Genomic DNA, 288358 nt, shown 5'->3' with positions numbered 1-288358 from the left:
GCGGTCCGTGTGGCTGTTCCAACACATTCAACCACATGTGCGTTTACACTACAAAAGCAATCCGATCCAAAGGGTTTTCGACTACCTCTAAATGTGGTTGAAAGTGTTCGAAAGTGGACGAGCTCAAAACGATTTGAACACTGTTTACACCTGGAATTAACGTCGTCCCACTTGTGATCTGATCGACGAAAATGCATGTTAATGCCAAGTGTAAACAGCCTCTAAATGAGGCCTAGTCTTGAATTAATATACACGCTATTTTGTCCTTTTTGGAAAGTGCCAGACATCATCATTATGAACAGTTGTATGGAAAAGCTATGTAAATATTTATTTTTCCTTTTGGATGAACTATTCCTTTTAATTTGTTTGCAAAAATATCATTATGTGCAATCGACATACCTTACTGTCATTGACAGGTGTGGCCTCAAAGTCTAAATGTGAAGAGTGGTCTGCAGGAAGTCTAGGCCACCTGAACAAATCACAAACAGATGTGTAAGTTGTATAATGTAAGTTGATTTATATGTACATGCAAGTTTAAAGGTCACGTTCTTCCTGATCCCATTTTTCAAACTTTAGTTTGTGTAATGTTGCTGTTATAGCATAAATAATACCTGCAAAATGATAAAGGTCAAAGTTCAATGCCAGGCGATAAATTTTTTAACAGAATTCACCTTTCAAAGCCTACTGCGAACGGCTGGTTTGGACTACAGCCCTCTACTTCCTGATTGAATGATGTCAATAAAACAGTTTTTGACTAAACTCCGCCCACAGGAATACATCAGTCGCCAGCTTTGGCTCAAATAGCTCAGACACTTTCATCTAAAGCGACTTACAATATCATTTAACACTTGACAATAAGCAAACAGAAAGTTTACTGCACTTTTACATATTCAACTATTTAGAATGACATCTGTTATGGTGTGCATTCGTGTTGTCATCCAATTCAAAATAATCACACAAGTTCTGATACACCCTTATGACTGCCAGGATATAATCGGTCCTGATCAATGGGTGTTTTCAAACAATGGGCCATTGTCAGATAGTAGTTTTTAATCTACCAATATAATTATGTGCTGATACATCTGTGCATATAGGTCTGCATTTACAGTGCATACGCTTGTGCATGTAGCATGTTTACCTGCAGGAGAGCTCTTTGCTACAATGCCATCGGCTACACAGCGCAGAGGCCAGGCTGCTGTCCACCCGCCAGAGAGAAGAAAAGGACTCTGGTAGAAGAGATTGCTGCCACTCTGCACGTCCTATAAAGGTGGACATTCAATAACTATTACTGTAAGCAAACTTATTAGAAATGTTATCAGAATGACTACAGTGTAGAATAAAGCTTCAATTTGACTGTTCGGCTGCATGTCACACCTGCTCTGGACATATGCAGAGGACAGATCTGTTCACACTCCTGGGTTGATTCAAACATAACATCTCCCTGATGAAAAAAAATATATATTAGGATGCAGTCCCAGGTAAAATGGTTCCTGTAGATCAACTGGTGGGGCATTGCGTTAGGGTGGATTTGATCTCCAGGGTTCAATGTTACTTGAATACATTTTTTGATCTTTACCTCTGAAGCAGTAGGAAATGTCTGGAGGTGAAGCTCTAGTGGAAGCCCCACACTTGTTGTCAGGGTAATTGTGGTCTTGAGGTTAATGGGTAAAGATTTGTTGATTAACTGAAGAGACAGAATCTTCCAGCAACCAGATTTCACATCCAGGGAGTTTGTCAAATTAACAATCTAAAATATATAAATATTTATTTATAAAATTTAACAAAACCACAGTGCTGCAATAAAACGATATGTAATTTTTTTTTTAAACAAATGACTATTTCTTAATCCATCTATTTAATCATTAAGGGGCGGTTTCCTGGACAGGGCTTATCCTAGTCCCAGAGTAAAATGCATGTTTGAGCTACTTTAATTTCAATACACCTTGTACGGACACATTTTAACATAAACTCACCTAAAGGATTATTAGGAACACCATACTAATACTGTGTTTGACCCCCTTTCACCTTCAGAACTGCTTTAATTGTACGTGGCATTGATTCAACAAGGTGCTGAAAGCATTCTTTAGAAATGTTGGCCCATATTGATAGGATAGCATCTTGCAGTTGATGGAGATTTGTGGGATGCACATCCAGGGCACGAAGCTCCCATTCAACCACATCCCAAAGATGCTCTATCGGGTTGAGATCTGGTGACTTTGTGGGCCATTTTAGTACAGTGAACTCATTGTCATGTTCAAGAAACCAATTTGAAATGATTCGAGCTTTGTGACATGGTGCATTATCCTGCTATAAGTAGCCATCAGAGGATGAGTACATGGTGGTCATAAAGGGATGGACATGGTCAGAAACAATGCTCAGGTAGGTCGTGGCATTTAAATGATGCCCAATTGGCACTAAGGGGCCTAAAGTGTGCCAAGAAAACATTCCCCACACCATTAAACCATTGCATTAATGACAAATTGAACAGGTGTTCCTAATAATCCTTTGGGTGAGTATATATCAATGCAATTGTTTTGTCTCAGGATGCAGTATAGTTGTAACCTTATATTTGTGAGGTTTATTTGTAAAAACTTCTTAAATGTCCTAAAATAACTAAGGTGTAGTCATGGATTAATCTAAACCTGTATGGGAAACCGCTCCATTTACTTAGAGGTACTGTATTGCCTTTGTTAGTAAATTGCCAATCACATGAACTGAATCTCTACACTGCTAAACAGAGCCAGCATAAAACTTGACGTTTCTAATTTTATCGGCAAGCATTCTGCGACCTGTACAGACATGTGGGCACTGTTTCAGGATTGAATGTCAGGTGAGAATTACCTTGAAGAGTTTGTGCTTGTGTTGGGACAGGGAGATGTTAGTGATTGTGAAGGTGATGGGAAGAGGGTTGGACAGCCAGAGCTCCACGTGTTCTGAGCCTCTTTGTTTCTGTCTCAACTGAACCAAATAACTCAGCTCAGAGTCCAACCATCTGAAACACAGAAGGAAAACAACATAAAAAATGTGTTGTTTTAAAGTATAGTTACTTTACACACAACCATGTCTTTGTAAGCACTACACTTACCTGGCTGAACTAGGACAATGTTTAACTTTATACAAAATAAAGGTTTTAAAAGGGTTCTTTGTCTGACTGTATGGTCCTTAAGGAACCTTCAACATCCACAGCAACTTTCGGTTGCATAAAAGCATTTGTGCAGTGGACAAGACTATGAAAAAGTACGTTTTTTTTACCTACATTGTAAAACATTGTATCTACTTAAAAATTATTTACATTGGTAACACTTAAAGGAGACATATCATAAAAATCAGATAATGATAGTTTAAGTGCTATAACTGTGTCCCCAGTGCTTCTATCAACCTAGAAAATGTGAAAAAGATCAACCCAGTAACTTAAAGGCTGTTTACACTTGGCATTAACATGCGTTTTCATCGATCGGATCACAAGTGGACGAAGTTAATGCCAGCTGTAAACGGTGTTTCAAACACGGTGTGTTTCGACCACTTTCAACCACATTCAGAGGAAGTCGAAACCCCTTTCGATCGGATTGCTTTTGTAGTGTAAATGCACATATGGTTGAATGTGTTCGAACAGCCACGACCGCCTTCCCTCTGCCCATTTATCTAATCTGAGGTACTAAACACAATGTTTTACGTCTTTTCTGACTTCTGGCACACGGTGAACAGCGCTATTTTTAGCCTTTCATTGATAAAACTAAAGCTGCTGATCTCTGTAGTTTTGTTTTGAAAGCGTGTGAAAGTTGCGCGATCCTATTTCATCAATTGCGCTGAAAATTCAGAAAGCTCTAACATATACATGTACAAAACACTGTGCAGCATGTTTACTTGCTAAATAAGCAGCGGACTCTGACATAATATTAATTTGCGTCCATATAAACTCATAATTACTCCCGCTCGCGTTTGAAAGACAGCAGAGATACTCGCCCACCGTCTCACAGTACAGGACAGAAGCGGTCGAAAGTGGACAAAAGAGACGGATTTAAATACCAGGTGTAAACGTGATGTGTCTCTTTCGTCCACTTGTGATCCGATCGATGAAAACACATCTTAATACCAAGTGTAAACAGACCCTTAGTTTTGGTAAACCATTCTCTGCAAGCATGTAAAAAAATAGGTCACTGAAATTTGGCTCCCCTTGTGATGTCAGAAGGGGATAATACGGCTCTCTAATCTACACTATCCAACCACGGCACTGCCGTTTAGTGCAGAGATCAGCTCATTATCATTTAAAAGGACACACCCAAAAACGGCACATTTTTGCTCACACCAACAAAGTGGCAATTTTAACATTTTATAATAAATTATCTATATGATATTTTGAGCTAAAACTTTACATACGTACTCTGTAGACAACAAAGATTTATTTGACATCTTAATAAAGTCTTGTGAAATGTCCCCTTTTCTAAACTAATTCTTTTTATTTTTTACCGATTTAAGTATTTTTTTTAAGTTTCACTTTGTACAGTGTAAATTCTTTTCAAGAACCAAAAAAATGGTCTAATATGACAATTCTGCAATTAACATTTTCAAAACCTTTATTTCCAAAAGTTTATATAAAGATAATTATATAGAGTAAACATATTATAAAGATAACTTAGTTAATTTATGAATGTAATTTAAAGGTGCAATGTGAGACTTTTAGCGGCATCTAGCAGTGAGACTGTGATTGCAACCAACGGCTTAGTCCAGAGTTCAACCCTCCTTTTCGAAACGCATAGTAAAGCTATGGTAGCTACCACAGGACAAACACGTCATAATTGAAGACAACGTATTAACAAAACACAATATATAGAACAGTTTGTCTTTTAGGGCTACTGTAAAAACATGACGCCGCCTTCCATGTAAGGTGACCAGTGGTTTATGTACGGTAGATAAAAACAGCTCATTCTAAGGTCATAAATCAATACAGTTCATTATGCATGGTCTTTATACACCACTGATAATAAAGTTATGTATATTATATTGCATTTCTGTCACATTTTTCTAAAAGTCCCACATTGCACCTTTAATATTGTTTTTGGTCTTGCTTATGAGTAAAGCATTAAAGCTAATTTAGTAATGATGTTACTGAAATCTTTACCTTTGTGTGGCATCCAACAGCGGATACACATTCAATGTTCTGTTTCCTAATATCTGCAGGCTGAATTGACTGGAGCATTTTTTATTTTTAGTTGACAAAGACCCTAAAACACAATGAGATTTAATGAAAAGAAAGCTTGACATTTGTAACACAAATCAGAACGTTAAGCTGACAGTAAAGCACTCACTTCTACAGAAGAGCGATGCTACTTGTGTGAAGTTAGCAGCCGAAGGCGTGAGCAGCACCTCATTTAGTGCTACACTGCTGTCTGTTCTTGACAAGAGCTGAAATTCCTAAAAACATTAACAACACAAGACATAATGTTATACCACAAGATTAATGTGTTTATAAAACGATTACATGCAGAAAACACCACAAGACACATACCTTAACAAAGAGCTTTTTAACCCCTGAGTTCAACATGTAGACTCTTATTCTGGGATCTGCTGTGGATAACAAAAAATGTGCATCGTTTAGAAATAGGTCTAGATTTTAAGACAATACAAACACACAATTGGCAAATAAAAATATACAGTATTTAGCCACAAGGTGGCGTGACAATGCCAGTAAAATCATTATGTGATAGGGCGGTGGTGGTGACTGAGGAAAGCGTTACAGTTTCAAATCCAGGTAAATTGGGAAGTGGCACTTCCCCTCTGTAGTATCAGCATGAGCAAAAGACTATTAAAGTCATTATTCATAAGTTCAGAAGAAAAACAATATTTGCCCAGTCTTTAATACAACACACAACATAGATTTGCCTTAATCTTATTAAGACTGTCTTTTAGTGCCAAGTAATGTATGCAGCTTTGCTACTTTTCATGCAGGAGCTTTGTGTGTTTGTCTGAAACAGCAGTGCTGTAAAGTACTTTCACATTTATATATTCATATGTACACACGCACACACCAACACAAAATACTGAAATTAAATCTTTGATGACTGTAACTGTTAACATTTTTTCTAGATAAAGTAATATCACAAATGTTGCCTTTGTTATATTACTTGCAGTAATTAGGTATATTATTGTTTTAATAGAGAATAAAAAAATGAGTTACTGTCAAAATCAGTATTATATCAGGTCAGTATTTAAAAGTAAATTCTTAATTTTACGCAAAATCCAATATCCGCCGTGTTATTCTGTCATCTTTTCTCCCTTTTTTCCCAAAACACGATAAACAGCACTTTTCTACAGAATGCAATAAATCCGCTCCACAAATCACAGCGCACCATTCCACGCAATGTAAACGTTGAGTACACGGAATCCTAGTTTTCCTCATCTACTTTGTACTTCGTGATCAACAAACAAACAAAAACAAAATAATACTTTAATGGCATTGATAAACCTGTGATGTTTTCTGTGACGGGAAAGAAACATAAGCCATCAACATCTAATAATTTACGCAAAGCACTCGGGAGCCGGTTGTTCTCTCAACAGCATCAAGCTTCTGTCATGCTAACACATTGACCCCAGGAGATCTTATGAAAAACTTTACATTATTTTACTCAAAGTCAACGGAAATCAAGCAGGACAAAAACATTTTACAGCTGATCGCTGTGAAAAATGCTAAGCGACGACGTCAAGTATAACCGCAGCAATGACAGTGATCTTAATATGACAAAGTAAGTGTTTTGTGATTAATGACATTAATGTTTATTTTTGTAATCCGTGTGTACAACTGTTCAACTAAATAAATATAAAATGGCAAAGATGAATGCACATTTATACATTGATTCAATAGATTTATAGCATTTTGGAAAAAAAAACTCATGGATTTATTGCATTTTGTGAAAAAAATAATTCGTTTTTATAATAAATCTTTGAAAATCATTTTTTATGTCTTTATAACCTAAAGATGCTATGTGAAAGTTTGTAACAGAAAATAGTGATTTTCATCTTGTCACTTTCTTGGGATAGAAAACACGTTTTTAACAGAAATTTGTCAAAATGGATTTATTGCGTTTATTCTGCAAAGAGAAATTTAATATGCCTTTAAAAAGGCTTATGTCTGTTAAAAGCAATGAAAATTAAACACTTCACAGTCTTTACTGTATGAATTAAATATACACGCATTCGTATCAAGTATAACAGTTTCTTAGTCCATGTAGTGTCGGGTGTATGTGAACATGAGCAGCTGTGAGGAAAATCAAAACTTTAAAACGCATGCAAATAATAAAAATGTCTGCAATAGATGTGCGTTGTATATACGCTGTTTGATGGGGATGTGAAGACGTGTCGCGCTGTTAGGACTGGAGCGCGTCCTTATATTAAATACACATATCTCTGTAAAGGCAAAGACAGAAATCCAAATCTGCACATCGCACATGAGATTGGCAAATTTAGTGAGTACCGATCGAGTCATTAAATGCCGTTATCGGCCGATACCGATCTGCGGCCGATCAATCGGAGCATCCCTACAAACGGGGCATCCATCTTGGCTGCGCTAAACCCAGCGGTGGGCGCAGCGCATACCGCATCCTGTGTGAAAGCCCCATTACAGTGGCAAGAGGAACGTGCTTTCACTCCACTACAGGCTTTAATAACACCCCAATTAGCAAGGTGAATGCATGTCGACTTTATTAAAAGTTGTAACTCGCAGCAATTAACGGAAATCCGTCTTAGCGATGAACAACTTTAATCCATGTGTGTAATATGAGATGGGAAAGAGATGGGATGGAAACAAACTTCTTGCATTAATTCCTGTAGGTGTCAGTACTTGATAATGCTCAAATGTCTGTACCCTTAAAACTGCACTGAATAAAGGTAGTGTAGGCTATTTCAGACACAGCATGGGATTTGAGGAAACCTTGTGTCATATTTGGCATAAATAAACAAACACAGGCTTAAAAACCACTTTTTGCAAAGCCTCAGATATTTAAAACACTAAAATTCACATACAGACAGCATCTTCTGGCGGTGGGAGGACAAGCAGCACCATAAAATTCTCCAGCACGTACGGCTTGAGTTTATCTAGGTGGGTCGTCTTTTCCCCTCTTTCAGATAGACTGATCTGAAGTACAATTCTGCCCTCCTCTGATACTAAACACCAACCCTGTGAGAGTAAAAAAGAGAGAGAGGTAAAGACTAAGCAAAAAATGCCATCAGCATGCAACACACCCATCAACACAAATCAAAGGAATGCAAAACCTTTTACTAACAAGACCTGCCCTGTCTCAAAGTTAAATCACTAGCTAACTTGTGAACCTGTGACTAGATACCAGAACACACAGGTCACAGATACACAAAAACAAGTTACTCTGTAAAATGTCTTTTTTTATTAAAAACGTTATACCTGGAGCTGATTGTAAAACATTTTTGGTAAACTGCAGTCGAGCAGCAGACCTAAAATGGTTATATTAGAAGCATCTTCCTGCAACGGCAAAAGAAAAACAACAGCTATGAAAACATAAATACATGACATTTACATTTATTTAAAATATGATTTTATTCAACTAAGCAATACTAAAACACAAGCAATTTATCATATTAAAAAACAATAACAGCAGAAGTACAAAATTTAAAGAGGCCATTTATAGAATAGAAAATAGAAAGTGTGTAATTGTCAATGAGGCATTTATGGCATCTTCAGGGGTACAGTACAGCATTTTGATTCATTCTTTATGCATTCTCCATCAGGGATTTCACTTCCAGCTTCTTCAGGCAACATGAATGATTCAATACATTCAAAAGGTCTTCAAGTCACCGAGACTTAAGGAAGCAAAAGCTAGCAGACCACTAACTGATTTTCCCATCAATTTTCAGCCACATTTACGTCTGTAAAGACATGGCATGTATGCAGCCATGACTTTAAATGTTAGCTTGAATCTACTAAGGTTTGAAATTGTGGTGATGCTGATAACCAGAAGAATAAAAAGTTCAAGATGGAATGGGTCAGGTGCATTATGTAAAATAGACCCCATAATGTTTATCTAGATGTTTTATTTGGATTTTTTTACTTTTGTTTTTGTTTTATTTCCTCAAAGTTGTCTTGAAAGTCACCCATTTTAAAAGAACAGTTAAAGGCAGACTACCAAAACACACTTCAGCAGTAAGGTGCGTGTCTCCTAACGGACATCGTTGCCTGGGTTGCGTATGTGTGGAGCGGATCTATCAAATGAAGGTCCAGATTCTATTGGGGTAGGGGTGTGTTTGTTTAGGTGATTTCAAATGTCAACATTGGCTTTCAGAGATCATGCACCCTGCCTTTAAATGTCATCATGTTATCTTATATGGGAGTCAACATGATGAAACTCCATAGCAAACACATCCGTCATTAAAGTAATCCAATTGATTCAAGTGGGTCAAATATGTCTGTTGAAGCAAAACAATCCATTTGATAGAGAAAACAATTCATATTTTAAGCTTATTTCGGTGTATAAATAAACAGTGCAGTAAGTTTAAATATGGTGGCACAGTGATAACATCAAATCTTAACTTGCTATATCACACTCAGTGTGACAGTGTATGTGACAAGACACGCAAGAAAAAATGAGATTCAACGTCATTTCATTTGACAAATTTTGATTACTTAAAGGGATAGTTTGGCCAAAAACTACATTAAACCCATGACCTACTCACCCCGACGCCGTCCGAGATGCAAACGTCCATCACCCTTTAAGAAGAACACATTTTTAGTTATTTTAGAAAATGTCTTTTATCTTCCAGCTGTTAAACAGTAAAGTTACGGGGTCCAGCTCCTTCAAGTCCAAAAAATGTGCATACACCCCTCCCCAAAGAAATCCAAACGGCTCCAGGATGACAAAGAAATGCCTCCCGAGGGCAATCCGCACGATGCTGCCGTAGAAATATCCACATTCAAAACTCCACAAACGAAAACAACCAGCCTCCGGCAGCGCCGACATCCTAGACTCCTCTGTAATCTGGAGAGAGTATTAGCGTAGTGTGCGCACTTTTCTTAGTGACGTATGACAAATGCAGAGGGCGGGGGCACAGAGCAGCAGCAGAGAAACCTCCATAAACTGCGTACGCTCTCATTTTGAATGCGGACGCGACTAAGATTGCGGCGTCACCGGAAGCAAGTTATTTTCGCTTATAAAGTTTTAAATGTGGATATTTCTACAACAAAACGGCCCGGATTACCCTCAGAATGCCCTTGTCCATCATCCCGGAGCCGTCCGGATCTATTCTGTGAGAGATGGATGCACACCCTCTGGACTCGAAGGACGTGGACCCGCAACTTTACATTTGATTAACTGCAAGATCTAACATTTTCTAAAAAAATGACTGAAAATGTGTTTGTCCGAAAAACGATGGACATATGCATCTCAGGAGTAAATTATGGGTTTAATATCATTTTTGGCGAACTATCCCCTTAAGACTCTTTTCTAATAATGGATGTATGCTTTTTGGAGCATCACCATACTGGCATAAAAGATAACATGACAGCATTCTAACATACAATTGATGGTAAGTATTACTTAATTTGCATTTTATTTCTATGTGAGAGTGTAAAATAATGTATATACAGAATAGATTTTTAAATAAGTCGTGTATATTTATAATGTGCTTTTTTTGGTCATTTCTGGAGCATTAAATGGATTGTGGATATGATTGTAATGCGTATGTAATAGGGTTGTGCCGATAGACGATAGTATTGTGCATCGACGATCATCAGATATATCCCCAATAGCAGGCTTTCATAGCGATAGATAGCGATGGTTATTATTAGGGGTGCACCAATAAATGCCGATATACACTAATAATACCTGGCTGATAACTATTCTTAATCGCAAAGCCGAAAATATTCGCAGCCATTTCATGTACTACGGCTTTTGATCAGTACGTTGAAATCATCTGAAAAAAGTCTGAAATCACTGTTAGTTTGAGTCGTTTAACATGCATTTGAAAAAGCAACACTCGTCAAACATAACCATTATACATATTCTTTATGATCATGAAAATACTTGAGAAAGTTTGAAGAACAGCAATATAAATGCGTGTGTATAGTTACTCGTCTGCAGCGCATATTGAGTTTCTGCACGAGAGCGCCCCCCTGGCATTTGGATGCAGCGGCATTTCACCATAATTCATTGAGAAGCATAGCAATCATCATCGGCCGATATATCGGTGCAGCCTTAATTATTATGATCATAGTTTCACATTAACATGCGCATTGCGTGTTTTTTCTTGCATGAGAGGGTTTGCGCGAGAGAGCTTGTAACACATGCATATTTCTTCTTGCACGCACCTGGACTTAATGCACACGTCTTGGACTCTTGGACCTGAATGCGCGCGGCATGGACTCCTTCTAGCACCAAAACTTGTAATGCGCATAATTCGGACTCTTCCTCGCAGTTGTAATACACACGGCTCTGACATTTCCTTGCACCTGAGAGGTGTTAGCGCGCAGAAGGTTAAAACCAGCTAGTGTGTTGTTCCCGACACCTGGTTTCCCGCAGGAAATTGTAAAGCGCCTGGGTTTTAATGACGCGCTTGGATTAATGGCATCAGTTTTAAGAAGGTTGCGGTTATGACAGTGTTGCCCTTGATTCTTTTTTTGTCCACCAATCAAGTGACTTCATAAATGAGTAAAAAAATGAACAAAAAATTTATCAATTATTCCTCGCCCCCCGATACTATTGTGTAATGTCGATGTCACAGGCTGATGATAGGACGATCTCAAAATGGGGCATATCGCCTAAGCACTTGAATGTAACATTGTATCTATTTGCTGATATAGTATAACAATTACAGTAATGAGTCTACTAAATAGATGCAGGTGTATGCCTGGAAACATGGCACTGATGAAGGGTTGATCCCAAAAATGTTTTGCACTCTTTGCACTTTACGGCATCTGGACAATAAATTCCTTTGGGCTTTTTGGCCTAATTTTCGTGTGCAGATCTCATTTGTTTTTGTTTTTTTGTTATCATTCCATCTACCCACCACCAGAAGTTGTGTTTGGCGCTATGCTTCATCAGACCCCAAAGTACTTATATTACGAGAGAATTTTCATAATTGGGCGAACTATTACTTTTAAAGCACCGCAACTACAGCTTCAGATGCCTTTGATGACTACACAGGATTTCACGCTGTAAGCAGCTACAGCTTTACAATATCAATACACACAATTGTTTCTCCACGTTGACTGAACGAAGGGCGTGATGGTCCAGTCAGCTGAACTTCATCAAAAACAGGCATCGACTGATGCTCAAAGACAGCGTGATACAGACACACCCGTAAGTTCCACTGCGGTGGCTTCATCCAAACAGTTCTGAACTCAATTTGAATGTGGCCGCTAAAACAGTGGAGTGTCTATATTAAGACTTGTTTATGAAAGACAAGTCCCAACAGAACATCTATATGAGATAAAACAGACATCATCACCTACTAAATTTCTGAGAGGGGCCTTGTTCCCTCTATCCCAGGAGAAGAAACATACAATGGTGCTGACTTTGTTGGGTTGCTGCCTATAAATTTACACTTACACTGAACAGTCTATAATCTTCAATCTGTATTTCAACTAATATTTTTGTTATCTCTTAAATTTGCACACAAAAGCTATAGTTTATTATACATGCTGAGCAGTGCTTTCCGCACAGACGATAACTATAAGACAAGAGTGTACAGTAACGCGAGTTTGTTTCTGCATTCCTGTCATTTGGTTATTCATTGTATTCAAACATCTCCATGTGTATAACTGTGCAAATGTGTATGATAACTTGAGTGTATATGTGCGTGTGTGTGCGTTAATAGCTATGGCAGTAATAGAAGACTGAATCACTCAGCTGTTGCTGGATCTTGTGACATATAGCACAACGGACATAGCGCAATTACCAAGAATACCTTTAAACTTTTACCTAATAAAATACCATTATTATCACAAATTAAGCAAATACTATAGTAAATGCATGAGGCATACCTGAGTTTGTGTTAGCTTAATGCTTTGTATGTGGGGAAATATTAAAATGCTGTCTTTTTTGTGAACTTCTTTGACAGATCCATCATGGATGCCAACCCCAAAAACCTGCGAGAAAAAGACAAACACACTATACATCAATCACCACTAAAACATGATACTGTATCACAAATACAGAGACTTCAGTAAGATTTTAAGGGTTTTTTATAGTGTTCTTATTCTTCAAAGTAGTTTTTTTATTGTTTTATGTCATGAATATTCTTTGAGGAGCGCGAAGGTATGCACCATACACAAGGTACAGAGCACAGCGAGATTTATTGCAACTTTTATGAGGTCTCCAATGACTTATCATCATTAAGTAACTGATTATCAGTATGTAAGACATCATGTGACCTGCTTGCTTGACCTGAATGCAAATATGTGTAGATTTTTCAGCTGGTGATTTTACCATGGTGAATCTGTTTGATAACACAGTACCACATTATTATGGCACGACGATCAAACTGGCCATACCAGAACTTCCAAAAGTTCTGTCCACACCGATAAGCTTTATGCTCACCATTGTGTAATGTGTTGTAATGTTCATATTTGGTCTTTATTTCATGACGGCACAACGTGACGGGTGTTTGATTCTGTTAAATTTGATATTCTAAACATTTGTAGATGGGGTTTCACAAATATGTGTCACATGTAAAGTTGCCAACTTATACTTGTAAGTATAATAATTATGCACAAAACTGTTAATTGATTAATTCGGAAATTAAAGTGCATACTAAATGCACACGATGACTTCCCATCGTCCTTCACATCTTTGCTTTTCTTTTATTCTGCTCACAATCTGTTCCTCTAGGGTTTGGGTCATGAATATTCATTTTATTATGTGATATTCACCCTTACTACAGACTACAGGAAAATTTAAAAAAAATAAAAAATAAAGAAAATTAAGCACTAGCCATTGGAAAGCTGTACTATGACCATTTTATGAATGAAAGCGTCATGTAATCTTAGCGTGGCAGCTCCAAGGAGGCAGCGTTAAAGGATTAGTCCATTTTCTTAAAAGAAAAATCCAGATAATTTACTCACCACCATGTCGTCCAGGGTGTTGATGTCTTTCTTTGTTCGGTCGAGAAGAAATTGTGTTTTTTGAGGAAAACATTGCAGGTTTTTCTCATTTTGATGGACTTTGGTAGAGCCCAACATTTGGTGCTTGACTCAACACTTAGCGGTTTTTTTCGGCGGAGTTTCAAAGAACTATAAACAATCCCAAACGAGGCATAAGGCATAAAACGATTGTCATTTTTGACAAGAAAAATAACAAATATACACTTTTAAAGCACAACTTCTCGTCATGTAGATCCGGTCGTGATGCGCCAGCTGACCCCACGCAATACGTCATGACATCAAGAGATCACAAAGGACGAACGCGAAACTCCAACCCAGTGTCTACAAGTGGTTGAAAGAGGACCGTTCCGACATTGTTGTATGTCAACTGATACTAATTAATGTCTTTGTGGCAGTTTATTGTTTAAAATGGTCCGCAAATGTGCGTTTTATATATGTAACACGTGACCTCCTAACGTCACTACGCATTTCCGCTAGGTTGCGCTGGACCGGACCCAGACGAAAAGTTGTGGTTTAAAAGTGCATATTTTTCACTTTTCCTGTCAAAAATGACAATCGTTTTGCTAGATAAGACCCTTATGCCTCGTTTGGGATTGTTTATAGTCCTTTTAAACATTTTTTTAAAAAAAAGTTAAGTGTTGAGTTAAGTATCAAGTGTTGGGCTCCACTAAAGTCCATCAAAACTAGAAAAATCCTGCAATGCCTTCCTCAAAAAACACAACCTCCTCTCGACCTAACAAAAAAAAAACATCAACACCCTGGATGACATGGTGGTGAGTAAATTATCTGGATTTTTCTTTTAAGAAAATGGACTAATCCTTTAATGTTAAACAAAACCATTTTTATTGGGATAGTGATAAATCTGGAATCTTTATCTCACTGTACATGAATAGTTTAAAAAAAAATATTTTACAATGATTGAAAAAGTGAGTGCACTGTTAAAACCTGTAAAAGGCCAAGTGTGTCATTTCTCCTTCAGAAGCACAAAATTGCAAACAAAACAAAATGAAACTATCATTCCCCCCCTCCAAGGTTCTCAATGTCCTCTCGATAAGTATAACAATTCATTGGGTAACAAATATTTAAGGCCAATCATATCAGCAGACGGACTGCCTTTATCACGGCATACTCCCTCCATCTGCACTTATTCAGGTAAACAATAATCTACCACCAAACTTGTGCCATTAGTTTGTTTGGTAACACTTTACCTGAAAGGGTGTTCAAAAGACTGATATGACACCTTCATAATCATGACATGACCCGTGTCATGAACATGAAGGAGATTTTATGCACGTTTATGACAACTGTCATTAAAGCAACAGTATGTAAGAAATGTATATCAATTGATCATAAAATGGCCCTGATATGTCACTAGACATTAAAGGCGGAGTCCATGATGTTTGAAAGCCAATGTTGATATTTGAAATCACCTAAACAAACACGCCCCTACCCCAATAGAATCTGGACCTTCTGTTGATAGACCCGCCCCACACATACGCAACCCGGCATTTGATTTGATTTTATTGGCTATAAGTGTGTTTTGGTAGTCGGCCCGTCTCCTTTTCCAACGCGTTTTTCAAACATCGTGAACTCCGCCTTTAAGAAATCCGGCCACTTTGTGAATGCAGTACCAGTTTTGGCCACAATCCTACATATTGTTCCTTTAAGTGTCATTTTTTCAATTATGTAATTTTTATGCAAAGATGACTTTGAATTGTCTTTGTTATTATAACTTGTCATAAACATGACATAGCAGAATAATTATCAAACTTAGGAAACTACCTAGCTTTATGGGTTAACATTACATTAAACTGTAATTTAAATGTCATTAAGTGTTAATACTAAGTCAAATAATTTTAAATAACTTAACAAAATGCAACAGACACGTCAAAATATTATCCTTCATTTTATGTATGTGCACAATACATAAAGAAACTGACAGCTAACAGAACTTTCTCACACAGAGGGTTCTGAAATTTTCTGGAAAAAAAACTAAAAAAACATTTAATCAATTAAATTTAATGTAATTAACTTTGCAGCGATATGGAGCCAACACTGCATGGCTTTACCCATTACTGTACTGTTTTCATTTAATTTGAGGTGAATCAAATGATCTCCAAATGCAATAAAATATAATTGTATCAATTTTAATTATTATTATTATTATTATTATTATTGAATTATTTATTATATTTGTTAAACACATGGAAGAAACATAATGAACTGAAAAATATTTGTGATGTTGTTATAAAACTATATGACAGAGTATTAACACTTAATGACAATTTAATGACAAATTATATTTGCACCACTGTAGTTGAGGTCAAGAAAAATATTCATGACTCTGTTATAAAACTATATGACAGAGTATTAACACTTAATGACATTTTAATTACAAATTATATTGTACCACTGTAGTTGAGGTCAAGAAAAATATTAATGACGCTATTATAAAACTATTTGACAGAGTATTAACACTTAATGACATTTTAATGACAAATTATATTTGTACCACTCGAGTTGAGGTCAAGAAAAATATTCATGACGCTGTTATAAAACTATTTGACAGAGTATTAACACTTAATGACATTTTAATGACAAATTATATTTGTACCACTGTAGTTGAGGTCAAGAAAAATATTCATGACGCTATTATAAAACTATTTGACAGAGTATTAACACTTAATGACATTTTAATGACAAATTATATTTGTACCACTGTAGTTGAGGTCAAGAAAAATATTCATGACGCTATTATAAAACTATTTGACAGAGTATTAACACTTAATGACATTTTAATGACAAATTATATTTGTACCACTGTAGTTGAGGTCAAGAAAAATATTCATGACGCTATTATAAAACTATTTGACAGAGTATTAACACTTAATGACATTTTAATTACAAATTATATTGTACCACTGTAGTTGAGGTCAAGAAAAATATTAATGACGCTATTATAAAACTATTTGACAGAGTATTAACACTAAATGACATTTTAATGACAAATTATATTTGTACCACTCTAGTTGAGGTCAAGAAAAATATTCATGACGCTGTTATAAAACTATTTGACAGAGTATTAACACTTAATGACATTTTAATGACAAATTATATTTGTACCACTGTAGTTGAGGTCAAGAAAAATATTCATGACGCTATTATAAAACTATTTGACAGAGTATTAACACTTAATGACATTTTAATTACAAATTATATTTGTAACACTGTAGTTGAGGTCAAGAAAAATATTAATGACGCTATTATAAAACTATTTGACAGAGTATTAACACTTAATGACATTTTAATGACAAATTATATTTGTACCACTGTAGTTGAGGTCAAGAAAAATATTCATGACGCTATTATAAAACTATTTGACAGAGTATTAACACTTAATGACATTTTAATGACAAATTATATTTGTACCACTCTAGTTGAGGTCAAGAAAAATATTCATGACGCTGTTATAAAACTATTTGACAGAGTATTAACACTAAATGACATTTTAATGACAAATTATATTTGTACCACTCTAGTTGAGGTCAAGAAAAATATTCATGACGCTGTTATAAAACTATTTGACAGAGTATTAACACTTAATGACATTTTAATGACAAATTATATTTGTACCACTGTAGTTGAGGTCAAGAAAAATATTCATGACGCTATTATAAAACTATTTGACAGAGTATTAACACTTAATGACATTTTAATGACAAATTATATTTGTACCACTCGAGTTGAGGTCAAGAAAAATATTCATGATGCTGTTTAAAAACTATTTGACAGAGTATTAACACTTAATGACATTTAAATGACAAATTATATTTGTACCACTGTTGAGGTCAAGAAAAATATTCATGATGCTGTTTAAAAACTATTTGACAGAGTATTATCACTTAACGACATTTTAATAACAGATTATATTTGTACCACTTTAGTTGAGGTCAAGAAAAATATTCATGACGCTGTTATAAAACTATTTGACAGAGTATTAACACTTAATGACATTTTAATGACAAATTATATTCGTACCACGGTAGTTGAGGTCAAGAAAAATATTCATGACGCTGTTATAAAACTATTTGACAGAGTATTAACACTTAATGACATTTTAATTACAAATTATATTTGTACCACTCTAGTTGAGGTCAAGAAAAATATTCATGACGCTGTTATAAAACTATTTGACAGAGTATTAACACTAAATGACATTTTAATGACAAATTATATTTGTACCACTCTAGTTGAGGTCAAGAAAAATATTCATGACGCTGTTATAAAACTATTTGACAGAGTATTAACACTTAATGACATTTTAATGACAAATTATATTTGTACCACTGTAGTTGAGGTCAAGAAAAATATTCATGACGCTATTATAAAACTATTTGACAGAGTATTAACACTTAATGACATTTTAATTACAAATTATATTTGTAACACTGTAGTTGAGGTCAAGAAAAATATTAATGACGCTATTATAAAACTATTTGACAGAGTATTAACACTTAATGACATTTTAATGACAAATTATATTTGTACCACTGTAGTTGAGGTCAAGAAAAATATTCATGACGCTATTATAAAACTATTTGACAGAGTATTAACACTTAATGACATTTTAATGACAAATTATATTTGTACCACTCTAGTTGAGGTCAAGAAAAATATTCATGACGCTGTTATAAAACTATTTGACAGAGTATTAACACTAAATCACAATTTAATGAAAAATAATAATTGTACCAACGTAGTTGAGGTCAAGAAAAATATTCATGATGTGTTTTAAAACTATTTGACAGAGTATTAACACTTAATGACATTTTAATGACAAATTATATTTGTACCACTGTAGTTGAGGTCAAGAAAAATATTCATGACGCTATTATAAAACTATTTGACAGAGTATTAACACTTAATGACATTTTAATTACAAATTATATTTGTAACACTGTAGTTGAGGTCAAGAAAAATATTAATGACGCTATTATAAAACTATTTGACAGAGTATTAACACTTAATGACATTTTAATGACAAATTATATTTGTACCACTGTAGTTGAGGTCAAGAAAAATATTCATGACGCTATTATAAAACTATTTGACAGAGTATTAACACTTAATGACATTTTAATGACAAATTATATTTGTACCACTCTAGTTGAGGTCAAGAAAAATATTCATGACGCTGTTATAAAACTATTTGACAGAGTATTAACACTAAATGACATTTTAATGACAAATTATATTTGTACCACTCTAGTTGAGGTCAAGAAAAATATTCATGACGCTGTTATAAAACTATTTGACAGAGTATTAACACTTAATGACATTTTAATGACAAATTATATTTGTACCACTGTAGTTGAGGTCAAGAAAAATATTCATGACGCTATTATAAAACTATTTGACAGAGTATTAACACTTAATGACATTTTAATGACAAATTATATTTGTACCACTCGAGTTGAGGTCAAGAAAAATATTCATGACGCTGTTATAAAACTATTTGACAGAGTATTTAACACTTAATGACAATTACCATTTGTATCACTGGTAAAAAGTGGTCAGTTATGTTGTCTTGGTAATGTCAAGTTGTCAAGTTATGACGTGTAGGTTAATAACAAAGACATCTCAAACAATGTCATCTTTGTATTTAAAACAAAACAATTGAACGAATGACACTTAAATGACAGTTGTCATAAATGTGCATAAAATCTCCTTCATGTTCATAGCACGTGTCATGTCATGATTATAAATGATCATGTCAGTCTTACGAACACCCCTTCAAGTTAAGTGTTACCGTTTATTCAACATTTTGTATCTGTGTTCAGTGTTGTTATTGCCACAGAACTTACATGCTTCACCTTTAAGCATCTCTATACAACTTACCTGGTATGATATAACCCCATGGGTTGATGTGTTAATAAATAATGAGATTTCTTCATTGCCCTCCACCGTGGGAAGGAAAATTATTTTTAAAGATGTTCTTCCTCTGGGTGGAATCACCTGTAATAAAAAACACAACACACTCATACTCTATACAAGACACAATCGAGTCTTTGTTACATTTATCGGCATGACAAAAAGTATACCGAATGTTAAATGAGGCACGCACATACCCTTCTGTGGAAGGCAGGCATGTGAAAATGTCTGCTGGATGTAAACACAGAAAGCAGAGAGACAGGGAGCTCCTGGCTGGGATTGTGGATATATACTGTTTCAGCTCTTGGCAGCCCCACCGGCCTACAGAAAGACAGATTTGCAGTTAGAAATGAAAAACAACAGCATCCTAGACTTAAAAATCACATTAATTTAATTGTTTCTTTGTCTGTAGCACATAACAATGAACTCTATCATTGTATGTGAAACAGAAACACGGATCTAAATGACGAATATCTTGTGGAACGTTATGCTTATAGAAACAATTCTGCCTTGAAGCAAAAAGCGGATAATTTATTTATGTCTCTCCAGACACTAACAGCAAACAATAAGACTATCTATCCATCTATCTTTTAAAGTGCTTCTCTAAAGCAATGAAACGCCAGCAGTGCACAAAGCATTACAACACTTGTGCAAAGATGAAAGTAAATGTCATTCAAAGTCGCAGAGAGCTGTAGCACATTTGTCTATTAAAAGACTTCAGTTGACCTTTCAAAGCCGATTCTAACCACAGAAGCTTAGCAGCTCGCCTCTTTATATTGCAATGTTCATGTGGCCAGCGAAAAGAAACGTGTGAATTTTTTCAGGGTGCCCAATAAAAATAACTGCAGATACTCTATACTAATTTTGACTTCCGGACATAAAAGACAGAGTCGAACTGCTGAATAAACAGCTCATAAATGTTTAAAACATTGAGGTTTATAAAGTTTTTAGTTAACCTTAGTTGCAAGGCCTGGTTTATATTAATCAGCAAGTGAATAGATAAACTAAACAACTCCAGAATAAAAAACAGGCTGTAAAACAAGGAGAAAGACCACCTTAAAAATGCAAACAGATACAAATCTTAAATCATGTAACAATGCTTGAGTAAAAAGGTACTTCTTTGGGGGTTTCCATTTTTACTTTATCTAGTGTCTTTTCGAGTCACGTGTTGATGCCTTGACTTGTAAGTGTGGTTAAAGCAACATTTCACACTTGTGTATCTGCAAAAGGGGTTACAGTATGAATTAAAGTACATATAGTAAACTTTAGTATGAAACATGGTGATTCTAAAATGTTACAGGGAGACGACCAATCATCAACAAAACACTGCGCATATTCCAGATTTGCACATATTTTGCATATACATTTAATTTAAGTATCTAAGAGCACAGGGTCATGAATCTTGAGCTCTGTACTAAAAGCCTACATAAAGTGAAAAAAACTGCTACAGATATTGCATGGCATAGCAAAATGCTGTACATTATGGATTTGATCAAAAACACATAAGAAAGGATGATTTATAACACCTTGAACAGGACTGAAAATGTCAAACACATGAGGTCAAATGCAATAAACTGAGTGAGGAGGAGAGCGTTTAATTTGTTTTTACTTCTCTCCAGAAGACTTCACGATGTGACATTACACAGACGTATTAGCAGTTAAAACAGGGTTGCTTGTCTGTCACAAACTGTATTCGTCCAATCAATATTGACCTCATAAATATGCAAATTAGCATGTCAGCAAACATAACTGTACATCACGAATAAGATAAAATGGCTAGATTTAATTAATTAGGTGAAAGCATGCACACAATTCTCAAAATAATATTGAACCAATCGGTTCGACCCCCACGGTCCAATACGAGCATGTGAATTGCGGTTGTTTAGTTTATCCATCCAAATCTGTCTGTTTTATATTCCGTGCACTTCGGTTACTGTGTGCACGCCCGCATGATCTGCACGCTGGGATAAAAAACTTAAAGCCTACTAGTTGATCTCCAGTCACTATGCGCTAGCTGTTTAAATCTGCTTGCAATGCTGGTGTCAGATTTCATTCGCACGCGCACACACAACATGGTGATCACAAGCAGATAAGTCCGACAACAAAAAGAGGCAGCACCTCTGTCTATTAAATCTGTGGTGTGGATTAATAATTTGCACGAGTAGATTACATACAACATCAATGTAAAGATGCATGGGTGGGTCAATGCAAATGACGCAAAGTTTAGTTACTACAGATATATAAAATGGCCAATTTATGTTTACATGTGTTTATTTTTGTAAAATGTAAGAATTCACGCGTTCGCCAGTTTTAATGGGATATATATATATATATATATATATATATATATATATATATATATATATATATATATATATATATATATATATATATATATATATATATATATATATAATTAAATAAAACACTTTTTTTGTTTTTTCAAAATTATTCTATGCTTGGGTAAAGGGAACAGTAAGATGTTAAAAAGCAAAAAAACTGCTTTTACCTGCAATTCTCTTTATTTTATGTAAATGCAAAAATCATCTACACACATTTCTAGTTTATTGAATAATATATATAAATAATATAAAATATAAATAAATAAATAAATAAATAAATAAATTTATTATATTTTATTAATTATATTTTATATTATTTATATATATTATTCAATAAACTAGAAATGTGTGTAGATGATTTTTGCATTTACATAAAATAAAGAGAATTGCAGGTAAAACCAGTTTTTTTGCTTTTTAACATCTCACTGTTCCCTTTACCCAAGCATAGTATAATAAAAAAAAAAAAACTTTCATAGGCCAAGTCATCAGAACCGAACCGAAAACCGTGGCCAAGAACCGAAAATGGCATTGAACCGTGGACAAACTGTATTGTTGCATCCCTAGAGCAGGTAGTGATAAAATTAGCAGCCAAAAGAAACAAAAACCTGTTTGTGCGTTTTCTCTCTATATGCTGCAGAAAGGTGTGCACTTAAATGATATAGCAGGAACATTAAACAGAAAAAAAGAGGTGCAGACTAATTTACCAGCACTTTCACATGTGAAAAAAATCCTGCATAATATATCACTGTACTACGAAAGCCGAGAGAGGTCGTGAACTATATTTATTTTTGCATGCTTATTTTCTCGTGATCACAACTTCATTTCTCGTTAACTCGAGATAACACAAGTTGTTTTCTCGTGATCTCGATTCTCGACATTACAAAAGTTGTATCTTGTGATGTGATAAAAGCTTACATGTACTCAATAGAACGTGTTGTTTTGTTTGTAGACACGAAAATCATAAATTAGCACGGATGAACAAATGAGATTTTACTTGGATCAGGGATTCGCTCAGGCTGAAATAGATTTGTCAATAATTAAAATTTGAATTTAGGGACCATCTCTAAAGTAACTCAATAATATACACATTTCTACTTTAACAGCATTTCAATGGAATGACTTAAAGTCAACAAACAGTAACAAAACCAACGTATTCATGTGGTTGTCAGCTATAATGCACACTTTTTTAGATTTTTTTTAAATATTTATTCAAATAAACTCTTATTACTTTAGAGATGGTCCCTAAATTCACAAACATCAAACATCTGACTTTATTTATTTATTAAGCTTATCGGCAATTAGCTACACATGTGGTAACGGCGAAGTGCCCAACTCATATGCATCAGCAGTCCACTTCAAAATACACAAAATATTATGGACAGGAAATTACATTATGACATTTGGATTATCATGTCAGGATAATGAGAAAACAATCACGAGAAAACAAGCAAGCAAAAATAAAAATATATGTTCCATACTGTACAGCTGGAGTGAATATCATTTTTTTAACAGTGACATTTGAAGTTGAATCTAGTATAATGCTTTTCTCCCTTTCATACATACATTTCAAAGTAATGCTTTCATTGTATTACACTTTCAAAAAGCAATGTACTGTGAATAGGGATTTGCTGTCAAATTCAAGAGTCTTAACAAACGCCTAAGATGTAGCAAAAATCCCACATTAGACACTTTTATAACTAGGGGTGTGAAAGATTATATTTTTTTCAATTAAACTGTAGCTTTAACGATATGCAAAATCATATTATCAGGTACATCACTCGTTTTTCAAAAAACCGCATCCAGTGCCCATAAATTCACAGTGTACATGTGCATTCAGAGCGTGATGTAGTAGCAGCACATTTGATTGTGTTGTGTACGACCTGCAAAAATGTCATATTTACTATTAATACGTTAGCCAATCGCACTCTGTCACCTCTGGACAGTGTCAGGTAAAGTGAAGTTACTTGAGAAGATATTCAGTGTTATTCTAAACCAATATAGTTTGTTCGTAAAAATGGTTTCAATTGGATCATTAATACAGTATGTCCTGTGAACAATAAACTATTATGACCATGTGAAATGGCTGATAGAGGAACTCGCTATATTTAAAGCTGTGAGTGCTTTACTTCTTGTGCTGTGTTTGACAGAAATTAGCATTTGCTGACTTGTATTACAATGTCATTTTTTTTTCATTTTGAATGCTGCAAGGTTTACTGTTTAGTAGAAGATTGTTTTGTAATGTTTTACATCTTTCATCTTTTGTTTCCATTAATAACATCAACAATAACACATTTACATTATTTCTATGTAGTTAGAGGAAGCTAGAGCAATATAAGTCTTATACAAATACATTTCCGAAGGATGCAAAATATGGTCTGTTATTGTATCTGCAAAATCACAGATATAATCTACATCGACCCATTTTGCAATTATCACAAACCCATAATTCTACCTCTATCTGTATGACAGAAGCGCAGTAAACTTCACTATCTTTCAATCAGAAGAAAACAAAGCCATATATAGTCATCCTGTCTGCAGAGGAAGTGACCTTTAGCTTAAAATCATAGCTAGTACTCTGAAACCATGGTGTGCTTCTGTAAGAGGAATATATACTATAACACTAAACACAATCTATGGTTGATGTTGATTAGCAAACGGATTCGCTCATACATTTAATAAACAATAAAGCATATTTACAATAAAAGCCTAGCAGACAAGCGCCACAAATACATTTATAACATGATTTTGAAAATCCACTTATTACCTTACTATTGACCACATTTCAAGAAAATTCATAAGCAGCTACATAAAATCTTTTGGTTAAAATAAAATACTCTGTTGTTTGTGGGATAGTCATCTTATTGCAAGTGCATTATTGTACACATTATTAGGAAATATCTAATCTAATCTAGCAATTAGTAACTTCCAACGATCCAATCTGTTCTCGAACGACAAAATCAAGTTCCTCTCCACATTTTTATGGTGATTTTAAGTCAAATATAAATTAAACTTGTGTTGGAGGCTAGTGCTGTGAAATTTAATTTATATTTTTTGTTACAGGTCTTTCACTGGTTGGGCATGAATATGTCCTTTAACTCAATACTGCATTAACAGCTCTGCCGAGAGCTTGACGGCAGTCCTTCAACTTGTCCTTCACGTGACTGTCTGTTGCATTCAAATCACTGCAATTTATGCAAAAACTCATTATTATATCTATCAAATAATCAAATTATTACCAAATTATCACTCAGCCAATGGCCCTGACAGTGTTCAAGAACCGGCAAACATTTGCCATACTCAATATCTGATAACTTTCCTTTAGATCGATGGAATCACGTTTGCCGATTCACATCTGAATTTAAATGCAGTTGTCACTCCAGTTGTCAGTCATGTGCAGTGTGTACGTTGTCTATGATGGTGTTAATATAGCTGATAAATAAAAAATTCTTACTGTGGGCCAAATTCCAGCGCTGGCGGCCGAAACAGGAGCTGTCTCCCACTCTCCTGCATGTAAAACGAGGAGCTAAAGAGAAAAGAGAAAGAAAATGATGGATTGGTGACTTTTCACATGAAAACAAACATTTTAGCGCGCACACACACACGTGCACGCTCACACAGACACCCACACGGCAGATCTCATGATGCAAACTCATTTTGTTTATCTTTGACTTGAGATGAACATTTTACATTTTGCTGATTCAAAGAGCCGATAAGGCATCGCATCGACTATCACGCAATGTTACTGCTTCGCATTTGTGAATGTTGCATATGTGAAAAATACCGCAAGATGTGCTGCATTTGGTCTGGTCAAACTAACCTATACAATACAAGACCAATGCACATAGTAAAATTTGAGATGTACCACAATTGGTGAGCATTTCCATCCTCTTAGATTTACTCTCAGATCAAAGACTTTTCCGTTTGTGTGTCTTTTTAGCAAGATACTTATAACAAAATATAACACTGTACACCATACAGTAGATGTGAGAGGAAGCCAAAGTGGGTAGCAGGTCAAAGCCAAGCCAAAAATCAACACCCCATGTTTATACTTCTTAAATACTTCTTAAAAATACTTCTTAAATACTTCTTGGGGCGGTTTCCCAGACAGGGATTAGACTATTCCTAGACTAAAATAAATGTAAGAGCTGTCCAAACTGAAAACAACTAGCACTGACATATCTTAAAATACACCAGTGCCCTTTGTTTTGCCATAAAATGCACACCAGTAATGTTTTTAGTAAGGAATGTTTGTTTAAACTAGTTATATTTCTTAATTAAACTAAGGCCTAGTCCTGGTTTAAGCTAATCCCTGTCCGGGAAACCACCCCCTTAAATACTTCGTAAATACTTCGTAAATACTTCGTAAATACTTCGTAAATACTTCGTTTATACTTCGTTTATACTTCGTTTATACTTCAACTAACTCCAATAGTTTGTTTCTCTGAAAACATCTACTGTGGCAGCTCTTCATTGCAAACAAAAATAACTGAGTTTGTTTTACAAAGTTTGTTGTTAATAAGCCTTATGAATAGCGGAGTATAATAAAATAAGGACACATATGTTCATATCTGCTATACATGGTGGTGTTTGTACACAGGTCCTCTGTGTATATTTCATTATTTTCTATTGTTTTAGGGTGCTTGTGACGTTTTCGGGTGCAATGCATGCATGGCACCCAATCAATAAGCCAATAACCAGGCAGGTGAAGGCAGTGACCAGGCGTAAAGGTTGATTTATTCTTCTGCGTAGGACCTATACTGCAGCCTATACACCAGGGGTCTCCAACGTGGTGCCCGCGGTAGCTCACACAGAGTCTGCGAGGTGCGCACCAAAGCACATTCTATTAATAGTCTCAATTGTTTTATTTATTTATTACATATTTTTATATTAGATTTGCTTGGTTTACGTATGTAAACATTTTAAACAATCCTAAAACATACCAACAAGTAAAATAAAATATAGTCTACTCTACTAAACTTGATTCTATCAAAAAGTAGCCCTCTAGATTGTTTTATCCATTCTGGTAGCCCTTGCCCACAAAAAGGTTGGACACCCCTGCTGTACCCCATGGGGTCACCAACCACGTTCCTGGAGATCTACCCTCCCGCATACTTTAGTTCCAACCCTGCCTCTAATTATTTAGGTAGCTATGAAAAGCTTGATTAGCAGGTTCAGGCGTGTTTAATTGAGGTTGGAGCTGAACTCTGCAGGGTTGGTGACCACTTCTCTAGTCTAAGGCGTAGGCTATGTGTCAGTTTTCATTAACCCTTCTGCATTGTTTTTGGCATCGACAGGCAATTACACATGCAGATCGCTAGTAGGTCCATGGGCATTAGAGTATCAAGTCAAAGCCGAAGTTTGTTGTGAACGTTGTTAAGGAAGTATCAGTGATGTAGGTAAATAGAAGGTGACTTTTGTTGCAGAGTTGTTAAGAGACTTGTTAAGAGACTTAGATTACTCTGCTGATTATGAACATACAGATATTATTTATAGACGGTTTAGCAGTAACAACATAAACAAGCTGCTTTTCGTGGTCAACACCTTACTTCCGGTAAACTTTATTTATATAACAAACTAAATAAACAACACGTAGATTACCTAGGAAACCAAAACATTTGTTATTTTCGACGAGGTATTTGTTTAAGAGTTTAGTTTCAGCAACTAGTCAACCCTTAAACAAACAAAAGCCGGAAGTAAAGTTCGGATCAGACGCGTAATCGCGTCACCGTATGTGCGTCCGATGAAACAATCTATGAATCAAGTGTTTAGTTTTTTTGTGTCCACACCCAATAATAATAATGATAAAATGTTGTGCTTTTCGCAAAATACAAAACTTTAAACTTTTGTATATATATTTGTAACTGTTAATTCAATATTCATACTTACTAGTTAAACATTAAAATTACTTTGTATGTGTATGCCGGTTTTTGGCCGAGAGTGGAGCAAAGTATAAATATAGTGTAACAAAAATTAGGGATGCTCCGATCGATCGGCCGATAATGCTTGCTATGCAATGAATTACGGTGAAATGCCGCTACATCCAAAAGCCAGGGGGCGCTCTCCTGCAGAAACTAAAATGCGCTGTAGACGAAGAACAATACACACGCAGCTATGATGACACACAGCTCCAGGAAATGGCTTAAGGATATATAATACCTTTTCAGGTATTTTCATGATAATGAAGAATATGTATAATAATTATGTTTGACGAGTGTTGCTTTTTCAAATGCATGTTATAAACTATTCAAACTAACAGCGATTTCAGATCGATAAGGACTTACTGATCAAAAGCCGTAGTACATGAAATAGCTGTGAATAAGATCGGCTGTCTGATTCAGAATAGTGATCGGCCACGTATTTTTAGTGGATATTGGCATTGATCGAAGCACCCCTACTAAAAATAGTAAAAAGTAACAAAAAAAATAAAAATTATCACAAGGACCACATTACTATCTCTTCTCTCTTTTACTAAAACAAAAAACACTAACTTTCTTTTTTTTCTCAATAGGTATTGTTTCGAAACAGTGAAAACTACAAGCACCTTTTGTACTGTTGCCTCCGTATGACACATCGCTTTATTGTTTCCTAATCTTTGTAAGTGCTTTGGATAAAAGCGTCTGCTTAATGCGGCTTTCACAAAGGATGCGGTGTGCGCTGCACTCGCCGCTGGGTTCGGCGCAGCCAAGCGATTTGTGCTCTGATGGCCAGACCAAAGTAGGCGGGGTTTTCAATAAATTACTACATTGTTTATATTTGCGTTAAATAGTCGACGAGGAATACAGAGACTGATGTTGCTCGTCTCCATTTCACGTAACTTTAAGCATACCTACAACAAGATGCTTGACTTAAAACACACCTGACATGCCAACTTGAATTGCTACGTGTTTCCATGAGACGGCTTTCCTTCCGATGTCTCTGTAGGAGCATAAACTTGTATTATAAAGCTCTGAGAATCCAGAGTATAAGCTTTCGTCCATTTTGCTTGCTTGGATGCCCCGTTTCTATTGGCCGCGCGGGTAATCGTCACAGAGCGCAGCGCAAAAGTTAAACTATGTTGAACTTTGACCGCGGCGTGAGCGCTTTGCTCGGTGCAACAAATAACCACCCTCGCGCGGCGCAAGCCATTGAAATGAATGAGTTTCATAGCGCAGCGCAGCGCACACCGCATCCTATGTGAAAGCCGCATTATGCCTAAATGTAAAGTAAATGTAAATCCTGCAAAGTGTACATTTAAATGAATTAAAAATCTGAGTACTGATTAAGAAAATAAAATACCTAAAAACAAATACAAACACAGAAAACACAACCATCCTTAACTGTGGTACGTGGGATGACACATATTCCTCTATGTGTGGGAAAGAAACAGAGATTGTAGACTGAAGATACAATAAATCAACACTATGAAAGCCAACGCCTTGAGAAAACTTGTAGTTATGTACTTTAACCAGCTAAGCCTTAGTTTTGCAATTAGTAATTTATTAAGGAAACGCCAAACCCCGTTTTCTCATAATAGTAAATATTGTAAAGTGAAGGTATAAAAGGTTTCAATGAACAAATCAGACCATCTGTTAAGTTATGGAAAATCCTTGCATTCTGCATATTGTCAGTGGCTTTCCACAGCTGGTATTCTTGACAGCATGATGCATAGAAGTCTCTATTATTGACTACTAACAGTAATAGCAGAGGCTGGACACTTTGTACTACACTGTAAAAAAAGTTGGTTGAACTTAAAAAATATATTTTTTAAGTTAATTCAACAACATTGAGACAACAATTTTTGAGTCAGTCCACTAATAAGTTAAATGAACTCAAAATGTTTAAGGATTAGTCCATTTTCTTAAAAAAATCCAGATAATTTACTCACCACCATGTCATCCAAAATGTTGATGTCTTTCTTTGTTCAGTCGAGAAGTTGTTATGCTTTTTGAGGAAAACATTTCAAGATTTTTCTCATTTTAATAAACTTTAATGGACCCCAACACCTAACAGATTTAATGCAGTTCAAACTTGCAGTTTTGAAGGACTCGGGTCTTATCTAGCGAAACAACTGTCATTTTGACAAGAAAAAAAAATGCACTTTCAAACCACAACTTCTCGTCTAACCCCCGGTCCTGTGATGCGCCAGCGCGATCTCACGTAATTGCCTAATGGCGTGGAAAGGTCACGTGTTACATGAAACGCACATTTGCAGACGATTTTAAACAATAAACTGACACGAAGACATTAACTAGTATCATTCCACATACAACAATGTCGGAACGGTCCTCTTTCTCCACACTTGTAAACACTGGGGCGTAGTTTCGCATACGTCATCCGTGACCTCTTGACGTGATGACGTATTACGCGAGATCGCGCTGGCGCGTCACAGCACTGGAGATAGACGAGAAGTTGTGGCTTAAAAGTGCATATTTTTTGTGCAAAAATGACAATCGTTTCGCTAGATAAGACCCTTATGCCTCGTTTGGGATCGTTTAGAGTCCTTTGAAACTCTTAACTGCATTAAATCTATAAGTGTTGGGGTCCATTAAAATTCAGAAAATCCTGGAATGTTTTCCTCAAAAAACATAATTTCTTCTCGACTGAACAAAAACAGACATCAACATTTTGGATTACATGGTGGTGAGTAAATTATCTTGATTTTTTTTAAGAAAACGGACTAATCCTTTAAGGCAACAAGGTAACACACTATTGAACCAACAAATTTTTTTTTACAGTGTAGGAAATAAGATGACACATACATGACATGAAACTAACACCGCATACACTATGTATTAACTAAAGCTTTTGACAACATGTTTATAGCTTTAGACCAATTTTAATGTACTCCATAAATAAATCACGGAATTCCAAGTAAACCTGGAGCAACAATAAACACGGATCGACTTCAAACACCGGTCACAGGTTGTTGGCCTCGGTAAGCCCCATCTGCCGTTATCACACTGGTAAAACAGCCCTATAGACACGCACATGCACATTCACATCGTAAACAACCTTCAAGGCAGTCACCACAATCTAAACTCTGGACTACACAGAATTCAAGTGCCTCCACTCTCGCTGGGTAAGGGTATAAAAAGGCACAGGGTAGATCCGATGGCTGGTCAAGCAGAGTTCAACAGCCACATGCATTATCAAATGGCAGCTGGCGGGTGGTGAGAGACGCTAAAGGAGACATCAAGACGTTCAATGATCACGTCAAGCAATGAAACACCAACTCTAAGAAGGGATCAATATTGATTTTTTTGTTATCGTAATTTAAATGTTCCATTTATTCATTCAGTAAACTTTCAGTGAGTGCCTCAAATCTGCAGACAGTTTTTGACTTCTATTGCAGTGGTCTTAAGGCAAAAGGTTGACTGCTCTAGATTCAGTGACATCCCTCACTTAAAAACAAGTTGTGTGCTATTGGGTAACTTTTTGTGTCACTTGTGTGTGCCCTATAATTCCCATCTAAATTTTGTTGCATCCATTGTCCACCAGAAAAGCATCGCCTAAGCTAAATGTGCTATAGTAATAACACTTTAGTGCAGGGCGAGTCAACTGGCGGCCCGTGAGCCAAATGCAGTCCTCCAATCATCTTTATCCGACTCTTCTTTGTCTGATTTAAAATCAGCATGGTTGCTTTTAACTTTCCTCACTGTATATGACCAATGACGGCCAATAAACCAGAATAAGAGCCGAAAAGCTGCTGTGTGGGGTACCAACCATCTGCGGGTGCATAATAATCGAATCCGATTTAAGGTTTGGATGCATAAAAAAATTAACTTGTGCAACTAAACTGCATGTGACACGCCGACCAGAGGTGATGTATTTCAGTTAGTTCCAATCAAAACACTGTGTGCAAGGTGAAAATTAATAATAATTTTTTGTTTAACTTTATCAGCAACACTTGAATCCTTTAAAAACTATTGATTACTGATAAGTAAATTAAGTATAAATATAACTGTACATCAAAGGCCCTTGCGCTGAAATAAGCTTCTCTTGCATGTTGACACGGATTTACAATTAAACAGAAATTTTATTACGACTGCAACCAGGGGGCGAACTCTGACAGTGGCGTAGTGTGCAATGGAAAGGCAGTTTAGCCCCTATTATATAAAACATGAAGTGCAATTTTAGTCATTAGGAGAAGTTGGTTATATGTTGTGAATACTTGAAATGTAACAATTTATTAAAGTAAAACGGTTATAAACAAGTAACAAAAACAACATAAGTTGTAATAATAATAATAATAATAATAATAATAAATATTATTATTATTAATTATCATTATTATTGTTATTATTATTATTATTATTATTAATAATAATAATAATAATAATAATAATAATAATAATAATAACAATAATAATAATAACAAGAAATAATATATAATAAAATAATAATAATAATAATAATAATAATAATAATAATAATAAGTAAAAGTAAAAAATATATACAAAATAAAAATAGGGGTAAAAGTTGGCCCGCATTATACTTTCAATTTTAAAATCTGGCCCTCGAAAAAGAGTAGTTGAAGACCTGCTTTAGTGTATCACTAAGTAATTGTGACCAGTCATGGAAAGTAGGGACACAAGTCGGATCTGGGGCATATTGAGTTATTCATAGATTCTAAAAATGCAGATTCTAAGCTTTCCAACGATGTGTAACACATGGAAATCTGATAAGATTTGGAGAAGTTGTGGCCATTTGAATGTAACACATTCAAGAAAGAGAATGCTGAGAAATTTGAGAAAGAAAAAAGTTAACACTTTCCCTTTTCCCTGGCTGGAGAGACAATAGGGCTCATTTACATCTCATTTAGCTAAGCCATACCCCCTGTAAAGCCGTTTTGAGATACAGAGGTTCTACCATCATATGTAGTATTTTATTACAGAAGTCCGAATGACAAAATGCAAAGATAAACAGGACTTTTAACGTTACCTTTGCGGGGATCACAAGTCGAATCCAGTCTGTTTCAGATGTGTGAATCATCCAATGATTTTTGTCCACAAATGCGTATAATCCGTGAAATATAGATATATAGTCTATTTCTCATGAACTTCTGGTAATACAATATAATATACAATCTGAGGATTATTTACATCGTAACATGTAAGGGTATATCAGATTACACTCCGGTATTAAACACATGAACCCGCCTTCAAAGTTTGTAATTAAAATAATAGATAATCCAAAAACAGCACCGTCGAAAACGTGAAGTCCTTAAGAGATGTTACCAATCGCTCGCTCGTTCCTCCATCAGCCAAAGACTTACTGGAAAATATTGATAGACAAAACATGTAGCCAATTATATAAAGAATACAACGATCTCTGTGTAACTTCTGTGTGTTTGGACAAATAACAGTCGGCCGCATCACTGACTTTATGGGGCGCCGCAGTCGGATGACGTCAGAGTACCGCGAGAGCGAGTCGAAATTAAACTACTCCGTAAGATTTCTTAAAGAGCTCTCGCGGTGCTTTGACGTCGTCCGGCTGCGGCGCCCCATAGAGTCAGTGACGCGGCTGACGTGTATGCGGTTGACTGTTATTTGTTCCGCCCCAGCTTCTTTTATATTTCTTTTGTTTTGTGCGCCCGAGCTTCATGTACAGTCTGGGGAGACGCACGCTGTAAGTTTGAAAAAAATAAATAAAACTCAGCAAACATGTCTAAGGGACAGAGCAGCCACGTCACTACAGTCACGTGACTTCACGCTCGAGCCGGAAGAGAAGACAATGCTGAATAAAGTCGTAATTCTTGCTATTTTTGGACCAAACTGTATTTTCGATGAATCAACACAATTTTACTGACCCACTGATGTCACATGGACTACTTATGTAGATATGATAATGTTTTTATTACCTTTCTGGACATGGAAACCGTACATAGATTTTCAATGGAGGAGACAGAAAGCTCTCGGACTAAATCTAATGTTAAAACATCTTAAACTGTGTTCCGAAGATGAACGGAGGTCTTCCGAGTTTAGAACGACATAATGGTAAGTCATTAATGACATTATTTTCAGTTTTGGGCGAACTATCCTTATTCAGTAGTCACGCTGTTCCCTTTGGGGGCGGAGGCGAAAACACGAGCTTATACAGTATGTAAATATACACACAGACAATGACGCCCCCCGCTGCACGCTAGAATCTCCGGAAAACAAGCCTATTTTAACCGCAAAATGTACGCTTTTAAATATACATAAACTGCTATCTCAAACATGGAGAGGCTTCTTCGTGATCTCAACTAACAGATTCTGCAATAAAACGAAAATCACAAATTTTGAAAAAAAAAACTTTGTTTCTCATTTTCTCGAAACTTGTGCTGCCGACTTGTGTCCCTGGTTTCCGTGACGGGTCACAATTTACTTGTCCCTATTGGGGTCCCATGGAGTATTGCATCATATCCAAGCTATCTCAGGCCAAGGCAGGTAAAACTTGTTTTGGGCTCCTAATAACAGTGTTCATTGGAAGTGCATTGTCTCTTTTTTTTATAAAAAATTACTTTGAAGACATGATAAATACACACTCCACTTACAGTGTGTCAATCATACATCTACACTAGATGAACACCTGTGTTATTTTTGGATACTTGGCCAGCAACAGATTTTTGAACAGATATGCTGTCATTTCCTCCTCTGTGACACTGCATTACTAGCTTATATATTTGTGTATTGTCCGCTGTGTTACAGTCACAATGCATGTAAGAAATGGCCCATTATGTAACAACTGAAACAGGCCCGTTGATGCCATACTTGGTAAGGTCACAAATGAATTGATACTGAATCAAATCAAAACAGAAACTAGACTCTGAAATTGTAATGAACCCATCCCTATAACAACGAGTTGGCCTGTAGCTGGTACTGTAGTTTCAGCCATGTTGTTGTTGGTTACACAGCATTACTAGAGTTTTATTGACTTCCTATACGTCATGGGTTAATCTCAGTTTGCACCTTGAACATACTGTATAGTATTCTAGCTGATGGCAAAACAGTGTTGATGCAACACTGTGCACGGATTCCAGAAGTGAGTAAACATTTAAGGAACAACTTGACAGCTGTCCTTCGACTTGTCCTTCGCATGGCTGTCTGGAGCATTTAAATTAACTCATTTGCATAAGGTATCATATAATCAAATTATTAACAATGTTACCAAGACCTGTAAAATATATGCATGTCCTGTGTGTGCCGCATAAGGAACCATACAGTTCTAAAGCTATTCCTCTGTGTTAATGAAATGTTGTATCAAATCCATTTTGTTGTTTATACTGGTCAAGAACCACACACTTAGACAGGAAGAGCCATCAGACCATGGCCGTAGCCAGCTATGAGGTCACAGTGGTCTTCCCATTATTAAAATCCTCTTTGGACGTAACGTTTAGTGTTTTAGCAATAATTGTGACACTTTGGGAAATTTATAAAGTGAGAAGTAGGTGCAGGTTCTTGTTTACTGTCTTGTTCATATAATAGTTCTTATTAAAATGATTACAATAATAAGCATTGTTGCATGAAAAATAAATAAATAATCCACCTTTTTAGTCAACAGTGAAGTATTAACAAATTGTGATCTAATAAATAGGGACTAATATAAAAATGTCTATCCCCAAAACAGACAGAGTGTGAATCCAGAGTGTAAAATGGCTAAAAGGTTCATTCAAAACACACTGGATCCCAGGTAAAAAAAGTATACTTGAATAGTATAGTTCTACTTCAGTAGTACTTCAGTGCTCCTGAAAAAAAGTATACTAAATACCAGTTATACCCAAATAGATTTGAAATAAATGGTTTCTCAAGAAAACGAAGTGTATACTCAATCATGTTATTTAAAGATTATCTTAAATACTAATACAAATTTTTGGTATATTAACTACAAATTTCGTTCATGAAATAAGTACGTTTTTTTAAGTGTACTTAGTGTATTTTAGTGCACTATTTTATACAGGAAAGCCTTTATCATCTCAAAACGTAGGGCTTGACATTAAGACCCGCCAAATGCGTGTAGATTTCCACTGTGGCGTGTAAAACACCCAATCCCACTTTGGCAAGTTGACTATAATTTTTTGTAGTTTTCTTAAAAGTTATGCGAAATGATAAACAATGCGTAATGCAACACTGGGAAACTACAACTCCCATGAGCACTCCCTACACCCAGCTCAAATGTACATCAGGTGTTATTTACCATAGAGAGCTCGAGTGCAGATGGATTTGCGACGGACACCTCGGTAAAGATAAAACAATTGCATGGAAGTGAATGTAGAGATTTAAAGTGTGTGCACACTTTTTGGGCAAGAGCGGAGAGAAATTCATAGCGCATACATGAATGCACACATCCCAGTTTTGTCCAAAGTCAAGGGAAACCCACAAGCGGAGAGGTTCGCACATCATATTAATGTAGGCTACTTTGGGCACCAATAATGCCCTCGTGACATTTGTCAGTAAAAGAGCATCTTTTTACCAGAAACTATGATCAAGCTTATAAAATACAATCTGCATGGACAAGTTGACAGTAAAATGCATGTACATGTCTTGACAGTATTTACTGCTGTTGTTAATAAATATTTAAAGTGTTTGTCTAGGGTTTTTGCGTTTATCTTTTCAGTTAATCTTCTAAACCCCTGCACCACTTTTAATATATTCACTAGAAGTTAATCTATGTATGCCTTACTAGCATGTTTTTCATGCACCCAAAAAATATAATATGATCTATACTGATATACTTGGTATATATCAGCTAATAAATGTAGTCAATCTGCATTTGAAAGTCAATCTGCATCTAATCTAGCTAAATCAAATAAAATTACTCAAATTAAAGTCATTTTAGGAAGCCAAAGTCACGTTAAATCATATAAAATGTATTTTACCAACAACAAAATTGTGGCTAGTTACTTTGGAAAACAACTAGCCACTTTGGCCTGTGGGCAAAAAAGTTAATGTCAAGGCATGTCAACATGACACCCTGAACCTCACTAACCTTGGCTAGGGCCATGCATTAGACTGACATGTGTGATCTAATCAGTTTATTCTGTTTTTAGATTTATGATCCACACAAACCAAAAACAGATAACAGACCTAACTTAAAGTTTATATGTACAGTACTATTTGTGGTTCAGGCTGTATTAAGTTTATTAGGTTTGGGGTTTTACAACAAAACCATAACCAGAATAATATTTATATTATGCTGTCCTGCAAACGCTAAAAATGTGACCCTGCCTGTGACATCCAGATTAAAGTCTTATAATCTAACTACTGAGAAAAAGAGCATCAAAGTTAGATTTTAGTTATTGATTTAACACTGGCTTCAATCTTTGACATGGTCTTACTCAGTCTATATTAAAGATCTTAGGGGTATATTTTCACAAAATGTTCTTTACATTATGTTGGATGATTTTATGTAAAAGCAATAAATAACAAAAAATGAGCTTCATTTTTACAGGCAGTGTGAATAATTTTATAGGGAAGGGTAAAGTATGCTTGCAGAAAGGCACGTTTACAATCGGTTTCTTTACATGACATATTTCACCAAACAAACCCAGAAGCTTCCTGGCAGCAGCATCATTTCCCCATTATAAAAAATTCAAAAAGAGAAAAAAAATGATGTTTCAAAACATGCGCACTTCTCATTTCCTGTCTGTTCTGAAACAGGAAGTTGTAGTTAATTTAAATAATGCATGGGACAGAGTGTAGAAATTACGCTTACTAACCAATCTGAGTTCAGGTTTACGTGTCCATTTTTAAGATGGTCATAGAACACTCTCATGATATCAGATCAGGAGGTGGTAGGAGACAAAAGTATGAGGACCTTTTTTATAATGCTGATCCAACAAGTTTAACTGATCTGTGATTAAAAACAAACTATGTGACATGGACCGCAGATCTTTCATCGCAATAGGACATACAGTACTGTGGCCACCACCACCAGACTTGTTGTTTTAGAAGTTTTAATGTCCATCCATATTTATTTTTCAATCTATTTTATTAAGATACAAATAGAAAATACAGGAAATGTGTACAAAAAATAAAAAATACAACTTTCAGGACTAAATGTTTTCTTTAGGCATCATCAGTGTTTAGTGTGACCTCTCTTGGCACTAAACACATCTTGAGCGTTTTTGAGCAGAATGAAGTAAAAAGACAAATTTCTTTAAAATTAGAAATTAGGATTTACTTTCATTTAGGTTTAAGAGCTCCTGTAGTTTTCTGCTATTGCTCAAGTGGAAGGGGAGTTTACCCTAAAAGCTTGAAACATCAGTTCACATTTTTATACAGTTTTTAATACTATATACACATTTCCTGTATTTTTTGGTTGTATTCTATTAAAGAGACTGAGAAACAGTTATATATGACCACTATAACATTGCAAAAACAACAATTCTGGTATGGAGGCCTAATGCTGCATTCACACCAGCCGCGGTAGAGGCGTCAAGCGCGAGTGATTTCAATGTTAAGTCAATGTAAAGACGCACTGACGCGCGTCTGGAGGTCTCACGGCGCAAATGAGGCGTTTAGCGCAGGGCAGTGTTGTTTTCGTCAACGATGACGATAACGAAATGATATCGTTGACACACCTTTTTTTAATGACGCTAACGAGACGAGACGGAACGAAAATTATTATAAGTCTGACGTTCACAATGCATGTCATTTTTGGCAATTTTGCGTGAAATCTGTCTGTTTTTAGCTAAAAAGTATCAGCAAAGCTGCCGCTTCCTATCCTTGTTTTGGGTACACCCACCACCCGGCTGCCGCCATGCCGCGCACCAGCTTTCATACAACAACAACACACCTGCGGCTGTGGCAAGTTCGAATGACCATAACGGAAACGACGAGATGATTTATGGACATACTTTCCGTATAGTCCATCAGCAAGAAAAACGGAATGCATATTGGGAAACGACGGTAAATGTGGTGGGAAGAATACCACCAACCTCAAGCGGCACCTAAAGGCTCATCACACGAATATTTTTTAAAGGTAACTAACAAGTCACGTTGTTAACATATATACATTCAATTTTACTCGACAATCGGCTTGTGACACATTTCATGGTAAGCTTAAGGTTTTACATGTATCTACTTATCAAACCTAAGCCCATTTCCAATACTTTTTGTGGTGTATTTAAATAACAAGGCAATGCACGCGTTTCTCAACTTTATAAGTGAGGTCTCAGCGTAACGCACAAACTCAACATTAGGGTATATCAGGCTCAACTGTTTTTGTTATGACATGCGCAGAAGGCACACCGACTAAAACAACGGCAAGCCCTCAGGGACAACCTTAATGCACATTTGAATAGTATTAAATATAACACTCTTTTTAACCTAAATTAATTCCTTAAAGACTACTTTTTCACTAAAATGGAGTTAAACTTGACTAAAACATTTTTGCATTTTCATCGACTAAAACTTGACTAAAACCTTTTTGTGTTTTCGTCGACTAAAACTTGACTAAAACTATCAAGTTTATAAGTGACTAAAATGTAACAAAACTAAAAAGCATTTTCGGTCAAAAGAGACTAAAACTAAAAGGGGTGCCAAAAACAACACTGGCGCAGGGCAGTAGACGAGATTCCACTTTATTCGCGAGTCTAGTTCCCACGAATGACGCAAATTGAGCGTTGCAAATTGAGCGGGAAAAGTGCAAGTTGAAAAATCTAAACTTTGGTGGAAAAACGCACCGTGTTAACCAATCAGAAGCTTGCTCTAGTAGTGACGTGATAACAGGAAGCAAGCCCCTCCCATGACGCAAATTTCTGCGTGAATGTCTCGATGATAAGAATTTCACGCACGAATGAAGCGAGTACACTTAAAATGTTCAAGCATCCAACTACACGCAGTAGACGCGAATTTGACGCCTCAAATGCGTCTGGTGTGAACCCAAAGTAAGACTTTTGCACAGTACTGTATATTTTGCTGCCCTGAATTTACCTTAATTGTCTATTGTAGTTTCACACACAAATTTAAAACCTCTGCATAAGAAAAAACTTTTTCAACTACTTTAAAAACTTTAATACTTTTCTGGCTTATTAGCAAACGAGCAACAGAACAGTTTTATCAGCAGGGTGTATGGGCCAACTTCAGCTGGAGCTTGTTTTAAAAGTTTTGCAAGTAAAATGCAGTTTCACTTGGATTTAAATGAGCAGATAACTCTATTTTCTCTTCAAAGCCTCCCGATGCGTCATCAGTGTGTTTTTGCTCATTCATTGTCCTGTTGAACTAAAAAAGCACATACGTAATCTGCTTAAGGTGCATATACATATAACTATTCAGACAGTATGTGTGGTTTTTATTTATTTATGGTTATCTTTTTTATTCAAATACCACCTTCATCCGAATCAGAACATAGAAGTGCCACAGCACAATTTTTTTATCTTTTAGCATTGAGCATCTTTTAAGAGAATCACAGAACTTTCCTTACGGCATGTTCAAAGAGGTATTGATATTGAAATAAATCAGGGTGCTTATTTACGTTATTTTAATGCACTTTTATACAAAACGGCCTACAATGCATTACAAAATATACATTTTATCAGTATGTGTGTTCTCTGTGGATTGAATGCTGTTGATGCATGACATTGGTGTTGCAGTGCTCTACCAAATGAGCTAGAAACTCATTAGTTGCTTTGACCGGTACCTTTGCACATTTTTGAAAAGGCTGGTGATGGATGACCACGATTACCACAGATAACATGACAGAAGCAATAAACACTCAAGCAATGGTTGCAACCACTAATTGATACCATTTTGACATATCATTTGCAAAACAAACATGGAAACACAATCTACCATCTGAAATTCAAACAAAGTAAAAAACACAACAGTTTACAGCTGCTAAAGGGAAAGTCCATTTAAGTTGTTGACAGATTGTCGTCTTTTATATATAAATTTTTATACTTTCATAACATAAGCACGTAGCTTCAGCTATCAGTGTTTATGATCAAGGGGAGAAACAGGTTTTGTGAAATGTTTTGTGTTAATGGAATGCTGTTGATGCCAGAGCCGAAGCTATTTGGGTTATTGGCAGAGGTCAGAGAAAGAGATGAGAGGGTGTAACACAGCAGGAGGTGTGAAAATTAGCACTAGTAACCACAGAGACTGAGATGTGAGGTCCAGGGTCTGCTTACAAACTGGTATTAAAGGCGCACTCACACTATCCAAACCAAGCCGCACCCAAATGCGTTTAACCCCCAAAGCCTGGTTCGGTTGACTAGTGTAATCGCTCTGTACCGTGAAGTTCAAAATAAGAGAGGTCAATTGCGCGACCACTCACTTATGCTAACAGGAGATAACTTACAGGCTGTGAGTCCAAGTGGGAGGAATTATGATAATGTCGGTCTTGTCTACATCACCAATCCCAGGAAGTAAACTGTTGCCTACAATCCGTGTATTTGTTGTTGTCCAAGAAAAGTGATTTACATTGGAAACGATAACTTACGTCATGGTTTACTTTGAGGTATGTCCTTTTGCATATCGTTAACATGTAAAAGTGTGAATAGGACCATAGCTGCTCTTTAAGCGCAACTGTACTGCAAGTATTGAAAATAACTGCATAGCATCACTTACTTCTAATCAAAATTAAAGAGCTAAAAATTCAAAACACAGAATAAAAGCAACAGCTCTAAAAAGATTAATGCCTTCCACCCCTAAACAGAGAATATAAATTGGCTGAATACAATGCATTTTGCAGATGCTTTTATTCAAAATAAGTTCAGTGTCTACTTCCATTTATCTGCACATGCATTCCCTTGATGTCCGTGACCACAGAGAATATAAAAACAAAGACAGACATGGCTACCAGAAGATGACAGGCTGTACATCCTCTGCACGCAAACTGAAATGGAAACAGAACTGCATATTTTTACCAACATGCACCAGTTATAAACCCTAACAAGGTCAAACCTGGCTTTAAACTTTATGTCAAGTCTTGCCACAAATTGAGAATAACTAGCGTAACAGCACAACAACTATGTAACAAGTGAAACATTGTGCAATACGCATAAAATAGCAAACATGTCAAGTGCCTAGATCGCACTCTATACTGTGCCTACCTTGATTTAAAGATTAGCACATTAAGGGGATTTGGTCTGGGGGTGAATATACTATAGAGAGATATTAAAGACCTTTCTGTGTTATTAAAAGTAAATTTCCCCATAGAGAAATTCTAGTCACAATTTGGTTGTAAAATTTGCTATGGTGTAGTTATGTGGGTGAGGTTTGGTGTGTGCTCTCTGTCAGATATCTCGAGGGCTTTTTTAATCTACAAGCCTTAATGCACACATATAATATTTTGACACCCTAGTATGTCGTCACGCCTGTTTACATTCTTAAGATATGACAAACTGTGTGTTTACTTTAACAGCCTTACATAATGCACTGGGCTGTCAGTCAGAACGATCAGGCCTTAAGTACCGAACATGAATGTATGCTTACACATCTTTTGCTGTATAATATCTTCAGGAATTAACACATTCTATTAATTTGGATATCTTCCCAATATCTTCCCTGATTTACAAGTAAGAATTATGCAATGAATTATGCAATCTTTTGCAATCATTAAACTATAAACTAGACTTACTACATTTACAGTTAAGCATTGAGGTCGTATAGTCCGTTTTTACATGTGCTCCCTGAGGGTTTAACCTGATCTTGGTGATGCTAACATCATTCTGTACAAGTTTAGGTAAAGGATCATGTCTGCATTTGCCATCATAGGAAAGCAATACATTTTCAATGCCTGAAAGTTTCTATTAACATCTTTCTGTCTTAAAGCAACACTAAAGAGTTTTTGCTCTTTGCTCCCCCTACAGGTTAAAAGCGAAATTGTCCATTGCCACTGTCGTAAATAATTTAGCCCAATGCAGCAAAGCTGGCTCTGATTGGATTGTAGGTCTGCCGTAAAGCAAGTTTTTGTAGTTTTCACTAAAACTACAGGACTGCGACCCGACGGTTGGAAACTTCTTTAATGCGGTTTTGGCCAATAGAGGGCTGCAAAGCGAATGTGAAAGTGCCGTTCACCCTGTTTCAAGCGAATGAACGACAAACTTTTTTGGAAACGTTATTTTAAGGTAAAGAAACTCTTTAATGTTCCTTTAAACTGAATTTAAAGACAATATAACAAATCACACAATGTGATATAAATAAAACAAGTGAAACCGAGCATTTCAGGTAACACGTTTATCCACGTATAATACAAAACCTAAACTGTCAAGCACATAGGTCCCACTAGTTCTATTGAGAAATGATATGCACAATTTAATTGCAAGGTCTTGGAAATTTCCTGTTTGTCACTTCTCTTCAAATTTTAAGCAATAAAGAACTCGTGTTTTCACATGAGCTTAACTTGTGTAACAGTTTGCGGCACATCATAAAAACAAATTAAAGGGACGGCACTGCAGAAAATGTTTGAAATAGTGGACAAACAAAGTGAAACAAACAGGAAGAATCTACAATAAGGCAAAACTCTGTTCGGTTACATTATATGATAAACCAGACCAGTGGTTCCCAAACTTTTTCAGTGTGTGGCCCCCCTTGTGTACCGTGAATTCCTTCTCGGCCGCCCAAAGAAATTTTGTTACTAAAAACTGTTCTAAAAGTCAAAATTTTATGAAAAAAAAAAAACATTAAATTATACAAAAAGTAGTGGTTTTGGTTAGTAGCCTTATTTATTTAGGTTTAATTACACAGAATTTATTATAAATTAATGTATTTCATAAAATGTCAAAAAACTGGGGCCCCCCTGGCACTATCTCGCGGCCCCCCAGTTTGAAAACCACTGAACCAGACAACCATGGTCAATACTTTAATGTGAAAGTAAATCTAAAATACTGTGAATCGTGGGAGAACTGTTGACCAAATACCATGTTTCTACATTTCGTAATCCCCACTTGATTAAGGATGACCTGCAAAACAACACTTCATGAGCCTGAAATGCTCACAATGAAACTTGTGTGACAAAACTGGAACCATTTTTCTATTTGTCTGCAAATCCGTTTTACTGAAATCCATTACTGGTAAAAGTGAGAAACGTCTACTCTTCACAAGCTGTTTAAGTGATTTTTTCCTGGAATTATGTGTGTGTAAAAATTCACTTTTTACAAAACTGTGATAGTTCAAAACCACGTTTATTAGATATTTGTATGTGTTCGACTTACTTAAGCTGAATTTGTCAAACACTTTTAAAAACCCTAAATTTAAAGGGGACATTTAATAAAAATTTGATTTTTTCTATGTTTAAGTGCTATAATAGGGTATTCAGTGCTTCTATTAACCTAAAAATGTGAAAAGAACAACCCAGTAACATAGTTTTGGTAAACAATTCTCTGCAAGCATGTAAAAAATCAGTGATTAAAATTTGTCTCCCCTTGTGATGTCAGAACGGGACATTTTTGCAAACACCTACAAAGTGGCAATTTTAACATGCTATAATAAATTATCTATATGGTATTTTGAGCTAGAACTTCACATACGTACTCTGGGGATACCAAAAATGTATTTGACATCTTAAAAAGGTCTCGTGAAATGTCCTATTTAACTGTCACATTTACTTCTTTCAGGCTAGACTTTTTAAATTAGTTTAACCTATTTCCTGTATTTTTGTTTGGATAATGACAGAAGATTTGGAGAAGTTTTAAAGTAGTTCAGCAAACAGCAGTTGAAACATTGGCACCCTTTACTGCACACCTGATATTAACATACGCTTTCAGGTCACAATGATTACATTTACGCATTTGGCAGAAAACGTTTACATTTACATGTGGTTTACTTGGAAATGAAAACGTAAGGTCTTTACATTATTAGGACTGGTTTCACAGACAAGGCTTAGATTAAACCAGGGAATATTTTAGGATTTTAAGACAGCTCAAGCATGCATTTTAGTCCAGGACTAGGCTTAAAGAGACACTAAATTTTTTTAAAATAGACTCATTTTCCAGCTCCCATAGAGTTAAGCATTTGATTTTTTTTACCGTTTTGGAATCCATTCAGCCGACCTCCGGCTCCGGCGCCACCACTTCCAGCATAGCTCAGCACAATCCACCGAATCCGACCAGACCATTAGCATTGCGCAAAAAAATAAGAGTTTCAATATTTTTCCTATTTAAAACTTGACTCTTCTGAAGTTACATTGTGTAATAAGGCTGTTGTGTAATATCATTGCACCTCCTGGTCCAATCAGATTCAACTGACCGTGCCAAGCTATGCCAAAAGCTGTACAGCCAGACCAAGAGAACGGCTTAATAGATTCCAAAACAATAAAAATCAAATATTTAACTCTAGGGGAGCTGGAAAATGAGAATATTTTCAAAAAGAGTGTCCCTTTAATTCTTGTATGCGAAACCCGGCCTTATAGTCATGCTCCATTAGATCACCTAAAGTAAACCCTCGGTTGTTTCACCCTTCGAAATCTAGATGTAAATGCATCAAAAAGCACATTGTAATTGGATCCGGTGTAATTGAAAAAGATGGTCAGGGATGAATCCTGTCCACAGTTATTTGAAATTTTTCATTTTCCATGTAATAGGCAATAATAAGCCATTACTTTGAAAGACTGGGCTGAACTTCTCTTTATGCTTATCTATATCTTTGAAGTTCCTTTTCTATCCACTCATACTATCTAAAAAAAGGCAACAGATTCTGCTGTCGTAATACTTCGTTTTACAGAACAACATCCCATGAAATTCATTTGAAAACCTGATCTATTCTCACAAAGGTGCTTTAAAACTAAATTTTTTAGTTACTTCATTCCTATTTCTTCCTCTCTACTCTCTATTAGCACCAGTTACTCAATTGACCATATACTTAATATGTTATCAGTCAAAATAATGAAAATCATTTGTATTATTTATGTGTGTGTGTTATTCAAATTCGGTAAATTCACTTAATACAACCTCTCATGTAATATCTAAGAGCAATTTTGCATGTTTTAATGCATTGGATCTCCATTTGGTCACACTAGAATGGAATATGTAAATCTAGCTAAAAAAAAATAACAATATAAAACTATGAGAATATTTAGATACAGTCCAAATAGTCGCACTGTTGCACATCATTCTAAAAACAATATCAAAGCCTTTAACATTCAGTATTTTCTGAATAAATTAAATATGTTGAAAACCAAACAAGCATTTGGTAAATTCAAATAAGGCTTCATGTAAATGCTAACAGTATATGACATTAGCATTTATACTAATTCAATAGCACATACTGTACATAGTGTTTCTATAGGTTAATTGGCATAGCGCCACAAAAGTAGCGTAAAGGTCTTACATACAGATAAAATGTACCTTGAATGCACTGTAAGTCACTTTGAATAAAAGCGTCTCCCAAACGCATAAATGTAAATCTAATTCTCAATTTAAATATGTTTTCAAGTTTGCTATTCAAATCCATACGTAATCTTCAGACCCCGGACAACTGCACAGAACATTTGCTTTATCTTTGCACTGCATGATACATGATAAGCTAGTCAATAAACTCCAATATACCACATTAGATGCCATTACAGCCAACCTGCCAAATCGACTCGCACACCACAGGGCCGAAGTTCAAAGAACAAACTCAGAATACCACCAGAGGTATTAAAAGAAGTATTATACACTCTACTGCACAATCCAATAGTGGACCACACACACAGAATAAAATGTGGCTAAATCATAAATATAGTCCATTGCATGTGTTTGTTTCCATGCAATAAAAGAATTTACAATATTTGTGCAATGCATTTGTATTAACAGATCAGAATTCCATTAAATCTTCCTTTTTTTAGTCCTAGCTTACTAGTTATGCAACATTGCATAAAAGGTATCCTTTAGGTCTAGTGCTATGACAGGTTAAATGCCTACTGAGCATTACTGCACAATCCACCTGTGAACTCTGTGTTTAGCATGCAGACTTTTTATGTACATGTACACATATCAATGTAAAAGATTTTACAATTAGATCCAAAACAGCTCTGGGTAATTTTTCTAAATGCAGAAGATCGGACGTGTTTCAAGCACACACAATGTACAGCAAGGTGGTCAAATCATTCCATGTTTCATTTCTCTGTTTGGGAGCCAAGATGACACCACTTCTGCTTGCATGACTGATACAAGGCTCCCATGAATTCACCAGCATGCTTGTATCGTTACAACATTCTGTTGCACTCCAGGTACACAAAAGGCCATACATAGAGTAAGCAAGTACGCTGGCATGAATCAGAAATCTTTGCAGGTTTCTACAGATTTTGAATGCCTGGTGTTCACTAACATTTACACATTCCTCGTGTCTCATGCATTTGTTTATTAGATATTCTGACCAATCTGCTAATGCGATCTGCGTCCAATAAAGACTAGTTGTCCAAGTCCCACCTAATTCTGTAACCCTACATTTTCTGTATGTCCAAGGCTTTTTAAAAGAATGACAGTGCTAGTGTTTTGTATTACATGCTTGCAGTGTTGGGGGTAACACATTACAAGTGCATTACGTAATAATATTACTTTTCTGAAAAAAAAAACGAGTAAAGTAAAGCATTACTTTATAATGTATAGATTAATATTTGAGTTACTTTTTTAAAAAAGTAATGCGAGTTACTTTTTAGTTTAATTAATTTGTTTTATAGACGATTTCAGCAGTAACAACAAACACGCGGCTTTTGTGGTAAACACGTAACTTCCGGTAAACTCTGCTAAGAATAAATAACAACAAAGTCCTTTTAAACTAGTTTATTTATATATCAAGCAAAATAAACAACACGTAGATTACCTAGGAAACGAAAACATTTGTTATTACCGACGAGGTATTTGTTCAAGAGTTCAGTTTCAGCAACTTGTAAGACTACTAAACAAACAGAAACCGAAAGTAAAGTTCCGACCAGATGCGTGATCGTCTATAAAAATAGTATACTATATTAATCTGAATGTATTAACGTAGAATTACCCACTCTATGTATGCATACCTTAGTGGGAACAATTTGAGTCAGAAACAGAGACGGGAGGCCAGAGCTTGACATTTTTTGGCGATGAAAATACGCAATTTCTGAATAGAGAACATCTCAGTCATAAAAACACCTGCAGGGCCTGAAAGAGATGAAGTCTCAGCCAAGGATGAAAAAGTAACGCAAAAAAGTAACTTTTTTAAGTAACGTAAGTAAGGAAAGTAACTAAGTAACGCAATTAGTTACTTTTTTGGGGAGTAACTTAATATTGTAATTAGAGATCGACCGATATGGGGTTTTTTTTTGTGCCGATGACGATTTTTGTTTTATCAGCCTTAGCCGATGACCGATACAGGCTGCCGATTTTCTTAAGCCGATATTTGGAGCCAAAACCGCTTTTGCTCACTCAACTTACATCATAAAAATGACACAATGATGATGCCAAATATTACAAGTCTCAATTAAAAAAAGTAACATTTATTGAACTTTAAAAAACTATATTTAACAAATAGTAAAAACAGGTGAGGGAGCTATGGAACCTTGACCTGCGCTCTCCACAATGGCAGGGAGAGCTATCAGCAAAGGAACTATCAGCAAAGGATATTGATTTCGAGCGCTTTACTAATACAAATATATATAGAGATGAGAACTAAAAACGCGCTTTGTCCAGCTATGATCAGCTGTTAGGCTGAGCTTTCGATGTTGTCATAGAAAGGTTGGTTGTTTTTAGTCACATGACCGGCAATCGCTTGCAGCTTCCAGCACTCTGTCTGTAAATAATGCTGGAAAAAACTATCGGTGAACAAAGTCGATGCCGATACACATAAAACTCGCAAAAATCGCCCCTTTATATCGGCCGACCGATATATCGGTCTATCACTTGTTGTAATGTATTACTTTTAAAAGTAACTTTCCCCAAAACTGCATGCTTGTGGCCAATAAACATACACTTATGTCATGAATAGTTTGCTTTGTGCCATTTAGTCCTAGAAAAGGCAATACATGTACGAACATACCAGTTCCTGTGGTTCGAAAATCCCAGTTATTTGTGGCAGTCCCACAAATAGTTTGGGTACTATGAAAAGGTTCCCGCAGTGCGAAAGGCCCTATTGTTACCTCAACAGTACATATCTGTACCTAAATGGTACATATTAGGACTTTTAAAGGGTATCTTCCCAGTGACAGCTATTGTCCATTTTTTCTGAATGTTTTCTGAATCCACTTTCCTGTTGTTACAGGAAAAGAGTGTTGTGGACGCCATTTTAAAAGCGGTCATTGTGCTCCTTGGTGATAGTCCCTGATTAGAACTTAACCACAGAGCATGCTGCTACCTACAGTCATGTCAAAAAACAATGAAAAGACGATGTGAACTATGAACCATCTGCTGTGGGCAGATAGGAGAGTTGGGGACGGCTGACACGAGAGGATGTGGCAAAGACACAATGAAGAGAAAGTAAAAAAGTGCGTTGGTTACTTTAAGTGTTAACAAAACTTGCATGCACAGTGAGTATGAAAGGTGTCAGCCACAGACGCTTCCAGTCTACGAGCACGATCAGGCAAAAACTCATGTCGATTTATAACTTTAAAAAGTTAAGCACTTACTTGAGTCCAAAATTCACAATTGTGATTTTTAAAATAATGAATGGAGGTTTTACGTCAACGTTTTCACCTGCAGCCATAAAACAGCAATTCAAGTGGACAATATATTAATCAGCTTAATTGATTTCAATGATGCTTGAAATCGAAAATAAGTGAGCTGACACCAATAGGCAATGTGAAAATTGAATGATGAAACTGTCATCTCATTTTCTCAGTATTTACATAATGCTCGGCAGCCTCTCTAACCACCATAAGTTTACCACCAATCTCTCAATACTCATTGGGTGTCACATTTAAACCATATATAAATGAATTAACAACACCACTGTGAACAAAGAAACTCATCGAAAATTACTCAACACACCTCCACCACAACTGAAAGCTCTGAGCTTTAGAAATGCATAGTAACTTTTTTCCTACCCAGTTTACAGTCATTATCTTTCATCTACACCTACTCTGTTTTCTACCACCTGTTGCACGCTGCTCTGTAAAAACACACCTGTAAACCGTGCATCATGCAGGCCTGTGTTATCTTTCCATGGAACTCACATGCACTTGTTTGGTTAATAATGTTTTCTTCTTTCTGCAATGTGGTTAATAAAACAGGGTGTGTTGATTCTAGATCATATACCAGTCACATGGATGCAAATGGGCAAACAAAAAACTGCTCACATCAGCCTATAGACCTTATATTATTATATTAATTAATACACTTCAACAGTCAAACGTGGGCACTTTGCTCAGTGGTTGGGTAGCTTTGCTCATCTACCCAACATGGTGGCGGCCGACCCGCAAAACATCTCAGACCACTATGTGACAAAAAATTCCACTGGTTAAATGCAAAAATGTATGCTTGTTACTAGACAAATTAAATAGAAAAACGAAAAAGTCTGATGTGGTTGATTTGTCGCTTGTTCAGTCCCACTGTTAAGTTACATTTTTATTAATTTTGTCCTCCGTGTAAATGCTCCAAAAAACAGAAGGTGCTTTACGTGATGTTCGCTTGATGTGGTTTGCTTATAACATGCATTGTGAATGCAATAGTATTGCAATATTTGGTGTTAGCTTTTGGGTTTATATTTGTATACTGGGTTAAAAACAACAACAACAAACAAAAACAGTATAAACTGCCATATTGAACACTAACTAAGAACTTAAAAAAATAAATGTGTCTGCCAATATTCTGCATTCAATGTCCTATGCCAAAAAGCCCTTTAGCATCGCTATTAAATATTAAATCCTTATAATATATAGTATATATTTTATGGGTTTACAAAAATAATGTACCAACCATGTATGAAGTAACAAAATAAATAAAGAGCGCACTTCTCTTGTGAAATATGCCAGTAATGTCTCAAAGGGATTGTGGTTTGATAGAAAACTCTCACCTTTCCTCTCGAGGACCATTTTCTTTACCATGCTGCTCCTCTGCCTGAAGAAAGTAAAAAAAGGATATTTTTATTCAGCAGGTCAGTACGCTTTACACAGATACAGTGTAGTTATAGCAGGGAAAGAAATACTTTGAAGGGGGTCATACGATGTTGTTAAAAGTAACATTATTTTTTAGAAAGAATATCTATATTTTTTATGCACAAACAGCTTTTAGCACTCCAGAGACAAAGGAAAACATGTAATCACAACATATGACCCGTTTAAGTAAAGAACATGTCAAATTAGTACATGTAAAATTGAACATTTCTAAATAAATAAATGCAATGCATGTAAACAAAGACATACAATTGGAAAACACAAAACTATCAATTAGAAAACCAAGATTTATTCATTTAACTATGGAGTTGACCTTGCTTTGAATGTTTACCCATTTTTACTATATATAACCATAAAAATACAGCAATATAATGTATTATTAAAAATGCCTGTAGCACAACATAGCCAATTACCTACCTAGTATTAAAGGGATAATTCAACCAAAAATGAAAAATCTGTCATCATTTTCTCATCCTCATGCTGTTTTAAACCTGTATGAATTTCTTTATTTCTGATGAACACAAAAGAAGATATTTTGATAAATGAATCACAGCTGATTGTAATCACTGACTTCCATAGAAGGAAAAACAAATATGATGGAATTCAATGGGTACCGTCAACTGTACGCTTACCATCATTTATCAAAATATCTTCATCATCATTTATCACAATACTTCTATTATATTCATTTTCCTACTATGGACGTCAATGATTACAATCAGCTGTGTGCTTGCCATCATTTATCAAAAGATCTTATTTTGTGTTCATCACGGTAAAAAAACTCATACAGGTTTAAAACAACATGAGGGTGAGTAAATGATGACAGAATTTTCATTTTTGGGTGAACTATCCCTTTAAAACCATGTTAACCTGATAAGTGTTTATGTGCTTTTTTTAAAGCCAGGTTTCCGTAGAAATTTACTATAGCCCTCCAGCCATACAATAAATGCATATAAAGGACACCTGGTTGCCTGGCATCAGGTGACTGTTTGGTACCCATTTTACAGTGATTGGATGAATGGAGATGCAAAAACTGACAATGGGTTTCAATTATGAACTGCTTCTTACTTATAAGGCTAAGTTGTGATCTACTGGTTTCCAGTGTAGTATTTACAATTGCTATTAGAGTGCATTCATCATCATATGAGGGAGGTTCTCTTTAAATGGAATGCTGCAGGTCCACTCAATCACTCCTGACATCTATGTTGACTACAAATGAATCAAAGTCTATTTATGGGTCTGCCTTCAGCACAGTGTTGATGTTGTGAAGGTGATAATGTCTAGAAAGAGAGCTGTTTGTGCATGAGACTTACATTACAATTCATTTTTCAAATTCACTTATTTTGTTCAACTAGGTTCAGAGACCAAAGAACAGGTTACTCTTGAATAAGATTCAAAGGCATATCTACATAATTTATCAGTATAATAATTCGCCAATACTGGAGCACCCTACCCGCAACAAAAAAAATATGGTGTTAAATCTATAAATTTGAATAATTTAAATAAAGTGCCATATTTAATCAAATTACAAAACCTGACAACATTTTAGAGAAAAGCTTATGTTCGAATGGGCTTAATCTGATTTCAAGCATTTAGAGAGGTTAATCAGACCTCTTGAACTTTAACATGATTCAGTTACACAGTATAAAAGGGAATAACCCAATATCATTAATTATCTCTTTAACTGCAGTTATGTAATAAACCACAGCACTGATATCATTCAACAGCAAGGTCATTTAAGTATTCCATTGATGCTGAAAACATCCATCAATATAGTGTCAAGATCATGTATTTCCCAAAAATGCATAAACATAGGCAATGCCAATGTCACACGTCTTTTTAAATGAGCAACTGCTTAAATTTCAGTAAGTCATAGCCATGTTGCATACAACTTTGGGCCCAATTAGGGCTGGGCGGTATGACGCTATATTTCGTTACCATGAAATAAATGTCAGACGTAACAGGTTTTTCTATTCCGTCTATACTGCAGAATGTAAATAAGTGGGTGTGGCTAACTCTGCACTCCCGCATGTTAGACTAAGTGTAACGGAGAAACATGTTTATTTGTTATGAGTGGACTGTTTTACGAGTTATTTGTGTAATTTCATAATAAGCGCCAGTGAATCCACTTTGGGTCACTATCTCTCTCTGTTCTCATGCATCAGCAGTCTCTCGTATGAGGTCTCTCGAGGCGCGTGCAAGCAGCTGCATCGCCAAATTCACCAAAAGGTCTTCTCACACACAATGCTAATTGTTGTAAAGTTTTCTGAACTTTAAAGGGACACTCCACTCGAAACTCTTTGGTTATTTTTTAGCGCAATGCTAATGGTCTAATCAGATTTAATGGATTATGCTAAGCTACGCTAAAAGTGGTACCGCCAGACCCGGAGATCAGCTGAATGGATTCCAGAACTATAAAAATCAAATGTTTAACTCTTGGGGAGCTGGAAAATGAGCATTTTTCAAAAAAAGTGGAGTGTCCCTTTAAGCAAGCCGAGACAAAACTTGCATTTATATCAGTGACACATGCGCTGCTGGAGCGATGTAGATTGATGTGCCAGTTGCTAATAGTACAAACATCTTTGATAAGAAAGATGAGAGAGAGACGCTGTTAAAGGACATTTTACACATTTTACACTTAAAGCCCTGTTTTCAGATTGTTTATGATGAAATAGAGCGGTTTTGACTGAAATTTCGACATATGATGCTGGCCCCGAGAATTTTCGGTTTCTGTGGTATCACCCCCCACCCTCATAATGGCTGCATAGGTGCACTAGAACAAGCCTTCCTAAAATGCATTAAACTTTCGTTTACAAAGACGTGAAACTCACGAGTGGTCAGGGGTGTTCACTGATATGCTCACACAAAAATCGCTGTAAAAGATGCTTTCCAACAGGTTTTATCATAGTTTTTGTCCAACTCCATTGACTTGTATTAGATGTGCTGTGAGGTACGGTATTACTCCGCCGCCGGGAACTTTGTTTGTATTCTTGCAATTGGCAAAAGTGCATTATCGCCACCAACTGGGCTGGAGTGTCTATTATCCAAGCTCTCAACGGAAGAATATACGGGTGTGAGGCGTTTGGAAAATTAGGTCCACAAGTTTACAACGAATGCTAAAACACCTGTTGGAAAGCATCTTTTGCAGCGATTTTTGTGTGAGCATATCAGTGAGCACCCCTGACCACTCGGTGAGTTTCACATCTTTGTAAACGAAAGTTTAATGCATTTTAGGAAGGATTTTTCCAGTGCACCTATGCAGCCATTGTGAGAGTGGGGGAAAACCGGAAATTCTCGGGCCAGCAAGCATATGTCCAAATTTCAGTCAAAACCGTTCTATTTCATCATAAACAATCTGAAAACAGGGCTTTAAGTGTAAAATACCAAACTTGTCCTTTAAGATCTTATAGAAAGTAAAGGGCGTCAAGACCTTAAAACAGACTTCATGGTCATCACATCATAGCACCTGTCATATTTATAATATCTATATCTAGAGCTCCGTCTCTTATATACAGGTATTTACAGTATCCTGCCTGTAGGTTTGTGAATATATTCATACCTGTTCATTTTACATATTGCCTATTATTAATGTACTGTATGCATAAATACAAAATACAATGAATGCATACTATAGTTTCAATAGTCTATAAAATTAATAAAGTAAAGTCTTCTATCAAGACTTAATCTGTTGTTATCTTCTTGACATTTTTACTTTAACACTAGCTTTAACTCTCTCATATTTTAAAACTGTGGTGAGCATTAAGTTAAAAGCTATAGTGAGTGGCAAATGTCTGCTCATTTTTATATTCCAAAAACAACATAATCTAAAAAAAACATGTATACTGTGAAATAAAATGACTCATTCCTTGAAATGGATTTTTGGTCATACCGCCCACCAGTAGGCCCAATATAAACAAATATTAAAAACTGACCCTAATACTAACACAATTTCACTACAGCCACCGTTGTCAACCCAGCAGACTAAAACTAAAATGAACGCTAAACTATAAATAGAACTTTCCGTCCCCTTTGATTGAAGCCATTCTCAAGCCATAACACAAATACCCCACCAAAAACAGGTTGCTTACGTAATTGTCAACCACTAAAGTGGTAAATTCTCTGTCATCCTCTGTAGCAGCAACACTATGCTTTATATAAATGCTTTGTATAAAACATACGCCATATACAGAAATAAGCATTACAAACATCCACCACAACCACAAGTTGCACATCTTTGGTCAGGTGATGGGTGAATGTGCCAATAACAACATTTTGTTTCAATCACCCATATCATACATTTTGTAAGTGTTCAATGTGAAGGGTATTAATACAATGTGCATACATACTGTATGTTATCATGTACAACCAGGGCTGGAAACGAGGGGGACTCGGGGGAGAGAGTCCAGGAAGTGAATTTCAAGGGGGGATGGAGTTCAAGTTCAAAATGTAGAGGATTTCCATCTTTTATCCACAAAGTAATCTCCAAATGCTATGCACATTCCATAAACATAATGGGATTTTCTGCATCTAGGGTTAACAAATATGTGCTCAACTAGAATTCACCCTTTTCACCACTGTGTACTGACTATGCTAGCATCCTTACAGCAAACCTCACCAAATCAAACTTCACATAAGACGACTCATAAATATGAGGTCAAACAAAAGGTGATAAAACGCTGTATCACCAGATTAATAAATATTACATATTACCTCAAATGATTAAAAATAGCATCTCTCTGAAAGTGGCGATTACAAAGCAATGACGTCAGAGCACACAGAAGATGCGCGCACTGTCCCTTTAAAACACATGTCTACTGTAAAAACACATTTTAGCAGAGGGAGGTCATACTTGAAAACATATAATTAAGTTACATGTTTTATGAAAGTGTGATAAACCGTATGAAACAGAAAGTATTCATTAGACCCATTCAGAAATCCCAGTCCTCATGGGAACATGTCTCATTCTTCCCGCCGCAAATGATAACCCATTTCAGCTTCCTAAATAAATTATCACTCTGACTAAAACAATACATACGGAACCATATATAGACAAACCAAACCAGAGGTCTTGTTTTGATGATCGCCATCTGCTGCAAATGCAACAGTTTAACAAATGCAACAACAGCATGCTTTGCAGCACGACTCGCACGTGCTCTCGCCTCACAATGAGGTGAACTTACAGTGTAATAAAACGTGTTGTAAATGACGTCATGTTTAGCAGTTTACATACCTGCGATGGCATGAAGAAGTCTGCGTCCTCTGCCTGCCAAACTTCCACCACGCTGGACCTCTGAGTCAGAACTAAGAGAGAAAACGCAAAAGCATAAACACAAAGTCATGCTTGCAGACCAACAACAAACGCCAACCCGACGCAACGCGTCTGTAAACACAAACAGATATGCGAAAAATGCAGTCGTTCCCCTAAAATAACGATAGTGTGCATGTTGTATGTTGCATGCGTTAAGAATATGTTTGCAATAGTTTAACAGCGAGCACTAACGGGGATTGCTCGGATGACAAAGGCGTGAAATGAAACAGACACAAGCTATTTTAGTCGCGAGCTCACACCATGTCAACAATCCAAATGGATGCAGCTGGAAATACATCCTAATATATGCATTAATGCTGCTTTTGTCTCACGTTTTCTGTTGCGATCCGTCTTAAGTGTTAGTTTCCATAGGCTGCCCTGAATAACAGCTATATGCACTGAGCTTTGTAGCATATTGCATAGACACAGGAAATAGAGCAAAACCCATAACTGCTCAAAAAGGTCGCGCTGTCTTTCTTCACACTGTAATCGAAAGATAAATCGCACTAATGCAGACAGACGCATTAAACCACCGCATCAAAACTATCGGAGATGAGGTAAATGTATTGTATATTATCCTCCTATAGCACAACGACTGCACTTGAATACTTGTCAAATCAGCCCTCGACAGTTCCTCCGACATTTTCAGGCTCCGCTTGCCTTCGTGAACGATACAAATACGACAAATCTGCTTTCCAGAACTTGAAACTGAGCTCCTCCGTGTTGAATATATGGCAATAATAGCTGTAGGAGTCGCAGAAGGACATTAATCCATGTTTTTCTGTGCGTGAAGTCCCTTTGGCTCGCCATGCTGGCTGTGTTGAGCTCTCTGGCTTCACTTCTTTCTTTCTCACACCCTCCCTCCTCTCCTCTCTCGTCAGTGACTGTGAGTTTGCGCCCACTAGAGCCAGAAACACACCATGTTGTACACAATACGCGCTACACTGCACGCGTTCAACGCGACGCAACAGTACAGAATGAATGCTGTACTTCCAAACGCCTGTTCTTCACGTAGGATCGCTTGCGATTTTCTTTTATAAAAAAATTATTCACACATACAGAACGCCGTTAGTTCTGAAAATTATGGCATTTTCGCTGAACTGGAAGATTAACCGATAAAAATGATTTGAAAGTATACATAATAAAACACGCATACATAATTTCTTTATATATAAGTATGTATCATTTCAATAGGCTATATATAATAAAAATAACTATGAAAGTTATTTTTCTAGTGTACAACACCAAAAATATAATGAATACAAAATATTAAAAGCCTTTGAACAATATAAAGTGGTCAACTTCCTCAGAAAAATAAAAGTACAAACTGGTGTCCTTTCCCCCCTAGCTCTATTCAAGCCAATCAGATTTTTAGTCAAGTTCAGCCACGCCCACTGCTGGTGTGGCAAAGCTACGCCCTTTGAGTACCCAAAGCTATCTTTAATCCTTCTAGAATGTACTCGATTAACTTATTTATAATTATTGTAATTATTTAGGAATTGTAAAAATGACGCAACAGATTGTAACATTAAATAGCTCATTAATTATTTCTTGAATAATATAAAGATATACTATGTATTCAGTTTTTAAGAAAACAAATCTTTCTGGGATTGCTGAAAAAATGTGACGAGCTGAAAATAAAAGTCCTCTCAGTTTTACAGTGTAAATTTGTACAGTTCCTGCCTGCAAAAAGCGAGAGCTGAGACATTGCTAGAGAAACTAAACAGGTTGATGCATGTCAACAAGAGGTGTCGCAATAAGCACAAGCGTTATCCGTCTTCAACAAACCCCTAAGAATAGCATCTTTACATGTAAAAAATAAAACACGTGTTTCTAAAAAAAATTTAAACTAGTTAGTGTTGCTTCTTTTTATTATTGTGCAGATTTTTTTTTTTTACAAAAACAAATGACTTGTATATATAATATAATGTGTATTTATATAATGTATTGTATAATAATGTATACTTTTAAAATCAGACTACACAAAGCAAACGAAAACAGTTTTATTTATTTACAAGATATACAAAATATGAACATTGTGAAAATAAGGAGAGAACAAGGACAACACTGATAACAACCCAACAATGGAAAATTTGTATATAAACAGCATTTTCATCAGTTAATGTAGTCAAAGTCCTCTGGTATTCCAAAAGCTTTGTTTAAACTGCTGTCCTCAAAGCCAAATTTTCTCTTTGCCCAGGATTTGATTGCAAAAACATTATCTGCAAAAGGAAAAAAACCGTAAGAAAAATAAGACGCATTAAGGATGCCAAAAAGTGAGATCCCTTTGTCAGTTACACTATGAAAACTTGCCAACTTAGTAGTTACTGTGACTGTGCAATTACTCAGAAATTCCTTTTAGAAATTACGTAGATAGCTACACAATAATGTGTTATTACATTTCTAAAAAACAGAGACATTGCAATAAAACTTGATGTTATGCAACACATTGAGCAACTTAATTTAAAAACATGTGTTGACTTTTATTTTGTATAGTATTTAATTAAAGACATATTCAGTAATTTTTAGTGCTTTAAAATTGTGGTACACTAGAGAAAACTCTGATTTCGGCAGAAATGTGTTAATTACATATTTTTTTATTATGTTTTCTGCAAACAATTAGTAAAATGTGTTAGTACTACGCATTTTTAAACCAATTCCACAGAATGTCCCACCCAAAAACAGCATGGAAAAATCTGGAATTACTTCTGAAACTGCATTTTTTACAGCACAACATTATAAAATATACTAAATGCACCTTTAATTTGGTATAGTTTAGTTTAACAGCAAGGACCAATACACTTAAAATGACATACTGTATGCATTAAAGCAACACTATGTAGTTTTTATACCTTTAAATAATGTCTCTAAAATTATTTCAGTGATAGAACAACTTTTAACTGGACAAATTGTACTGTTGCTGCAACCTGAGCAGCCTCCTAGCTGCTACAAGCACACTTTGAAAGTGGCAGTGGAGGGTAGAAAACACAGCCCCGCCCCCCACACCTCCCCCTGCCTGCAGAAGAGTGTCTGATACCAGGCACTGTTGCGCTTTTCAACCACATGGGGGAGCTGTAAGTCATTTTTACATGGAAACTACATAGTGTTGCTTTAAAAAGCACTAGTATCAACAGCATCAAAAACAACCAAATGAATGAACTACATAACCCCTGTGCCTCCTCCACAGATGTTGACCAGTTAGTCTCCTGAGAGAAAAGCCTGCTCTTCAGGCAAATAATTGAACTAAAGTCTGAAATCTAAATTTAGACCATTTACTAAGGCATTACATATCACCAAAGTGTGCAAATGTGTGTGCACTCTCTCTTAATGCAGTATGTAAGCTGTGTTCAGCTCTGGGCTGAAATCTGATCTGCTGAGTGTAAACCGAAAATTGACTAAGCCCTCCAGCATAACTGCCGTGTTCCCAAATGTAACAGTACAAATGTTTTTATACACTGCTCATCCGGACGTTTTTGTTTCTTTTTAGTAAAAAATTAAGGAATTTTCATCCTAAGAGTTAAGTGAAATGAAAGTCTATGTTTGCTGCATTCCTGGAAAAGCATGCTTGAGAATAACCAAGGGTTTTTATTGCACTCTTAGGTCAGGAGTTGCAAAAGTGCAAAAAGTAAATTTTACTTTGAGCATTTTTAAAGATAAGGCAAAAACAATATCTAAACTTTTAGGCTGTAGTGCCATAGTCAACAAATCAACAAAACAACAAGGAAGTCTAACGGCAATCACGCCTACAAGAATTTCACAGACAATTGTATATAACTGGACTTGAGCTATAAAACATGTACATGCAGCAGAATTTAACAATAAACAGGCAGATTAGATTGGATTCCAGCTAAATTAAGTATTAGTGGATGCAAAACTGGATTGTCAGGATTGCCTGTGGCCTTCTGTAGATGCACCACATGACTTACATAGATTTATTGGTTTGAAATGTGTTTAGTTGTGGTGCAAATGACTTACCGGTCCATCTGGAAACTGCCTCCTTTGCTGCAACGTTGGAATTACCTAGAAAGAGCATGAATATGTTAGCAAGGTCAGATGTTTCAGGTTAACAATGTGTTTTCAATAGATGCTTTTATTCAAAGTGCATTTAATGGATGCATCGTATCAGTGTTTCATGGTCGAACACAACTGCTAGTGCTTGCTAGTGTCAAGCAAAACCAGCTGAGCTCCAGGAACGTATTTTAAGTCCTAGATGGCTTGTCAATACGTGCCTACTTGCTGAATGTAGCTTGCGCTTTGCTAAAACTCAACTTTGCAGATCCTACATACAGTATGATTTGTAAAACTAAAAAAACCCAAAGCTCTGCAGATGGTTATAAATCATTATGAGTTCTTCTTCCATAAAGTCCATAGATTTACTTCTTAAACGGACCCTATGATATACAGTCCATCATTCTGAATGTGCCGGCCAGACCACTTCAATTCCAGAGCTAGATTAACAAACGCTCAAACGTAATTTCAAGGCTTTGGAATGCATCCAATCTTGAATCAGGCACATCAATCTGCAGTCGCAGTGAAAGTCAGTGCCATGTGTCCTCTCTGAGCCTACAAACTGCCTAATAACAGCAGATGCAAAGCACTGCACACTTGATGGACATTGCAGAGACAATGGAGTAGTTCAGGTGAAGGAAGTTATTCTGGGTGGTCCCCATAAACAAATACAGAAATTCTTCAAAATCAAAACAACATTAGGTTTACTATAGACAAGAACATCGTAGTTTAATTCACAAAGTGTGACGACACCACTGTTATGTTCAGCACCCCAGAAGCAATCATGGTCATGTATCTTGCTCAAAGACACAACATCATTATGTCGTGCGTGCTTTCATGACCACATTGCGGCACTCCACACACTATAGGAACAAATCTGTTAAATTGTCAATTTGTCGTCGTCATGTTTGTGGTCTCTTACATTTTGATAATCTGAATAGATTTTAAAAATCTTTTAGTGTGGCCCTAGCTTAAATAATCAAACTTTGTGTTTGATTTACATTTGTGTTGTTGACAGTTTTAGTGTTTTATAATGTAAAGTATTGTGTATTATTGTTTCATAATTAATTGATGAATTCATGTGGTGGAAAGAGGTGCATGTGTGTCAGTACTGAACTTTTGCTCTGTTTCTAGAATGATATTAATTAGCGCTGGGTATTGTTAGGAATTTCACAATTCGATTTGATTTCGATTCTTGAGGCTTCAGTTAAATCGATTCGACTTAATTCGATATTGATTTATTTGCTCCGGTATCTATTCGGTGATAAGTAAATACACAAGTAATTAAGTACCCGAGTATATTTTTAAAGAATGTGTGCATTATTACCAATGTTTAAGAACCAATTGTTGGTGCATTGATGAGGACTACCGATGAAAATTAGCACTTTTGAGCTAACTCGGGTAAGTTTACATTATGGTTATGTTGATTAATGTACATTGTCCTCTTTTAAATAATGAAAAATGAAAAAAAAAAATGAAGTGCAGGCCTGAACGGAGTGCAGCTGCTGTTTGCCATCTTGCTGCTTTGGCAAAGCGCGTCTTGTACAACGCTGAATGCTCCCAGCGGTGGGCTAAATCGATTCATAAGATTTGATGAATCGATATTGAATTGAGAAACAAATAATTGCAATACATTGGTAAGTCGATATTTTTACGCAGCCTTAATAGTAATGTTTTTTTTGTAGCAGTCGAGTATGACTTGTCTGTTTAACAAATAATGAATACACTTATTTGCATTTAATGCTTTTTGGATCTTAAAATGGTGGAATGCAGTCATTTTAGGTACAAGAGTATGTACAATTTAGCCTTAGGTTTTTTTGTAAGCATTAAAAAAAATTCTCTTACAGTTGTATGCATATAGTTGTGTGCCATGACGGGATTAATCAAACCGCACCCTGGCACTGTATGGATTGCTCACACTAATCAAACAAACCAGGCTTTGGGGGACATTTGCGCTCTGAAATTTTTACAGGTTTGTAACAACATGAGAGGGAGAAAATGATGAAAAAATTATTTAAATGGCATGCGGTCAAAAATTAGGCTCACCAGTGCAACCAGAGCCCTGTGTGTCCTTCTCAGCTGAGGTTCAGACAATACTTTTTTTAATTAAATGTAAATTCGCTTATTGTAGCGCCATCTAGTGTCAGAGAGATGTGTGCCATGTGCAGATGTGCTTAGTGGGTGCAATTTCTGACTACAAGTTTGGTATCTCTGCGTTTCTGACGCCCAGACATTTTTCTTCATCCTTGGACCCCTAATAAAATGACTTGACCATAAAGAAACACCTCATTTTAAGGAAGCACCTTTTACAGGGTTCCTGCAGGTTTCACCAAGTCAAATTTAAGACTTTTTAAGACCTTTTTAAAGGTGCAGTGTGTAAATTTTAGCGGCATCTAGTGATCAGGTTGCGAATTGCAACTAACAGCTTAGTCCACTGCTCACCCCTTGCTTTTGAAACACATAGAGAAGCTGCCACCGGACAAACATGTCATTTTTGGAGACAACTTAGTAAAAAAAATTGTCCAATAAGAGCTTCTGTAGAAAAATGGCGGCACAAAATGGCGACTTCCATGTAAAGGGACCCTCTTTGTATGTAGATAAAAAGGTCTCGTTCTAAGGTAGTAAACACATAACGGTTCATTAGGAAAGGTCTTTAAACACCCCTGATAATATAGTTTTGTATATTATTTTGCATTTCTGTCAAGAGATCCTTCTAAAAATTACACACTGCACCTTTAAGACCATTATGAGTGAAATTTAAGACCAAAGCGATACAATGATCTCAGAAATTCTCAAAACATTATATTTTTATTATATCTTTGTTTATTAATTTATTTATTTTTTTGACAAATAAAATCCACTAATATGGGAAGATCAGTATGGTCAGCTGCTGATATGTGGCTTGTTAACATGTTTTACACTTTCTCCACCCATACGTTATGTGCATAAATATGCACTATACCGTCATCGCATTTATTCCCCTCTCTAATTACACAATAATGAAATGAAAAGGAAATTTACTATTAAAAGGCTGTTCGTGGTTTGTTGTGTGTTGCAAACAAGGCCGTTTCTAAATCCGAAGGCTGTAGCCTCCAGAGGTCGCATTTGTAGGCTGCATATGAAAACTGTGTCACACTAAAGTTGACTCATTGTTGATGGTGCGGGACTTGACGGCCTGACTGTTTAAGTTGATTTTTAATAAAGCAGTGTTGATTTTTTCGCTTCTGGGTCCTCTGTTTCAGAACCTTGCAAATGCTCTGGTAAGCCAGAGCTAGTTGGTTAAGTTAACACAGAAAAGATTTTTCTCGCCAAACCTACAGTATACTGTCGGATCACAACATCTGAAATATAGCTTATGGCATGAATTGCATGGATTATAATAGCCTACATTTGTATTCTCTTTGAAAAAATAATGATTAAAAACTGGATTGAAGAGACATTCAGTGACACGCAAAGTGCAGAACTTTTCTTTTTAGAGGCCCACCCATCAAATACATTCTTCCTCCGTCACTGAAGCATTTTAATTTACCTTTTTTTTTTCGGACAACCTTTTCGGGAATAAATGGAGGTAAGAAATTTAAGACTTGGTTTCATTAAATTTAAGACCTAGGGTGAAAATCTGGCCGTTTTAAGACTTTTTATGGCCTTAAATTTAACTTTCTCAATTTAAGACTTTTTAAGACCCAGCGGGAACCCTGTTTTAAAATTTATTTAAAATGTTCATAGATATGGATTTAGTGCTGCACATTTAATCGCATCGCAATCGCGATGTCAGCCTGTGCGATTATATGACAGCAAAATGTTGCAATTATATTAAATAAATAAATGTGTGGACTTGTTAACACAAACTTTCTGATAACAGTTTGATGATTTTCCTTGCTGTTTAAAAAAAGAAAGAAAAACAAACAAAAAAGGCAGTGCACGTGTGGCATGCACGTGTGTGGTGTGCGTCATCACTTGTGTGTGCGCAGCGCGGAAATACCAGAGCGAAGATGGATGCAGAGGAAATTGACAGTGATCTGGTAGCTAAAAAAAAACTCTTCGTCTGTTGTATGGCGGTATTTTGGATTTAGGATTACTGACACTGAGCAGTTGCTGCATCACGTGGCAATACGAAAACATTTCTAGTTTTACAAATACACATTTTAGCATTATCACTAAACTGTGAGTGGATTTTCCTTAAAACCCATCAAGTTGACACATGATACCATTTATTATAATCGCAATATTACCATGAATAACCGCAATGGGAAAAATTACACAAATCGTGCAGCCCTAATTTAAATATAGACCTTTTAACAATTTCAAATGATTTATCACACTTAATTTTATGACCAAAATTAGCAAAGCATTTTATATCACAGCCTGATGTGCAGTTACAAAAAATGCAGTGCACACAACACGTGAAATCGGGTCTTGCGCAATCAAACACGCACAACTACCTCCTCCGCAATGACGTAATTTTTGGCACACGCATCAACATGCTAACCTGGACCCATCAAGTATAAACAAGGCATTAGAGACTCTTCTGATTGGGGAATAGCGGACTTGCATCATAGACTTATTTGAAACTTTTTTATTGGTGAGATAAAATGTGAAAGATAACATTCATATTGCAATAATAACATAATAATGTATAATTTTATTTTTACAGTAATAAAAGTGAAACTTTGCTCTAGTGCAGGCTTGCTGCATATCTCCTATATCTCAACAATTTTCAAGTTAATTATCAAAATAAAGTTTGTTGTTGCACCAAAATAAACAGATGTAGCTGATATGCGTCTGTTTGCATTTTTTGTATATGTGTTTGTTTATTTTCTTAAATTGGGTGATTCCATAGGTTACAACTCACTTAAAGGGAACAAGCAAACTAGAGACTCCAAACTCATATGGTAAGACAACACAAGAGATTCAAATGCACAGGGTAACTACAAAGAAGAGTTCCACTTAAATACAAAAAAAAATGATTAAGACACAAAATGGTCAAATATATAAGTCCAGCAACCGCATTCATTAAAAAAATCAACATCCCCCAGGTGCCGACTGGGACTTGTACTAGCAACCTTGTGTTAAGTGGTATGAGTCCTGAGTCACTAAAGTGGAAAAAAAATCAAGACAAACCATGTTGCCTTGGAGATGTAAACTTATGCTGAATGCACAGTGATAATAAAGAGCTGTGACATCTTCAAACAAATCTCTCTAATCCATTTCACTGGTAGAGAACAGCCCCACCCTCAAGGGTGTTACGAGACACATCCTTGTTTGTTTTTTTCTTATTTCATCATCCCTAAGTATAATGATGTTATGAGCAGTTCTGCTTACAAGAGCACTGCTTTGAGCCTACAGTAGTGCAACAAACAGCAAGTTAAGACAAGGTATGACAGCATGCATTACATAACTTGCTATTTTCAAACAAATAGTAAAGCTTCCATTTCTGTTTTGATAACAGAACCTAGGCTGCATTAAAATGAGAAGGTTTTCTGTAAATACACAATAAATGCACAGAAACTGGGTTTTTTTTGTTAACAAATAGTACTAAGACTTAACACACTCATAGTAATGAACTGGACTGAGATGAATCAAATAATGGGAGAAATACATGGAAATGTATGCATGTAACAGAATAAGTGATGCTGTGTTGTTTCTACCAGCCACTGCGATCATTTCTATCTTTGTTATTGATAACCAATAAAAGCAACAGTTTGGACCTTTTGTAAGCCAACTTTGAACATGATAAAATTATAGATGTATGACAAATCTTTAAACACAGATAAAGCATGAAATGCTTCAAAGGGTCTATTGACATTGTAATGGATTTTACATTTGTTAAGGGGTTGTTCAAAAGACAGAATGGGGTTCATGGAGTGATGAACAAAGACTAATGATGTAAAGAGAGGTTACAAATGCTAGTTTCTCTCAAGAGACATGAGTCATTATCTCTACTATTGTGTTTGTTAATATGATTATTCACAGGCCGGCTGATAAGAGGACTGACTAGAGAGAATGCTGGAAGTAGTTGGAACAGACCAGGAAAGTTAGGCTGGATTTACACTGCAAATCTTGATGCCCAATTCAGATTTGTTGCCTGTATTTTTTGACGATCCACTTATCTTTTCCAATCAACTGATATCCACATCAGCATTTACAGTAAACACTTGGCGAAAAAATTAAAGGAAGACATAAGGGTTTTCACACTGCCCTTAACCCTGGGTTATCTTCATTTTAAACCCCGCTTTTAACCCTAGGTTAAGGATTGTTTCACACTTGTTATTTAGAAACGGGGTTATTCCTTAAAAAACCCTGCTCATCCTTCCATTGTAATGAACTGAACGGAAAATATAAGATGGGTGCTGACATTTTACGCAAAACCGTCAGTTTGGAGCCAGTGCATGCACAGAAGGAATCGTCCGTGGAGCCCGGAGGTGTAGCCACGATATCAAATTTCCACCCAAACGTTCACGCGCCCAATTGAGCCACGCCCCTTGAAAGTCTCATTTGACGGGCTTGTTAAAATAAGGTAAGTTAACTCATTTTGTCTGTGTGAAATAACACAGAAATCGAAAATTAGTAGTTATATTTTTAATCTTCCCTTGAAGCTTCAAGAGTCCGCTCAGAGAAGCTGTCAATCACAAATGTCAATCATAATGACACACCTAAAGCATCAAATTACTAGCTAAAATGAAACTTACCACAAAATAAACAATTGAACATACAGTATATCAGCGTGATAACAACTACCTTAAAGGACCAAAACCATCTTTCGTAAAATTTTATTGAAAGTGTAATACATTTTTTTATTTTGACCCTAGCCCTGTTCGTTTGTATGGAGAGAGCGGGGTTTATGTCTTGTACTGCATCCAGCCACCAGGGGGCAATCAAAGAGCCAGCAGCTTCACTTTTCAGGATGTATGAAGCACACCCGGTGTATACACCTAAAATGTTTAACAACACTGCATGAAGGTGTATACCCCTAAAATGTTTAACAACCTTGCATTAAAGTGTATACCCCTAAAACGTTTTACAACACTGAATTAAGATGTATACCCCTAAAGGCCGTGTTTTGAGAAGACCAGCAGTGATGGAAGTAAATAAACAGCGACTTTTGTTGCAGTTTCAGTTAAATCTTGGTCCATCTTTGTTCTTACCGTCGCAAACGGAAATAACTATGATGCAGTTTTTTTTACCTGACGGGAGGGGTCCTAGTGGACCAATCACAGCGTTTGCGATCCGCGTAGAACTGACGCTAGGGATGCAACAATTTTAAATTTTAATGGTATGGTTATAGTCTGATAAATAATCACGTTTCTATGGTTATTAAGATTATTATGGATTCATTTATTTTACATTGATGTATAAAATCACATGAATTCATTTTTGAACAATTTCTAAATTCTTTTGTATTTTCAGTTTGTGTATTTTTTCTACAATTCTTAGACAAATTATAATAATAATAACCTAGCATGCTTTGACTTAAACAGTATAGATACCATTTGAAACCTGTATTCATTTGAATGATCTTTTGAATAAATGTAATTTTACATTTGTAATGAATAAATATTTAATATAATATTTTATTATATTGTTTGAAGTATTAGTAAAAATGATAAGAGCCTCTCAAAACAAATAATAACACAGGGTCAAATATAAATATTATGGCTGGCAGCATTAACGTGTTAACTCATGCTATTAATTCATTAATCATTAACGCGTTAAAATAATTCAACGGCAATTTACAACAATAATTAAATGCAGTCAGTCAGACAACCAGGAGCGCCCTACTGGGTTTGATCTGTGGGCAGGAGGTTTTTAATGCTGCACAGACCAATTGGAGTGTGGCTCTTTCACGTACGCATGCAGGCGCGCACACACACACAAACACACACACACCAGATGCACGAACAACCAAGAGATGCGTCACGCGCACATATTCTTTCAAACACGGAGTGTTGTCATACAGTGCGCCAACCAGTCTGCAATCTCTGCATCATGACACAGGTGCCTCTTGGTGGTTTGTGGATCTGGTTTGTGTGTGCGTGCGTGAAACAAAAACACGCGGTGTAGCGGAGGCTTTACGGTTACTTAAATAGTGAAACCGGTTAATCGCTGCATCCCTAACTGAAAATTTGGCGAGGTGCACGTCAGGCTACGCAGAGCTACACAGAGGCTACGGATAACCCACAGCTAGGCTGGGCCTTCTTGATGATTCTTAAACACTGTTGCAAAGTGTCAAAGCCAACATTTTCCCATGACTGAGTCATGAGACAAGAACATCTAACATGACATTTGAGGCGGATGAGAGAATATCACTCTTTTGAAATGTGATGATCTTTTGAGAAATGATGAGTGTCATGAGGATCAAATTGCGAAATGAAAAATGAAATATGTTTGAGTAATATCAGGACTTTATATTAGGGCTGTTTGTACAATTTCCTGATGCGATATGTATCCCGATACAATGCCCTGGTATAATACTCGTCACGATACAAGACTATTTTGAATTACATTTTTGTTCAGAATTTAGTAACATTAATATTATTATCCATTTATTGTACATTAAATAAGCAGTGTTGTAACTGTTGTGATTTTGCCATTCATTTATTTGCTTTGGGGGAACTTGTAAAAAAGACATTAATTCTTAGAGCTAAAGTACTTAAAGGTGCAGTGTGTAAATTTTGCGAATTGCAACCCATGGCTCAGTCCACTGCTCTTCCCTCGTTTTAAAATGCATAGAGAAGCTACAGTAGCCACTACCGGAAAAACATGTCATCGACGGAGACAATTTAGTAAAAAAAGTTTGTCCTTTAAGGGCTTCTGTAGAAACATGGCGGTACAAAATGGCGACTTCCACGTAAGGGGACCCTCTGTGTATGTAGATAAAAACGTCTCATTCTAGGGTATTAAAAAAATAATGGTTCATTATTAAAATGTCTTTATACACCCCTGATAATATAGTTTTGTATATTATTTAGCATTCCTGTCAAGAGATCCTTTTAAAAATTACACACTGCACCTTTAACTCGTGTTAATTCAAAGCAGTTTCACAAAGATAGTGCCTTACTCTAGGCATTATATTCTTCTGTCATATAATTCTTCTATGTCTATGAATATATGAAGAGTTTGGTTCCAAAACACAATAAACACCTTTAAAAAAAATGTTACTGCCAAAATCAGTATTATATTGGGTCAGTATTTAAAAGTAAATTCTTAATTTTACTCAAAATCCAATATTCGCTTTGTTTTTCTGTCATCTCTTCTCCCTTTTTTCTCAAAACGCAATAAACGCCACTCCCCCTTTTCTGCAGAATGCAATAAATCCACTTAACAAATCACAGCACACCATTCCACGCATTGTAAACAAACAATGGCGGCGCGTTGAAGACACAGAATCTTAGTTTTCCTCATACTTTGTACTTCGTAAACAACAAACAAACAAAAACAAAATAATACTGTCATTAATAAACCTGTGGCTGGAAAGAAACGTAAGCCATCAAAATCTAATCATTTACGTGAGAGGCACTCCGGAGACGGAAAATGTCGGTTGCTTGTTCCCCCGACAGCATCAAGCTCTCATGCTAACACATTGACTCCAGGGGATCTTATGAAAAACATTCCATTATTTTACACGAAATTTGAGCAGGACCAAAACTTTTTACAGCTGATCGCTGTGAAAAAAGTTCAGCGACGACGTCCCAATGATGATAGCAGCAATGACAGTGTTCTTAATATGAAAGTGTTTTGGTTAATGCAATTAATGTTTATTTTTTTAAAATCAGTGGATACCACTAGTCAACTAAATGAATATAACATGGCAAAGATAAATGCACATTTATATATTGATTCAAAAGATTTATAGCATTTTGAAAAAAAATTGCATGGATTTATTGCATTTTAGGTTATAGTAAATCTTTGAAAATCAAATTATGGATTTGAATTTTTAATATTTTTTATAACCTAAAGATCCTATGTAAAAGTTTGTAACAGAAAATAGTGGTTTTCATCTTTGTCACTTTCTTTGTATAGAAAACCGAAATTAGTCAAAATGGATTTATTGCGTTTTGGAACCAAACTCTTCATATGTATAAACATGCATACAGAATAAATACTATTTCGCTATACAAATCAGAATATTAATGTGACAGCTATAGTGTGAAGTAGCTTTATATCTCTTCTCCTACCTTAGACACACACTTTACACATGCAGCTCTTGTCGTGTTTCTTCCTAAATGCTGTATTATAAGGGAGCGGGTAATAAAGCAGCAACTGTTATTTGTCACGCTACCTTCAAAAGTGCATCCGAATCAATACAGAAGGTACTGTATTGATGCGCGCATCATCAGGAGCTCATGACGATGAATCGTCATATCGATATTTTGAACACAGCACTACTTTATAAGGAAATGTTTTACATTATTCCAGTTGGAAATCTGGATGCAGATCTGTGTGGTTTACTTACGAATCTCCTTCACCACCTCCGGATCACATTCTTTGTACTTCTCCAAGTCAGCCTTCAGCTGATCTCTCTGATCTTTTAATGCCACAAGCTTCTTCAGTAAAGCCTCTCTTTCCTCCTAAACAAGCACACAAATCAGATAAATTTAGATAAATTAGATAAGTACTTTTATACATATAAACAACTATAGGTGTTAAACTCAAAGCACTTTAATACAAACATTATTGTGGTATAAATTCTATGAGACAGTGAGGTGAATACGTACGCTAATTTCACGTCCCACTTTGGCTTTGCCAACTGCTTGCTGAAGGGCTATTTTTCGCTGCTTCCCCTCCTCACACTACACAGAGATGGAAAATAAATCTTAATACAATAAACTTCTGCAAAAAAATGCCTCTTACAGTTATTACAATTAACACGTAACATGAATTTTGAACATACAGAATTCAACATCATTCGCACTACAGTACCATTTTAAATAAATAATACACCAATTTAGACAAATGTTGAAATGACAAAAAAATCAGACATGTCCTCACCTGTTTCTCCAGCTCCTCTAATTTACGTTTACGGGCGTGCAGGGCCTTACTGGGAAACGCCCAGTAATAGTTGGAGGTGCCCACTCTTTCTGTGTCCACCAAGTTATCATCCACTAGACTCTGCAGCACATCTTTTACTGACATGGGAGCTAAAAAATAAAGATTAAAGAAAATTTCCTGTAAGGATTCTATCATTGAACAAAAATATTGTTTTTTTCTAGTAATACAGCAGCACTGGATTTAGACTATGATGAGTAGGGATGCTCCGATCAGGATTTTTGCAGCCGATACGGATCACCGATTTGTAATCTTCGTGATCGGCCGATACTGATTCCGATACCGATTTTTTTAAAGCTGATATGTAAGCTCTTTGATGACTGTAACTGTTACAATCTTTCTACATAAAATAATACCACGGATGTTGCCTTTGTTATATTACTTGCAGTAATTAGGTATATTATTGTTTTAATAGAGACTCAAATAAATAAGCACAACAAATATTTATTCTGCAAAGAGAAATTTAATATGGCTTTAAAAAGGCTTATGTCTCCTAAAAGTACTGAAAATAAAACACTTCACAGACTTTACTGTATTAATTAAATATACACGTATTCGTATGAAGTATAAAAATTCTTTAGTCAAGAGCAGAGAGTGATTTTATTGAGAAATGAATTAGGTTACTGCAGCTTTAAGACGTGAGGGAGCGATCGCTCTGTTCACGTGCACTGGTGACAGGCTGCTGTGTGTGGGCGGCGGCTGAACGCAGACAAGCAGCTGTGAGGAAAATAAAAGTTTAAACGCTCAAAACTTTAAGACGCATGCAAATAAGAAACTTTTGGCATGAGGATTCAATTGTCCGTGATAGATATGTGTTGTATACGCTGTTTGATGGGGATGTGAAGACGCCTCGCGCTGTTTACCGGAGCGCGTAGAAAATACGCATATCTCTGTAAAGGCAAAGAGAGACATACAAATCTGCACGCTGCACATGAGCAACAGGTTGTAAAAATGCTCGCGCTACGTAAAAAATGTCTTTAATTGCAGCCGCATTCAGGATCCTTTTGATGACAAAAGTAAACAGAAAGATCGGTTTATGAGATCGGCAGATTTAGCGAGCACCGATCGAGTCATTTAATGCCATTATCGGCCGATACCGATCGGCGGCCGATCGATCGGAGCATCCCTAATGATGAGTGCTATGATTTTTGTTTGTACTTAGATTTATTGTCATTTTAGCTTTAATCGCCATTTTATGGCAAACACCGTTTTAATCATACATTCAATAATTCAGCTCAAAGCAAGAGAAAAATAGAAAAGATAAAATTAAAAATAATTTCTAAAATCTATAAACAGTTTATAAATAGGGTTGGGTATCGTAAGAAATTTTCCGGTTTTGGTTCCAGTTCTGCTTAATGATTCCCGGTTCCGATTACATAATAAAAAAATATGAAAAATAATGCACAATACTTAAAGGCACACCGCTGAACTTTTTGGCCACTAGGGGGCGCTAGACTTGTATTTTTCACACCTAGCGCCCCTAGAGGACACAAGCGCCGCAGCACTGTCGCAAAGGGAAAGAACTGGCCAACCTTTAACCTAAACTAAAAACTAAAACTTTAAAACGCTAAACGATCAACATTTCGAGGTATCAGGGAGAAACGCAGTCATGTTACAACTTTCAGATGAGGAACTCGTGGTAGAAGCCATTTCTCAATCTGAAGGTTGCAGCCCCGGATGTCGTATTTCTAAGCTGCATACGTCATTAAGACTGTCTTATTTCAGAATATTAACAATTATAAAGTTGACTATTATACTTATGACTTGCGAATGTAATGCTCTGTTTACCTTAATAAACCAGGCTTGATGACGTATGCAGCCTGTATATTTGACCTCCGGAGGCTGCAGCCTTCCAATTGAATAACGACCAGAAGTATTTCCTTGCCTTTTTCGAAACAAATATTGTTGCATCGTCTCTCTCTCCCTCGCCACCAGGATTTTCCGCAAAGGCGCTCGTTTTTAGATCTAGATTAATCTCATACAAAATAAAAGTAATATTTTGCATAATATATGAGTTTGTGATGTGTGCAAATATTATGTATATTTATACACACACACACATACATGTATATAAATTTAAGAAATGTTTTATTTAAATATCGTTTTTTATGTATATATAATTTAGAATATATAAAATATAAATAAATATATATACACATTTAAATGTTTCTTAAATACATACATGAATGTGTGTGTATTTATATATATACCTAATAATTACACACAGCACAAACTCATATGTTATGCAAAAAAATTACTTTTATTTTGAATGAGATTAATCTAGATTAATCTATGCCCAGCTCTAATTTAAAATGAATTAATATTTATTAATACAGTCATTATATCATTTATTCCTGTTAAAGTAGTCCTCGCAAGGTTCCTACCTGGTGAAGTGGACATGTTAGGGGCAGTAGTTCTCAAACATTCGAAAACACTGCATCATTTGAGATTTATATATGCTGAAGCAGATATTTTCACATATTACTTGTACAGCAGCCTTTGCAGGATATAATTTTTGCATTGATTCATAAAAGCTTATATATATTGTATACATATATTTTGAAATATAAAAATGTAAACAAGGATCAGATATATATTTCTTAACAAACGTGCATGTTCATAGGTGCTGATTTCTTTTCCGCCGGTGGGTGCTCATCACAACGTCAAGCAAATGCTTAGATCAAGTGCTCAAACACTTTGAAGAGAATGAAAGAAAGCGGCATGGTCACATTTTCTGTGTGGTTTTAGACGCGAAATGTGAAGCAAATATTAAGCAATTGAGACTATGAGCTTGGCCATTTCGGTAGGTGTTAGGGGTGGAACGGTACATGTATTAGTTTCGAACCGAATCGGTACGGGGGTCACGGTTCGATGCGTGAATTTAAACGAAGAATACACGGTATGAAAAAAAAAAACTTGCGTGCAAAATAATTAATGTAATGCGGAACTACTGTTAGATCCGCGGGTTCTTTATGGACAGCTAATCTGTTGCCCTGCTTTAGCTCTGAAGCTCTGATTGGCGCCGATGCAGCCGAGCTCCGCCTATGTATGCGCTTTATCAGAGCCTGTCTACATTCTGGCACTCTGCAGTTTTTTGTAAGGTTGACGCCGGTCCAGTCAGTGAGTGAGCAGCGATAGCGAGGATGGCAAGTGGTGTTCCACAAGAGTTAGACGCTCCGCCAGCCTCTTTAAGATCGCAAGTTTGGCAAAACTCCAGTTTTCCAGTCAGTTACAATAGTACAGGCGAGAGAGTGGTGGAAGAGACGAGGACTTTGCGTCGGCGTTGTTCAGCAGTTGTTAGGTATGTGAGTGGAAATACATCTAATCAGGGCTCTCAAGTCTCACGCATTCACCTTGACACACACGCATTTCAGTTAGTTCACACGACTTTGTATTTCTCACGCTGAGAAGTAGCAGATAAATTGTCCTGCTAATATACAATTAATGGACGAGGCGCAGTTCTGTCGAGTTCAGCTGCTTTTTTAAAGTGTGCTGTGCTCAACTTTACGCAGCGCCCTCAGCGTCAGAGTACGGCGAGAAATCTTGCGGAGGAGGCTGATTTCAAATCGCTCTCGCGTTACTCTGACGTCATCCACTTGTCTTTTCTTGCAGCGCCTCGTGAAGTCGTACACACCTATTAATTCATCCCACAAGCCCCTTTTTTTTTTGTTCTTTAGTACATTGATATGAAATAAGGCCAAAATGTAATTTTAAAATGTATTTAGGTAACACTTGTAATACATTTGAACCCATATTTGTATGAAAGATGAGTACAAGATTACTTAAAGTGGTATACATTTTTGAAATACGAGATAGTATGTTAAATGCATTTCAGTTCATATTCATGACATCTCAAAATAACACTGATAAGGACACCTATGTTTTTAAGATTATTTTAAGTACTAAAAAAATGCCTTCTTTTTCATTTTTGTTATGCTTTTCCCTCCATTGTACCGAAAGTGAATCGAACCGTGGCGCTTGAACCGAGGTACGAACCGAACCGGGACTTCTGTGTACCGTTCCACCCCTAGTAGGTGTTCAAGTCGAGTTGTTGTGATATTTGTCCCTCCCTTCCTCCACTGTGATTGGATGGCCGTGTGAGAACTGACATTGACGAGCGCAGCTTTTCACACAAAGTTGAATATTTTTCAACTCTCTGCGCTCAACTCTGAACGTGTAAAAAAAAATCCGCCAGCTGCTGGCTGTTTCGAAAACCGCAGCGCTTCCATTGCCGTTAAAACGTTGGTGTGCACGCCCCCTAAGTATGCAAAGCTTACCTCAGTAGCGCAAATGTTTTCTGTGGTAAGCTGCGTTAATTTGGTTGCGTAACTGTAAACAGTGGCTCAACGTAATTCACATTCATGAGGTAAGACATGGCTATTTAAAGTGACCGCTCCCAGCACTTTGCCCGTGCATCGCATCGAAACCGCTTTTAGAACCGAAACTTAAGAATTCCATGCGATTCCGGTTCCTTAAGAACCAGTTCCAAATAAGAACCGGTTCCCAACCCTATTCATAAACTGTATACATTTTCTTTGGTCAATCTTACAAAACAATCTTACAACTACTCCAACTAAGCCTGGTCACACCCTTGAAGATTTTAAGGACGATTTGCCCCCTCTGCAATCAAAAGGTGTTTGGGTGTTACTTTAAAAAAAGTAATTAACTATTAGTTACTAATTACATCTTCAATCATGTAATAAGATTACTGTACAAATGACTCTCTCCATAAAGTATTTAATTACTTAAAGTATTACTAATTACTTTCTTAATCCTATTTAGTAAATGATACAAAGATAGGCTTATATAAATGAGAACGGCTCAAATAAATAATATAAAGGTACATAAATTATTCTTTTCAAATGGCACCAATTCACGATTCACGATTTTACATTTTCTTTGGTGTGTAAGTGTGTATTAGTACATGTTAACAATATGCAAAAGACACATACCCCATAGGGCTGGGTTTCGATTCAAATTTCAAGAATCGATTCGATTCCGATTCTCAAGATCTTGAAACGATTATCATTTTTCGATTCGATTCGATCCGATCTGATCCGATCTTTGAGATTTAGATAAGTGTTTTTGAAAAAAGCCTGAAATGGTGTCAGAGAGGGGTGCACGGAATGACCAAAAATCTATTCCATGAGTCATTTTATTTCACGGTAACAGTATATTTCATTAGGGATGCTCCGATCAGGATTTTTGCAGCCGATACCGATCACCGATTTGCAGAGATGTATAGTAACGAAGTAGAACTACTTCACTACTGTACTTAAGTACTAAAAGACAGTATCTGTACTCTACTGAAGTATTATTTTTTCTCCTACTTCCACTTTTACTTCAGTACATGTTTTCGATGAGTTTAATACTTTTACTCCGATACATTTTTTATGTGCTGCATAGTTACTCGTTACACTCAAATGTTACGAATCATTCCAAACTCACATTATCACTGCCGGAGCGGTGATACACATTAGAAACACACAGATCGCTAAACCAATCAGAGAAAGTGAAGGGCGGACCCCTCCCTCCCTCTCACTCACAAATATGAGCCGCGGTTGTGGACAAATGTGAAGCGAAGAGAGAACCAAAATGCGCGAGAGAGACCGAGAGAGAGAGAATGCGCGAGAAAGGGCGAGTGTGCACGAAAGAAGGAAACCTAAATACATTGAAACGCCTTTTACCTTTACCTATTACCATTATATCGACTAATATTTCATTAATTCTGAATTCTCTATCTCCATATCAGTTAAATTAATCTGAATTATCTAAACATTCATATCCTTGTAATCCTGCTACAGCCAAAGGAATTGTGAGTGTCCTTTAGCTTAAACATTTGAAATAATATAAACAATATTATATTCAAACTTTTGACTGTTTTCTTTAATAACTACATTACACAATACTTGTACTTTTACTTTCAGTACTTGAGTAGTATATTTTTTAAAAAATTACTTGCAATACTTAAGTACAAAACATGTTTAATACTTTAGTCCTTCCACTCAAGTGCTGTGCTTAAAGAGCACTTCAACTTCTACTCAAGTCACTTTTTTGATAGAGCACTTGTACTTTTACTCAAGTCTGGGTCCCTAGTACTTTATACATCTCTGCCGATTTGTAATCTTCGTGATCGGCCAATACTGATTCCGATACCGATTTTTTTAAAGCTGATATGCAAGCTCTTTGATGACTGTGTAACTGTTACAATCTTTCTAAATAAAATAATACCACGGATGTTGCCTTTGTTATATTACTTGCAGTAATTAGGTATATTATTGTTTTAAAAGAGACTCAAATAAATAAGCACAACAAATATTTATTCTCTGCGATGTCGCGTTTATAAATCAAGATTTTAGTACCTTAGTAGTTAAAGTAACAGCTGGTTGGATTAAACACAAGGTTATTGGGTCATGTTTAGTCACTATTTTAATAGTCTTTGGGGTGGTTTCCTGGACAGAGATTAGCTTAAGCCAGAACTAGACCTTAGTTTAATTAGGAAATATAATTAGTTTAAACAAACATGCCTTACTAAAAACATTACTTGTGTGCATTTTGAGGACAAACTAAAGGCACTGATGTATTTAAAGATATGTCAGTGCAAGATGTTTTCAGTTTGGACAGCTCTTATATTTATTTTAGTCTAGGACTAGTCTAATCCCTGTCTGGGAAAACGCCACTATATGTCTTACAACAGAACAGATAGTATGTGAAAATAGCATTCAGTTGTGTTAAAATGCTAATTTCAGACCTTATTAATGTACAACTTTGTTCTTTTTTATAAATGTTTGCAATTTCTTTATTGTTTATTAGATTTTTCCCACCTTTTTGCTGATCCGAAAAATAATCTGATCTGTGCCTCAAAAACTGTCATGTGATCCGAACTGTGAGTTTTTTTTTATTCGTCACACAGCCCTAGTAAAGTTAGTACACAGTGATAGCCATAAATGCAATTGTACTAATAATTGGCATAATAATTTATTTCGGTGTTTCGGTTTCTGTTTTTCGGCCTTGGTTTCCTTTGTTCGGTTTTCGGTTTCGGCCAAAAATTTTCATTTCGGTGCATCCCTACTTACAAATTGTACATTTGATGCTAACAACCAACCAATTAATAGTGAGAATTGAAAACTACACTAGAGTGTTACAATTATTCTTATTAACTAACCAAAGTATTTGAAGTGAGATGGATACATTTAAAAACATGCATTTTAACCTTAGACTTTACATTTTGATGTTAAATCCACTATTATATATTTTTCTACGGTCCATACACAGTATGACCTTAATTACATCAGAAACATAGACTGGGTTTATGTTTTCTCTTGTGAAGAACCAAATCCTTACAGGTAAATTTGTACTTACTGATTCCTTTAGATTTGGGGGCAATTTTTTCAATGTCCTTCAGCTGAAACACATCTTTCTGGTAGCAAAAATAAATAAATAACAACTGTGATACGGCTGTACGGTATTAAAGAAAATCTTGCTAAATGATGTGATATAAGATATGCGATACAATTATGCTTTAAGATTGTAAAATCAATTTGAATAATAATAATAAAATACACCCTAAACTGAAAATAACGGGAAAAGTATCATTCTCTCAGTTTCACCATCAACCTAAAACTTTGATTATACTTACTTTCTGAAGTATTAAAATCATCTAGTTATATAGCAAACCATTCCAATGTGTGCAGTGCGTTATGCACATTTGCGCTATTCTGGTGAATTCGGTATATCATGCAAGACAAAACCATGATTATTATGTGTTTTTTCTATAATACACAGGGTTAATCAAATTCCTATTCAGTTTCTTTACAATTTATTCATTATATCGAATAAGTTGTGTATCAGATATATGATCATAAAGCAGTTAATGCAAATGCTGGTATGTGAAAAAGCATACTTACCGTTTCAAAGAATATTTCCATCATACGACTTCTTTTTTCTTCCAAGCTAAGTCCTTTCTTTTTAGACTGTGGATTATAAAGAATAACACCTTCGTATAATTAAGATGCACTATCATTTACATTTCATGCATTACTGCAGTCATGTTGTGGGACTTGCTACACATATAATGCATTATGAAATATTAAAACACGTTTAGGGCACAACATTTCTTTTCTGGTCTAGTTGGGCTTGTACATTCGATCTGAACTTGGCCTGTCAAACTTTTTCACTGGCCTGACATCATATGACTACACTTTTTTATATTTTAAACAAAATATTTATGCTAGGGTACATTATTTAAATACTTGCTGTTTATTTAGGTCCTTTGTATGTTACTGAGCTTCTCTTGAGAATAAAATTAATGTTATATAAATATCATTATATTAGGTATACATTGTATGCCTTTACGGCATTGTGTACTTCACCCATGTCATCTATGAGGGGGCGGGGCTAATGCATTGTGGTGGTTTTGCTACCAATATCTTGTTGCCATCCAGAAACATGACAAATGTGTGTTTACACACTCTCTTCCCCCACAATAACAAAGCAGGCTATGGCCTTCAATATCTATGACGCTTGTGTGCAAAATAAGATGAATCACTAACTACACCTAATAGTGCAGGTAGGTAAATTATACATTTTGTGTGTTTGTGTGTGTTCACTTATTTACAAAAAACATCATATAGCTAACCACAAAGTTTACTAACTTAGCGTCACGGTGTCTACTGTCTAGCACGTGAACAACATTCTGCTTCAGTTGTCATACTTTAATTTAATAAATTCAACGAATTAATAAAAGTGCACACGGGTTCCGTTGACAGGCAAAATTCAACCACACCACAATCTAAAATATTGACCGTATTAAAAAGCATTCTGACTAAAGCAATGCCGCTAAACATGTACGCGCCGTTCTCAACACAAAATGTAAAAGTTACAGCATAAAACAAACTGTAAAATTCCATTTATCATATTCTTACCATCTTGGAGAAGCCTTTCAGTCAGGCTTTGAGTTTGGCGCGAGCAGCGAAAATGTCACACTACGCATGCGTGCCTGATGCAACCAAATGAAACTGCGCATGCGCATCGGTTCATTCGCCAGATCTTAAAAAAAACATTCCCTGTTAATTTTTTGCTTTGCACATTGTTTGTGCTATCTTGAATCTGCCTCACTTAAAGTTATTATTTAACCGTTTTCTGAAGTTTTATCTAATTATCTAATCAATGACTGAGCTTTAATTTTGTTCAAGATGTGGACTTATTATGAGACATTTTCGGAGTACGTCTAAAAAGTTATCGTGCAGAGCTATCGTGATATTATAGCGCCCTCTTATGAAAAAATGTACGCAACAAGATTTTTGTTATTGCGGAGGGCATTCACGAATGAATAATGATAATAAAAAGCAAAGTTGTAGATACAAGATTACAAAACATTTAGATGAACAACTAAATATCCAAAAGGAAATTATTAAACAGTATCAGTGTTACTAAACAACGTCAGCATACGTAAACCTTCGTCATAACAGTATTAAAATGGATCCGACATTTAGTAATCATTTTGAGTTAGTTCAGATAATTCCTTTAAATAGAAAATATGTCATATTATTTGGTCTGTATTAACTAAAAGTTTATTTAGTGAGAGGCAACATGACAGGGAGAAATTTATAAGAAGAATGACCAAAATATTGAAATCAGTTAATTTTCTTCTTCTTTTTTATGATCCATTTTTTTACATTTCTTTAGAATCTTATAAGATTTCTAAAGAAAGTTCTTTAGAATCTTATAAGATTCACTAACTTAACTTTCTGAATTCTCCCACGAGTCACGACATATATTTGCATTTGTTATATAGCAATCTAACTACATAGGCTAAGTATATGACTTAAAAGCTTTTATCTCATAATGATAATTTTTAATAACCATAGGTCTGATAGCCTATCATATATCTCCATCCAAAAATGATAATCAAAAATACTTTCATGGTGTACATACATAGTCAAATGTTATTTATCTGTATTTCTGTTTATGGGTGTGAATGTAGTACACAGTTGTCCCGCAGTGACACATGTAGCACTGTGTTTATAAGTGTTTATAATCTCTTCCTTCTTCAACATGCTTGAAGTATTTGAGTTTAAAGCCTCATCTGTTTACTCAGCTCTTTTTTTACATTCCACTTTTTTCTGCCTTCTTTCCTCTGGTTTTTGGTTTGGTCACATACCATATATGCAGGAATGTGTTTTCCGAACCGACTAGAGAACAGGTTGGCTTGTGGTAACAAGCTCACTGCTGATTGCATCACATCCGAGAGAGAGAATGGGAGAGGGTGGTGTTTTTATCGTAGGTAGGTGAATCAGGTCTGAAAGAGGAAGCAGGATGTCATGAAGGCGTGTTAGCCACCAGCCACCACTATTCAATGACATATGTTTGTGTCTACTCTTAGTGTGACCGGTGCTTCCACGGAGAACTCTGGGAAATGACTCTTGTACTACTCCTGATTTTGGCATTGACAGCTAGCTGGACTGGACTTGGTAGGGGCTCACGGTAGTAGTTTCTTTTTTGCATGTGGAAGCCTCTGTATCTTTCTTCTGTGTGTGTTTCTCTCTCTCTCTCTCTCCAATTGTTTCAATTCTTTCTCCACTGTCCTCTCTGCTGTTTTTGTAAACATTTGACACTATAATTGAACCCTAGGCAACACAACACTTCATGTGGAATTGATGTGTAGCTTCTGAAAATCATCCAGCGTCCAAGTATGAACATATTAGAGCGCATTCAAATGATTTCTTTTATGTTTCTACCACAAAGATCAGTGATAATGTGCTCTTTTACTATGTTTGTTTGTCTTGGTTTCATGCAAAACATGAAATAGATTCTCTTTGTTGAATGAACAAAGGAAACATTGATTCAGGACAACATACAAATGTATCTTCCTTTTGGTTTATCACCAAGTTTCCTCTTTTTCTTATTCCTCTTTCCTCAACTTCATTCATTATGAAAATTCACGAAGAAGGAAAAGCCGATGGATGTCTGTTTAATGTTCAGCAATGTTTATAATTTCTGTGGTGCAGTGCAAGGTTTGCTGCTTATAGATAACATCTTGTGAATCGAACGGGCCTGAACAAATTCTCAAAAAAAATTAATTTAGGGTTTTTTAAAATCAGCTGTAAAATTTAAACTTACTTGTTTTTACTATAATTATTTTGTTACATATTTTGTGCCATTACAGTTAAATGTGAAGAGGAAGAAAACCCAGAATGTGAGTATCCTCTTTAAAATACTTTTTTTATTTCTATTTTATAATATTTAATGTGAACTTACATGATGTAGGCATGTTGCAGGCAGTTGATCCGTCTCTTGAGATGTGGGCCTATTTATCTATCTATATATTTATCCATCTATCATTCTTTCTATCTATATCACTCTATATCAAAAATATTTGATAGAAAACATCGGTTAAAAATTGTCCAATTGTTATTATCCAGCCATAGGTTGTAAAACCCAGAAATTTGGTTAAAAGGGACATATCATGAAAATCTGACTTTTTTCATGTTTAAATGCTATAATTGGGTTCCTAGTGCTTCTATCAACATAGAAAATGTAAAAAAAATATCAACCCAGTAACTTAGTTTTGGTAAACCATTTTCCACAAGCATGTGAAAAAATTGGTCATTGAAATTCAGCTCCCTTGTGATGTCAGAAGGGGATAATACCGCCCCTTAATCTGCACTATCCAACCACTTCACTGCCATTTAGTGCAGAGATCAGCTCATTTGCATGTTAAAGGACACACCCAAAATGGCACTTTTGCTCACACATAAAAAGTGGCAATTTTACAATGCTATTATAAATTATCCATGGGGTATTTTGAGTTAGCACTTTAAATTCTCTGGGGACACCAAAGATTTATTTGACATCTTAAAAAAGACTTAGCATAGGTTTAAAACAACCCAGCATTGGGTAGTGTTAACCCAGCTGTTTTCTGTCCAATATTTACCCAGAATGGTTTAAAAACAAGGCGTAAGTGTATATAACAATGTTACTTTCTAGTTTGCCATGCTCCGCATTTAATCAAGCTTTTGGAGGTCTTAAGCTTTTTAAACAATATTGAAGTAGTTTTTTTATTATTGGTTCTGCTTTTTTCATTATTTGTTCCATGTCATTCATTTCAAACATATTATTTAAGATCATGAGAACATTTTGTACATAAATCATTCTGCCATCATTGTCTACAACTGTCTTAAAATGCACTCACCATCTAAATCTCATCTGTTGACATTTTTACCAGTTTTGGAAGTAACAACTCCCATTGCAGGAGACAAAGAAGACATAGGTAAGACCCAATTAAATATGAACAGAAATCAATCTACAAACCTCAGCCATTCAGTCATTTCTAGTACACTATTTTTAGTACAGTCATCACAACTGACTTGCCTGTGCAGATGCTTGTTTAACTGTATATATTAATGACTCAATTACATTTTAAAGAGAATCACGAGGATGCAGCAGGCTCTGGAGATGATACAAATCAAGGTATGAGTTGTACTTTCCATTACCATTCATTTAGCCCATGTCTTTCCAAGTCTGTTGTCTGTTTTCTATCTAACACAAGGAGTAATTTGGAATATTAACACTTCAATGGGGACAGAGTCTGTCACATGCTAATGCTTTTACTTCAACATCTCCATTTGGGTTCCACAGAAGAAGTAAAACTGTGTCATCGCCAGTATCACTGTGAAGGTGACTTTCCAGTTTAGTAAGTCTTATCTGGTTATCTCTGCAGAAAACAAGGATTTAGACCCCGCAACCAGGCTTAACTCAGTAAATGATGCAGAAAAAGATCCAACTGCTGAGACAACTGAAGAAACAGATGCAGAAGATCTAAACTTAGTCATCATCATCATACCATTGGCCCTCATACTCATCCTCATCTCTATGATTGTGTGTGGAGTCATTGTCTACCGCAGACGGAGAACAAAAGCTGTTGGTATGTCATTCAAAATAATAGAAACTTTCATCAGCTTTATTGAAGCTCAAATCAAGCAGTGAGAAGGTGCTTACATATTTCTTTGAATGACACAAATATTTATACATCCTGGGAATTCTCAGAGATAAATAAAACTTAAGTTGTGTGTCTTTGCCAGGTATTTATTTGACAGCAGTAAAACAAATTAGCAAAATAACCTGTAAACCCATTGGAGAACAATTGTAAACACTTTTTATCTTTAAACAATTTGTTTTTTATTTAATTTCTCCTTTAATTGTGCAATGGCATGGATTCCCAAATTCCTTGGAAGTTATGAGCAAATGACCTAATGAGTCTAACATCTTTCTCATCTTTTTTTGAAGCCACAGAAGAAGATCCTTATTTGGATAATGAAGACCATGAAAAAGTGCCAATGTATGTAAACTTTTACTGGTATAATTATAATGCAATTTGCCATAAATGTGTGTGTTAAAAACATTCAGAGTGTTTAACTTAAAGTGAAACTGTGTATAATGAATAAACATGTTTAATATGCTATAAAAATGTTTTACTGGTACACATTAAGTAATAAATGGTAATTTTTAATAGATTAAAGACTGCCAGCAGGTTTTTGTGATGGTTGTGGTTAGGGACTGGGGTATAGTCAAATATAATATACAGTTTGTACAGTATAAAATGCATTGCGTCTATGAAATTGACCCTGTAAACCACATATACCAATACGTGTGCATGTGTGTTTAAGAGCTAGACAGAAAAGCTAGACACTGACTTAGTGACAACAAAACTGCTTTAACTGCTTAATCTGAAACTTATAGCCCTTTATAGGCTCTTTTTTTAGGTGATTATTAATTCATGACTTAATTCTTTAAATTAAAATATTTCTTTTAATTTATTTAAAATTTTATTAAGTATATATTCTGAAACTTACACTTATAATATAGATTTAAAATAAGATAATACTAATTTAGTCATATTAATTAGTCATATAATGAAATGCAGATATGAACCATGTAAACTACTAATATCTGTTGACTGCTTTTGCATTTCAACAAAGTAATCCAAAGGATCCGTAGTGGTTCTAATAACTCTTATTTAATGACTGCTGTGCTTTGAGGGTGTCAGACTGTTCATCTGAAATGCAATAAATAGATGTTAGTTCACAGTTAGTTCCTCTTGAAAGATAAAATCTACCGCAGCTTACATGAATAACGTGCACCTGATAAAGATAGCCTGCAAAGTCAGCCCTTGTAAATATACATAACCACTATTAACTCACTTCCTTGCATCTGAAGAGGAAACCAACTCTACAAGAGCACCACGTTTACAAGAAATGCATGTCTTTACTGTACAAATAGTGGTAGAAATATGCATTTTTAACTTCCACATTACCTATAATGCTTTTTCACTACTGGGGTCATGTGGATTGCTGGAGCTCATTCCAGCTAAAAATCAGGTTAAACTCCCAAATATTTTAACTATATAAGTAATCATATTATTTATTATAATTATTATTTTATAATTTTTTACATAAATGTAAATTTATATACTATATAATATACTTTTGAAAATTAAGGTGCTTCACGGTGCCATAGAATGAGGAACCAACGATGGTGCCATAGAATGAAGAACCATTCTTCAGATTATAAAAGGGTAATAAAAAATGGTTCTTTAAAAGGACACTCCACTTTTTTAAAAAATATGCTCATATTCCAGCTCCCCTAGAGTTGAACATTTGATTTTTCCCGTTTTGGAATACATTCAGCTGATCTCCGGGTCTGGCGGTACTACTTTTAGCATAGCTTAGCATAATCGCACTCAAAAATAACCAAAGAGTTTTGATATTTTTCCTATTTAAAACTTGACTCTTCTGTAGTTTCATCGTGTACTAAGACTGACGGAAAATTTAAAGTTGCGATTTTCTAGGCCGATATAGCTCTCAATCTGGCATAATAATCAAGGACTTTGCTGCCGTACCACGGCTGCAGGAGGCGCAACGCCATCACGCAGTGCCCGAAAACAGTCCGCTGCTATTGAAAGTTACCAAGGGGACTACTCTATGGGAGCTGGAAAATGAGCATATTTTCAACAAAAAAAGTGGAGTGTCCCTTTAAAGAACCTTTGACTAATTTGTTACTTTGAGGAACCAAAGATGGTTCTTCTATGGCATCACTTTGAAGAACCTTTCAAGCTCTTTTATTTTTTAGAGTGTAGAGAGCAGATAAATGCTGTTATTTTCAACCCATTGTTGGATCAAAAAGGGCCAAACATAGCCGCTGGGTCAACTTAACTCAGAAAATGTTTGGGTTAAAATAACCCAAAATTTTGGGTTGAACCAACCCAGCACAGGTTAAATCACAACAGGTTGGGTTCATCCTTTTTGGACCCGATGCTGTGTTAAATAACCCAGCATTTTTTAGAGTGGGAACATAAAAGTAAGTAAATTGCATTGATATTTATTTTTCCTGTTCCCAGGCCCATGTTTGAAGATGATATTCCATCGGTGATGGAGCTAGAAATGGAAGACCTAGAAAACTGGATGTCAAAAGGTAATAAGAATATATGCAACAGTTCTTTCTGGTTCTCGAATCTGATTGGCTAAGGGCCCTTCCCAGCCACGTGATATTCTACCCATGTCATCACAGTAACTGCATTGACGTTCGTATCATTCCGCCACATACTGGTCATTTTAGAATTAGTGAGGAAGGCTTCTTTAAACACTTGAGCCATACGGTCACATATCTATGAATGGAAAAGCTGCCATCAGAGCGGATGGCCATGCATCCATGGGTACAAACGCTGTTTTAAACACTTTCCGTGTGTCTCAAGGTCGTGAATCAGTCTGTGAATCCCAATCGGAAGTGATTCCTATGCCTAAGCTAATACCTTCGAAGATCAGAGCTCTTGGATGTAAACTTTCGAGGGAGTAGCGCAATAATGTCACATCGTATGGACGATTAAAATTCACTTGGCGAATAAAGCAATGAAAACAATAATTTTCTCTGTATCTGGAGCGTCTGTTTACACGTGTCCCCTTCTCAAAGTGCCCTTAAAAGGATGCAAAAACGCTGTTTAGAACTGGTAAGGTACAGTAAGGACACTGTATACATTAGGGCACTTGATGACTTATTTTCTGGTGACATGACTATTAAAACACGTTGTGGAATATCTCCACTGATAATTATAAGCAGCACGCAGAGCCTCTCTCACAGTTATAAAAAAATGCTGGTTACAATATAAAACACTTCTGTTCTGTTTTATGTAGTATTGACAAGAACAAAGTCTAGAAAACAGCGAGTGCTTGTACCATGATTAAATGGAAAATCAATAACATATAAATATAGTTTTATTAACGTTTACATCTGCCAAATCAATAACAGCAAAAAAGACACTAACTGAATAAATTAAACTAGTAATAGATTCATGAGATCATATTCTGCTGGTTTGATTAACCCAAAACAAATCAAATTTTTGACCATCAAACACGGATAAATCAGAGCCATCAGGCTGTGGTCAGAGGGATGAGCGAACACTGACGCCCGTTGGCCGTGTCTGGATCTCACGTACAAATTTTTCTAAGCAAATGTTTAAATAGGCTCTATCTTTACTATTTGACTGCAGATTTGAATATTATACATATATATTCTCGCCTGAACCAATCTTAAAACTACACTTTGTGACCAAGAAACAGAGAAATGGATATTTGGCCTTTGAGTTATTTTGACATTCAAAAAAAAAAAACGTCTGAAAGGGTTACCTGTCAAATCTGTGGCAGAAGAAAGTAGTTCCTCACCAATGTTTTTAATGACACTCCATTGTTGTTTTCTAGTTTTCTTTATTAAACGTGTGCCGTCGGCTGTGATTAGGCCAAAAGTACAGGGTCGCAGGCCGCGTGCTGGTGATTTAGAGTTATATCACACTATCGCACTCCTACATGAGCGATTTTGCTTGAATATATCTATTTATACAACAGTTCTTTCTGGATCTCGAATCTGATTGCCTAAGAGCTATACGATATTGTACTGATAACGGCACAGTAACCGCTTCACCTTTCGTATCATTCCGCCACCTAGTGAATGGAGGTCCTAAACAGGCTCATCTTTGAATGGAAAAACACAGACGTGCTGTTTTTAAACACTGTCCGTGTGTCTCATTAGTTCACTAGCTCATAAATCAGTCTGTGAATCCCCAATCGGAAGTTATTATTCCGTCAAAGATTAGCGCTCTTGGATGTTACATTAAACTTAATGGGATTAATGTCTTGTCACATCGTGTGGACGATTAACACTTGGAAAGAGGAATGTAACTTAAACACTCATTTTTTTCTGGAGGTATATCTCTTATCAGAACGCGAAAACACAGTGGAACTGCAGGTAAGCACCGCAGCTTTTAAATGTGGACATTGATCATTTATTTAATCGCGACGTGACTATTAAAACATGTTATGAGATATCGCCACTGATATATTTATAAGCAGCATGCAAAAACATCCTTCTGACACTTAAAAACAGTTTTATATAGTACTGACAAGAACAAAGTCTAATAATAACCGAGTGCTCGTATCGCGTTAAGATGAAATGGTAAACCAACAGTAACATTATAGAAGTATAGTTTTATTAACTTTTACCTCGCGCCAAAACAATAACAACACAAAAGACACTAAATATGAATAAGAAAACAAGTAATAGTTTCATCATGACACCAAATACTGCTGATTTGATCTTATTTTTGATCATCAGGCCAACATGAGAGCCAGGGAATCACTGTCAAAGATGTAGCCCAGAGAGGGCGGTGGTCAGCGGGGCGAGTGAACACCGACGTCCGCTCATGCTTTGGTTCTCATACGTACCGAATCTCACTAAGCAAACGTTCAAACAGGCGCTATCTTTACTAATCGACTGTACATTTAAAACTAATACATATACATTCTCGACTGAACTAATCTTAAAACTACACTTTGTGACCAAGAAATTGTAATATTTAAAAACGGCGAATCCGTCCATTGAGTTAATATGAGATTCAAAGCAGCCGAAAGTGTTACCTGTCATTCTGGCCGCCCTGAAATCCGTGGTGGTGGAAGAAGTAGTTCTCAAACAACAAACAAATACACACACACACACACACACACACACACACACACACACACACACACACACATTCTGGTTTCCATGTTTTGTGGGGACATTCCATAGACGTAATGCATTTTATACCACACAAACTGTATATTCTATTCCCCTTACCTACCCCGTTCCCTAAACCCAACCATCACACAAAACTTTCTGATACTTCACATTCTCAATAAACATCATTCTGTTTGATTTATAAGCATGTTTTCTCATGGGGACATCAAAATGTCCCCACAAGGTCACAAAAACACTGGTATTCCTATCTTTATGGGGACAATTGGTCCCCACAACGTGATAATTACCAGGCACACACACACACACACACACACACACACACACACACACACACACACACACACACACAGATATATACTTAAGCAATATCGCTCGAGTAGGATTGTGATATAGCTCTATATCATCACGGCTGTGATTAGGCCAGAGGCCGGAGGTAAAGTGCATCCACTTTAATGACTGATGTGCTGAGTCTGTGAGTCACTGTCTATGTGTGGGTTTCGGTGTGTCTCATAGTGATTAATTATCTTATTATTTTGCATATGATTTCCATGCTCTATTTGGAGTTATGAGGAAACCACAGGTGCTAAACACAATTTTGATTTGATATTTTACTAAATTTAAGCTTATTACAAACTGCTAAATTTAGCATATACAGCTGTACACGTTAAACCAGTTAAGAAATGACATCTGTGCGCTTTTAAGTGACACAAGAAATGTTATTCAATGTCTTGATGTCCACAGTCTTTTTGTTCATATGCTACATTATAAAATTCTTTAAAAACAACACAGTTCAGAGTTTTCTGTATTGTTAAAAAGTGATATTTGAGCTTCACCAGCAGGGGGAGCTATTACGTTAAAAACCATTGGCGTTGTTACAGTTGCTAAATGTTTAAAACACCCCCTATGCAAATACTCTGTTAAATTGACTTTGAAGTTGTATCATATTTGAGTCTGAAAAACATGATACTTTTTTTTTTTCAAAGAGCATCTTTATGTTTTTACACCATTTGTTGCATAGGGTGGCATTACCGTGGGCACTGCCTGGCCAAATTTTTGGTAAATACAAATGACTTATTATTCCTTTATGCAGGTTGTAGTCCAAACCTGGTATATCTGCATAATTTACAGAACAAAGTGCAACCACATTCGCAGTACTGTAATTGTGTGGACAGCTGTCTAGTGGTTGGTAACAGAACAGTCATTGTCTAAAGTTTCAAATATTTACATTTCAGGAAAGAACTGTGGCAGATGTTGTACGTTGGGCATTTCTTGTTTTTTTTTCTTCTTAAATTCACACTTTTTTACATTTACACATTCATCCAAACAGTCATATATGACTACACCTCAAACTAAGTTTAAAAAAATTATCTGTAGTATGCACATGAAAACATCACTTTTATACATTGATCAATGACTATACGTAACAAAAGAGTTAAACATTTATTTAAGCAAAACACACAGAGGAGCCGCAAGGTTCACAATATTAAACTTAAAGAAATATAGTTTACTCAAAAATAAAACTACCTTTACCTTTAGTATTATCCCTTTAGTTTGATTCTTAAGGGGGTTGACTCATTTGGACATGTTTTAGACTTCATGAGGGTCTGCTAAACTGGATATGGTAAAAGTATTTTTTTCATGTGGAACAAGACGCTGTGTTACCCGCTATCAGTCGAGATACAAGACGAGGCATGTAGATGTGTGTACATCTGTGTCACACCTACTAGAGTAATGTGTGAAGTATCATTTCCTGTAACTGTGAAAAGATATAAAGTCACCTCTTATTTTATAATGTGCTCTGTAAATAAATGACGAGATCATTAAATAGTTTTACCCTTGGAAAATTGCTGTCAAGAAGTGCACTTTTTAATGTAGATCCATTCCAAACACAGACTGTCATTCCATCAACTTTATTTTCGTGACAATACAACAGAATAGCTGTGACTGGTGACTTCTGACCTATGGGTCCACAGTACCAGCAGCAACATCTGGAAGCCATTTCAAGCAGGCATGCATGGAAGTATGGCTCAGACCAGGCTGGAGATGAGGAGGGCCTCTTTTTTATCCTTTTGCATGCTCAGTTTTCTCTCTCTCTCTCTCTCTCTCTCTCTCTCTCTCTCTCCTTCTCTCTCTCCTGGGAACACTAGAGGGTCAGAGTCCACATGCCAGGAATGTACACTTACGTCATACAGAGTGTTTTTTCACAGGATTCTTTTTGTATCAAACACTGTGGGGGACCAGGCTAGACAATGACTAGGTGTTGTCAGAAATAAGAAATTAATGTTTATATAAAAATAAACAGAGAGTGTATGAGGTAGGGATGATGTTCTTTGTTGGTATACATGAGTTTACTGCAGGTTGGATCTGAAAACAGGAACTCTTTGCAGCGTAGTGCCTCTTTTATGCAAGCAACTATATAAGGAGTCCTTAATCAGTTGTGCATCCTAATTCATTTGTTCTGTTTTCTTCCTAACTTGTTTTACAGGAAACTGCTATGGACGTGATGCTGTTCTCACAGTACCTTCCTGATGTGCCCCCATATCAGATGTTGCACAGTGTACATACAGTATTTAGACATATAGGTAAATGTAAATCAGTTACTGCTAAGAAAAACTTTAACAGTTTGAGAGTTTTATAGTGCTAATATAAATGTAAAAGAAAACACTGGTGAAAATGAGCTAAAATGTGACCCTGCCTGTAAAAACCCAGCTGAATTTTTTTTGTGATTTACTGTTTTCTGCATTAAATCACCCTACATAATGTAAAGAACAACATAACCTTGATATCTTTAATATTGACCGAGTATGGCCATGAAATTGAAGTGAAATCAAACTTTAATGCTCCTAATCTCATAATTAAATTGGGACTTTAGCATGGATTTCACAGATAGGGTCACACATATTAAACACTGCTGTTCATTGCACATTTTCCTTCTGGACAAAAAAGGACATGACATGAGAAAATTAATAGTCTGTTACACTGCGACAGTTCCTCTCTTGTATGTGAACTATTGATTTTATATTTTGGCCACTTTTTAACTGAGTGTAACAAACTGACAAACCATTCTGTTTCTTTGTAATGTAATGATGATTCTATGTGCCATAGAACGAATATACTATACTCAGATACTGTAATTTAATTTTGTCAACCATCATTTCATCATTGCGTGTATATATAAAGACTTTATTAATAACTTTTTTGTTTACATTTTCTTTACTTGACATTTCGAAGCATTCATTTTTAAGACATGTTTATAATTAATATTCATAGGAAAAGCCAATGCAACAAAACTCTTTTTTATATTGTTATAGTTAAAGAGGAAGCACAGTCTTATTGTATGAATGCATGTGTATTCACTTCATTGAAAGGATGACATCATATAAAAAAGGGGAAATAACTGTGGTGTTTTATTAAAAATATCTGGGTGGATGGTGATATGGATGCTTGTCAATTAATTCAAGTAGGAAACGGCAAAGAGATCCATCTGAGGCATTGATTCTGTGCTTCTAGCAATCAAAAGTTTAAAATCAAATATTTCACAAAAATCTTAAAGGAACAGTATGTAGGATTGTGGCCAAAACTGGTACTGCAATCACAAAACTTGTGGCTAAAACTGGTACTGCAATCACACAAACTGGTGGCCAATACACAACATGACAACATAAACATCAGTTGAGGGCTGCAACTCCACTTTTTAAATGACAATATCCTGGCCGGGCCACTGTTGTCAGTGATATAAGTATTTGAAATGAAAATGATTCATTATGTCTAGTGACATATCAGGGCCATTTTATGATTAATTGATATAAATTTCTTACATAGCCTACTGTTCCTTTAACCATAACCATAAGTGACTATTGGCATTTAGGTCAGGACTCTTATCAATCATGTGAAGTTTGGGACACATTGGACATGGCATAATCAGTGTAAAACATGTCACTTCCTGTTGCCAGCTGGTGGCGCTATAACTATAAGTGACTACTGACATGTAGATGTGTACAAAAATTTAAAGGTGAATGTTTAAATATTTAAAATGACTTTTGCTGACAAAAATATACTTGTGCCAATCATATATCATTCATTAAAGAACTAAAATCATACTATTTTTTGTCAAAATACAAATGAGTAGACACATTGTTTTTGTGTTTTTTTCACTGGGTTCAAATACTTTTGTTTATGTTTTGCCTCTAACCGCAGAATCTCTATGTCTCTGTATAACTCAGTGGTAGAGCGTTGTGTAAGCAGGGTCGTGGGTTCAGAACACACATACTAATAAAATGTATACAGTACATTGAAATGCACTGTAAGTCGCATCGGATAATAGCGTCTGCCAAATGTGTAAAAGTACATCTTCTGAGAAGGACCAATATTGAGTGATATCCACATTTTGCTGTGTGGTGTGTGTCCAGTGTGTGAATAAATGTATGTAGTATGTGGCTGCAGAGCTAAGAACTGCTTCAAGTGTCTCATAAATAAATAACCCAGGGAGTGACACATACAGTAAGCCAGCACAGGCTCACTCTAGCCTTTAACACCCCAAACGTATGCCAGATCTACAGCTGCATCTCTTCACTGCTGAGGATATGGTATCATTAAAAGGTATGATTACCAGACCGGAATCAGGTCTGTAATGTTTCTTATAAATGAAAAGTACTATCCATACAGCAGACTTTATAGGGGAATCCTAATTTAACCGAACATTTGTTTCGCTTTCAGCTAGGCTAGCTTTCATGTAAACTTTGTGTTTGCATGAAAGAGAGAGAGAGAGTCTGGAATATGATAGGAGTATAAGAGAACATTGTTTACATTTGAGTGGTGCTTGGAACAAAACTTTAAGGAAAGGACGGTCCTGTGGTCCTGTTGACACGTGATGCAGTACACTGTAACAGTGGTGGAAAACAACACCAGATGGAACTCATTAGATTTTCCCCCCTTCCAAGTCTTGTCTGGTCTGTTTGGCTTTAGAACCCTTGTGATTAAAAGAACATGTGCAGATACATTTGAGCTCTTAAATGAGTTACTACTCATGTGTCAAAGATTACATATTAAAGTTTGCTTTGTTAGTTATTATCTTTATCAAATGTATTACTTACATTTGATGTGCTTGTAAATTATTTAGAACATAGCTTTTATCAGCATTTTACAGACAAGCAGTATTAATGTTGAGCTATGTGGAGCATATTTTATCTCCCGAATGTTTAAAAACTTTCCCCTCTCTTAAGCTTAAAGTGCTTTAGAGCTTTGGTTGGCACCACTGCAGCATCAGTTCCTTGATTATCAGAAAAACATGACTTGATGCAAAGGCTGGTTTCTGGAAGTTTAAAAGTATTAAAACAACACTGCCAGATTAACAAAACAATGAAATAATGGTGATAATGATGTCAACAACAACAACAACAACAACAACAACAACAACAATAATAATAATAAATGTAATAGTAATAATAAAATAATACATTTAATAATAATAATAAAAATAATAATAATGCTGGGCAAAGATTAATCTAGATTAATCGCATACAAAATAAAAGTGAGTTTTTGCATAAAATATGTGGGTTTACTGTGTGTAATTATTATGTATATTTTAACACACATACATAGGCCTACATGTATAGATTTCATATTTGTTTTATTTATATATCTATATATTTTTTTAAATTATAGAATATATATACAAATCTGAATAAATATATATACATATGTAAATGTTTCTTAAATACATACATGAATGTGTGTGTATTTATATATACATAATAATTACACCCAGCACACACTCATATATTATGCAAAAACTCACTTTTATTTTGTATGCAATTAATCTAGATTAGTATTTGCCCAGCACTAAATAATAATAATAATAATAATAATAATAATAATAATAATAATAATAATAATAATAATAATAATAATAATTATTATTATTATTATTATTATTATTATTATTATTATAATATGACAACCATTGTTTTAGTGAATGGTAAACCAAAATACTTGTACATAACATCAACAATGAGGGGAGAAAGTTAATAGTGTTTATTTTTATAAACGGGGTTGCCTTACAACATTTTGTCTATTGTAATGATAGATTTATTATTATATTATAATAAAATATTATAAACACCCAAGCCCAACATCTGCCCTAATATTTAAACACCATGCCAAGGCTCAATAAAAAGCCAGGATCAATGATTAAACGTATACAAATATCACAAATGTATATAATTTGCAATTACACCTCTTATATTATTCAATATAAATGATTACATAAATTACTTTTTTTTTTATTGTAAATGTACATACACAAAAACAGGCCTGCAATAGAAAAAAACTACAACTGTCAAAGGCAGACACATTGCACCGTAAACAGTCACAATTCAAATATGAAAATGCAAAGAAGTGTAAGGAATTAATTAATTAAATAAATAAATATAAATAATGAATTAAACAGAAGACTACATAAATTACGGTCCGCAGGCAGGACAACACAGACACGTCATATTTAAGCGACACTACATGGGGGCGCTGGTGACGTTCCAAGACGACACCCTTACGTCATTATCCGTGGACAGTGAGCCTTACAGGAATCGGTTGGATAAAGGCGATCGCGCTTTAACAGGGAAGCATTGGAGTAACCATAGCGTTGTTCAGCTCGGTCATATATTACTGTAGGGGTTTTGTTTTGTCAAAAGAGAAGTTAATAAATACAGCAACCCCTGCTGCGTGGATTAGAGAGGTGCGTGTATCGTGCACACTTCGATCGGATAAAATTGTTTGATTTGTGCCTGTAAAACTTCAGCTCGTTTTCGGAGGACCCTTTCATCTTTCCTTTACACACCGTAGAGGAGACACCGGTGACCGTAATCTGGACTTTGGATAAGATATCTGGAGGAAGCATCTGTTCCTGTACCTTTATACACAGGAGCTTTATATTCCCTGCCTTCCGACTGTTTACAGGGTAAATGCATGGATTATTTAATATTCAAATTCCTCGTTAACATGGTTTTGCCAAACTTGAGAGGATGATAGTGGAGTAAAGGGCCATGTGATCAGCTTCACTACACAACCTCATGGGGTTTATGGACCTGTGAAGCGAACTACATGGCTCTTTCTCCTATGTGCAATAATCCTATTTATCTACAACAGCTTATAGTTTGCAACCGGATATGTTTTCTCCTGCTTTCTCTGTTTGTTTTCATATCTAACGTTACCTGATGTGTGTAGTAAAGCTGGTTATTTTTAAACTGCAGTGTTTCATACAACAAATCGAACACATACACTTATAGGTAAACTACATTAGCCTCCTTTCCAAGTGAAAATACTGAATTCTAGTAACTGCATAAATCATTTGTAGTGCAGAAAATGAGCAAATGATTTCTATCTGTTTGCAGTTGCATTTTCTTTCAGGTTTGTTTTATATTTTTTGACATGAAAAGTCTTTAGGAAAGGAAAGTCTTTAACTAGCTTATATAAAATTTCTCCTGACGGATTATAATGTAACTTAATAGCAGATAAAAGAAGCTATAATTAGTTGCCATCTAATTGCACTAAATGCTATACTAGTACGTATTTAATAACGTTAACATATGTGCAAGAAGCGTTAGCGTTTTAGATCACAGTCATTCAATTCTCTAATATGTAACGTTATATTTAGATTTGTTTATGGTTGTTTTGCTGTTCTTTCGCCGGCTAGAGATTGGACGTTTAGCTTAGCAGGATAACATCATTAGCACGTCCACAGCATGGCGATCGAAATGAAAGCTCACTAATCGTTTTTAAAATTTTCTTAATTTACTGACATTCAGTCCCTCTGTTTATTTTACCAAAGTGCCCTGTTTTTGCTGTATTGTCAATGGCAGCTCATAGCGGTTAGCCTAGCATGTTAGCTTAGCTCGCCAACAATCGACGTTCATCCTTTACTGCTGCCTTACAGAAGGGCTTTAAATTCATATCAAGTGACCGCCGGTGTGTGTGGAGGGATTTCATATTTTATTACGTTTTAATAAATAAAACCACCAGGTTTGGCGCGTTGTGCGTGTGAAATTAATAATTTGTGCAGATTTATGTACAGCGCGTGCGTGGCTCAGAGAAGCACATGTTAGCACCGACTACAGCCAATGCAAGTTTGTCTGAAGAAGAGTTTCTCCTCTCAAACTCTTTGTAAAGTTTGGTTCCTGCTGTGTTCCGAACACAACTGTTACGAAATAATAGTAAAGACGCACCGTTTTCTCAATCTCTGCATTGACAGAAGAGACTAGGTAAATAAAAACAAAAAAAATCTATTCATAAATGTCCTTCAGCACAGAAAGGGAAATCATTTGCTTTTCTTTTATATTAGCAAATATAACTGTAAAAGAGTGTTCCTAATGATGTTCAGGCCCATGAACTCATGTGTTTATAAAAGTTTGAGACTGAAGTATAACATTATGTAACTTGTTTTTAAAGGTTTGCCATCTATTGCCCAATGTGTTTATGTAATATCTGTTGTCACATAAGGTTTTAAGGAAAAGAGGTTTCATTAGGCAAGGTCAGTTTGTATCTCTGGCTTCTTTAATATGATGTCATCCGTTGCAAAGTTAGAGCATCAGATAACAAACGCGATAGACTGACACTAATAGTATTTTAATGCTCTGTGTTCTTCTAGCCTTGGTCTATGATTTTGTGTGGGTCATCCTTGGATACAGCATAAGGTGTGAGAGAGAAGAGTTTTACAAAATTGAAGGGAAGTCAGTGTAAAGAGGTCAGGAAATACAGAGGATAGAGTGTAAGTACTTCAGTCCTTTCACAACCTTTCCACAATGAATTTCTTTTCACCTCACAGTGCTGGTCAGAGTCAGCTGACTAGCCAGCATCTTTTTTTGAATGACTTTTTCTCTGTCGTATCCATTCACTCTAATATTTCAAATAGTGGCCAATCTGGCCATATATACATACAGTATATCTTTAAAACTTGCTAAATGCTCTACATGCCCTCTTTAAGCAAAATATTGTTTGTTTTTCCAGCCACTCTATGTTGGCACTCAGGTAAAATAAAAACTGTTTACTAGAAAAGTTTAAGTCTAAAATTTCACTTGCATTCTGTTTTTATCTTTAAAGTACAAGTTTGGTATTTTACACTTAAAGTCCTGTTTTCAGATTGTTTATAATGAAATAGAACGGTTTTGACTGAAATTTCGACATATGCGGCTGCCCCGAGAATTTTTGGGTGTTTGTTGTTTCACCTCCCACCTCTACAATGGCTGTATAGGTGCACAGGAACAATCCTTCCTAAGATGCATTCAACTTTCGTTTACAAAGACGTGAAACTCACCGAGTGGTCAGTTTCACTGATATGCTCACACAAAAATCGCTGCAAAAGATGCTTTCCAACAGGTGTTTTACCGTTAGTTGTAAACTTGTGGACCTATTTTGCCCAACGCCACATACTCGTATATTCTTCCGTTGAGAGCTTGAATAATATACACTACAGCCCAGTTGGTGGCGATTAATCCAGCTTTGCCATATGCAAGAATTCAAACAACATTCCTGGCGCATAGTAATACCGAACCTCACAGCACATGTAATACAAGTCAATGGAGTTGGACAAAAACTACGATAAAACCTATTGGAAAGCATCTTTTGCAGCGATTTTTTTTGTGTGAGCATATCAGTGAACACCCCTGACCACTCGGTGAGTTTCACGTCTTTGTAAACGAAAGTTTAATGCATTTTAAGAAGGATTTTTCCTGTGCATCTATACACCCATTGTAGAGGTGGGGGCTGATACAACAGAAACCGAAAATTCTCGGGCCAGCATCATATGTCCAAATTTTCAGTCAAAACCATTCTATTTCATCATAAACAATCTGAAAACAGGGCTTTAAGTGTAAAATACCAAACTTGGCCTTAAATAGGATGAATGATGTTGATCATTTGAGCACTTAGTCTTAAAAGAAACTATGACCTTTCTGAAGTAAGCAATGTAAAGTGTTTAACCAACTTCTACCTAGCTTAGATGCCGTCTACTGATGACAAGACAGACAAAACATCTACAAAGTTGGTTTATATGAATCCAGGTGGATTTTCTGTGTGCGGACTTGATGGCTGATTTGTGGACTGAACTTCATGATGCATCAAGGATGCAAAATCTTTGTTTTGCTTTCAGTGGACTGATCCTTGTGCACACAGTGCTCTATGAATTCTTGATGTGGTTACATCTTTTTACTTGCTACGCTTGGGAAAAAAGCTTGGGGTCACATGACTCTCATCTCTTCTGCTTTAACGGAGGTGTGAGTTGCCATGGAGCGTTGCTGATTTTTTTTTATGTGGTTTCACAGCAATCAGACAGGGAGGATGGCGATTCTTTCAGGAACGAATACTACAGGGATGTGCATGTTTTTGATTGCTCGCTTTCGGTCAAAACCTGTATGGAGTTGCAAAAGCAATAATGAAAAACTCAACAACTTCAGATGTGAACTTATCAGATATTTATTTTGTGTGAAGGGTTCAATTAAATTGAGTGGCGTGCATGGTTGTAGTGTCTAGACATTTTTGCACACTCATGCTTGGTTTGTGTCGTGGCTGAAGCGTTTGTTTGAATAAAATATTTACAGAATGAAATATTGATGTCAGTGTAATATAACAGAGAATTAATGTTCTTGAGTCTTATGTTCCTACAATGCTGCCATTACTATAGACGGTTTCAGCAGTAACAACATAAACAAACAACTTTTGTGGATAACTCGTAAACTCTACTTAGAATTAATAACAACAAAGTCCTTTTTGAGTAGTTTATTGCATATAACAAGCAAAATAAACAAGTAGATTACCTTAGTTCATATTTCACAGCTAACGCATATAAAAAAATGACACTGAGCTAGGGATGGGCGATTGTTTGCATGTGATATCATGCGCATCTCGTCAGTAAAGTCGGTTTTTTGATTAGAAGTAAATCATCATCAGCTGTTTTCAGATGGAGCGGCATTTACTACACAAAGCCATAGTTCACTGACAACAGTGGCCGCAACACATGCTCCGGTCTTCCATAAACGTAATTGGCTGGCTCTGCCTAGGTTATTTGCATAAGGCGATCTGATTGGCTGACGCACGTGGTGCCGGTTGAAAAGTTGAGAAATGTTCAACTTCTGCTGCGAGCAACAGCTGTGAAGTAAACTATGGCTTTGTGTAGTAAATGCTGCTCCATTTAAAATCAGCTGATGGCGATTTACTTCTAATCACGGAACCAACTTTATTGGTGACACTGGTTGTATTTTATTTTATTTATTGGTGCGCTCTTATTTTTGTCTGTATTTACTTTTGTTTTACACTTGATGTAGCACTTTGGGTATAAGAAAAGCACAATATAAATAAAATGCATTATTATTATTATTATTATTATTATTATTATTATTATTTACTGACGAGATGCGCAATGATAATCTCATGTAAATTATTGCCCATCCCTAGTATACAATGTTAACTATAAACCGGCTGCCAAACATTGCTTTACATAGCAATGATCTATGATCGCTTTCTCCCCTCGTCTTTAAAAAAACAAAACGTTATTTTCAATGAGGTATTTGTTCCAGAGTTTATTTTAGCCACTAGTCTGGGGTACATTTTCTCAAAACCATAGTTGCTTTCCATTGCCAACCAACTAAGTTAGCAACTATGGTTTTGGAAAAACGCAACCCTGACCAATAAACAGAAATCGGAAGTAAAGTTCCGCCCAGACGCGTTATCCCGTCACCGCACGTTTGTCCGATGAAACCGTCTATAGCCAAAACAGTGCCAAAGGTTAGCAGAAAAGCAAAACACTGCCAAATAATTTTCAAAAGGCTTCTTTCAAAACAAGTATTTCTGTGATGTTTGTGAAGATTATGGAAATAATATCTTTAACTTTTCAAATTAAACTCTGAACTGTAATTACTTGCTGTATTGGCGGTGAATCTCCCAGTGAATCCAGCATCCAAACACCAAGCTTTCCTGTCCTACTTCTGATAAATTATGGAGTGTTTATTTGCTTTGGTCTCACAGCTTCTCCAATGTTACCATTGGGTCTTTGCAGACTAATTTACAGTCGGTCCTTTTCAGCTCAGGTACCTATCCACGTTTCTCTTTCAACCAAGAATTTGTTTGTAGGAGAAGCAGAATTTCGTTTGCCTGCCCTATGAGAGTAAATATTCAGTGCGTGGTCTGTGAATTTCTCCCTCTCTTATGGTGCTGCTGTCTTGCAAAGCTAATACCTGATAATAAAGGACCCCATTTTTCTGCACATTGTTGCTCGTCTGGCTTTACTGAAAGCCCCCTGAGCACTGGCACTATTATTTACCTCCTGTTTGAAGATGTTTTTATCACACTGCTATGAAGATGAAAGGGCGGAGGGTGTTATTCTTTACTTTCGCTGTTCAGTTCTCATTCCTCTTTTCTGTATGTGCAGGTGTGTCACAGCAGGCTGCTCATGTGTCTAGAATCCCTTGATAGATTTGATAACCCTGGAGATAACAACATGGTTGAACATATGGTCCAAACTCCCAAAGCATCTGAATGTAGATTTTTGTGTAGGAATCTAGGCTCCCAAATTCATCTCTAATACATCCTACATCCCTTACATATTTGTATCTTGCCCCATTTCTTGCATTGACATGATACTAGCTTTGCTCTGACCAAGAGAAATTGAACATGCAGAGCTCCTGGACACCGCGAGAGCAGTGTCAATAATTCAGAACTCTGCCACACAGCCTTTGGCTTTGATTTGCATGAAGGGTTTTAAGAGATCATAGGCTGCTGGGTGAACATTACATGGACCACCACATCCAGCATACGGTGCAGGAATATCACTCACTGCCAGCTCTACCCTATGACGATCTCTGCTGGCTGGAACGCATATTTGGCAACTTTTTGCTTCCCACATCATCTGCAAAGCTTTGTCCTTATATATCTTCTCCGTTATCAACAGCATTGGATTCAACACCGGATTCAGGCCTATGGCCTTTTAGATGTCTTCAGTCTCCTGCAGGACTGCCCTGTGACCTTGGCTGATCATCTACAAGTGTGCACACTTGTGATACACATTTTAAGTAGTCAGGAAGTGATGCATTTGGAAATGGGAGCCCTTAATACTGAAACACACTCACTACATGCATGCTGCTGTAAACACACACTCTCAAAAAGAATATAAAGGATTACCTTCACCAGGGCTTTTGCTTTAGCCCTCAATAGACCCAGTGAGAGGTTGTGAAAGGGTAGCCCTCTGCATTGTCTTGAGCTCTTTGTATCCCCTGCGTCTTTGTGGTTTCACCCTTGGACCCAACAGCTGCCCTGCCCCCCAACAACTCCCCCAAAACATCAGCACGGGAAAAACTAGTGCTTCACTTGGCACTGCGTTCCGTGAGACCAAATGCTTTCACAATAGTATGGTCAACAAATGGGATTTATCAGTTTTACACTTCGGTTAGTTTCACATCACAGTTCAGGGCACGTTTAAAAAAATGGGGCTGTAAATGGATAAAAACATTGCTGATAGCGTTACTGATGTGATTTTTATAAAGTGCTAGAAACCGAGAAAACCGTATACTGTAAACAGAAGTTATGCTTACGATCGCTTGGGTTTATAATAAATTGTAGTAGTAAGTGTGAATAGTGAGAATTGCAGAATATTACCTTTTTATGCATTTGTTAAACTATTTTTTCCAAAGCGACTTAAAGTGCATTCATGCTTTTTATGTATTTATATGTTTTTGATCCGTATGCGTGAACCCATGACTTGTGTTGTATGGTAAAAGATAAAATTGTCCTCCTGTAGTTCAATTGGCAGATAGTTGTGTTAGTGGTGCAAAAAAGTCATGGGTTCGATTACAGGTAGCACAAACTGCTATATGTATAGCATCTGTCAAATGCGTGAATGTAAAATATGACATTTTTGCTCTATGCACTTCACTGCTTAGAGAAGTGCCATTTGAGTGAGCTGTTTCAGCTCTGTTATGCCAACATTACTGTCTTTTGATTTTCTGAGCAAGCCCCCACATCTCCTGACCATACAAAATCCTTACACGCACACACATAGTCTAGTGTGATGCAGGACCATCTTTTCAGAAGAAGGGGCCCCCAGTGAAGGGCTGTTTCCATGGTAACACCTGGCTTTATGAATGGATCTTGGAGATTGTGGTCAGTGGCCTCCCAGCATCCTCCACTGGCACCGCAGGACGATTCGGGTTCAATCAAGCAAACCATCTGCAACACTTGCCTAGTAAGCTCGTTTGGGGCTTTAACTGAATCTCAAATCTGGATTTTTGTTTTTACGTGTCATTCTGAGAAGTTAGCAGGAAACGTTTGCTTGAAACTCTCCTCGGAGTAAAATCTCTTGTTGTGCATTTTTAGGTAATAATCTTACCATGTGCCAGATCTTGCATAATTTCGAGTTCTTGAAAGAGCCTCTTGCCTTTAGCACAGTTCTCAGAGCTCATGTGAAACAACCTTTCACTGCTTTGGAGAAGCTTCATCTGTTTGATTCCAGATTTCCTTAAAATAAAAACGTGCCCCCCTGGAGGTGTATCGTTCGCCATCTGCCTTCAGGCCTCAAAACTTAGCATCTGCTTTTCTCTGGCCCACCTTCATTCCTTCTTTCACTGTGTTTATACTGGGCACCACAATTCAGGTGAAGTTTGGGAACTGACTCCATGCAATTCTTTTTGAAAAAAAGTCAGGCCCATAAAACACTTCCTGTGACCACAAGTTGGCTTATGCTTAGACCAAATTGTAATTTAGGTCATCCATCTACCACTACGCTACTGTGCGTGGGTACATTTTTGTGGATCTGTTCTGCATGAATCTTCAGTTGTGTGCACATTATCTCATAAAAGGAATTGAATATACTTAGAGAATAACAGAACTCTAGATGACATGACTTCCTGCAATTCCACAGGTGGGATTGAGTATCAGTAAGCACTAAAGGTGTACACACAAACTTGACTACGTTGTGAGCAAGTCAATGTTTGCATTTAAAATTCTTAAAGTGGTGGTAAAATAAAATTATAATATTAGGGAGAGAATACTTTTTGTGCAAGCCTAACAGTTTATATATTATGATCTTCAAAGGTTTAAACAATTAAGGCTTCAAAGGTTCAGGCGTTAAAAGGATAAACTGTTCTGGAAGTGTAGGATACAGCCCCTATAAATCACTGTCCATGTGTGAGGTCCATATGTCTGAGATGTTGTGTGAGAGGGCTGGCAGGCTGTATACGGAGTTATGGCATCTGGCTGCTTAGACTGATTTAGAGACTAATTAGGGCTGTTTACACCTGGTATTAAAGAGACACTCTACTTTTTTGAAAATATGCTAAATTTCCAGCTCCCCTAGAGTTAAACATCTTGATTTTTACTGTTTTGGATCCCATTCAGCTGATCTCCGGGTCTGGTGGTACCACTTTTAGCATAGCTTAGCACAATTAATTGAATCTGATTAGACCATTAGCATCGTGCTCAAAAATGACCAAAGAGTTTAGATATTTTTCTATTTAAAACTTGACTTTTCTGTAGTTACATTGTGTACTAAGACGACGGAAAATTAAAAGTTGCAATTTTCTAGGCCAATATGGCTAGGAACTATACTCTCATTCCGGTGTAATAATCAAGGACTTTGCTACCGTACCATGGGTGCTGCAGGCACAATGATATTACGCCGTGCCCGAAAATAGTCCCAAGTTATTGAAAGTTACCAAGGGGGCTGTTATGGGGCGGTCATTTATCCTGCTTGAGTTTCAGCTACTCGTCCCCTCGAAGTATTCAGGACAGAAGCAGTCGAAAGCGGACACAGGGTTTCCCACAGAAAATTTGTTAGGTAAGGTGGTAGGGTTGGGCTGGTGGGAGTGGCAATCAAATGGGCGGGTGTACGCGTCATGATGAAAACGAAAATATTTTTATTTAAAACACTCAAATAAAACTTAATTTTGAAGTAACTATGACGGAAAATGAACACGTACTAGATTATTAATGAAATAAATGTTTTTAACAGATACCGCTAACGAAAATAGCTGTGTGATGAAGTGAAACTAAAGGGTTAATAAACACAAACTGAAGGTGAGCGATGATAGATAGCAAGTTGCTCAAACAACAAAAATCACCAGCTAACTTACTTTAAATTTACAAGATCTATAGACTAATACAACAACAGGCTTTTTTTGTCTACCTAGTTTAGGCGGTAGGGTTTCCCAGCTTAGGCGGGCCGCCCAAACTGCAAAGTGCTGCGGGAAACCCTGGGACAACAGAGACTGATTAAAACCCCAGGTGTGAATAGACACGTGTCTCTCTTATCCACTTGTGATCTGATCAACCACAATGCATCTTAATACCAGGTGTAAACAGGGCCTTAGTGAAGGTAATCCTTCAGCTACAGTGACCCAAGCCATAGTGGAATATATATATAGTCTCTTGGCGCTTTTCCACTGCATTGTACCCCATGGTATGGTTTGGGTCAGGTCAGGTCTTGGTTAGCTTTTCCATCGAGTTTATTAACACTTCGGACTGGGAGGGATTAGGCATGTCATTATATTTGCGCTGCCTACTGCTGTGACAATATGTGAGAGCGTCATTGTACATTCCCATACATTTATTTATTTCTCAGTCAGCCACAAAATTTAAATTGGCCACCACAAATAGATGTTTGCACATCGTGTTTATCACTACCTCTGTCTCGCATGACAGTTTCTGTACAAACAGCCGTGGTGACCGTCGACGCGCTCCGCTGAGCCTCATTTAAGTTGCATTTAAGCATATATGTGGACGTGCGCGTTGCGAATGTGCCGCCACAAACTTCAAGTCTGGAAAAACATTATGGTGTTTCTGATTCGCAACCTGTGGATGTTTTCATCGCTAAAAGGGAGTTTGGGAACTTATAGCAGAGCACAGATAACAACAGGTTTACTCGAGACAGCGCAAGTTAGCATGAGAGTAAAGTTAATTTTTTACATTATAGTGATGACGCTGGTAGTGACGATTATCTGAGACCAATGGGTGATCTAGAGTGTTTTTGGGTCATGTTTTGGTATCAGCTCGGGTCGTTTGGAACCCCGACCGAGGTGGAACTAAAAAAAAGTATCGGGTACTACGTACTGCACCCAGTGGAAAAGCTCCCAAAAGCAAGATGACCCGACCAAAACCAAATCGTGGGGTACTATGCAATGGTCCTTTTACAAAAAATCCTTTACAAAAATTTAACATGGGAATCTATATATATCTGTATATTCAGTAAGATGGGAATGTTCTGCCATCCTTCTATTTGTATGCATTCCCTAGAACCGTGTTGCAGAAGTTTCTCATTATTAAAATATGTATGTACATTATATTCTCTTTTCCCCAACAGCTGTAGGCAAAAACACTTTCAAATAAATTTTGGCAGTAGTGTTTTTTTAAATCACGACCTGAAGTAATGTTTGTCTAGCTGGCGAGTTGGGCTTGGGATATGTACAACTGGCATCTTTGTGTTCCTGTACACTCTGTGTGTGCGCTTCAACGTCTGCCTGCATTTACTTAACACGCTGGCCCGTTTCCTCTTGCCTGTAGTCTGTGGCTCAGCACATCAAAGGCCGTCTCTCTGCTGAGCCCGAGATAACAGCGTTGAATAAGCCCCATTGCTCCGTTAAGCTTTTCCAGAGTCTTTCCACTGGCCTCGGGCACACCCACTCCCTCTTTTGTCTTCCTGAATCCTCAGGAAAGATGAGCGTGTGTGTGTGGTGATGTTTGGCTGGCAATGCATCCTAGGTAGAGTTTGTGTGGTGTTGGCTAACATTTCTTTTGCTTTCTTCAGTGAGACGTGTGTGTGCGGGCACGTGTCTGTTTGTTTGCTGACCTGCCAATCCTCTGTTGCCCATCCGTCTGGATAGCTGCTGCTGCTTCTGCTGCTATAAGCCTGTCTGAGTTGGTGTCTTGCACTCTTGTATACAATCTCAATCTAATAAACTGGATTTTTTCGGTCTCATAGGAATGTTTGACATTGTTTTAGCATGGAGTGGGAAAACGCATGGATGTTTTAAATTATTGTATCACATTACTCTATATTCTAATGATGACACATCAATATTTTATCATTAGCAATACTTTATTTTAATAAAACTTGTTGTGGCATAAGCATGCCATCAATATAAAGCTGCAACTGTTAATGTTTTTGTTGAAAATTGTGTTAATGGTTGAAAAGTTATTAAGTAAGTACATTAAAAGTATTACATGTATAAAACTGTCTCCTTACTTATCCCTATTCGCAGCAGTAAGCCATAATGATGAATAATTAAAAGCGCGTTTACACAACACCGTTTTAAAACAAAATACTTAAAAGTTTTGTGAGTTTGCTGTTCACTTACCCAAAAACAGGTTATGGGGTCCTGAAAAGGCTACTTTCGAAAACAAGTTTCAAATGCAAGTTTTGAATACCATTATTGTCTTTGCGTAAAGTACAAAAATGTTAATTTGTGCAAGCGTTGCCATTTATGCATGTTACTAGTTAAGACATCGAGTGACATTGCCGACTACTAGCCTGGCATGCATAATATACCATTTTTCATAATTTCAGTTGAAAAAGATGATAATTTTGACTTGATGTCTATATGCAGAACTTTACGATTGCTGTTTTTAGTACATCACTCTCGTGTAACCATATCCTAAGCTGTCAGATTTGATAATGTGGATAATATCAGTTTGACTCTGCAATATTATGTTATAAACAGAGATGGTGATGAAGCGGTAAACGTAACAGATTGCCACTTCAACCAAAGGTGTTCTAGTAATTAGGGCTGCACGATTTGGGTAATTTTTCCCATTGCGGTTATTCATGCTAATATTGCGAAATACTGCCATACAACAGACGTAGAGTTTTTTTTTTTAGCTACCAGATCACTGTCAACCTCCTCTGCATCCATCTTCGCTCTGGTATTTCCGCGCTGCGCACACACAAGTGACGACGCACACCACACACGTCTATGCCACACATCCACTGCCTTTTTTGTTCGTTTTTCTTTTTTTAAACGGCAAGGAAAATCATCAAACTGTTATCAGAAAGTTTGTGTTAACAAGTCCACACATGTATTTATTTAATATAATTGCAACATTTTGCTGTCATATAATTGCACAGGCTGACATCGCGATTGCGATGCAATTAATTGTGCAGCACTACTAGTAATAAATAAAGTAGGCTACACAAAACACCACAGTTAAATGCACAAAAGAGAGATCAATACCTTGAACAAAAACGATCATATAATTGTATATCATTACATCCCAGCCAGGAACCCTAAATCATTGTATTGCCATTGTATTGTATCTGCTAACTACCACTCTCCTACTAGATTGGGGGGCAACTGACTTTTTAAACGGACACAATTCTTGTCCTACACTTTAGGAGAGAGGACAAGTAGTTGTGTTTTTTAAAAGTGAGTTTTTGGCATGCTAATGACGAAGCGTCCCGCCATTCGCATCTTTGTTCCAGGAGAGACATTAGGGCTTTTCACACTGCGGGAACCTTTTCATGGTACCCAAACTATTTGTGGGACTGCCTGCTTTGTGGCGTGTTTGGACCACAGGAACTGGGACGAATTTAGTACTGGTACTGCCATTAAAGGACAAGTTCGGTATTTTACACTTAAAGCCCTGTTTTCAGATTGTTTATGATGAAATAGAACGGTTTTGACTGAAATTTTGACACATGCGGCTGCCCCGAGAATTTTCGGGGGTTTGTTGTTTCACCTCCCACCTCTACAATGGGTGTATAGGTGCACTGGAACAATCCTTCCTAAATTGCATTAAACTTTCGTTTACAAAGACGTGAAACTCACCGAGTGGTCAGGGGTGTTCACTGATATGCTCACACAAAAACCGCCGCAAAATACGCACTCCAACAGGTTTTATCGTAGTTTTTGTCCAACTCCAATGACTTGTATTAGATGTGCTGTAAGGTACGGTATTACTCCGCATCGGGAACTTTGTTTGTATTCTTGCAATTGGCAAAGTCGGATTATCGCCACCAACTGGGCTTGAGTGTTTATTATTCAAGCTCTCAACGGAAGAATATACGGGTGTGTGGCGTTTGGAAAAACATGTCCACAAGTTTACAACGAATGCTAAAACACCTGTTGGAAAGCATCTTTTGCAGCGTTTTTTGTGTGAGCATATCAGTGAACACACCTGACCACTCAGTGAGTTTCACGTCTTTGTAAACGAAAGTTTAATGCATTTTAGGAAGGATTGTTCCAGTGCACCTATACACCCATTGTAGAGGTCGGAGGTGAAACAACAAACACCCGAAAATTCTCGGGGCAGCCGCATATGTCGAAATTTCAGTCAAAACCGTTCTATTTAATCATAAACAATCTGAAAACAGGGCTTTTAGTGTAAAATACCGAACTTGTGCTTTAACTAAATTACCAGCACAACGCAAACTGTTTGTGACATAAGTGTATGTTTATTGGCCAAAAGCATGTCAGTTACTCTTCAAGACCGGTGTTGTAGGAGATAAAAGTCGTTCTTTTTGCTCTTTAACTCGTATATAATATAACACACCACAACACAGCTCCGATCATGGCACTCACGTATCTGATATCCATCCAAATGCAATTTCAAGTTAATATATCAACAACAATGCACAGTTTAATTACATTTCTAACGGCACATTTCTGTATTATTAATCATTAATCCAGCTCGTGCTGCTTGTCCATTGCCATGCATTTACAATAACATCATGTGCAGTTTTAGTCCAAACGTTATAAAAGAAATATTGATATGCAGTGGTATATTTCATGCCTTTGCAATACTAAATGATCCATTAGAGTCTTGCAGGGTACATGTACAGATTATATTAAGATAGTTATTATAAGGAGAAAATCTTATTGCTTGGGCCAGATTGCTGTCAGGATGTTTTATGTGTCGCCCATCATGCGTGATTTCTACTGCCATTTGCTGATTTCAGATTAGCCATCAGTATGAACGCAATTTAACAGATTACATCACTTCAGAATCCGAATAGTCGTGTGAAAACAAGGGGAAGTGGCACTGGGGAATATTTAGTTCTCGGGAAATCTCCAGTACTCGTTCTGCCAAGTATCTGAACTAAGTGGTGCGAAAGGAATTTTGTCAGCGTCCCATCCTTTAGTCGTGATGTCATTGTTAGGGGTAACTTTGTGGACTGCTCGTAAGACCTATGTCAACTCAGCTTTTAACCGCAACACCTTAAAGCACGGTTTTACTCGGTGTAAAGCATAAAGGTCACTCTGTGTTCTCCGCTTGAAGTAATGATGCAATTTTAATTAGCTTTTGAAAAAATTCTGTGTATGTATGTAATGTATGGGCAGCAAAGGGGGCTGATTCTTTTTGCAGGTTGCTTACGTTAGGGTCTATCTATCAGCCAAGTAACTACCGTTAAGGTGAATTGGAAGTTGGCAATGTTAATGAATATTAAGGTGTTATAGGAATAAATATCGGAAGAGATGCTGTACCTACACCCTTCAGGGTGCTACTCTCTTTTTTTTGACTGGATAAAAGCATCTGACCACCTGTACGTACAACACTGTTACCATGGCAATCGGGCCTCAACACTCTTGATTTCCTGTGGGACTTTACAGCTTCACAATCGGCACGGGAATCTGTTAATCCTCTGTGGCTTCAGTGTGTTTCTCTTGTGTAATCAAATGATTTTCTCTGAGACAAATGTGAGATATGCAGCATCATTGTTTTGATCACATCTATCAGCCAAAGACATTTTCAGTTGATTTTGGTTTGATGCTGCACGATTTGCGGAATTTTATAGTCTACTACCCGTTTTCAATTAATTGTAACACTTAAAGTTAGGTTTGTTTCATGATCATATATGCGACCCTGTGTGTAAAATCCAAGTTAAATTCTCTTTATCTTACTTTGGGATTAGGAGCATCAAAATTTGATTTCAGTCATTGTTTTCACATTGATTTTTATCTTTCACATGGCCTTACTCAGTCAATATAATAATAAAAATATCAATGTTATATTCACAGAATGTTCTTTACATTATGTAGGATAATTTGTTTTGTAGAAATCACTAAAAATTATTACGACTTCTGGGTTTTCACAGACTGAGTCACATATGCATTAAGAGAAAAGCTAGAAGCAGTAGCTTATAAAAGGTCATTGTGGAATAACAAAAGTGGTTGGTTATAAGATTATCTCTATCGTTTAATCCTGTTGTAGACGTAATTGGTATTTGTAGTCTCTGGAAGTAATTAATAAATGATAAATAGGCAGCGGGTGCTTTTAAAAGTCTACTGGTTGCGGATGCGAGGCAGGAATCAAAATGAATAAAATAAAACGCACTGTATACCAAACAACCGATTTTTTTTTTTCCCTAATTTTGCCAATTTTTTTCACCATTGCACAAGTTGAACTTTCAGAATTTATTTCACGTAATTTAACAATTTTTTTCCCAGCAGTCATTAAAGGGCCTTACACCTGGTCACTTCTCTTATCAGATTGATATCTGACTTGTTAAAACTGTTTTATTAACATTCAACCACATAAATGAGTCTTTGCTAAACGGATATTAATCCGATCTTCTATTCCCGCCAAAAATGCAAATATCTTATTCATTGCTCTGCCTTAAGAAACTTGCAACAACGCTTATGCAGCACTGTATGTTGAGCAGCAGATGCGTGGCGAGCACAGAGAGAGAGAGAGAGAGACGGCGGCAAGTTTTACAGGAGCATGAAAAAGCCCTCAACAAAGCGGTCTAACAAAAAGCTTTTGTTTATAAACGTTTTATTTCTCATTTATTATAAGCGTGTTTGTCATTGTAGGACTTTACTGGTTCTAGGAAGTTTTTATTACATACTATTTGTTGTTCCTCTTCTCATCTATTACATGAGATGAAGAGCTAAAGTCTCTCGTCCTCCGTGCTTGTGCATTCAGCAGACAAACATCCAGGATTGCCGCTGCTGTGTCTTCTCATACGTTGCATGGTGTTCAGGATGATTTTAAATGACAAAGGAAACTTGAAGTGCTGTATTTTTTTGCGCCTTTCTCTAACACTTTTTAAAATGCTTTTACCAACATGTTTGCTGCATTTGCGCACCTCTCGCTCTGTGCTGGTTGCTATGTGATCAAAGACCTCATTGTTTGGTAAAATTTATTCTGTTTTTTCACGTGTTTGGCTGAGCACCAAAAATTAGTTTTTTCGGACAAATAATTTTAGTTTCCTAAAATTCCAATTTTGTTTTTGATTTTGATTATTTAATTGGTTTGTGGTTATCTTTTTGTAGTCCTACTGGGATTCATTAAATTGATAAAAATACAAATACAATTATAGACGGTTTCAGCAGTAACAACATAAACAAGCGGCTGTCGTGGTCCACACGTAACTTCCGGTAAACTCCGCTAAGAATAAATAACAACAAAGTTCTTTTTAGTTTGTAGTTTATTTATATAACAAGCAAAAAACAACACATAGATTACCTAGGAAACCAAATTTTTTTTTATTTTTGATGAGGCATTTGTTCAAGAGATCAGTTTAGCAACTAGTCAGACCATTAAAAAAACGAAACCTGAAGTAAAGTTCGGATCCAGACGTGTATCGCGTCAGCGCATGTGCATCCGATGAAACGTCTGTACATTCTCAGAAATAAAGGTACAAAAGTTGTCACTGGGACAGTACCCTTTCAAAAAGGTACACCTTTGTACCCAAAGAGTGCATATTAGTACTTTGAACTGCCAAAATGTACCTTTTAAAGGAACATATTTGTACCTAAATGGTACATATTAGGACCTTTTTTTAAAGGGTACTGCCCCAGTGACAGCTTCGTACCTTTATTTTTGACAGTGTACAAAAACGTATTTTAAGTGCATTAAGAATTTTTCGTTATTCGTTTCCGACCATAATTTTCATTTCGTAACATTTCATAACATTATATATAATATACAGGACAAGTCCTTGAAATCTTTGAAAGTTTGTGAATCTGGGGGGAAAAATCCAAGGCCCTGGGAAGTTTTTGAAAATATATGAACATGGATACAGGTCATTGAAAGTGCTTGAATCTATTTTATACAAGAATTTGTCTGGAAAACAAATTCATATTATTCCCTGTGTAGTGTAGGATAATATCATAAAATTTCTAAATGAATGCCAAACTGATCACTTTAACCTGATAAGGAACACTGTGCCGTACACGGCACACCCCCTCCCTTGCACGTGAGGCTGCATTACGTCATTGTAACTTTGAAGCATTAAATCTTCAAAATATACTGGCATGCGGCACATCGTTGGAAAGATTAGACTTTCGGGTTTCCATTAAGCTCACACACAAAAATTAAGATGATTTTTAGAAGTCATAAAACTGTAATCTAGTTGTTAGTTACGTGAACCGGGCGGTGCCGATTTAGGATATTTACTTGCCTTCAAAATCTTCCCTTTATCCGCTTTGGTGAAATTGTCCAAAACAAATTGTTCATAAATTCCCAAAAGTCCAAGGAAATGGAATATCCAAGCCTTTTAATCCAAAGCGATTTGTTCATCTCACAATCTTGACGTTTCTGACCGAATTACGATATAAATAGTGTATACAATTAGTTCACTAATGGACATTCGTTCGTATCTCACTTTTCATTCACGTTTTATAATGAATATATTCGGATGTCACGTTTATTGTGCAACGTCTGAGGAACAAAGACGCCCCCTTGTGGAATTTCAGCCGTTCCATAAGAGGCTACATGCTTATATCTTTTGTATGCGAATGTTGTTTCATACCAAAATGCTTTTTTGCATAGTTGTGTTTCACAGATGAAACGTCTCTGGTTACGTATGTAACTGTTGTTCCCTGAGAAGGGAACAAGAAGCTGCGTCTCCCTTGCCTCCCTGTAATGCCGTCTTTGGCAAAATTTCAGATAGCGATATACTTCCTGGCTCCCGTGTCACCCTGTCTTTGTCGTTAAGCCTCACCATTGGTTGAATTTGATATACACATTCAGAGGCACTTACCGCTGGAGGCGTTCCCAAAGTGTCACCGCAGTGACGCAGCGCAAGTTCCCTCGAAAGGGAACTGTAACAATGTATCTTAAAAGGTAACACGATGTAACCTTGCTCTAACTTGAAATGTGTCCCCACATGTAGTTCTTGAATTTGAGGGTATTGGACCTGGAAAGTCCTTGAAAGGTCCTTGAATTTGAAGTGGGAACCCTGAATATATATGTTTACTTCCAGTGAAAACCAAAATAGGTTTTGCAATTCTACTTGTGACACTTAAATCCTTAGTTTAGTTTTAGCTTCACTAACATCAAGTTTGTTTTGTCGTTGCAGAGTAACAGTTTTTAGCCATTGATGTGAACTGTAGGTCATCAGGGAATGGTTCTTGCAGGCTTTTTGGGATCAATTAAAATGCTGCTGAATGTTGACCTCAATGTCAGATGCTTATAGTGCTTGTGCTGTCATTGCCAGTGGATAAAATCACCCAGACCAGGTGGAGCTCTGCTCCAATCCCATCAGGCCCTCCTACAGTCAAGATAAAAGAGAGGATGTGAAGAGATTTGATTGGGCTTGACCACAAAATGTTAAACATTTGTCAAGAAAAATAAATCCAGAGATGGTATTTAAGTGGGACTTTGTGTATCGATAATCCATTTCTAACAAAATACATATTTTTGTTAGATTTTTTTTACACCCAGGGCATGGATTTAATGTAGTGTGGGTTTATGTCTACAACACACACATTGTTGGCTTTGTGATGTTTATTTGTTCTGTTTCTGAGAAGTTGGGTCCACTTGGAAGTACGTCTTTAAGTAAAAATCTGGTTGTGGTTTACAGACAAATGCTTCCCTGGATCTGTCAGTGAGTATAGTGAGAATATGTGCATGGAAAGAAGCACTCAGATCAGCAAAGAGTTCAGCTAAGTAAATACAACTATAAGTTTGTACATCAGACATCAGGTTAGTGTCTGGGCAGACCGCTGCAGACAGTGAGGTTTGCAGTGTCTATTCCCACAGTTCTCCTTTCCCGATTCGGACCGCCTTGGACAATGAGCACCAGTGTGTGTCCAGTGATCTGGGAGGGTTCTCTAAAAGCATCTCGTCTGACCGTTCTACCTTTCCTCACAGCACTCAAAGAAACCCCTGTTCTCTTGTAAAGCGGGCGAAAGACACAGGCAGGGCCAGCCCAGGCTCTGTTGGTGCCCTAGGCAAGTCTTTAAATTGTTTCCCCAACATAACAATAAATAATAAATGAATATTTAGAAATATAATGTGTAAAAAGTGATTCTGAAAATGCACATTTAAAAGCGAAACTTTTTAACATTTCATTATAACATAAATAATGAATAACAAAAATGTTAAGTAAATCAATAACAACTAAGAAATAACAAACATATTTCTACTTGCACTCTTAGAATGGATGTGTTAAAAACAACACATTAGTGCTGATTCTGGGACAACACACTAAATGCGTTCAATGTGAATCCACCCATCTGTGTTTTTTTTTAAACATCACATTTTGTGTTACTTTTAACACAACTTGTGTTTTATTTGAACACAAAATCAACACAAAATGACACATAATGTGTTAAAAGCTTTACACAAAAAGATGTGTTAAAAATTAACATATCCTTTCCAAGAGTGTACCTTAAAAAAAAAATCGAACTGATTATTTTCATTGAAACTGTATTACTTTATTTGAATATTACCTAATATAACTTCCCCTATAATATAATATAATTTTAAAATGGTACATAAACATAAATGGCTGACATGAACCGTCCTTAACTTGTTATTCTTACCTGTATTTATCTCTGTTTGATGCTATCTGCCTTTTACACCTTATCATTTTCTACTTTCATTCATTTTAATAAGAAATGGTTCCTATAATGAGTAGTGTTAGCGATAAAACGCAGTCTTACATAATTAAATTAATTATAATAATAATGTCAGGATGCAGACAGTATGTTAGTCCAAAATTACATGTTGTCAAGTTGTTTGGCTGATGTCACATTTTTGTGTAACCATGTATTGTAATCTGTTCTAAGAAGTTTGCAAAATAGGCACCAATTCAAGTTTCCACAGGTGGGTCCTCCAAACAAACCCCGTCCCTCCATAGACATGAATTTTTATTAGTTAAACAAGACAAATGACAGTCCTCTTCCACTATACAAAATGACACAAAAAAATCGCCCAGTTCGAGCTAGGTCAGGTGGCCTTTCTGTGTGGCATTCACATGTTCTCCGTGTGTCAGCGTGGGTTTACTCCGGATACTATGGTTTCCTCCCATAGGCCAAAAACATGCAGATTAGGTGAATTGAAGATGCTTGTGTATGGATTAACAAGTGTATGGACAGGACTAGGGCTGGGCAAAAAAAAATTTTTTTTCGATTAATCGTTTTTTTTTACGTGGTCGATTCAGAATCGATTCTCAAAGAGCAGAATCTATTTTTTTGATATTTTTTCTGCAAACACTGAACGCAAGATTAACGTTAATCAAATTACTAGTCTTCTTCACTAGTTGTCACCCTCTTTTTTGCCTTGCGAGATGTTACCAAGGAGCCTGTCATTCTTTCATTACGTGCTTAAAATGGCAGTTTTTGGTGCTTCATCGAAGTTGATGCCACCTTCGCATAAAAAGAGGTATGGAAGCATTTAAGATTTCGCAAGCAAGACGACAACGATAGTGTTGTGGCTTTTAAATTCTTTTTATTAATTACCCACTTGTAAACTTCTGTTCACTGTTCTTTTTTATTAATATAGTATTTGTATTAAATCTATAATCATTGAGTTGTATCAAGAATCGAGTATAAAAACCGCCCCGAGAACCAGAATCGAAAATTGAATCGACAATCGAAATCGACTTGATTTGATAGATTGTGAATCGAAATTGAATCGATCTGGAAAATCTGAATTGATACCTAGCCCTAGACAGGACTCTAATAAAAAAGATGGTAAAATGAAACTCTCTCCTTTCCTTTGCTTTCTGTCTGTCCCTACTGTCCTCTTAAAGTCAACACCATAAAGCATTGAAATGTATTTAAATTTCACTCGTTTAAAGCCCCAATGCGTTGAGTATTGATATTAGAAGACAGTCACTGTTGAACCATTTTGTGAGCAATGTTATTGATATCATGCAAAATCCACAGGTTTATTTCTCTAGTGTTGTAAAATTTACCCAGGACAGTGTTTTGTTTTTTTGAGGGGGAGTCTTTTCCTTTGAGGACTGAGTTATTCAACCTGTTTATAACTTGTGAAATATCTTAGTTCTTCTATTGAAGGACTGCGCATATCTATTTTTCCATGAGAAACGTGTGTGATTGGCTAAAAACAGTCTTATTGTTTATACAGGCTTGATTACCAACTTAAACCACCCACAATAAAGTTTTTCCTTGTATAAAAATAAATAAATGTTCCTCTTATTGACTTAAAGGCTTATTGAGACACAAAATTTTCATATATACTTCTAAACAAAAGCCTGGTTGCAAATGTGCCTTAGGGAAAAAAGTTTTAACTGAAAATGATATTCTAATGTTCTGGTTGGGAGGAAGGAAAAAGTGACCGTTTTCTCTCTGCAATTTTAGGCAACATTAAAGTATTCTTTAAAAAGTGGTAAATATGACTCATGAGCTATAATTCTTATCTTCTGGAACTATATCAAGAAAGCCTGTGTTAGGATTGAACTATTTCTTGTAATGTTCATAGAAGTGATCTAGTGTCACTACTTATGAGTAATTTTTTTATAGATCTCTCTAGGGCTGAGGGAATAATCAAAATCTAAGCTCGCTTGCAATGTAAAACGTTGCAATTAGCGAATTGCAAAATGCCGCAATATGAGAAATATGCAGCAAGTCTAGAGCAAAAGCATGACTGCCCTTTTTGTGACAGTCTAACCAATTAAGTGAGCGGCATACTGGCACCTGTCTCATTGCGGTGCGTCGACTAGAAGCGCTTATCCGGAAGAGGGTTTTAAACTTGTGTCTCAATCACTTGTTTTCATTCACGCCTGGATCTGCATGTTAAAACTAAAATTCCATCTAACTGGTCTGCGTATTTCCCTTGGATGAAATGACATGACACATTCAACACATTTTCTACATTTTCAATCCCAATTGTATTTAATATTTTTAAGAAGTAATCTAGTTCTTTATTTACACAAAGTAAATAAGCATGCAAACTTTTCCTGTAAAATTCAGTCACCCATATAAATATTTTAACTTTTTGTTAAAGTTGGAGCTATAATGAGCCCACATATTTAAATACTCCAAGTTAAAGACTTAATAGTAAACCCATGATTTACTCACCCTCAAGCCATCTGAGATTCATACTCACCTAAAGGATTATTTGGAGCACCTGTTCAATTTCTCATTAATGCAATTATCTAATCAACCAATCACATGGCAGTTGCTTCAATGCATTTAGGGGTGTGGTCCTGGTCAAGACAATCTCCTGAACTACAAACTGAATATCAGAATGGAAAAGAAAGGTGATTTATGCAATTTTGAGCATGGCTGTTGCTGCCAGATGGGGCGGTCTGAATATTTTTACAATCTGCTCAGTTACTGGGATTTTCACACACAACCATTTCTAGGGTTTACAAAGAATGGTGTGAAAAGGGAAAAACATCCAGTATGCTGCAGTCCTGTGGGCGAAAATGCCTTGTTGATGCTAGAGGTCAGAGGAGAATGGGCCGACTTATTCAAGCTGATAAAAGAGCAACTTTGACTGAAATAGCCACTCGTTACAACCGAGGTATGCAGTAAAGCATTTGTGAAGCCACACGCACAACCTTGAGGCGGATGGGCTACAGAAAAAGACCCCACCGGGTACCACTCATCTCTACGACATATAGGACAAAGAGGCTACAATTTGCACAAGCTCACCAAAATTGGACAGTTGAAGACTGGAAAAATGTTGCCTGGTCTGATGAGTCTCGATTTCTGTTGAGACATTCAGATGGTAGAGTCAGAATTTGGCGTAAACAGAATGAGAACATGGATCCATCATGCCTTGATATCACTGTGCAGGCTGGTGGTGTAATGGTGTGGGGGATGTTTTCTAAGCACACTTTAGGCCCCTTAGTGCTAATTAGGCATCGTTTAAATGCCACGGCCCCCTTGAGCATTGTTTCTGACCATGTCCATCCCTTTATGACCACCATGTACCCATCCTCTGATGGCTACTTCCAGCAGGATAATGCACCATGTCACAAAGCTCGAATCATTTCAAATTGGTTTCTTGAACATGACAATGAGTTCACTGTACTAAAATGGCCCCCACAGTCACCAGATCTCAACCCAATAGAGCATCTTTGGGATGTGGTGGAACAGGAGCTTCATGCCCTGGATGTGCATCCCACAAATCTCCATCAACTGCAAGATGCTATCCTATAAATATGGGCCAACATTTCTAAAGAATGCTTTCAGCACCTTGTTGAATCAATGCCATGAAGAATTAAGGCAGTTCTAAAGGCAAAAGGGGGGTCAAACACAGTATTAGTTAGGTGTTCCTATTAACCCTTTAGGTGAGTGTATGTCCATAATTTTTCAGACGAACACATTTCAGTTATTTTAGAAAATGTCCTAGATCTTTCAGTTTATAAGATGCAACTGAAAGTACAAGGATATGGGGTCCACCTCTTTTTAACTCCTACTGGAAGCTAGTTATTTTCTTTTATAAAGAGTTGAATATGGTTCTTTTTAGGACAAAACCACACGGATTACCTCCTAAAAGGCCTTTGTTTATCCCCCTAGAGCCATTTGGATTACTTTTGTAAAGGATGAATGGACCCCATATCCTTGCATTTAATAAACTGAAAGATCTAGGACATTTTCTAAAATAACTGAAAATGTATTCAGCCTTTTGCACACTGCATCTGCTACAAAATGAAATTGCAAATCGAATCAGTTGGAGTATCTGTCAGAAAAATCGCAATTAGAAATTTCCCCCAAATTGCACAGCCCTAGTACTCGCATCTGAAAGCAGGTGATGGCGGTTTACTACTAATCAAGGATCTGGCATTACTGACGAGAACCCTACATGAGAGTAAGACATTTTTGCATGAACTATTCCTTCAAGGTGATTTAAACTTATAAGATGCTGTCTTAAATTTCATCCACTAAAATTGCTCGCTCCACACTGGTGAGAATGTAATAAAGCAGTGGCCCTTCTCTATTCACTCCCTTTTTTCTGTTTACAATTTTGGGTAACTGATGAGTAGCTGTTGATAGATTTAATGACAATGGGAGCTTTCCGTTTTTGGAAATTGCTGTACAGGGGGATTGTGTCCAATGTCAAAGATGTTTAATGGATTACAGTCTGAGATGTTTTGAGTTCTTCATGGCTATAAATTTCAAAGCTTTCCGAGTCTTTTTGTGTTCCTTTTTAAATGTACAGCCTCTAACATTCGTCAGAGACAATAGAGGGTTGGAGTGGTGTAGAGATTTAAAGGGATAAGTGGTGTATTGCAAGCAGTTCTCAAATTAAACACGCTTGTATTCCATTAGCTTAATGAATGTGTGTGAAACAGGGTCGTAAGTGTCAAGGTGTATTGTATCTGTTATTAAGTGAAGGCGTTCGCTGCTATGCGTCTGTTTCTATGTGGTGTTTTGCAATAGTCTGCATGGGAAAGACTGAGTCTGTTTATCCATTTTCTCATTTAATGAAGACAAATGACTTTTTGAGACTGCTGGCCCATCTGCCTTATGCTCCTATCTAATCTTATCATCTCACTCCTCTGAGATGATCACAAGAAACGCTTTCTTAGCTGCAGTCATCTCTGACCCATCTTCCTGAGTAAAACATCTGCGTCTGAACAGTGACAGTTTCTTTTAAAGGGCACCTATTATGCCCATTTTTACAAGTATTTTGTGATGTTTCAGCTAAAAAACCCCACAGATCATTTATTATAGTATGTCCAAAATGCCCCTATTTGGGTGTGAGCAAAACATGTCTGTACCTTTTAAATGTGAATGAGCTACTGCTCCTCACTTGCCATAGATGTGTGTACACTAGATGTTGCCTTGGGGTTCTAAGTTAGCATGCGTCAAAACCACCGCCATCTTGGAACAGGGGTCTTGTCATAGGAAGTAGCTAGGTAATGCTACTATCTCCCTCTGTACTTCGGATTCATGAGCGATGCTGGACTTTTTTGCTGCGTATGGATGTTAGGCCTACTAGCACCATGCATTATAGTTAGAAAAAGTAGATTTTCTTAATATCAAAACTTAATTTTTTTTCTGGACTCATTGCTAAATACATTGCTAAATAGTCTGACTGTTGAAACGAACCAAAAGAAAACCAAGAAAATCGCATCCATGGCGATTTATGGTGATTTTTTTCCATTACACCATTGCCTACAATGACACTGATGCGGGGTTCCCCTGTTTCAAGATGGCGGCTCTAGTTGCGCATTCGGTCCAATGAACTGCTGTAGCCAAGGCGACATCTAGTGTATATATCTATGCTCACTTGCTTACCAAAAGAGACGGTAAGTGCTTTCAGTTCAAATAGATCTGATTAACGTGAATACAGTCTGAGACTATAGTATCTCACTATTGAGATATGGCGGACAGCGTACCACTCGCTGATGGCAGAAGCTATATGGTCGTGGTAGGAGCTTTTTCAGTGTGACGTCACATTAACAAGATAATCAAAACCGCATGTCTAATGAGACTGCTTTGTTTTAATAAGGATAAAAAGAGTGGGTGGATTTTGCATAATACACAGCAAAATATGGACCCTCAGAACAACTCTTATGAAGTTAAGGTCAACACTTGCAAGTGTCTCACTGGGTCTTCTCCCAATAGTTATTTCAACACACTTGAAAGGTGGGCACATTGACTATATGCAGAGTTAAACATCTAAAACTGTAATCAGTGTAAAATATTTTTTATTTGTTAAATTATCTCCCTCAGTGTAATTTGTTAACTCCAATGTAGTGTTGTAGTTTTAATACTATAGTGTGTTAATATGGTAAATGTAAATACAGCAGCATTTTACGGTGCTTTTGGGACAAAAACCTTTTATTTTTTAACAGTTCTTAAAATGTAACAATACAGCAGTATCATCTATCATTCTCCTTATAAAACCGTTAAGGATTTAATTTTATTTACAAATTTGTTTAAACTGTCTTTATATACAAATACATAATTTAAATGTAAGTACTCTGAAAAGGAGAGTGTGGAACTCGAGTGTCTGTGGACCTCTCGCAACTGTTTTGGACACAGCTAATTATTTCCATTCGGGACGAAACAAATGATTAGCTTGCGCGAATATCACTCTCTCTCGCGACCATGGCACCACCCGTTGCTATGGGATCTGCCCACACATGTGTACACCCGATTGATTTGAACGTGCACAAGGCACTCTAGGAAGAGCACAAGCATGGCAGAGAAAGTGAATTCAGAAGTCACAGTAGCTGCATATCCAGTCAGCAAAGGCAAACGAGGCAAAAAGGGACTAAACGAAGCAATCAAGCGAGAGTAAATATCACGTGGCTTTTCCTCGAGTCGACGATGCGACGTAGTGGTGTTGTCTGCGGAGTGTAGTCCTCATCAGAGTCAACAATGCTTTCATCACGGAAACTCTTCCATGCAAAACGCCAGCTTAATAGTGAGTACTAGAAGGCATCCTATCTGTTTATATTCCTAGTGATAAAGTTGGGTGTATTATTACACGTGATTGTGACATGATGTTACTACATGCGCCGCACTCCTTCCTCTCCGCTTGTCTGTCGTAAATCCTTCTCCCAGCAAAGCTGTCGGTGTCGCGCGTTCATGTGTTTTGGGGGCGTGGCTTCAGAAGAAACCCAGAAGGGAGGGGGTGGAGTGAATGGAAAGAATGAGCTGTGTTTGAAGCGGTGGTGAGAGGTCTGCGGACACTCGATTTTTGTACTCTCTTTTTCAGAGTACTTTCATTTTACTTATGTATTGATATATAAAGACAGTTTCAACAAATTTGTAAAGTTTTTTTGGATAATTCCTGCCTATCCTGCCTTTAATTAATATAAATTTCTTACATGCTGTTCCAAGTTTGACTTCATTTTTAATTCAAAAGCAATGTTGGTGTCCTCTTCATTTTTACAATATAACAGTAGAATATGATGAACTAGCAGCTGTAAGGAGGTGATATGATCCCGGTCAAACCTTCGGACTTGATATTGAATTTTTTTCCAACAAAAATTGGGGAAAAATGCATTATTAAAAACAACTGATAACTAAGCATAACACTGCAGAAACAGTGCGACGCGGCTTTTCATATTGCTAAGCAACCACCGAGTCAGCTGTCTTGTCAATCAAATATTGAAGCGTGAGCGCTCTTTTGCTGTTAACTGTCATATTAGCAGAAACTTTAAAAAGAGGGTACTTGCTCTGACCTTGTTTGAGGGTGAGAGGTGCACAAACACGCAGGAGAGAGTGAGCGAGTGGAGTCCGGTTCTTCAAAGCAACTGTAAACTTCACTCACCACAACGTAAGGCCCGCATCTCCCCTCATTCGATTGGACAATGTAAAAGATTGACGTCGGGCGCTTCTCCGCTCTCAGCGCTCCTTCAACAACGCGTGCGCGGCAGGCGGCAAAAAAAGTTTATTTTTTTAAGTGGTAACGCTATGTTTTGACACTAACTCTTCATTTACAATGAGTAAAATTCTTTTAATCTGAACTCTTTATTTTCCATTAACACTGTAATTTTAACAAAATTTGCTGTGTAGGTGCCCTTTAAGATCAAGTTGTTCTAATGCAAAGTAACCATGAATTCAGCGGCAATTTATTTAAAATATATGATAAATGTATATAAAATTAACCTTAAAATTTTGTTCAATACAAGCAAAAATGTTTCTTAACAAAATTGTCATATTAAAGGTGGATCTGCAGGGCTATTGGACTAATGGTGAAAGGCAGATACATTTTTGGTTTTGAGGTCTGAGGCTGTTTGTCTTGACTTGGCCCTAGTAGTTAATTTGTATGAATTTGTTTTTGTATGATCTGCTTTCACAGTTTAGGGTTTGGGCTTTATTATTGCTTTTTCTGATGATCGATTCATATCATACAAATTTAATTTCGCACACATTTGCCACCTCAGAAAATAAATTTCTGTTCAGTTATCTTTCATTTAAAGCATTACCAATTTTTCTAGAAGTAAGTAACATAAAGTAACATTTCCACTCATGAAAAATGCTAGCCACCATTGAAGTACTTTCTTAAGTTTTGTAAGGCTTTTTTTCCTGAATGGGCTCTTTCTAGTCAGTCGTCTGTCCAGGATTGAAATAAGAGTCAACCCAATGGGAATGGCTCGTGTTATCTGGTACTCTGTCTATTACTTAATGCACTTCTGTGGCCTGTTAACTCTCATCTCAAGGTTGATAATGTTGTGATAAACCTGAAAGGCCTTTCCAGTAAAAGGCAGTTATTGAAATTTGATTGGTTAAATGTTTATACTCCTTGAGCTTTGAGACTAGTTTTCTCTCATCTTTGTGAATACACTAGTGTTTTAGATGTTGTGGGTTTTTCCTTCAAAGGACATCTGGCTCGCATGATGTTACGATGAGATGGCATCCCTTCCCGCATCTTCAGAGAGGGGTTTGCTTTTGAAATGACTAATCTTGACTATGGTCAGGATTTAAGGCAGTGTCCCAATAGCCTCCCTGAAATAACCTGGGAGGATGTTTGTGTTGCTTGTCACACTAAAGACCTGGGTATAGTCGGTTTATTACACATACGCGCACAGCCGAATGCACGGCCTGGCAGAACAAATGAGTTCATTTGACTCATACACATGCACTGACATTCGTGACCCACACGTACAGTGTACGCAAGTTTTCCGGCGGAGCGTGTACAGTACGTGCACACTTTTCTGATGGTGAAAACTGCATCTGTATAAAGATTATGTTGCTTCATTCAGGAAATCAATGTGAAATAAGAACAAGATTGCTGTGTAAATTTCTCAGTGATGGCAATTAAATGTTATTTGTCAGTAACTAAAATGCCTAATTTTCACAAATGTCATGTAAGCATTTTTGGCTCCACTTTTTTAGACAACACATTAGTAAACAGTAGCAAAATGACTAAATATGCAACTAGAAACATGTAAATAATAAAGTCAGAATGTAAAAATGAAGAAACTGAACCACACATTAGTGGGCGCTGTGATTTATTTGACTGCCACATTTGGGTTGTATTTAGGTCGAAGTACCCATGCTTGCGTTTTGCACGCTGTGATTCATCCAGTTCATTTTCCGTGCACATTTCCGTGCGCAATCATTGTGGATTCTGAATGGACTGAGGCGGGGATTAATTGGATTTGTTGTGACAGTATTTGATAAAAATTTTATAGGGCTGTCACGATGATGAAATAATAGATTGTTTGACCTCATCGCGATGATTTCAGATCACCACAATGATTGCACATCTCTCTAAAAAACACAAGGGGGAGCTGCTGCGCCTGTATAAATGAGACGGGGTCAGATAACGCCATACATTGCAAAGCCATTCAATACACACTGAAAAAAATATTTATTCAATTTAATCAATTTTTTAACGTAAGTGGTTGCAATCAATTTATTTAAGTTATACATTTAAACAAGTTTTTTATTTGACTTTACTTTACTAATCTTTTTTGTTTAAATGTAGCTTAAATAAATTGATTGCAACCACTTACCTTAAAAAAATTTAGTAAATTGAATGAATCATTTTTTTCAGTGCAGTAGAAAAAACAGCATTTAAAGGAACAGTATGTAAGAAATTTATATCAATGAATCCTAAAATGGCCCTGATATGTCACTAGACATTAAGAAATCATTTTCATTTCAAATACTTATATCACTGACAACAGTGGTCTGGCCAGGATATTGTCATTTAAAAATTGGAGTTGCAGCCCTCAACTGATGTTTATATTGTCATTTTGTGTATTGGCCACCAGTTGTCTGATTGCAGTACCAGTTTTAGCCACAAGTTTTGTGATTGCAATACCAGTTTTGGCCACAATCCTACATACTGTTCCTTTAACGAAAGCTGCAAAACTTTGATAAGCGGTATGAAACATACATTTCCAAAACAGCAATTCCAAATATAGGGAAGTGAAGGAAGCTAATCTAAATTTTCAGTTATTTTTCAGACACTTTGTGTTTATTTCTTAAGAATTTTCAGTTTTTAAAAGATAAAGTTATTAAATAATTGCTTTTAAATATGTGTTATGTGTATTAATATTTACTGCCAGGTAAACCTTGCAAAATATTTAATAAAAAAAAGAAATAATAAAATTATTTCATAAACTAAAAAAGTTTGAGAATTAAATGCCAAAGCAATAAAACAGACAATTAATCTGCATAATCGTTACAATTTATTAGGCAATTAATTGTCAGACAAATTTCATAATCGTGACAGCCCTAGAGCATTCGATTAATATCATTATCTAATTTTTGATAGATGTGGTGTTTAGCGGCATTTGCATCTGAACTTTTCAATTGTCCCCTTGTGTATTTTGCGTTGTTTACGATATAGATTTATGTTTGCTGTGAAAAGCTTATTCGTCAGCATGAAAAGAGCTTTATTGGTCACTTCCAAGGCTGTAGCTGTTGACCCGACTGACTGCCAGCTATTAATTATAAATCTGTTGAAAGTTGTCCTTGAGTCGGCAGAAGCATTAACTTGGAAGGAAAGTCAAGTCAGTGCCGTTGTATGATCTGTAGTAGTTTGCGAAGAGTGTCCCTAGACAACTTAAATTGTAAATAAAGTTTACGGCAAGAAATCAGATGACCTTTCATACTTTACTCCTCAAGATTTGGAGAGTGATTCATTTGGGAGATTTGGGAGCAAATTTGAAGATCATCTTGCTTCTGTTATTGCAGAATGATGCTGTGCATAGAACAATGAGAGATTATATTATTCAGAGTTGCTGCACAAAAGAGAATTATATTTTGAATTCCTCCCTCCCTCTTTTGTCTTTCTCACTTTGTTCCACTTTTTTACCCTCTGTAACTGGAGTAGGTACTTGCCGGGCCAATCCGATGCAGTCGTCTCCCCAAACAGCTGTAACCCGAGACTGGCTGTGGATCTCTGCGGTGGGCCTCACTGTGGAGCTGCGCCATGGGCCGCATTGCTCGACTTGATATTATTACACAGACTGTCATGTTTAGCCTGCTCTTAATAAAAGCTCTCCTACTGTGCCGATCTCAGATCAGTTACCCCACCCTACCCTACCCCAACCCAACAGTATTATGAGAAAAACAGGTCTCGGTTGCCTCAAACCAAAGCACCAACACCTCTGAAGAGGAGTAGGACGGGAGGAGGAAATGAGAGTACATTCCAGCCATGATTTATGAATGCTGTTCTCTTTTCTCTTCTGATTGGCTTCCAGGTGCTGCTATGCAACTCTCGTTGTGTTCCTGATCCGAGGACAGTTTAGTCATGTACTTTGCAGTAGATCTGGTACATTGACACCCTGTCAGAAAAACAGCATTGAGCGTACATTGTGTTGCTTTTTAGGAATCTGTGGGGATATTTACTCCTGGTGTTCAGATACGTTTTGGTTGATTGAATCACAAGTGTACGACGTTCAGTAAAGGAGTTAATGAGATGTAAAATGTTTTGAGCTTGTCCACTTTCCACCACATTCAGATTTTAAAGGTAGTTGAAACTCATTCGATTGCTTTTATGGTGTAGACGCACTCTCATGTGGTTGAATGCGAGGCCTTGCTTTATTTTTTTATTATCTGCAGTTTATTTATTCTTTTATATAGTTTTCTTAGTCACTTAGGCAGACACCTTTTACACAAACTCATTTGAATTGTGTAAAGTGTTAAGAATAAGATGTTTGTATTGTACCTTTTTGTATACAGTAAAATAATGTGCCGCACCCTCAGTGTGAAAAAGGATTGTTTCTGCACAGAAGGAAGGGCAGCAGACATGCTATTAGAACCAGACCTAGCTATTTGTTAGTTGACATGTATAACATAATTTTTAGTTAAGAGATTTTTGTAAACCATTATTTCCCAGCAATTAATTTTTTCAAATAAAAATATTTGGTTTTGCATTAAGCTATTCCCTACATGTAGGGTTTTTCTGGCCCAAAATGGGGTGGAGATTGTGCTATCCTGATGCACACATGCATGTATACTGTGAGTCAACAACACACTTTGCACGCGACATTTTAATGTTTAATAATTAAATTAAAGAAAATGACAATGTTAACTTTTTTTTATAAAACTTTAATTAAAAGCAACATAGCAGCAGAGTTCATTTACAGTTATCAATCAGTAAAGTTGTTAAAAATGAAATGAAATATACTTTCTGGCTGCTAGGGCTACACAATATATCGTTTCAGCGTCGACATCGCAATGTGCACATCTGCAATAGTCACATCGCACTATATCCAGAGCATTTATTTGAAACGTACAACTATTTTGGATGTCTTTGCCAGTTTTGCAGCATATGAGAACAGTTTTAAACGGCAGAGACTAATAAAAAATTTCTCTGTTAAAAATCTGTAAGCTATACAAGAAATACTAGGCAGAAGTTAACTCCTCTCAGACAGAGCTTTTTAAGTAAACTGGTATAGTCGACCAGTATTTTTCACATTGCAGGAAAACAAAACATTGCAATGTCAGATTCCTCTTACGATCGTACAGCCCTACTTTTTGCAGAGTTTTGCAGTCTTTGGTGATAGCTGAATAAACATAATCTGTCACCCCTTCCTCCACTCTTGACAAAGAAAACTATTTTTTCTGCATTCATTGTTTAATATAATAAAAAAGTTCTGTTAAGATCCTAAATTAACCCTTTGCATGATCTAATAATAAATGAAATTGAATATGAAGCCCTTATATTTTAGTTTACACTAGGTGAATTAGGGCAGCTCTGGCTTCTATCATTGATTTCATCGGAAGGCGTCAACTTATGCCAGTTAAAACGACTGGTTTTATAGATAATAAACTAAACAACTTATCAATTCGTCAATATTTTGCATTATTTGTGCTACATCTTATAATAATTACTAATAAGTCTTATTAAATGCGGAGAAAAGCTCTTTCAAGTCCTCCATTATGGGTTTCACTCACTGCTCTCCGATTTGATTCACTCACAATGAACTCGACTTCGTTTGATTCACTTACTGAGCTTTAATTGATTTGCTTGGTTACTGAAGTGTTTTAAACATTAATTAAAACGAATCAGTTTAAAAGAATAATTTTCAAAGTATCATTCATTTTCGAGTCATTACGGATCACGTTGTGTTGAACGCGCAAATGCGATGTTGAACCATTAAACAATTGCATGCAGGAAACAATACGGTGTCAGCTTGTGTCTGTAGTGATTTACCTGCACAACATCTATTTGTTAAAGTGCACCTATTTCATTGCTAAAAACCAATTGTGTACTATTTTGTGTATTTGGTATAATACAATGTGTTTGTGTGGTTTATGATAAAAACCCATTATTTTCCACATACCGTACATTTTCGTAGCTCCAGATTTCCCTGTCTTCCTGAAAAGCACAGATTTTGTACAAAAATGTCCCTGATTGGCCAGCTAACCTGTATGTTGTGATTGGCCTAAAAAGCCTCTGTCGTCAGCCGGAAATGTGACGGTCCTTACCATGTTTGAAAGATTCGGACACAATGCAATGTTAACAGGAGTTAACTTACAGGCTGTGAGTCCGAAGCGGGAGAAATTATGATAATGTCGGTCTTGTCTACATCATAAATCCCAGGAAGTAAATTTTTGCCTACAATTCGTGTGTTTGTTGTAGTGCATAAAAAGAGATTTATGTTGCAGGCGATAACTTGCGTCATTGTTTACGTTGGGGTATTTACCTATTGCATATGGTTAATATGTACTAATACACACTTACCCACCAAAGAAAATTTAAAATCGTGAATCGGAACATTGCTGCTCTCTAAGTTTTGTCAGCGCCTCACATTGCTGACAACAAAATGGCGCCACCACAGTGGTGTAAGGCCGCTACTGCACTTACAAATGATAATATTCTGAGTGCAAAGATTGTTTGTGTTTTCAGTGATGACTCAAGGCGCCACAAGATTTAAAAATTCTCTATGAAGGAAATCCCTGCTATATGTCATATTTATGTGCCAGATAAATGGTAATACCATTTTTTTTTGGTAAACAAATCACATTGCCTTTAGCTTACTAAACTATTTTTAACAAAGTAGATTGTACAAATAATGCAGCATAAAATTTTGCAAGTCAACTCAACCAACTATTTTAAGTTTTGAACTGTGATATGTCTGTGATAGCCAACACTGCTTGATACTATGTGCATATGGCTTTGTCCCATGTAACCAGAGGATATAGGAGAATAAGGATTCTCTATATCCTGTGGACAACCATTGTAGTCTTGGCCCTGGAAATGCTCTTTCTTATGTCACGACTTAACCAAGCAACTATAACAACAATCTCTCCTTCCCTCGCTCTAATGCACATTCACTACCTGTTTAGGGTTGGTTTAAGTGAATGAAGAATGTGGACTGAACTGGGTTGGGTATAGGAGTGTAAAAGTGATAGTGTGTGAGAGTGTTGCGCGATATGCCCCATAGAGTTATTGTCCTATCATCAGCCTGTGAGATCGCCAATACATAAGGAGTAATTGATGACGGGCCGTTGAATTATTTGAAAATAATGCACACCCAAGGTGGTAATATGGCACGATGCAGGTGTGCATTTTTTTTCAAATAATCAAAGGACCGGAGTCAATTATTTCGCTTGCCATAGTTACCAAAAACTTGGCCTATTTTTAAGACATTTAAAAAGCTCAGGTGCGAGAAGGAGTCCGTGCCACACACATTACAAGCTCTCTCGTGCAATAAGAAATTCAAAAGCCCTTGAAAAGCAAGCAATGTGCATGATGTTAATGTAAAACTATGATGATAATAATAATAATTAAAAACTATATTGGGCAAACATGCCAACTATTGTCATGAAGGCCCTCTATTGGCCATATGTCTCGTATCATCTATCGGCACAACCTTAGTGTGAGAGTTTGATTTTGTAAATATAGAAACTTTGTTAGGTTTATTTCTGCTTTCCTATATGGCTTTCTATGTAATCGACCTTGTGTAAACCAGTTTTCTAAGAACGTTTCTATATTTTTCTTAGCTTTTGTTTTTGTAAAAGCGTAGAACTGATCCATGTACGTGCGCACACTCCTGGCTCCTGCCTTCACATCTGGATTTCCTGAGGTTTTTGGTTGAGCGAGGTGCAAACTCTCCTCTGGAGGGGAACAAAGTATCAGATGTTCTTGACCCAGACACAAGTACAGCTCCCTCATTGAGAACCCAGCCAAGGGTCCGAGGTTGTGATTGTTTTATGTTTGTATAACACTTATTGCTGCTCTTGACATCTAGAGGTCTGTGGTTAGCTCTAATCCAAGTAGACTAGCACTTTCAGCAAGCAATTTCATTCTTGAGTTACCCATTCCTTAAAAGGATTGCAACCGGGCTTGCTAAAGAATGCTAGTCATGCTCCGCCCATCCTGGTAGTATTAGATTTGGACTCCTAAAATTAGTTGAGGTCTAAAGGTTGCCGTAATTATTAGACATTGTGAAACACAGTACTGTAGAGGTTGCACTGAATAAATCTGAAAGTTGACGGTTTGTTTACCTGTGATATGCTTTTTTTTAAGAAGATTGCCCACCCCTACTGCCAAGTCAGCTTCAAAGTTTCGACGTTGGCATGAATCAAACAATGTTCAGTGCAATGTTTACATTTGCAAAGCATAACCATGCTCAACAAAGGTGTACAGATAATACAGCACAAGCATAAGCGAGATGTCTGGTCCATCAGCTTGCCCAAATCTCTTATGGGGAGCTATTAACAGGGATGAACAATTGGATGGTTTGGTAAATTTTTATAAATTGAAAGACCTGGTTGTAGCAAAAATTGGCTTTCTCAGGCTGTTTTGTCTTTTTATCATTACTCTTGTCCAGTGCTGCTCTCTCAGTATCCCAGTTGGTCAGTTTCTTCAGGTTTTCATTGGAATTCGAGGCACGCGTGTGTGTCATCCAGGTTTTCTGTGCATCCGGTGCTTTCCTATTTTTTCTTTCCTTTTGTTCTGCTGCTTGTGTCGTGCAGCGGGAAGTTGTTTGTCCTCATGTTACCTCTCAAATCAGAGCAAAAGAAGTCGGAGCTGAGGTATGAAAACATTTCGTGTGGTGTGTGTTACAGTAAATGGTGTGTATAAGCCGTTTCCTCTCTGTGGCCTCTGTGCTCTCTGGACACACCCACTGTGTGCGTTATTGAAAGCATCATGGGAGTGTGTTTTAGTTCATTCTTATATCCTGCGTAGTTTGGATATAGGGTGTGTGTTGTGACATGTGGGTCTGTCATAACATCTGCTCTGTAAAGCACAATGGGAAATGTAAACACTGTCAAAATGTCTATTACCTCAAACTGGAAAGAAAGTGTATGAAAGTATTGCATGAGTATTAAATGAAAACACCACCGTTTTTCAGTATTTTACTATGTTCTTACCTCAACTTAGATGAATTAATGCATACCTATCTTTTTTCAATTAATCTTTGTACAGCGTTTCCTGAATGTGTTAGCATTTAGCCTAGCTCTCGTCCATTCCTATGGCTCCAAACAAAAGTTTTATTTTGTGCCACCATACTTACTCGTGTAACTACTGATGTAACTGTCTTTAAATAGGGAAAACATTGAAGTGTTTGGTGGCTTCTAAATTCATCCCTGTTTGGAGCCGTGGGAATGAATGGTGCTGGGCTGGATGCTGGCACATTCATGAGGCGCTGTGCAAATGGTGAAAGTGCAAACATTGAAAAAAGATAGGTATGTATTATTCGTCTATGATGAGGTAAGAACATAGTAAAATATTGAAAAACGGTGGTGTTTTCCTTTAACCAAAGCAGATTTGTTTGGGTAGTACGCTGAACAAATGTACTTGTTTAAAACTAGTCTTTTAGCTTTTCATTTATATTTAAATGTGGCTTTTTTAATGAAATGTTTTGTATATTTGTAAGTAACAGTATACTCTGTAGTCCATTTTGCTGATGTGTTTTTTTTTTATAAAAACAGACCATTGATCCCAGAAAGTCCCATAAAATTGCCAGTGTGCCTTTCTGTGTGTCCCGCAATTGATTCATAAATTGGACCTAGTAACATTACATTTCCGTAAAGTGTCCCTTGTGAACAAAAGGTAGAATCGATGCCATAAGGGGTGTGTCATGCAGAACAGCATTAAAGGTGCTCTAAGCGAATTCACACGTTTATAACATTTTTTTGTTACATACAGCAAACATCCCCTCCATCTGCTTGCTGCCTCTCCGCTGTTCAAACTGTAAAAAACCCGATCTCTGTAGACAGCCTAGGCTCCACAAACTGCAATTAATACAATGTGGCCAAACCTACCACCAGAAACGATAACAAAGTGTTTCAGCCAATAAACGACGAGAAGGATTTGGGGGTGGGGGTTGGGCGTGTTCATGAAAGCACGGAAGGAACGGGGAGAAGTTAGTTACGCTCCGTTTGTTTGAAAACAGTTCAAACATCAACAAAAAGTAACGTCACACAGATTCGCTTAGAGTGCCTTTAATGATAAAAAATGTCTGCAAACTGTAATAAAGCAGAAATCGGGAACTACTCACTATCCATGTTGAAGTTCAGATCAATCATAAGCATAATAGAATAGAGACACATTTTGTTCATAAACAAAAATGCACACGTGTTGGTTTCTCGATAGAAATTGCGGATAGTAAGCAAACTTAAGACGAAACTTAAGTCCACCAAGTGCATGATTGCATCAAAATACGAAACACGTAACATCACGTGTCTTTACGGATCTTTGCGGGATGTGTCAGCATGCACACGCAGATCCCAAAAAATCATTGGCAGTCTGAATGAACCCAAATCAAATGATCCCGAGGCCATTTCTAGACACATTTTCCATGTTTAAGTGCTATAATTGGGTCCCTAGTGCTTCTATCAACCTAGAAAAAGAGAAAAAGGTCTACTTAGTATCTTGGGCTGTTTCTCAATATGCGTTCTTCAGCGATCTTGCGTCCTCGTGTCCTCGCTCTACGTCATCATTAACGGTCGAAGTTCATTCCAATTCTCAAGAACGCAAGGACAGAGGACGCATGAAAATACCCGGATGTGTTCTTGATATCGAGGATGCATCGAGTGCAGACTTGCTGAAATCGCTTTACGCCCCAGAAGTCATTGCGGCAAAACTTCCGAGTTCGTTCTTCCGAGGTCGCCTGGCAAGACAGATCTCCACGGGGACGCGGGTCCGTTCTTTGCGTTCTTGGAATTGAGAAACAGCCTTGGTTTTGGTAAACCATTCTCTGCAAGCATGTCAAAAAATAGGTCATTGAAATGTGGCTCCCCTTGTGATGTCAGAAGGGGATAATACCGCTCCTTAATCTGCACTATCCAACTTCGGCACTGCCATTTAGTGCAGAGATCAACTCATTTGCATTTAAAGGGACACATCCAAAAATGGCACATGTTTGCTCACACCTACAAAGTGGCAATTTTAACATGCTATGATAAATTATCTGTATGGTATTTTGGGTTAAAACTTTATATACGTACTTTGTAAAGAACAAAGATTTATTTTACATCTTAAAAAGTTGTGTAAAATGTCCTTTTTAACTTACATTTAATTCCTAACCAGGTGGCCATTCATATAAAATGAAGGGTAAATGTTAGGGGTTTACATGTGTCATAAAAAAAATGAGATGATGTTAAACTCTTTTTCTCTATTCACAGAGGCCAGAAGTGGAGAATCTCAGTTGAAGGACTCTTGGCTGTCACACGTCTGAATCGTAAGTAGCTCCTCTCTTCATTTTTGAACAAAACCTGTGATTGAGGACTTTTATTAGGTTAGAAGTACACTAGTCTAGACATGTGAATCATTTCATAGTATCACATTACCTTCGATCTTTTCTTTATGTGTTATTGTTGTGTTAATTGACAAATGCTGACAAATTGACATTGTTAAATGCTTCTCCTTGTTTGGCAGTGACATTTATCTTTGTGTGTGCATGTGTGTGTGTGTGTTATTGCACATGCTCCAAAGTCATTGAGATCAAGCGCAGCGTGTACAGAGAACAACTACCACATTGTATATTTTACACACAATTTCTGTCTGTTGAATGTGATCTTGGCTCATAGTGCAAGGCTTATAAATCTACAGTTATTTCACAGTGTGGTGCCAGCAATTGTTACACTCGGTATACTTTCTAAGCTGGCCTTTTTAGATGTCACACAGATGGAATACATTTTGTGAAGAAGGCAGACTAGAAAATATGTGTGGAAAATCTTGATTCACATCTAATTGAATGGGCAGGGATTCAGTGTGGTCCATCCACATGTCACTTTGTTTTTATAGATCCAAAGCTGTGTGAAAAATATGTAGGGCTGGTAAATTCATGAGACGTGGTAAAACAGTGGTCATGCATTGTTGCTGATTTGCTGTATTAACACTTTGTTTTCTAAAGCAGTAATGTATTGTAACTGTAGTAACTTCCATTTGGTTGTTTGAATTGCATCTACTTGTTGATGATGAGCTTTGGTACAGGCAACATTGTACATTTAGGGCTGTTACCACCATTTGTCGACTTCTCCCGGATGTGATGGTCATGCCATTCACAGGATGAAAGACAGGAGGAAGAAAATAAAGGTACTAGAGAGACCCACCCAGTCAACCATTGTCCTGGGCGTTAAAGCAAGGAAGTAAACTTTTACACCCCCAATGTTTCGCTAACTGTGTGTGTTTGAAATTTGCCTGCCCTGATACACTGAAGAGAGACCATTTTTCATGCCTGTGTGTGTGCCCATGTTTGTTTTTGTGGATTTGGGGGTTCTGTGCTGGACCATCCTTGCATATGATTAATAATGTATTTGTTATCTTGCTGTTGTGAATGAAAGGTAAACAGATATGTCGCAGAAGGGGCTACTTTTCATTGATACATTTTTAAAGAGCTCGACCGCTAGATGACACTGGTCCGTTTATAATGTCTCGCTTTGAACAGATATGAGGAGCCGAGAGGGGGTGAAAATTAGAAAGCGTAAGAGGAATGAATGGCGGAGTAAAATGAGGCTGACAGTCTCCTAATATGAAATGTTATATCTGTGATGAATAATGCATAAGCAATGAATGCAGTATATGCTACACAATGTTATTTTAATAAGATTTTTGCGTTTTATCTAAATGCAAGGAACATTTGGCTTGCCAGAGTTTCATACCGTGTAACATACGATACAAGTGTAAAATTTTCTCTTAAAACTGCCATGAAAATCAGTTTCTGCATTTTGCATCACCATGTTATAGGTTTTTAGGTTAGGTTATGTAGGTTATTTAGGGACTGTACAGTAGCAGTTCATATCGTGTGTGTGTGTGTGTGTGTGTGTGTGTGTGTGTGTGTGTGTGTGTGTGTGTGTGTGTGTGTGTGTGTGTGTAGTTGAAGAGATTAATAGCAAATGGGGACAGAGAATGCAAACGTGTCTGAATTTCTGCACAAACTGAACAAGAAACCCAATAGTTCAGATTTAAGCAATCCAGCATTGAACCTCCAGGATTTCACTTTCATTCTTCTGTGCATTCTTTTTTAATAATTCAGGCTTTCCATGTGTGGGTCATTGAAGAGGCCACAGCTATAGTCTGCACGACTCCAGTGGCGCAGTCCAACTGTCCATTTTTATAACCTATCAAGTCGCTGGAATACACTCATGTCTTTTCAAACCTTAGGATCACTGTGCAGTCTGAAAAACCAAGCCAAGAGAGAATGAAGTGATTAAACTAAACTTTAGTGAATACAAAAGAGTGGAGAGTGCGCCACCTTTGGCTTAACTTACTACTTTACTGTATACGTTACATTATTACGACTCTCACTTTTCTATGTTTTTCCTACATCTATTAATGTAAAGCTGCTTTGTAACAATTGTGAAAAGCGCTATATAAATAAAATTGAATTGAAGTAAATTGCTTTGGATTAAAGTGTCACAGAAAGTAACACAGCAGCCAAAGTTGGCCCTGTGATAAAGGAAGCCTGTTTAAAAGAATTTCCTATTCTTTGTGTCTGGGGGGAGAGAAGGTCATCCCAAAATAATTTTGTTTAATGAATGTCCAATTAGGGTTGTGCCAATTGACGATACTATCGATAATCAGACATATGGCCGATAGTGGGCCTTCATGACAATAGTGCCCTTTATTTGGCCTCAAATGCACACAAGTAATGTTTTTATTAAACCATGTTTGTTAAAACTAGTTCTATTTCCTAATTAAACTAGGGCCTAGTCCTGGTTTTAGATAATCACTGACTGGGAAACCGTCCTTAATGCACACGGCTCAAACTCTTCCTCGCACCTGAACTTTTAATGCGCATGGCTCGAACTCTTATAATACGCGAAGCTCTGACATTTCCTTGCACTAGAAAGGTTGTTAGGCACGCACCAAAATTTGAGAGTGTGCCACTGAATTTTACATCCAGTTGCACATGTGCGACCAGTAAATTTGACCTTTTTTTGTGATGTGACACTGAATTTGAAAACAGCACATTGTACTTTCTGTATCTATCATTAAAGTATTTATTAGTAATACAGTGGAAATTAGTAGAAATGTAAATATTTGGATAGCATGTTGATTAACAGTTTGTGCCCCTAAATTTTCTGGTTGCGCCCCTAAAACTTTCAGTTGGGGGCCACCGTGGTCCTAGTGAAAAAAGTTAGTCTGGAGCCCTGAAATCAGTGAGTATGTTGTTCCCACTTCCTGGCACGCAGGAAATTTCAGAGCGTCTTGGCATCAATGAAGCGCTCGGATTAATGGCATCAGGTTTAAGAAGGTTGCAGTTGTGACAGTGTTGCCAGCTGCCCTGAGAGTAAATCAGATTCTGTTTTTTTGTCCACCATTCCAGCGGCATGTCATAAATGAGTAAAAAATGAACAAATAAATAAATAAATGAATAAACTATTGCCCCACCCCCAATACTATCTTGTAGCGGCAATCTCATCGGCTGACAATAGGACGATCTTACTATGGGGCATATCGTGCAACAGTATGTCCAATAAATGATTCCTGGTAAAACAAGTACTAATTAAAAAAAAGTTCACTTTTGAATTCACTGTAAGTTGTTCCTACAAGTGAATCCATTACCATGTTGGAGGAGGGGCAATTTGGCATCTCCAATTCACATAACCTGCATGTTTTTGGCCTGTGGGAGCCTGGGAGGAAAACGGAATACCTGGAGTAAACCCATGCTTGGTCACAGGGCGAACACGCCACATAGAAAGGCCACTTGACCTAGCCTCAGCTCGAACCGAGACCTTCTTGCTGTGAGACAACAGTGCTACCCACTAAGCAACTGTGTCGCCCCCCCAAAAGCGAAAAGAGTATTTCATGCTGAAACAAATCTGACATGTTTTGCTATCCCACTATCCATGCAGGTCACCTGGTGCAGATTAGAGTGCCTTAGTAGTGTTCTGACGACATCCCAAAATGCTCAGAAAATTTTTAGCTCAGTGCTTCCCAATCCTGGTCCTCGAGGACCCCCTTCCAATATGTCTCCTTATTTAACACACCTGATTAAACTTATCAGCTTGTTAGGGAGAGACGTTTGCCATTTTGGAAGGAGGCTGATACATTGAATCTAGTGTTTTAAATAAGGAGACATCTAAAACTTTTTAGGAAGGGGTCCTTGAGGACCAGGATTGGGAAGCACTGGTTTAGCTCAAAAGGTTTTGAGACACGGCAATTGTATATCCGTTTTCCTCTTCTGTCCATTGAAAAATGGCCAGTCTTACTCTGGTCAGTATTCTCATTCATGTTTCGGAAGTACGGTTTAAAAACAGGAAATACATGCAGTGAACAGCAGTTAGCCCACCCTGCCCTGCTGTTGTGGTGAGCAGGAAGCTATGATTTTACTCGTTGCCGTGGTTACACAGTGCTTGATACAGAGCACCACTAGATGGCAGTATCTGCAGATGCATAGAGGTGCATGTTTTAGTATTGAAAGTGGTCAGTGAAACTTTGTATATTTAGGTCTGTGTATTTGCTGTGTGTAAATCTATCCACATGCAATTTTTTATAATAGTTTTAAAATAATAGCATTTGGCCACATTTTTTTGAAAAATACTTCAGCAAAAGACCAGTTTCCTGGCTCCTGTATAGCTCAGTAATATCATTTTGTTAGCATTGCAAAGGCATGAGGTTTGAACCCAGGAAACACATACTGATAAAAAAATGTATACCTTGTAATGCACATTGGATAAAAGCGTCTTGCAATTGCATTAACGTATAGGAAATTTGAAAGCGATTCTGATGGACATTGACTTTGTTGTTGGTTTACCACATTCAACTAGCATATGGGCTGCAGGATAAAGATGCTTCAAAGCTGGCAGGTGTTGGACCTGATGACGGCAGAGAGCGCAATCCATGGCTTAGGTCACCGGAGCACATTATGAGCCACCAGACTTGGCTTAAACTCCACCTGGTGTAAGTTTCCTGAAGGATATTTACAACTATATTCAAAGTGGGGTATTATGATTTAAATTATGTGAAGAAATTCTCATCAACAAACATCTGCAGAAACAACAACCGCAGAAAATCATATCTCTACATTGCCATGGAGCATTTCATTTACTGTGGCATAGCAATATAATGTGATGTGTAATTTGTAAACACCGGATATTTTCTTGTTTACTCACGTGATAATATCTAGATGAGACGTAACGTTGCTGTCTGCAGAACTGAAACTGGTCGATCAGCTAATGACTATAAACCTTTTATCCTTGTTAATTCTGCCATATGCTGCCCTAGACAAATGTTGGATACTGTAACGAAATACATAGCTGTTACAAACTTATTAAGGAGCGAAGGGTATTAAACAAGCTGCTTTGTAATGAAATCAATGCAGTTAGTATTGTAATCAGTGTTATTGACCAAGTCTGGACATAGATTGCAAAAGCTGCCACAACTTTGAAATAATTTTTTAACTTTATTGACTGACTGCATTTTTGTTCATACTGTAATAAATCACGGCTCTGAGACATTTTGATGTGAATTATAAGCACTCCAAACTTACTTTTTAAGTTATGGCATTTTTGTTTATACTATATGTATGTTAGGGTCTGGGTTTCACAATAAGATCATGTGTGTAATGAAGAAAACCTGTTTTTTGGGTTCTGAGATTGCTTTTTTAGGAGGATAAAATGTGTTAAAAACAGCCTTGAGCCCTTTATATAATATTTCACATAGAAATTATTAAATATAAATGGTTTTTCCTTTTAAAGCGCACCTGCGTGTGGCATGCATGTTGCGCTACAAGCGCCGGGTCACAAATCTTCAAACAAGGGCGTACTTGTGCCCATGTGTGTGCAGGTGTTCGGGTGACTCACATTTGCTGTATATTGGCAGATTTGGCACAGGCAGTCCAGTAAATGGCAGGTAATGATCCCCTCATGCTCTTGGCTCGGTCTTGCACTTGACTCGCCGCAAACCACTGGGTTTTGATGTTGGCACCAGCAGGTGTCCTTTCATGCCAGCCGGAATACCAGAATGCCATCCATTCACGATGGTTTCACTCTGCAATTAATCATGGGAAGTTATATCCTAGAGGTTTCAGAAGTATTTGTGGTTTTGTTTGTAGGCACTATGCACTTTCTCTTTGCTTTCTAGTATTCATTTCACAGCAGACACTGGATCTATTAAAAAAAGCTTTACATTGTTTTAAAATCAAGGAGTGTCTGTCTTAAGTTGATCTTGCGTGTCTGTTTTTTAAATGACTTTCTCACACTGCTTAAAGGTCATTTGAAATGTCTGTTTGTAAAGCTTGAAGTTACTCTACAGAATTTTTATTTGGTCAGTTTCACTGCACACATGGAGTGCTGCTTTTATTCGTATGTGTCTAAATATAAGGACTTTCAAATATTGTAATAATAGAAAGAATGGGGTTTGTGTAGATAATTGTCTGATGCACTAAAACAAATGATTCATTCAATTTACTCAATTTTTTAAGGTAAGTGGTAGGGCTGGGCAAAAAAAAGATTTGTCGATTCATCGTTTTTTAAAATGTGGTCGATTCAAAATTGATTCTCAAAGAGCAGAATCAATTTTTTTCTTTCATATTTATTTCTGCAAACATTTAACGTAAGATTGACGTTAGTCGTCTTAACTAGATGTCACCCTCTTTTTTGCCTTGTGCGATGTTACCAAGAAGCGAGAGGCAAGCCTGTCATTTAGGGATGCTCCGATCAATGCCGATCTCCACTAATAATACGTGGCCGATCACTATTCTGAATCAGACAGCCCATCTTATTACAGCTATTTCATGTACTACGGCTTTTGATCAGTAAGTCCTTATCGATCTAAAATCACTGTTAGTTTGAGTCGTTTATAACATGCATATGAAAAAGCAACACTTGTCAAACATAATTATTATACATATTCTTTATTATCATGAAAATACCTGAAAAGGCTTTGATGAACAGCGATATAAATATATCCTTCAGCCATTTCATGGAGCTGCGTGTCATCACAGCTGCATGTGTATTGTTTTTCATCTACAGCACATTTTGAGTTTCTGCACGAGAGCGCCCCCTGGCTTTTGGATGTAGCGGAATTTCACCGTAATTCATTGAGAAACATAGCAAGCATTATCGGCCGATCGATTGTAGCATCCCTACTGTCATTCATTCATTCAGTGCTTAAAATGGCAGTTTCAGGTGCTTCATCGACGTTGATGCTTGAATCCAGTATAAAAACCGACCCGAGAACAGGAATCGAGAATCGAAATCGAATCGATTTGATAGCTTGCGAATCGAAATCGAATCGATCTGGAACATCTGAATCGATACCCAGCCCTAGTAAGTGGTTGCTATAAATTTATTTAAGCTCCATTTAAACAAAAGTTTTTTTTTTTTTTTTTAGTTTTTTGTTTCTAATTTTTTTGTTTAAATGTATCATAAATAAATTGATTGCAACCACTTTCCTTAAAAATTGAGTAAATTGAATGAATCATTTTGAGAGCCTAATTTGGGATTTTATCCTTATTTTGTGATGTTTGTTGCAATGTCAATTTTTTGCCACTCTTTTGGTTTTCTTGCACTTTTTTGATAACCTTAAATATTAAATTATTATTATTATTATTATTATTATTATTATTATTATTATTATTATTATTATTATTATTATTATTATTATTATTATTATTATTATTATTATTGATAACTAAATATTTTTGCACTAAGTAAATTTTGTACTATTTGTTTTACAGACAAGAATGGTTTCTGCTTGTTGAGGGATTGTGTGCTATTACTTGCCTAAAAAAATCAGATAAGATAATAAAAAATAAAAAAAAAGTTTTATTCTTCAAACTCTAATGAATGCACCCTCGATCCCTAGTCACTTTTGGATGAGATTTTTTTTTGTGGGTGGGGTACCAACAACGAACCAACAACATTGGTCAGTGAAGTAGCACATATACTGGCTGCGTCTGGGTTCAAAATTGCCCTGACACCAAACGCATGGCGGCCAAGTAGGTTGGCTATGCCGAACAGCCAATCAGAATGATTCGACTCCCAGATGATTGCCACCGTCGATTCAACGTGCTGAATCCCCAAAAAAGCATCAGTACCTTTAGCTCAGGGGTAGGCAATGACGGCCCTGGAGTGCCGATGTCATGCAGACTCTAGCTCCAACCCTGATAAAACCTCGCCTACCTGTAGTTTTCAGGTGACTATTTAGACCTTGATTAGTTGTTCAGGTGTGCTTGATTAGAGCTGGAGCTAAACTCAGCAGGATATTGGCACTCCAGGACCGACGTTTGCCTACCCCTACAGTTAGTGCTGCTGAAAAACGCTCAACACCCACACAACTGCTGGCCATCGGCTTGGTGTGTACCTAAATTTAGATGACCTATGGTTCTATCCTATCAAGATTTTTGAGCTCATTCTCACACACTTGATTCTACTGTGAACTTTTCTGCCGTTCGTCTGTTTGCTTCCATCATTTCTTTGTATTATTATCCCACTTACCTTTAACTACCCTCCTTGATACTGTCACATTCCTTCCTGTCATCCATCCTCTCTCACTTGTTTATGGAGTAATCTTAAGCTCTCTCTCTCAGTGAAATCCACACTCTGAGATCACACTGGATCGATGTGAAAGCAGGGAGCTGACACAGTGAAAAGCAATATTCATAAATAATGTACATGGAACACCGCACAATCTTTAACCTCTTCTGTACTTCCCTTTGCAGAACAACAATCGAGCTCTCTAAACCTTTAATTTGGAACTTAAAGAGTTACTCATTTAAAGCTGCAATTTGATGATATTCATAAATACAGTTCTCTAATTAGATATACATTATTTAGTGAGTGCTTGTTCTAGAGGCACGCAGTTAAGAATCAACTGAATATACATCTCTGTAAAGTGTCAAGTTAGCACTCACTTTAAATACGCCTTTAAACTTTCTGCTTGTTTAGTGTATATTTGCTTGGTTTTTGGTTTATAACGTGCATTTAAAAAAGCAACACTCGTTAAACAAAATCATTTAAAATATTATTTATTATCATGAAAATACCTGAAACAATTTGGAGAATGGTGATGTAATTATTCTTATAGACATTTCCTGAAAAAGCATTTGTAATGGTACTTCTTCTGTGGCAGGAGTTTCTGCACAAGAGCGCCCTCTGGCTTTTGGATGGGCCGGGATTTCACCGTAATTCATTGAAATAAATTCATTGAGAAAACGTGCATTTGCACGATTAATCGTTATGGCACTATGACAAATCACTTAATTGTTTCATAGTGATGCGTTTCATTGATTTCTAACCAAAACAATGTGTGCTATGTGAAAATTATTAATCCTTTTTAATTTAACTTTATCAGTAACACTTGAATCCTTTAAAAACGATTGATTTTTAAAAATTAAGTTTAAAATGTATATGTTCGCTCCAAAAATATGAGCTGTTTTTGTCATATATGCATAGCTGTTTATTTGTTTAATTATTTGCATTAATTAACTCCACTATGGTGAATATTTTTAGATTCAAGGTTCTTGCGCTGGAACGAGCTTCTCTCCCATTCTGGCACAGATTTACGAATAAACAAATTTCATTATGACTGCCACTAGGGGGCGAACTCTGACAATCATGTCTGAATGTCGTGTTTGAACCAGCTAGAAGCCGTGTACCCAGTGTTCCACAGCTTGCACCTTATGTCGACGTCACACAAGACCTTTTGTTGTATTGACTTGCATACGCATGTGAATGTGGCACACTGGAAATGCAAGCTAACAAGAAATCCAAGTTAACTTCTGGTCTGTGCTTGTTTATTAGTGTAGAAAATAAAAATGTTTGGTTTCCTGAAGATTAGAGGAGACGGCGAGCACAAACCATTTACATTTAGGGTTTTACCAGATGCTTTTATCCAAAGCGACTTACAAAGATAAGGAAACAACCAAGCGATTTGTCATAGGTAGGCAATAAAGTGCTTATGCCAAGTTACAAGTTTTTACAATTCTAAAACAATACCTGTTGAGAGAGAAAGTGAGGTATTTATTTTTTAGGATAGAAGATCGAAGAGGTGTGTTTGCAGTCAAGGATTTTTGGAAAAGATACGTTTTTAATTGTTTTTTCAATGTAGCGAGAGATGTGGCTAAACGGACTCCTATAGGAAGATCGTTCCACCAGCAGGCAGTAGTAAAGGAAAATTTACGGAAATTTTAGTGCCATTTCACCGCTTTGAAAAGTTTGGCAGCTAATCTGTAGTTAACATTGTATACATTTATCATAGTACAGGGCTCCAGACTGCCACCAAAATTTGATAGTGTGCCACTAAATTAAATTTGACCTTTTTTTTGTGATGTGACACTGAATTTGAAACGGCACATTGTACTTTCTGCATATATCATAAGTATTTATTAGTAATACAGTGGAAATTAGTAGAAATGTGAATATTTGGTTAGCATGTTGATTTACAGTGTGTGCCCCTAAAATTTTCAGTTGGGGGCCACTGTGCTCCTAGTGAAAAAAGTTAGTCTGGAGTAGAGCCCGACCGATTTATCGTTTTGCCGATTTTATCGGCCGATATGAGCATGTCGCAGATATATCTGTATCGGCGTATAAGCCGCAGATATGAAGCCGATATGAACGTTCCTTACAGAAAACATTAAATGCTTTTGAAAGATGCAAGTACTTGTTTGTCCAGCAGAGCGCGCCCTATTGGTTGCTAATGGCGACCCAGGTCACTCACTGGAGTGACACCAGCCAATCCCCCGCCCCTTCACTTCAGTCAGTCAGTCTCTCAGTTCAGGTGGCGGCAGTCACGCGGTTTCTTCACAACATTTTACACCTGGTATTAAGACGCGCTTTGGTCGATTGGATTATAAGTGGGCGAGAGAGACACATTCCCGTTTAGTTTTGGTGTTTATAATCCGTCTCTTTTGTCCACTTGCGAGTTGTTTAAAACACAAGCGGGAGAAATAACCCGAGGCGGAGAAAGGACGCGTATAAACTGACGCGCAGTCTGTCCAAGACACATTCCCGTTTAGTTTTGGTGTTTATAATCCGTCTCTTTTGTCCACTTGCGAGTTGTTTAAAACACAAGCGGAAGAAATAATGCGAGGCGGAGAAAGGACGCGTATAAACTGACGCGCAGTCTGTCCAAGTACAGCTGCTTGTGCTGTTACCAAACATGCTAATTTCAAAGCAATTGATTAAATAAGCTCGCGCAACTTTACACCCTCGCTAAATAAATGAGGCAGAGAGCAGACACTTTAGTTTTATAAAAGTTTAAAGTCCCGGCAGAACACTGTGGGTTTGTGTTATAAAAACGTTGTGCAGTACATTAAACATAAGCCTACATCAGTATGTTGTCAGTAAGTCAAGCATTGTCGTCTGAATGGTACGTTTCTAATTATTTTGTGAAGTACATAACTTAATGTAAAGCTAATAAACAATGACTTTATAAGTTTCCATTTTTTTAAATCAGCCCAATATAACATTATTCTCATCAAAACTGACAATGATTTAAATTATATGTATTTTGTTTTGTTTGTGTTTTAAAGTTATATATAATAAGTCAAGTTTACTGTTTTGTGCACTTATATCAGAATCATTTTGGATAATAAAGTTTATTGTTAACTTGTAAAACACACCTGCCTATATTACATATCTTTGTCACGTCATTTTAAGTGTTTGATCACCACATTTGTGGTGTGATCATTGCAAAAAAGTATTTATATATAGTATATTCTGTTAATGTATATAGTGTATTATATGTACAGTAGGCTATTGTAGTATAATAAACTGTAGTATATGTGTACTGTACTATAAAATGCACATAAAGAACATCGGCCGATATATCGTTATCGGTCTTTTTTTACTCCCTAATATCTGTATCGGCATCGGTCCCAAAAAATGCATATCGGTCGGGCTCTAGTCTGGAGCCCTGTAATAATGTTAGCTTAGTGTTGTAGTTGATACACTTTAGCTATGATTTGAACTAAGGTAAGAAATCAGAAAAAAATCTGCTTTAGATGTACTCTGTTATTATTGATTCTCTACGAAAGTTTGGGCCACAAAAGCTGGCTGTTTATGTTGTTTCTGCTGAAACCATCTATACTTGATGATGTATCAATAAAAAGTACACTTTAGGGCATGATATCAATTCCAGTTGCTGCTCACATACCCAGGGATCTTCATAAAGAAATGCTCATGCTGAAGTCTAGTGTGACTCTATCGCGGTAATAATAAATTATATGGCTGCAAACGAAAGCATAGCAACAAAACATTAAATGTGTCAAAATGAGATCAATGTGACTGTCACTTACAATCTTTCAGTGTCCAAACACATTAACCTGGTAACTTACAATATGCACACGAGAATAAGAAATGTGCATGGTATAAAGTAGAAGTATATTAATCCAAAACCTGATGGTTATAAAACGAAACTTTATTAGTATAATAACAACCCTATATTGAAATAAATATGAACACAAAATTACAAGCTGCTCCTAAACCCTTTGTGCTGGACTCTTAGTTGTTTTTGCAAACTATGGAGTGAGTCGATTGATTGCCTTTGATAGAGCAAAAGTGCTACAGAAGCTGGACCATTTGTTTACAAATTGCTTTTTGTTTGTGGGTTGTGACACTCTGTATCTGAGATTATTGCATTGTCCTAATGCACTGCAAAAATGGGGCTGGATGACACACGCCCTTTGATACCATTATGCTAGTCCGACGAAGCATCGCTACTGAGACTTTTATTTTCGTTTTTTATCTCCTATCGTCACGGTTGGAAAAATGAAACGAGTTTCTGTCTGTGTTCCTGGGCTTTGTTGATTTGGTCTATTAACTCTGACATCAGATTTAAAGATTTCACAATGAATCCACAAAGTGTAATGAATCATAGTGTCAAGACTTCTTAAAGTGAATCCCCTTGTTTGAAGTTTGTGAGGAGCTTTACTCCAAAATCAACATTCTGTGTATCAGGTTTTTAAGTGTAGGGAATAGGTGGAAGAAAAACCTTACACCAACATAAGAGCAATACAACAATACACCAAAATATTTGCAGAGAAAGCTTCATGCTTTATTCCTTTCTTTTAAAGGCATAATTACAGTGCTTTTGGTGACACAAAATTGTGTTATTTGTCATGTGCCTAAATGCCTGCTTCAGATTTCTTTTTCGCTACATCTTGCTCTCAGTGTGCACAATATAAATTCTGTTTTTAGCATGGTTGTATTGTTAGTACATTGACTTTTACAGCTGAGCTGCATACAAACATAACAGTGTGAAACTGTATACATTATATAGTAGGGGAGAACTGACATTGTGATAATTTGTTTCGCTGTGTTGTTTATTCTCTATTGCGATGTGTGAGATATTGGATCACTTCAGCAGATGACTTGAAAAGCTCCATTTAAGAGGAATTATATTTCTTTATAGCTCACAGATGCAAAGGCATCCAAAATAGTTTTCTTTGCATGTTCCCCCATGTGACCATTGCAGAGGCACCTTGCCATATTGATGCTAAAGTTACATAAAGAGTTTGGTTAAATGCCATTAAAAAAATTTACCACCAAAATCAGTATTGTATCTGGTCACAATATTGTATACCTGTTTTTTTGTGATATGACACCTGAATTTGAAACCGCACATTGTACTTTCTGCATTTATCATTAAAGTATTTATTAGTAATACAGTGGATATTAGTAGAAATGTGAATATTTGGTTAGCATGTTTTTGCCCCTACATTTTCTGGTTGTGCCCCTAAAATTTTCAGTTGGGGGTCATTGTGCTCCTAGTGAAAAAAGTTAGTCTGGAGCACTGTATTGTGTCAACTTTTCCTTGTTTTTCCAAACCGCAACAAATGCCAGTCGCCCTTCTCTGCAAAATGCATAAAATCCACTCAACAAATCACAGCGCACCATTCCACACATTGTAAACAACAATGGCAGTGCATTGGATACACACAGATTCCTAGTTTTCCTCATCTACTTTGTACTTCGTGATCAACAAACAAACAATAACAAAATACTTTTGATGGCATTGATAATCCTGTGGTGGTTTTCTGTGGCAGGGAAAAAAAACGTAAGCCACTTGGACGACGCAAAATGACGGTTGTTGCTTGTTCTCACATGACAGCATCAAGCTTCTGTCATGCTAAAACATTGACCCCAGGTGATGTTATGAAAAACTTTCCATTATTTTACTCGAACTCAATGAAAACCGAGCAGGACCAAAACATTTTACAGCTGATCGCTGACAAAAAAGTTCAGCGACGACGTCCCAAGAATAACAGCAGCAATGACAGTGTTCTTAATGACAAAGTAAGTGTTTTAATTAATGTCATTAATGTTTATTTTTTTTATCAGTGTATGCCTCTAGTCAACTAAATGAATATATCATGGCAAAGATGAATGCACATTTATATATTGATTCAATAGATTTATAGCATTTTGAAAAAAAATTGTCATGGATTTATTGAATTTTGTGGAAAAAATTATCCGGTTTCATTAGGGATGGGCGATATGGCCTAAAATCCATATTGCGTTATACATTGCAGCCTCTTGCGATAGCGATATGTATTGCGATATAATCATTTCAATAGACTCATTTCAGAACAGGTTATATAGACCCTTAAGACAAACTGCTAAAAAGTAAGTAAAAGTAAACCGTTATGGCCGGATTCTTGTCTTGTTACTACCTCTCTTAGCTGGAACTTTTGCCTGACACACTCTACAGCAGGGGTGTTTTTTTCTTTTTTGTGTGGTGATCTACTTTTAAAATGATAAAGCCGACAAGATCTATCTGCTAAAAAACACAGTTAATTATTTTTATAACACTAAACACTTTAAATGCTTGTGAGGACTGTACTGCATATATATACTGCATGTTTCACAATTACTAGACCATAATGCCAATTTCGCGCGTGGAGCAGCAGTTAACTTATGTGCGATCTACCAGCATTGCCATATTGGACACCCTTGCTCTACAGAGTATATTTTCCTGCTGCTTGTTGGACAGCTTAAATCCAAATAATAGATGTTGTATCGGTCTTTTTCACGAGTTCCTCTGTTTCGCTGACGCTTTCATGCATGTTTATTCGGCTGCAGTTCATGGCTCTAAAGTTCGCGGGTAGATTGTGCCATCAACACGCATTATCGCGATAGTGCCAATTTTATATCGTATGCCAATTTTCTATCGTTTATAGTGCATATCGTTTATATTGCCCATCCCTAGGTTTCATAATAAATCTTTGAAAATTAAATTATGGATTTGAATTTTTAATGTTATTATAACCTAAAGATGCTATGTGAAAGTTTGTAACAGAAAATAGTGGTTTTAATCTTATCACTTTCTGAATTGTTTTTACCCAAATTAGTCAAAATGGATTTATTGCGTTTTGGAACCAAACTCTTCATATATTGTGCAGCCCTAATAGTTTAAAAAAAAACATATTTTACAATTTTGATAATACGGATTATGGTTAAATAAGAAGAAAAAAATGTTCTGCGAATAGATCTCTTTCTCATATGCCTTCTTTTTTTCATTTTTTAACCTAACATTTATTTTAGTAGTAGTTGTTTTGCCCAACCTTTAGTTGATAACTGCAGTACATTTTCAGCCTGATGTTGCTGCGAACCCCTATGCATGTCCTCCACACGCTCAACTAATCGCACCTGTCTTCCTGAATACTAAGCAGGAAAGTAGACTCTTCCAGCGACCATGTCTCATCACAGGAACAGGTGGTGTGGATTGAAAATTTGAATCGGGTTACAGCATGTTTTTTAGACAGAGGACCAGTCCAGACTTGTCTATAATGATGTAGTCAGTGTTCATAACGTTGACTCCTAGGTCAGTTTGTATAATAAAGCTGCTGGTTTTGTTTAAATCTTTGGCATCTTAACCTTTTGTATTCATGTAACTTAACAAGTAGAACATAATGGAATCAAGGGTTTGATTCTTAAGGAACGTAGTGACTGTAAAATGTTTACCTTCTCAACCGTGCTTTAAGTCGGTTTAGATAAAAGCTTTTTCCATAAATTTGCAGTCGTTGTATTTTCTTAATGATCAGTGATTGCTTTCCAATACCTGTAATGCCCATGTGACTTCATATTCAGCTGATTCGCTATGATTATTAAGCTTGTCTTTTTATAGTTTCCTGGCTAGTTTCCTGGAACTTCATCTTTTGCTCACCCCGAGACACCGCCACACCCTTACAATATCTCCCTCTTCCAGTCCTATAGCCAATGATGCCATCCGTACAGTGGTGGAGTATCTTTATCAGCTGTCATATTATTTGCTGATGAGTCAGGCGATTTGCATAACTCCCACACTGCCCAGGGGAGCCCAATTTCTTTGCTAATTAGGTTGGAAGAGGTAGAGAGATGGATTGAGAGGGAGTGACTGGGATAGATACAGACTGTTGAAAGTATATGATGCGATCAGGCTGAAGACTGTTCCTCGGGCAGAATTGATCTTAAATTGCCTACATTTAGTTTCACTCTCAGCTTGTCACCACCTTTATCTGTGTTTTTTCTTCTCCAGTTCTTTAAATCGACTGAGTAATCTTTTCTCTAGCCAAATGTTGCTCACTTTGTGACCTTACTGCTTCAAAATAATTTGCTGTTTCAAGTCTTTTTTTCCAAAGTTGGATGTATAGTCAGTATAGAAGATTCTACCCCTCATAACCCCTCCTGCAGTGGGTGGCCAAGATGATTATGAGTTATCTGAGCACAGGATTACGGTTAATATGTTATTGGCAGTTTTGTTTGGATTTCAATAAGGAAGGAAGGAAGGATGGCAAAACGGGGAATTGTTGTGTGGTATGTAGGCTACTGTATCACTTTTGTTTAAGGATATAGAGGTGGTTTCCCGGACAGGGGTTAGACTAGTCCTAGACTAAAATAAATGTAAGAACTGTCCGAACTGAAAACAACTTTTAAAACATTTTAAAATATATCAGTGCCCTTTGCTTTGCCTCAAAATGCACATAAGTTATGTTTTAGTAAGGAATGTTTGTTAAAACTAGATATATTTCCTAATTAAACAAAGGGCTAGTCCTGGTTTAACCTAATCTCTGTCTGGGAAACCACCCCATAGTGTTTCAAATGGAATGCATTGATATGATATACTACAATGTTGTTGTTACAAAGGTGAATTGAGCGAATATCATTTGGTATTCTCTTATAGTTTTTTTTTTCAGCTTTATTTGCCATCAACTTAGTAGACATTACTTAATTTGTCATTTGTCTCAAAAGATATTAAAATGAACTAATTTCTTCATGATTTTAAACGGCTTGAATGTAACTCTACATCCTTGCCTCATTAAGTATATGGGTGATTCTCACGAAAACATGGTTTTAAAAATGTCAAGCATTAAAATGTAAAAATTGCTTAAATTTACTTTTTTCCCACCAGACATTGAAAAACAAAGTCTGGAGTAAATGGGAACATTAATTTAAAAACTTTTACTTATCATTTAACACTTTTTGTAATATAATTTAAAAAATTAGTCCTAAAAAATCTCATTACCGCAACAGTCAGAAAACATCAACACTGACATATTTTCAAAATGACATGACAAACCTGAAAGAACATAATTTGGAGATTCTGCACATGCATTTAAAATCAAAGTATTATGCTTCTACTAATTAAATTAACATTTAATAAGCATCTGTTGCGGTAATGATTATCAAAATGTCGTGTAAGCATTCTGACAAGACAATATTTCAAATTAACTGTAAAAAATGATCTTACCTGGTAGCCATCTTGAAGTAACTGGTCCATGTGCTTGGTCACTCAAAATCAAACTTTATTAAAATTCTGTATGTGTGCTTAAACTGTTCTCAAAAAGTGTTGCGGAGGATGAGAACATCAGGCATGGACACATCATTTTCCTAATTTTTCTTCATTATTATTATACATGAATATTCAGTAAATATTTTTTCTGTCATCTAAAGTAGTCTAGCAAAACATCAATTTATTTTTTTTCCTAATATTTTTGTGTTAATTTGATTAAATTACAACATAACGCATGTTCAAACACAGCCGGACACATTGCAGTAATGAGAATTTCAGCAGAAAATGAGATAAAATTTCCAATTATAAATTCTTTTGTTGAAATCACACATTGTGCAAGGTAGAACACAGTATTGTGTAAATTCTGATGCTTTTTAATGTTACTATATTACACATTTTAAAGCTAAAATCATTAGTGCCGTGGTGTTTCAATGGTTTCGTGAGAATCACCCATATGCCATTGGTCGCCAACACGTCGATCTTTGAGACTTCCCCTGTAGATCCCGTAAGTAAGAGAAAAAATGAAAGGTTCTGGTCTAGACCATCGGGATCACGGGACGATTCCCGGCAGCCTGGCACTTTATTGCTTCTATGTACCAAAATTATATTTTCAGAATTCGCTTTACTGCACGCGCGAGCAGATTTTGCGTGGCGCAAGCACAGTGCGTCCTCAGCACGTGTAGTGTGGTTTTGGGAATGAATGATTCATATAATTTGACAGAATTAATTTTTCACCATGACGTGCTTTATCACGTAGTTCAGTGTTCCCCAACCTTTTGTCTGCCACGGCACAGTTTTAATAAGTAAAAAATCATACGGCACACCACTATACCAAAAAGCATTAAAAGAAATGCACAAACCTCTATTGCAATGCTTAACTCTTTCCCCGCCATTGACGAGTTATCTCGTTAATCTGCAATACCGTTATTATCTTCCGCAACTTATAAAAATCGGAAGTATTGCCCTAGGGCAAACAGCTTTAAGTCTGTGTATGTTTTGGCACACCAAACAAGCTGTCACGGCACACTAGTGTGCCACGGCACAGTGGTTGGGAAACACTGACGTAGTTTATATACACATAAAAGAAATTTGCGTGTAGTTTTTTTTTTTTTTAAAAGAGAAAACTCTTTGTAAAAATGCCTTATCTTATTAAAACAAGATATCACTATAATGATGTTTAAAAACTTAACAACTATTATTATTATTATTATTATTATTTCAACAGAAACAACATTGTATTCCCAACGTCCCATGGGCCAGTTCTGATAAAACAATTAGGCTACATATCTGATCTAATGTATATGATTCAAGAAGTCTCTAATACAAAAAAAATTGATTTTTCATTCCCATTGCGTGCCGTTTACTACACCGCTTTTACTCGTGGATGACGCCAGCATGCAGTTTTCTGGCTATTATTCTGTAATGTGGAAAATATACAGTGTTTCTTTTGACCGCTAGTCTAATAAAAAAAAAAATTCTGTATTCGACAGTTTTAGACACCAAACTGCTAAGTTCAGTTTTAGACAATGCATACGTGAACTTTGTGTTTGCGACACTAATCTTTAAGCCCTGATGTTAACAGGTTACATCACTCATCCTGCATGTGTGAGCAGCACAGAAGCAGAGCTGAAGCAGCAGTGCTATGGCACTTTTCCATTGCATAGTACCCCACGGTTTGGGTCAGGTCAGCTTACTTTTGGGGGCTTTTCCACTGGATACAGTATGTAGTACCCGATACTTTTTTTAGTACCATCTCGGTTGGGGTTCCAAGTAGGGCTGTGCAAAAATAATGATACAGCTAACTATCGTGAACTGCACCGCTGCTGTAGTTGTCACTGTCCAGTTGTCTGCCATATACGACCATACGGCCAATGTCTCAGAAGTTAGAGGGAGTGAGAAAATGGCAGAAAATGTAAAAACACCTGCAGCTTTCAAAGAGTTGCAGCCTCTATATTTTTTTTACATTTTTGATAAAAAAAAAAGAAAAAGTATTGCAATGTATCGCAACATGCAACGTATTGTATTGTATCGTGATGCGTATTGTATCGGGAGGCCCTTGCCAATACCCAGCCCTAGTTCCAAGCGAGCTGAGCTATTACTAAAACGTGACGTGAGAACACTGTAGATCACTGATTGGTCTGAGGGAATCGTCACTACCAGCAGCATGTGACGATTTAATGCAAGATTAGTTTCACAAATTTCCTTTTAGCAGTGAAAAATATCCACAGGTTGAGAATCAGGAACACCATACCAGTGTTTTCCAGGCTTGCGGTTTGTTGTGGCACATTCGTGATGCGCAGTTTTGAACTAAGATCCGTTTAAGTTTCAGAACAACTTATTTCGGTTGCTTAAGAGTTATGAAAACAGCATTTAAACATGACTTATTGGGGTAAACTCTCACAATCTCATCTGACGGTAATAAAAGCGAGTTTTTAAGGTGCAAAGAACTGACAGGAATGTTCCTCTGACAGGAAATTTTGTTTTATCAGGTATGTGCGTGTACCATATTTTTCCACTGGCAGCAGGACTAACATGACAGGGCATTTCCGGGTTTAAGGTCAGATATTATATTTCATAAAAGTCTAGTCTAAGGGCCAATCTCATTTCTCTGTCTTACCCCTTCCCCTTTGTCTTCGTCTTCCCCTTGCCCCTCGAAACCGAGTAAAGGGGAAAGGGGTAAGACAGATCGTTCTTCTAAAAAATGAGACACCACTCGATTACCGTTTGCGTCAACTTCCCTTGCCGCTAACTGGCTGCTACGTAAACAGACACACGTTGACAAACAAAGAAGATGCCGTTGTCTCAGGTTGTGGTATCGATTGCCTGAGCGGAGCTCCACAAATAGCGCATAACTTAGCTGTTAGCTAGCGCCTTAACTAGCGATTCACAACAAAAACATTACAATTAAAACCGCTTGAACATTTTATTAAAAGTATCATAAAACATGAGTGTCATAATATAATCTCAATTAAACTGCAGAAAATAACGTTACTTTCATTTGTGCGACTCCTTGACAGTTCGACGTTCATCAATAAAACCTCTTGATGCCGGCTCTCCTGAGATATTCCTACGTTAACGTTTACGCCTCTCTTTCAAGTGTAGTCCTTATCACACTTCTTTTCAAGGGCTATGTATCCCTACGCCTTGGCCCTAGCCCTTGATCAAACAGAGAAATGAGACGCACCCTAAAAATGGCATAGCAGCCTGTTCTTTAAAACAAATAGTAAAAATTGAGAATCGAATTGAATCGTGACCTTAGAATCGGAAATGTAATCAAATCGAGAATTTGGAGAAGTGTGACACCCCTACAAACTACTTGTCAATGCATTCAACTGTGTTGATATGATTGGTTACATGTGTGATAATGGAGACTGTCTCTACATTTTTGGAGATAATAGCAGTGGTAAATGATGAATTTGCCTATGGGTTGTCTTAAAAAATATTAAAAACACCACATATTCATATAAACAACAATAAAAACCTAATATAAAATATAAAAGTAAACAATAAAAAGTAAATATTATACTAATCTAGAGCTGGGCAAAAAAGGCCTGCGATTCTCATGCAATTTTTTCCCCAGCTGTATACTAATGTTTTACATTTTAGTGCACATGCCTAATTTTTAGTGGCTGCATGCTTCATTCCATTATCTGTGGAGGGATATTTTACCCAAAACAGAAAAATATTGTTGTTATTTACTCACCCTCATTTAGTTTGAATTTCTTTTTTTTTCTTAAGAGCCCAAATGCAGATTATTTTTTTAAAGTAATGCTTCTCTTTTCCACATTCCCTGTGCTGTTGTTTAGGATGTTTACTTTGAAATTATGTGTAATAACAGTGATATTTACAACAAGAAAGTAAAGCAAATGCCTTGAGTTATTTAGTTAACACTTTTGGGTCATATTGAAGATTAAACGACATGATGGTGAGTAAATAATGATAGTTTTAATTTACAGGTGAACTGTCCCTTTAAACCACTGATACTCTGCAGATGTACACATCCTGCATACTTGAAAAATAACGTATGAGTAGTATTTTACTGTTTTAGGCGTTCTCAGTAAACTGTTACAGTGTTTGATGCATCCAAATCCAGATGCATACGATGCTGGCTTGTGAGAAAGTGGAGGCAGTCCTGCTGCTGAGGAGAGGGAGGGGCTTCCAGAGTCTTCATCGCGATGCTCAGAAGAGCAGAGCATGTCAGAGCGAGGGAGGGGGTGGGAGAGACGGAAGAGATGCGACTTCATCACAAGCATCTGAGGGAAATGCAGGGAGGGTGAGCGTGGCCTGTACAAGCAATACTTACTCTGACTGCCTTTGCTGAAGCCAGCTGAAGACCATCACCCACCTGCAGGAGCCACTGCATCTTCAGATTGCATTAACACAGACTTCAGAGATGTTTGCAGGAGCCGTGCAGATGTCCAATGAAGGGCTGATGGGAAATAAATAGATTTTGTCTTTAAAGTGTCCTCGGATGAACTTAAAGGTTTGTCTTCTCGGCTGCTCAGGAACTCTTTATGAAACTGAAGAGGGACTGCAAAACTTGCAGGTTGTGAATGTTGAATACCGACTTTCTTTGGCAAAACTTTGCATGTCAGTTTTCGCATCTGCGTGGCCGCATTTCGCTTTCATCTTTTCTCATGCACCTGCGACTCATACTCTCCTCATTTGAATTGACTGCACATTTCATTAAAGTTGAAGGTCGCTTATAGCGTCAAGAACCTTTGTACCTCAAGGGCTTGATTCATCAGTGTTTTTGGGTGTCTGATGAGCAAATCAATGTGCGGCTGTGGTTGCAGCATCATCTCGTCGCTGATGAAGAGGCTGGGCCGCTCCGCTTGCTGCTCGGACCTGCTGTCCTGCAGTCATACCTCTGAGCACCTGCAGCGGCTGGCCACAGGCTGCCCACCTCGGCACAAGGTAACCAGCTGCTGAAACCAAAACTCGAAAGCTGTAGTCTTGTGTTGATGAAGTATGATCAGGTGCATGAGCCCAAAAACATTAGGCTGAGGTTAGTACTAGTACGCTTTGCTTTAAGAACAGTGTGCATTTTATGCTAAAAGCATTCTGGGGAAAAGAGCTGTTAATAGTTTTTGATAAAGAGTTCTGTCTGTCTGGATCAGCACAGCTTAGTTGACCTTGCAGTAGCGTCTCCATTATTATTTGGCCATTATAGGAACCGGAGAGACCGTGCGAACGCACTGCAGTAATTGATTTCAAAATGGAACCAGGTGATTGAATGGCTTTTTTGCTACCTTGACAACCGTAGGACTGTCTTTGAACCGGCATGCATTCTTAATGGACATCTGTTAAAGGCAGTCTGCTACAGATTTTTCCTTTTCGGCTTACAGAGTTTTACTGGTTTGCTCACAGTAGAGGATTTGAGGTTACGGAGCTTCATATGTGGCCTATAGTCAATACAGTCTGCTTTGAAACGCTGTGGCTGTTTGCTGCTTGGCACAAGATTGATCTGGTGCATCTTGGGAAAATGTTTATGCTCAAGCAAATATGATAAAATATTATGAAGGGGAAAAAGCTTTTCTATTCTCCTCAATATATAAGCCCGAGCGTTTTCGGGGATGGAAAATGGAGGCGTGCATTGTGAGATCAACTTATTTTGACAGCGGAGTTATTTGGTCTCGTCTCCGCAATGGAAAAATGCAATGTTATTACAACTTTCAGGGGGTGCAGTAAATATATTGATCCTGAAATTAACGACCCTTGTTTATTATTAAAGCAGTTGTGCTTTAAGATTGCATGCTTTGCGAAAACAAGTCTAGTGCCAAAATTGCACAGAAAGCCTTTTTCATACTACTTTTCTTCTTTCCATGTAGGCCGTTTAGTGGTCTGCATCAGACTAAACCATTTTTTTCTCATGCTGAATAAGCCCCATCTTTAAAGGGTTGGGTTACCACTCTTCAAACTGGTCTGAATCCTTTCATAGCGCTGGTATCGATTAATACCTTCCTCATTGAAACATACACTCAAGGGCACAAAAGAGACATTAGCATGGTATTTATAGAATGAACCGAGGGCTTGACTCCGATGTTGCTTCCTGAGACTGATACAAAACTATAATTACATAGATTAGCATCGTCTTTAATATTGCACATTAACATAGGATGTCATGATAAAGCTAATTACTTTGCTTGCGGGAAGTTTTATTTAGACACTGATCCCCGTGAGTTGTCAATGTGTCACAAGGCTAATTTAGTAGCTAAGTTTGGTGCACTTTTATTGTCATGTCGGTGTCACTCTGAAGGTAGAACCACACTTGTTTTTAAAGTATAAAAGGCTTTGGAGAGTTGACATGGACTAGGGAATGTCTCCGTTTCATGAAAAATTACACTAGCTTCATGAAAAAGATACTGTATTTCCGTTCTGTTGGGGGATGTTGGCAGACAGTTTCATGTTTGATCTCTTGAGACGCCGGCTCTTTTTGTCCCATTGTGTGGTTTCATACAACATCTCCAGTAACAAATAGTAAAACAGTAAAAAATAAGCTTGTTGCACTTACATAAAGTTTAATCAACGTGATTTTACAATTAATTTTGACTTTATTGACTAGTGAGGAGTTGCTGTAAGTTATAGAAATAAACATGAAATAACAGTGTGTCACTGTATATCGTTATGTCTGGAATTCTTCCTTCATTGTTATTTTTTGCTGTCCAATTTTTTCCATTTAAGTCGTCTATTAGTGCTGTGGTCTTAAGTTTTATATAATCATTTGTGACATTGCATGTTTTATACAAGGCATCTTTCTTTGTAGTAAAACAATGCTGCAGTTCTTTATCGCTGCTGTTCTCCTTTTGTTGAAAATTAACAATAACAAAAAAAAAAGTTGCCTTAGCTCAGCAAATCATGGTCTATTTGTTTAGCATAGATGAAAACAAATTGCCCTATTGTTTCTCAGTTGGTTACTTTGAACACCTTGGAATGTCTTGACAAGTTCATTCTTGTGCTTTATGCATTTCCTATTAGACATGACATTGTATTTCTTTCCAAGATTATGTTTGATTTGCTACAATATAAAGATAACTCAATAGTGATTTTAAATGTCAATAACACAATGAGGAATGATTGCATATTATACTACCAAGACGTAGACATTTGTTTTTTGTAGGATTATGTTTCATAAACCCCAGATTATGGAAATACACAGAAAATGAGTCTGGGATGTTATTTGCACTCCCAAATCTGTATATCTGTATATTTGTACACTCACCTAAAGGATTATTAGGAACACCTGTTAAATTTTTCATTAATGCATTTATCTAATCAACCAATCACATGACAGTTGCTTCAATGCATTTAGGGTGTGGTCCTGGTCAAGACAATCTCCTGAACTCCATACTGAATGCCAGAATGGAAAAGAAAGGTGATTTAAGCAATTTTGAGTGTGGGATGGTTATTGGTGTCAGATGTGCCGGTCTGAGTATTTCACAATCTGCTCAGTTACTGGAATTTTCACGCACAACCATGTCTAAAGTTTACAAGGAATGGTGTGAAAAGGGGAAAACATCCAGTATTCGGCAGTTCTGTGGGCGAAAATGCCTTGTTGATGCTAGAGGTCAGAGGAGAATGGGCCGACTGATTCAAGCTGATAGAAGAGCAACTTTGACTGAAATAACCACTCGTTACAACCGAGGTATGCAGCAAAGCATTTGTGAAGCCACAACACGCACAACCTTGAGAGCGGATGGGCTACAACAGCAGAAGACCCCACCGGGTACCACTCATCTCTTCTACAAATAGGAAAAATAGGTTATAATTTGTACAAGCTCACCAAAATCGGACAGTTAAAGACTTGAAAAATGTTGCCTGGTCTGATGAGTCTCGATTTCTGTTGAGACATTCAGATGGTAGAGTCACAATTAGGCGTAAACAGAATGAGAACATGGATCCATCATGCCTTGTTACCACTGTGCGGGCTATTAGTGGTGGTGTAATGGTGTGGGGGATGTTTTTTTTTGGCACACTTTAGGCCCCTTAGTGCCAATTGGGCATCATTTAAATGCCACGGTCTACCTGAGCATTGTTTCTGACCATGTCCATACCTTTATGAAAACCATGCATGTACCCATCCTCTGATGGCTACTTCCATCAGGATAATGTCACAAAGCTCGAATCATTTCAAATTGGTTTCTTGAACATGACAATGAGTTCACTGTACTAAAATGGCCCCCACAATCACCAGATCTCAACCCAATAGAGTATATTTGGGATGTGGTGGAACGGTAGCTTAGTGCCCTTGATGTGCATCCCACAAATCTCCATCAACTGCAAGATGCTATCCTATCAATATGGGCCAACATTTCTAAAGAATGCTTTCAGCACCTTGTTGAATCAATGCCACGTAGAATTAAGGCAGTTCTGAAGGCGAAAGGCGGTCAAACAAAGTATTAGTATGGTGTTCCTAATAATCCTTTAGGTGATCTGAATATTTTTCATAGTTTGTGACAACTGTCACAGCCCTAGTCAAATGTATCACTGGTTACGAGAATTAATGCCAGATCATGATTAAACATCCATTTTAAACTCCTATTTGGTCTGTCATTGTCTCCGTTGTTCTCCATTCACATCAGTAAAGGCAATATAGAGCAGATCTACTAAAGCCCTTGTATCTATAGAAAGTTGGACTGGGGCCAGCGTGTTCTGTGAAACACAAACTTCTGTCTGCTTGGCCGTCTGCCTGCCCTGTTCTGTTTGAGAGGTCTTCTGGATTGGCCCGTTTCAGTTCTCACAGAGTGGCTCTTCACTGTGCTTCACCCACACAGCTGTGTCTTTTGTCTGTGTATGTCCAAGCCTGTGCTGCAGTCTGCCAAAATCATACATACACATTCACTACAGCACATGGTCCCGGCTGGACACGTATTGCCTAAATGCTATGAAAGCCTGGTGCTAGACACAGGCTCTTTGGCTAAGTGAATGGTGCAAGATTTAGTCAATAGCATTTTCTTTTGCCTGTGGAGAAATGTTGACGTAATTGTGGAGTCAGTCACTGAGGTACACATATGCAAGATTAGAAAGTGTGGTATGGACTTATGTTGCACTCCAATGTACATTCAATTAAAACACTTGGATTTTTGAAGCTTTTTCTTTGCAAGAAAGTGCAGACCCTACAGTATATTATGGTCTTTTTGTTGATGATATATGCAATGTATTATACATTTCTAAATACATCTGTTAACATTTTTCTGAAATTATGGTTAGATTTAACTTGTTTGTATTAAAACCATGCTGTTGTTAAAGGGAAATTGTGCATTGCATGAGAGGGGCAAGGCTTAGCTTAATGCTCAATCGATATGGCAATAAACCCACCAAATGGAGACATGAGCACATCAGAGACTGTTTTAGATTCCGGTTTACTTTGTACATTTTTTTCTTTTTCTTTCCCAGAGGCATTTTTTTAGAGGACCAAAAAGACTGTGCCTACTAAAAATAAGATGAAAATTGACAGTACAGAAATAAAAGTTCAAAACTAAACATTAGATAAGATCTGGTACAGATTGATGCTTCAGTCCAACTTCTGAACTGTCTAGAAATAAACCTGTGGGTACTGCGTAATAGCAGTAACATTGCTGCTCACAACAGATGATTTGAAGTCTGGCAGTAGTTGAATTCTTTTACTGTGTTTAAATGAGTACAAGACAACTCGGAGGGTTTTACTGTTAACTACAATTACAGTAGTACATAATATGTATTTAAATGCTGTCAGAGAAGCAGCTCTTTTGCTGATTGGCCAATTGCCCTGCCAATCAAATAATGCCCACAATTGTGTTTTTAACAGGTCCATGACAAACCTTGGTCTTTACAGGTGCTCTTACAAATTCACTTTTTGGCTTTTATGAAACATACTGGTAAACAGAAGCTAGCTGCTTGTTGTTTGGGATTTGCTAATTAATTTTGCAGAATCTAGCTGCTCAGTTTTGACACCTATGTGAAGGCAGTATTGCAGATGAACATGATCTAGACTTTGTCTGTGAGAGACAAACAATTATTTTTTTACACTGAATTAGTTTATGTTTGGTTTTTGACGTAGCTGACTGTGAAAACCTTACGCTCAGACAGACTTAAAATAGCAACTGTGACTAGGAAGAAAATTAAAAACTTAAAATCATTTTGCATGACCAGGGGCCGGATTCACGAAAGCATTCTTAAGACGAAAAATAAGAACGTTCTTAAGATAAATTAAGAATGTTCCTCAGTGCAATTCTTCAGAAGTTCTTAAATATTTACATAAGATATATACTACCTGAATAAGACAATGTTATTTAACGGAGGCCAGCTAGTGTGTGAAGGCGGTGCCGTGAGTAAACATAACATAATTCCCTAATCTCCCAAATGGTTGTCATGTAGGTCGAGTACTCTGTGCCCAGCTTGCATGCCGCACTCTACGTGCCCGGCCCGGGATTTCGGAGTGTTCGACTTACATGCTGGACCCATTGCCGGTTCGACTCCCGCTCAGAGCTCAGAATGAATGTATTATAAATAATATTATCACTAATTAATACCTGTGTGTTTCATGACTTACTTTATTATTAACTTTATTATTCTTTAGTTCCTCATTAATCTAATCTTTGTGACGTAAACAGTTTAAATTGCCATTTCTGACTACACAATACATGTCACGTTTAAAACAATCAAATTAAATTCTAAAACATCTTACATTTTGAGATTTAAGACTACTCTGAGGTTATCCTAACTTTAAGATGTTATTTACGACAATTTATTTTTTGAGAATTTGAATACTTACGTTTTTTCTTAACTCTTTCCCTGCCAGCATTTTTCATGATTTTCACAAAAGTTTAATGCCTCTCAGAAAATGCTCTTCTTTAAATATATAAACATACAATATATTAAATGAAAGACCCTCTGCTTAAAAAAAAAAAACTTTTCATCCTACCTACATTACTTCCTATGGGTTGGTTTCTTCAAAAACACAAAATTTGAGATAATCTGAGATAATTCCGTTATTGTAAAGGACTTTTGATAGAGATCAGATTCCGAGCGATCCTTGAAATTTAGACGGACTTACAGCTGTTTGCCCTAGGGTGATTCTTCCGGGTTTTATAAGTTGCGATGTGCGATAATAGTGGTATTGTTGATTGACGAGATAACTCGTCAATGGTGGGGAAAGAGTTAAGGGTAAAAATAAGAACTTTCTTAAGAAGCTTTTTTTAAAGTATACAGAATATTCTTACCTTTTTTCTTAAGCTTGAATTTAAGATAAAAATGGCAGTTAAGAAGGTTTTTCTTCTTAATGTTTTTTTAATTTAGAGCTGCACGATAAATTGTGTCAGTATAGCTAGTTCCTTGATAAGTAGTAAATCGTCATCACCTGCTTTTTAGATGGAGTGGTATTTACTACACAAAGCCGTACTGTAGTTCACTGACAAGCTGGGAAATATCGCACTCATAATCGCGAATGAATCACATGCGATTATGTGAACTATGCCTCTGTGTAGTAAATGCCACTCCATCAGAAAGCAGCTGATGGCGATTTACTAGTAATCAATGAACTGGCTTTACTGACGATATGTGCGTGACAATCGCATGCGATTTATCGTGCAGTCCTATTTAAATCTTTCATTTTTTGTACAAAAATGTACAAATGTAAAAAGCATTAAAGCTCAACACCCACAACACCACTGGGGAGAGAGCAGATTGTACTGAAATGTCCAAATAAGGGTTGTAAGAATTCATACGAATTAGCTACCCAGAAATTGAGTGTGGCACATTCATTGTGTGCATTGATTCATCACCCATAATGTGTGATCAGTTAAGTTGGACTGTTTTTTGGAAAAAATAAATAACCCTGTTTTCTGGTGGCCTTTGGTGTGTCACCTACACCGATCAGCCATAACATTATGACCACCTGCCTAATATTGTGTAGGTCCCACTTTTGCCACCAAAACAGCCCAGACCTGTCAAGGCATGGACTCCACTAGACCTTTCTATCAGAACCAGCATTCACTTTTTAGCAATTTCAGCTACAGCAGCTCGTATGTTGCATCGGACCACACAGGTCAGCCTTCGCTCCCCACGTGCATCAGTGAGCCTTGGCTGCTCGTGACCCTGTTTCCGGTTCACCGCTTTTACTTTCTTGGACGACTTTCGATAGCGACTGAGTGACCACTGCAGACCGGGAACACCCCAAAAGAGCTGCAGTTTTGGAGATGCTGTGACCCCAGTCGTCTAGCCATCACAGTTTGGCCAGTTGCTTAGATCCTCATGCTTGTTTTTCTGCTTTTAACACATCAACTACACATGTCCTCAAAATTGATGTGTTAGGAGGAGGATTAAAATTGCTGAAAAGTGAATGCTGGTTCTGATAGAAAGGTCTAGTGGAGTCGACAGGTCATTGCTGTTTTGGTGGCAAAAGGAGAACCTACTGTACACAATATTAGGCATGTGGTCATAATGTTATGGCTGATCGGTGCATACCTAGCAATGCTACAGTAGAGGAAATGTTTTGATGCCTTAAAAGGCATCGTGTTGTTCCTCTTGGTCCTGTTTAACTGGACCATGCACCAGATCTCTTTTTCTGTTGGCTTAGGAACAAAAGCAATTTAGTGTGAATGAGAAACTTCGGAAGCCAGTTTTAGTACCTAATTAGATTTGGCTCATAACAAAAAGACATTCAAGTGGAAGCCTCATTTCTTTTCCTGTTCATTCATAATGTTTCCTGTAACTGATGTGTCCAGGAGGAGATGACAGTCCGGCGGTTTTGTAGGCAATGACATCATAAAACCAATAACACCGCCACTCTCTCCTCCTCCTCCTCCTCCTTAATGTTCTATCTTAGAGGATCTGCCAAAACCCATTTTGGCTTCACCTTCCTCTCAGCGCCTTTAGATGCAGATAAATGACCTGCAGCTGAAGTGTACACAGTGGTAATAACTGAAGAAATGATGCATCTCACACCCTCGACTATGCCAGCCCGGCCACATTCCCAGGGATCAAAGCCAAATGCTTCTTTTTTTAAAGCCAGTGTTTTTAGGTATAAACTAAAGCATTTTGAGTTTTTCCTTAATTCACTTAAAGCCACATTCCACTTATTTTTTTAAATATGCTCATTTTCCAGCTCCCCTAGAGTTAAACATTTGATTCTTATCGTTTTGGAATCCATTCAGCTGATCTCCGGGTCTGGCGCTAGCACTTTTAGCATAGCTTAGCACAATCCATTGAATCTAATTAGACCATTAGCATACACACGAGTTTTAATATTTTTCCTATTTAAAACTTTTCTGTAGTTACATTGTGTACTAAGACTGACAGAAAATTAAAAGTTGCGATTTTCTAGGCAGATATGGCTAGGAACTATACTCTCAAACTGGCATAATTAATAATCAGCCAGAATGAGAGTATAGTCCTAGTCTAGAGCTGCAAATTTCGACTATTTTTTCAACCGATTAATCTATTGATTATTTTTTTCGATTAATCGAATAGTCTAAAGATTTTTTTTTACAAATAATAAATGTAACATCTGCTATTAATGCCAACATTTTATTGAAGCATTTTCTCAATTAAACAAATACACAAACAGTGCCAGTGCCAAGGAAAATATAACAAATCACATAAAGTCCAACATTAATTCAGCCTAACATAAACAGTGCAAAAGGGGCATTATTCACCTTAAACAAATAAAATATATTAATATTAAAGAAGTAAAATAAAAATAAATCAAACTGAATAATAACTCCTTATTAATATAAAAACATGTCCCGCTCTTTATTGTTCCAGCCCTAGTGCTAATCATAAACTAATGAAGAGTCATCATCATTAACTAAAAAACATGTCATGTTGTACTTAATGATGACTCTTCATTAGTTTATGATTAGTACATGCATTTACTCAGCATTAGTTCAGACTGAAGTAAAAATAAGTTCATTGTGATTCATGAACCCTTATTATAAAATGTAACCATTATATTATTACTGTTAATATTATTACTATCAGTAGTAACGTTACTGCATTCTCATTTAGCATCAACTTTAACATTTAACTTTTCTTAAGTCTCGGGTAAATACAAATTTAGTTAGTATGATCTTCTAATATTTTATAAACGGCGTTTACGCTGCTGTTACTTTAAATAAACGCATGTCAGGAATACCCAACGAGACGAGCTTTTATATTATCGCGCACATAGCAAAAAAATAAGCTATGGGAACTCCGCGCTGCCAGCTGGCTTTTAGTGCACGCGGGCACATGCCTATCTCAGTGTAACAGTAACTTATTATTTCATAACTTCTTAATATAAAAAGTTAATCATGTCCCGCTCTTTATTTACTGTTTCAACATACTGCCCAGACGCGATGCAATGTCGTGTCTGTCAGGCGTCTCGCAGCTCGTATTAAACTAAGATGTAAACACAGCTGTATTAAGCACACTATATGCCTGCATTGATTCTATTGTTGTATAAAAACTTACTGTAAAAATTCAAATACTTACTCTGCCGTCGCGTCATTTTGAGGTCGGAGAGCTCCAGGTTGTTTTCTTTTAAGATGATCATGCACAGATGTTGCGCTGCTGTGGTATGCCATTTCAGTTTTACACAGTATGTGTTTTATTTGGTCTCTGCTTAAAGTATTCCCACACTTTTGATCACGTTCTGGCTGTTTGGTATAACACTTGTATTATCCGGTCGGAGCTGAAGCCGCCTTCATTTGAAAACGTAAACAATGCGACGCATCGACGCATTTCCGGCAAATCGACGTAATTACGTAATCGACGTAATCGACTACGTCGACGCGTCGTTCCAGCCCTATCCTAGTCATATCTGCCTAGAAAATCGCAACTTTTAATTTTCTGTCGTTCTTAGTACACGATGTAACTACAGAAGAGTCAAGTTTTAAATAGGAAAAATATCTAAACTACTTGGTTATTTTTAGTGCGATGCTAATGGTCTAATCAGATTCAATGGATTGTGCTAAGCTATGCTAAAAGTGCTAGCGCCAGACCCGGAGATCAGCTGAATGGATTCCAAAACCTTAAGAATCAAATGTTTAACTCTAGGGGAGCTGGAAAATGAGCATGTTTTCAAAAAAAGTGGAGTGTCCCTTTAAAACAGTTCAGTTTTCTGTTTTTGCGATATTTAGGCAGTAGTTAGAATAAATTATTTAAATGTTTTCCCAAGTGGTTTGAAATGTCTTTTTGAGAATGATTGCTCAGAAACCAATAGGCCATTAAACAGAGATCTGCATTTCTTTCTGATGTTATAATGTATTTAGATACAGTATATAGAACAAATCTGCATAACTACATTACCCACAAGTACAATACAACATGGTCCAGTATTGAGGTGTTTTTTTAATATTTAGACTTATAATATTAATCTTTGTTGTTGAACAAACTGTTGTATTATGCAGTAGTTGATGTACATCACTACAGGGAATGGTTACAGATGATCACATTGTAGTTAGTTACTTACGATGACAACCTAGATTTCAACCAAAGTGCATTGTTTGTTGTACAATATCAGTATTCTACGATTTAACCTGTATTTCAGTTTAGCACGCAATGCAGAAACCTGCGACGAGTAGACAAACATCATGCTGTGTGAAGTGTACTAAACTTAAATTACTATTGTTAATGCCGGCTTCGCTTCCATACACTTTAACACAGACTGTCGCCCTTAATGCAAATGAAGCTTAATGTAATCATGTCTGTGTGTGTGTGTACTGCCAGTTATATTGCAGTACTTTCACTTACTTTAATTCACTTGTGCACAGTCTAACAGTATTAAATTTGCTTCAAGGCTAACAGAGTTGCACGGATGGACCATTTTGCACGACGTGAATACTTACATGCAGTTCACATTACCAGGCCACAGTCTCTGTTGGCATGCATTTAAATATTTGCCAAAATAAAAGCTTTTCAGCTGTTTTATACTTTTAGTTCGGCCTTCGAAGAGCAAACAGGGTTGATGCAGTGCTCCGCTTTAAAAAAGAAGGGAAATTGAAACATCTGATTGAAGAGCGTCACCACATAATTCTTTTCCAATCGGCTCTTGTGTGATTGTGCGTGTAGATCTTTCCCGTTATCTTGGAAAGGCTTGGGTAATCAAAAAGCTTATCTAATAAGTTGCTTTAAACAGTTTGAAATTGCCTTGAGAGCTCCGGCTTCATATATCTACTGTGATTACACCCTAATCCAGCCCTCTGAGAGGAGAAAACGTATTGGATGGATGCATGCTAGAGATGGAAATCGGGAGAGATCTGTCGATATGATATGTGGACGTTTGGGTGATGATATGATAATATTGTGATTTCCTTTTTTCCTCTATGGTGTATAGCTATTCCAAAGTGTGTGATTTATTGCTGTCCATTCTCTTACATTGTGTGATTTATTTCTCAACCTATTCTTTAATTTTTGGTCAAATAAAAGCTTGTTCACTTAATGTGCCTTTACTTATTCACAGACCTGCTATGAATGGAGATTAATCTTATGTATATTCTTGATTATAAGAATAGGTAAAGTTTCTCAATGCTACATTTATGCATAAGTGGATGTATAATGAGTTGTAAAATGATGTTTGTGCTAGAAAGGGCATGGTGACTATTTTTAAATTGATGCCTGAATTTATCCATTAAGACGTCTTTGGATTCTGGAAAGTGTCCAGTGATTTTATTTTTTAAATTTATTTTACCTGCTTGTGCAGCCATAGTTACTAGGGATGCTCCGATCAATCGGCCGCTCGATCAGTACTCACCAAATTTGCTAAATTCATAAACCGATCTTTCTATTTACCTTTGTCATCATAGGGCTCATGAATGCAGTCGCAATTTGAGACTATTTTAACGCAGTGTGATCATTTTTACAACCTGTTGCTGATGTGCGACCTGCAAATTTGGATTTTTATCTCTGCCTTTACAGATATATATATGGTTTAATGAATGAAGTCGCGTCACCCCGCTGTCATGTTGGCTGTTCACTCTGTTGTTGTTGTTGTTGTTGTTGTTAGCTCCTCTCTTCAGATGCTGTGACGGAATGACATTCAGCGCGCAATTCTCAAAACCGGGTTCATCGGTCAATCCGTTATTACAAAATCGATATCTGCTAATAGAAAAACGCTCAAATACAGAGAAAATATTGAAAAACAGATATATTGGTTAATCTGAAGTCAGTGGGTATCATCAGCTGTGTGCTTGCATCTTTAATGTAATATCTATCAATAAAGTAATAAACGCGCTGTCATCGGTTTCTGCTTGTAGAAACTATGGCATCACAAGTGAACAAATGCAGAAGTGGTGCTGGCACATTATTAAATCTGTTTCTCTGAAGTTTAAAAAATTCACTCAGTGATTGACAGCATGAAGCAGTCGATCGTGTTTCCCTTCAACAGTTTAAGCATACCGTAGATTAACAGATGTATCTATTTTTCTGAAGATTATAGATGAGGACTCATTGCAGACAGTGAATGACAGCGCAGTCTTCTGGGTTTTTTAAATATTTCATTGCTTTCTTTAAAATTGCTCTTTTTAAGTCATGACACTTGGCGTCACATTTACGATTTTATGGTAAAATGACACTTTTTCGCGTCAATCCACGACCATTTAAAGCATAAACAATGCACTGTCACTTTAATTGAGCGTGAGCAGCGCAGCAAAAATAGAGCAGACGCCGAAACAATCGCAGCACTGCTGCTTCAACGACGCTCCTGCCATGCGAGCACACGCCGCTCACGCGTGCGGTGTACATGCTTTAACTTGTTAACATGGGTGCCGAAAAAAAAACACGCACCGCTTACGCGCTGCTCCCGCTTGCGGTGTGAAACCGGTGTTATACAGCATGTAACACGCAGCTGTTGTCCCTTGCAGCTAATTCATTACAATGGCATAAAATAGTATGACCAAACAAACAGGTTTCATAACCTCATTCGTGAACATAAGCAAATTCCATACGTCTCTGGAACGGTGGGAAATTATGTTTTTGCCATTTGTTCTCTTTCATACATCATAACGCTTCACCTTTGTTTTAAAAGTTTGACCTCTAGTGGTGAATTCCTACATATTTTACCTTTAAAGGGGACATTTTACAAGACTTTTTTAAGATGTAAAATAAATCTTTGGTTTCCTCAGAGTACGTATGTGAAAGTTTAGCTCAAAATACCATATAGATAATTTATTACAACATGTTAAAATTGTAGGTGTGTGCAAAAATGTGCCGTTTTTGGGTGTGTCCTTTAAAATGCAAATGAGCTGATCTCTGCACTAAATGGCAGTGCGGTGGTTGGATAGTGCAGATTAAGGGGCGGTATTATCCCCTTCTGAGATCACAAGGGGAGCCACATTTCAATGACCTATTTTTTACATGCTTGCAGAGAATGGTTTACCAAAACCAAGTTACTGGGTTGATCTTTTTCACATTTTCTTCTAGGTTGATAAAAGCACTGGGGACCCAATTATAGCACTTAAAGGAACACGCCCACATTTTGGGAATTTAGCTTATTCACCGTATCCCCCAGAGTTAGATAAGTCCATACATACCTCTCTCATCTCCGTGCGTGCTGTAACTCTGTCTGACGCAGCCCCCGCTAGCTTAGCTTAGCACAAAGACTGGAAATGCATGGCTCCAGCTAGTATACTGCTCCCAATAAGTGACAAAATAACGCGATCATTTTCCTATTTATGTGTTGTGATTTGTATAGTCAAACCGTGTACAAATAACAAGGTGATATGAGACACAGCGATCTTTTAACAGTATACATACTGAGAACTATTTTCTCTGAAGACGAAGCACTGCCGCATGGGCGGAGTGATTTGCACAACTCTGACCGAACTCTTTGCTCCTCACCAGGGGCTTCTCGTGTGCTGCGAGCAGATCACTCCGCCCATGCGGCAGTGCTTCGTCTTCAGAGAATATAGTTCTCAGTATGTATAATGTTAAAAGATCGCTGTGTCTCATATCACCTTGTTATTTGTACACGGTTTGACTATACAAATAACAACACATAAATAGGAAAATTATCGCGTTATTTTGTCACTTATTGGGAGCAGTATACTAGCTGGAGCCATGCATTTCCAGCCTTTGTGCTAAGCTAAGCTAGCGGGGGCTGCGTCAGACAGAGTTACAGCACACACGGAGATGAGAGAGGTATGTATGGACTTATCTAACTCTGGGGGATACGGTGAATAAGCTAAATTCCCAAAATGTGGGCGTGTTCCTTTAAACATGGAAAAAGTCAGATTTTATGATATGTCTCCTTTAAAGCAACACTATGTAGTTTTTCAACCTTTAAATAATGTATCTTAAATGATGTTAGTGATAGAACAACTGTTAACTCGACAAATTATACTGCTGCTGCAACCTGATCAGCCTCCTAGCTGCTACAAGCACACTCTGAAAGTCGAGGTGGAGGGTAGAGCACACAGCCCCGCCCCTCCCCCTGCCGGCAGAAGTGTGTCTGATACCAGGCACTGTTGCACTTTTCAACCACATGGGGGAGCCGTAAGTCAATTTTACAAGGAAACTACATAGTGTTGCTTTAAGGCCTAGTGTAACATGTTGCTTTACTTGTTTCATGGACATGGTCATGCATTGCTGTCTCTGCCCATCTTTGTGGGTTCATTATCTTAATCAGCTTTATCAGTCTTAAGTGTTCTTGCACTCCTGATGGGATTACGCAGCTCATCCCTGCTTTCATTTTCCCAGTTGTCGACTGTTTTTACTGGCCCCTCTTACATTTTTAAAAGTTAACAAAAGGCTTAACCTGTTGTAGTTGTACTGTTTTGGTCTTACCCTTCCAACTTTTTGAAGAAAAAAAAAACACTGGCCCCACAACAAGCATTTTAATTCATTTCAAATAACTTTAGCTTATGAAACACACATAAACCCATGTTCATGTTAAGTAAACATAGTCATACCTTGCTGTTGAGCCCTGAGCTCTAACTACTCCATAATATGTGTATTTTTGACATAAAATTCTTTTATTTGTGTAGTTCAATTAATACAGCATTCTGTTAGCAGCTCAAATGGCTTGGGTTCAAATTTCAAACATAGAATAAAACGTATAGCTTTAATGCACTGTAAGTTGCTTTGGATAAAAGTGTTTGCCAAATGTAAATGTGGTATGTGAAGCACCCTTCTCGGGCAATGATGCCCTCTGCTGGTTTTTTGTGGTAGTAAATGATTGTAATCGATCAGGGTGTCTCATTAGGGTTTTTTTCAATCTAAATGATTTTTTAATACAATATAAATACTTTAAATTATACATTACTCCTTATGTTCCTCACACAGTAAGGTGCTGCATGAGACGTTTTGGCCACTTTCTATTTCTGTTAAGTTGTGCCGGGTTACCCTAATAATGAAATTTCAATGAGACGTTTTGGCCACTTTCTATTTCTGTTAAGTTGTGCCGGGTTACCCTAATAATGAAATTTCATCGCTGCTTTCAAAATTCTGCATGTTAGACATCAAGTTGGCTGTGTTTGCCTGTTATGTTTTTTTTTTGTTTGTTTGTTAAATTTCATCTGTAGAGAAGATTGAAAGTTATTGCTGGGAAGACTGCATTATAGGATTTTGTAGTTGATTTCTAAATAAATAACTTGCAATGGCAACTGTCTGTTTTGTCTGTGAATTAGTGTTTGTTTGCGTGTGTTTGATATTGTTACCACAGTTTCCAGGCTAAGCCTCGTGTTCGATTATCCGTGCCAAGCAGGAGAGCTGCCTATTGTTTCAGTGGTGTTTGTATTGCATCTTGCCTAGCATATATGCAAATGTCTATTGTTTTATTTCACAGGCATGAATAAAAGATCATGACTCATTTTTCAGCACACTTCTGTTTTCAAACAAGAGGTGGACAGTTTTTATAACTTGCCTAAATACATGCCTTTCATTTCCCTAAACTAACTTAAGTAAAAATCATTCTGCTGCCTCTTACACTTTTCTGGTCTTTGTTTCCTCAGAATGCCAAATCCTTGTCATCTTCAGACAGCCTAGCGAAGGTGCAGGAGGTAGCAAGCTGGCTTTTGGAAATGAACCAGGATCTGCTGTCGGGGGGCAGCGGCAGCAGGGCGGCCCAGCAGCAGAGGCCAAGGCCGGGGGCAGCGGGGGCAGGTAACAGCACCTCCGGCGGCCGCACACCCCAGCCCCAGGCGGAGCACATGAACCAGGAGGAGCAGGAGGCACAGGAACCGAGGAGGGAGCCAGCCGGGGAGGAGGAGGAGGGCGGAAGCGAGCAGCCGAGAGAGGAGGAGGAGCCGTGGCCGTCCGGAGGCGAGCCGGTTGAGGAGCGGCACCGGAGCGAGGTGAACGGAGGAGAGAAGGGAGCGCAGTGGATGTGGGAGCAGGAGCAGAGACGGCGGCGAAGACGGCATTGCGGGGAGGAGGACAACGACGACGAGGAGGAGAACAATAACAGTGGAAGGGAAGGGCAGGTCGAGGCGGGACTTCGTTCTGAGGAAGATGACGACCGGCCGGAGGATGGGGAGGAGGAGGAAATGGACCAAGACAGTGATGAGTTTGAGCATTCAGATGATAGTGGGAGGGAAGAGGAGGAGGAGGAGGACCCTGAAGAGGAGGAGGAAGGTGAGGAAGGCCTCCACTCGCCCTCCCTCAGGACCAGTGTTTCGGACCTTAATGATAATACGGACCAGTCTTCTGGACGACAGCACCAAAGCAAAAGGGACGCGGTAAGCATTTTAAATTATCCTTGTCGGCTGGTTCAAATGTAATGTTTGTTTATAAAGCTGAAATGTGATGATTCTTCTGAGAACATGTGTTAAAACTTTTCCCACATGAGGAACTTGTTTTTACAGTGTATGTCTCCCTCTACTGGGCATTTTTGAACATGCAACAGATTTTCTTTCTTGGGTTCTGCGAGAGGTTTTTGATCACGGTTTCTAGCATGTTTAGTAAGACCTTAATTAGCGGTTTCAGGTGGGTTTGATTAGGGTTGGAGCTACACAGTGCAGGTCACCTGCCCTTCAGAACCAAGTTAGGGCTCCCCTGACCTAAATTATACAATTATTTTAAAGAAATAACAAATGTTTTTGTCTGAGGAATTTAAATGTAGTAGTTGTATTCCTTATGCAACAACAGTTCTCTTTTCGGGTTACCCAAATAATATTTTCTATTTTTTGGGGTGAAGAACTATTTTATTATTAATAATCATTGATGCATAGCATTTTGTCATCCACCCTACTTTATGGCAGCTTAATCATTGATTTGTGGTGACATGCAGCATTCTTATCACCTCTTAAACCATAGCAAAGTCTGCACATTGTTCATACATGTGATGGATGGTTGTAAGGCTCAGTGCTTTGCTGGGGAATTTGCATTTGTTGCCTCTGGCCACACAGACATGTGTTTGTGGAATGTATGTATATATATATATATATATATATATATATATGACTTAAGACTTAAAGAGCACCTATTTCATTGCTAAAAACAACTTTTTTGTGTATTTTGTATAATATGAGTTTGTGTGGTTTATGGTTAAGACACATTATTTTCCACATACAGTACCGTGCATTTTTTAGCTCCAGATTTCACTCTCTTCCTGAAACGCACGGATTTGAAAAGCTCTGTGTCCCTGATTGGCCAGCTAATCAGGGGTGCGTTTCCCGAACAACGACGTAACTTGCTGCTGAACCAACATAGTACGATGCATAGTTGGAGAAACAAACTACCTTGTCACGACTGTTTCCCGAAAGCATAGTAACTTTGTCACACATTCGTCATTTAAACCATGTTGGTTTAACAATATAGTTGATGATGTCACGTGGGAGGTGAAGTACAACTACCTGTCAAATGTGGTCAAAACTGGATGAGTTCAAAATGTTTTACACCTGTATATAGCGTAATTGTGATCCGATCGACCAAAACGCATCTTAATACCAGGTGTAAACAGGGCCTAAAAGATTTAATCTAAGTGTAGGCGTTTTATTAAGAGCAGACTGCCTTTTGTAACTCATCACTGACCTCTGGAGGAAAGTGTTAGTTTGAGCTTTTTAAGTGGACCAGTCAACTGTGCTATGCTGGAAATGTGAGAGGGTGTGAAGATGCTCACAAAGGCACTAGATGTACATGTCTATGTATGTGCGTTTTGATTCTTTTGTGTAAAATCTCTCATAATGTGTGCACCAGACCCTTATTCATGTGTCAGAAAGCGAGTATCTAAATGAGCATCCCTAATACATACAGATCAGCTCTGTTAGTATAAATATGTGTTCAAATGATACAAAAAGCCATGGACGGCAGAAGATTGAGAAAATAATGGGATCATTTTCATTTTTCTGGTGACTGTATGCCTGCCACTTCTACTTATATTCTATTTTATTGTCTCCAGTGACGGATCTCTATGTGTAAACCCATTGAGGAGATTGTCATTCAGATAAATAACAGTGACACACAGCAGCCCTGGCACTCCAGCAATGTGTGCATGTTTTTTGCCAAGTCGTGCACTACACATGCGCAGTCACAAACTGTTTCATTCATGCATTGTTTTCGTCATCAACTTGAATCAAAAGGCTGATTGGGTGTGTTTCTATGCAAAGATGCATGACATGAGCTGAAGTAGAGAAGTGAAAGAGAGGGAATGCATGAGCTCAGACCCTCCTCGTCCTTGTCGCTGTGCCTCACGAAGCACAGAGTCGACAAACCTGTCTTCGTGCTAACAGCGAACGACCTAGAAATCCTTTCGCCGTTTCCCACCGTGACTGAACAGAGTCTCTCTGGGCTGCCATGGGGAATCGTAGTATAAAGAAGGTCGCACTGTTATTGGTGAGTGAACTCTTAAAGAGAACATCTTGTCTGTGTGAAGTGCGTTTCGTTTGCATTTTAGCTCTTTATGTCTGGATTTTGGATGAGATGAGATTGTTTTATCATATCGTGGGAGTCACAGCGAGGCTGAAGCGCAAAGAACAGTGATGGACATCTGAAGTGCTTCCCTTTGGAAAGGGACATAACTATTTTTGTTTAACACAATATATTGGCTTTGACTTCAAATTTAGTAGAGATATATTATTTTTACGTAATAGTCAGTGACACTTTATTCCTGTATGATTATTAGCATTGTAAAACCCTCTGAAGTTTTATTCATAACTTGTTAAGGTACACTGAAAAACTGGATGATAACTTTTTATTACATTTTTTTTATATTTTTAAGATTTTTATAAAAATAGATCCACTTCTGTTTATACTTTATTATTGTCATCCATCCAGCTGTTTCTGAACACACGAACGTGTCCCAATTGAATGCCTGCTAAGAAACGTGTGATCAGGAATGGTTCTTTTATTTGGTGCTTCCTTAAAGGGATAGTTCACCCAAAAATGAAAACTTATGTTGTTACAAACCCGCATACATTTCTTTGTTCTGATGAACAGGAAGGAAGATATTTGGGGGAAGGTCCGTAACCAAACCATTCGTGAACCACATTCACCTCCATAGTAGGAAAAAAGAATACTATGGAAGTGAATGGGGTCCACGAATGGCTCGGTTACAAACGTTTTACAATTATCTTACTTTGTGTTCATCAGAAAAAAGAAATGTAAATGGGTTTGTTACAACATGAGGGTGAGTAAATGAAGACAGAATTTTTGAGTAAACTATCCCTTTAAGATCTACAGGTCAGTTAACTATTCAGAAATTACCATGAAAATGTTATAAACATCCCTACAACCTAGATCAGCGTTTCCCAATCCTGGCCCTTGAGTACCCCCTCCCAGAATGTTTTAGATGTCTCCTTATTCAACACACCTGATTTAACTCCTCAGTACTTGAGGACCAGGATTGGGAAGAACTGACCTAGATGGCATTTTAAGGAATCTCACAACTGTCTTTGGGTACATTTACATGACAACAATGTACTAAAAATTAAAGCGTTTTTCCTTGGGTTTTTTGACATACAGATGACAGCATTGTCAAAACGATCTTGTTCACATGAAACTACTAAAAACACTGTATTATGCATGCCAGCCAGGCTAGTAGTTGGTGATGTCACACGTAATAATACGCATGAGTATGATATCACCATTTTTACAAATTCACATTTTTTGTACTTTAGATGGAGACAATATTGGATTTGGTTTTTAGAATATTGTTTTAAAAATCTGTTTTTAGACCATCAGAACGGCGTTGTAGTGTAAATGAACATTCAAAATGCATTAAAGTGCCAGTCAGGTCCAATTTCTAAGCTTTCTAAAGTTGTTAAGGAATCCCCAACAACAGGTTTTAATGCATGCAAGGTCAAAAATACTAGCCTGGGTGCTGGCCGAACTTAGCCCCGCCCACAACATTTGAAGACTAGAAGTTCGGTCTGGAGTTTCTCCATTATGGAGCTACTATGCTCGAACAAAAACTGTTCGGACCAATTGAACTGTCAGGGCGGGCTTTATACGATGATGGACAGATGAGCAAAAGTAACGTAATCAACCACGTCACCAAAGAGCCACGTGTTTTCTCACGGAGGACCAAGTAAAAGAAGCAAATAAAATGGGTATCACGGCGATGCAACCCGTTGTGCATGATGAAGTGGATATAATTAGCGGTCATTGATTTTTCGTAAACCCGGAATTGTGGCTGTTGGATAAGAAGGGATATGCTAGGCTCCGATGTCAAGCCAACGTAATGGGTATCATCGGGGATGAAGTTCACCTAACTTACAAATGGTAAGAGATAGTCTGACTGTATGACTTAGTAAATAACTCACGATGTCGTGATATGAATCAATTTCGGTAGCCTACTCTGCTCTGATTGGTCAACTAACAAAGTCTCCTTACAGTCCAACAATAGTGCAACATGCATTGACCTAGTGCTAACGTGGCTTACTGACAAGACATTAGAGTTTGAAAACCGACATCATTATTCATCAATAAACCAAGTAATAAGAACAGTGACAGACACTAACATTTTTACACTTATGTAAGCAAGTATGTCAACTAACCGGGCCACAGCTAGACAGTAAACAGTAGTGTACCTGCAACATGCATAAGCCGATTGCTAGCGCGACTTATTGATAAGACATTACAGTAAACTAGACATTCAGAACACTTGGGGAAAACTAAACACATAACGGAATAATCTTACTTACAGGTTGTAGTTAGGATACGCATGTTGGTCCAAATAAGAGGTACTGAACCATCTTTCATGACCAAATGTTTAGCAAATCCCACCATGAAAATGTCATTTTAATCACTGATTCTTCACATCTTCTTCCTTCTGTAGTAAAAAAACAACACAAACTTGCCTTTATAGCTCATACCACAGTGTCTTTTTGACGTGATGTTAACACACCAACTAGCGAAAGTGTCTGTTGGCAGGTCAGGGTTTCCTTTTCTCGCGGGCAAGACTGTAGGCGGAGATTATGCAAAGTATTGCCTTCATACGTAGACTGACAACAGGCCGGAGATTCGAAAATAATTCGACTCGTAACTCGTAAAGTCCCTACTTTAGAAGCCAATAACTTTATCGTAAATAGGGATCGACCGATATGGATTTTTCAGTGCCAATGCCGATACAGATTTTTGTTTCTTCAGCCGATGACCGATACAGGCTGCCGATTTTCTTGAGACAATATTTGGAGCCGATACTGCTTTTGCTCACTCAATTTACATCATAAAAATTATGTAAAAAAAATGTCATGTTGTTAAAAAGAGATTTTATTAGTTTGGACAATTACATTTATTTTAGTCTAGGGCTAGTCTAATCCCTGTCCAGGAAACTGCCCCATAAAGATGAGAAATAAAAAACAGCTTTGTTCAGCTATGATCAGCTGTAGGCCAAGCTTTCGATGTTGTCATGAAAAAGTTGGTTGTTTTTAGTCACATGACCTGCAATCGCTTGCGGCTTCCAGCACTCTGTCTGTAAATAATGCCGGGGAAAAATCGGCGAACACGGAAGCCGTGTATCGGCCGATGACGATACACTTAAAACTAGCAAATATCGGGCCGATATCACTAATCGTAAACCTTTTGGGTTAACTTTGCACACCGCTTACATTGACCGCGTTTACATGCACCCTAATAATGCGATTATAATGGGATTTTGTCAATACTGCGATTATACTTTACCTCATGTAAAAGCAATAATTCGATAAAAATAATGCGATTAAGCTCATAATCGCAGTAAGTATCGCATTAAAAGAGGTGGCGTACGTCGTTTTTAATCACAGCATGCGTCCATGTAAACACTTTAATCGCATTTATACCGCACTACCTGAAGTGCGTGTGTGTTTTAGTCATGCACCTTTAACACAAATTTGTTTTAAACTTGACATTAGGAAGTTTTACGTGAACTCTGCCAACACGACTCGCTGTCAGCAGTCTGCCTTCATTCAGAAACAGCTCAAATAACACGACAGCAGTGTATAAAACTTTTAAGGGACATTATAACGATAATTATAACGATAAATATATTAGTGACCACATCATAATGATAACTTCATGCTAATTCGCTCAACGAGCGCGGCATTACCTAATATTGGATATTTCTTGTAATAAAAACTTTTTTGAAATTGTTTACATGTCACTGAGTGTATGCTGTTCTTGTTGCATTTACACAGCGGGAAACCAGCAGATGTCCTCAACTCGCTGCATTTCGCGTAACTAAACAATGAATGTAGTAGGTTAATATCTTACCTTTTGGCGTAGTCAGTGTGGTAGAAAAATTTCACAGCAACAACTGCATCAGCTCTGGATACCTGAGGTAATTTTATTACCTCAGGTACCTTACCTTATGTTATAACCTCAGCAATGAATGAGCTTTCTGCTACATTTTAAGTGCGCGTGCACTTCAAGTTCAAATAGATTTGATTGGCTGTCAATGGTTTATCGTTCATCATGTGCCAAAATCGCTATCGTTATAGTTGTTGTGTGAGCTCTGCTATTATAAAATGATTTTTAAAACTATATTTTTATATCATGTGAACGCCCTTTACAGGCACTGTCATATTTATATCTTCATCACGGCACCGTATAATGAAATACATCTATAACAACGTGTTTGTCATTTAACGTAAGTAAAACAGTGGACCATGTATGTGAGTTCATCATTTGTGCTCCGCATTGGGCTATGTGTGAATAATCCGAAAATAAAAACTGCATGTAAACCGGAGTGAAGAGGTTAGCTCCAGTCATGTAAACATCTTACTGCGATTAAGACCTTACTCGCATTATTGGAAATAATCGCATTATTGGTGTGCATGTAAACGTGGTCACTGATGGACAGCTACATGACATACTGCAATAAAGGTAATTTTCGATTCTGGATCTGACTGGTTTTTAAAGTTTAAGTTTCTGTTGTTGAAAACCATGTCGTGCTACGTCTCAGAATGGCCAAAAAACAACAACACTGTTGTGGATATTGCATTCAACACAATAATGCAAAACATCTTTATCATTGTTTTGCATCTGTTGGGACTAGACTTGGTGGTGCATGATTTACCTTTGGCTGGTGTCCTATTCCCCTTGCTTAATCAAGATTTCATTAAGAAATTGAATAGGGAATGCTGACTCTTTGTAAATGAGGTCATTCTAAAATATTTTCCTTGAGCAAATGTTTTTCCAGGATATTTTATCTCTAGTTGAGATTTATGCATTCAGGGCTTTTCACAATATGCTAATGTTGGGCTCTTGAAAAGGCCTTGATAAAAGTAACAATGGGTATTAATGCTGAATTTGTATTCAAAAGCAACATTCTGCATCTGATAGTGTTTTCTTTAAGCTCAGTGATGATTGAATTCCTTCATTCAGTGTTAGACAACTGAATAAATAACCTAAACACGGATCTAATGTCAATCCCTGTAGTCTGTCTTGATCTCAAGGTTGAATTTTGTATACGTCTAAATAATTTTACACGGAAGTGGTTCTACATAAATGGGTGATTCTCACGAAAACTTGGTTTTAAAAATGTCAAGCATGAAAATGTAAAAATTGCTTAAATTTACTTTTTTCCCACCAGACATTGAAAAACAAAGTCTGGAGTAAATGGGAACATTAATTTAAAAACTTTTACTTATCATTTAACACTTTTTGTAACATAATTTAAAAAATTAGTCCTAAAAAATCTCATTACCGCAACAGTCAGAAAACATCAACACTGACATATTTTCAAAATGACATGACAAACCTGAAAGAACATAATTTGGAGATTCTGCACATGCATTTAAAATCAAAGTATTATGCTTCTATTAATTAAATTAACATTTAATAAGCATCTGTTGCGGTAATGATAATCAAAATGTCGTGTAAGCATTCTGAAAAGACAATATTTCAAATTAATTGTAAAAAATGATCTTACCTGGTAGCCATCTTGAAGTAACTGGTCCATGTACTTGGTCACTCAAAATCAAACTTTATTAAAATTCTGTATGTGTGCTTAAACTGTTCTCAAAAAGTGTTGCGGAGGATGAGAACATCAGGCATGGACACATCATTTTCCTAATTTTTCTTCATTATTATTATACATGAATATTCAGTAAATATTTTTTCTGTCATCTAAAGTAGTCTATCAAAACATTTTTTTTTCTTAATATTTTTGTGTTAATTTGATTAAATTACATCATAACGCATGTTCAAACACAGCCGGACACATTGCGGTAATGAGAATTTCAGCAGAAAATGAGATAAAATTTACAATTAAAAATTCTTATGTTGAAATCACACATTGTGCAAGGTAGAACACAGTATTGTGTTAATTCTGATGCTTTTTAATGTTACTATATTACACATTTTAAAGCTAAAATCATTAGTGCCGTGGTGTTTCAATGGTTTCGTGAGAATCACCCAAATGTAATAGTGGGGGTAACCTCTTAGCTTTCATGCTTGGATCTTCACTTCCTGTTTGGGTCCATATAAGCAACATTTTTATGAATCCTGATAGCTTGACTTTCAAAAATAGGTTACATTTTGTGAAGACTTGTTTACATTATGTATAATGTGAATTTATAACTATGTGAAGAATGACAATCTACTCAAGTCTGACACCACATGGCACTGCTCTGCATCCAAGCGCACTCAGATCAAATCAGATGCTTAAGCAACAAAAAGCAACAAAATATACTAATATTCACCCACACTGTGCTTTAAATCTACAGAAAAAAATCACAGTCCTAACCTTTATCTCCACACTGAGATCCCAGATAACCTTTTATGAATCTGTACAATAGTCCGGAGCGCCTGGGGAATGTAGTGTGCTCCGTGAGTTTAAAAAAGCATAGCTTAAATGAGTAAACTGTAGTCATAAACAGCTGTTCAGATTGTTGTATCACTTGAAATGAGCAGTGGTTTGGACACGCAAACAATACTCTTTACATCATGACTTAACAAGCGCATATGGTTTTAATTGCGTTTTTGTCAGTATCGTATTTTGATAGTTATTGAATGTTGCAGATGTTGAATATGGTCACAATAAACTGTTTCATATTTGGAAATAGAAATAGACAAGCATTGATAAGTTGTCAAGTCCAGCCAAACACTTACAGTGAGGAAAATAAGTATTAGAACATCCTGCTATTTTGCAAGTTCTCCCACTTAGATATCATGGAGGGGTCTGAAATTGTCATTGTAGGTGCATGTCCACTGTGAGAGACTAAAATCTAAAAAAAAATCCAGAAATCACAATGTATGTTTTTTTTTTACTTTATTTGTATGATACTGCTGCAAATATTTGATCACCTGAGAAAGTGTTAATATTTGGTAAAGTAGTCTTTGTTTGCAATTACAGAGGTCAAACGTTTCCTGTAGTTTTTCACCAGGTTTGCACACACTGCAGGAGGGATTTTGGCCCACTTCTCCACACAGAACTTTTCTAGGTCAGGCAGGTTTCTGGCCTGTCGCTGAGAAACATGGAGTTTGAGCTCCCTCCAAAGATTCTCTATTGGGTTTAGGTCTGGAGACTGGCTAGGCCACGCCAGAACCTTGATATGCTTCTTACAGAGGCACTCCTTGGTTATCCTGGCTGTGTGCTTCGGGTCATTGTCATGTTAGAGGACCCAGCCTCGACCCATCTTCAATGCTCTAACTGAGGGAATGAGGTTGTTCCCCAAAATCTTGCAATACATGGCCCCAGTCATCCTCTCCTTAATACAGTGCAGTCGCCCTGTCCCATGTGCAGAAAAAACCCATGCTTCACAGTAGGGATGGTGTTCTTGGGATGGTACTCATCATCATTCTTCTTCCTCCAAACACGTTTAGTGGAATTATGACCTAAAAGTTATTTTTTGGTCTCATCTGACCACATGACTTTCTCCCATGATTCCTCTGGATCATCCAAATGGTTATTTGCAAACTTAAGACGGGCCTGGACATGTGCTGGTTTAAGCAGGGGAACCTTCCGTGCCATGCATGATTTCAAACCTTGACGTCTTGGTGTATTACCAACAGTAACCTTAAAAACGGTGGTCCCAGCTCTTTTCAGGTCATTGACCAGCTCATCCCGTGTAGTTCTGGGCTAATTTCTCACCTTTCTTAGTATCATTGAGACCCCAGAAGGTTAGATCTTGCATGGAGCCCCAGTCCGAGGAAGATTGACAGTCATGTTTAGCTTCTTCATTTTCGAATGATTGCTCCAACAGTGGACCTTTTTTCACCAAGCTGCTTGGCAATTTCCCCGTCGCCCTTTCCAGCCTTGTGGAGGTGTACAATTTTGTCTCTAGTGTCTTTGGACAGCTCTTTGGACTTGGCCATGTAAGTAGTTGGATTCTTACTGATTGTATGGGGTGGACAGGTGTCTTTATGCAGCTAACAGGTGCATCTAATTTAGGATAATACATTGAATGGAGGTGGACATTTTAAAGGCAGACTAACAGGTCTTTGAAGGTCAGAATTCTAGCTGATAGACAGGTGTTCAAATACTTATTTGCAGCTGAATCATACAAATAAATAGTTTAAAAAATCATATATTGTGATTTCTGGATTTTTTTAAGATTATGTCTCTCACACTGGACATGCACCTTCGATGACAATTTCAGAACCCCTCCGTGATTTCTAAGTGGGAGAACTTGCAAAATAGCAGGGTGTTCGAATACTTATTTTCCTCACTGTATAATCTACAAGAGAAAAACATTACTTGACATTTGAACCAGTGACTTTGCATTTTAAGTTGCTTAGCCTGTTAAAAGGAAATTGTTTTAGCACCTGTGTGGATAGATCAGCCTTACCGAATGCTTAGGAATAGGGATGGCACTGGTTCACTAATAGCTATCTTTTAATGGGTTTGTGTCTAATAGCCCAAATGAAGAGAGACTTTTTTTGTTCTCAAAAAATCCCTTGCATTTGTCTTTAAATGCGCCATTTAAATCCAGAGGTGTAATTCATGTCTGAATGTCTGTGGATAGGTTTTTGTGAGACAGCATTAGATTGAGAGACGCATCAAGGTTTTCCATCATAATAAGATGTCATTCTCACAGAAATCATGTATTGAGGTGAAAACAGTCCCTTAGTTATGTGAACCATAAGCCTGAGCCTCTTAGATCTCTGCCGAACACAAGCCATGGTTTTATGGATTCTAAGAGACTGTTGAATTAGAATATGGGTAAACATTTTTTAAAAATGAACAAGCTGGAAAGAGAATTCCCACAATACAAGTCATCTCTAAATTTATCTCAGCTTTTAATAAAACCTGATTTAGAAACCTCCCTCCACTATACACTGTTTTAACCTAAAACTTTTTTTCTTTCATATTAGTTGATCAAATTTTTAATTTGTTCACCTTTCCTGTCCATCTGTTTCAAAAAGCCTTTGATAGTTTGTAATTAGTGTTTTCCAGACTTTCAGCTGCTATCATTGAAAATTCATCAGAAGGAATTCTCAATGTGTGTCCCAGAGTAAATGTAAATTTAATTGTGGAGCATATGCAGAGCTGTCTGATTGGCCCAGAAAATATGATCAGAACAAGCCGCCTATAGCCACACTTTTCTTTGCAAACCATGCTTTCCTTCCCAAAAATTATGACAAAACCAAAGAAGCTTATGACTTTCTGTAACATGTTTTTTTTTTTTGGCAATCTAGGGGTGTGCAAGACCCCTCAAGGTAATAAAAACAATACAGTTCATTATGTAAGGTCTTTATACACCACTGATAATATAGTTATGTGTATTATTTTGCATTTCTGTCTAGAGTTGCTTCTAAAAGTTACACAATGCACCTTTAAAACGCGGCTTTGAAGACGTTTATCTACTTATACGTCGTCGTCAGCCGTCTAATGAAGAGCCAACCGGATCAGCGCATGTGATGATGTGCACAGTATGTGTGTGAGAGGTATTAGAGAGGAAAAAGACATGTTGATGAAAATGTGATGGCATTTTGCATATATGCTATATAATAATCTTGTTAATTATTTCTTCACATTATGATTGCCAATCAAAATTCTTGTTCTCTAGCTCTCCGTTTCATAGCAATGATAGACACACTTGACTTGAGTAAGCACTCATTAATGTAGTTTCATTCAAATGAAGATGCCTGATCGTTTTTACGTCTTTAAGACTTCGTATACATAAATCTGTTGATGTTGCCGTCTGCAATAAAGGGTTGGTTCAACCAAAAATGAAAAAAACTATGTGCTTACCATCATTTATCAGAATATCTTTTTTTGTGCTCAACAGAATTAAGAAACTCATAAAGGTTTAGAACAGCATGGGGGGGGGGTGAGTAATGATAGGATTTTCATTTTTGGGTGAACTATCCCTTTATGCATGTATCAATTAGGATTTCACCATGTTTATATTCTATAATTAAACACACAACGATCATAAAAAGGCAGAACTAATTGCAGCGTGTACATCTGTTTTAATACTTGTTTTAGTACTGGTTTTTACTTTGTGTTCACATCAGAGGATCATATTAAGAGACACAACTATCATATAGCAGGTTAAACAGCCGTACTTGTTTAAGTCAGTCTGACTTTACAAATGGTCTTCAAAGAAGAGAAGATGAAATGGACATGATGTGTCTGTGATGTTTTTGGGTTCTCTTGTAACTGACACGATGTTCAGTCTCAGCTGTCGTCTCTGATATTTCTGATATTAGAAAGTGATTGCAGCATCAAACGATTCACTTCTTTGATCTGTTCTCAGATGTGTATTTACTGAGCCATGAAAGACTTGTTGCCCTCTGACCTGTGTGAACTGCTCGGACTGTGTACTGTATATAAAGTTTACAGTGGAGTTTAAACAGGATAAATACTTTTTCACTTCCTGTATTTAAAGGTGCAATGTGGGGCTTTTAGAAGGATCTCTTAACAGAAATGCAATTTAAAATACATATATAATATACTATAATCTATAGTATCAATGGTCTATAAAGACCTTACATAATGAACTGTATTGTTTTTATGACCTTAGAATGAGCTGTTTTTATCTACATACCTGTACACTGTGGATCCTCTTACATGAAAGCCACCATTTTGCGCTGTCATGTTTCTACAGTAGCCCGAAATGGACAAGCTGCTCTATAGATCGCGTTGGTTGCAATTCACAGTCTCACTGCTAGATGCTGCTAAAAGTCCCACATTGCACCTTTAAAGGAACAACATGCTTGGTGTTTGCGTCATTCTTAGCCTTGTATTAGAAAATAAATGTACAAAATCACTTAAAGGAAAACACCATTATTTTTCAATATTTTACTATGTTCTTACCTCAACTTAAATGAATAAATACATGCCTATCTTTTTTCAATGCGTGCAGTTCATCTTTGTACGGCACGTCGTGAATGTGTTAGCATTTAGCCTAGCACTATTCATTCCTTGGGATCCAAACATGTAGGGCTGGGCGGTATGACGGTATATTCCGTTACCGCGGAATAAAATGTCAGACGTAACAGATTTTTCTATTCCGTCTATTCCGCGGAATGCAAATAAGTGGGCGTGGCTAACTCTGCCATCCCACATGTTAGAATGAGTGTGACAGAGACACATGTAAAATAATTCATTCATAAAATTTTTTAAAAGAGTTGTTTCTGTAATTTTTATAATAACTGCCAGTGAATCCACCGCGGGTCTCTCTCTCTCTCTCTCTCTCTCTCTCTCTCTCTCTCTCTTTCTCTCTCTCTCTGTGCTCATGCAGCAGCCGGCCGGTCTCTCGCGTGCAGAGGTCTCTCTTAAGCACCCTCGAGCTGCAACGCCAAATAAAGAGTTTGTCTCGCACATAATGCTAATAGTTGTAAAGTTTTCTGAACTTTAAGCAAGCTAAGACAAAACTCGCGTTTATATCAGTGACACGTGCGCTGCTGGAGCGATGTAGTTTGACGCGCCATTTGCTTATAGTACAAACATATTTGATCGGAAAGACGAGAAAGAGACGCAAATGTTAAGGTCTAATAGAAAGTAAAGGGTGTCAAGACCTTAAAACAGACTTCATGATCATCACATCATAGCATCTGTCATATTTATAATATCTAGAGCTTCATCTTCGGTATTCATCCTGTCTGTAAGTTTTTGCATATATTTATACATGTTCATTTTACATATTGCCTATTTTTAATGTAATGTATGCATAAATACAAAATACAATGAAGGCATACTATCGCTTCAATAGTCTACAAAATTAACAAAAATTATCAAGACTTAATCTGTTGTTATCTTCTGGGCATTTTCACTTTAACATTATTAACTTTAAATTGCTCATAATTTAAAACTGCGGTGGGCATTTAGTTAAAAGCTAGAGTGAGTTGCAAATTTCTGTACATTTTTATAATCAAAAAACAATATAAACTGAAAAACATTTATACCGTGAATTCACCGTTCCGTGAAATAAAAAGACTCATTCCGTGGAATAGATTTTTGGTCATTCCGCCCACCCCTACAAACATGGATGAATTTAGAAGCCACCAAACAGTTCCCTGTTTTTTGCTGCTAATTAAGTGCTCTTCCTCCATACAATATATTTCGTATATTTTATTCGCAAAAAAAAATCGCCACTTTTGATTGTGCCACCATACTTGCTTGTCTTTAAATAGGGAAAACCTGGAAGTGTTTGGTGGCTTCTAAATTTATCTCTGTTTGGATCCTAAGGAATAAATGGGGCTAGGCTAAATGCTAACACATTCACGACACGCTGTACAAAGATTAAGTGCACGCATTAAAAAAAAGATAGGTATGTATTGATTCATCTAAGCTAAGAACGTACTAAAATATTGAGAAACTGTGGTGTTTTCCTTTAATGACACAAACTACAGCTTTGAGTTTGTTTGTTTGTAGAATAAATGAATCATGGCTGACAATAAAATAGGGCATTTCTGCAGTGGCATCAGTTACTAAACGTTTTTCCATTTGTGAAATGTTGTCAATATAAGTCCAAGAAAATTACTATACCGATCAGTGCAGCATAAACAAATATTTCTAAGTGCACCTTTATATAACATCAGAGCCGCCTTTGCATGTTCCAGTAAATCCCAATAGATGAAAAAAAAACCTTATGCATCATTACATTTTCTAAAAGTTTATCTGTATATCGAACTCTTGACATTCTTCCACTCCTATGGTGTACTGTAGGGTTTAGTGTAGTCTGACAAGACTACAGTGTAGATTCTCAGTATGCCCAGAATCACAAACAAACACTTTCCCAGCATCCCCAGGTGAGAGCAGGAAGCACTGGGGCTTCCCGCTCTGGGATCATCTGACTTGGCACCATCTGTCAGACTCATGGCTTGGAGCAGCTATATCAGGAAGAGTGTTGTAAATGTTTCATATCGGTGTCTCATTATGTATGCCCTTTCTGAGGTTGCAATGTTACATACACAATGAACAGCGCTGTCTGCCTTACTACTGTAATGTTTGAGTTGCACGAAACTTAGATTGTGAGATCAGGCCTATAGAGCTATGTGTGTGTTTCAGTGAAACTCTTTGATTGGCATCTGTAATATACTGTATGCTCAATCTGATACAGTGCGCATGATATGATATAATATTTTGAACCTAGATTCTTAATTCTGCTCATGGGCACCCACAACAGTGAATTTCTTTGAAGTCTCCCTGTATTTAAAGTAGGGCTGTTGAAACGAATTTCAGTAATCGAATATAATTCGAATATTAAAAAAATAATACTAATCGAATGTTAAAACTACTATTCGAATGGGATTTAAAAAAAAATAGATTTAAAAATATTTTTTATGTGTTCACTATAAGCGTATAAAATGCCGTTTCCACACCAGGAAATAAAGCTTCATACAAAGATCGTTGAATTCGTTATCTAATTGGCTGCACGTTCTGTCTATCAATATTTTCCGTGAAGTCATTGGGGGAACGCGCGAGTCAGATGACGTCACGATATTTGACAGCGCTGTTTGGATATTATGTATTATACTCCCGCCTACTTTTACAAACAAGTTTGAGCGCTGGTTTTGAACGCGAGTGTAATATCATATACAAGTGTTCCGATGTAAATAGTCCTCAGATTGTATATTATAATCTATTACAAGACGAGCATGTGAAATCTGATGTAAACAATGGACAATATATTATATTTCACGGATTATACGCATTTGTGGACAAAAATGTTCATTGGATGTACTTTGTTGGAGAGTTTTTATGGGTTATTCACACATCTGAAACAGACTGGATTCGATTCGCGTTCCTTATACCAGCACAAAGGTAAGGAGTCAGCTTATTTTATGCATGTTGTCATCTGGACTTCTGTAACAAAATACTATATTTATGATGCTAGAGCAATTGTATCTCAAAACGGACACCATACACTGATGCTAAACCCTTAGACCTTTTAAACGATGTATAGCAATGTTATTATTGTTGTTGTTTGTACACAGTAGGCTATATATATTGTTAGCAGCATAAAAAAAACTGACGTCTTTCCGTCCACGAGATAGTGCGCGTCGCCGTCGAGAGGTTAATTTTGTGTCTAAGCTTAATCATTAATTAGCAAGAAAGCTATCACCTGTTATTAAATAATGACATGTTTATTAGTAATACTGCAATGTCTTCTAGTGGACATAATTTAAAACAAGTCAACTATACGAGCTCATAGTGGCATTGGCAATGCATAAGCCCGTTTTTACAACGTGTGTAGATGGGTATAGTAAATATTAATAAGTTAGATTTGAGCATTAAATAATCGATTATAAATCGAATATTAAAAAAAATAATGAATGAAATTCGAATGGGATAATAGAGGAAGATTGACAGCCCTAATTTAAAGGTGGTGCGTGTGAATTTTTGCGAAAGCTAGTGGTGAGGTTGTAGGGCTGCAACAACGAATCAATTATATCGATAAAAATCGATTACTAAAAGAGTTGCCAACGAATTTCATAATCGATTCGTTGTGTCACATGACGCAGAGACGTTTAATTATTTAAAAAAAAAATCAGTTACATAAGCGCTTAGCGGAATGAACACACTCGGTCTCTCTCGCGCACTGTTGCTTGCGGAGGGCGGAGAAAAGATAAAAAAAAATCAGCGGAGGTAGAGGAAAACCACATGTCAGTGTTTTACTCTTCCAAACGTAAGCCTGGAAGTTAGCCGGCAAAGAGGTAAACAAACAAAGACGACACGCTTATGCTTTATGGAGCGACGACAGCAGGTAAAAAAGTTTCTAGAACCAACAAAAAACTCCAATGACAAACTCCAATGATATTAAACAAAGAAATAAAACTGAGAGAGAGTTGTAAGAAGGCTTTTTATCCGATTTATCGATTAATCGAAAAAATAATCAACAGATTAATCGATTATTAAAATAATCGTTAGTTGCAGCCCTATGAGATTGTGACATTGCAACCAACAGCTCATCCCTCAGTTATAAAATGCATATGGTGACCGCCACAGGACAAACATGATGTTATCTGAGACAACATAGGGATGAAACGCTCCTTGTAGAAAAATTTGTCCATTTAGGGCTTTTGTTAAAACAAGATGGCGACTTTCATGTAAGGGAACTCGTGGTGCATGGAGATAAAAACCACTCATTCTTCTAAGGTAATAAAAACTATACAGTTCATTATGTAAGGTCTTTATGCACCACTGATAATGTAGTTATTTATATTATATTGCATTTCTGTCAAGAGATCCTTCTAAAAGTTACACAGTGCACCTTTAACGCACCTGATTTATACTGATTCATTTGCAGTCAGCTGAATGAATTCCAGGCAGACATACTGTATTTGCACTGCTATGAGTCTCCAAGACACAGATGTTGGTTATTCAATGTTCTCAGTGTTTCTTGTGATGCTTTTTCACTGCCTGCTTGTTCATTTTATCCATTCTTACAGAGATGTGTTACACTTCGCCCTTGTCTCTTGTTCACTAGTAAGAATCTTCATGCAAACCGAGCTGTTTCTTGTTTTTCGTTTGAGTCGTTTGAGGGTGCTTAAAACTTGTGAAATTGTGAAGCGAGGTATCATTTTGCCCTCATTCAGGAGACGATTGTCTGAACCACGGGGCTTGAAGTGTTTTGTAATGAAAGACCTTGTAATAACTTTGCACGTATCAGGTTCTGTCATTGTACTCATTGTAAGATATTCTTGTGGGCGAAGCTTAGAATTATTCAAATCTTTTGTAGATGCGTTTCGGGACTGATTCAAGTACTTTTTTTGACAGCTTAAGTGTCTATAAAACATGTAGAACTAAAGGAAACTAACAGCAGTCTCATAAGCTATAATCAACTAAGATTGTTCTGACATCTTGGAATAATTTTGTTTTAGTGTCAGTATGGTAAAGCAGGTCCTTTAGAAACAAATGAAAAAATTATTGGTGTAATGTCTCTGGATGGAAGGACGATGACTCTGCCTCAACTCTATTTTTTCTATGAGGTGGAACTCACTTTTGGGAGCCTAACTGTTGCCTGGCAACTTCCATTATCAGACCGCCCATCTCCTCAAAGAGCTGCTGGAGTGGAAAAGTGAGATGATGAACAGGTGAAGAGTGACTGGACGGTTTTGCGGTGAAGAGGTTGTGCTGAATATTTATGGACAAACGAACCGATAAGAGGAAGATGATGATACAAGGATTGACTTGCTTATATAACAGAATTATTTTAACGTAGATGTAAGAGCTTTAGAGAAAGAGTGACAGTTCGGAGTGCTGTTTTGTGTCAAAGCTGATTATTTTGCATTATCCTGCAATCCCTCTTTTAGTCACGGGAGGCCACCAGAGACTCAGGTTTAATTTAATGCGCATTAACTTCTGATTACAGATCAGTTATTTTGAACACAGATTACCACGATGAGCTGTTCGACAGCTGGTCTGGGAGCATTTATACACCATCAGGAATCCCAGTTATTTCCAATTTGTTCCTGGGTTTTGTGACAACAGTCAGGAACATATTTGCACACCTGCTAAACAACACAAAGCTGATGTAGGATCAGTTATCCTACACACCTTCAAACTCAACTGCTTTCAGTTAATGAGAATTTTACCACCAGTGTGTATATTTTTTGAAAACGTGTAGAAATACAGAAACATGATGCTTTTGTTAGTTTAAAGGAATAGTCTACTCATTTTCAATATTAAAATATGTTATTACCTTAACTAAGAATTGTTGATACATCCCTCTATCATCTGTGTGCGTGCACGTAAGCGCTGGAGCGCGCTGCGACGGCAGCCATATTGCGCCAGAACACCCTCCCTCTCCCATTATGAGAGTGAGAAGGGGAGCGGACTTTTCAGGCGAGTCGAAGTACTCCCAAAAGTGCTATTACGCCATAAAATATAGTTCCTCTTTTAAATCCGCTTAGAAAAGCGCTATGTTTTATTTTGTACCACCAAACTTGCTCGTATAACTACTCGTCTTAAATAGGAAAAACGTTGATGTGTTTGGTCACTTCTAACTTTATCTCTAAATGGTACCATTGAATGAATGGGGCTAAGCTAAATTCTATCGAAGCGTCGCAGCGCGCTCCAGCACTTACGTGCACGCACACAGATGATAGAGGGATGTATCAACAATTCTTAGTTTAGGTAATAACATATTTTAATATTGAAAATGAGTAGACTATTCCTTTAAATGTTTAAGGTTTGAATCGTGACGTGAGCAACCAGTTGTTGAAATGTCCCTGCATACTGTCCTCTAAGAATTGCCTTTCGTACTAAACATATAATAAAACTTTGTTGTCCCCAATGAAATCTGTGAAGCAAGCGGCTTATGCATACATAAATGATTCATGAGCACTTGAAATTTTAATTTTAATGCTCTCGAGTGAGTGAACTGCAGGCTTTTGTGCATTATTTATTTATTTGTACAATAACAAGTAGCTTTCCTGTATGTAGTGTCATGATGTGTCACATAGAAACACTCAGCTTTTCTTTTTTTATCATACTTTATTATACTTCATTTACCTAATAAATGTTGCAACTTGCAGTCTCTACACTTTATAGTTTGCCTGAACATATAATGGCATGCGTATTTGCAAACGATTTACAGTCTTGGGCCACTACCAGCTTTGTTGTTTTGAAATAAGTTTTAATGACCATCCATAAATATTTTTGGGTCTTTTATTAAGATACCAACAGAAAATACAGAAAATAAGAGCACAACATAAAAACTTGGTAGTCATATAGATTGAACCTAAATTAAGTTCATCATACTTGGAGTTTGTATAGTGCAGTTGTTCTTAAACTTTGGGCCTGGGTGCCACGAGATGGTGCCAGCGGGGGCCCAGTTTTATGATATTTTATAAAATACATTAAAGCTCACATGACACACACCGTTTCTACATTTCTGATGTTAATCTGTTACCTATAGAGTAGTATTACATCCTTTATATCTCAGAGTCTTTAGTTTAATCAGTTTTATAAACGAAAGATTAGCCTTACCGATTTTTTCCGATAACGTACGAAAAAATGGAGGAGTTCGTACTGCGGGCTGCGATGCATGCATCTCGGTCGATATATCAGTCAATCTCTAATTTTCGCATAGCATTATGTACTGATCACTTTTAAGTTTTAAGTAATGTTTAGTCATGATTCCTTGAGTTGTTTCCTTGAGAGGCAGCCGGTAGTTATCGGGAAATAAGCCCCGACTGTGTGATCAGGACCCGACGCGAAGCGGAGGATCTTGTATCACACTGAAGGGGCTTATTTACCCGATAACTACCGGCTGCCTCTACATGATTCCGCTTATTACATGGCTACTTGCCACATAAGAAAAAAAAACTGGACATGAATATGAATTTGAAACATTTTATTGGCATATTTGTTTTAAATTAACATTTTTATCCTTCCGCGAAACTTTGCACAGATGCATAAAATGATCGTAATATACCTTATTAAGATCCTCTGCTTCATACTTGTCTGTCTCCATTTTTTCTCTTTTAGCCAGTCTTTGAGAAGTTTAATGCCCATTCTGTATTTTTTGTGTGTTGGCTTCGTAGCTGTCATGCTCTATTTTGTCAAGTTCAGTCTCAGTAAGCTCTCTGTGTCTTGTCGTTGTTCTTTCTTCTATCCGCTGTTTAAATGTTTGTTTTTTCCGTACATGTTAAAATTAATGTCAAAATTTTCCATTCTTAATTGTGGTTGTCCAGTGTTTGTCACAAGATGGCGCCAAACAGTAATCTTTGTTGGCGCGGAGGGATTTAAAACATACAAGTAGCACCAGCTATGCGTTATTACTTTGGAGCGGTTATTATTTGAAAAGAACGAACCTGCAAATGTCTCAACTGACCAATCAGAATCAAGCATTCCAGAGAGCCGTGTAATAAGGACAAATAACATTAGGGGTACAGTGTGACCTCCCCTGGCACTAAGCACATTTTGAACTTCTGGTAAGACTGATGTCCAGAGGTCATTAGGTTAAAATTAGAAATTAAGCTTGAATTTCATTTAGGTTCAATAGAACCTGCATGCTCCTGCTAATGCTAAGTTTGTCTTGAATATCTGTTGTAATTAGACATTTATATGTATCAGTGTTTATGTCCTGTGGGAGAGAGTCATGCCAGTACTCTGTTAAATGTAATTATCTCATTAATTTAAAGCATTCTCATTCATTTAAGGCATGTTTTCACACTGTAAGGAGACCTGCTGGATTTGGATCTGTCATTGGGGTGTCGTTGTGCAGCACAGGCATCATGTGATGCGTTGTAATTCACTGCTGATAGTGTGTGGGTTCAGCTGAGGAAAACTGAGGCTCTGTGTGTGTTAACATAGGTTGAATGTGACAAAAACAACATGCTGGTCAGCCAATCAGATTTTAGGGCTAGGATAAGAGTTTATTATAGTGGTCTTCAATAGTGTATTTTACAGATACCGATTACTAAGTTAGTCCCTGTTTGCTGATAACCGATTAATGGGCTGGTAGTTTTTAAAATGGATGCTGGTTAAAAAACAAACATAGCTCTCAAAGTGAAACAATGCTGAAGTGTATTACAAAAGTAAAACAAAGGTGCAAAATGAAATAAATGTATAAACAAATAGATCAATTATATTAGTAAGTACTATTAAAAGTAAATAAATACTTTTGTTAAATACTCCCACAGGTAAAATTCAAATTCCATAAATGTATATTATATGTGTAGTCTTGTACTTTCAGTCCTTCCAGAAAAACGCTGACATTTTTTGTGATCGTTGCGGGCAAAGTCCTTGATCTTGCGACACGTTTTTTTAAAGGGCCCATGGCATGAAAATCTGACTTTTTCCATGTTTAAGTGCTATAATTTTGGGTCCCCAGTGCTTCTATCAACCCAGAAATTATGAAAAAGATCAATCCAGTAACTTAGTTTTGGTAAACCATTCTCTGCAAGCACATAAAAATAGGTCATATGGACTACCGGCACATCCGGGAACTTGACTGTAAATTTTGTCACCGCCCCTTTTCGGGGGATAAAAAGCAGCGCTTCCATTCAAAATATTCAAAATATTTAATTTGGTCAATATAAAAACATGTCCCTTTCATTCTCACAGCGTCAAATTTTGTGTAACAACACTATCCAGTGATTGCTGGAAATATCGCTAAGCCAGTTAGTTGTATGGCTGGACGGAAAAGTGCACTCATTACTCTAAATATAAAGACATTATTATACTCTTATACTCTTATTATAATAATACCGCCCCTTAATCTCCATCCAACCACAGCACTGCCATTTTGTGCAGAGAGAAATAGAGAGAGAGAAAAAATTTGACAGCACAATTGAGTTTCAATTGCATCAAACCACCACCATTGTGATCAGTGTTTGCACTTCTTCAGCTTATTTGCATTTTAAAGGACACCCAAAACGGCACATTTTTGCTCACACCTACAAAGTGGCAATTTTAACATGTTATAATAAATGATCTATATGTTATTTTGAGCTAAAACTTCACATGTGTCCGCTGAGGACACCAAAGGTTTAATTTACGTCTTAAAAAATTATTGTGACATGGCCCCTTTAAAAAATGTGATGGAATATGCAGGATATTTATGCAATTATATGCGATGAAATTGCAGGAACTTGCCAAAATTGCGGGAACTTGCAAAAACTGCATGAACTTGAAAAACTGTTTGTAGCTTTTTCATTGATGTTCACGTCGCGTAATTACATCACTTTCTAACATTCCCATGACAACAGGGAACATGGCTGCGCTTGTGTGAAGCGCAACATTTTTCAACTTTCTGCTAAGATATACATAACTTTTTGCTACGAAAATGCAGGGATTATGAAATCATGCAAGCCCCCCATATTTTGCGAGTAGAAAAATATAAATATGCGGACTTTGGTCGATTATGTATTGAATCATGCGATTTCATAATTGCGTTTTACTGGAAGGGCCGTACTTTATTTGCTTCTGTTTAAACATTTAATGATTATTTAATCAAAATAAATGTAAAAGATGTATTGCAGTGATGATAAAAAAGAACTAAAATCTAATTTTGATTTGTTGGATATGTTAGCATAGCCCACAGATGCATATAGTTTGCTTTTTCCCGTTAATAACTTAAAATATGGCTAAAAGTAACCAGCTGGAAATAAATTAATGCAAATCGATAGTAATAACCATGACATTAAAGGGGCAATAAGTAGGATTTACCCCCATCTAGTGGTGGAATTGTATTTTGCATTCAAACGAACAGTGCTCTCTAGCGCCTCCCCTTTTCCAAATGCGTGTTGAAACTACGGTAGCCGTTATGTAATCGCTGATCTCCTTGTCCGTTGCAGCTGGTTCATGTGTGTTCTGCATGGAAACGCATTGTTAGGCTAGTGCTTTTTGTCCCTCTCTGCTATTATAGTTTATCAATACGGCGGAAAGATATGGATGCCTCCTTGGACTTACCCGTTCAATGTAAGTAAATAGAAGAAATTCTAAGCTTACAAAGAAAAGTCTGATCACTGGCAGAGGTCATTTGACACCAACGAGGACATATTTATGAATAAAGACATTGATTTTGATTAATAAAACACTTAAAACCCTACTTACTGTCCCTTTAAACATTTGAGTTGGATTTATCTGCATGTATTTTTGTGTTACTGTTTGAGGTACTAGTACTAATATGATTTTCCTGTCAGCCTTGACAACAAACTCCGGTTCCTGCTGTTGTTTCTCTCCTAATGCAACGTCTATTCAGCAAATGAATTACTGCATAATGATATGAAGCAACAGACTATTTTTTTTAGCCGATTGTTCCACCAATGAGCTATCGGTGCCCTACCTCTAGTTTATTATATCGCGTTGTGTGAGGTAACTACCAACCAATCAGATTTTAATGTTGAGTTTAGGGTTTGTTGTACGGTGTCACACTGTACACGGCCATCAACATATCATATTTTTTTATAGTGAGCTATGCTTTGGATTAAGATATTTATCTTAATATTTTTAATATTACAGATTGGAATGTTGTTTCATGACCAACAAAAAAGATCCAATAACATTGTAGACTGTGTAGGCATTTTATTTTTGTTTGCAAGTGTGTGGAAAACTAGGTCAGTTCTCATGACCGTTAAGTCATTTAGTGCAGTCAGCTTTGCAGTACGGCACCTGTGAGCTCAGAGAATGTGTCTTGTCATCTCTTCAGGGGTCTGGAGTGAAAGTGTGATTTAGACTGTGTGTGTCTCTCGCTATTTTTCTCTAATAGTCTAAAAGAATTCTTAGATTTATTAAATTTGGCCAAGGTGACATCTTGCTGGCTAGGATAGATAAGGATTTGCTGAAATTGCAAATGCAATTTCATAAGCATCAAATATGTTGTATAGCTTTAGGTGTGTAATTTCCAGCTAATTTGCAGGTTTTAAACCTCATTATTTGTTGTAAATCATATATTCAGTCGGAAGGAAAATTAAGGCAAAAATATTGGCGGTCCCTGATCACTTTAGTGTTGCACAGATCTCTGGGACTTTCCTGTTGTTTTCCTGTAGCTGAATGTTTGTAATGTAGTTGCAATTTTTAATCTTTTAAACAAACATTGCCATTTCCATTATTTCAGACCCTAGTTTCCTCCCCCAATAACCCTAGAGGTGCTATATTTAAAAAGCAACAGGCACACAGAATAAAGTATTTCTTCTAACAGAAGGCTGTGACTGACATTCTGCAGGAGCCGGGGTTAAATCCCTTGCATTTCTGGCATTCCCAGCAATTACCTTGTGCCAGTCATGCTAACAGGCCGAGGCTCAGCAGTGCACATACGGCACATAGTTGTGCGCCATGGGATTAGCAGAAGGCTCATGTGGGTCTGTATAAAGTGAGAGGGCGGCAGCTTTTGGGTTTCCAGGGCAGGGCTAAAAATGAGTTTGGCCCTCTCGGGTCAATTAGACTCAAGTTGGTGTCATTGGACCACTTTATATTCCACAAATGAACATTTTTGCTTGAGAAATTGTTGATATTGAGACCCAGGATATGTATCAGTGTATCATTACCATGCAATTTATCATCTCAAACCAAACTCTAATTATTCTTTTCTCCACTCAACCGAAACTTTATTCATTTAAATAAACTGTGCCTGGGTTCAAAGCATACTAGTAAATTAGTTTTGGATTACAAACTTGTGAAAATGTACAGTAAAGGAGAGAATGAGAGTTTATAACGTTCACTTTATTGTGTGCATGCATTGTTATGCTTTGCAGCTTGAAATTTTAATTGTATTTTGTTATGTACTGTGTTAAAAACTGCTTTTAATAGACATCAAATCAATATTATCAAAAGTTGGCTATCATGGATTATCTAAGAAAAAATTATATTTAGATTAGTATTCTAGCTGTCATGGGGTTATGTTACAGTTTTTGCCAACTTTATTATTAATAGTAAAAATGTGTGTATTTATTTATTAGAAAATATCTTATAGGCGGTTTCAGCAGTAACAACATAAACAAATGGCTTTCGTGAAACATGCGTAACTTCCTGTAAACTTCGCTAAGAATCAATAACAACAAAGTTCTTTTAGAGGACAAAATAAACAACAAGTAGATTAGTTTAAATCATAGCTAAAGGGTTTCAAAACTACACTTCGCTAACGTTACTGTGTAAAATATGTACTATATAATGTATCCAATCTTAACTACAGATCGGCTGCCAAACCTCCCATCAAATAGCGGTAATCCATGACCGCCGTCTTTCCTCGTCTTCAGGAAACCAAAACATTTGTTATTTTCGACGATGTTTGTCCATTTGTTTAAGAGTTTAGTTTAGCAACTAGTCACACCATTAAACAGAGACCGGAAGTAAAGTTACATCCAGACGCGTAAAGTTACGTTCAGATGCATAATTGCATCACAGCATGTGCGTCCGATGAAATCGTCTATAGGTTAAAAATGTTTGCGGGGCAAGTGTTAAAATCATTATTGTTGAGCCCTTGCATGAAGTAAAACTATTATCAGGGATGTCCCGATCCGATCACATGATCGGGAATCAGACCCGATCACGTGGTTTCAGACTCGATCGGAATCGGACGTTTCTCCCTATCAGGACTCGGATGCATGGGTTTAAATTGGGCCAGGGCCGTCTGGGGCTAAGTCCCGACACAGGCTGAAGGTTTCGCTCTCCTCCGCGCCAGTGTACGTGCTGCGCTGGTGCGTGCGAACTGACGAGAAGCGAATCATTCATAGCCTTCACGCCAGCCCCCACGACAAAAAACGATTGCGCGACCGGGTTTTTACCGCTCATTTAAACGACGAGTCGATCGTTTTTTTCACCATGTGCTCAGAAACAGCAACGCATGCGGCATGGCATCACTTTGTTGCAGAGATGCAACAGAAGTGCTCTGTTTGTTCACAGAGTTGTTGAATGTTAAAATAATGTAAATTAAATAAAAATAAAGAACATCCTGGATCTGTTTTTCGCTCTTCTTTATGCTTTTTTATGTATTACAGAAGTATCGCATCGGGACTCAGTATCGGTAGATAATCAGAATCCAATGACTCGGACTAGAGGGCAATAAAACCTGATCGGGACGTCCCTAACTATTATAGTAACATGGCTAATACTGTTAATCCACTGAAAGATGCATTAAAATTAGGACATTTAGGTGATTAGCTTTGACCTTTTTTATCCTCCATTGTGGTGTTTTATTTTTATTTACAGCTAAAGCAATTCTGTATGTTTGTGAATTTCACTTTTAAGGTTTTAACACGCTTGAATGTGCTGCAAATATAAAAAACAATATGAGCTGTATAGATTTTTATTACACATATTTGTTACCGTCCATGAAGTAAATCTCAGACACTCTGGCCATGCTGTTCTGTGGTGGGCTATGGAAGCAGGCTTCTGTGCTTGTGTCTCTGGGTGGGGGCAGTTCAGTACAGGACAGCTGCCGGTGGACCGAACTGACTCTGATGACATCAGACTCAGATATTTTAAAAGGGGCCCACAAGCCAGTGAAGCGACCTTAGTGTGGACTCTTACAGCTGAGCAAAATTCTGTCTCTTCTTTGACCCTCTTGTTTGTTGCTTGGGTTATTCGGTGACTGACCAAAATCCCACATTTTTGCCTCTGGGATATGACCTACTAGCCCTGGGTTGGCAATGCTGAGGCATTGCCCTATTCCTCGTTTCTCATCAGCCAGCTCGAGGAAAAAAATGCCCAAGTCCTCGGGCAAGGAGAAGGCACCCCAGGCTCTGCCGGAGAGCCAGGCACTGGGGCTGGCTGATCCCAAGGATGTGGCCAAGGAGCCTCTGCCTCCTCAGAAAGTCCTCAAGATCTTCAGCATCAACATCATAGCTCAAAGTCTGCCCTTCTGTCGCAGACGGGTGAGTGAGCCCAAAGAGTCGAAGCGTTTGCCCTACAGCATGTTTGTAATGGCAGTCTTTTTATGAGCGCAGATTTTTTTTTATTATAGTTAATGCGGTTAGCTGAAACATTTTGTTTGCAAGACTAAATACGTCTTTGGTGTGTTTGTTTGCATTTGTTAATGAGAAGATGATGTAGTTTTGGTCAGATATGTGTGGCTCTTTATCAGTTGACAGTAACATCCAATCATTGATGTTTGGAGGCAGGTCTTTATTGGTTGTTTTGTATACTATACTAGATTTGAACCCTTACACATTGTTTTATATCAGTTTACTAGAAAATTTCACTTCACTTAAATGTCTGACGGTTCCCAAGAAATTTAAACCAAAGTTTGTCTTTGGATTTTGAATAGAATGCACTCTGGTGCTGTTTAAAATGCATAAGGATGTGTTGGGATTGTGAGTCATTGTTCAACCTTCAGCCTTGCTGTCGTTTTTTAAAACCAACAATAGCAGTAATTTCTCAGGCACAGTCAAGAGACTCAATATAGCTTCACCAGTCTATGAGCTAGACATATCGTGCTGCATTGCTGTCATTTAAGTGCTACATTCTTAGACCCTTATTATTCAGACAGCAATGTTTCTGATGCAACGTCGTTTCATGGTCAAATAACATTTGGGTATTCATTTTTAATTGGATAATTTGAAACATAGATATGAAAATAGTATCTACGGTTTCCACACGTTTAACTCGACAGTCCATTAAGCTATATTTGCGAATGAAAGTGGTATATATGTTTGCGCAGTTCGTCACAACTTTTTTAAGAACTGCTGACCTTAAAAAGGCTTGTCGGGGAGTTCCTATTTTTAACCCTGCCCAGGACCAGAGAAAATGTATTGATTGGTTGGGAAAGCAGCTGCTATGTGGTTTTTGCGATGATCTACCAATCTCAGACCGCAGCGACACGTGTATCGCATAGTCAAAGCGGGAGTGTCAGGAAAGAGACTTTACATGGCGACCCCTGTTCGATGAGGACTCGCTGCAATGTTACACCTCGGCAACTGGTGTATGGTTAAACTCATGACCTTCCGGTTGTAGCCATTTAGCTAAATAAAGCCATTTAGCTTATTGAGAAAATGATGGTGTTCATTGCGAACAGGGTATTCATCTTCTTTTGAGTCAGCTAGAAATATAATTTCCCTCATCATTAAATCAAACTTTTAGAGAGATTTCTTTTTTTAGACATGACCATTTATGGCAACATCTATTGTAGTATACTGTAGATGGGTCTAATATCTTGTCTGGCAGGATGTCTTGTCTTGAAGCAAGGATGCTTTTGTCACACAAATGTTTTAACCACTTCAACCTCTCGGTTATCCAGACAAATTTAAAGGCCATTAGCTGTGGGAATTATAGAAATGTGGAAAATGCAGACAAAAACAATTAGAAAACCAGTCTATCAAAAACCACCTACTTTTTTACTGGAATTACTGTAAATGTTATCAATGCTGGGCTGTTTCAACCCATGGTTGCATTAGATATTAACTTTTTCTGGGTTGAATTAACCAATAGTTAGGTTTCTTCATATTTTACCCATATTTTTTATGTTGTTGGGATTTTTTTGAGCAAAGAAATTGTAAAGGGGTCGCACACCGGACGAGAAGTGCCGTGTCGCATCTAGGACTACTCTGAGGTATTATACACCGGACGAGAACATTAAATAGCGCTAGCTTAGTCAAATAGCGTCTGCTTCAAAATCCAAAATATACGTTAGCAGCCAATGTTACTTGCTAATGATTTGGACAAATATGATTTTATTTAATGCTAAACTCTGTGGCGCGACAGGGATTTGAGCAGCGTCCAAACTCACAGTGGACAGACGTCACCGAGTGCGTATATTCATAGAAAATGTATTTTGTTTTTAGATTCAAGACGCGACACAGCATTTCTTGTCCGGTGTGCGACCCACTTACACCAGATTTCCACCAACTGCGGAGCGGCTGCAGGTCAGCTCCGCTGCGTTACGGCTCCGCACTTTGCCGTCCACCAATACCCACCAGTTCCGTATTTGTTGAAGAGCGGTTGCATGCTGAAGTGACGAGGACCCATGAGGTCTTGCAAATTCACGTGATGATCGTGCGATATCTAGTTCTGTCTCCGGCCATTATGACGTTGAACTATGACGTTTTTTACAAACCAGCCCAGATCACAACACGAGATCTCGCAAATTCAGGTATGATCACGCGATATAGTCATGGCTCTGCCCTGCGGAGCTATCCGGCATCCGGCAAAAATAGAAGCTCGTATTTTTTCCGGAGGGCTGTGGCTGGCCGGAGCTGTGACGGATTCGGAACGCAGTGGAAATAGACACATGTGAAAAAATACCCACTCAGTGGACTTCCACACATTGACTTGAATGGAAACCAATTGACTCCGCCGCGGATCCGCAGCCGTTCCGCAGTCGGTGGAAATCATGGGTTAAAAATTTAGGTAGTTGATTGATTCCTGTAATATGCACTCTAAAAATTCTGGGTTATTTTCAACCCAGCATTGGGTTAAAAAAGGGATGAAGACAGCCATTGGGTTAAAGGAACAGTATGTAAGAAATGTATATCAATTAATCATAACATGGCCCTGATATGTCACTAGACATTAAGAAATCATTTTCATTTCAAATACTTATATCACTGACAACAGTGGTCCGGCCCGGATATTGTCATTTAAACTGTGGAGTTGCAGCCCTCAACTGATGTTTATGTTGTCATGTTGTGTATTGGCCACCAGTTTTGTGATTGCAGTACCAGTTTTGGCCACAATCCTACATACTGTTCCTTTACATTAAACAAAAAATATTTATTTTTGACTCAATAATCTGTTAAAACAACCCAACATTTTGCATTTAAACAATCCAACATGGGTTAAATTACAACTGAGCGTGTTGGGTTTGTTCCTTTTTGACCCAATGCTGGGTTTTTAAGAGTCTTGTTTTCATTTGAGTAATGTTTGTGTGACTGCTACACAGAAGAAGAATACTGAAGTGTACATGGTTGTTGAGTTGAAACTGACTGATTCACAGCACATGATCATGCTTCATGTCCAATGTGTAACTCAGGGTGTGCACACTGTTATTTAAGCCTACACCATCCCTTTCCTGTTTCTTCCCAACAAGATAGACATGCATCACTTGAATCTGATAATTTGGGCGTAGCACCCTAAAATTGCAGCCTACAGTGAAATTTGGCTTATAGAAAGTAAAGCAGTTTGTCGAAGCTGATGGTTTAGTGGGCAACGCTCCGACATGTGGTGCTTTCACACTTTCGGCGACCGAGTTCGATTCCAGGCTCGTGGTCATTTGCCGAGCCCATACCCCTCTCTCGTCCCTGCAGTTTGTGACGTTGCCAACTGAATGTTGTAGCGTAGCCTAATTTTTTGATAAGCTGGTGCAGAGAATTCAAGAGCTAATGAATTCACTTCTCAAGGTCAAACTATTAGATATCAATTACCCATGGTAATATAATCATTAGACAAACCTATCAGAGAATAAAGTGGAATGTATTTGAAGTCCTTCATTACCAAAGCGTCGTGAAAAATGAGGAACGGCTGCTAAATTTGGCACTGCATCGTTTTGTGTATAATTTCTTTTCATGAGATATCAAGGATGTTGAGCCCTTCAAATGATAGCGCATGCATTGGGAAAGCCAATTAAAATTGTCTATGTAGCTAAATGTGCATATTCCTTCTAGAAGATTAAATCAGAGGCAAAATGGGAATTTTCCTCTTGAGGTTTGTCTTTGTTCTTAATGGTGGTGTTCATTGCGTTTATCATCCCTTTTCTTAATTTCTTTCTTTGTAAAATCTGTCCTTTGCTGATGCTGCAGAGGATCCAAAGTGAACAGAAATAGACCTCTAAACTTTGTCATCACAAAACACACGTCCTGTTGCCTTACCAAATGAGCAGCTGGTTTAGATGCCACCTTGCAGAAGTGACTTGAGATCTACCAGCTGGTCCTAGTGAATGAAATAACTTGAATTTCTCATGTTCCCTGTGGGCCAATATAGGATACCCAAAACTTCTCTTAGAAAGTTCTACCAAGTCGATGAAGCGTAAGCTTGTTTAATGGTAATGGGAAGGAAATGTTCAGCAGAGATTAAGCTTAGGATAAAAAGACTCTTGTGATCGCATCCTTAAGTTCGGTGTCTTTGTTTGTAGTCAGCTCTTTTTCCAGTTTAACTCTTTCAGTCTTGTACTTTCACTGGTATAAATAGCTGGCAGCAGATTTGGTTCTATAATCAAGACATGCTGAGGAGACAAAACCCTCCATTTTCCCAGGCCCGCTATAGATTCCAGCTGTTACTTTAAGGACCACCAGGAAATGAACCCAAGCTGGAACGCTAGCACACTATAATGTGTATTGCTTTTCTATCCTGATCTACTTTGCAATTTGATACAGTGATCCGGTCCTGCCCATCAATGCTATGGCACTTCCATGGTCACCAACAAGAGCCATTTGCAACTTGAGCCTCTTGCCTTTGGCCAGCAGGTCTCACTTACAAAGTTTTCTTATATGTTGTACTTTACCCAAAAATGAGTTTAAAGTTATTAACTATCCAGCAAAACGTCATTCATAATGTTCATGTCTGTCATAAACTAGTCCACATGATTTCTAGATTTTAAGTCTTATTGAAACAATTAAAGACACGAGATTGAGTTCACGAGAACGAGGCGAGACTTTTACACTTTTTAAGAAATGAGAAATGAGATTTCCACTGTATGATAATATTCTCAGAAACTATCACGGTTTCATGGTTTGGCGGTATTAAACAGTTATTATTGTAATCATTAGCTACAATGACCCTTAAATTAATAAAAAACAGAAAGGGGGTTTGGGTTGAACATATGGTTTATTATGTCAAACTTTTTGGGGAAAAAAACACTTTTGAAAAAAATAAACTTTGATTCTTAATTTATTACTATTTTTAATTTAATTTTTTTAAATAAAATAATGAAATACTTATTATTTTATACCGTAACAACTCTAATTTTGATAAAATGTAAAATGACTTCAGTATATTTTCACTTTAAACATAATTTACGCATTGTTACTTTTGACCCTGTCAGCTGTACATGACTATGACCTTGTTAAAATGTAATTGAAAACATATTTTGTTGTTTATCTTTGCAAAAATTATTACATTTACATTTTCATTTTAAATCTCAGTTTCATCAAACGTTTCAAAAGCAACCCGACAATACAAACTTGAATTGTTAAGAAAACTATTACAACATTTACATTTCAACAGTTTGAACACTATGAAAATTAAATCAAATGAGAAAAATATAAATTTCAATGTTACAATGTTACTTTTGTCCCGACAGGAACTTTTGACATTTAAACCTGATTTACTTTTATTTTGAAAGTCAAACTTCAAGATGTGTTACAGCACTAAATAATCTGTAGATTGATCAGTACTGCAAACGAGAAACAACGCATTGTTAGAAGGAAAATTTCATCATAGTCAAACAGCTTTCCAAACCTACACACGCGCATAACGATGACAAAATAACACAATGTTTGTCAGCTGAGTCAAAGGTTGCTGTTAAAGATGATGTCATAGTTTGGAATGCAAATGTAGAGAAAATCGCTCTGAGAAAATCGCTTTGTTACTTTCGCCCCGCGTTATTTTTGTTCCGGTTCTCCCCTAATTTTTTTTTTTTAGTACTAAAGGTAACTTAAATGCCGTAACTTCAAATTACATTTTATGATGATGCCATAATAACTGGTTCAAATAAAGTATCAAGACCAAGTAAGAACATTAGTTTAATAAACAAAAAAACATTAGCATGTAAAAACCAGCATTTTGTATAATAACAAATGCCTGCAGAGGGCGCAAGCAGAATTGCGATTATTTTTTGTTTTCATTTTGTCCAAACAACATTTAAATCCATTTAAATCTTTAATGTTTGTCCGATTCTTTACAATAGAAATGATACAGCCACTGTAATTATTGAGCAAGAACATGCAGACAATTAAATAATTTAAACTTATGCTTCATGTGAAGGATCAACAAACACAATTGGTCTGAGACTTTCCCAAACGAACATTATTAGAAACCAAAAGAAAAAAGTAAAAGACAGAATATAATCCATGCGCTGTAAAATGTTTTGCCACAAACTCAACTTTATGCTGATATTACGAGTCAGCATTCACCTCCTAAAATCTCATAACATTTTAATTGTGCGATGTCACACCCCTAAAAGCCATATAAATATTTTCTAAGAACTATTTTTGTAATGATGTTAACAATTTTTATTATCATTTCATTCAGAATAAGTTTGATTCATTTGCCGAAGAAAAAAAATGCTTTCAAATTTCCCTTCCATGAACTAGATTTTCCTTAATCTGTTGTGGATAATAGGAAATTGGAAAAGTAATGTTGATGAAAGCTAATGACAGCATACTCTTTCAAAGAAACCATTAACTTTGGACATCTCTGTATTCTATAGCCAAAGCTCTGTAATCACTCTCTTCAAAGTCAAAAAGTTGTCTATACTTTCTGAAAAGTCTGAGGACTTAAAGGATTTCTTCTGGTTTTTAAAGTGATCCATGTGCTAACAATTTCACACTCAAGAGCACACAAACAAATCAGTGTGCTAAATGTTACATTCTGTACATCACATGCTTATTTTAATCTCTGACTTCGTGTTGTCAGTACGCTTTGATTTGTTTTGTAATGTTTGTGTTTCTATGTACTGCGGTTAGTTCGCTCTTAGGGGCTTTATTTAAGACGGAGACTGGATGGTGCTTGTTTTGGTACAGTATATTGCTGAGGGGCAATGTGACACTCTCGCAAGTCTGATCATGACTCCTCTTGGATCAAGAGGCAGATTGCAGTATTTGTCATGCACCTCCTTAGCAATAACAGTCTCGGTTTACAACATCTTTCTTTTCTCCAAGATGTTTTGATGGAATGGATCATAACATTTGATGCTCATATTGCTGCTTACCAGGCAGCTTTATTTAAATTTACTGCTACTTAAATCTGTACTACCTAAAAACAATGTTATGCTCTTTCATTAATTGGGTAAAATATGGACATTTTTAAGTTAATTTAACCAAACCATTTTTTTGTTTATTCTAAAAAGCTTGTTATTATTCATGTTCTTACTTATTTAGGATAAAGCTCACAACATTAATGGACACCAATCTTGATATTGGCAGAAAGTTTTAGTGTATAGGTGGAATAAAGCACTAAAACTTAGCTGCCCACCTTTGTGGTGAAATATCCACATGTACAGCACAGCAGTTACGAAATATCAACCCACCTGACTGCACATTTCTTGCAACCTCTTCAGAAAAGGGCACAGTGGTTGTCACATTTGTGAAACACTTGCTGTTGTATATTTCAACGTCTCAAGGGAAAACTGTTTTATCCAGGTGACCTTTGCCTTGTTGTATATGAACACTGTAAATTCGGTCAGCTGATGTGTCCTGCTCCGAACACTCATTTGCTCATACGAAAGGATGGTGATGGGATTGCATTGCCCTTGAGCTCCAAATAACGCATAGTGAAGGCATCTGCCCAAAGCTATTCTGAGCAAGCGCATTCCTGCACTGAACAGACAGACAGAGTATTAGGCAAACAGTCTTGCATGTTCTCCATATGGGAAAGCGGAACCCCCACCAACAAACATGACTAGCTGATTAGATGTCAGCTAATCCGTCACGAGCATTTTGCGCTTGTATTGTAGAGCTGCTAACATATTTTATGCTTCAGGGTATTTGCCATACTTCCAGCGTGGTCGGTCAGCAAACCTACCTACCTGGCACACCCACCCAGCAACAAAAGCACAGAGATGTGCTGACATTGTTTACCGAGTTGCCCTTTTGAGGCTGTTTTTGGGCTACCCTCTATACGCCAAACTCAATCAGTATGAAAAACCCCATTGAACTCTGTCAGTGACATCTACCATGTTTCAAGACCTCCCACCTGCTGCAAGTCTGCCAAGAGGTACTAAAATTTCTTGCAGAGCTGTCAGTGTGGGTGAGTGGCTTTCTCCTGGCTCAGGAATGAGTCACAGACTCTTAAGCATCTGCTCGTAGCCAGGGGCCATAACTTGAAGATGGGCTATAACGTTTATAGTGCAAATGTGTTTTAATATCTGGGATTGTGGCATTAGAGGATGTTGGTGCAAAAACTGCTTCGGCAGAATATTGTTGCTGTTAGCTTATTAGCTTGTAGCAAGACTCTGTTTATCAGATTAGCTTGCACAGCAAAGCCATTGAGCAAGCGGTGGTATAGCACTTAGGTAAGATTGGCAGCCTCTCACATGAGGCTAGGAGCATCAAAGTATGGTCTTAAATAGCAACTATGGTCCGATTCACGATTTTACATTTCCTTTGGCGTGTAAGTGTGTATTAGTACATGTCAACGAAATGCAAAAGGTACAAACCCCAAAGTAAACGATGACGCGAGTTATCGTTTCCAACGTATATCTCTTTTCTTGCACTACAACAAACACACAGATTGTAGGCAACAGTTTACTTCCTGGGATTGGTGGACAAGATCGACATTATCATAATCATTATCAGAAAGTTCGTGCAAAACTTTCAAAAATGGTAACATGGTCCGGCTGACGTCAGAAGTATTCAGGCCAATCACAACGTACAGATTAGCTGGCCAATCAGGGACACAGCGCTTTTTTAAATTGAAGAGTTTTGTACAAAATCAATGCGTTTGAGGAAGTAGGATATCTGGAGCTACAAAAATGTACGGTATGTGAAAAATACTGGGTCTCATAAGGCTCAACGGAGCGCATCGATTGATGCCACGGATGTTTGTACAGAAACTGTTATGTGAGACAGAGGTAGTGATAAACGCGATGTGTAAACATCTTTTTGTGCTGGTCAATTTTAATTTTGTGGCGGACTGAGAAATAACGTTTAATTAATGTATGGGGATATATAACATTCCAACAACGCTCTCACTTGTATGATGTCACAGCAGTAGGCAGCGCAAATATAACGACACACCTATAATCCCTCCCACTCTGAAGTGTTATTGAACTCGATGGAAAAGCTAACCAAGCCCAAAGTGAGGTGAGCTGACCCGACCTGACCCAAACCAAACCGTGGGGTACTATGCAATGGAAAAGCGCCATAAATGGCACTATATCTGACCTAACTAAACTTTAACTAGCCAGAAAAGTTTCATGTTTTGTTTCAGTATTGCAATGGTTTTCTGGGATGTCGCCTTTTACCAACACACACTCCCTATGGACCTATTAGTGCCAACAAGTATTTATCAAAGTCCCTGTTACCAAGTAACAACCATCGCCCTTGGGTCCCACCCCTTGATCCCTATAAAGTTTAACTCCATCCAGAAAGTCTTCCTCAAAACAGAATCAGTCTTGCCCTTTTAACTCTGCTGTATGCATCTGATCTGTTTTGTTTGAAGTTTCTGAACTTGTCTTTTAGCAGTACCCACTCTAGCAGACTGGGAGCTGAGCCCAGAATCTTGCTAAGCACCATGTCTGGTCTTCGTTCCTGTCCTGTGCGATCATTTCTCACCTTCCCTTCCCACCACTCCCTCAACCTGTCTTCATCAACCGATCTGTTTTACCCACATCAACGGTATGGTTAAGTCTAGCAGCGAGTCGGGTGGCCTTGGTGGGACTAATGCAGCTGTCTTCATGGTTCGTTTAATCTGTGAATAAAACCGTGTGCCGCTGCTTGTGTGGTCCAGCCTACAGTTAGATAGAGACTGGCATTTCTTAGTCCAGCTCTCTGGATTGAATAAACGCTAAGAGAGATACAGGCATTTCTCTTCTCGTAATGCTTTGCATCTGCAGCGACAGGCTGACACAGATGTCAAAGTTGCTGGGAGATCCATACAGTGCAACATTGCTAAACACATGCATGCAATCCATAGTTATTGGATGTCCTTTCAAACCAAATTTTGTTGCTGAGCTCACAATTCATCAATGAGATTAGTAGTTACCAATGTTCAATGTCAAAAATGTTCCAATCCCAGATCATGATTATAGCGTTTTAACCAAATTTGGGAAAATGTTAGATTTTTGGCTTGTTTTTGGTTTGTTTACACCACAGTGGCATTTAAGGGTCATGAAAACACAAACTTTTGAAAGTGCAAGTTTTTGAGAGTTATACTGTAAGTGTAAACTATTAATTAAGGAATCTGTGAAAGCGATGATTAAGTGCATGTGTATTACGTGTTTATTCTGTTTGTGCTTCTCAAGAAATTTGCTGTGTCCGAAACCTTGTACTTTCATACTATGCAGGGTTTCCCGCAGAAAATTTGTTATTTAAGGTGGTAGGGTTGAGCGGGGTGGCGGGACCGGGGTGCGTAGTAATCAAAGGGGCAGGGCATACGTGTCATGATTAATTTTTTTTTTAAATTTAAAACACTCAAATAAAACTTAATTTTTAAGAAACTATGACAAAAAATAAACACACTAGATTATTAATTAATTAAATGTTTTACCTCTAACAAGAATAGCTGCGTGATGAAGTGAAACTAAAGGGTTAATAAACAAACTAAAGCAGATATTGTAGAAAGTCTGGCGAACGATGATAGATAGCGCAAAAATAGTAAAAACTGATTATTTCCCAATATTAATTACATTATCTTAAAGGAGTGCAGGTACTGTAGCATGTAAATAATGCACATAAATAGCATGAGCAAGAGCACTCAACAATTCTATCTAATCAACAGGCACGTGAAACCTAGCTAGCAGGTTGCTCAAACACAAAATTACCTGCTAACTTACTTTAAATTTGCAAGAACTATAGACAATACTAATAATACAATAACAGGCTTAAATAAACCCAAAACGTAAGTCCACTTACAGTTCTCACGCACACGTGTTTTATCAACCAGCTATCCTCCAGACATGACGGACCACGTCTTTATCTCATTTCTTAAGTCTGGCGCGCTTGCACGCTCGCGGTGTGAAGCGATTCCGCGCTATTCTCCAAGATGTTTTATCAACTGGTTAGTTATCCTCCAGTCCAGACAGTGATGGTCCGGACCAAGTCTTTCTCATTTCGGCCGTGTGTCGCGCGTGCCCACTCACGGTGTGAAGAGCGTCCGCACTATTCTTTGAGATGCATTTAACGACCTTTTTTGCGGCTATTTTTTTATTTTTATTTTTTTATTTTTTTAACGACCTAGTTAAGGCAGTAGGGTTTCCCAGCTTAGGCGGGCCGCCCGGACTGAAAAGTGATGTGGGAAACCCTGCTATGTAGTTGGCAAAAAGAAGTAGGCGAGGCAAGTAGTTTGTCCGAATTCATATTATTTAAAAAACATATTAAAGAACTGGTAAACAGTGCATACTCTCACAAAAAACTCTGGGTGAACCTTACCAGATACTACAGAATAATAAGAGGTACTCCAACCTGCTCTGCTCTTTTGAATGTTATGTATGCATCTCCCATCTATAAATGAAGTGGTCCTTACCCTAGAGATTTGTGTGGCCAGGTTTTATTTGTCTCAAATGTTTGAAGTGTGTTATTTAGGGTGTGATGAGTGCAGTAACTGTAAGAACATCACAGTGATGTCAAAATAAACATCTCTACTCATTTGCACCTTTAACTTTTTTGCTTTTTTGCCTTTGCAGGTGCATCTGTAATTTTAGTATGAAAACAATGGTTGCAATAGGGCTGTTCAGTATCGATATAAGAGATAAACCGAGTTATATATAATATACAATTATTCATTTTCTCGCATTGAACATTTTTGAGTGATAATGAAAACAAATAGTTCTAATAATAGTTTTGAAACGATTCACTGACGTTTAACAGGCCAAATTTATGATTCTTATTCCGTTTTTGCCACTGCGTTGAAGTTTTAGCAGACAGTGTTTGTTGCTCAGCAGAGGAAACCTGACTCGGATTCCCATCTTGATCAGGACCTCGTATCATGTGGGTGATGGAGTTCAGGCATTCTCCAGCCCTATTTATAAAGGCTACATTGAAGCCTGCTGCTCATCCAAAAACATGCACCCCTACCTGAAGGTTTAGAGCTCATTGGTACATGATGACTCAGTCAAGTCCTATGATTCCAAACAGTGCCGTTAATGTATTTTTATTGTAATGTGTGTTTAGTCGAACCAAAAACGTAACGCCTTTAAAGTTGGTACGTTTCTTTTTGTACTTGTTCTGTTTGATGCCAGCCCCTGGAATTAATGTTATTCCATTTGAGAGATATCGCAAAGTTGATGTTCAATAAAATGGTTGTCCTTTGCGCCACGCACGAATGTAACCCGGCGACGTGCCTGGTTATTAATAGGGTCCTAGCATTACCGTCAGGCTCACTGGAGCATTGCTTAAGTAATCGCTCCGTTTCGAGCCCATCATATGACCAATTATTATCCATCAAGGGTTTTGATTTAAAGTACCGAGTTGTTGTACTGACTCGAGCAGTATACAGCTCAGCATAATTTTTTTAGGCAATAATTCTTAGTCCAGCCATGTTGAGTTGAATTAATTTATTCATAACTTGCTCATCCAGCACATTCAGGAACTTTTACTGCTGACTGACTTGAAAGTAAAACCTGGTTACACTAGGGGTGTAAGAAAATATCTATACATGTGAGTATCGGGATATTTTGTTTGGCAATACTGTATAGATTCTCAAAAACGCAATTTCGATATTTTAAAAATAAAAACCATACAAAACTCATGGCAGTTGTTTCGTTTAGAGTTTACATTCCAACCACTAGATAGCATTCTTCTTATCTCTGAACTTAAAACAGGGTCAAGAAGTACTAGCCTAGGGGTGCGCCACAATGTTTTGCTAAGGTTTGCATATAGTGGTGTGTCCTATACGTCTGTGTGTGTGTGTGTGGGTGTGTGTGTGTATCTAGAGGCTCGCTTTACAGCATTACAATATATTGCAACATATTGCATTGAGACCCCTGTAAACGCATCATATCACAAGATTCTTGCCGATCACAGCAATAGGTTACACTGGGTCACAGGTTACATGTGCCAATGGATCCAGACTCTGTATATGCTATACTTTATATATGATAATAAGACTTAAAGAACTTGTTTACCAAGCCTACTCCATGATACAGTTAGTAAATTAGTTTTTAAGCATCTGTATGTATTCAGCAGGTCATACTTAAACCTTTGTTTTCTGTGTGTGCATGTGTGGGTGTTGAAATGGATTATGAATTTATGCATGTCTATAGAATTAAATGGCATTGAATTGTAATAAACCCAATAACCCACCTCCCCCTGAGCGTGATTCCAATTGAATTGGACCTTTAACAGACCCTTACTGTTATTTTATGGAGGGCCTCCTCCTTCCCTCACTCCTGATCAATAGATGTTGTTATCACTCTGTTTGGGTCAATGATTGTGAACTGTGTGAGTCCTAAAATTCATGTTTGTGCGGGACACTAGCTCATCTGATTGTTCTGAATGCAGCAAACAGGGCTCTCTGCTCTTTAAAGCGTAACTAAACCCCTGGTCAGAGCCTGACTCCACCCACTGGCAATATTTAAAAAATGCAAGAAAAGTAGGCAGATCCCAACAGAGATAAAGGGGACGAACTAAGCTCGTACCAAGTGTGTGGTGAGATCGTAACAAGGGCGTGGTAAGCTTGAACCTGCTTACGTCACAAGTTCTTTTTTTGGACCCAACATCCAATAGGAAAATTAAATTGCAGTAGCCACCCTTCAACCTGAAGAGGGCAGCACTCAGACGTTTTTACACCATATATTATAGTATTGAAACACTTTATATCCAAATGTCAAAAAACTTACTTAAATCAATGAACAGCACTAATAAACCGTCATTCTTACAGATCAGTAACTAAAAAAAGTTGGATTAGAGTTTAGTTACTCTTTAATGTGACACTGCAGTGTTGGATTCCAGGAGAAGGTCATACAATGGTTGAAGGCAGGACAGTTACGCACAACATCTTTATTAAGCTTTAGATATCAAATACTGTAAAAGCATTAGGGGCTAGCTTCCATTCAATTGTTTCTTAACTGTGTTGTGATTGCAAACCTTTTGCATTTCTTCTCCCTAAATTACGCTGTGGCAACCCTAAATTAACCGGTGGGAGGTGTCGTCCCAACAGCATTTCGTAAATTTCATTTAAACTTAACTTTTCAAAGTATACGCTCTCTCTGATGATGTGTGCAATGCGAGAATATGTCCTTAGTTAAAAATATTTGTGGTTGCCATTGCATATGAATATAAAGTAGACTAATAAAGTCGGATTTGCATATTCTTGGTATGTAATGTTTGATGATGGTTGGTTATGAGCCTCTCTTGGGTCAGTCTATGAAGATCAGTCATGAGTGAGGACTTCAACAATCTAACAGTTCTTTTGATTCTTCAGTCTTTGGTTCCTGGTCTTCATCTGTAACCATTTGCTTTGGGCTATCCAGCTTCTTTTTCCTTGAAGAACAGATTAAAATAATCCCTTCAATTTAATTATCTGTGTTGGTTTGTTTAAAACATGTTTGAGTTGTAGTAACTCTATGCATTTAGCTTGATAACTTAATTTTTTCAAGTTTCAGGTTCCCAGCATGCTTTGCATGGGACTAGATAGTAAAAGTAAATGTAGAAATATGGTGTTTTTTATGAATTCTTAATCGAGATAAAAACACAAGACGACTTATTAATGTTAAATGTTCAGGTTTTTTGGTATTTAGAGTTTCTGTTATGTTGTTGATTTTTAAGAAGTTTCCATTGTGCCAAAGTTGAGAACAGACTTACAGAGCATTATCTTACATGCGGTTTCAGTAAAAAGGCATTTTGGTAAAAATGCTAAGGCTGGTTGTCTTCTGCAACCTGACAAGGGTTGTTAAATAAAAAAAAGTTTATTTATTATTTACTTTTACTTTATTAAAAGTAAAGAATATTTTTTTAATTAATATATTTTTTAGTTAATATATTTTTTTAGAATCTTTTTTTTTAGAATATTTTGTGTAAATCAGTGCCCACGATTGAATTTTATATAAATAAATATTTTAATTTTAAAATCATGTGGAAAAATTAATTTTAAAACTTGTTTTAACACAACTGTTGTGTTAATTTTTTTGTTGAGCCTAAGCAATATTTTAAAAAGTGTATCCGAATGATTTTTGGCATAAAAAATTATAATTTTGACCCATACAATGTATTGTTGGCTATTGTTGCAAATATACCCGTGTGAATTATGACTGGTTTTGTGGTCCAGTGCCACAAATGGTTTGGTTAATGCTTAACACTTGACAGCTACTCAGATTAAGTTACCAAGATTGAGTGTATTATAAATGCATGTACACAACAGGGGCCCGACACGATCAGCGCAAAGATGCTTGAGCTTTGTTCCCTTTAGTCTGGACAGCAGAGGTCTGTTATTTCAGTCTCTGATCTTGCAGATTTCCTAAGGTCAAAGACGGATGACGTTGAGAGTGTTCTGGGATCTGGAGGCTTTGGCTGCTCTCTGTGTTTGGATAGATGTCAGGAGCGCGGTACGACACCACAGTGGTAGAAGTGAGATCAGGCTTAATAGCTGCTGTCTCAGCCCACTGTCTCTGTTGGAGGGCATTAGTTCACTCAGCTTCATCGTTCTCCATTTCTTTTCTTTTTGTAGAGCTCATCTTATTCTTTATAACTTTTTGCTTTATAGTACTTTACAATTGTGCACTTGTGTGTCTGTCTGTCAGTCATGAACTGCTTAACAGGAAATAATGTTAATAAAGGCTGTTTTACATTTGACACTTGTACCCTTGACCTGCTCCTGTTTTATTTACTTAAAGGAACAGTATGTAGGATTGTGGCCAATACTTGTATTTCAATCCCAAAACTTGGTGCTAAAACTGGTACTGCAATCACACAACTGGTGGCCAATACACAATATGACAACATATACATCAGTTGAGGGCTGCAACTCCACTTTTTAAATGACAATATCCTGACCGGACCACTGTTGTCAGTGATATAATTATTTTTTAATGAAAATGATTTCTTAATGTCCAGTGACATATCAGGGCCATTTTATGATTAATTTATATACATTTTTACATACTGTTCCTTTAATGGATGCTTTCAGAATCCAAAACATAAACATCATTGACTTCACTTGGATTTTTAAACCGAGAAATTGAAACAAATATTATTTCTAGCGATGTCACAAGCCAACTGGGTATTCACCAAACTAAATTTTTACTCTTATGTGTTATTTGGCGTGTGCTGATTTTGGACTCTGAATGTTGTGCAAAATGCCTTGCTTTTTAGTTTGCAAAATGAACACCTCGGCTGGCTCGAATCCGCACCGAGAGAACCTCTTACTGAGCATGTGCACGCCAAGCACACTTCACAGCCCCATCAGCATTCACAGACGTATTGGCCTGTTGTTTATCTCACACTAGCCTGTTGATTTACATCCTTCTCTGCCCTCAGTCATTGTGACGGAAGAGCCAAAGTGACTCAGCATACTGATGCACTGATTCAGCTTTGCTCCATCTGTGCAATTGGTTATTAAAGGCCATTCTAATAAAATGAACATTCATTTACTCATTTAAGACATACAAAATGGTAGCAGATCTGCAGAATATAAAAAATTGAGTGCATTATAATGTAATTTTTACTTGCATACTTGTTGTTTAAAGTATGAGAATGGTGTAGAGAAACTTGTACATGAATCTCCCTTTAACCCATGAATATGAAGACTGTGAGCTTAAAACTAATAATCTTTCTTTTTCTTTTCCATGTCCACCCTCCTTTGATGTCCTGTCTGGTTTGGCCCATGAAGGTAAGGCAAATCTTTTAATCACTTCTGCTGCTTTGTGATGTATTGCCTTTTAAAAAGTCAATACTTCCTTTTACAATTTCCTGTTCATTTTCCATTTCCTGCATTCTTCACAACATCTGTGCAAATCTAAATAGCATTTAATCGAAGGTGCTGTATTCATTTATGAACAGCAGGTGGCAGTGTGGTTTAACAGCTGGTACCAGCTGACCAGCACAGCTTTTCTTAGCACTTCCATAAACTTCACCACGGTGAAGCTAATTCAACACAGTTTCTTGATGTTGTTTATTAAATTGTTATTTGCAAACTTTTATACTTGCATATGTAGCTTAAATGGTAAACCACTCGATGCCTGACTTGCTATGTTTGCGAAACTGTTATGTGCATGTTAGTAAAATGTAAAGATTTATCAGCCGATGCAGGCAATAAAAAAAAACAGCAAAATTGGCAGATATATCGGTTGACCACTATTTCAGTTTACTTAGTCACTCAGTCAACTGTCAACCAGCTTATGTTGTTTCTTGGTTAACCAGTGCAGTTGTAGTTTCATTAACAATCAATGCTTTAAATATCATTAGTCTCATGCTATTGTAAACTGAATAAGTGCTTCTGTCAGTAAAGGTATCCCAGATACCGCAAATAGGTTCTCTGGGCATGAAGTGAAAGCACTTTAGCTCAGGCAGCGGGATGCCCACGCTTGGCTTTGGACAAGAGGGCCGTTGTTGGCATAGCACAATTGTTCTGCCTTGCACTGTGATAGTGGCTGGAGTGTTGTGTTAACCTTGGGCTGTGAGTCACTGATCCAGGGCCAGGCAGCAATCAGATAACTGAATTTCCTGCAGTGACAGCACAGTGGGGACACTGTTTTGGAACCCCCGCAGCATCCGCAATGGCGCAGTCTTTAGTTCAGTCTAAGCAAGCTGAGTGGCCTACACGTGTCGGTGGGGCAGAAGTCATTGCCAGCGGAGGGGTGGTTCAGATAAAGGGGATTTGGAGGCATTGCATTGTGTCTTTTATAAGATGGTGGCTTTATTTGTATTAAATCATTTTCCAGTTTTTTTTTAGCTACATCCTGTTAGTGAGGTGATTTTGTTGTAAATGGAGGTCTGTGACGCAGATAGCAGCCTGTGAAACAGGGCTTGTCAATCCACAATAGTAACCAGAATCTCACTCAGCAAACCATAAAAAGAAAGGAACGCTAATGAATTAACATCAGAAGAACTCGCCAAATTGAATGGGAAAGTTGAGCTTAAGAGCTGTAAAGCATTTTAATGCTCCTTTACTTATAAAAGCAGCGCCGCTCCATTTTATCAGCCTGAAACAGAGCCACTGAAGCCTATTTAAGCTAAGATCCAGAATGTGGTGAACACTTTCTCTTTCGGTTTTTTTACTCATCAAATAAAAGTGCAGACTTGCCTTGTAATGGGTTCAATTGCAAATAGTTCAATAGTAGTAAACTGTTATTTGTTTACCTTGAAGTTTCCAATCAAACTGCAACCAACCCACAAAAATCCAATTTGGAGTGATGCTCATTTTGTAATGCATGAATAGATCTTAGAAGATGTTCACACCTGTAATTTGGTTCTCATGTTTTTTTTTAGTCCAGACCAAAAAGAAAAAAATGTGTTCCCGGTGAACTGAACCTATAGGCGAGCATGACGTCTATTTTCAACGGATTTTGTAGAGCATCCAAGCAATGCTATGTGCTTAGATAAACACGCTTATTGTATGCGTGTACATGTGATGGTATTTTTGCAAGTGGAAAACTCATAAATAACTTATAAAATGTTTACGAGTCAAAACAGGGTAAACGCTCTTACCATGTTAGCAAATTGTGTGATGTTTGGGGGACGCATCGTTATCATTCAGTGGCGGCCAGTGACTTCTTTTTTTGAGAGCGCTTGATGCGAAGTTCATCACAACTTGTATGTAGCCCATCGTGTGTGGTTCTTTTTTCAAGATATGTGTTCTGCGCTTTAAGAGATCGTGTGTGCATCACGTGTCCTGCCACAATAAGTGCCTGCTGCAGACACGTCTAAAGGGTTTATGATAAAAGAGACGCTCGAGTTTGCCAGATACTCGCATAATCTCATGCGTAATCAGAGTTTACTGTTGAGGGAGTGTCTTGCATGTATTTGGTGAATGTGAGCATCTCTTTTATCATAAACGGTTTTGACGCATGTGCAGCAGGCACTTATTTTGACAAAACACGTGATGCACACAGGATCTCTCGACACGCAGGACACATATTTTGGAAAAGGGAACCACACATATGATACTTCGAAAACTTATTTTGAATTAGCGCCCCTTGGATGAGGAGTCACAAGCCGCCACTGTTATCATTTCCTGTTTTTGCATGACTTTGGTCTGTGTTGTGTTGACATTTCAGTCAAACCTTAATGGGAGTGCATTTTGAAGCAGAATGAGACCCTTTTCATCAACTGAGCAATCGCACCAGAGTTCGTCAAATTTACCGTATTTCCAGTCGCTTCGGAATATAAGTTGCATCAGTCAAAAATGCGTTTTGAAGAGGGAAAAACATATAAAAGTTGCACTGGACTATACGTTGCGTTTATTTAGAAAATGATTTCACAAAATCCAAGCCGAAGAACAGACATTTAATCTGGAAAGGCAAGTATTTCAACTAAATAATAGCACACAGAACAGCAGGCTGAATAGATGTTCGTATGTTAACGTAACATTATCAGTTATTTACACGATACACAATAGCATACAGAACATACCTGGGAGGCTGAATAAGCTAAATTAACACCACAAGCCAAATCAAGTTCAAAAAGGTCCCGAAGTCATTCCACATCACTGAATCCATTGAATTACATAAAAACACGAGCAGCATAGAGCGGACTCTCACGGCTGTAGACGGTAATGGTTTCACTTGGTTCATATAAAATAATTTTGATGTATAAGTCGCACCTGACTAAAAGTTTCAGGACCCACCAAACCAGAAAAGTACGGTAAACCAAATATGCCAAGTGTGAACACAGCCTTAGTCTGAATCACCATATTTAATTGGATGCAAATAAAAGCAAAAAGGCAATCTCCATATAATAAACTGGAATATAAATCAACAGAATGCATTCATCATTGAAGAGGCTGCGCATTGCAGTGGTATTGTTTTTTAGGACTGACACTAATCAGAGTTGCAAATGTATGGGTATAGTCATTTTACAGTTGTTTGAATAGCCAGTAATGGCTTTAATCTGCTATATGCATGTGTTATTATTTCAAGTGCTGCTTTTTCTTCTTTTTGGTGCTTAATTTCTTCAAATTCTGTGAGAAACCAGCCAAGGACGTTCTACATCAAAGTCAGCTGCTATAGGAGTCATGTTTCATGTTGATTTCCTTTGATCTGTTCTGATGTCAAACATTGTAGACTGCAAATGTCACAATTTGGCTTTTATACATTTCTTTGCCATACAGTATACTGTGTGTATATTTTTTGTCCGTGCGTGCATATCGCCCCCAAACAGAGTCCCTTTCAAGTATCCTTCAACGTCAATGCAACCACAACGGCATACTTGACCTCAGCTGCCACCAGTTAAGGAGTTCATTGTCACATTCCCCCCATTTAGAGAAAGTCAGCTAAACTGTTGCTATTGGTTGGGATAGTCTAAAATCAGCCAGCCTTTCCTTCCCTTTCCTCAGAAGCTTAGGCGTTCCGGTTGCACGCACATCACAGGAATCTCAATAAGAAACAGGTGGACTTCAAACGCTTGTCTCCTGAAAGTTTACCGCATTATAGCAGAGAATTTACACGCTTTAACGTGAACCTGCGAGCAGAAAGATCCAAAACACACCGCGAGCAAAAAGACCAAAAGACTCTCAGGTTTCAAGAATGGGTGCGTTAATAAATATCCGTCTCCTTGGAGAGCAAAGAACCTAATTTCTATCCATCAAAAGAGCCGTCTTCATTCAGGAATCATCACATCTCTTGTGAGACGTGCCATAAACCACCCACCATCACATTCCCATCTGCTCTTTGTTAAGCCTGTGGTTGTCTGTAACACGCCGCCCCTTTAATAAACATACATGTTTGGCTAGATCCTGGTGTACAGCTGCTTTGAGGGTATTTCTGCAGTTTAACAATCGCTCTTTTCTCCTGCTGAGGCTTCTGAACTGATACTGCAGAATACCTGACAGTGTGTCTTTGTGGCTGTGTTGTAAGGGATGTTTTATTGAATAATGAATGGAGCTTCAGAGCTGTTGTTTAGATAAGACTTGTTGAATAGTAACTCCTAAAGCAATGCTGTGTAAAGACATTTTCCATTGATGTAATATAAGCATGTTTTGTATGTTCCTCACAAGACCATTACACTTAAACCACTTTGATGTGGTAACATGGTACAGTGGGGGTAGCAGATTAAAGTAATATAAAGTAAATGCTTTGTTAAATTAAATCTCAAACAATTTCCACAAGCTAATGTGTCCTAAACTGTTCCAATGGGATCTTCGGTTACATTTAGACCATAAGTGATAGTGTATTGCCTTTGTCAAGTCAATACAGCATTGTGGTCAATTTCTGGTCTACCATTGAGGATACAGAGTACAGATTTGGAACGTGAATTTCCAAAAATCAATGTTAGTCCATCTGCAATATATACTCATCTAAAGGATTATTAGCAACACCATACTAATATTGTGTTTGACCCCCTTTCACCTTCAGAACTGCCTTAATTCTACGTAGCATTGATTAAACAAGTTGTTAAAAGCATTCTTTAGAAATGTTGGCCCATATTGATAGGATAGCATCTTGCAGTTGATGAAGATTTGTGGGATGCACATCCAGGCCACGAAGCTCCTGTTCCACCACATCCCAAAGATGCCCCATTGGGTTGAGATCTGGTGACTGTGGGGGCCATTTTAGTACAGTGAACTCATTGTCATGTTCAAGAAACCAATTTGAAATTATGCAAGCTTTGTGACATGGTGCATTATCCTGCTGGAAAAACCATCAGAGGATGGGTACATGGTGGTCATAAAGGGATGGACATGGTCAGAAACAATGCTCAGGTAGGATGTGGCATTTAAACAATGCCCAATTGGCACTAAGGGGCCTAAAGTGTGCCAAGAAAACACCCCCCCACACCATTACACCTACACCACCACCACCAGCCTGCACAGTGGTAACAAGGCATGATGGATCCATGTTTTCATTCTGTTTACGCCAAATTCTGACTCTACCATCTGAATGTCTCAACAGAAATCGAGACTCATCAGACCAGGCAACATTTTTTCAGTTTTCAACTGTCCAATTTTGGTGAGCTTGTGCAAATTGTAGCCTCTTTTTTCTATTTGTAGTGGAGATGAGTGGTACCCGGAGAGGTCTTCTGCTGCCTCAAGGTTGTGCGTGTTGTGGCTTCACAAATGCTTTGCTGCATACCTCGGTTGTAACGAGTGGTTATTTCAGTCAAAGTTGCTCTTCTATCAGCTTGAATCAGTCGGCACATTCTCCTCTGACCTCTAGCATCAACAAGGCATTTTCGCCCACAGGACTGCGGCATACTGAATGTTTTTCCCTTTTCACATCATTCTTTGTAAACCCTAGAAATGGTTGTGTGTGGAAATCCCAGTAACTGAGCATATTGTAAAAAATACTCAGACAGGCCCGTCTAGCACCAACAACCATGCCATGCTCAAAATTTCTTAAATCCTTTCTTTCCCATTCCGACATTCAGTTTGGAGTTCAGGAGATTGTCTTGACCAGGAACACCCCCCTAAATGCATTGAAGCAACTGCTATGTGATTGGTTGTTTAGATAATTGCATTGACAAATTGAAAAGGTGTTCCTAATAATCCTTTAGGTGAGTGTAGATGAGGTTTGTATATTTGTTTTGTACTTAATTATGACAAACACAAACATAATGAGCATCTGGTCATATTTGCTCAGTTGTTTGTAACATGTTTAGAGGCCACAATTACAAAACAGATTGTTTTAGACCTCTGAGATTTCAGCTCGGCAAAATTGGTTATTTTGAATAGCCAAACTATTCTGAACTAAACAGGAAATGTTCTTGTCCACGTTGCAGTTTATACTTCAACAGAAAAAGACTGTGTGGCCGACATATAAACTAGTTAATTGCAGTTGGTCCCACCACAAGCTATTGTGTAGAAAAACAATAGCTTACTCCCAAAACTTGAATAATTCGGCCAATCAGATGAGATATTACTGTCCACATGCATGCAGATTTGGGTGACGTTGGGCTTGCCATCCAATGAAACCTGCAAAACGTTAATGAATCAGATTATTTGATACATAAGGGACCTCCTTATCTTCATTTGATTACCTTGCTGTCTGAGCAGAACCTTGCTCTAAAACAGTGGTTTTCAATTCCAGTCCTCGGGCCCCCCCTCCCAGAATGTTTTAGATGTCTCCTTATATGAAACACCTGATTTCACTCATCGGCTCCTTAATTAACACACTAACGAGCTGATGATCTGAATCAGGTGTTTTTATAGATGGAGACATCTAAAATGTTCTGGGAGGGGAGGCCCGAGGACTGGAATTGAAAACCACTGCTCTAAAATCAACCTCTGATGTAATTACAAACCGCGCTCATTACCAACATCATTATCCTTCATGCTTGCTAAAGATATCCTTTGCAAAAAGCCTTAAAGATTAGGCTTACAAATGTTATACATTGGGCTGCTTAAAGTCGTCTTTACGGCTTCTCGTCATAGTTCTGCTAGCCGTAATTCAGCCATGCATAATCGCTAATACATCTATTCTTTTTTTAATGCAGCTAGCAGGTGGGACAGCTCTACTACAGCTCCTTTTAAAGCAGTAGTTCACCCAAAAATGAAAATTCTGTAATAGTTTACTCACTCTCATGTTGTTACAAACCTGTATAAATGAAGGAAGGAGGATATTTCTTCGAAGTAGTTATACGAGCAAGTTTGGTGGGACAAAATAAAACATAGCGCTTTTCTAAGCGGATTTAAAAGAGGGACTATATTGTATGGCGGAATAGCACTTTTGGGAGTACTTCGACTCGCCTGAAAAGTCCGCTCCCCTTCTCACTCTCATAATGGGAGAGGGAGGGTGTTACTGCGCCGAGTCGAAGTACTCCCAAGGGTGCTGTTGCGCCGTGGAATGTAGTTCCTCTTTTGGGTCCGCTTGGAAAAGCGCTACGTTTTGTTTTGTACCACCAAACTTGCTCGTATAACTACTCGTCTTAAATAGGAAAAATGTTGATGTGTTTGGTCACTTCTAACTTTATCTCTAAATGGTACCATTGAATGAATGGGGCTAAACTATATGCTATCGAAGTGTCGCAGCGCGCTCCAGCGCTTACGTGCACGCACACAGATGATAGAGGGATGTATCAACAGTTCTTAGTTAAGGTAATAACATATTTTAGTGTTGAAGATGAGTGGACTATTCCTTTAACAAATGCATTGCATTCATGTTACTTTACATATCTGAGGCATTCTGGTTTGTTTGTATTGAATGTCTGGCATGAGTTTAGGTATTGCCTGTCATTCCTGTTGTGTATCTGTTGGACACAGACCTCTGTGAAGAAAGAGTCATCCTGAGGCTTCCCAGAATCCTTGTCTGCTGTCCAACCAGCTTTACAGACCATTTTGGCTTCATCACTGACTTAATGACTCTGTGTGTTTATGACTAGTTTATCTAGTTTTTTTAGTTTTTGTTTAATTATACTTAGGATGTTTTCTCACTGGCACTGTTTAGGTCAGCCCAAATAAGCTTTCGCCGAGTACGGTTCTCTTTGGGTCAGTGTGAGCACAACAGCCGAACTCTGGTGCGCACTGAACGGCCGTTCCAAGACCACTGAAACAGGTGGTCTCGGAGCGGCTGTCGTCTGCACTCTGGTGCAACCCATCTGGAAGTACAGGAAGTTCTCAACATGTTCAAGCCACTGGGCTTCCGTCATGACTATTGTGTGTAAACAACAAACAGGGCAATCTTGGTTCATTGAGAGATTCTCTGTATCCTGGAGGTATGAGCTGATGATTTCATAAATGCACCGCTGTCCTCCACACACAAAAATAGTGACATTTTATTATATTTTTAGCAAACGCCTCTGTGAGAAGGACTTTAGTAGATCAGTTGCACAATTTCGCGTTAAAACAAAAAACTTTGCAAAGACGTGCATGGTTTATCACCATATCTTGCTAGCTTCGCTCTTCGTGTCAGACTGGTTGTCATGGACCCAGTGGGGGGTGGTCATGGGGGTCAGAGCTGCCAGAGACCAATGACAGGGCTGACAGTTGTCACATGGTGTAGGGTGCAGTGTTTCGAGTATGGTAAAAACAACATTTTGAATACGAACCGCACTAACTGAAACATTTTACAATGTAATCTGGTGCACTCCGAGGCCGCACCACATTTGTGAAAACACCCTTAAAAGCATAGGTATGAATTGGTTCATTATTTAAATAATATGAATTAAAGTTGTGATCCATAATTTTCCAGTTAAAATTTACAGCTGTTTGACTTTATTGGACTTCATCCCACGTAAAGAAAATAACTACACTGTAAAAAGTGCAGTTCAATTGGTAATAATTAAGTGTAAGCTTGATCAACTTACATTTTATAACCAAGTGAAGTAATTTTTTAAGTTACTCCAACTTTGACGTTTTACACTGTTGTAACTTGCAATTTTATGTTTTGAAAAGAGATGATGATGATAGAGAGGAAAATGTAAAAACGTTTTCTTAACTCTTTCCCAGCCATTGACGAGATATCTCGTCAATCAAGAGAAAACGCTTCCCCGCCAATGACGAGTATTTCCGTCTTTCCGCAATACCGCTATTATCCACTAGGTGGCGCCCTTCCGCAACTTTTTAAACCCGGAAGTATTGCCCTATGGCAAGCTGCTGCATGTCGGTGTCTGTTTTAAAGATCGCTCTGAATGGGATCTCTATGAAAAGTCCGTCACAATAATGGAATTATCTCTGCTTTTTGCTCAAAATGTGGCGTTTTTGCAGAAACCTACCCATATTCAAAAGCTGATTACAAAAGAACCACATAAGGTAGGATGAAACTTTTTTTTTTGGTTTGAAAGCAGAGGGTTTGTTCTTTCATTTGGTATATTGTATGTTTATATATTTGAAGAAGAACATTTTCTGGAAGGCATTAAACTTTGGTGAAAATCATGAAAAACGCTGGCGCTGGCTGGCAACTTTTTTAAAAAACGCTGGCGGTGAAAGAGTTAAATCTGCAAATCCATAACTTTTCCTCTTTGTCGCCACCTCTGTTTGAGACATAAAATTGCAGGTTATCTTACGTACTTAAAAGTACAGGTTACTTTAGTTGCGTACTTACTGTGGATCATGGTAAAAAAGTTGCCCGCCAGCAGTTTTGTGATTTTCACAAAAGGTTCACAAAATGTCTTCAAGGATTTAAAAAAAAATATATAAACTTACAAATATATCAAATGAAAGAACGAACGAACAAACAAACAAAAAAACTTGAAAAACGTTTCATTCCTCATTCGTTCTCTCTTTATAACCTCTTAAATATGGGTTTCTTAAAAAATACAAAATTTGGAACAAAAAGCTGAAATTGCATTTTTGTAAAGTAAGATTTTGTTAGAGATCAGATTCAGAACGAAGATCAAAACATGCACAGAATTTAAAATGTTTATGAATTCGTTTTGTTTCAGTTTTTTCTGAATAATTCTTAATTACAGATTATCGTAAAAACTGGTCAGGGAAGCGTCTTTGGCATGGAAATGTTTTCTCTTAATTGACGAGATAACTCGTCAATGGCGGGGAAAGAGTTCACCAAAAATGTTGCAGATTGCAGTTTTAGGGGCCAATCACACCCCAAAAGCTTTTATGGGAGTTGCAGGCGCCTTTTTGAATGATATTCTATGGGCAGGGAGCGTTTGCGCGCGGTTTATGCACGCCGAACGCCTTGCGGTTTTTGCCGCCGGCCGCAGCACGCGCTTTTGAAGGAGGGCTGAGAGCAGAGAAGTGCCCGACGTCCTTAGTGTCTTTACATTGTCCAATCGAATGAGGGGAGAGGCGGGCCTTACGTTGTAGTGAGGGAAGTTTACAGTTGCTTTGAAGAACCGGACTCCACTCGCTCACTCTCTCCTGCGTGTTTGTGCACCTCTCACCCTCAAACAAGGTCAGAGCAAGCGCCCTCTTTTTAAAGTTTCTGCTAATATGACAGTTAACAACAAAAGAGTGCTCACACTTCAATATTTGATTGACAAGACAGCTGACTCGGTGGTTGCCTAGCAATATAAAAAGCCGCGTCGCACTTTTTTTTTTTTTTTAAAAAGGCAGTGCGTCGCGTCTTGCGTTTCCAAGCGTTTAAATCGCGTTTGGGCCCCTTAAGATGTATATTTTCCTAGACAACCGTGATGTGCCTATGACAGCAGCTGTCAGTGCTGATAAATATTGAACTTTCTTTTTAATATTCAAAACAAATGTATCTTCCTGTTTCTAACCAATGAAAGCTCTGCATTCAGTATTTCCCATCTCCCCACTTATCTTTACCATGATTAGAAAAGCAATAGACTAGCATAGTCCGTTGCCATGGTTTCCTGGAAAATGACCTGTAGCATTTATTACTGCACACTGGTTGTCATTTTCTGTTTTTACTTGTGGTTTTGTCTCAAAAACAAGCCCTGTAGCTTAATTAATACTGAACACCAAAGCCTATAATCCCGTTTGATGAATACATGCTAGCGTTCAGACCCGTCTCCCGGCTTCATTACCTGTGTGTTACTGAAAGTTCTGCATCTCCTGGGTCATTCACGCTGTCAGAACCTACTACGAAAAACTGTCTCGGATTCTCTGCTCGGATATTAGCTCTGACAGAATAAACAGGAAGTACACACGCGCTCGCACACACTTAGTCACGCGCAAACAGGCTTGAATGTGTAAACAGACCTTGAGCTGCATAATCCTGAAAATTTGAATGCTTTAGGAAGAATCTTCTTAAGATGATGGGTTTTAAATGTGCCACGCACTTATACGGATAAACAGTTGAGATCTGCCAACATCAAGTGACTTTGTTGGTTGGAAGAAAGGTGCCAAAGAATGCCAATCTCACAGCAGTGTGGTTCAAAAAAGTCTATTTTTACATCACTGTTCATTCTGAAGCCATTAGACTCCAAACTTTGTATATAAACAGTCAGGGAAACAGGTAAACACAGTGGCACACCTCGTCTTTTGACCTGTCAGTCATTTCCCGACTGAAGCCATCGTTCATTCTGGAATGCCTTAAGACCGGTTTCAGAAATCTGCTAAGCAGAAGTTTGACTGTTTATATGCAAGGTAGGAGGGGATATCCTTCTAGTTCATCAGTATTGTTTTCAAGGACTGGATTTTTCTACAAGATTACATGCAAATTCAGTTACAACAAAGTGCTAATTGAAAATCTTTGAAAAGATGTCAAAATCTTTCTTTGTAAAGAAACACAAGGTAAATGCATCCTCCTTACGTCCAGACATAAAAGCACTATAGAGCCAATGTTTGCAATCTTTTGGGAAGTGGACTTACAAATGGCTTATAGTTGTCTGTGCATTTCAAACTGGAATGGGGTATTGTATACGTCAAAAAAAGTCTATGTTTCACCTTTGAAAAAGATGAATTAATAACACATCCTCTTGAAGAAGTTTGATGCTTCAAAAGCTTTAGCTGAGACTGTGAAAGCTTAAGATTCTTTCCTAATTAAAACTGCAGAGGAGAGGACCTCTGGAGTCCAGATGAAAACCACAAAGTCGTTGCGAAAGACGAATATTTTTCCACAGCCTCTTAAAGCCTTAAGCTTTGTTTATACTCGCGCCTCACTCCGGACCACGTGGCTCCGCTCACTGGAGGCGCGCAGACAAGGTGTTTATACTCGATGCGCATGCTGTTGCGCTATTATTTGATACTTTGGGGCAATCAGAGTAATCGAGTCCAAAAAACAAACAAACCAGTTTGTTCACAACCCTAGCGTTTTTACTATTGTAGCTAAACATTTAAATATTAGATCACGAATAAAACAACAATTTCTTAAATATGTCTTTAGTAAACATTGTCATTTCATTAACGTTTTTGTTTAACAAACAATACAGAAATCTTGATGTTTATATTTTATTCCTTATTAGGGCCATCAAAAGATTAATCGCGATTAATCGCATACAAAATAAAAGTTTGTCTTTGCATAATATTATTTTGTGTGTGTATTTATTATGTATATATACAGTGAGGAAAATAAGTATTTCAACACCCTGCTATTTAGCAAGTTCTCCCATTTAGAAATCATGGAGGGGTCTGAAATTGTCATCGAGGGGTCTGAAATTGTCATCGTAGGTGCATGTCCACTGTGAGAGACATAATCTAAAAAAAATCCAGAAATCACAATGTATGATTTTTTTAACTATTTATTCGTATGATACAGCTGCAAATAAGTATTTGAACACCTGAGAAAGTCAATGTTAATATTTGGTACAGTAGCCTTTGTTTTCAATTACAGAGGTCAAACGTTTCCTGTAGTTTTTCACCAGGTTTGCACACACTACAGGAGGGAGTTTGGCCCACTCCTCCACACAGATCTTCTCTAGATCAGTCAGGTTTCTGGCCTGTCACTGAGAAACATGGAGTTTGAGCTCCCTCCAAATATTCTCTATTTGGTTTAGGTCTGGAGACTGGATAGGCCACGCCAGAACCTTGATATGCTTCTTACAGACCCACTCTTTGGTTATCCTTGCTGTGTGCTTCGGGTCATTGTCATGTTGGAAGACCTAGCCTCGACCCATCTTCAATGCTCTAACTGAGGGAAGGAGGTTGTTCCCCAAAATCTCGCAATGCATGGCCCCGGTCATCCTCTCCTTAATACAATGCAGTCGCCCTGCCCATGTGCAGAAAAACACCCCCAAAGCATGATGCTACCACCCCCATGCTTCACAGTAGGGATGGTGTTCAGTGGAATTATGACCAGAAATTTCTATTTTGGTCTCATCTGATCACATGACTGTTGGATTCTTACTGATTGTATGGGGTGGACAGGTGTCTTTATGCAGCTAACGACCTCAAACAGGTGCATATAATTTAGGATGATAAATGGAGTGGAGGTGGACATTTTAAAGGTAGACTAAGGGGCCAGTCAAACAAAAAGCGCTTTAAACGCTTGCAAACGCAAGGCGCGACGCACTGCCTTTTTTTAAAAAAGAGCAGTGCGACGCGGCTTTTCATATTGCTAAGCAACCACAGAGTCAGCTGTCTTGTCAATCAAATATTGAAGCGTGAGCGCTCTTTTGCTGTTAAAATATTATTGTCATATTATTCTAAGTGGGAGAACTTGCAAAATACCAGGGTGTTAAAATACTTGTTTTCCTCACTGTAAATACGCACATACAGGAAAAAAATTAAGAAAATGTTTTATGTATATTTTTTTATTTATATATAATGTAAAATATATCAAAATCTAAAACAATAATTAATGTTAATGTTTATATTTCATTCCTAATTAGAGCGGCAAAAGATTAATCGCAATTAATTGCATACAAAATAAAAGTTTGTGTTTGCATAATATAATTGTGTGTTTATTGTGTGTATTTATTATGTGTATATATAAATACACACATACATGTATAAATTTAAGAAAATGTATTTTTTTATTCATATATAATATAAAATATTTCAAAATCTAAATAAATACATGCTTTATTAAATGCATGCATGCATGTGTGTGTGTGTGTATTTATATATACAAAATAATTACACATAGTGCACACACATATATTATGCAAAAAACTAACTTTTATATTGCATACAATTAATCACGATTAATCTTTTGACAGCCCTATTCCTCATCCAGTGGTACATTTCAGTACAAATATAGGCAATAATTCTGAATCCTATGTATACAGTATGAATTCTTGTTTAACTATCAAACTTTCCATACTTTACTTTAAAAGTATCAGATAAGGAGTCTCCACATTGTTTTGCATGGATTGATCAAAGAGATGAGTCGCAGACGTGCCTGCTCGGCCAGAATCACCTCGAGGTCGGTCATTTTCAAATGATGCCAGCGAAAATTCTGTGCACATCGCCACACAAAATGGGGTCTTGCCCACTCAACACGCACGACTGCCCACTCCACAATTACGTCATTTTCATCAAGTATAAACAAGCCATTATTCATACTTCTACATTTTTTGTAGTAATCACATCATAGGAATTTAAATCAAATCACCCCCCTCCCTCGTAAAAGATGCCATGTGTTTTTTTAAACTTCTGAAAGTATACATATTGTGCAGATTGCATTAAGGCAATTTGTATGCATTTTAGAAAGTCCACCTTAAGTTTTTCTGCATCTTATGTTGGTGAATTGTTTAGCTAAGCTCCAGCTAATTCTGCAATCGTAAGGTTTAATGATCGCGAGACTGGGTTTTGAGTGACACATTGCCAGATAACAGTTGATTTTGCCGACTGTATACCTTCCAGCATTGCATTGTCCCCTGGGGTTATGGGCGTTATATCTATAGGAATCTTTGTGTTTTACAAAACTGCAGTTCAGTTATACACTTTTGAGCTCTGTTTAAACAAATGTTAGCTCTTGTCCTAATGCGAGCATGAGTCATTGACATACACTCCTGGCCCTCGGTAGCGCCATGCAATTGAATCTTTCTTTTATTTTCTTTCCCCCCAAAAAAGGATATTAAAATGCGTGTTATCTGGCAACATCATAATTTGGCCGGATGGCCGGAAACCATGTGGTTGCTTGTGTCCCTACATTACCAGAGCAGTTATTAATGCACACAGTGAATCAGAGACAGATGGCCGGCCAATGAAAAGTAAAGCTGAGAGAAAGCGTAAACTTGTGAAGAGTGCACGCTCTTCTTCAAAAAATAAACATAGTTCAGGGTTACCACAATAGTCAGGCACCAAAAAATATAAAAGTCACATAAAAGTTGTTTATATAATTTTGTAACAATATGATTGCTTTGGGTGATGAACGGATTGTAATTGAGTTAGTTATTCAAAGAATCTTCTCCTTCGATGGACTTTACATATGTCATGTATGCTTATAGTGCCTTTAGATGCCAAGTCACTGAGGCCATTGTCATTGAGAACATTGGTTCTCATGTGGTCATAGTTAAACATGGCATGTCAGTTTGGATGTTCTGAATAGGGAATGATGTTTGACAGCAGCAGTGATGGGGAATGTCTCTATGAATAATGAAATTTGAATAAAGCCCCAGTTGACTACATGTGACCACAAGATGAACAGCCATTTTCTAAAACCTAAAAGTAATCGTATAATAAAATTTTGCTTTAATTTTTTTGTTACATAAATTTTCGATTAAACTAACAATGATAATTAATAATGATTAAAGAAAAACACCACTTTTTTCAGTATTTTACTATGTTCTTACCTCAACTTCAGGGTTCCCATGGGTCCTTGAAATCCTTGAAAGTTTATGAATCTGGGGGAAAAAATTCAAGACCCTGGGAAGTTTTTAAAAATCTACATATATAGATAAAGGTCATCGAGAGTACTTGAATCTATTTTATGCAAGAAATTTTCTGGAAAAAATCAGTTTTATTCCCTGTGTAGTGTAGGATAATATCAAAATTTTTTTAGACTTTTTAAGCACACGTGCTAAACTGTCCACTTTAAATGCTTATATCTTCTGTATGCGATTGTTGATTCATACCAAAATGCTTTTTTGCATAGTTGTGTTTGACAAATAAAAACATCTCGGGTTACGTATGTAACTGTTTTTCCTTGAGATGGGAACAAGACGCTGAGTCTCCCTTGCCATACTTCCTGTGTCCCTGTAACACCATCTTTGGCAATATTTCAGATAGCGATATACTTCCTGGCTCCCGTGTCACCCTGTCTTTGTCGTTAAGCCTCACCATTGGTTGAATTTGATATACACATTCAGACGCACTTACCCCTGGAGGCCTACCCAAAATGTCACCGCAGTGACGCAGCGCAAGTTCCCTCGAAAGGGAACTGTAACAATGTATCTAACACAATGTAACCTTGCTCTCACTTATAATGTGTCCCCACAATTAGTTCTTGTATTTAAGGGCATTAGACCTGGAAAGTCCTTAAAAGGTCCTTGAATTTGAAATTAACTAAGGTGTGGGAGCCCTGAACTTAGACGAATTAATACATACCTAATTTTTTTCAAAGCGTGCACTTAATCTTTGTACAGCACGTCGTGAATCTGTTAGCAGTAACATCATCACTCCTGACTACAACCCCTCTCGCTCAAACTTCTGTCAATATTACTGCGCACAAGGTCGAAGTGCTGCAAACTAAGTGCTCTTCCGCCGTACAATATAGTTCTCATTTTTTATCTGCTTAAAAATCACCACGTTTATTTTGTGCCACCATACTTACTCGTGTAACTACTCATGTAACAGTCTTTCAATAGGGAAAACATGGAAGTGTTTGGTGGCTTCTAAATTCATCCCTGTTTGGATCCTAAGGAATGAATGGGGCTAGGCTAAATGCTAACACATTCACGAAATGCTGTACAAAGATTAAGTGCACACATTGAATAAAGAGGTGTGTATTGATTTGTCTGAGTTGAGGTAGGAACATAGTGGGATATTGAAAACTGTGGTGTTTTCCTTTAAGTGCTGACTATGATGATTGCAATTTTGAATTGCATAAATCAGGTACTTATCCTCCTCTTCTGTAGTAAATTTTAACAAAAGTCTTTAGTATCTACTCACGAGTGGCCAGAAGGAGAGCACCACAGCCTTCCATTTGGCCAGACCTCTCCGTGTTGCTTGGCAACCACGTACAGATAGAGGGATGTGGACAACGTCCCTCCCGTTGCCGCCCACCGTCAGTGGCTTCAGTAAGATCTGCAGCCTCTCTCTCTTTTCCACCCTCTCTCTCTCTCTCACTCTCCCTTACCCTCCCTCGCTCTCTCCCTCTCTCTCTGTCTCTCTCTCTCTCTCTCTCTCTCTCTCTCTCTCTCTCTCTCTCTATGTGTGCTCATCAGAGGTTTTCTAACACTGAGATACACTAGAGTCCAGTTGATAAAGCATCACAACCTTGTGGTATCTGCTGAAACGCTCCGTAAGATCTCCATTTAACACGTACAAGCAGATGAGGATCAACCAAGTAGTACAGGAGTAGGTGATAGACTAGCTTATGATTTCGATAGACTCTGCTTGTTCAGATTTGCATTTGGATTTCTGAACAAATTTCCCTTCTTAAGGGGGAAGGTGTCTGTTATAGTATCATGCCCCAGGGCTGCAGATTTACAGTCTTGTTACGTTGCTTGTGTTGACAGAGAGGGGGGAGAGAGAGAGATTGAAAACAAGCTCACTAACAGAGGGCTTTCCATCCCTCAGACACAATGTCCTTTGAGAGAGGAAACTTGGTGTTTTCCAGCCATCTCTTGTCTTCGGTTTGTAGCATTTAGATTGTTGTTTCTTTGGACTCCCTTTCAGGGGGCCGTCTGTATTAGAGGTCTTATTTGTTTCCTGAATGACTAATCTGCCAAGTTCATGCCTGAAGCATTGCTGCTCAGAGAGTCGTTGTTGTGAGCGCTGCCACGGTGGGTCGTGTAATGGTGCGGCCCAAGCCCTCTCATTTACATACAGCTGTCCTGGTGGGCAGGTCTGAGTGCAGATATTTCAACGCAAGAATAAAGCAGCTAGCTTTTACTGTACATGTACACACAAAGGTAGTACAGTGCACACAAAAGCCTTGTTGGCTTGTTAAAGTTACAACCAATCAGAGATTTGATTAGGAAAGCTGTTGTTTCAGTTTGGACCCAGGGGTTTGTGGGTAAACCCTGTTGGCATACAACGAAGCATCCATCTGTATGAATTACCCGCAAATTAGGTGCTGAAAACATCTTCCAATCTGTCTTAATTTATTTGCAGAGCAATTTTAAATCTGCAATTCCCAGGATTGTTGATGCAGAAGTTTGTTAATGTAAATTGCAGTGTTTTCCATATTCGCAGTATTTGTGATTGATGTAGTAGGGAATGGGCTATGAACAACACCATTTATTCAATTCTTATCTACACAGAGTCAGGACAGAGGTGCGGATCAGCGACTTTAAAGTGTGAGAATATGCAAATCGATGTGAAAACTAAGAAGCATCGGTCTTACTCGATAGATTTATCTTATTTCTTCAGGTGCTCATACCTTATAAACAGAACTCATCCAGTGATCACTGGGAAAGCTGTGTGGCTTTGGAACCCGAAATCAAGAAATCCACCTACGGAAAATCGACTGCCGTTACGGTATAAAAGCAAGATGTGCACTCGACAAAGGAACGTCTTTTTTTGGAAAGGTGTTCTAACCTCTCCTGCTGGCTCTATAGATTTTGAGGTGCCTTATCCTCTGAGGATGAAGGCCAGCTGGTGTGTAAGATGCAGAAAAAGCTCTCTCTTTGGGCGAGAGACTTTGAAAAGAAGTCATGCTTGTATAGAGTCTATCTTTAGTAGGCTGTCTATATCTGTATGCTGCACCATTGCATGCTCGATTCTTTCCATATAGAGTTTTATTGACATATCTTGCTTTGTGGGTCCCACACTCACTCCACCAACAACTCTGCCACGGGCATCACAAAACCTCGGCTTGCCTTTGGCAACAGAGTAGGAGAAACCGCTCGTGTGGTTGGTGCATAGACTGCATCACTGACCCAGCGTATCTCATCATGTAAAGCACCACGTTCAGTTTGCATTTCTCAGCATGTACTGTAGAGGGGTGCGGCCAACTCAACACAAACTCCTTAATCAGCATCTCTAATTCAGGAGTACTGCAGGCAGCCAGCATCTGTGTGTCCTGTCTCATATGCTTGACGTTTAGCAATTCTGCTGTTTTATACATCACAGTTTTTGTGGAAGCTGATATTAAGTGTACTTTTTTATTAGATTTTATTACATTGTTCTGTTTGTAATAAGGCATAACTCCCACGTTCTTACGTGGTAAGAAATGTGATTCATTTTTGAAGGTAAAAGCTGAGCTTTTATTAAAAAAAGAAAGCTTTCCTCTTCTGAATGCATCTTATGATTGTAAAAAAGATGTAAGAATGAGATTTTTCTTTACTTTCAAGAATTTAGTGTTTGGCTTTAAATGAAAGATTCAATGTAAACTCCTTGTCTTACAAATGTTGCAATGCGTTAATTCACAGAAATGGCCATTGAGTCGCCTGAAATGTTTTTTTTTGTCTGGTGTTGGAGTAAGCTCTAAGGAACGGGGCAGATATATCAGAATAGAGCCTTTTGGGAAACATTTTGTAGGATTTTTCCAAGAGAGGGGATATTATACAGTAATTGAACACCTGTTGCTTAGCTTGTGCTTTTAATTCTTCTGTAAGAGTTTAAGTAAAAAAATATATAAGATACTTTTCATGTTGGAAAAATAAAGAATAGATAAGGCCTCCTGAGATCATCATCTCTATAATTATATAGATAACTTCCCCAACAGTAGACAAACATGTCTCTTAGCCAAGTAGGGGAGAATAAGCTTGTCCTGAGGCACAGAAGTCCATTGCAACCAAATGATGCTGGAGAACCTAGAGCTATTTAGCACATAGAGCTTGGTTTAGTAAGAGGGCTTTTTAATTTATTCCTGACTCCAAACCTAACATTTTGATATATAATATGTTACCCTGGACCACAAAACTAGTTGTAAGGGTTGATATTTTTATTTTATTTATGTCATCTGAAAGCTAAATACAACGGGGAAAGTAAGTATTTGACACATGGATTTATTATGACTCAACTTGTATACTTAAATGTTCTGATTTCTTTGTATGAATTCAACATTTGGTTTGATGGCTTCTGGTGGAAATTTTGTGTCAATAGCCCACTTAGAAATCCCCTTACTGATAAAAATGCTGATGTGTCAAATACTTATTTTTCCCGCTATAAATAAGCTTTCTGTTTATGTATGGTTTGTTAGGATAGGACTGAGATATTTGGCCCAGATATTGCATTTAAAGTCAAAAATTAATTCCTTTTTTACACATATTAGTAATGAAAAGGTTTATTTTACTGCTCTCTACTAGCTGTAATGACGTTATTAACTGAATGGGGGAAGTTGTAAGCTTTTACATAAAAACTAAACTTTAATGGGAAATTCCCTAGGAATGGGTAGCAATACACAGTTTTGATCGCGATTTTGCTGCATCCACTCACAAAAATAAAGTCATCATCTCAATAATTATATAGATAACTTCCTAACAGTAGACAAACATGTCTCTTAGCCAAGTAGGGGAGAATAAGCTTGTCCTGAGGCACAGAAGTCCATTGCAACCAAATGATGCTGAAGAACCTAGAGGTATTTAGCACATAGAGCTTGGTTTAGTAAGAGGGCTTTTTAATTTATTCCTGACTCCAAACCTAACATTTTGATATATGTTACCCTGGACCACAAAACTAGTTGTAAGGATTGATATTTTTATTTTATTTATGTTATCTGAAAGCTAAATACAATGGTGAAAGTAAGTGTTTGACACATGTATTTATTATGACTCAACTTGTATACTTAAATGTTCTGATTTCTTTGTATGAATTTAATATTTGGCTTGATGGCTACTACATCTGGTGGAAATTTTGTGTCAATAGCCCACTTAAAAATCCCCTTACTGATAAAAATCCTGATGTGTCAAATACGTATTTTTCCTGCTATAAATAAGCTTTCTGTTTATGTATGGTTTGTTAGGATAGGACTGAGATATTTGACCCAGATATTGCATTTAAAGTCAAAAATTAATTCCTTTTTTACACATATTAGTAATGAAAAGGTTTATTTTACTGCTCTCTACTAGCTTACCGCTGTAATGACGTTATTATCTGAATGGGGGAAGTTGTAAGCTTTTACATAAAAACTAAACTTTAATGGGAAATCACCTAGGAATGGGTAGCAATGCACAGTTTTGATCGCGATTTTGCTGCATCCACTCACAAAAATAAAGTTTTGATATGAAATTAACAAAATATTTTCATGGAACATGATCTTTACATACTAATGAGTTTTAGCATAAAAGCTAAATCATTTTGACCCATGCAATGTATTTTTTTGCCTTTTTCTACAAATATACCCTTGCGACTTACGGCTGGTTTTGTGGTTCAGGGTCACATATAAACTTTACAGTTTTCTTATAGGGTTAGGTATTGGCACTGGTTTCCTTTGCTATTTTCATCTATTTGTAATTCAAGTGGTTTACAGATCATGAATTGCAAAAACTGAGAGAGATTTGCATGTAGCTTTTAAAATAAAATTTATGTCATCAGAATGCGTGACACCAGTGAGAGATGTCACTTTTGCCAATGTAATGGTGTATTTATGGCATCTTATCAGCAGGAGATGACTGCAAAAGCAGACCAGCCGAACCTTGACCCTCATTCAGAGCGTTTAACTGGAAATGCATATTTTACAGCATTGAATGGTTGGTTCTTGTCGGTTTTGGCTTTGTCCCCCATTAAATTAAAGTAATCATCATGTCATAATATTTACTTCCCTTTCTCCTTGTTAAGACAGTACCTGCTGAGAAAATACATGTATTTGCACTTTCTTAGTGTTGCATCTTATTACCTAATAAGTGAACTAGGTGGCAGTCAGTCAAGATGAAATTAAATCATCTCTGTTCAATTCTGTAATGGATATCATAATATTATTTTTACGATGTGTCTGTTACATGATTTCTAGTCATTTAAAACTGTCATTGCTGAGAGAGAGAAAGGAGACAGTTGCAACTGCATTCCGGTCACGATTTTTAAGACCTCACCAAAACCAACCCAAGACATTGAAAGTAGTTCATTATACGCCAGCCCTCATTGAATTTCAAAATGGCCATTTTGTCTTTATTATAGTTTTTCTTTTCCCAGCACACTATAGAAAACTTGAGCTCATACCTACATTCATCAGTTGGGTTTTGAAAATCACCAGCACAAAAAACAACAACTTGAAGAAACATCTAGACACAGCCAAAGTCCAATTACTGAGAAAACAGAAACTTGCACCTTTAATGAACAATGTGTTCCCTTTTACATTCATAGTTAAAACTCAAGTGCCACAAAACACCACGGGCATTGTGTATTCGCTGTCTTCCAGGAATCTGTGTGGTCTATCTGGGCTTTAAATGTCACCGAGCTGTTCGATTCACCGAAGAGGTGCTTGATGGGTCCGTTCAGGTGAAGTCATGCATGTTAACGGCAATACATAACCATTTTATTCTCCATGGGCGGCCGTTTAGAACACGAGGTGGCACGCAGTTCCTCTCCAACCCAAGACGCATTAAGAATACATGAGTGTTTAACGTTGTGCCGCCAATGGTGGGCATCTATTATTGATGATGGGCAGATTGCCCCATTGAATAATATAAGGCTCTTTTGTTTTAGTTGTAGACCATACAGACTTGTTTTGGTGGTCTTAAAACAGAAAGAATCATCTTGACCCGTTCAACCTTGTGGAGAGCTTTCGCACCCTTAGTGCTGATTACGTTAAAGGCAAAGTTGTTCAGCTAGTTTTTTCAAACATAATTGTGTTTGAGTGGTGTTTTTTCCGTCTGACTTTTTCCCATTAGAAGTAAAGAAATGTCTGGCTTAAGGGCTGTTAAGATGGATATCCCAACATTTCTAATTAGTATGTTTCCATGCCCGTGGTCCAGTTGTTTTCCTTTAGCATGACGTTCAGCAGAAATTATAATCAAGTATGAAAAACACCCTGAAGGAAGGTGTGATGAAGCTTTTCCTGCTTGTTTTCCTTCTTTATCATCCTATTGGCCCCTCTATCCCCATCTTTTGTTTTGTTAAACCTTTATTCTGTTTGCCATTACTTCTTTTATCCTGCTTTGTTTCCCAGAACCTTGTTATGTCTTATTTATGGTTATATTCTCTTCTTCCAACATCTAAACCATGTGTCATGGCATTAGGTTGGACGAACCTGCTTTCATCACCACCAGCACAAGATGACGAGATTGCACAAGATGATTGGTCCTCTGCTCGGGCTCATTCAAACCTCTAGAGATGTAACTGAACCCTTCATATCATCCCTGTTAGCGGCTGCCACTTTGTCCGACAGGGCTTCCCTCTAAGAGTAATTACTTCATCGGTCTCACACATCTCGACCCAGAGTCCCGGTCTTTTTCTTTAATATCTCAGGGGACACCGATTTGTTTTCGGTGCCTCGACCGATTAGCCTTACCCCCCCGAATCAGACCTCGGGTAATGCGTAATTAAGGAATTTGTGGCTTTTGTTACCATGAGGATTTTTAACAGCATGTGTTTGCTCGCATCAGCTAGTTTGAGTTCTCCTAAAAGCTCCTGTTTGCGATGGTGGAGCAAGTAAGAGCCCCTTCAACCCTTAAGGCCTGTCCCGAGGCGCTGACAGGAGCCTGCTTATGTTTATTCTCTGTTTGCTTGCGGTAAGCGTCTTAAAACCTTCGCCACAGGCACTGCTCCATAATTTAGCTAAATCTGATCCTCGCTGTTATTTTGGAGTCACGCCTACTCGATCTCTCTTCGGTGCGCTTGAATAAAGACCGTAATGGGTTTCATTTCTTGGTTAATGTTTTAGGCGACCAATTTAAATTTTGACAGCCATCACGGCTTGAATGAAATCGACTAGACAGCTGTCCAGTGATAAGTCATTTTGCCAATACTTGTTAAACCGGCCAAGAATAGAAGAGACAAGGAAAAACTTGGCAATTTTATTCCAGTACAAAAAAATAATCGTATTCAACCTAACAAGGTGGCTTTATCCATGATAACACTGTTTTTAAAGTTGCTATGAGTTTCACATAACAGCATGCCAATGTTGCCATTTATTACATCATCTGGCTGACTGACACATAAGATTCAAAACATAAGTAAAGCTGTCTGACTTTTCTTTGCCAAGTTTCTTATTTATATATATATATATATAGAGAGAGAGAGAGAGAGAGAGAGAGGCTAGCAACCAGTAGTACATTAATTCATGAATGATTGTCAGTTTTTAACATTCCCCATTGATATTATTAATCATGCGGAAAAGTAGCTCCTGGCTGAAGTTTCGTGACGCTCTTGTGTCGAAGTATGACATCAAAAGACATGAAACTGGCATAAGAGTACAAAGGATATCAAGCGCTCCAAATTCAGTTTACCCAGAGGGTTTAGTTCCTCCCCAGCACCAAAAATAAGCTGGACTGGCTGGAACAGGAGTTCCTGTAGGAGGAAACACCTAAACAAGCCTGAACATGCCTCACACCGTAAAACATGGTTAAATAGTCCCAAAAGAGTGGTCGTATAGCTCTACCGCATGAGTTATGTCCATCTCCAAATGTATCTTTTCAGAAAATCTACTTTTTTTCCGCTTACTCTCATCTCTGAAAACATTTGGTAATTTCTCTTATTTAAAGTGGGAAATAAATACCGAAGTGTGGCAGCTAAAGCTCGGGCCGGTAATTGCTTATAGGATTCCCCTATAAATGCGTGCTAAATAGGTTAACACCTTCATATGCGTACAACATGAGCAAGTATTGCACACCTTCTGTCTTGCCAAGATGTTCCCACCTACATTCTTTTCGCTTGAGAACATCTCTCAGACTCACCTGAGCGGGTGATATATCACCGTAAAACGTGCAGCTTACAGCACATGCGTTTAGCTCTCGAATGCTGAGATTACTTTTCCTGAAGTTCTAGGTTCTCCAGAGTTGTGCTCCCATCAATTTGTTGACTTTCACACACATGTGCAAAAGATGCTTTGTGTTGCATCCTTTCACTTCAAATTTTGATGTGCTTTATCTCCCCCTGGATACTGTTAATCCATCAAAACAGTTTCCGCGGGGAAGACAAAGTACAACAGAAGTTTCAAGGAATGTGCTAATGACCTTTTGCCTCACCGCCTCATAAAGTTCATCTTTACCCTAGAGTTTTCCAGCTCTCTCGATGAGAGAGGTTCTAACTTGCATCCGCTATAGGGGGTGTTTATGTTTTACCTCGGCTTTGCACATTTTGCTGTTTGGTTTGCACAGAAATGTCGCTGTATTGTCTAACCACACAGACTTAATGTCACCCTTTCTTCGTTTTACACGCAGTCTTGACAGCATACATCTTTGTTAGTGGAGCTCTGGGACTGTAATCTTTGACTATTTTTATCCGTTATAATTTTTTCTGCAAATAGTGTTTGTCAGCCTTCCATAAGCGACTGCTTTCTCATTAACATACTCATACATTTGTATGTGTATGGGAGACAGTGTGGAATATGGGTTCAAAACTCTAAAAACAGCCAATTCTCAAGAGTGTCACCATTAAACAAACAGCCACAAAAGGTCAGTTTTTAATGAGATGGTTTTTTTAGTAAGATAACTAGTGATGCATCTATATCTGGATTTATCTGCAGTATGCATAGCGTGTGACTCATAAAAAACAGGAGATGAACAAACATCTTTAGCTAGAATATTATTAATCTCAGTGGCAGAAGATAGCATCTGTTTACAAATCCATATGCACATGCCTTGAGCAGATCTCAGGCGACTGTCTTCAGACAGAGCATAATGTGAACTATTCATCATATGGGGTTTTCGGAGTCACGCATTGACATTTTTCACTAATAGCGTAGGCTAATTGTTTTTGCCAATTGACAGATTTAACTCTGAATTGAGATTGGTGCTGATGTAAATGTTGTACATTGTTGGGGTCTTGTCAGAATGTGTCGTATAATAATAATTAAACACAAATTATTTTATCTTTTGGCTTTTTGTGGCTTGTAGAGAAAGTAGCAGGGAAGGAGAAAAGAAATGGGACCTCAAACTGGGATTTGAACTCGGGTCGCCTCTGACATTACAAATGATGTGTCAAGAGTGTTGCACACAAATCTATAGTTTTAACTTTTCCTATTTTAAAGGATTAGTCCATTTTCTTAAAGTCCAGATAATTTACTCACCACCATGTCATCCAAAATGTGATGTCTTTCTTTGTTTAGTTGAGAGGAAATTATGTATTTTGAGGAAAACATTCCAGGATTTTTCTAATTTAAATGGACTTTAATGGACCCCAATACTTTGAAAAAATTGCAGTTTCAAAGGACTCTAAATGATCTCAAACGAGGCATAAGGGTCTTATCTAGCGAAACGATTGTCATTTTTGGCAAGAAAAATAAAAAATATACACTTTTAAAGCACAACTTCTCGCCTTCCTCCGGTTCTGTGCGCGCCAACGCGACCTCACGTGATTGCGTAATGATTTCGAAAGGTCCTGTGTTATATATATGAAATGCACATTTGCGTACCATTTTAAACAATAAACTGACATAAAGACATTAATTCGTATCATTCGACATACAACAACATCGGAACGGTCCTCTTTCTCCACAATTTTAAACACTGGGGCGTAGTTTTGCATACGTCAGCCGTGACCTCTTGACGTGATGACGTATTACGTGAGGTCGCGCTGGCGCGTCACAGGACCGGAGGAAGACGAGAAGTTTAAAAGTACATGTCTTTATTGCCAAAAATGACAGTCGTTTCGCTAGAGAAGACCCTTATGCCTCATTTTGGATCATTTAGAGTCCTTCGAAACTGCAACCTTAAACTGCATTAAAACTGTTAAGTGCTGGGGTCCATTAAAGTCCATTAAAATGAGAAAAATCCTGGAATGTTTTCCTCAAAAAAATAAATTCTCCTCGACCGAACAAAGAAAGACATCAACACCTTGGATGACATGGTGGTGAGTAAATTATCTGGATTTTTTTTTTTAGAAAATTGACTAATCCTTTAAATAATGAAGTTAGACAGCCATAGGCTTTCATTTTTTTCTCCATCGTTTTGTATCTAACAAAATTTAGGGGCCAAAATGAACTGAAACCTTAGCATGGCACAGAAGTTTTGTGGGAATCTGCTTTATGCTAAAGGTCATCAGACCTTTGAAGAATCCTGTCTTCACCGTAACACAGAGGGTCAAATGTGAAGCTTTAAACGGTTTGTTCTTTCATGTTGTCCAGGACTGACCGCTGCCCTTCTGTCATGGTTCACTTTAGGATACCAGAGGGTACTTAAGGATAGTTTATCATATCCGCTCACTGATGTGTAACATGGTGTGTGGTACTGTGGAATCTAAAACTTTCATAAAGGTGTAACGTTCACTGCCTTTTGTGTTCTAAAGAATGTCGAGGAACCAAAAATGTTGAGAAACCGGTCCGAGACTGCAACAGCTACAGTAAAGTGTTATGAGTAAATCAAAGCACGGAGACCTTCTTAACTTCACCAACAGCTGAAAAAATAAAGCAGTAGCCACAATGCCCACTAATTACCCAACATTACCACTCCAGCAGGAGTACAATTACAGTTCCCATATAGATAAACAACACCTGGAGAGGGTTTTGTAGCTCTTTTTTCCTGCTGTTTAAAAGGATCGCCCACAAAATCCCCTCTGTTTTAAGTTACAAGCCAAAGAGGACAATTCTTTCACTTAAATCCTTACAGTAGGGATGCTCCGATCAGGATTTTTGCGGCCGATACCGATCACCGATCAGTAATCTTCGTGATCGGCCGATACCGATTCTGATACCGATTTTTTGAAAGCTGATATGCAAGCTCTTTGATGACTGTAACTGTTACAATCTTTCTAAATAAAATAATACCACGGATGTTGCCTTTGTTATATTACTTGCAGTAATTAGGTATATTATTGTTTTAATAGAGACTCAAATAAATAAGCACAACAAATATTTATTCTGCAAAGAGAAATTTAATATGGCTTTAAAAAGGCTTATGTCTCCTAAAAGTACTGAAAATAAAACACTTCACAGACTTTACTGTATTAATTAAATATACACGCATTCGTATGAAGTATAAAAATTCTTTAGTCAAGAGCAGAGAGTGATTTTATGAGAGATGAATTAGGTTACTGCAGCTTTAAGATGTGAGAGAGAGATCGCTCTGTTCACGTGCACTGATGACAGGCTGCTGTGTGTGTGGGCGGCGGCTGAACGCAGACTTGCAGCTGTGAGGAAAATAAAAGTTTAAACGCTCAAAACTTTAAGACGCATGCAAATAAGAAACTTTTGGCATGAGGATGCAATTGTCCGTGATAGATATGTGTTGTATACGCTGTTTGATGGGGATGTGAAGACGCCACGCGCTGTTTACCGGAGCGCGTCCTCATACGCAAATCTCTGTAAACGCAAAGAGAGACATACAAATCTGCACGCTGCACATGAGCAACAGGTTGTAAAAATGCCCGCGCTACGTAAAAAATGTCTTTAATTGCAACCGCATTCAGGATCCTTTTGATGACAAAAGTAAACAGAAAGATCGGTTTATGAGATCGGCAGATTTAGCAAGCACCGATCGAGTCATTTAATGCCATTATCGGCCGATACCGATCGGCGGCCGATCGATTGGAGCATCCCTACCTTACAGTCTTGCTGTTAAAAAGAGATTTGGAAGATCTCTCTGGAGTTTAGTAGAAAATACCTTACAGGCATGTAATAAAAGTGCCCTTCCCTTCTCTGTTACCGGCGGGCTAAATTCCTATTTAGATTTCACTGCATGATAAACATGATACACGTAGAGTTGATATGTTTGAGGATTTATGACATTTCAGGATCATATCAGTGTGCAAGGGTCAGTGAGCATGTATGCTTTAGGTCATGGTACATTTTGCATAAAACACACTAAATAGAATCAAATTGTTAGAAATTATATACATACAATAATATCCGTTGCATGGGTTAATTGATTTTTCACACAAGTAATTTCCTTCTGCCGTTGTGCACTTTGCTCACATCTGGTTTAATTTACTCGGGTTGTTATTGTTTATCCAACTCATAAATTAGACAAGTGACCCCTTTAACGTCTCGTGTATCAATCCATCTCATCATTTACGTAGCCGTACATCAGTCGCTCTGACCCAGTCTGATGTGATGGATCAGGGCCTTATTCAAGTTGGAGGCTAAATGCTCGGGTCGGGAGCAGATGGCATCATTGTGCTTGGTGGGACGTGGCGATCCACAGGCGAATTCATTAACCTAGATGTCATCTGGCTGATCGGAATGTGGGCTTGCTCGCTTCGCACCGGTTGCCCATTCAAGAGGACGACGATGTGTGTGCGGTGCTCTTTGGTGAAAGGGCAAACACACAATGTCTAAATGAGGTTTACAAATGCTTTGTTGACACTTAAGTGATTTGTTCCCGCAATTTCAACCCACCATGTTGTGTATTTACCTATTGTTAATTTGCATGAAATACAATTTTGTGATTAGCTTAATCTTTTAAGGAATTGATGTCCTTTTCTTAAAACTTGATTTCCTGCTCAGCTTTCAAAATAATGCACCGTTGCAGGTCATTTAACATGTATTTGCTACAGCCTATCTCTGTCATCTATAATATGGAGAGATAACAAAATAGCATCTCCAAGTGTTCTCAGAAAAGCACCTGTTTTTGCATGACATGGATATCCTCTCACCAGAGTCGGTTAATTCTCCGCTGTGAACAAGAGGTGCTCAAAAGAAGCGGGCAGGACCGTCTCGCATGCCACGCATTCCTATCCGCTGTGTAAAGTTTAGGAGGGTTTTTGTGTGCAGCAGCGAAAGAAAGCGTTTAATTCACTGATACTTCTAGTCCCTTCACCCCAAGCTCCAGTTTGTTTAGGGGCTGCCATGGTGATGTTCTAACAGCAGAGAGTTGGTGGTAAGATGGTCTGGGACGATGCCCTCATTACCACACTTGTGTGCAGCTTGATTTTTAGTTTTATTAAAGCATAAGGATTATAAAACGGATTCACAAAGACCTTTCTTAAGTTTGCACCACAATTTTCCACAAACTTTTATATACATAACGGTCATTTTTACAGAGCTTGTCGCCAAGGTTATAGTCATTACAGCCCCTTGTAGCTGCTTGCTCTCCAGTTTCATTGGCTGTAGGACCCAGATTCACTGCAACCTGTGTACGATGAAGGGTTTTTGCTGGCAATTCATCAACAAATTGCCTGGAAACTTTTGACAGGGCAATTTCATTGCGAATGCTGGGTCACAAAAAAGTGTGGTCCTCTCCTTGCAGAATGAAATGCTTATTTTTTACCCCAAAAAGATTGGTTTAAAGTGCTTACCTTTTCTTTACAGCAATAATATTCCCCCCGCACAATATTAAAGCAATCGAGTGCCACAGGGATGACGTATTTTTGTAGGCCAACCTCGGAAATTTGCAGGACACTGGTTCCCAAGCTAAAAATAAGCTCTGTGTTTAACAAAATTTTATGATACTTACCGTGTTTTCCAGACTATAAGACTTTTTTCATAGTTTGGCTGGTCCTGCGACTTATAGTCAGGTGCAACTTGTAAGTAAGTATAAATTAATTTTGTCATATATGAACCAAGAGACAACATTACCGTCTACAGCCGTGAGGGTCCGGTGTATGCTGCTCCTGTATTTATGTAATTGAATGATTCATGTGGAATGACTAGCCTGCGAACTTGATGCTTATTGGTCTGTTCTGTTCATTTAGCCTATTTAGCCTTCCAGGTTTGTTCAGTATGCTATTATGTATCGTGTAAATAACTGATAATGTTACGTTAACGTACAGACATCTCTTCAGCCTGCTGTTCTATGCTATTGTTTAGTTGAATAACTTGCCTTTCCGGATTAAATGTCTGTTCTTTGACTTGTATTTTGTGAAATCATTTTCTAAATAAATGCGACGTATAGTCCACTGCGACTTACATATGTTTTTTCGTCTTCATGACCATTTTCGATTGACGCGACTTAATATACACAGGAACGACTTATAGTCCGGAGAATACGGTACACGTTTTGTCAAACAAGATAATCTACACTGATGAACGCAACTTAACAATTTTTTTTTTTATTATTTCTAGTAAACACATTTTGGCTTTAAAATTCATTAAAGTTGTGTTCATCTGTAAATATTAATTTGTTGGACAAAACGTCTCATAAACGTTTGTTAAACGCTGATCTTATTTCTTGCAATAATCCAAGTTTATGGGAAAAATGTATAGGCTTTTATATGCTGCTCCTGTATTTATGTAATTGAATGATTCAGTGATGTGGAATGACTAGCCTGCGAACTTGATGCTTATTGGTCTGTTCTGTTCATTTAGCCTATTTAGCCTTCCAGGTTTGTTCAGTATGCTATTATGTATCGTGTAAATAACTGATAATGTTACGTTAACGTACAGACATCTATTTAGCCTGCTGTTCTATGCTATTGTTTAGTTGAATAACTTGCCTTTCCAGATTAAATGTCTGTTCTTCGACTTGTATTTTAAATGCGACGTTTAGTCCACTGCGACTTACATATGTTTTTTCGTCTTCATGACCATTTTCGATTGACGGGACTTAATATACACAGGAACGACTTATAGTCCGGAGAATACGGTACACGTTTTGTCAAACAAGATAATCTCCACTGATGAACGCAATTTAACAATTTTTTTATTATTTTTTCTAGTAAACACATTTTGGCTTTAAAATTCATTAAAGTTTTTCATCTGTAAATATTAATTTGTTGGACAAAACGTCTCATAAATATTTGTTAAATGCTGATCTTATTTCTTGCAATAATCCAAGTTTATGTATAAAAATTTATAGGCTTTTTAGCAAGGGAACCAACGTCACGCTAACTTCCGGGGTAGGCCTTCAAATATACGTCATCCCTGCTTGAACACAATACTGTAGTTTGAATACTTTAATTTTATGCTTAAAATTTAAAAGTATGAATTTTACATTTTTATTTGCCTACACTTTAATTGTCAAAATGAACAAATGGTGGAAGACTCTAAATGGATTTCAAAAAGCGTCACTCCGATTTAGAGGTCCAGATCAAAACGAAGGGAAATAATGGATAGTGTGATTTTTGTAGGCTGAATTCAGTTCGTCAAGGTGTTATTTGGTGCACCCAGCCCTTTGTAGTCGATAGAATGTGCTAATTGATGAATCCTTTGTCTGTTTACTTTCTAATAAATGTCAAGCAAACCGGAGAGATCACATTTGCTAACGCTTACTTGACACATTTCCACATTTCATTTGTCTTCATTAGGTTTAATGAGCATTGGTAACACCAACCAGTGGTGTGAGATTTTAGTTTGGTTCCATCACACTTGCCGATTTGATCTGAAACAGTTTTGTGGATTTGTTGTAATAAAATGGTTGTACTCGAATTGTTAGGGTTAAGCATTGCAACTTTGGATGGGTTCAGCTTTAACTCTTCTGTGCCCCAGTGCTGATGTAGGATGGATCACATGGTCTGTTACCTATGAACAAAAGCTGTGATGAAAAACTGTTTTAGCTTCAGTGACTTCTGTTTGTTTGTTTATGCAACAGATACACCTGTCATCTAATGCGTTTGAGGTTAGTAGACTTACTGACACTGCATTGTTTAAGAAAATGAGTTGTTAGAATTGGTTTATAAGAACAATCCATGTGAACACAATGGTGAAATTGAAAGTTAAGTCTTAACTTCACTGTCATTTGACAGTAATTATAAAGCTAAGGAACACAATGCATTTTTATAACACTTCATGTCCTAAAAAGGAAAGTCAGGGTGGTTTAGTATGAACGCCACTGTGGTGCATGCAAGACATGTCTCAGCATGTTCAATGAGTCACAGGAAGAAAGCAACAGTACCGACAATCTACTTTCCTAATTGGCCTTGTTTATCCTTTGTCTGGTTTGTTCGAAATACTCAATAAATGTTACTCATCATGAATAAACATCAATGCAGCACAGCCAGTTGTTTGATTTTGTAGAAAGCATCTTGTCATCCAAGAAAGCAATACATTTTCTTTACTAGCCTATTTTTTTACATAAATTTGTTGTTCTCCTGAGTTTGTTCTGGTTTCGGCTTTTACACAATCACACAAAAACTGCACACAAATTACATATATCTGTAATTCTGTATTATATTCAGTAATTATGTGAAACTCATTTCAATTCTAAAGTTTAAGTTTATTATTCTCGTTTTGCTCGATCGATCTTTAATCATGCAGTTCACACACAAAACCACCCCGAGTGCCAAATGCCACCTGCTCAGTCTGGAGGAAATAACGCGAGGAGGTGCAGGCAGTCGTCTTCAGCGGCTGAGGGGGCGGGCTCACAAAATGCAACAAGTGGAAGGCATGCACCACCCAGTTTCGGTTGAATGTAATCTCTGGTTCTTCCACTTTCTTCCTCTGATTACATGCACACTCATTACCATGTTAACCGGGCTGCACTGTTCACTTCCTCATCAGCAGAAAATCTGTAATCTGATCCATCTGTTTAGCCTGCGTATTCTCCTGAGAGCCAGCAATTCATTTCTCTCCGTGATTTATGTTTTATTTTCTAGATAGTTTCCAAAAATAGACCTTAGGATTTTTTTCTTAAAATGTAATCATGTTAAGTAATATAATGTAATAAAGTAAGAGAAAATGTTAATCCATACAGTACACTATACTGCTTATTACGTGGCTGCTTGCAAGAAGTAAATAATTGGAAGCAAATTTTAATTTATTGTATGAGCTCATTTGTAACAATTTTAGACCTGTCATCTGAATACAGACAGAGGAGTGATACATTAAACACGAATGTAGTACCGGTCAAGAAGACATGCAGTACCCGGATGAGCGATGTGTTATCAGCGTTTGTTATCAGGTATAATATTAAGATTTTGCGACTGACCAATCATAATCAAGTATTCTAGTGAGCCGTGTAATAATATAGCCTAATCTATAGTAATACAACAGTATACACATAACACTCCAAATACCCTAGAACTAATAAAAAACTATAAAAGTGAATCCAAATGTCCTGTATTATGTGTAGGATGTCAAGCAAAGGAGAGGGGAAGGTTTCTCGCTCGCGCGCTCTCTCTCTCTCTCTCTCTCACGCGCACACACTCTCACGCTCTCCCCTCCCATCTCGACTCTGTTGGCTCAGTCAGTCCGCTCTGAGGAGGCAGACGAAGCAGATCGCTGGATTCCTCTCTCCGGCTTTAGCTCCATATGCATCCGTCCGTGGATGACTATGTCCCTGTCGGAACCGGGATTAACAGAGCCCGTATCGAGCAGATTTATTTAAATCAATTCTCCATCGACTTTCAGTGAAACCGGATTATTATCATCTCATCATCATGGGTTTCTACGGCACTTTAAAGATGATCTTCTATAAAGTAAGTACGCGCCATCGTTCTCATTGGATGCATTGCGGCTTTTATATTTCATCCGCCTCTCGCCGGGGGATTTCTAGCTGTGCTGAGCGGAGCTGAGCCGGGCGGTGAGCGACGCAACAAACTATAGCGCTCGCGTGATAAATCAAAGATGCTAGCTTGCACTGGGAGTGCGCGACGTGTGGCATTCAAACGCGATACGCGCGCGCGTAACCTATACACAGCTTGGTTTATTATAATGGTCGCGTAGCAATCTATCGCGTCGCGTTTTGCAGCGGTAGGTCGCCGTTAAGGGCGCGTTCCCATCGTTCGGTGAAATGCGCGACTGTTATTACGGCCACTGCGGAAAAATCTCCAGCTGACATAATCACCTTATGTGATATTCATACACACCTCTTCTTTTTTTTTAAGTCTGTTTTTTTCTAGAGATAGGTTTCTTGATTATAAGGAGGGTTTGAAAAACGGGGACTCCATAATTATTTCTCCACCATCTGTCCATCCATCCTAACACACATACTGCACCTGTGCTCCCTATAGACTCTCATCACATTAACATCTTCACATCTAACCATCTCCTACAGTATTATTACGACCGCATACTATGCTTGTTTAACTATGATATATGATGATTAATATATACTTCTAACTGCTTAAGGCTGTACTGTAACTGTTCAACCGTTCAAATGAGTATGATATTACAGTATCATTCTCACCCTGCAGTATTCGGAGTAAACCTGTTGGTAATATTAATTTGTGCTATGCAGTCGTGTAGGCTGCTATGGAGCGGGATCTTGACTTTGACTGCTCGCTTGCCATATTAAGCTAGAACCTACAGTTGCAAATATCCTCTTCTTTCTGTTAAATGGTTTAGTGTTGTGATATGTGAAATAAGACTCGTGAATGTGTGTGTTAGACTCGTGTCAGGCTTTGGTTTATTCTGCGCTGCCTGTTGAAGGGTGTGTATCCTCCACCGGCTGGCGGCATCGGACCACCCTACTGTGATTGAGTCACTGTGTCATTGCTTTAGACGGAGGAAACTAAACCTCATCTGTCCCAGAGGTTATATTCTTATTTGAAATCTGGGTGACGTGAGTGCACCGGTGTTTAACATGAAGAGCGCGTCACAACGGTGCGTAAGCTGCACTGACGTTGAAGGATGCTCCCGGTGATGTTGTTAATTGTCCTTTTAGTAAATGAAACCCTTTAGGATGATGCTCAGGGCCGTTTCTAGCCATTTTGTCACCCTAGGCTAAGATCATACAATAATACATACAAAAACCAGAAATCATGTAAAAATCATGTGATCAAATCTTAAATGCATTAAATTCATCAGCATTTAATAAAAAATTGTGCTTTTTACTGAATCGTTTTTTTTTTATTGACCTTTGAACCCTTTGATCTAATGGTGACATTGAGCATTGAAAATGCAGACTTTACATGTAATAAATGATCAGGCAGTAACTGATAGCTATCCAATGGCATATAGGCATCAGATTGACATTACTCCAGCCCAGTCTAATGGTGCTAGAGGAACTGTGGGGGCAGCAGTCACATTTTATGGTGGCTGTACCCGGGTTGTGCTGCCCGATGGACCAGGGGTTGGCAAATATTTTTGACTCGATGCCAAATCACGTTTAGAAATAGATTTGAAGGATACACTCAAATATTGCTTTACTAAATGGATTTTTATCTTTAACCTGCTTTTAAGAACACAATGTCATCTTTTGCTGCTCTTGTGCATAACGTATTTACAGTTCTAATGTAAACATCACAATTGAGGTAATATATATTCAGCATAGCAATACATAACTCTCTAATATTATATCCTTTGTTAGCCACATTTTACAACAGTCATCATAAGGAAAATTTACCATGGCTTTAGATTTGTAGTAGAGCCCAACCGATATATTGGCAGGCCGATATTATCGGCTGATATTAGGCATTTTCTAAACTATCGGTATCGGCATTCATAATGGCCAATAAATGAGTCTCTCTTTTTTTTAATGAACGAAACAGCCTTCAACAATGTCATGAGTGTTGCCGTTGTATAGTTTGTCCACCAGAGGGCACTCTGTAAATAAAAAAATATATATATATCGGCCGATATATCGGAATATCGGATTTTAAAACCAACAAACATTTGTATCGGTATCGGCCTTCAAAATCCTTTAACGGTCGGACTCTAATTTGTAGTAACCATAATTTTAGCAGATTAATTACTATTTGTATTACCAGAAAGCCATTGTAATTATGTTGAGAACATACCACTACAATTACTACAAATTAAACTGTTATTGTTTACTGTAGTTTAATAATGCTTAATTTTCTTAAGTACATTGCTCTATAATTATTACATATCAATTATCATGAAAAATATGTTTTAAAAGCAGAGGAAAGCAGGTTTTGGTCTTAAAAAAACTAATACTTATGGTCATACATACCACCTTTTGTATAATGCTTGTGAAATATTTTGCTGTCCATTCTGTTAAACATGCAAAGAGTTTATCTTTTATTTTATTGTAGTGCTCATTCACTCTTCACTCCAGTGAAGTTGTCATTGAAGCCCCAGTCAAAATGTACATGTGCTCTTCTTGGTGCCCTAGGCCAGTGTTTCCCAATCCTGGTCCTCGAGGCCCCCCTGCCAGAAAGTTTTAGATGTCTCCTTATTTAAAACACATGTCTCCCTAACAAGCTGATGAGTTGAATCAGGTTTACCATTTTTGAAGGAGGCTGATAAGTTGAATCAGGTGTTTTAAATAAGGAGACATCAAACACTTTCTGGCAGGGGGGCCTCGAGGACCAGGATTGGGAAACACTGCCCTAGGCGACCGCCTAGTTTGTCTATGCCTAAACAGCCCTGATGCTCTTGCTAATGGACTATAGGTCATTAAATAGGTGTTAAAACTGATTAAATAACGTTTGCGTTTGTTCTGGACCTCAACCTTCATTATATTGATATTTTGTTGACATTCTAGTAAGATGTTGACCTCTTAAAGATGCTCAAGCCTGTGATGTCATATTATTTTCTTTGTGTTTTCGTGTCCATCGTTTTTTTTAACCACAAGTCCAGTTTTTGTGTTTATAAAATACCAGCACCTCAGCTAAATACACAGTCATGGTCCATCTAGTTCCTAAAATGAAAAGTGATGTTATTCATTCAAAATAAATCACAAGTAGATTCTTCATTAAAGCAGGTTGTATGCATAGATCATGCCATTTTCCCTGAATACATGCATTCCTGTTAACCACAGACCAAGGCTTTTTTGCTCTGTGGTGTGAGACATGGAGAAATGATTACACAGTGACTCATCTAAAATCAGATGTCTTTCACTGTTAACCCGAGCGAGAAGCAGCAGCCCAATTCATTTGTTCAAATGTACAGTAAAATGCATGTAAAAACTAAGCAAATTACAGTACATTTACATTTTTCGCATATTCGCATTTGACAGACACCTTCAACCAAAGTGTCTTGCCATGCAACTATAAATTTCTAGATTTTTGGAATCAAATCTGTGACCATGCCCTGTAGTTCAGCTTCAGAAAACCAAATGCTGACACGTTGTTTCTTACTCTCTACCTCGTTCTCCTTTGTGTTGGGTATGTGCAAGTGCTCTTTGGTTTGTAACCAATGAGGCTCAACAGGTTTAGGTATTAATAGTGATTAACAAACATTCCTTACTTGTTGTACGTTACCTATTCTCATAGCATAACCATTTAAGGGTTCATTAAAACATGCTTCTAAGCAGTTACAAGCGTACACGTCATAGGTCATACAGTCATCTTCAAAGTGCCATGTTATCTTTTATTATCCGATCATCTTCATTCGCTCACATATACACACCCTGCTTTTCCTATTGTTTTGACTACTTTTGCTGTGAGATCACTAGCTTGAGAAATCGGCTGCGGGTGGGTCCAAACGTATCTTAGCCAAGCCATCATATTAAACAAACATACTTCAGTAGAACGGAGCCAGGACAGTGTTTGGAAAAGGACTAACAAATACGCATTTTTAATTGAATAGCGTGTCGACACTATTTTACATTTGACCTATTGGTCTAGGATTTGAAAGAGAGGAAATATTTAATATTAAACGGTCCTGTGAACGCCCCTCATTGAGGCTGGCTTCTCCCACACATACTCTTTAAGTAGGCATAGGAAACGCTCGCAGCTCAGGCGTGAGACATTTCACGGACGTTTCTTCAGCGCTTGATGTGTTTTTCTTCGGCCCTCATTTATGCTGTGAATCTCTCAGCGAGGGGCCCTTTAGAAACCCAGACAGAGCTTCATTATCACACACACCCCCTTCAGTTTGGGGAAGCAATACGAAAATCAACCTCGCTCCAATGTATTTATCATGTGACTTTTTTGGATCGATTGTACCAAATGTGAATACGTAGAGACCAACTGAAGTCCAACATTTTAAAGGCACAAAAATCTTGCAAAGTTGTTTACCAGAGTTACTGCGTCTGTTTATGGTTAAATGCCTTTTCACACCAAATAGGTTAGCTATAAAGATAAGGTCTTAAAAATCGTTCAACATTTAAGAGAATTGCACACCACGAATATAAAGAGAGCGAGAAACTGTATTGATGGGATCACTTTCAGAGGATTTTATTTTCCAACTTAAGAAATGATAAAACCTAGGCGGCCAATCAGAATCCATTTGAATTTAAAAGGCTTACGCATTTAAATTGTGAAATGATTGTAGTGTAAACACCATCCACCATTGTTGTTTATACTAATGTAGTTGTTGTAGTTATTGTTTTGGTGTGAACAAGCCTTTATTCTTCAAAATTTGCTCTTTACTGTTATTTATGTGCATATCCTTGTTACTCATGAACAATACACAGTGATTCATTATAACCGCTCTGTTACGAACTCCTCCCACACGTCATTCACCAACTACACAAATTCTCTGGCAGCACTGTACCATCCTAAAATAGTTTTATTCAAATCTGGTTTAGGACCTCATTGTGTTGAGGACACTAAACCCTTGTTTTTTCAGAGTAGATGCTTGGTAGCCAGGCACCAACTATGCGGCAAAACCAGGGCCATTTAAGCATGGATAAGGGTGGAGGGGGGGCGACAGAGACAGTGAAGGATAGTCCTGCTTTTTATCCCTTTTCTGCCCATATAAATTTAGACTGTTGTCGTGTCCTGTGAAAGCTCAGTGTCTGTCACGCCCCCACAGATGTGCACGTTCCCCCCTTTTCCGGCTCTCGCGCACATCTTTGAAGAATCGCATAGCGAGTGTTGGCATCAGCTGTCCGACTTTATCATCGCTTGCCTTCGGTCACTATAAAATGGCCGTGACCCTCCTTCCACTGGCCTACATCTGGTTGAAATAAAACTAGCACAATTCCCAACACACAGATTCTCAGTAACTTCTTAATATGAGCACAGATCCAGATCTTGAGTCTAGTGATGGTCTGTTGTGGTGTTTGTGTAGGTTTGAACAGGTTAAGGAATGTTCTGGAAATTCTCTTGAAACGCCCACCCTCTCATTACTGTCAAATATCTGCTTGGCAGGTCATTTATGCTGTCATTATTGACTTTAAGTAATAAGCTGGCTTTGTATTTTTATGTATTTGTGTCTGTTTGCCAGTTCTGTTGCTCTAAATGCCCAAACTTAACATCACGTCTCTGTCTCTCGTTGCAGATGAAGAGAAAGTTGGACCATGGGCCCGAGGTTCGACCTTTCCCTTCAGGAAAAAAACCATGTCCAAGGTAAAACTTCTGCCCTGTATTAAATACTGCCCTATACTTTACTGGCCAAAACTAATTAAAAGACAGAAACAGGTTGGGTTTATTATGTAAGATATGTTCATCCAGCTTTTATGTTAGACTAATTGTTCAACTAAAAACAAGTCCACACCATAAACTTCTACTGTAGATGCAAACCCCAGCTCAACAGTGAATGTCTGATTATTTATGCCTCATTGTAAAAACATAGGATTCCCGTTACAAGCATTCTCATGGTTCATACCATAGCAGACGGCCAACGAAGCCGCATAGCGCTGTGGGTAATTGAAGTATTTGTATCCTCTTAGGCTCCAATCTCATTAAATATGAATCCATTATAAAATAGACCTCGGCACATGCTCGCCTGTGCTCCCTCTCTACCTTTATTCTTCACCTGTACATCTCTTGCACTGGGGAAAGTATGTGTAGTATGTAAGACTGCTGAATTGCCTGAATCTGTAACATGGGCCCAAGAGAAACGCAGTAAGGATTGCTGACACGTGAAGACTTTTTCTAGTCACTCGATGTCCCTCCCCAACTATTTTTACTGACTTTATTCAATGTAACCGCTATGTTTAGGCACGGACAGTAGTTTTAGATGAACTGTATACTATTTGAAATTAAGCATCAAATAATTTTTCGTAAGAGCTTTACACCAATATTTGCATTGAATTATCTTTGGGTAGGTGGTTTCTAAACTTCAGATTTGAGCGTTACAGCTCTTTCGCAATATTTAGATTGATATATTGAGGTCTTGAAGAGACTGCGGTAAACACAATTGTCTGATATTGGACCAGAACAACAGATTAAGTGGACTGTTGTGCTCATTTTGGCACGGGTTCGGTCCTTCAGATTTGGCTGTAACTCTCACGCTGTTGTTTCTGAAACAAAGCCTCGGATTTGTATAGTTGCTTTTATAGTCCCTTTGCACAGCAAACCATTTTGCTGAAAATGTATGTACCTTAAAAAGACTTCCCTAAAGTCAGGGCTTCAAATTTAAGTGACGTGATTAAATATTTCCATACTTGAAATGTGACCTCTGTATTTAACCCATCTCAGTAAGTAGTGAAAAAACGCACTGCAAGACGTGAACACACACACCTGGAGCAGTGGGCAGCAATTGGGAGAAACGTGCCTTGTTTAAGGGCACCTCAGTCGCAACCTGCCGGCCGGAACGCTCGAACCAGCGACCTTCGAGTTACAAATCCTAACTGTTGGGGCAGATTTGTAACTCGAAGGTCGCCAGTTCGAGTCTTAACCCTAAATGTTGCATTCTGATTTTTATTCCGTATAGATGCGGTTTCCTGGACAGGGTTGAGACCATAGACTGTAGAAAAAAAGATGGACGTAGTGTCTGTGACGTCACCCATAGGTTTTTGAAGATCGTTTTTGAAGCGTAAAGTAGGTGGTGCTTGCGGTTGCCATCTTGGCAGCGTGTTACCGCGCATCACTCACGGATATCCGAAAATGGGTAAAATGGCGGGACGTGGGTGACGCTGAGGAGACTGGTTGCATCATCGTGTACAAACAGTAAAAGGGTCGATTGGCTTCATCAGAGCGATCAGAAGGTTGGCCCTCGGTTTAGATTCATCCAGGACTAGACCTTAGTTATATTAAGACATTAAAGAAGTTTATAAAAACAAACCTTACAAAAAACAATACTGGTAAGCTTTTTCAGACCATACAATAGCACTGATATATTTTAAGATATGTCAGTACAATCTGTTTTTAAATTAAGGGCAGCTCAAACATGCATTTTAATTTGGGACTACAATAAGCCATTTCTGGGAAACTGCCACTTAGTCTATTTTGTGTTATATTGTGTTTCTTTCCCATCCTTGAAATTTTTAATTCAATGCTTTCCACTTCACTCTCACTGAACAGCCCTACAGGACTGCCACACCCAGGCACGCCCACTACGTTTGGGGTCTTGCGAGCAGCCAATGGGCAGGGTCAACAGAGGCGGCGTATCACATCCATCCAGCCTCCCGCAGGTCTGCAGGAATGGCTCCGAACCTTTCAGGTGAGTTCGTGCAAATTTGATGCGGTAACATTTTTACATTTTTTTTTCTTTCATAAAGCAGCAGAAAGGTCTTAACTGTAGACTGTGTACTATTGACACTTAACACTTCCTAATTCTAATTTCTGTTGCTGCTGCTGCTGCTGCTATTGAAAACGTATAACTTAAGCCTGGTTTAAAACCTTAACAAAGCACTGGATTCGAACCAGACATTAAAAGACATACAGTTGTTAGACAGTTATTTATACGTTTCTCAGCTCCAATGCACTAAAACAACAACTCAAGCCCCCCCTGCAGAAACCAGAAGCTCCGCCCCATACTGTTTGCTCTGTTATGCAAATAATTACAGGTCTGATCAGTCCTCCGGCTTTAAGAAGCTGCTATGGCATGAAACTGCAGTTACCGGGTGACAATGATTTCGTGTAATGCTAAAAGTTTAGCCCAAGACATCATCTTGCTTTTTCCTAATTCTAATTTAGGCATTTTAGTTTTCCTTTTACTCCCTAAATCCAAATACATTTGTATAATCATGTCACCACATCTAAGGGTTCAGAGAGGATGTTACTTGTCTGTTCATTCAGCGCTTGATTACTTGTTTCCGTCTTAAGTTATGGTGGAGCTTGTTTTGCGGAGGTGCAAATTATACCCTGCATTTCTTCTGAGATCTCTGTATATCTTAGCAGCTGGTTTAGCATCACTTGCATGATTTTACATTAAACTTCTCAATTCTGCATTGTGCACTAGGCATGAGATATCTCGGTGTCTCAGTATATAGAGATGTAAAGAAATAAAGCCTTGTAGAGGTCAGTAAAATTGCAACTTTGGTATTGTTTGCATTTGAACCGAGCGATGCTTCGTAATCGTGTTACTGTTTTAGTCTTTTGGTTTTACTGATGCCATATTTATTGTTAGTCCACTATCATTATAAACAACCCCTGAGCAATCGCACCCCTCCCATTTGTTGTGCCACCAGAGCGGAATGACTTTGGTACAATCTCTTTGATGCAACACTATAAGATCAGCGAAATGTTTTATTTGATAGGGTTCCAACGGGTTTTTGAAATCCTTGAAAGTTTGTGAATCTGGGGGAAAAATTCAAGACCCTGGGAAGTTTTTGAAAATATACATACATAGATACAGGTCATTTAAAGTGATTGAATCTATTTTATGCAAGAAGTTTTCTTTAAAAAAAATCCATATTCCCTGTGTAGTGTAGGATAATATAGCATACAATTTCTAGCCTTTTAAGCACACGTGCTAAACTGTTTGCTTTAAATACTTATATCTTCTGTATGTGAATGTTGATTCATACCAAATTGCTTTTTTGCATAGTTGTGTTTGACACATGAAAACGTCTCGGGTGACGTATGTAACTGTTGTTCCTTGAGAAGGGAACGAGACGCTGCGTCTCCGTTGCCATACTTCCTGCATCCCTGTAACATCGTCTTTAGCAATATTTTAGATAAGGATATACTTCCTGGCTCCCGCGTCACCCTGTCTTTGTCGTTAAGCCTCACCATTGGTTGAATTTGATATACACATTCAGACGCACTTACCCCTGGAGGCGTCCCCAAAGAGTCAATGTAACAATTTATCTTAAAAGGTAACACAATGTAACCTTGATCTCCCTTAAAATGTGTCCCCACATTTAGTCCTTGAATTTGATGGTATTAAACCTGGAAAGTCATTGAAAGGTCCTTGAATTTGAAGTTAACTAAGGTGTGGGAACACTGATTTACGCGAATCATGCTAACTGCTACTTAATATGGAGAAAGTCAACCCTTGGATAGTTCCAACAGCCCCAAGACATAATGTCTGTTACAGCTGATTGGCAAAAAGCTTCATGCCTAAATGAGACCTTTCTGCTACATAGCCAGTGAAAACCAATCCTTATGGAGACTCCTAAATAAAGGCGTTTAAAAATGTAAATAAATAAGTGATTATGAATGAAAACCCCTGATTTTAATATGCTTATGGTTGTGTTTGTTACAGAGCTGGAGCGGACCGGAGAAGCTGCTTGCGCTGGATGAGTTGATTGACAGCTGTGAGCCCACGCAGGTCAAACACATGATGCAGGTGATCGAACCACAGTTTCAGAGAGACTTCATCTCACTGCTGCCCAAAGAGGTAAACACAACCCTAAAATCACAAATACTCTACATGTCTTACTGTTATTTATGTGCATAAAACAAAGAATAACTATAGCTGATACATTAACAGAAAGAAATATATTTAATTTCTTCTCCCCCTGTTGTGATATTCCAACTCTCTTTCCTATTAAAATGAATCTCCCTTTTTCTCTATCTCTTTAAATGCAGTTCTTTCTCCCTTTCATCCTCTTTCTTCCTGTCACTGTTGTAACCTGCCCTTCTTATTCTCCCATCACCTGTCATCTTGTCTTTCTGTTTTTTTTTTCTTCTCCTCCCTCCACCAGACTGTTTTCCTTCTACTTAAGTTCTGGGTGTGTTTGTCTGCCTGATAGAACCAGTGTGTTTGTAAAAACAGCTCCTCCAGGCTGTATACAACGTATCCAACCAGAAACTGCATTATATAGCCCCTGCTTCCAGTGCCAACAATTATGATAGATTGCAAAAGGAATCTTGGAACTGTTTGGACATGCTCTGTCTTCACTTAGTTTTTGTAAAGTGACAGCATGCGTAATATAAAAGAACAGAACAAAACAGCCTGAGAACTTTCGGGCTGTGCTTCCTGTATATCAGGTACTATGAGTAGTAAACACCCCAGTCGTTTCATTTGGGTACAATAGATAGATTTCCTTTTAGGATTAAGATTTTGTCTGGTCCATATGTGTAGTATTAAGATTGAACAAAAAGCTTTTATTGAATATTAATTGTGCATTACAAAAAGTAAAGTTTGTTTTATTTAGTTCAGTTTAGTTTATATTTTTCAGTTGGTCTAGTTTATCTTAGCACATTTCATAAACTATTTACAAATAATTCTCCATTGTGATTATAGCAGTGAATTCTGCCACGTCCATCAGAATTAGATAATGATGTTGATCGAATGCTCTTGTATTATATGCAAGTATTATATGATTATCAGATACTTTCACTTCAAATCCGATAATTTCCGACCTCGGGTCGTTCAGAAATACTGGTTTGTTGGTAGAATCAATTAAATACCATGATGATTTATTAGCAAAGTCCTCTAAGTGCAAAGAAGAAGAAGAAGAATTTAAGGGATTTTGACTAGCTACATAAACCTGCATTATTTTAACAATTATTAAATGAATAAGATGACATTGTTCTTTCCTGTCTGTGATGAGTCATCAGGAAAGTGTGGGTAAAGACTGATGTTTAGAAAAGTGCTGCGGTAGTCATTTCATATTTTTGGAGGATTAGTCAGAGCTATTTTTACTTCTTAAAGTCATTTGCTTTGCTGTACAGTACAGTTCCTGTCTTCTTTCAGACCTCTTTGTCTTGCATAATCATAAGTTTGACTGTGCAGGGTTCCCACGGGTCCTTGAAATCCTTGAAAGTTTGTGAATCTGGGAAAAAATATTCATGGGAAGTTTATGAAAATATGCATACATGGATACAGGTCATTGAAAGTGCTTGAATCTATTTTATGCAAGAAGTTTTCTGGAAAAATATCCATATTATTCCCTGTGTAGTGTAGGATAATATCATACAATTTCTAGCCTTTTAAGCACACGTGCTAAACTGTTCGCTTTAAATGTTTGTCTTCTGTATGCGAATGTTGATTCATACCAAAAAGCTTTTTTGCATAGTTGTGTTTGACACATGAAAACGTCTCGGGTTATGTATGTAACTGTTGTTCCCTGAGAAGGGAACGAGATGCTGCGTCTCCGTTGCCATACTTCCTGCGTCCATGTAACGCTGTCTTTGGCAATATTTCAGTTAGCGATATACTTCCTGGCTCCCGCATCACTCTGTCTTTGTCGTTAAGCCTCCCCATTGGTTGAATTTGATATACACATTCAGATGCACTTACCACTGGAGGCGTCTCCAAAGTGTCACCGCAGTGAAGCAGCGCGATTTCCCTCAAAAGGGAACTGTAACAATGTATCTTAAAAGGTAACACGATGTAACCTTGCTCTCACTTGAAATGTGTCCCCATATTTGGGTGATTCTCACGAAAACTTGGTTTTAAAAATGTTAAGCATGAAAATGTAAAAATTGCTTAAATTTACTTTTTTTCCCACCAGACATTGAAAAACAAAGTCTGGAGTAAATGGGAACATTAATTTAAAACTTTTTACTTATCATTTAACACTTTTTGTAACATAATTTAAAAAATTTGTCCTAAAAAATCTCATTACCGCAACAGTCAGAAATCATCAACACTGACATATTTTCAAAATGACATGACAAACCTGAAAGAACATAATTTGGAGATTCTGCACATGCATTTAAAATCAAAGTATTATGCTTCTATTAATTAAATTAACATTTAATAAGCATCTGTTGCGGTAATGATAATCAAAATGTCGTGTAAGCATTCTGACAAGACAATATTTCAAATTAACTGTAAAAAAAAATGATCTTACCTGGTAGCCATCTTAAAGTAACTGGTCCATGTGCTTGGTCACTCAAAATCAAACTTTATTAAAATTCTGTATGTGTGCTTAAACTGTTCTCAAAAAGTGTTGCGGAGGATGAGGACATCAGGCATGGACACATCATTTTCCTAATTTTTCTTCATTATTATTATACATGAATATTCAGTAAATATTTTTTCTGTCATCTAAAGTAGTCTAGCAAAACATCCATTTTTTTTTTCTTAATATTTTTGTGTTAATTTGATTAAATTACAACATAACGCATGTTCAAACACAGCCGGACACAATGCGGTAATGAGAATTTCAGCAGAAAATGAGATAAAATTTCCAATTATAAATTCTTATGTTGAAATCACACATTGTGCAAGGTAGAACACAGTATTGTGTTCATTCTGATGCTTTTTAATGTTACTATATTACACATTTTAAAGCTAAAATCATTAGTGCCGTGGTGTTTCAATGGTTTCGTGAGAATCACCCATTTAATCCTTAAATTTGAGGGTATTGGACGTGGAAAGTCCTTGAATTTGAAGTTAACTACGGTGTGGGAACCCTGACTGTGGCTGAAGGCCAAAAACCGCCCATTTAGACAGGAAAGCAAATTTTGTTCATTTATGCCATTTATCAGCGATATATCATTTTCAACTAATATGAAAAAAATTGCATTGCACTATATTAGTGCTTACTAAATTGTAAAGCCAGGGACCACCTAATTTTCATCTCCTTATTCTTTCTGTACCGTCTCTTCTAGTTGGCCTTACATGTGTTATCGTTTCTGGAGCCAAAGGATTTGCTTCAGGCAGCTCAGACGTGCCGTAACTGGCGCATTCTAGCAGAAGACAACTTGCTCTGGCGGGAGAAGTGCAAGGAAGAAGGTGATTTCACAGCTCTCCACACCCTTCACAACTCAATTTCTTGTGCATTAGTGATGTTCTCAATATGGGAAAAATCCACTTAATTCTTGCATATGCTGAATAAGTATGACGAACTCCTAAAAAAACATATTGTGGTATTAGATACAATAACATAATACATAAATAGTACTGTAATATATACCATAGAACTAAAATTCATGTACCATAGTGTTTATTTAAAGGCGGAGTGCATGGTTTTTTAAAAACACTTTGGGAAATGGAGTTGGGCAGAGTACCAAAACACACTTGGAGCCAGTCAGAAGTAAGGGGAATGTCTACTAACTGTCATCGTTGCCTGTGTTTCGTATGTCTGGGGCGGGTCTATCAAAAGAAGGTCCAGATTCTATTGGGATAGGGGCGTGTTTGTTTAGGGGATTTCATATATCAACATTGGCGTTCAGATATCATGCACCCCTACTTTAATACTTTAAAGTACTTCTTCCAAGAATATTGTGGTGTTTAATTTTACCACAGTAGTAACAAGTACCATAACTTTCTAAACAATTGCGTCTGTTTTTAGGTATCGATGAGCCTTTGCACATAAAGAGAAGAAAAGTTATCAAGCCGGGGTTCACACACAGTCCCTGGAAGAGTGCCTACATCAGACAACACAGAATAGACACCAACTGGCGAAGAGGGGACCTCAAATCACCCAAGGTAGCTATGTTGTTCCTTTCTTGTTTTCATTCCAGCTCCATTATGTTTTAATCACCCCCTTGTACCCCAGCATCTGTTAGGCACAGATTGCAAATAGATTGATGTGTACACAGTTTATTTTGCCTACATACATTTTTCTAGTTTACTAGTTAATGTGAGGTGTTAGACCTTAAATCCACTCAGCAATGTTCGCCCATTAAACAGATTTTTCGTCGTTTCACGTTTCTGGTTTGAATTTCCATTTAGAGAGGCCAGAAACTGAGTATTGAGTATTGTGTAGAGATGCTTGTGCACCTGCCTGGACTTTATTATTGTAATGTGGCACAGTGGGTAATCCACAAGCTGCCTACCCACATGATGTGCCTAAAGCTGGGGTGTATTCCAGAAAGCGGCCAAACCCTGAACTTTCGGTTGATTAACCTAAAACCTGCTTACCCTGATCATGTCGGTTCTGGGGGCACCTGATAAGAGTTAGTTCAATTAACCAACTGATGATAACCTAGAATTAATGCATGCACATGGGGTATACATAAATACATTTTAGATTTCAAACGTACCCGGGTATGTCACATAACCATCTTTCTGGAATACCCCCCCCCTGCAATGCACTACAACCGCACCCTTCTTTGCCCAATATTTCCCTGTCTTTTTGTACTATATCCAATAAAGATGTGAGGTGATAACCAAAAACATGAAATAAATGAATGTACACTGTTTCCTCTGTAAAAGAAACAATTATCTATGATAAACCGGCTGGTTTGTTACCATGGTGACCATGCACCTGGCTTCCTGCTCGTCTCACTGGCGTATTTCTCAAAAGCTGCTGTGTCATTTGCCACATCAGCAGTTTTGCGTCATTCTCACCCACCCCACCAGAGCTGTGCATCAAAATGATATTAAAAATGTTCTTTCTCTCCTGTGGTTTTTCTCTATTTGTAGGTGTTGAAAGGCCATGATGACCATGTCATCACCTGTCTGCAGTTCTGTGGAAACCGCATAGTGAGCGGCTCTGATGACAACACACTCAAAGTGTGGTCTGCGGTCACGGGCAAGGTGAGTGTCTTTTATTTGTGACATTGTCTGTATGAGAGTGTCCTTAAACCACAGATTATTGTGCAGTGCTGATGTAGATCCTAAACTACAACTTTTTTTAGATGCTTAAAGTATTTGATGGCTTTACTTGCTTTTTAAATGCTTTGATATTAGGGATGCATAACGATTAATCGTTAATTAATCGAAAAGTTTTTGTTTATATCATATATGTGTGTGTGAACTGTGTATAATAACTTTCTATAAATAAATGCACACACATGCATGTGTATATACATTTGTATATTTATGTATAATTTATATTATAAATATAGTAAAGTAAATATAAATACTTAATATATAAATATTATATATATTTTTTTTTTACAAACATATTTTCTTAAAATTATACATTCATGTTTGCATATTTATATGTGCATGATTGTTGTGCACGGTTCGCACACATATATGATGTAAACTTTTATTCTGCTATAGATTGGTCGTGGTTGGTCGTTATGCATCCCTATTTGAAATGTTTGTAAGATGTGCCTGTAAATATGCAGATAACTGACAGGCGGTCTATTATGCAATAATGTCTAATTACAGGAACATTTGAAGAGTTTCGTTGTAAACCGAGACAACTCAGTTTTTTTTTCAGAAATCTCGTTTTTTGGTTGTGCATTCCAATTAATATCAATTCAGCTGCAGTTGGTTTGTTTTGATTTAAACCTTCATAACTTAAAAAATACAGCTAAGTAGCACCATAAAACAAAATAATAACATGATAAAATAATAATAAACATGTTTTGACAAAAATGTTAAAAAACGGTTTTATCTCGTTTTGCAACGAAACTGTTCATTTACAGAATAAATAAATTGACAATCTATTGATTTGTTTAAATATCTATATTGTGAAGATAAAGAGTGCCTGCATTTTGGAGGCAACATTGTTGGGGACAAAAATTAAATATATTCTAGAAGTCATTATGCAAAATTTAACAATTTTAACCAATCAGAGTCCAGTTTTCCTGAAAGGCAAAGGGTACGAAATTTTGAAACAGTCTCCTGCTGCTTTTCATGATCTCCATCTTCTCACATTTTCTCTCATGGGAGATGTCTTTTCATTGAACATCATTGTACACCTCCCAGTGGCCGTGCAGAAGCACTTACCGCCATCTCAATTCACCCGGAAAACCTGCACATGACTCTCTTCATTACTTATTCACACGAGAACATGACAACAGTCATGTATATCTGACCGCAGGGATAATCACTGAACACTAGCTGCAAAAACCTTTCAGGCATCTCTCTCTATCCATTCTTTACAACACCCTTCCCCTTTAAGAATTCATTGCGTAGGCTGATGCTGTGACATGGTCCTTGTGCTGAAGGTTTATGGCAGTTGTAAAATGGTTTCGATCATCGTACTGCTCCTGACCGTCCATTTTAATCCAAGATCTGATGAGATTTCTTGTTTTTAGTGTAGACTCTCATATAACATATATTTTTTCTCTTCCACCCTCAATGTGACTTATACTAGCAGTGTGCTCATCTTAGAGGAAGACCGCAAATCATCTCCAAGGTTATCAGCCTTTGAGGTCCTATAATAAGATTTACTGTGCATCGATAGGACGAATGCCAATCACGGCAGAGACGCGATTGGTCGCAGCACCAACATGCCGTCTGATCCGAGGCAACAGATGGCAGATGCGCCATGTTTAGGGTCATCGCCGCATATATGGCAAGCTGCCATTTTGTTCCCATCGTGCTTTAATTTTTGAAGAGCTTATGAAAAGATGCACCAGCTTGAAATGCTTGTAGAGCTTGGATCAGTTAACCAGAAATATATCCAAGTTCTTTTTGAAAAGAAAAAAAAGGATCTGTTTATTTTGTCTCTCCGGTCCAATCAGAGTGAACAAACTACTTTAGCATGTAAACATAGTTGTTATGCATACAGATGGCCTTTATTAAGAAAATAACTCAATGGATCCCAAAAGAAAGGGTAATTGTGCAATGACTGGCTAACTGTACCTTATCATCGTCCTTGGCAAATATAAAAACGAATAGATATGAAATATTTATTTGAGTCAAAATTAATATATTATGTGAGGAAGCAGCGCAGAGTGCTAAGAGAGATGTTAAAATACTAATGTGGGCGATTGGTTGCCAGGGACAACAATCCAATATATGCAGTTTAGCAATCATTACACCAAAATATGTAACTGCAATTGACCAATAAGAATCAAGGATTCAAGAGAGCACTAATAATTCAACACATATAAAGGTTGAGCTGTGTGAATAGTTTTAAGTCTGACGAAATTCTTCCGAAAGTCCCTCAGCTCTGACTGTGGCCAATTAAACAGGAAATGCCGTGTTCTTTGAAGCGCCTGTCAGGAAAAGCGGAACAGAGAGGAATGAGACAATGGGATTATTTAGTGTCTTCTGTACTTTTTTCCGTTCTTTACTTCCTTACATTTCGATTCAGCCATCTGTGACTTATAAACTCTCCAAGCACATTAATAACATACCATATGCAGTCTTGACACATTCTCATGTCTTTTCGGTAACGTAAAGATTTTAATTTTCTGCACCACAGAGCCACTTTGATCACTGGTCCAGTTGTCATGGTCACGGCCTTAAAAGTTATTTTTACCGCGTATGTCTCTCACGATCCACGGATGTGCCTCTCCTCCAAATCCATGTTTTGCTCTCTTTTTACTCTTTTTTTTATCCTTGAATCTGTTTTCTTTATCCTCCTGCCACACTTCAGTTCACAATTTAAGTGCTGTAAATCCCCGGAGGTCGTGGAAGCTGCTCGCAGGCCGATACTCGGCCTCTGAGACCAAAACCGATCGATAAGATATCTAGACAAATATGCTCCTGTGGGTCATAGGTTCCGAATTTTTACATTACGACCCCATAGCCACACACACGCATTTTAGCAAACTGTTTTTTTTTTTTTTGCTTGACCTTCATTTGGCTGAGGAATGAAAGTGCATGCTTTCTTTTTGAGTGCCGGCTATAGGTCTCATTGTTCGAGTTTCGCTCCGTTCTTTCTTTCTGCTTTGGAATTGTTTCAAGATAAAGGCCACAGAAGAATGTCATCATGAAAAAATAGCTGGAATTCCTTTCTACACAAGCGCTTGGTTCTCATTACACCCTTTACTGTTTGCACTCATTCCTGTAAACTGCATTTCTCATGAATTATAGGTTATAGATTAAAAACAAAAGTTGCTTTTGTTTTGTTTTGTTTTTCCGTTATTGCTGCAGTCCAAGTTCTTTGTGTTGGTGCAAGTTGCCTTTCACTGCTGATCTGAGAACTGGTTTACAGCTTTTACCATAACCGATAATGTTTAGATGTTTCAATGGGCTTGTTCTCTTTCCCTGTGAGTCATATACAGCCTTGGTGTTTGTTGAACAACCTGGACACTTATTGGTTGGTTTTTCAAACAAGCCTATATCAACCCACGTCTTTGAGATATAAAGTCTTGGTTATTCCCGAGTGCCGATAACTCGATAATTGTGGTTCGCATTTAAAAATGATTCCGAGCAACATCTGATATGAAAATGGTATGATATGGCGAAGATCTGAGAGGTGTTTACAGACCGCATTCACCCAGACTGGGGAATGATGATGCTATTACTGGCCCCCTCCATAGTAAATGAATGGGCGTCATACTGTGTGTAATGGGAAAGTGATTTTGAGGAGAGATTAGGCTGTTACACAGCATCCTGCTCATTTGAATGTCTGCCACGCTTGAGGATGTGTACAGCACTATAACAAGGATCTGATGGGGGATGCAATGTGGCAGAAACGTAAACAAAGAGAAATGTTGATTTGGATTAAAATCAATCCTTATTTTCCAGTTTCATTTCAACTCGATCCATATCATGACCGGCTTAACCACGTATCAGGATATTGGGTAAAAAACAAGGCGTTTTTAGAAATGTCACCACCTCTCAGATTATGTGTAGCATTTTCTGTATACGGTCGCTCGCTTTGCTTCTCTGTCTCGCTGAGAGCTGTCAGACTCGTCCAGTTTTCATAAGGGATTCGTCCTCAAATTTCACAGAAAATCACCAGCATACTAAAGGAATGGAGGTTTTCTGCTGGGTGGCAGTACGTGTAATGCTGTCATCTTCCAGCTATGAAATGCCTGTGGAATTTCCAAATATAGTGACACTAGGATCTCTCTATTTTTGTCCTGACCAGCCATGCGCCTAAGACCTAATCTGGCTTTTTTGAGATGGGTTGACAGGATTTACCTACGACTCACCTGTATGGGAATGAGCATATAGGTTATGTGGAAAACAGAAAAGTATGTAAAAAGGGCTTTTTACACTGTTAACCACACTTAAAGGGACATTCCACTTTAAAAAAATACTCATTTTCCAGCTCCCCGAGAGTTAAACATTCGATTTTTACCGTGTTGGAATCCATTCAGCTGATCTCCGGGTCTGCCGCTTCCACTTTTAGCATAGCTTAGCATAATCCATTGAATCTGATTAGACCATTAGCATCGCGTTTAAAAATAACCAAAGAGTTTAGATATTTTTCCTATTTAAAACTTGACTCTTCTGTAGTTACATTATGTACCAAGACCGACAGATAATTAAAAGTTGCGATTTTCTAGACAGATATGGCTAAGAACTATACTCTCATTCTGGCGTAATAATCAAGGACATTATAGTTCCTAGCCATATCTGCCTAGAATATCGCAACTTTTAATTTTCTGTCGGTCTTAGTACCCGATGTAACTACAGAAGAGTCAAGATTTAAATAGAAAAAATATCGAAATTCTTTGGTTATTTTTTAGCGCGATGCTAATGGTCTAATCAGATTCAATGGATTATGCTAAGCTATGCTAAAAGTGGTAGCGCCAGACCCAGAGATCAGCTGAATGGATTTCAAAATGGTAAAAATCAAATGTTTAACTCTAGGGAAGCTGGAAAATTAGTAGATTTTTTAAAAAAAAGGTTAAATGTCCCTTTAACGATGCTACACACTTGTTTAATTTGTTCATTTATGAACACATTATTTAATCCAAATCAACCTTTGGTGCATTCAGGCTATACATTTTTATCAACGTCTTTCATGGGACTCAAGCGCAGGACTTTTGAGTGGCTTTGCGAGCTACATGAACATATCCATATGCACATCCACTCGTCATTTCGCAAGGGGGATAGCTTCGTTTTGTGGCTTCTACTCCGAATTGTGTTAACATACAACGTAAAGCAATCCAGTTTCTTGAATGTTACTGCGGGATGTCTTTCACCAGACAAACAATTATAAACTCCCTGTGTGCTTGCCTCATTAATAATTCATGCACTTTGTGGCGCAGAAACACACAGTTTTGTTTTAGCATCTGAGGGGGACGGTTAAAAATGTTTAACAGCACATTAACTTAAAGTAATAAAGACTTCATTAATTTTGAAGCATGTGTCAAAAGATTTAAGACGAGCGGAGTTGATTTATGTGCCGACACTTCCTATAAGAATGCTTTATAGGAAAATTGAAACGAGTTGCAATGCTTATTATGCCTGTGAGCAATATTACAGGAGCAACTGTATCGCTAAAGGTCACCTTTTGTGGAGACCCCTGTGTGATAGGAAGTGTGCCAGAGGTTAAAGTAGAGGTCACACACACACACACTCTCTCTCTCTTCTCTTTTCATTCTTGTTTGTAGTTTGCATACATCACATCTTGCCGTTTTTAGAATCGCTCTAAAGCCAATACCTCTTTCACGCTCTCCCCCCTCCTAGTTTCTAATATTCACTGCTTTATTCTTTGCCTGCATCTCTCTCTCCCCCCTCCCTTTCTTTAGCCATGACTCAGACTGCACCTTTGGCTGACCACCAACTTCTTAGCATGCAGACTGCAGCACTACTGCCTAAACCTTCCACCCACTCCTGCATCTGAAAAACAAACACGCCCAGCTGGAGATTACCTTCGTACTGTATGCTGATCTAGCACATGTAGACAAACATTGTCGGTGAAAACAAAGCTTAAAGTCATTAACTTTTTTCTACATAAAAATCATCCTACATAATGTAAAGAACATTCTGTGAAAATATAACTTTGATCATTTTAATATTGTCTGAGTAAGACTATGACAAAGATTAAAATCAAGGAGTACGGTCAAACTTTGATTGAAATTAAAATCTGATTTCACAGACACGGTCATAAATTAAAACTGGTCTAGGATCATTATAAATGCACCTTGTTTGCAGCATAGCAGACTTATCCCCAACCCCCCACCCCCTCCCAAAGACATGTAAATACGTTTTATTGTTAGGTCATTAGTTCTGTACTGTTTATATGCATTAAGGTATATAAACTCTTTGTTTAACATCAATGACTTAAATGGCCCATATTTCCCAGAAAGCTTTGAACTATAATAGGGCGGTAACAGCTTTGCTACGTTTTTAATTCAATGAGTATTTACACCCTTCTGTTTACCCACCTAGCCGTAAGGCAATTTTTTTTAGTGGGATACACAATGGTTCAATGCCTGTTTCCTCTAGATAATTTGTGGTGTTGTACTTTTTTGTTATTTCAGGTCTATAGATAAACAAAAATCTACTTTCTAGTACATCTTTACATATATAGGGGCTGTTTACACTTGGTATTATGATGTGTTTTCATCGATCGGATCACAAGTGGACGAGAGAGACACATCACGTTTACACCTGGTATTTAAATCCATCTCTTTTGTCCACTTTCGACCGCTTCTGTCGTGAATACTGTGAGGGGGCGGTATGTCGAGACGCAAGCGGGAGTAATGAGGAGTTTATATGGACGCGAACTAATATTATGTCAGAGTTCGCGGCTTGTGTTGTAACTAAACATGCTGCACAGTGTTTTGTACTTGTATATGTTAGAGCTTTGATTGAAATTGATGAACACAATTGATGAAATAGGATCCCGCAACTTTTACACGCTTGCAAAATAAAACTGCAGAGATCAGATGCTTTACTTTTATCAATGAAAGGCTTAAAAATAGCGCTGTACACCATGTGTTCACCCCAGAAATCAGAAAAGACGTAAAACATTGTGTTCAATACCTTAGATTAGATAAATAGGCGGGGAGAAGGCGGTCTGTGTGGCTGTTCGAACACATTCAACCACATGTGCGTTTACACTACAAAAGCAATCCGCTCGAAAGGGTTTTCGACTACCTCTGAATGTGTTTGAAAGTGGACTATCTCAAAACGTTTTGAACACCATTTACACCTGGCATTAACGTTGTCCATTTGTGATCCGATCGATGAAAACGCATGTTAGTGCCAAGTGTAAACACCCTCATATTTATATATTTTTAATTAATTGATATTCAATTAAAAAAAAGACCATTCCAGGGGACTTTTCCCCACACATAGGGCATTTTTGGCTCTGTTGTACCCTACTTTCATCTGAATTTGGTGTTTTCTCTATAAATTATTGCGTTAATAAGCACAATACATTTTTTTGAAGCCATTCCTATGACACAGCACACTCTAATATCTTGTGTTTACCTCATATTCTCATTCTGCTTGATCGCAAATCTCAAGTTTGTTTCATATCCCGACAGCTTGTTTTCTAGTCTCCCTTTGCCGAACAGACAGATGTTCTCCGAAATGCAGTTCCCACCAACTATTGTAGTATGTGGTTTGTTAATGAAAAGCTTCAACGACAGTGCAGATGGTAGAGACCTTTTTTTGTATGACTTTCGAAAGGTCAGGAATGAAAACAGCTGTTTCCGACAGTCTGCTCACCATCTGAGGTCTTCTGAGATTCAAATATGTGTGACAACATGAGATCACCTTAGCAAAATGCTTAAAAAAGCAGTATGAATAGCAGAACGAGGATGGGCCGCCTCATCTTTATATGTCCAAGCGTGATGGAACGGCTCGTATGCATTGGCACGTCACCATCTGCGTTGTGTCTTTCTCCCTAACATTAGATGTGGACTGCAAACTAAATGGAATTTGCAGAGGGTACTTCAAATAGATTTAAACCCCGATCCTTGGCTTCAATCGTTTCCCACCAGCCGCTCAAACGAAATGCTAAGCTTCATGCCCCGTGGGTCCTGCAGACTTGATCTTTTATGGTTATTCAACTGGCAGATAAACAGACACCTAAGCCACTTGGTTTCATAGGTCCTCTTCAAGACACAGTCTGAGTACATGGTGCCGTTATTTAAACCACCTCAGAATTCCAATTCCTAACATACTCATTATGGAACCGAACACCTCATGCATATGAATGTGCTTCATGCTGAATTATGCATGAGTTAACCCCTCCCTATTCTCATTGGCATGTATGGACACTGCAAATGTGACTGGTGTAGCTTTTTGATCACAGGATCATAAGAAATATGCTTTAAACGCATCTGTCAGAGATCCTTCTCTATTCCCAAGTCGTCTATGACGAGCACTTTTAACTCGTAGGTTTCATCATCCCATTTACCCCAGTACAGTACTGGTTTGAAATGATTGTTAATTGGACTGGTTTCCTCATTAGTTCCTCTTTTGTTCCATCTGTCTCTCTATACAGCGATGACACAAAGCAAATGCGCATTGAAACGCTCGAAAGCACTCGGGTGTATTGAAGGTTGGCCACCACTTCTAAAGATTAATGATGCGTTTCGGTTGATCGTGATAGAGACGGGAGCAGCTGCATTATGAATTAAAGGTCTCGGGATCTCTCTTTCGCTTCTACTGGGGTTTATCACCCCTGCGTTTATCGGCCATGGTTCAGAGGTTACGGCTTCTGCTATCCGCTTGGATCATAACACAATGAAATGGCCAAAGGCACCTTTGATTTCATATTTGCCTCTAAAATTAAATTGAATTCAGTTTAATTAGATTTAGAGCAAATGGCCCTTATCCTCGTGGATTAGTGCAAGGGATTTCGTCCATCACGCAATCGATATCTTATACATCATCTAAAATGAAGTGTTTTCTTTTCTATTACTGCTGCTTCCTATAGGCTGTAAAGCCTTGCATTTGTTTTTTATAGGATTAAGTTATGCCTTAGTTAAAGGTTATAGTAATGGATCAAACGTTTTATTTTTTGCGCTTAGTCATTGTGTAAAAGCTTTGTTGGCTATTCTTTCAGTGTTCCTGTTTAAAGACCTGCCGTTTGGTATATGTACTCTCATTCCCATTTTATTTCCCACATTTATAGTTCTAAATCTCTCTCTCTTTGTTTTTTACAACAGTGTTTGCGGACGTTAGTGGGCCACACGGGTGGCGTCTGGTCCTCTCAGATGAGAGACAACATCATCATCAGCGGCTCCACAGACCGAACGCTGAAGGTCTGGAACGCAGAGACGGGAGAATGTATCCACACGCTGTACGGTCATACCTCAACGGTGCGCTGTATGCACTTGCATGAGAAAAGGTAACCTACCACTTCAATCAAAGCCTCACGTAAAGTTGTTAAGAGCCACATATTGTTGTGCATGAACCATTTCATGTTAATTAATGCATTTTGGCTTTTTTTGAAAATATTCTAATTTTTCAGCTCCCCTGGGGTTAAGCATTGGATTTTTGCTGTTTTGGAATCCATTCGGCCGATCTTCGGGTCTGGTGGTACTACTTTTGGCATGCCTTGGCATAATCCATTGAATCTGATTAGACCATTAGCATCGCGCCTTAATAAATAATCAAAGAGTTTCGATATTTTTCCTATTTAAAACTTGACTCTTCTGTAGTTACATCGTGTACTAAGACTGACGGAAAATTAAAAGTTGTGATTTTCCAGGCAGATATGGCTAGGAACTATACTCTCATTCTGCAGTAATAATCAAGGACTTTGCTGCCGTAACATGGCTGTAGGAGGCGCAATGATATTATGCAGCGCCCAAAAATAGTCCCCTGCTATTGAAAGTTACTAAGGGGACTATTTCGGCTGCTGCGCAATATCATTGCACCTCTTGCAGCCATGTTACAACAGCAAAGTCCTTGATTATGATTCAATGGATTGTGCTAAGCTATGCTAAAAGTGCTAGCGCCAGACCCGGATTTTGGCTGAATGGATTCCAAAACGGTAAAAATCAAATGTTTAACTCTAGGGGAGCTGGAAAATGAAAATATTTAATGGCTACACCATTTCCCATCTGAATTCAGCTTTAAATATTAACATATAAACCAGGAGGAGCTGTTCCATAGAGTATATATTATATAGACAGCGCAGTCTTGGGGTTTCGCCTTTTCGAGGTCTATTGTGAAACAATACAAATACTCGCATGACAATATTGTCAGTGTTTTCAGAAACTTGAGGGCCAATTTGTGTGCATATTTTCCCTTTGTGTTGCGCATGATTGCTTATTTGTGCCGTGACCTCAGGCTTTCAGGCTTCATTCAATGACAAGAACAGCAGTTTTGTTTCGTTTCTTTTTGTTTCACCAGCCGTGTTTAATGTTTGTTTAATTTTCCCAAAAAGTCCCCAAGGGTCTGATTTTGTAGGCGAAACAATGCCTTACTCTTTCCTTTGATTTATGTAAAACCAAAAGAAAACGCAACTTTTAAAGGTAAAACAATAGACTGCCACATACTAATGCTGTCAGTATAAGTTGGAAATCAAATAACTTTTCTTATGCATATGTATTAGAGAACTAGTTTGTTTACTCTTACTTTATTAAGTTTTTGTTTTTTCTTTCTCTCTCAGGGTGGTGAGTGGTTCTAGGGACGCCACACTTCGGGTTTGGGACATTGAGACGGGTCAGTGTTTGCACGTTCTCATGGGTCACGTGGCGGCCGTGCGCTGCGTGCAGTATGACGGCCGCAGGGTTGTCAGCGGGGCCTATGACTTTATGGTGAAAGTTTGGGACCCTGAAACCGAGACCTGCTTACACACACTCCAGGGTCACACCAATAGAGTCTACTCCTTACAGGTAAACCCACATTTAACATCTCATGCTCTATTATTACTCTATAATTACTATATAATTATTCATTTGACTTCTGTAAGGACAGTTTAAGTTGCAAGTAAAGATAAATCAAGGCACCTGCTTTTTAAAATGAATTGTCTGTGGGTCGTGCCTTTGCTTGTTTTTAAGCAGTTTTAAGACAAGACCAGCTGTCACTCAATTGCCTAGAGATGCATAGATTAAAGGTTCCATTCTTCATGTGTTTTTTAAGCTTTGATTGTGTTTACAGTGCGCAATATAACATGTGTTCATGTTTCACGTGTAAAAACGTGGTATTTTTCACACAATTTACTTATCTGTATAGTGCTGCTTTTACTGTCCTAAAAATTCAGAAATACGTAACAAGTTCTGATTGTGTAGTTTGTTTAGTGTGTTGTGATTCGACAGCAGCTTAGCTTAGCAGAGCCGTTTGAGCCAAAGCTGGCGACTGACGTATTCTTGTGGGCGGAGTTTAGTCAAAAACTGTTTTATTGACGTCATTAAATCGGGAAGTGTAGGGCTGTAGTCCAAACCGGCCATTTGCTATAAAGGGGAATTCTGTTAAAGAAAATATATTACCTGGCAGTGAACTTTGAGCTTTATCATTTTACAGGTATTATTTATGCTTTAACAGCAACATTACACACTAACTAAAGTTTGAAAAATGGGATCAGGAAGAACGTGACATTTAAATAGATATTTTTCCAAAACAAAGGCCTTTATAATGAATCCCACTGTGTAGTTTACTTGAGCCGCATTATATAAAACTGTATTATTTAATCATGAGAAATGTTCAAAGTTAGCACATATATTACGTTTCATAAGAGTTTATAGCAGTGATATCCAACATTTGACCTCATTTCTTAATTTAGTCTGCATTTTTGGAGTTTTTCATTAAATAGAAATGTAGAATCAAATAGAGTGCATTTTATAATATAGCGGTACAGAGCGTATCTGGAATTAAGTTTGTCCCTCATCTTTGTAAAATAAATCAAATCTCTTTCATCCATCTTTTATTGAATTGTTCTTGGCTTTAACCGTAGGCAGAGAATAAGTCAAACGACTATACTGGGTTCTTAGCCAGATTCATTTCATTACATAATATATTCTTGATTCATTACTGATCCATGGGTTTTTTTATCCTTCTTTTCTATAGTTTGACGGCATCCACGTAGTGAGCGGTTCGTTGGACACATCGATTCGGGTATGGGATGTAGAGACGGGAAACTGCATTCACACGCTCACAGGGCATCAGTCTCTCACCAGCGGGATGGAGCTTAAAGATAACATCCTGGTCTCTGGAAATGCAGACTCCACGGTCAAGATCTGGGACATCAAGACCGGCCAGTGCCTACAGACACTGCAAGGTAAGAGAGTTTGAACTCAATTAAATAAATAAAAATCAGGCTAAAGTCTTACTGTGGGTTCACACCAGACGCGAGTTCAACGATTTGCGCGAGTAGATTAGATACAAAGTCAATGCAAAGACGCGATCAGATGCGTTTTCGCGTGGGACGATTCGAATGAAGCAAATTGGGCGGCGCAATTCCCGCAAAAACACGCGCTATTTGCCTCAAAAGCGCCTTTGCGCAATTTGAAAATATTTAACTCGAGCGAAAAATTTGCATGACACAAAGTTAAATCCCGCGAGTAATCTAGAGCCAGCAATGCGATGCTACGCGTTTGGTGTGTACGTAGCATTATAATCTTATTACGAGATTATGAGCAATCAAGGTCACTGATTTCACTTTAATTTCAATTTTTGACATGATCTTACAGTATTAAAGATATCAAGGTTATATATGAAGAGCTCAGATGCAAAAGGGTGTTGGGGGTCTTGTTAGTGAAGCCCAGAGGGTAAGATAAAAGGGGATGGGCCATGTTTCAGTTTGTAGGTCATTTAATAAGGTCATTGAGCATTTCCTGTTTTCATTTATGGGTCTTGTTTGACATAATGTGCAAAAACACACATTTGACCCCAGACTAGATGATCCAAATGGAGGATGAGCTTTGAAGTGCGAGTGCTCATAAACGCAGAGAGTTACTCATTAAAGATAAAGGACTATTGTGTGCACATCAATAGAGAAGGGCCATCTCATTTACATTCAGACAGTTGACTTTCAAGCACCGCTAATGGGTATTCATGAATGAGTTGATGCCTTTTGAAATGGATATTTTTAGTTTCATTCATTCATGAACTTCAGCGCATCCCTTTGTAGATATTTAAAAATGCCATTTGTTGCTTGTGGTGTTTGTTTAACGCACATCGAGTGTGTTAGAGGACCACACCCCTTTGTCTTCCTTCCTCGCAGTAATCAATGCAGTGCATCTCTTCTCCGCATCTTTTGCCTACCGCCTAGGCACTTTTCAGATATTTCTTGCTTAGGCCTTTTAGAATTCAATACCTCGAGGGCACAGAATCAAAGCCATTAATGCCACAGTATTTCCCGTAACCATAGTTACACCTCTCTCCTCGCTCTCGCTGCCACAGCAAGTTCGATTTCCCGTTGCGGTCTATCGGTTCTTTCGTGGCTCAAGATAAGCTGCTTCATCTAGAATGTCACAGTCTAACTTTTATTTCTCTTTTTATATCCCCCAGGTCCCCATAAGCACCAGAGCGCAGTAACGTGCCTGCAATTCAACAAGAATTTTGTCATCACCAGCTCCGACGACGGTACGGTGAAGCTGTGGGACCTGCGGACGGGCGAGTTCATCCGTAACCTGGTGACGCTGGAGAGCGGGGGCAGCGGAGGGGTGGTCTGGCGGATCCGCGCCTCCAACACCAAACTCGTCTGCGCGGTGGGCAGCCGCAACGGCACGGAGGAAACCAAGCTTCTGGTGCTGGACTTCGACGTGGACATGAAGTGAGCCGAGCGGCGGGGTTGAACTTAGGGGACTTGTTTGGAAACCGGGAGGGGGGAGAAGCAACCTGCCCTGGGCCTCTTCACCTGAGCTCCAGGCCAGGACCGTTCGCTCAGTTCATGGCATCTCCACCTCCCTGATAAGTTGCCGCCAACAACATTCTCTCCCTGTCGTGCCATGATCTCGGCTCACTCCCGACGACTGCCGCCGCAGTTCTGTTCACCTTCCGAAGGGGGTGGGGGGGCGGACGCTCGCGCAACGCAGCATTTTGGGAAAAGGGAGGAAACTAATGAGAAGGAAGACCTACTTCTTGGATTCTCACGTTTTCTATCGCTCAAGGCAACATTGCACAGAGACTTGTTCACTCAAGCCTGACTGAAATTCACACCCATATGTACAAACATGTTTTTTTTATCAAAGCAAGTCAACACTGTATACATGAGATCCTATTGCATCAACATGGACATGGAGTGAATAGTAATGTATACAAGTACAGAAATTTTAAGAATTAAAAGCTTTGTACTGTGGGGTGATTAAGAGAAAGTCAAAGGAAGCCAATTTTGTCATCAACCTCAGCATACGCCAAATATGTCTTTCCTCCTCATGCTTTTCTTATGTATTTTCTTTTCTTTTGGGGGGTTTTGTTGTTTTGCTTAGTTCCCCACATGCCTTTTGGTTATCACATCAACAGCTGTGAATTACAGTTTTGTGCTTATCAAGTTCAGCGTTTTTTCTTTTCACGTCTGTCGACTGTTACATACAACAGGTCTCAGTATTAAGCTAAACCCACTCTGCTGTTTCACGTGTTTTTGGGTTTGTAATTGTTTTCTCTGTTGTTGTTCAGTACTCCATAAGCAGTGCCTCTCTGGATCCCGAGTCGACCTGCTTTACGTTTTTCAACCAGTCTGGTCTCGCTAGTTTTTCAGTGCTGGTGCTCTGTGGCAAGTGGGAATAGTTTTTCCCATCAACTCCTGGGAAATGTCCCCCCACCTTTTCCCAGTACTGTCCATCCCAGTGGCCAAACTGGATTTTATGCTGCTAGACACATGGATAATATGGTGGAACTTTAACTGGCTGTGACGTTTTAGTCCCAGACTAAATTCAAAAAAAAAAATTACTTGTAGAGTTTGAACTTGTAAAAACGACACGAACGTACATACCAACAAAAGCAAGATATTGACATAACAGCTTGTTTTTTTTGCCACTGAAACTTGAGCCAAATGTGCCTCTACGAGGCGTAGAGGAGAGAGAGAGATTGTCTTGCGAAGAGACGGGTTTGACTGCTAGACGAAACGGTGGACAAGTAGAAACTATTTTGCGCGTGTGTTTGAAGGGGTGTGCGTGCGGGTGTGTGTTTGAGCAAATTGTTCGCACATTCCTTTGGGACAAAGCTCGGTCGGTCCGCTCTGTGTGGAAATGTATGCTTGGACAAAAAACCGAATACCGTTCTTGTTTTTAATTAGTTAACGAGATTGTTGGAACCGTTGTAAAGTTACAGATGTAAAGAACATTGTCAAGTTCGTGCAGATTAAGGATGTTCTTAGTGTACAGAAACAGACATCCGATTAGGTTTTAAGTGCTGGAGCGCTCGCCATTGGTGATGCTCTTGGTTTTTTTTGGAATGGTAAAACAGCTTCATCGATATACAGGACGTAACCGCATCCGTAGCCAAACAATTCGTCTCATCCTCCAAGTCACACAAACTCAAGCTGAACTGTGAAAGTGGTTTAACACTGTATATTAAAAGATAAAACAATCTTGTTCTTTCTCCTGTTTTTGTTTTCCTGTTTAATTTATAATCTGGTTTGAGAAATCAGATGTTGGCGCTGTTTTATTTTTTCAGTTGATGTAAACTGCCTGGCATAACAGACAGAAAAAAGAAACCTTAAAGGGATTGTGTATTTGTTTGATTCATTTAGAATTTTTATTTTCTTATAACTTAAGTGCAATAAAATGTGGGTTTTTCTTTTTCATTTCAAGATTTTTGGTTGTCTGTGTTCCTCACTGTGTGAAAGTCTCATGTTGTCCAATAAAGCTTCTACAGTTTATTCTGCTTAAAAACCTTTCCTAGCGATGGGGCTTTTTGCTTATCGTGATGATTTATTTACACCGATCAATTCTGGAAGGATTAGTTTTGCTGTAGCTCAGTTGGTAGAGCATTGCGTTAGCAACGGAAAAGGTCAAGAGTTTGAACCCCAAGGGACACGCGTACTGATTAAAAACGAATTTGTAGTGCACTGCCAAAAGTGTTAATGTCTGCCAAATGCATAAATGTAAATGGTGCATTTCTTCGCCCCTGATGCTTAAACTACAATGCAGTGTCACTTGACTGTATGGGTAAAAAATATGTAATAAATTTCATATATATAATAATTATATATAAAGATAGATAGATGGATAGATGTATTATATGTAATATTATACCCCAAGAACCTGTTGTGTACCTTTTAAGGACCTATTTTGTACAAGTTAAATGTAAGGGGTACAAATCATTTAACTATACCTTTAAAGGTACAACATTGTTATGTTTGGTATACCTCTTAATGTACAAAACAGAACCTTAGGGTACCACCCCATTGACAGAAAAAGTACAGTCTTGTAACATTTATCTGAGAGTGGAACGGTACATTCACACGTGGCCAATGCATTAATGCTTCTCATTTACTTTACTTTATGTCATCCGTTGCCGAACTAAATTGTGGATCTGTCAACATTACATCACTGCTTTTTGTGGCAAACATTTCTCAATTTTTGAAGCACCAACACTTGCGATCGCCTTATGCAAATAATTCAATTCAATTTTATTTATATAGGCTAGCGCTTTTCACAATTGGTAATTGTTTCAAAGCAGCTTTACATTAATAGAAGCAGGGAAAAACACAGAAAAATCGACAGATAGCATAACATAAGACAGATAACATAAGCAGCAGAAATTTCTGCGGCTATGAATCAACATTATAAGCGAGCGTATTACTAATGTAACTTATAGGAGAGGGTGCTAAATTAAGCCAATCAAGGCTGACTCCCTGGATTAAAAAAAACCCTTGGGAGATATATATATATATATATATATATATATATATATATATATATATATATATATATATATATATATATATATATATATATATATATATATATATATATATATACTATATATATATATATATATATATATATATATACTGTATATATGTAAACGAGCAAGGAGATTAAACGGGTTCTGCCGGTGGTCGTCGGTCAGGCATCAGCTGGGCATCACTTTGAAGGATGGCTAGTAAATCAGGGATGTTCCAACCTTCACATTTACCGGAACTGGGTCTGTTTGTCTCGTTGTCCTCAGGATCGAGGATGAGACAGGGAGAAAGAAACAAAATCCTATTAGCGTAGGGGCCGTTCACATGTAATGCAAGTGTCACACAGTAATGTGGTTTAAGTCAGCTCGGTTCCATACAGGCTAACTATTGCAGCATAAGTATATCACCCATAGTTGAGGATTTAGCAAATTTGTGGGCCCAGGGCGAATTTATGTATGGGGCCCCCCATCTGATCTTTAAAACAGAAACTCGTTTGACTAACGCCAGAAGCCCCACTGTCGTCGTTAATACTAACGTACAGTGGCAGACGGTTCTGTATGACATACTATTCTCAAGACCATGGGAAAACGCCAAAATCGCGACCCGACCATACGTGCCAAATTGAGACTAAGTGCAAGCCAGCAAATTAGAAATTACGTTTACACAAGACCAGAAAAGTGTTGCGGCCACTGTGATTGGCTGTTAGCTACGCTTCAGACAAGCCTTCCGTCAAGCGTTAACTCTTTCGTAAATGTACTGTAAGGTAGATCAGTATTGTTTCTAAACCACTAGGTGTTTGTTCCTTTTCATAGTATCTCTCAAATACATACATCTCTATATGCTTTGACAATTAAACCTTTGAAAGCACAAAAGGTCAGCAGAAGCTAATGCAAACAAATGTTTGTCTGCTGTGGAATTATGCATTTCCCCGCATCTATTGCAGAGTCATCCTGCCGAAAGCTTCAGGATGTTGGCAGCCTGTTGCCTAGCAATGGTTCTGATCTGCTGCTTAGCTACCACAGAGTTAGCATTCATGTTACTCGAACTCAAATATGAGCACTGGATTGAAAAAGCAAACGCTGGTATTTAATCTTCTAAGTTATTCAGAAAGAAATGTGAAATTAATTTCAATGGTGATGCTTTGGCTTACAGTGGCAAGAAAAGTATGTTAACCCCTAGGAATGAACTGATTTTTTACAGGGGTTTGTCATATAATGTCATTTGATCCTCATCTAGGTCACAACAATAGACAAACACAGATAGAATGCACACATAATTTTAGTTTCTTGTGTCTTTTTTTAAAAACATCCTGTAAACATTCACAGTACTAAAATGTAAGTGAACCCATACACAAATTACTTCAATGAAAGCTGGCAAACTGGAGTCCAATTAATAAAATGAGTTTAAATGTGTGGTTTAGTGCAACTTTGATTGATTAAAATACACTAAAATATTTTAAGATTGCTGTCCTAATGAAGCATCCACTCTTATGAACCATGCATGCCTTTCTAAAGATATCCGATGAAGCCTTCCATAAGGCTGAAAAGGGATACAAAACAATCCCAAAATGTTAAGACATCCATCAGTCTACAGTCTACAAATTGTCTATAAATGGAGATAGATTAATTCTGTAGCTACCCTTCCTAGAAGTGGGTGCACAGCCAAGATGACTCCTAGGGCACAAAGCAAAATACTCAATGACATAAAGAAGAACCCACGAGTAACAGCTAACGGCTTGAAAACATCATTGGAACTGGCACACATCTCTGTTTATGAATCTACCATACGTAAGTCTTTGAACAGGCAGAGTGTCTACGGCAGAACACCATGGAGGAAGCCGCTGGTCTCCCGAAAAACATTGCTATGAGACTAAAGTTTGCAAAAGAGCACCTTGGCAAACCCCAATGTTACTGGGAAAATGTTTAATAGACTGATAATACAAAAGTGTAATTGTTTGAGAAAAAATACTATGGGGCATAAATGTTGGTGTATTTGATGTCAAAAAACACAGTTAATATATACAGAAGCTTGATAAACCACTCGCTTTTCAGACTGGGTCTCTGCATATATATTATTATTATACAACAGCAATATTTATTCATAATGTTGTTTTTATGATAACCCTAAATGGGCCGCCAGAAGCATTGTGGATTATCTGTCAGCTCTGGTGATTTGGTTCTTTCATTCACTTCAGCCAAGGCAAAATTAAGCCTTAAAGCGTGTTATATATGAGTCTCTACCCTTTGAGATAGAAAAACTCTTTTCTAGCCATTCACTCTGGAATACTTGAATAGTTTTGGCATCTTAGAGAGTGTTAAGAAATCAAACTTAAAAATGGATTCATTCAACAGTGACTAATCATTATGGACTTTCATGGGATTGAATGCCAGTTACGGTTATGGTTCGCTTTTGACATACAGTATCTACACTTTTCTCACTCAACTCTATTTGGATGACATTGCAATGTCATTTTTACCATAAGGGAATGTAAATTTCTGCTTTTTTCTAAAATCTCACAACTAAATCGAGCCAGTCATTTATAAAAGCTTTTTTCTATTCTTTATCCATACAGTTTATTGGCTTGAAAAAATATATCATTCAATGTAATTGAGTTTAATTCAGGTCACAGAGCGCTTGCTACAACGTTCCATCTAAGCTGCACGCTCTGACGTCGCTCTTGCGCAGATGGAAAAAATTCAACACAGAAGGCAGCCCAATAATCTGTGGGGAAAAAACTAGAGACGACTTGAGTTCATTCAATGGACCGCATAAATGAACGGGTCCATCCATATGTTCGGTATTTTTCAGCAGAACTGAAGTTGTGAGAAATCTTGTGCGTAAATACACAGCACTGTGTATTCAAGTCTTGTTTATGCATGATGCATTCACTGATGGTATAATTTGCCTTCAAATTATCTATCTCGGTTTTTTAATAGAAACAGCTTCTAAATAAAATACGAGTCATAACGTTATCAACTCATACTTTATTATTCATATACTACATTATCCAGTCTGTAAAAAAACTCAGCTGTTTCTGTTTTCTACATAAAATCATAAATAATGTTAAGAAAATTATGTGAATGTAACCTTAAAGGGACACTCCAGTTTTTTTAAATAGGCTAATTTTCCAGCTCCCATAACCTTTTGGAATCCATTCAGCCGATTCCCGGGTCCGGCGCTAGCACTTTTAGCATAGCCTAGCATACTCTATTGAATCTGATTAGACCATTAGCATCGCACAAAAAACCCCCAAAAAGTTTCAGTATTTTTCCTATTTAAAACTTGACTCTTCTGTAGTTACATCGTGTACTAAGACCGACAGAAAATTAAAAGTTGTGATTTTCAAGGTCCATATGGCTAGGAACTATACTCTCATTCTGGCGTAGTAATCAAGGACTTTGCTGCCGTAACATGGCTGCAGCAGGTGCAATGACATTACGCAGCGCCCAAAAATAATTCTTTTGGTTACTTTCAATAGCAGGGGACTATTTTCGGGCACTTTGTGGTATAATGGCACCTGCAAATGTGCGATGCTAATGGTCTAATCAGATTCAATGGATTATGCTAAGCTATGCTAAAAGTGGTACCGCCAGACCTGGAGATCAGATGAATGGATTCCAAAACTGTAAAAATTAAATGTTTAACTCAAGGGGAGCTGGAAAATGAGCATATTTTCAAAAAAAGTGGAGTGTCCTTTAATATTGACTAATAAAAATTATATGTCAAAGATTGATATCATACTTCGAAGCTTCTATTATTATAATTACATGATGATACTTT

At 37.5% G+C, this 288358-nt stretch overlaps 4 protein-coding genes across 9 annotated transcripts in view; 2 read left to right on the top strand and 2 right to left on the bottom strand.

Annotated features, from left to right (window-relative positions):
- tmem131l (transmembrane 131 like) overlaps positions 1-57767 on the bottom strand; it is a 70109-nt gene extending 12342 nt beyond the window's left edge. The window contains exons 1-17 of one of the 2 annotated variants that reach the window (XM_073864457.1): positions 57369-57767; positions 56588-56660; positions 51258-51301; positions 25844-25915; positions 20248-20371; positions 20018-20134; positions 13001-13105; positions 8411-8488; positions 8017-8170; positions 5507-5562; positions 5307-5412; positions 5120-5222; positions 2842-2992; positions 1577-1747; positions 1375-1441; positions 1139-1259; positions 400-469 (exon numbers count right to left, since the gene is read on the bottom strand). In XM_073864457.1, coding sequence (XP_073720558.1) covers positions 400-469; positions 1139-1259; positions 1375-1441; positions 1577-1747; positions 2842-2992; positions 5120-5222; positions 5307-5412; positions 5507-5562; positions 8017-8170; positions 8411-8488; positions 13001-13105; positions 20018-20134; positions 20248-20371; positions 25844-25915; positions 51258-51301; positions 56588-56660; positions 57369-57475 — 1719 coding nt within the window. In that variant the 5' untranslated portion in view covers positions 57476-57767. Of the gene's footprint in view, positions 1-399; positions 470-1138; positions 1260-1374; positions 1442-1576; positions 1748-2841; positions 2993-5119; positions 5223-5306; positions 5413-5506; positions 5566-8016; positions 8171-8410; positions 8489-13000; positions 13106-20017; positions 20135-20247; positions 20372-25843; positions 25916-51257; positions 51302-56587; positions 56661-57368 lie in introns of both variants that reach the window. The other variant, XM_073864449.1, reaches the window with a different exon arrangement.
- Positions 57768-58652: 885 nt separating this feature from the next.
- On the bottom strand, positions 58653-80772 carry mnd1 (meiotic nuclear divisions 1 homolog (S. cerevisiae)). The gene is made up of 8 exons (XM_055205466.2): positions 80644-80772; positions 79627-79692; positions 79082-79139; positions 71663-71811; positions 71389-71463; positions 71127-71241; positions 60641-60685; positions 58653-58887 (listed from the first exon to the last, which is right to left on the bottom strand). The coding sequence occupies exons 1-8, from the start codon at positions 80644-80646 to the stop codon at positions 58781-58783; spliced, it is 618 nt and encodes a 205-aa protein (XP_055061441.1). The 5' UTR covers positions 80647-80772; the 3' UTR covers positions 58653-58780.
- Positions 80145-93635, top strand: tmem154 (transmembrane protein 154). 2 transcript variants are annotated; one of them, XM_055205469.2, is made up of 10 exons: positions 80145-80288; positions 81893-82004; positions 82104-82191; positions 82887-82916; positions 83946-83990; positions 84146-84190; positions 84441-84644; positions 85007-85058; positions 87117-87190; positions 92268-93635. In XM_055205469.2, the coding sequence occupies exons 3-10, from the start codon at positions 82137-82139 to the stop codon at positions 92309-92311; spliced, it is 549 nt and encodes a 182-aa protein (XP_055061444.2). In that variant the 5' UTR covers positions 80145-80288; positions 81893-82004; positions 82104-82136; the 3' UTR covers positions 92312-93635. The 2 variants fall into 2 exon arrangements, with proteins under 2 accessions (XP_055061444.2, XP_055061443.2); XM_055205468.2 differs by lacking the exons at positions 80145-80288; positions 81893-82004 and having other exon boundaries at positions 82018-82191; positions 92268-93631.
- Positions 93636-96313: 2678 nt separating this feature from the next.
- Positions 96314-283562, top strand: fbxw7 (F-box and WD repeat domain containing 7). 4 transcript variants are annotated; one of them, XM_055205463.2, is made up of 14 exons: positions 96314-96737; positions 98424-98543; positions 135457-135512; positions 173899-174624; positions 258499-258566; positions 260466-260604; positions 262594-262728; positions 265896-266019; positions 266579-266715; positions 267655-267768; positions 276948-277129; positions 278399-278624; positions 279796-280006; positions 281239-283562. In XM_055205463.2, exons 4-14 carry the CDS (start codon positions 173968-173970, stop codon positions 281505-281507), a joined length of 2262 nt encoding a protein of 753 aa, XP_055061438.2. In that variant the 5' UTR covers positions 96314-96737; positions 98424-98543; positions 135457-135512; positions 173899-173967; the 3' UTR covers positions 281508-283562. The 4 variants fall into 4 exon arrangements, with proteins under 4 accessions (XP_055061438.2, XP_055061437.2, XP_055061439.1 ...); XM_055205462.2 differs by lacking the exon at positions 98424-98543; XM_055205464.2 differs by lacking the exons at positions 96314-96737; positions 98424-98543; positions 135457-135512; positions 173899-174624 and adding an exon at positions 201655-202021.
- The last annotated feature ends 4796 nt before the right edge of the window (positions 283563-288358 follow it).

This window comes from Misgurnus anguillicaudatus, chromosome 3, assembly GCF_027580225.2.
Source record: "Misgurnus anguillicaudatus chromosome 3, ASM2758022v2, whole genome shotgun sequence".
Lineage (NCBI taxonomy): Eukaryota > Metazoa > Chordata > Actinopteri > Cypriniformes > Cobitidae > Misgurnus > Misgurnus anguillicaudatus.
The sequence above is the reverse complement of the archived record's forward strand: the minus strand, read 5'-3'. Positions and strand labels throughout refer to the sequence as shown.

Bases quoted from the DNA above. Each gene is read 5' to 3' on its own strand.
- tmem154 (XM_055205469.2), top strand. From the start codon at position 82,137: ATGACTCTTGTACTACTCCTGATTTTGGCATTGACAGCTAGCTGGACT. The intron at 82,192-82,886 runs GTAGGGGCTCAC...GTGCCATTACAG, and splicing joins AGCTAGCTGGACTGGACTTG to TTAAATGTGAAGAGGAAGAA. The intron at 85,059-87,116 runs GTATGTAAACTT...TCCTGTTCCCAG, and splicing joins GACCATGAAAAAGTGCCAAT to GCCCATGTTTGAAGATGATA.
- fbxw7 (XM_055205462.2), top strand. From the start codon at position 173,968: ATGAACCAGGATCTGCTGTCGGGGGGCAGCGGCAGCAGGGCGGCCCAG. The intron at 266,020-266,578 runs GTGATTTCACAG...GTCTGTTTTTAG, and splicing joins GGAGAAGTGCAAGGAAGAAG to GTATCGATGAGCCTTTGCAC. The intron at 280,007-281,238 runs GTAAGAGAGTTT...TATATCCCCCAG, and splicing joins GTGCCTACAGACACTGCAAG to GTCCCCATAAGCACCAGAGC.
- mnd1 (XM_055205466.2), bottom strand. The intron at 71,242-71,388 runs GTACGTATTCAC...GTGCTTGTTTAG, and splicing joins AAGTGGGACGTGAAATTAGC to GAGGAAAGAGAGGCTTTACT. The intron at 60,686-71,126 runs GTAAGTAAACCA...TGCTCTTTCTAG, and splicing joins GGAGGTGGTGAAGGAGATTC to GTAATTCCAACGTTGCAGCA.